This window comes from Girardinichthys multiradiatus, chromosome 1, assembly GCF_021462225.1.
Source record: "Girardinichthys multiradiatus isolate DD_20200921_A chromosome 1, DD_fGirMul_XY1, whole genome shotgun sequence".
NCBI classification, from domain to species: domain Eukaryota; kingdom Metazoa; phylum Chordata; class Actinopteri; order Cyprinodontiformes; family Goodeidae; genus Girardinichthys; species Girardinichthys multiradiatus.
Genome location: NC_061794.1, coordinates 17,974,511 through 18,208,345, shown reverse-complemented (window position 1 = coordinate 18,208,345; position 233,835 = coordinate 17,974,511). Strand labels below are relative to the sequence as shown.

General features: G+C 39.1%; 12 protein-coding genes and 1 non-coding gene across 16 annotated transcripts; 6 read left to right on the top strand and 7 right to left on the bottom strand.

Moving 5' to 3' along the window:
* Positions 1–12,661: 12,661 nt before the first annotated feature.
* kif5aa (kinesin family member 5A, a) lies at positions 12,662–41,465 on the bottom strand. The gene is made up of 29 exons (XM_047373014.1): positions 40,840–41,465; positions 36,666–36,753; positions 36,187–36,260; positions 35,615–35,719; positions 35,440–35,488; positions 35,223–35,278; positions 35,040–35,127; positions 28,785–28,909; positions 28,598–28,702; positions 28,226–28,374; positions 27,686–27,834; positions 27,381–27,559; positions 27,115–27,183; positions 26,794–27,000; positions 26,067–26,213; positions 23,933–24,121; positions 23,590–23,707; positions 23,438–23,499; positions 23,037–23,146; positions 22,766–22,867; positions 22,612–22,672; positions 22,078–22,149; positions 20,887–20,991; positions 20,321–20,537; positions 20,050–20,224; positions 18,155–18,234; positions 18,023–18,062; positions 17,724–17,800; positions 12,662–15,015 (listed from the first exon to the last, which is right to left on the bottom strand). Coding segments are annotated over exons 1-29 (3,129 nt in total). The 5' UTR covers positions 40,969–41,465; the 3' UTR covers positions 12,662–15,013.
* A 1,266-nt stretch (positions 41,466–42,731) lies between these two features.
* Positions 42,732–60,416, bottom strand: mbd6 (methyl-CpG binding domain protein 6). The gene is made up of 11 exons (XM_047373002.1): positions 60,289–60,416; positions 58,379–58,481; positions 57,760–57,931; positions 54,128–56,476; positions 50,747–51,747; positions 50,461–50,569; positions 50,193–50,332; positions 48,495–49,259; positions 48,244–48,296; positions 47,992–48,058; positions 42,732–45,232 (listed from the first exon to the last, which is right to left on the bottom strand). The coding sequence occupies exons 1-11, from the start codon at positions 60,402–60,404 to the stop codon at positions 45,161–45,163; spliced, it is 4,947 nt and encodes a 1,648-aa protein (XP_047228958.1). The 5' UTR covers positions 60,405–60,416; the 3' UTR covers positions 42,732–45,160.
* Positions 60,322–77,918, top strand: stac3 (SH3 and cysteine rich domain 3). Of its 3 annotated transcripts, XM_047373036.1 has the most exons (14): positions 70,111–70,432; positions 71,401–71,441; positions 73,101–73,179; positions 73,439–73,595; positions 73,690–73,787; positions 73,901–73,961; positions 74,200–74,297; positions 74,946–75,015; positions 75,209–75,258; positions 75,361–75,443; positions 75,564–75,615; positions 75,703–75,840; positions 75,960–76,078; positions 76,903–77,918. In XM_047373036.1, the coding sequence occupies exons 2-13, from the start codon at positions 71,434–71,436 to the stop codon at positions 76,065–76,067; spliced, it is 1,002 nt and encodes a 333-aa protein (XP_047228992.1). In that variant the 5' UTR covers positions 70,111–70,432; positions 71,401–71,433; the 3' UTR covers positions 76,068–76,078; positions 76,903–77,918. The 3 variants fall into 3 exon arrangements, with proteins under 3 accessions (XP_047229000.1, XP_047228992.1, XP_047228983.1); XM_047373027.1 differs by having other exon boundaries at positions 70,112–70,432; positions 75,960–77,918; XM_047373044.1 differs by lacking the exons at positions 70,111–70,432; positions 71,401–71,441 and adding an exon at positions 60,322–60,453 and having other exon boundaries at positions 75,960–77,918.
* Positions 77,919–83,406: 5,488 nt separating this feature from the next.
* Positions 83,407–83,520, bottom strand: LOC124877278. The gene has a single exon (XR_007040489.1). It is a non-coding gene; the product is annotated as a U5 spliceosomal RNA (small nuclear RNA).
* Positions 83,521–85,225: 1,705 nt separating this feature from the next.
* On the top strand, positions 85,226–93,707 carry LOC124876987 (neurexophilin-2-like). The gene is made up of 2 exons (XM_047380082.1): positions 85,226–85,637; positions 92,886–93,707. Exons 1-2 carry the CDS (start codon positions 85,560–85,562, stop codon positions 93,690–93,692), a joined length of 885 nt encoding a protein of 294 aa, XP_047236038.1. The 5' UTR covers positions 85,226–85,559; the 3' UTR covers positions 93,693–93,707.
* A 470-nt stretch (positions 93,708–94,177) lies between these two features.
* Positions 94,178–112,726, top strand: LOC124876981 (serine hydroxymethyltransferase, mitochondrial-like). Its single transcript, XM_047380072.1, has 12 exons — positions 94,178–94,317; positions 95,151–95,342; positions 97,868–97,947; positions 102,946–103,146; positions 105,496–105,577; positions 105,666–105,788; positions 105,884–106,023; positions 106,124–106,286; positions 109,803–109,902; positions 110,295–110,450; positions 110,676–110,783; positions 111,638–112,726. The coding sequence occupies exons 1-12, from the start codon at positions 94,195–94,197 to the stop codon at positions 111,763–111,765; spliced, it is 1,596 nt and encodes a 531-aa protein (XP_047236028.1). The 5' UTR covers positions 94,178–94,194; the 3' UTR covers positions 111,766–112,726.
* A 6,709-nt stretch (positions 112,727–119,435) lies between these two features.
* On the bottom strand, positions 119,436–127,296 carry ndufa4l2a (NDUFA4 mitochondrial complex associated like 2a). The gene is made up of 4 exons (XM_047378371.1): positions 127,133–127,296; positions 121,681–121,766; positions 120,302–120,362; positions 119,436–120,186 (listed from the first exon to the last, which is right to left on the bottom strand). The coding sequence occupies exons 1-4, from the start codon at positions 127,172–127,174 to the stop codon at positions 120,130–120,132; spliced, it is 246 nt and encodes an 81-aa protein (XP_047234327.1). The 5' UTR covers positions 127,175–127,296; the 3' UTR covers positions 119,436–120,129.
* A 4,373-nt stretch (positions 127,297–131,669) lies between these two features.
* Positions 131,670–139,667, bottom strand: actr5 (actin related protein 5). Its single transcript, XM_047391085.1, has 9 exons — positions 139,256–139,667; positions 138,110–138,348; positions 137,790–137,959; positions 137,488–137,705; positions 137,038–137,202; positions 134,683–134,787; positions 134,371–134,510; positions 134,023–134,155; positions 131,670–132,641 (listed from the first exon to the last, which is right to left on the bottom strand). The coding sequence occupies exons 1-9, from the start codon at positions 139,640–139,642 to the stop codon at positions 132,318–132,320; spliced, it is 1,881 nt and encodes a 626-aa protein (XP_047247041.1). The 5' UTR covers positions 139,643–139,667; the 3' UTR covers positions 131,670–132,317.
* Positions 139,668–149,776: 10,109 nt separating this feature from the next.
* LOC124875077 (vesicular inhibitory amino acid transporter-like) lies at positions 149,777–155,639 on the top strand. Its single transcript, XM_047376936.1, has 2 exons — positions 149,777–150,582; positions 152,223–155,639. The coding sequence occupies exons 1-2, from the start codon at positions 150,199–150,201 to the stop codon at positions 153,408–153,410; spliced, it is 1,572 nt and encodes a 523-aa protein (XP_047232892.1). The 5' UTR covers positions 149,777–150,198; the 3' UTR covers positions 153,411–155,639.
* A 378-nt stretch (positions 155,640–156,017) lies between these two features.
* Positions 156,018–164,399, top strand: bpifcl (BPI fold containing family C, like). Of its 2 annotated transcripts, none has more exons than XM_047369500.1 (16): positions 156,018–156,159; positions 156,258–156,378; positions 156,883–156,994; positions 157,180–157,308; positions 159,358–159,513; positions 159,609–159,672; positions 159,779–159,839; positions 159,933–160,024; positions 160,140–160,316; positions 160,429–160,488; positions 163,007–163,174; positions 163,361–163,428; positions 163,513–163,555; positions 163,627–163,687; positions 163,872–163,948; positions 164,044–164,399. In XM_047369500.1, exons 2-16 carry the CDS (start codon positions 156,279–156,281, stop codon positions 164,104–164,106), a joined length of 1,431 nt encoding a protein of 476 aa, XP_047225456.1. In that variant the 5' UTR covers positions 156,018–156,159; positions 156,258–156,278; the 3' UTR covers positions 164,107–164,399. The 2 variants fall into 2 exon arrangements, with proteins under 2 accessions (XP_047225456.1, XP_047225464.1); XM_047369508.1 differs by having other exon boundaries at positions 156,040–156,159; positions 156,247–156,378.
* A 1,387-nt stretch (positions 164,400–165,786) lies between these two features.
* Positions 165,787–171,930, bottom strand: LOC124870689 (PRELI domain containing protein 3B-like). Its single transcript, XM_047369520.1, has 6 exons — positions 171,771–171,930; positions 168,981–169,149; positions 168,809–168,898; positions 167,960–168,030; positions 167,684–167,786; positions 165,787–167,571 (listed from the first exon to the last, which is right to left on the bottom strand). The coding sequence occupies exons 1-6, from the start codon at positions 171,800–171,802 to the stop codon at positions 167,455–167,457; spliced, it is 582 nt and encodes a 193-aa protein (XP_047225476.1). The 5' UTR covers positions 171,803–171,930; the 3' UTR covers positions 165,787–167,454.
* A 4,221-nt stretch (positions 171,931–176,151) lies between these two features.
* Positions 176,152–178,615, top strand: atp5f1e (ATP synthase F1 subunit epsilon). Its single transcript, XM_047390770.1, has 3 exons — positions 176,152–176,302; positions 176,641–176,762; positions 178,445–178,615. Coding segments are annotated over exons 1-3 (156 nt in total). The 5' UTR covers positions 176,152–176,270; the 3' UTR covers positions 178,447–178,615.
* A 64-nt stretch (positions 178,616–178,679) lies between these two features.
* si:dkey-11f4.7 (piezo-type mechanosensitive ion channel component 2) lies at positions 178,680–233,391 on the bottom strand. The gene is made up of 56 exons (XM_047390660.1): positions 233,328–233,391; positions 232,430–232,525; positions 227,802–227,903; positions 227,567–227,612; positions 226,265–226,424; positions 225,936–226,149; positions 224,191–224,404; positions 219,905–220,082; positions 219,562–219,660; positions 219,368–219,409; positions 218,194–218,326; positions 217,693–217,847; positions 216,602–216,868; positions 214,796–214,904; positions 214,489–214,610; positions 214,116–214,175; positions 211,489–211,637; positions 211,211–211,375; positions 210,594–210,635; positions 208,688–208,720; positions 208,298–208,410; positions 207,761–207,936; positions 206,179–206,355; positions 203,962–204,126; positions 203,550–203,750; positions 203,254–203,458; positions 202,428–202,529; positions 202,176–202,341; positions 201,265–201,508; positions 200,996–201,092; positions 199,753–199,912; positions 199,105–199,194; positions 198,872–198,960; positions 198,717–198,782; positions 197,554–197,669; positions 197,284–197,404; positions 197,120–197,194; positions 196,867–197,033; positions 195,121–195,314; positions 194,806–194,964; positions 192,461–192,781; positions 192,084–192,342; positions 190,508–190,696; positions 190,205–190,421; positions 189,972–190,104; positions 188,920–189,067; positions 188,614–188,828; positions 187,293–187,451; positions 187,024–187,171; positions 185,913–186,101; positions 185,646–185,738; positions 184,651–184,820; positions 182,657–182,773; positions 182,356–182,435; positions 181,875–182,100; positions 178,680–180,262 (listed from the first exon to the last, which is right to left on the bottom strand). The coding sequence occupies exons 1-56, from the start codon at positions 233,389–233,391 to the stop codon at positions 180,007–180,009; spliced, it is 8,253 nt and encodes a 2,750-aa protein (XP_047246616.1). The 3' UTR covers positions 178,680–180,006.
* Positions 233,392–233,835: the final 444 nt, after the last annotated feature.

Below are 233,835 nucleotides of genomic sequence, written 5' to 3'. Positions count from 1 at the left end.
TTGGGCCCCTTAGTACCAATTGAGCATCGTGTCAACACCACAGCCTACCTGAGTATTGTTGCTGACCATGTCCATCCCTTTATGACCACAGTGTACCCATCTTCTGATGGTTACTTCCAGCAGGATAACGCACCATGTTATAAAGCACAAATCATCTCAGACCTATTTCTTGAACATGACAATGAGTTCAATGTACTCAAATGGCCTCCACAGTCACCAGATCTCAATCCAATAGAGCACCTTTGGGATGTGGCAGAATGGGAGATTCGCATCATGGATGTGCAGCCAACAAATCTGCAGGAATGTTTCCAGTACCTTGTTGAATCTATGCCACGAAGGATTAAGGCAGTTCTGAAGGCAAAAGGGGGGCCAACCCGGTACTAGCAAGGTGTACCTAATAAAGTGACCGGTGAGTGTATAAGCACATGGGAATTGTGAGCTAAAAAAAAAAGGAAAAAGTAAGACAGGTTTTCTAAAGAGGGTGTTTGTATCTAGCCCTCCTTTATCCTGAGGAGGAGCTGCAGAAATTATTGGCTCAGGTGGGAGAATCTTTCAACAGGTCAACTATTCAAAAAAATACTGTCATATTTAAATAATTAGAATATTGTTGAAAAGTACATTTATTTCAGTAACTCAATTCACTTGTATATATTAATTAGACACAGACTGATGTTTACAAGTCTTTATTTCTGTTAATTACAAGGATTGCAATAAGCAATAAATCAATTAATTACATGGATTAAATTAATCGCATGATAAATTAAAATGAGCCTGATAATTTCCCTTTGCATGCTTGTTTGTTTTCCTAGGCGACCACTCACCTTGTCGTTTTGTTGGTGTGGTGAGGAGTGAACCGTTGCGTCAGGTAATTGCCAGGCGCATGGACTGGTTACGTACCTTCAGAGTGTAGCATGAGAGACCCTTGAGGACTAGCTTAATCATTAGCCTGTATGAGCCTAATGATTAATATTTTTTGAAGGGCAACAGAGACTTCATACTCCATTTTATTTATTGTTTTTGGTTATTTATTTTGGATATTTAAAATGCCTTTGAGTTCCAGTATTAAATGTTCTTTAAAAATTTAAGTTAATTGATCTTTAAGAGGGTGTAGCTACTTGCATTATTACACCATTATCATTATATTACTTGGAAAATGGTCTCCAAACAACAATATTATCATTTATCACAATCATTTCTGGGACAATTTATCGTCCAGCAGAATTTGTTATTGTGACAGGCCTACTCATAGCCAAAGAAAACAGGATATTTGAGATAAGAATATTACAGACCAAGAGCCTCATCGGAGGGTGTATTTTAATTTAGTGAATATGACTATATATACCAAATTACTTTTATGTTACTTAGTCAACAACCACATTGGACATAGTGAAAGCCACAAGCAAAGACAGACAAATGAACTCATTGGGGAGGGAAGGTGGGGAGCCTATTTTAGGCTTCTAAGTGACTGTGTGGCTCCCGACGGGCCTCCTCTGGAGCTGACCCTGCTGCTCACCAGTCAACGCCATCAATCAACATGAGCTGTTTAGGTCACTCACAATGGGCTTTGAGGCTGACTTGACTCTTTTTTAAAGTATATCGTTCTCATGGAGGTGTTTATGTGTTTGTGTTTGTTTGCATTTGACACAGACACGTAACACTAACTGCACGGGCAGACAAAATAGCCATTAGAGAGACATTTAATGAGTTAGAGACATTAACTAAAGGGAGTAATGGACAGTGTTGATTGTAACTGAAAAAAGGTAATGGATATACTGTAAATCTGGTAGGAAGCTAGGCCTAAAATTTGTTTAAAGGGGTTTCCATTTCAAGAAGCTTTTTGCTAAGCACATTTTTGACACACTACTCTCTCAACTAACAGACTTCTGCTGTGCTGTCATGGTCTTATGGAGTTTTGTATTTGACTCATTCTGTCGACCTTCCCTACTTTGATCATAGGCCAACTAAAGGATGATTCATATGCAACCCTGACTAAATATCAAGGCACAACTGACCTAGGGTTCTAGGTCAGCTTACCAGCAAACTATAGCAGAGACTGAGACTCAACGTCTTTCTTTAATGTGTGTTTTTAACTTCACGGCAACGCATATTTGAAAAAAGGGAATTATTTTGTGGGACATGGATACACTGGCAATTTTCTTTCTGGGCGCCTTTTCATTTGGGGAGGCGAAAGCACTTGGAAAAAAGTCAAAAGGTCATATCTCAGTTGCGTTTGAGTCCGTTTTTTATCCCCTACTGCAACAGGCAGTAAATGTGAAGTGGGGACCGCTCAGTGTAAGAAAATATGAACATGCACAGATGAAATCTAAAGACAATAGAGTTTGTATCTGATCGGTATATTCATATTTAGCACTAAACAAAAGGGTTATTTAACTTTTTTTAAGGAATCTTAAATACTTCTGATCCTTTCTCGTCTATCCATCCATTCATTTTCTAGGCCTGCTTGTCTTTGCAGGTTGCGAGGGAGCTGGTGACTAAATCCAGCAGTGGATAAAAACACAGAATGAGTTAATCCTAAAAACAAAGGGCAGAAATGTAGTAGTTTGAAAACTGGCAGTCCAAACAAACTTCCCACATTTATTTCTGTCCGAACCAGGACACACTCACCCAGAAACATCAGCAGGGCATAATTTGTCCACACTGTTCAAAGTAAGAAAATCTCAAAATATGAGTTACTAAACTTTTTCACTTTGCTCAGTACTCCCAGTTTGTTTTCTCTTAATTTGTGTCAGCTCACAATTAAAAAGAACTCTTCCCAAACTCATCAAACTTTCTTCCAATCATGGTTGTTTTTAGATTCATGGCATCTTAGAAAAGTTTAAAGACTTGTGATTTCATCCATTCACATACAGAAGCTCTACAGAGTCTCGTCATCTGCATGCTAAACAATATTTGCACTAAATGTATTTATTTAAGTATTTAAAAAAATAAATATCAAAGAATCATACAATTCCTTGCAAAAGTATTTATACCATTTGAATCTTTTCACGATTTCTACATTATAACCAGAAACATCAGCGCATTTCTTTGGGATGTTATCTGACAGACCAACACAAAATAGCAAATTATTTAAAAGTAGAAAGAACATGATATATGGTTTTCATATTTTTTTCACAAAACCCTGAAAAGTGTGGCATGAATTTGTATTCAGTCCCATTAGTTATAAAATTGTAGAACCATTTTTTGCTGCAGTTACAACTACGTCTCACAAATTTGCACATCTAAAGGTCTGGAAGTTGACTTGGCCATTACAACTAATGCTTTGAACTAAACTATTCCACTGTAGCTCTGGCTGTATGTTTAAGGTCATTGTCCTGCTGGAAAGTCAACCTCCAGTCTCAAGTATTTTGCTGTCTATAGCAGTATTTCTTCCAGGATTCCCCTGTATTTAGCTACATCCATGTTCCAAACAACTTGACCAGCTTCTCTATCCCTACTAGGGTGGGTGATGCTGTCACCAACCTGTTTCTTATTGGGGATGGTGTCTCCAATAAGCCTTCTTGAAGCCTATTCACAGCTCTCTTCCTGGCCTGCCTGTTGTGTTCCTTGGTCTTCATGATGTGGTTTGTTCACCATTGTTCTTCAACAAACCTCTGAAGCCAACATGGAACAGCTTGATTTATACTGACATTAAATTCCACAATGGTGGACCCTATTGGCTAAATTGGTAATTTATCAATGCAACTGAATGCACTAGATTGTATTTAGGAGTATTAAAACAAAGGGGCAAAATACAAATGCATGCCACATTCTGTTGTATATTTTTGAAAACAATGTATCAATTTCTTATGAAAAGTTGGTGGTGTGAAAATGTTAAAACCTTTAATGACTATGAATACATCTTGAAGGCACTGCATATAGACACTCAGTGAAAAAATACAGGAAACAGGAGACACTGATCCAAAGCAAACAGACCAAAACACTTGTGAGGTAAAAGCCAGGTGGTGAGTGCCAGCTCCGGCTGAACAGGCTCGAGAACATCATCTAGAGGCCACAGAGTACACCTGCACTCAGAGAAGGCAAACAAACCTCACCGGCAGCTGGTTAAACAAAACACACACACAAAAATCCTCCAGCTTCTTATTTATAACCTCGTCCACACAGCAGTGGAGGAGACCTGAAGCAGAGGAGACGCTGCCACACAGACAGACAGTAACAGCTGGCTGCAGGAATGAAGCCACAGCGCTCAGGTCACACAGATGGTTCCTCAGAAATCAGTCTTCAAATACCACTGTCAGACTGACTTAGAACACGTTTTTGAATTATTTTAGTTTCTTATCAGACTCAACATTTAACCCCTACAAAGATCTGATTTCAATTCTTAAAACTGTCTGCCAACGCAAAATGTCAATTTTCACAAAAATCAGTTCTGTAACGAGTTTGGTTGAGTAACGTTGCAAAATACAATATTAAAAACTTTTTTCAATTTTTAAAACGTTCTCTTGTTTTATTATGTTATTCCCAACATATAGTTCTGTCTCAGCCTAAGAAAGACTTAAATAAGTATTCAAGAAGTTCATGCTTGCACAACATGTAGCGCTGTTAAAGCTCTCCGACATGATAAATCATACAGTCATATCCAAAATAAATAGAAGTCTGCAGACGCTTGGATATAACAGAGGTCAGTGCCCGTTTCTCAAGTCACATTTCCACTCAAAAATATCTCCTCGAAGACCTGAGCAGCAGTGATAATTAGCCAGTATCAAATCTTCAGTCATGTTAATTTGGACCCACCATTGACACAGAACCACAGTGTCCTGTATGTGTGAGGGTGTCCGTGTGTCATCAGTCTTAGGTTTATGTAACTGACCGGACTGACCAGAGGGAAAAAAACAGTGGGGATTATCCCCCCCCCCCCCCCATGGTTTCTGATGAAAAAGATCAGCCTCATTGCTCAGTCAACCCTTTCCATATTGATTTTGTAGAAGTGAAATCTAATCCTCGGAGTGCTCTAGTGGGTCTGGCAACGTGACAATGACTTGGTATTAACACGGCAGTGCTGGGTGATATAAATTCACTGGATGTGTGAAGCAGCTTTTAATCAACTGTAATTATTGATTACATAGAAGAAAAAAAATGCCAAGGAAACTTTCTTTATATACAATTAAATAATCCTGCAACAGCCTAAATATGCAGACTTTAAGATCTTCGTATCTATAAGTAACTACTTACATGTAGCCACTGTCTGTAGGCTACAAATGAACTCAGCAACACTTTTCTCTTTCACTTTTCTGTGGCTAAAACATAAGGCTCCATATAAGTTACAGACATTTTGAAACAAACCAAAATGAAAATTTCAAGATTACCCAGTGAAATAATGGATATTTGTGGCTGTCCAAAGGATCCTAAATAACATGGGCTGAGCCTGGCACCATCATGTGACCATTTTATTACTAGCTAAGCAACTGAGTGCAGCAGCTTTCATTTTAGCAACTCTGTGTCTACAAAACACACATTATTCAGATAATTAACCATCAGCTCATTCAGTGATGCATTTACTCTCTACCTTGTGCGTGGCTGCTCTGCTTCCTCTGCGGTGCTGCAGTTCACACCGCAGGCGGCTGACACTGCTGCTGGCCGAGTCCGTGTGGATCCACCGGGATGAGAGACACGGGGGTCTGTCTGCCGTGGACAGTGGAAGTCCGTTCACTCCTGCTGCTGTCTGATCGATCCCACGGCGGTGCTGGAGCGCGCAGCGGGGATGCGCATGCACCACAGAATCAATTAGTCTTGACAGCGGGCCAAAACAAAATAATGTTCTGTTTATTCCCAGCCCAATCCGAGTCAGTTTTACATCTCATTTGCAATATGCAAAGGGACCAAATTAGGTGATTAAAAATGTTTTTATTTGTTAAAAAAAATAAAATAAATTGGTATAAAATGTTTAGAATATTGATCAGATGAAATCAGTTTCGCGTTTCCTCTTCTTGTATTTTGTATGACTTTGTTACACAGTTCTTGTCAGAGGTTTACATACATTAATGATGGGCATGAATTTTATATCAGTATTTATAGATTCGTGACTAACGATTTTATGGTGAGATGAAAATACGATACACGACTATTTTTTTTATTACATGCACAAGTTTGAATCTATTGGGAATTGTTTGTGATCCACATAGCCCAAAATTATTCAAACCCCTGGCATATTTACACTTAGAATTATTTTCATTGAGATTTTTGTGAATGATAGGAAATTAGATAATCAAAATTTAATAAGAAAAAAACAAAAAAATTATATTTTAAGAAGAAATGGCAAGCCAAAAACTTTTTTAATAATAAAAAACTTTTTGACTATTTCTCTCTTTTTGTGGAAGTCTTATTTGCCATCACCCAATCTTTAGCTGCCTCCACAGATTTTCTGATTCATGTCTGACTGGGTCACTCAGAAATGTTAACATTTCTTTCAGTGAGAAGAAACATGTTGGTTATATAAAAGGATTATTTTAACCCTATATCAGACAGTTGTATGAATATTTCTGGGTTTAACTGTATACAGACACACTTAATATTTGGATAAATGTTCCTTAGCAAGTTGTACTTAGCAACCACAATCTTCTGAGCCATCCTCCAGATCCAGTTCTGGCCGAATATCTGACCACTGCTCATCAAGGTTTATTTAAATTGATTGGTTTTCACACGTCCCCTCCTTCAACCGCCACCTTAACACGGTGGAGGGGTTTGAGTGCTTGAATGATCGTAGAGGCTATGTTGTCTGGGGCTTAAATGCCCCTGGTTGGGTCTCCCATGGCAAACAGGCTCTAGGTGACGGGTCAGACAAAGAACGGTTCAAGACACCCTCATGAGGACTAAACAATCGAGGCACGTCACGTTGCCCGGTACAGCGGAGCCGGGGTCCCACCCTGGAGACAGGCCTGGGGTCAGGACCCGTCAGAGAGCGCCTGGTGGCTGGGTTGCTCCTTGCAGGACCCGTCCGGGCCAAGCCCATAGGAGAGACGTGAGGCCATCCCCCAGTGGGCCCACCACCTGCAGGGGGAACCGTGAGGGACCGGTGCAAAGAGGATTAGGCGGCAGACGAAGGTAGAGACCTCGGCGGCACGATCCCCGGATGCTTAGGCTGGCACTAAGGACGTGGAATGTAACCTCTCTGGGGGGGAAGAAGCCTGAGCTTGTGCGAGAGGTCGAGAGATATCGACTAGAAATAGTCGGGCTCACCTTCACGCACAGCGTGGGCTCTGGAACCCATCTCCTCAAGAGGGGCTGGACTCTCTTCTACTCTGGAGTGGCCCACGGGGAGTGGCGGCGGGCTGGGGTGGGTTAACTTGTTGCCCCCCAGCTCAGCCGTCTCTTGTTGGGGTTGTGTGGATGAGAGGGTCGCATCCCTGCGCCTTCGGGTTGGGGACAGGTCTCTGTCGTTTCGGCCTACAGGCCGGGCAGTAGTGCGGAGTGCCTGGCCTTCTTGGCTTCCCTGTCGGGGGTGCTGGATAGTGCCCCTCCCGGGGACTCCATTATTCTGCTGGGGGACTTCAACGCCCACGTGGGAAACGACAGTGACACTTGGAGAGGCGTGATCGGGAGGAAAGGCCTCCCCGATCTGAATCCGAGTGGTGTTTTGTTATTGGACTTCTGTGCTAGTCACGGATTGTCCATAATGAACACCATGTTCAAGCATAAGGGTGTTCATCAGTGCAATTGGCACCAGGACACCCTAGGCAGGAGGCCGATGATCGACTCTGTTGTCGTATCGTCAGACCTTCAGCCGCATGTTTTGGACACTCGGGTGAAGAGAGCGGCTGAGCTGTCCACTGATCACCACCTGGTGGTGAGTTGGATCCGCTGGTGGAGGAGAAAGCCGGACAAACTTGGCAGGCCCAAGCGCATAGTGAGGGTCTGCTGGGAACGTCTGGCAGGGCCCTCGGCCAGGGAAGTATTCAACTCCCACCTCCGGGAGAGCTTTGACCAGATTCTGGGGGATCTGGAGACATAGAGTCCGAGTGGACCATGTTCTCCGCATCTATTGCGGCTGTAAGGTCTGCGGTGCCTGTCGTGGCGGCAATCCCCGAACCTGGTGGTGGACGCTGTCAAGCTGAAGAAAGAGTTCTATCGGCTGTGGTTGGCTTGTGGGACTCCTGAGGCAGCTGACGGGTACCGTGAGGCCAAGCGTGCTGTGGCCGAGCTGTGGCAGAGGCAAAAACCCGGGCCTGGGAGGAGTTCGGTGAGGCCACGGAGAAGGACTACCGGTTGGCCTCGAAGCGATTCTGGTAAACCGTCCGGCGCCTCAGGAGGGGGAAGCAGTGCTTCGCCAACACTGTTTACAGTTGGGGTGGGAGGCTGCTGACATCGACTGGGGAAATTATCAGGCGGTGGAAGGAGTACTTTGAGGATCTCCTCAGTCCTGCCATCATGCATTCCCTGGTGGAAATAGAGGCTGGGGACTCGGGGTTAGATTCTTTCATCCACTCGGGCTGAAGTCACTGAGGTGGTTAAAAAGCTCTGTGGTGGCAAGGCTTCGGGGGTGGATGAGATCTACCCTGAGTACCTCAAGTCGCTGGATGTTGTGGGGCTGTCATGGTTGACACGCCTCTTCAACATTGTGTGGCGGTCGGGGACAGTACCTCTGGACGGGCAGACCGGGGTGGTGGTCCGGAGGGTGTGTTCCAACTACAGGGGGATCACACTCCTCAGCCTCCCTGGTAAGGCCTACGCCAGAGTATTGGAGAGGAGAGTCCGGTTGATAGTCAAACCTCGGCTTCAGGAGGAGCAGTGTGGTTTTCGTCCCGGCCGTGGAACACTGGACCAGCTCTATACCCTCTACAGGGTACTCGAAGGTTCATGGGAGTTTGCCCAACCGGTCCACATGTGTTTTGTGGACCTGGAGAAGGCATTCAACTGTGTCCATCGTGGTGCCCTGTGGGGGTTGCACCAGGAGTATGGAATCAAGGGCCCTTTACTAGGGGCCATCCGGTCTCTGTACAAGCGGAGCAGGAGTTTGGTCCGCATTGCCGGCACTAAGTCGGATCTGTTCCCGGTGCATGTTGGATTCCGACAGGGCTGCCCTTTGTCACCGGTCCTGTTCATAACTTTTATGGACAGGATTTCTAGACGCAGCCAAGGGCCGGAGGGGGTCGGGTTTGGGGACCAGTGGAGTTCCTCTCTTCTTTCTGTGGATGACGTGGTCCTGCTGGCCCCTTCTAGCCAAGACCTACAGCATGCACTGGTGCGGTTCGCAGCCGAGTGTGAAGCGGCTGGGATGAAGATCAGCTCCTCCAAGTCCGAGGCCATGGTTCTCAACTGGAAAAGGGTGGCTTGTCCTCTTCAGGTTGGAGGGGAGTTCCTGCCTCAAGTGGAGGAGTTTAAGTATCTCGAGGTCTTGTTTACGAGTGAGGGAAGAATGGAGCGGGAAATCGACAGACGGATCGGTGCGGCTGCCGCAGTAATGGAGGCACTGTGCCGGTCCGTTGTGGTGAAGAGAGAGCTGAGCCAAAAAGCGAAACTCGATTTATCGGTTGATCTATGTTCCTACCCTCACCTATGGCCATGAACTTTGGGTCATGATGGAAAGAACGAGATCCTGGATACAAGCGGCTGAAATGAGCTAAATGAGCTTCCTCCGTAGGGTGGCCCTTAGAGATAGGGTGAGGAGCTCGGCCATCCGGGAAGGGCTCGGAGTAGAGCCACTGCTCCTCCACATCGAGAGGAGCCAGTTGAGGTGGCTCGGGCATCTATATTGGATGCCTTACTCAGGAGGTGTTCCAGGCACACCCCACCGGGAGGAGGCCCAGGGGACGGCCCAGGACACGAAGGAGGGACTATGTCCGGCTGGCCTGGGAACACCTTGGCCCCCCTGCCGGAGGAGCTGGAGGAGGTGTCTGGGGAGAGGGACGTCTGGGCGTCTCTGTTGAGTCTGCTGTCCCCGCGACTGGTCCCGTATAAAGCGGAAGACGACGACAACAGTTTTCACACACAATTGTGCAAACTTCAGCACAATGACCAAAAACAAGCAAAACAAACAAAAGCAACAACAAAACAAAACCAAAAACTAACATTAAGCTTATCCCTGTTGAAATATGGACTTGGGCTGAAAGGCCAGTTTTGTGTCGGGACGGCACCAAATTAAACAACCTGCACCATTTTTGAGATGAAATGAGGTTACATGTCCCCCCGTTATCCATCTTAATGGCTACAAAATCTTTTGGTCGAGGGGCAACTTGCTACGGGACATTTGACCAAATATTGATGGGGCTTTGTGTTGTTGATGAAGTTGGTATATAATTTTGACCCCATGTAGGTTAAAGAAAATCCACAAGAACTTTTGTATCCAATTCTTGCTTTAAATATTTGTTGTGGTAGATTGCTGTAGAAGTATTGTTCCATGCAGTGTGCTATAAACTTAGAATAATATTAGAATAAAAAAGATTTTGTAAGATTAGTATATTTTGTATGATTTCTAAAATCCTCTTCTTTAACTTACCGATAGAATAGTTTAAAGTCTTTTGTTTTCCTTTTAGAAAATAAAGACTCTTTTTGAGGTAACTGTCTGAAACCTTGGAAACATTTTTGATCCTTTCAAAAATGCATAATTTTCAACTCCAGTCTGCTCCTCTCATATGAACTGAAGGCTTGCAGTGCCCAACAACCAATCTGCATCCTTGATATTTACTTAAACTCCGCAGTGACCTGAAGATGCTTCACATGCCACTGTTGTTTACATCACTGCTTCCTTTCTCACGGGAATGATGAGAACGTTTTATTATAAAAAAACACCAAAGAAGGTTCTTTGGAGGCAAAGCTTTTCTTCATCTCAGCAATATTTGGGGGAGGTTCATATAACTAGATATTCAATGCTTGCGGTATAATTTGTTAATTTCTGTACTGCTAACATTGCTTTGATATCATCTTTTTTTTTGGCAAATCCCCATTTTCAGAACATTTCCTGTTTAGGTCAGAGGTTAGGATAGCAATAAAGAGCAGGAACCATACTGAAGTCACTGAAAGAAGTAAAAAATGTCAGTTTATACAGGTAAAGAAATACAGTATGAACTGGGAAATATTTCATTATTGCATTTCCCAGATGACCAGGTGTCCCTCCTGTTGTGGGACAGCTTTTTAACTATTGGCCCTCCTCCCACAAACTTAAAAAATTGTCTTATTGAACTCAATCTGTTTTCAAAAGTCAGTTCAGCAGAACAAATATTTGCCTAGACCTGATGTCAATCCAAAGATGGTAAAAAACAGAGAAAATTATTCATTAAAAGGGATGTTATTAGAGCAAAACGTGTCACGGTCCACACATCAACATGGATGGATGGATGGATGGATGGATGGAAATTGGAAAGAAATCTGCAACAAACACATTCCTGTAAAACAAATGTTAAAATAAATGCCATACAGCAGGCAAAGTTACCTGTGTTTTAGAAGATATGCTGCTTCCCACAGTTCATATAAAATATGTTTTATGTCTTCCATTGAAATTATTGGGACAATGTCATTTATTCCTTACTGATAACCAGGTTATTTTCTTAAAATGGTCTTCGTAACAAATCAAAATAAAAAATGAAAACACAATAAAAACAGAAATTTGTCTAAAAGCTGAATTATTCATATCTCTTCAATTTTTGGTCACTTTACAACCACAAACCTTATATAGTTATTGTGACATAATTGTGAAGTAGAAGGTAAATGATCAGTGATTTTAAAAATGTTTGGTAAATAAACGTCTGACGTTTATTTGCATTTAGCTTCCTTTCCTGTGCTACTCCTAATTCAACTCCAACGCAATCAGTTGCTTTCAGAAATAATTATAACGTAATTAGTTTATAGAGTCCACCTGTGCATGGCACAACAAGACATGGCCATCCACCTTAACTGACTTGAAAAGTCTGGGAAAAGAGAGCATTAATCAAAGAAGCACTCAAGAGGCCATCTGTAATTCTAGAGGAGCTGCAGAGATCTACGGCTCAAGTCGGAGAATCTGTCGACAGCTATTCATTGTGCAATCCAGCCTTTAAGAAACAGTGGAAAGAAAATAATTGCTGTTGACAGAAAGTCATGAAAAGCCAGAGTTGATAGGAAAATGGATGGAGCTATATACAACTAAATACTGGAGAAAAATATGTTGGAGGCAGCAAAAGACTGGAGACTGGGACAGAGGTTCATCTTCCAGTAGAACTATGACACTAAACATGCAACCAGAGCTACAATGTAAGAGCTTAGATCAAAGCATGATTATTCAGATGATAATCTAGATCATCAGCCCACACCTAAAAACCTATCAACAATTTGCAACTAGACCAAAATAAAATGATGATCACAAATCCCATTCAACCTCACTGAGCTTGAGCTATTTTGCAAAGACAAATGGGAGGAAAAAAATCGCTTTCTTACTGTGCAAAGCAGGACAAAGTACTGACTCAAACGGGATGAACACAAATGCATGTCACACTTTTTAAAAACCATGTATGATTTTCCTTCCACTACATGTTAATGCTCTACCCAGTATTGGTAGATTACATAAAATCCCAATAAAAATGTGATAACATATTCTGATATGGTGGCAGGAGGGATGATAATCATCCAATGAGATGAACCACTAGATGGAGCCATTTTGCTCTATTCGAACATGGCTCCTCTGTGCCCAACATCCACACAACTCCCTCAACAAGAACGAGCTCAGACAGCAAAACACCTTTTTACAGTTTTATTGAACTTTTTTACTACAACGCACAGGTTTACATACAGCCTAGTGATGAATCTATATTTACAGATATTCTGCAAGGTGACTCTTCACATAATCATGTTGACACTACATTTATAGGCATACAGAAACAAATAAAAGAAGCATTTCACTGAGCAAGGTCAGCGTGCATCCTACTATGTCATGATGCGCCTTTTTACTTACAAGTTTACTAACATATAGCGGGTTTCTAAGATATGCTGATTTCAGACAGTTTAATAGCAGATGACGACATATTACACACTCCTTGTAATTGAGATCTATAAAAAAAATTTAAATATGATATAAGATTGCAGGTTTGTAGGGTTGCTTGATTTGAAAGGCTATGAGTTAGAATGTAGGTATATTTATGTACGTATATTCTCTAATGTGAGTTAATTCACTTTCTTGCTTAGATTTAAAGAGGACACACTGATCGGATTGATTGTTCATCAGCAATCACATAGCTCAGGAGGAAGACAATGGCGGTGATGTATGCCTGCTTTGATTATGTATGTTATAAGCCCTGAGATGTTATTAATGCCAGCAAGAGCATCAGGCCGAGCGGCATCGTAACGAAAAAGGACGCAAGATGCCATGTTGGACGGAAGGAGCAATACAGGATAAATGCTGGGGTGCCAGGGTATTTTTAAAAAGTAGTAAAAGTGTTTGAACATTTTTAAATCTGTCAATTAGGATGTTTTTGGCTAATTAAACTGTAAAGTCTTGGGTCAGATCTACTTAAATTATGAGCACAAACTTAATAAAATAAATAAAATTCAAAATTAGCTCATACCTGTCTTAAAGTGTGCAGACAGAAGTAGGTTGGGTGTTAAGCAGCCCGTCTTTCCTTTTCACTCTTTCCTTTCCGTTTTGATTCAGTGATTCTTTGCAAGCACATATTTATCTCCAGCCTATGAAGAGCTGCTTTCCTCTATCCTGATTGGCTGGTCAGGATTTGTTTGCAGAATAACAGCAAAATGGCACAAAATGTCCCCGACTGGTGGCTGCTCAGCCGGGGAAACACCTGAATCATGAAAAACTCCGATCCTCTAAACCAGCTTCCATACTGTCTTAAAAGGATCCTTCACTTCCTTCTTCTGCATGAATGGCACCTTGGGCAAGCTCCTCCTTCTGCCGTCTCCCCCCACCCTTCCACAACCACTAATAAAAGTTAAAAAAGGCAATTTTTGAAAATGCCTTGCATTGGCCAAACTCTGAGGAAATATAAATGCTGCTTTTGGTTAAATTACATGAGAGGAAAACTACAGCTATAGTTAATGCTTTTAAGTCTACTTACATCTAGTGTTATTCTAGGATCAGCTCTTTTTCTTCAGCATTTTAAAAGAATGGTATTCATAAACAACAAGCTGCTCTAGCGGTAGCAATTACAAATGTACTTTATGCAAATGACGGCGAGTTAAATTGATTGTGAGATATCAGTTCATGTTAAGGCTCGGTAATTGGTAAAGGGGATACTGAGGTGTGTGAGCAATACAGGGAATTACAGAGGCCATCATACAGCAGCAGCATTATCAAAGCAGTTTGTAGAGGTTTACCCAATAAAACTGTATGTCTGAGCTGGGATTCCCTCTCTAATTTATTGCGTTTTGCTTTTTTTTTTTTTTTTTTAACAATCCAAATCGGCACTGACATTTACTTTGAGATAGAAAGCATACAACACTGACACCGAGATCTAATTTTAGGGAAACCATCTCTCTCTTGTTTCTTGCATCTGTCACCAGCTCCAAACAGGACACATACAGAGATCTAAAAGCTTAGCCTGCAAATTAAGCGACATGCACAAAGAGACTGAGGAGTCTCTGACTATCTGGTACACGCTCTTATTCACGACAGAGTAAAAGGTTCATGGTCGTTTTAAATGTTTTATGGACGGAGGAACTGGGATATTTGGACAAACACTTGTTGGTCAAAAACAAACAAAAAAGAACTACTGGAGTATACAGCACTGCTATTTACAAAGTAAGTACCGAGCAGTCTGGGTTCATTCCTGTTTCAGTTCAATCACCTCAGGGAGTGATGTCTGCTGGTCAGCTGATTAAATGATTTAAATGATTAAATTCAGTTGAGATTTGGTCATCTAAATAAAGCCAAGACTGAGACTATATTAGCACTGACTGAACTGAAAGGGACTGAAGCCTAAAACTGGGAGCAAGACCGAAGAAACAGGTGGGGCTTCATCTACTACAGGGCTACAGATCTTCATCCTCATCTTCATTGGTGATGCAGTGGTCAGAGGTTACAGAGGGTGCATGCAAACGGAACGGGAGGGTCCTTGAAGGGGTACAGTGTTTGGTCGAGCTCTGCAAAGACCAGCAAATCAAAGATCAATAACAAAAATTCAACAATCGTCTGATTGTGGTTTATTTTGGTTTGTAAACATTGTTGGTTTTATGTTGGACCGTTTTGTTTTGCAACTCATAATTATAGACAGTATTTCCAGTTTTTTTCTGTAAGTGTCAGTGAAACACAGTTAACTGTGTCTCCTGGTTTACTTGAAGACCAGTGTGAACAAGTCTCATTAGGTTGTATATTTCAGATCCAATTAGACACAATCACTATTGGAAATTTCCTTTTGTGTTAGCCATCTCAAAATGGTACACAGAAGATATGAATTCCCAAACTATTTCTGTGCATATATGACACATGTAATAATATTATATATACAATATTCAATAAATTAGAATATGGGTTCAAATGAGGCTCGTTTGTCAAATTAAAGACACCCTTTGAAAATAACCATTAGCAGGTATTAAAAATATTCTTCATTAAGCCCATGTTTCTGTATTAAAAATGTATTTTTTCATTGGTCTGATGTAATATTTTTATCTTGAATGTTGTGAAAAACACACTTTTCTTTCACTCAGTGTCTGATATTAAATCAGTCTAGACTTTTCCAGTTTGAGGTAATTTAGGATTACCAAAATGATTTGTAATTGCCAAATGCCACAACCATAAGAACGTTTATTTTTAGAGAATGTTTCAACGTGTAAAAACTTATTTTAGTGTACACAGATTTCCCCTGTGTGACATTGGTCCAAGGTTTGGGATGTCCTTCCACAAGATTCTTACAATAGTTTGCTGGAATTGTGGCCCATTTTCTTCTGATAGAACTGGTCTTACTGAGTCGGGTTTGTAGGCCATCTTCCTACTGACACACATTTTCTCTGGGGGTGGAGTCAGGACTTGGTGATGGACACTCTATCTAAAATATTGACTTTGTCCTTAAGCCACTTTGTAACTAGTTTGGTGGTATGCTTTGGGTCACTGTCCATTAGGAAGACCCATTTGTGTCCTAGCTATTACTTCCAGGCTGACGTCTTGAGTTACTGCTTAAATGTTTTCACATAATGTTTATATCTCATCTGTTTTGTGAAGCGCACCAATCCCTCCTGCAGTAAAACACTCCTACAACATGATGCCGCCCTTATACCAGTTGGGATGGTGTTCTTAGGCTTGCAATTCTTCCCCCTTTTTCCTCCAGATCTAATCCAAATAGTTATCAAACTGTAATCTGACTTTTTATAATGTTCTTAGAGTGATGCCTTCTGCCTCACTGAGTGGACCTTCAGCCCATGTTGGAACCAGACTCGTTTTACTGTGGATAATGACACTATTACCAGCTCTTTTGCTTTCGTTCTAGGGTTGATGCACACAGTTCACACCATAACAGGTCCATCTTGACACAGAACCCGTCTGCTTCCTGGACAGTATGATGGCTGAACCTTGCCATGTGTTCATACTTGTGTATAAATGTTTGGACTTCAGGCACCTTAGAAATTATGCCGAGGGATGAACCAGATTTGCGGAGGTCCACAATTCTGTTCCTGATATCTTAGCTGATTGCTTCTGATTTTCTGATTAACGATCAGAAACTTACAAAGCCATGACATCTTCATCAGGGATTTTCCAAAGGCATAGTAATCTGAGTGTATGTAAACTTCTGAATTTCAAGAGTGTGATAAAAGTAATCCTAACGGACCTAAAATTGGAAAAGTTTAGTTTGATCTAAAATCAGACACTGAGACAAAAAATAGGTTAAGAATTTTTTCGTGCAGTGTATGTAAATATGTGGCTTCAGCTGTATAAGAGTTGGATCAAAACTATAGAGATGGATTCTTTACAGTCATTGATCCTCAATTTATTTAGGTTTGTTCAACCTACTCTAGATTAATTATATCACGCGGATCCGTTTTCACTCATGAAACAAAACTGACCTAAATAACACAAAGTACTTCTTCATGCTCACTTATAAAACAGGCTTTCAAACAAATGCGACACTTAGGAAAAGCAAAACATGTAATAGTTTAGAAACTGCTTTGGACAACTTAGTTAAACAAACCAGACTAACCCCAAGTTCACACTGACTATGTTCCATGTCTGCTCTGTCATCCGTCGCAAATTGTGCCGCTCAGCAATTCACACCAAATGGGTTTCGGATCTGTTCATGCATCTGACAACAGCTCCGTCATCTGTGAATTTTACCCCCATTGAAAGTCTCGAGTTTATGCTCCGCCATCCGTCAAAAATAGACTCGATCCGTATCACAGATGAATAACGGAGGAGGGCTTTTCGTCATGCTGCCGCACCAGGGAACCAGTGTGAATTTCCGCAGTGACTAGCGTGGCTTTTATTTGCAACGCAGAGCAAAACGCATGGATGACAGAGTCAGTGTGAAAGAGGGGTGAGCCCTTGTAACATTTTGAATCACAATATAATTGTTCCACCATGAAACAGAAGTAGAGTAACTGTGGCGGAAAAAACCCTTTTCCGCCACGGAATTTTGCCCTTTGACATCCATGCAAGTGGAAAGAGAAAGTTAGGTAAGGTGTGCGCATGTTCCTGTATGCCTGTTCCTTTGAGGACCAACTTTAAAGAAATAAATTATCCATCTTTGATACCTTTGGAAGGAGTTTTCAGATTTGTTAGCATTTACTTAACTAAATATATTAATTATAAATGAATATGGGATCAGATATTTAGTTGTTAGGTTGCTATCAAATAAACTTACAACTTGAAGCGGTCTGCTGCTGCATGCTGTTGTGCCTGTTTGAATCATCCACCTCACTGCCACAGTGAACGTCACTCCTGTTAATGCAGACATGAAAACCTAACAGTCAATGATGGTTTAATCTGATTAACACTAACTAAAGGTCAGCTGTCGAACTCCCAATAAAGCAGTCAACAACATAGTTAAGTTGATTTTCCTTCTATCACAAACAAAATGTTAAACCCTTTTTTCTTTTTCATTTTACAGGAATAAAATTGTGAATGCTGAATGTTTTCTTTGTACTGTACGTGAGACCTCACCTGTTGTCATTTATGTCTCTGGTTTCATTGATGCTGTTACCTGTTGGAGACAAATCAGGAGTTTGGAAAGAGGCTCACATGTTGAAACACGATTATTGCGAACAGTTGCGGTGTTTGTGGTGTTTTATTTACCGTTGTCAATGTTGAGCGGGTAGGACTCCAGCACGTCGCCATTATATCTTTCTGCTCTGTAGCCCAGAGCCGTGGAAACTCTGTCAAAGAGGAAAACGTTGTAAAAATATGGGGTGACCTGTACAATCTCTTCATTTCAAAGCATGAAACAGCTTGTTTTTGATCAAAATATATAATCAGCAGCTCTCCATATAGTGTTTTTCAAAGGTAGTTATATCCCTTACACCTTTTCACACGTTGCCACATTACAACCACAATTTCTGTGTGCTTTGTTGAGACTTTGTGTGACAGATCAACACAAACTACTGAACTCTTCTCAAGGGAATAGAACGTTTCTGTTTGTTTTTTTTGTCTTTTTTTTACAAATAACAATCTGAAAATGGTGGCGAGTCAAAAAATCTTGACTCCATGGAGAGCTGATTGGAGAGCATCTATGAATGGAGAGCATCTATGAATAAATATGTTCAAGTCTTGTTATATTTCCAAGTGGATTTATGGTTGGACTTTGACTGGGCCACTCTATAACATGAATTTTCTTTGATCTAAACCATTCCAATGTAGCTCTTGCTGTATGTTTACAGTTGTTCTCTTGCTGGAACCTCTGCAGCATCTAACGGGGTTTCTTCCAGTATTGCTCTCTGTATTTAACTCTATCCATCTTTCCATCAACTTTTACCATGTTGTCTCTCAATGCTAAAGAAAAACATTCCCATAAACTCTGACCATCTTAGCTGCGCTCTCTGAGATTTTTAACGGTTATCACCCAACCCTGCGTTAACGGTTCAGATCTTTATCCCTGACCTGTCTGGTGTGTCGTCCTGATGCTGTTTGTTCAGTAATGTTCTCTAACAAACCTCTGGGGCCTTCACAGAACAGCTGGTTTTGTATGGAGATTAAATCACACACAGGTGAACTAGATGACCTCTGAAGGTAACTGGGTGCTCTGGTTTTCATTCAAGAGGTCCTTCAGGTCATCTTTGATACATGTCCCTTCTGGTATTTGTTAGTTTCACATCGTTTACACAACTTATTAATGCACAGGACATCTTAATTTAAATGTGCTTACATGAATTGGATTTGTACATGGACCTTCAGGCTATTGGTTGCACTGGATTGCTTTTAGGGGTCTCAGGGTGAAGAAGGGCAAAAAGTATATGCAAGCCACACTTTTGAGATTTTTATTTTTATACAATTTTGAAAACCATTTATCTTTTATCATGCATTCTACTTCTTCTACTTCACAATAACGAACTACCTTTTGTTGGTCTGTCACATTAAAATGCCTTGAACTCTGTTGTTTCAACATGACAAACTGTGTGCTACTATAAAACATGGTGCAAACACAAACTGGAAGTGGAATACATTACCAACTGAGATTATAACATGTACAAGTTTCTCAATGCTTGCACATTTGACAAAGAAATGGCTTTTATCAAAGCAGGTTTGCACTCATTAGTGATGAATGTGTGTAAATGAAAGTATAGTTGGTTCATTTGAAAGTATGTGAGAATGCGAAAGTGTATGTGTGTATGAACAAATAGGTGTGTTTATTGTATAGGTGCAAGCATGTGATAGAGAAATGATAAATCCCTGGAAGTCTTTAATAACTGGTGTAGCTGAGGGGCGAGGTCTGTTACGATTGTATTGTATTAGTTTATGTTCACCGGTTCTCTTCTCTTATACATTTCCATAAAAATAAAACCCAGTTAGTTTTGATTAATATCAACCTGTCAAGGGACTACAGGTGGAAATTAGCATCTTTTGCTATAACCTGGCACCATGCATATTTCCTGTTTTTAGGTCAATGTATTGCTGTGCACTGTCCCTGTACAAAAAAAGGAAATCATCATCATCATCAACTAGAAAATCTAAGCTGAGGAAGGATTTGAACCTACGTGTTACTCTGCACAGAGTTCAGGTTGCAGTTGATGCTGGAGGAGCTCTTCGGTGTCATGCTGCTCTGGAAGAGGGCATTGCTGTAAGCGTTGGCGTGTTCGGTAGCCCGGATGTAGGCATAGAACGGGTTTGTAGGAGAGCAAACAGGAAGCTGCTTTGGTCTCACTGGTTTTGCTGTTGGAATAAAAAGTTCAATAAGTCTTCATGCTAGTAGTTACATTGCCATGGCAGATTATTGTAAAGGATAAGTGAAAGAACCGAGTGCTGTACCGATCTGTGCAGCATGGGAGCGTCTTAAAGCGATCTTAGCCTTCATGGCCTCTTTGATGCGATCGACCTCCTGCTGATAGCGGCGTCGGTCCATCATGGCGCCCTCTTTGGCATCCCTCAGTGCAGTCTCCAGGGCCTTAACTCTCTCAGCAGTAGACCGAAGACGTTTCTCCAGCTTTGGAAGCTCACAACGCAGATCTGCATTGTCACGTACCAGCTGGAGGGAAGATAGACACAGAAAACACAATAAAACATGTGGCAGCATTTAGAGTTTTGATCGACTGTTTTAAATGCATACAATATAATGAAATCCCTTTATATTTTTTCTAGCAAACAAATAAAGATATTGTTTCCCACAGAAGTTCACAGAAATCTCAGCAGCAAATTGTGTTTTTGTAACAAATTACCCAAAACTAACTGTTACAGAAAGTGTGTAAAAAATGGCAAATGTGTATTATGATAATTCTTATGTACTAATATTGTATGTCTTCTACTACTTATAATTCCAAACTGATGGCTCACATTACTCATACAGTTATTTTGTCTCTGTTCTGTGGACTTCTCACCTGTTTGTGAACCTTTGTAAGTTGGTCCAGGTTATTCTCAAGAAAGGAAATCTTCTGCTTCTGGGTGCTAGACCCCCCGCTATCATCAGGCTCCATTTCGGAACTCTGCAGAGACAGAAACACAGTAAAAAAGATCAGAAAATCAAAGAGGAAAGAGTTGCATTTTAAGGGAGGAGGTGGTGGTTTATGACATTATTCTATTGAATGCTTGAGTTAAAAAGCACAAATTTGTTGTTCCTTGCAAAATAATATTTCACCTCCTGAACTTTTAGCATTTTTTTTACATTAGTATTATGCATAATTGAAATGTGGAAGATAAATGACTCATAGTTTTCATATTTTTTACAATCCACTGTGGCTCCAGCTCTTTATTTAGTGTTGTCTTGCTGAACCTCCGCCCCAGTCTCAAGTCTTTTCTAGCCTCTAACAGGTTTTCTTCCAGGATAACCCTGTATTTAACTCCACCCATCTTTCCATCAACTCTGACCATGTTGTCTTTCACTGCTGAAGAAAAGTACCCAATGCCCCACCCCCCACAGCATGATGCTGCCACTACCATGTTTCACCGTGAGAATGGTGTGTTCAGTGAGATGTGCAGCTTAGTTTTCAGGGCATTAGTAGAAGTAGACGAAATGGGAATCCTAATGGTTTTCTTTTTACATTGGCTTTCTTTTTTTGCCACTCTTCCATTAATTAAGGAGTAGTTGTTGGTTTTTAATTTTATAATCCAACTTAATTTTATAATCCAACTGTGTTAAATGTTCATCAGGCTCAGTCACAAAACAAAATGTGTTGATGAACTATTAATAATGGTTTCTGCATACTACTCGTGTTGTAATATGCACCTTAGAAATAGGTGAAGGTATATGAGAAACCTCTGGAGTCTTGCATAAAGCCCAGATTTGTGGAGTGCAGGTCTAATAGCTGCCATATCAACAGTCTCATCTCCCACCAGAGCTGCAACTGTTCATTTTTTTGTGTTAAAAAGAAAGTGTAGAAACTTCCTTTCCTTCAACTTCACAATTATTCTCTACTTTGTATTGATCTATCACGGAAAAATCCAACACAAAAACTTGCAGTTTAAAGCTGTACTGTTCCAAAATGTGAAGAATTTCAAAGAGTATGAATATTTTTGCAAGGCGCTAAAAGACACTTGCAGCTTATGGGTTTCTTGAGAGCGGAGTTCCTTACTTTTTTAACCCGCGACGTGAGGTCTTGAACGAACAGCTTGCGCAGGTTGTGGAGGGTCTGGAGTTCGCGGGCCTTGAAGACAGACAGATGGAAAGAAGGTTTACAGCCTGTAGATACTCCGCAAGGGCAAGGAAATTAGTTTTTTTACTCGTGGTGGCAAGAACAAGAACAAAGGTCTTGCTGGCCAGTACATGTCATGCTTCACAGGAACCCAAGTGCAGAGCTCCTGGGAAGTCCTCTTTGGTATCTTCTATTGCAGCAGTTCTCAGTGTAGTAACCAAACCAACACAAATTTCTGACCAATCACACAATAGTTGTCGGAGTCCAAATAACACTAAAGTTCTGCCCAAATGAGGCATCAAGAAGAAGCTATAAAAATTACAAAACCCAAGGCAGCAACAACAAAATTATGTCATTTTGTTGTTGCAGCCTTGGAGAAAGAACAAATTACTCTGTGAAGCAAAGTATGTATAGTCTTAATGGAGAAAGTCTGGATGTTGTAAGTAGATGGACAGTTGTGTGTGTTTTACTCACAACAGTTTCCTCCAGACCCCTCAAGTCCTGTTTGGTCTGCTCATGGCGCTCATGCAGGAATCTAAGAAAAACAGTAAAAGCATCTTTTTGGTTGTTCTCAGGTCTTTGCTGGAATAAAACTTCGATTTTTGTTATTTACAAGAGCTCTACTTACGAGAGCTCCTCCAGGCGCTCACTCTTGCAGCTGTCCTGACTCTTCAGGCGTTCAAAGTCAGCACGCACCTGAGCCAGCTCCAGCTCCAGCTTGGAGTTACGACTGAAGTTTTAGAAAATGAGAAACATTGATGAAAAAAAGCACAGTTGTTCTTTTATGTATGTAAGTATGATCATTTTTAATATTAGTGGTAACATGATAATTATTGAAAATTAAAGGATTGCATGAAGTGATGTTTGTGAGATGGGGAGGGTGGTAAATGATGACAGACTCGGTGAGCTCATCGATGACCCTCTGCTTCTCGTTGATCTCATCCCGCAGGCGGGCGAGCTGCTTGTGATGGAGGCCGCGGTGAGACTCCCCCTGCTGACGAAGGGCTTTCTGGAGGTGGACAAAACCACGTGCATTAAAAGATGCTGACTGATGTTGGAGAACCATTTCTCCTGTCTATGAATTAAACTCTTAAATCCAATCAAATCAACAAGCAGCTTGCTAAATTTTCTACTAGCTGAAGGGGAGGGGTCTTGTTTAAGAACCTATTGTGAGTTTTAAAGGAATTAATAAATTTGTACAGATATTATTACAAAAGCATTCTGCGTATTATGTACACGTTTCCTAAGTTTTATGTTTCCTAATTCAAGGTAAGGGAATTTTACACAAAATCTTTGTTACCTTTGTATTCCCATCCTCGAGCTCACCCTTCTCTCCGTCTTTCTCCTCAAGCAGAGAGTTATCTGGAAAGGGAAATTAAAATCTATGGATCAGTGACAAACAAGCAAAGAAGCACCAGACAGGTTTTCCATGAGTCCTGTGCTGCATGTTACCTTGGTCTTGCAGCTTAGCCAGCTCTTCGGTCAGGGAGTCGTGGCTTTCCTCCAGCTGCCTCTTCTTCTGCTCCACGCTCTGCATGTACTCGGTCAGAGAGCGGATTTTAGCCTCATGCTGTACAAACAGAAAACGTGTAAAACAGCAGAGGCATGAAAGCCACTCAATCACCAACAAGAATGAAAAGATTCCTTTAAATACCATCTGTCAGTGTTTCCTCAGTTTGATTATTGTATTTAATTCTCTACTTTGCCTGCTTCTGTTTTTACTTTTACCCTTTTATATATCAATCAGTGGTTCATTATATATCACAGCCCCCAGCCCTCATCCCCCATCCCTTACCTGAGAGATGAGGAGCTGGCAGGAGGAGAGCTCCCGCCCGGTCTCCTCCATCTTGCGGTGGCACTCCAGCTGCATGTTCTCCAGCTGGCGGCATCGCTTCACCATGCTCTTCACCTCCGACTTGATCTTACTGATGTAGAGGCGGGCCACGGTGAACTCCTCCTCAATGGCTCCGCTGATTTCTACTGGCTGAGAATTAAGGAAAAAAATGTTACATTTTCTCCAGTGTTACCCCACGAGTAATGGGATGGACACCAAGACACAGGACGGTCAAACATAATGAACGCTGAATACAGGGTTTCAGCTGCTAGGTTCAGTTAGTGAGATGTAAGACTTTTTAATGACTCCACTATGATTTCAATTTAGTAACCACATTAATTGTGAAAAATAACTTGCATAACTTGTTAATAAACTGTATTTAATTTAGCTAATAACTAAAGATAAATGTTACTTTTCTCTTGGGAAGGGGGGCTTTATTATGTTACTACATTGTATTAGCAACTAGGTTAGCTACCTTCAACCTCTTTTACACAATATGCTTAATGCTTCATTACAATAATTGCTGAATGGTTTCTGCAAACTATAGCTTGTTGCAGTGGCTCTCAAAATGAACACACCTGTGTTAAAATGCCAGGCTTTTGTGGCGTAAAAAATTATAACAAGATAAATCAAATATAAGCTTTTTTCTGCAATTTGTGTGACAACATAAAAAGCAATGAAATTTGTTAGGGATAGAAAGATGGGAAAAATAATAAACTCTGCAATAACCTAGTTACATAATTTAGCAAATCTTACCTTGAAGTGAATCTGATTAACCTGAAATGAAGCTCAGCTGTCAAGGTAGGATTTTCCCGACATTTGCTCATTTGCATCCTTTAGCTAAGATTGTACTTTGCAGCGAGGTTACAAAGGATCAATAGGATCTCACCGTACAAAGGCATCAGTCAGGAGAATCGTATGAAAACAAATCCACAGCATTATTAGGCACACACCAGAAATGGGAGAAGATATAGGACAGCAGTGACATTACAGAAACTGGATGTTTCTCTGAAACTGATGAGGAGGCTCCCAAGAGGCAGACAGTAATACTAAAAGAGTTGGAGAAGTTTCCAGCATGTAGTGGTGGTGATCCACATATGAACAACAATCTCTAATTTATTTTACGTATGACTGGAGTAAAGATCAGAATTTTTCTTTTCTGACGAAAACATCCAGTTCTGGCTTAATTCTCCCTGAAACCTTCTAGGAGAGTGTGTTGTGGTCTGAGAAAACTAAACTTGAATTTTGTAAGGTGTGTTTGCCAAAAACAGCAACACAAAAAAAGTGAAACATGGTGGTGGCAGGGTAATGCTCTGGGGTTACTTTTCATCAAAAAAAAACTTGAGTTTTTTCATTCTAGAAACCAGCTAGTTCTGGCCCAAACGTTACAGCTGTCTGCTAGAAAACTGAAGATGAAGAGGAATTTAATGTTTCAGCTTCACAGCAAGCCCAAGCATTCATCCAAGCTAGCTAAAGAAATACGTCTTGGAAGAAATATAGTTTTAGAATGGACGAGCTCAGAGGATGAGTTCAGAACTAATATTTCTGGGCTCGCTTAAAGAGAGCTGTGGACAAGAGGTGTCCTGAAACCTGATAGATTTGGAGAATAATCGACACATGTAGATGTGTCGATTATTTCTTACATCAAAATAACCTGTCATTTTAAACGGGGTGTGAACACTTCCGAGAGTCATTGCAACTATACACTCTCCTATTATGAAGGAGCTGATAATGGATATGACAGGAGCAGAACCGTTTCAGATGTGCATGGAGAAAGCTGAATGTCAGCAGACAATAAATTCCTTCCTGTAGTTTCATCACAAAACGACAACCAAAATCCTGAGGCAAAACTACGGCGCACAGAAGAAGTTAATGCCACCAGTACATTTCTCCAAAAAAAAAAAAGGATAAATGCACAAATTTTAAATATATAAATTAACTAAAATCTAAGGCTTGGTATGAAAGATCTAAACCTACATTTAAGGGTCTATAATTGAGATATTTGGATTAAAGACTTGTTAAGATCCCATGGATATGATGTACATGATCTAATATCTAATATATCCACCTCTTCCAGCCCTGTGATTGTGCTCACCAGCTTTATCTCTCCATTCCCCACAATGGTGCTGAACTCGCTGAGGTCTCTCATGAGCCCGTTGAGGACGTCGGCGATGCGCTTTCTCTGCTGACCGCTCACCTCCTGCATACGAGACAGCTCCGCCTCCAGCTCCATCAGACTTGCCTGGGGAAAAGGAGAAGGAGTCAAATTGCTGCACCCGCTGAACTATAATAGACATCTTTTCAGCTAGAAATGTTATAAATTGTTTCTTGCTATGTCTTATAATAGTTACAGTAATAGATGGATCTGCAGATTTGATAAAAAAAAATACCAGAATTTCAAAGGAATGTCTAAACTGAGTTTTGAAGTATGGGAATAAAAATATGGAAATTATGCAACAAATCAGACTCAGGATCTGTGAGTTTTTACCAGTATTACTTAACCTATATTGAAAGCATTATGAAGTGCAGAAGTGGCATAGAAACGTACGTTGAAGTTCAACAATTTTGCATAGTGAAATTGTTTCACGTGTCTTTATAGATAAAAATTCATAAAAATACATATTAAAAATCTAAATTGGTTTTTTTCCAATATTTAAATTTCATACAATTTCTACAATGCTTTCTGAAACACTGAAACGGTGTTACTCTAACAGGTGCTTGTCTCTATGGTGCATCATGGCCTCCTGTTCCCCCTTCTGTCTCCCAGTTTGGTTCTTCTTCTATCTGACCCAGTCCACCAATCACGTCACGTTAAAACGTACCATTTTCTGGGCCAGCTGGTCGGCCAGCAGCTGGTTCTGCAGGCCTTTCTCCTCCACCTCCTGGCTCTTCTGGTCATAGTTGATGGCCAGTTCCTCTAGAGCCTGAAGCACCTCCTTCACCTCGGCCTTGGCGCAGTCGCTCTCCACCTGCAGCCTACCGAGCTCAGCCTGGACCTTGTCCCCATCTCCCCGGGAGGAGGCCAGGACCTGGGTGGGGCGACGAAGGGGGACAAAAATACAGAAGAACATATTCAGAGTGGCAGACACCGACTTGGATAATGTGCTTTGGACTTGGTAAGACATTTGGGAGTGTTTTCCCACCTCGTCTTGGTCCAGCATTTGCTGCTTCAGCTTCTCCACCAGTTGACACTGCAGGTTGATCTCATCATCCTGCAGCAAAACCAACATGATTCATAATAAATGCCGAACCTTAATACATCCACAGCTCATGATGATTTCTATAAATAAATCAGTGTTATGCACCATTAATAAGGACAACAATGCAACTTATATTAAAATATAAAACTAACATAAACACCCAACAGGAAACACTATCGATGCTAAGCAGTGAAGTCAGCGATTTCAACCTTGTCATCCAGCTGCTTGTACAGCTTGCGGATCTCCTCCTCGTACTTCTGCCGCTCCTCTTCGGAGATGCGAACCACGATGGAGGAGGTGTCGTTGTCCAGAATGGGGCGCTCCTCCACGGTCTCGATATGGGTCACCATGTCTGATGTGGTCCTCTCAGTCTCAGGCACGTCTTCTCCTATGGAGCAAAAAACATGAGGCTGCATGTTTGCATCTAATGTCTGATCAGAAGAGCTGCAGTTACGCAGCCAAAACAAAAGCTTGATTTGATGGAAGAGAGAAGATTCATAACACTGAATCGCACCATTTCTCCAGCGGTTGAGCTCCGCCTCCAGTTTCTGAATGGTCTCCTTTAGGGTCTTGTTCTTCTCCTTCTCTTTCTCGTACTTCCTCTTCCACTGCTCGGCTGTCAACTCCAGGTTAATGGAGGCCGTGTTCCTAATGGTCTTTGCGCTGTGACCAGGAAAAGGAAAGAGAATAAATACAGGGTGGAAAAAAGCCACTTTATGAAGACAAATGCTGAAATACTTCTGCTGCTTTACTGTATGAGATGATTCTAGTTAAAGCATATATTATCATTCACATACAAATGCTATGTTCTTTCCACATTTTTTAACATTACAACCAAAAACCTTTTTTTATTGGAATGTGAAAAACCAGTACAAAGTATTGCATAATTGTAAAGTTCAGTAAAGTAACAAATTGATTGATTCTTTGTTCGTATTTCTTTAACTTTTTCAAGAGAGCTGAAATTTTGACACTTTAATAAAAGCTTTCCTTTTTTACTTCCTCTTCTGTGTAGAATTACATATTTCAGTCAAAGCTGAATTGACTGTGTGTCTACCGTTGTCCGAACATCAGAGTTGATTTAGTCTCCCCTTCGTTGTAGCTGGATGGAGAGCAGCAGATGAACATGGTCGTGCGACAGTTCCCACCCAGTGAGTCCTGCAGGATGCGGGTCATTTTGCTGTCACGGTAGGGAACATGACTTTTCTGCAGGAGATGAAAGATCAAAGAAGAGAAATGATTATAAATGAACCATTTGCTTTGGTCCTAAAATGTTCTGAAAAACAGAATCTCTCAGGTTACAGTGACGTTTAATTACTTTTACACTGAGGATTAAATTATTTTTTGTCTGTACTCCTAATTAAACTATTTAACAAAACAGAAACAAAGAAGTACATATTTAAGTATCAAAAGAGACGAATACTGTTACCGTTCCCTCAGCCAAGGCAGAGATAACATTTCCCAGAGCAGAAAGAGACTTGTTGATGTTTTTAGCCTCATCCAGGACAGAACCTGCTGCTCCAGTCTTACTGACCTGGAGGAGACACCAAATATAAAGTAAAATAACCACTGATTCATTGGTGTTGAATTATTACTCATCTCACAATGTCTCATACTTTCTCACTGCCAGCTAGATCCACCAGGTAGAGTTTCCCACACAGTTTCTGCTCCGTCTCCACATGCTCCTGTTTGATGTTGATCAGGAAGATGCTGTGGCTGCGAGAGCTGTGCTCGTTCATGTCTGCAGAAAGACAAGAACATCAGGCAGAGGAAATACCTCACACAATCAATAATTGACGGTGTTTCAATTAAAAATGGCACATTTAAGTTTTGAAAATAAAAATAAAGCACAAGATGCACCAGCACCCGTGCACGACAACTTTTAGCCTCCTTTATTTGGTCAAGGCTTAGGAAACTTTAAAAGATGGTATTTTAGTTACTGACTTATTTTCAAAAGAAAATTGCTCTAAAGGTTTTATGATCAGGTCAATTTTTAATGAACATTAATCTCACAGGAGAATTACCACTGGTTAATTTCCACCCGCAGTGCCTGAAGCAGGTAAAACTAAAATGATTAAGTTGCAATAAATAATAATAATGGGTCAGTAATTTAGGCAAAGTTTAAACAAACATCTGTGCACTCTAGGATGTTCTCACAATAATAGACACACGGTGCTGTACAAAATTAGTCACAGCCTGTAAACGTTTAATATTTTGTGAGGTTACAACCACAAACTTCAACTTTGTTTATTAGGATTTTATGTGATAGACCAGCACAAAGTGGTGTGCAATTGTAAAGCAAAAAGAAACGGATTTGTGGTTTTCAGAATGTCCAAAAAATAAAAATAAAAACCTGAAAAGCATGATGTGCATATCTATTCAGTCTCCTTTACTCTGATACCCCTAAAAGAATCCAGTCTTTTTGGTCAGGATATTTTCCCACCTCGGCTGTGGATCTCAGCAACTTTTCTGCAGCTCCTACAGAGTTACCATGGCCATCTTGGAGGCTTCTCTGAATAATGCTCTCCTTGGCCAGCCTGTGAGTTTAGGTGGATGGCCATGGCTTGGTAGATTAGTGATGTACTCTTTCTATGTACGGATCATGGTTGAATGGTGCGCCATGAAATGCCCACAGCTTTTAGTATTAATTTTAAATTTTGGAGCCCACTTTCTTTCTATGTGCTACTTTTTGTTGGCCTGTCAGAAAATACAAATAAAATAAATTGACGGTTTTGATTGTAATGAGATAAAATATAAAAAAGGTTCAGAGGTTATGAATACTTTTGCAAGGCACTGTAAATAGTTTATTGAAGTCTCATTTAAAAAAGGATGCAAGACAAACAACTTTGTTTTCTAAATCTTGATAACAGCCCTCAAAATGTCCTCGCACTGGTGTCACACTGATTTGTTTTTTTAAATCCAACCTTTAATTTGAGTACATTTATTCAGTTGGGCATAACTGAGACCTTTAAACACAAATAATTGTGCCACAATTACTGCCATACCCAAAAGGTCCCATAAAATAGATTTATCTGTAGCATTTTATAGTTGTAACTTTTGAAAACTTGATCAGTTTCTAGAAGCGATGCTTAGTTTTTTCCCGTAGGCTAGTTAACATAAGGACACTCTTCAAAATGGGAAAGCCATGAAAATATCCAAGCAAACAAACATTTTTCTTTATCTTTATAAGGGGCAAATTAGTTACAAGCTGTGGCGATTCTAGCATTAACAGTAGCCTGGGAGGGAAAGTCCTTCTGCTACCCTTTCTCCAACCAGTTAAAATGAAAGAAATCATCTGACATTCTGGAAAAGAATAAAAGAAAGTGCAGTCTTGCACATGGCATGCAACCTAGAGTCCTTATTCTCAGCAAATGGGAAAGCATGCTCAACACACAGGAGCACGAACCCCACATTGGCCACACACGCATAAATGCAATGGAAAATTACAAGTTAGAGAAAGATAAGATGTTGTTTTTTTTGTTTGTCTGGTGCTTGGGCACCCCCTCCTTCTAATATCACCCTGAGTAACTGCCCATTAGCCCCATATTAACTGGGTATAAGATAACAGCTACTTCCCTAAACTTGGCCACACTTGGCTTCAGTTATAGGAATTAGTGAAAAGGTTAAAACAACTGGAAGCGTGACAAACACGGCTGGATGAGGACCTGAGTTTATCTTGCCACCATGAAAAGTGAGGAGGGGGGTAAGGGAGGTAAAAAAAACATATTCAAAGCTCACTGTTTGAAAACAGGAGCCAATTATTCAGCTTGAGATTATGTTACAGCAATTAGAGTTGAATTTATTAAAGCCAATGTAATTATCTTTACTAGGGGTATGGCAATTGTGATGGGGGGAAGGAGAACTGTAAGCATTTTCTAGCAGTGACCTAAAATTTTCTAATAACTTTAAAATTCCTTAGATTTCATTTCAAGTCAATCAAACCAGGATGATGTGACCATTTTACAGCAAGCCGCTGATATGTAAGCAGCACTCTGCTAAACGACTCCTAATCAAACCTCCTCACAGACTGAAAGTTCAGGTTTCTCTGCAGATGATATCTGAGGGCATCAGCTCAGCGTCGGCAGACTCTAGCCCCATTAGACCGCTATCAGCACATCACTCTGCAGCACAGTGAGTCAGCAGGCAGTGACGGGAACCTGACAACCCTGCGCTGCATAGGAATGCAGCTTTCAGCAAATCTGACATCCTCTTCTGCTTACATATCGTTCCCTCTGCATTGTGAGGAGATAGTTAGAAATTTTAACTATCACAGTGGTACATTTGAAAACCATTATGTGAGTAACCAGATTGTATTACTTTAAATCCTTTAATGTTGTGTTGCATTTCATTTAAGATAAGCAAGAGGATTCAGATGAAAACCATCTAAAATCCTCTGCAGATGCAGCTTGAAAAACTGCATCTTTTTGTTTTACATAAGGAATGTTTTTGACAGATTACTTGAAATTACGAGATGAAAATCTTGCACTTGGTACTGTCTCTTCATAACAGCTTTTAGAGATAGTGTAGGTCATTCACTTTACTTCTAACTCAGCCAACACATTCACCTATTGGCACTCACAAACGAGCCCATCGGGTGGTGACGTGGGATTAAGTGCCTTGCCCAGGGGCACACTGACATGTGACAGGAGGAGGCTGGAATCAAACCCACGTTTCTTTTGGAAGACAACTAGTTTACCCACTGAGCCAAAGTCACCCGGCTCCTCTGTTGTTTTCAAAAGCTTCCTGGTTCTTCTGAGTTTGTTTACTTTTCTGTAAGTTTACTTTCTGTAACTGTTTACTTACCAAAGGAGTGCCTCACTCTAGCCTGCACTTGGGTCCCCTTACCAACAACAACCCCAACAGGACACGTCTTACTTATTTTCAATGTGAGTATATACTATATACTAGTGTTCCAATCCTTGTTATTATTTTCATTAAACAAATTTAATTAACATTAAGGTTAGCGGTACCTCTGTTTTTTGTGCACTTTGTCCATCTGCTGTAGTATTTTGTTAAATAAATTAAATATTTATTTGCACAGGAAATTATGTTGCAATATTGATGGCTTTTAGTTTTCAGTGTGTTGCTAGAATTAACTTTTGCGAGAAACCGTGGCTTTTATTATCTCGTCCTTTTTTTTCCTGTAACTATACCAGTAATGTGGAGCTTACATTACATTACAAAAATGATGGGCCACATGAACGTGACCCTCACCTCGTGCATCAGTGACACATCTAACACTGCTAACACATTATCACTAACATAACACTGAGAGTGTTTGTTGCATTCTCAAAAAACAAATGGTTACTTTATATAAAATATTTCTTTTCAGACCCAGAGCCCTGCAAAATCCTTCACACATTCTGTCATATTACGAATAAAAACGTCATTGTATTTTATTGGGATTTTCACTGATAGACCAACACACACTAGAGCATCATTTTAAAATGTAAGGAAAAATGTGATGGCTACAAAATGTAGTTCCACAAAGTATCGAATTGAGGAGGCTGATGTCAGGATGTGGTGTCCTGAGTGGACCCCAAAATTAAGATAGGCAATAAACAGTGTGGCGTGGTGAGTAGCAAATAATTTAGTTAAAGGAAAAACATAAGCAGGTAGCAGAGGCAGGTCTGGTAAACAGGTGAGGACATTGATGTGATCAGTGAGAGTAAAGTTTCTGCAAGGAGTAAACAGAACAGCAGAGTATACAGGTCCTTCTCAAAATATTAGCATATTGTGATAAAGTTCATTATTTTCCATAATGTCATGATGAAAATTTAACATTCATATATTTTAGATTCATTACACACTAACTGAAATATTTCAGGTCTTTTATTGTCTTAATATGGATGATTGTGGCATACAGCTCATGAAAACCCAAAATTCCTATCTCACAAAATTAGCATATCATTAAAAGGGTCTCTAAATGAGCTATGAACCTAATCATCTGAATCAACGAGTTAACTCTAAACACCTGCAAAAGATTCCTGAGGCCTTTAAAACTCCCAGCCTGGTTTATCACTCAAAACACCAATCATGGGTAAGACTGCCGACCTGACTGCTGTCCAGAAGGCCACTATTGACACCCTCAAGCAAGAGGGTAAGACACAGAAAGAAATTTCTGAACGAATAGGCTGTTCCCAGAGTGCTGTATCAAGGCACCTCAGTTGGAAGTCTGTGGGAAGGAAAAAGTGTGGCAGAAAACGCTGCACAACGAGAAGAGGTGACCGGACCCTGAGGAAGATTGTGGAGAAGGGCCGATTCCAGACCTTGGGGGACCTGCGGAAGCAGTGGACTGAGTCTGGAGTAGAAACATCCAGAGCCACCGTGCACAGGCGTGTACAGGAAATGGGCTACAGGTGCCGCATTCCCCAGACCTGAGCTACAGAGAAGCAGCACTGGACTGTTGCTCAGTGGTCCAAAGTACTTTTTTCGGATGAAAGCAAATTCTGCATGTCATTCGGAAATCAAGGTGCCAGAGTCTGGAGGAAGACTGGGAAGAAGGAAATGCCAAAATGCCAGAGGTCCAGTGTCAAGTACCCACAGTCAGTGATGGTCTGGGGTGCCGTGTCAGCTGCTGGTGTTGGTCCACTGTGTTTTATCAAGGGCAGGGTCAATGCAGCTAGCTATCAGGAGATTTTGGAGCACTTCATGCTTCCATCTGCTGAAAAGCTTTATGGAGATGAAGATTTCATTTTTCAGCACGAACTGGCACCTGCTCACAGTGCCAAAACCACTGGTAAATGGTTTACTGACCATGGTATCAGTGTGCTCAATTGGCCTGCCAACTCTCCTCACCTGAACCTCATAGAGAATCTGTGGGATTTTGTGAAGAGAACGTTGAGAGACTCAAGACCCAACACTCTGGATGAGCTAAAGGCTGCTATCAAAGCATCCTGGGCCTCCATAAGACCTCAGCAGTGCCATAGGCTGATTGCCTCCATGCCACGCCGCATTGAAGCAGTCATTTCTGCAAAAGGATTCCCGACCAAGTATTGAGTGCATAACTGTACATGATTATTTGAAGGTTGACGTTTTTTGTATTAAAAACACTTTTCTTTTATTGGTCGGATGAAATATGCTAATTTTGTGAGATAGGAATTTTGGGTTTTCATGAGCTGTATGCCAAAATCATCCGTATTAAGACAATAAAATACCTGAAATATTTCAGTTAGTGTGCAATGAATCTAAAATATATGAATGTTAAATTTTCATCATGACATTATGGAAAATAATTAACTTTATCACAATATGCTAATATTTTGAGAAGGACCTGTATATGGGCAAGACACAGGAGATAACAAAGAGAACTGATTGGCCTGAAACAGGTGGAGCAGATGAAGCTGATTATAGGCTGTGGCAGGAGTGAACACAACACATGGCTGGAACTAAAACAGGAATACAAGGACATAGTTAACATAAAAAACATTGCTATAATGGAACATAAACTTAGATGCACTCAAAACAGAATACAAGAATCATGAGAAACTAAACCTAAGGAAAGAACTAAAGCACCACCTAGAATATGATCAGAAACAAGATCCAAAACACAACTTGAAAAACATAATGAGGAAAGGTCCCAAAACCAAAACCCAAACATCCTCATATCATGACAGCTGAATGCAAATGCATTATTTTAGCCCCATAAACCATGTACATTTCTAACACATTGTAAATATAATGTATCTTTTCCTTCCTCTTCACAATTATCTCCTACTTTGTGTGGGTCTAACAAACAAAACCCCAATAAAATCAACTGAAGGTTGAGGTTGTATTGTAAACAAATCTGAGAAAGAGTATTTAGGCTCAAAATGGCCACAGATGCATCTTTAATGTATAAATGTATTCCCAGCTCCATGACTGATACTCACTGGTCACAGCAACATGGCGGTTATTTTTGCCCTCATCAATCACATCCATAACCTCATCAGGGCTTGATACAAAGCGTTCAGTGCATCCCTAAGGAGAGGGGAAAATTAGACAGAGACATTATCAGTGATGTAATGCAGCCAGTGGTTCTCTAAGATGAAAAACAGATCAACTCTTTCACGAACCTTGACATATGGAACCCTGTTCTTATCCTCATGGACAGATAAGTTGGTCTTTGTCACTAAAAGAAGAATAACATTAAAATAACATCAGATTTTCTTTAAAGATTTTGACATATTATAGCTAATAAAAAACATGTGTGCTACTTCACATTGACTAACTATTCATTTAATTTACAGCCTCTTTGCATGTTCGATTTATGCATGTTTGATTAGCACTAACCATCCAGAAGGTCACGGATTTTGTCCATGTAGATTTCAAAGTAGGAAACCTGTATGATAAAAAGAAGAAAAGGAGAAAGCAGAAAAAGAAAGAAGATCAAAAACAAATCTAAACAGGAAACAATTTCAAAACGAGAAATGTTTCATAAAACAAGATGCAATAACTAGTGTTAGACCTTGATGTGGAATTCCAGGTTTTCATCCATAGCAAAGATGTGATTGAAAATATCCTCAGCAATGCGTGGAATGATGCCCATCTGGTGAGGATCATGCAGCTTTCCCTGAAACATAAACAGCAATGATTAAGTGTGAGACAGCAGTTAATGTTTGGACCCATAAGTGCTTGGTAGAATAATCCTCTTAAAATGTCACACACTGAAATAACTTAAATCTAAAAATAATAAAATATACGATAAAAAACAAAACATTGATCTGAATCAGAATCAGAATCAGAATCAGAAAAGCTTTATTGCCAAGTACGTTTTTGGACATACAAGGAATTTGTTTTGGCGTAGTCGGTGCAATACAGTACACACTGATCTTGTTTATAGGTGAACAAATAACCAGTTGTTAACGTCAGCTGAAGTGGCAACAAAACAATACAGAACCTAAAACAAAACAAATGTATAAACAGTGTTATGTAACTGTAAATATATTTATATCAGCTATCTTTGCTTCTTTATAGTTGTCTTGTTCTTTCCGATGTATTGTCTATACACACAACTGTGTTGGGCATTAAAAGCTGTACCTCCATGGTGTGGGTCTTCCCAGAGGAGGTTTGTCCATATGCAAAGATAGTGCCATTGTATCCACTGAGCACATCTGTCGGTAAAAAGTCACAGTAGATACATGATTGGTAGTCTCAAGAGCATATATATATATATATATATATATATATATACAGCAGTATATATAGTATATACTATATATATATATATATATATACAGCAGTATATATAGTATATACTATATATATATATATATATATATATATATATATATATATATATATATATACAGCAGTATATATAGTATATACTATATATATATATATATATATATATATATATATATATATATATATATATATATATACAGCAGTATATATAGTATATACTATATATATATATATATATATATATATATATATATATATATATATATATATATATATATATATATATATATATATATATATACAGTATGTAGATACCAGTTTACCCTTACCCTTGACAATCTGCTTGGCACAGGTGTTGTAAACTTGCTCCTGGGTGGTGTTGGTTGGAAACACGCGATCAAACACATAGGACTTCCCCTGTGACAAGCAAAAACAAAAACCAAGTACATTATTGTGTTTGTCATTAAATGCTGTCATTTTATCTGTGCTTGTATAGATTCAGGCCATATGCTCGGGGGCTACCAGCAGTTTCCATCCAACTAGAAGGTAGTTTCGGTTTTGCAAGATAATGTTGACAGCCAGTTGCTAAAACTGGGAGAAAGTGCTTTGAGTCCCACTCCCAGGCTGCTGTGTGAACTCTGTGGTGACACTCCCTGTATAGTTTTATTAAAGTACACACTATTGACTCTCAATCATTTATCATTTTCTTGTTAAATAAAGTTTGTTTTGTTTCGTTTTCATATGTACCACTTATTGTATATTATTTACCATAGGACATCAACATAAATGCTATATTGAAACCAACATTTTTTTTAATTTCTCTATATGTCCTTCCCATGGGGTACACACAATTTAAAAAAACAGTATTTTTCCAACCAATGAAGGTATCACATGTGAGCTCTACCAGGTCACACTGAAAAGGACTCAGCAAGCACAGAGATGTAAAAAGCTTTGACATCTATTTGACGTCCCTGTCATACAGAATTAGTGAACTTTGTTTTTTACAACATGTCGAGACACGTCTGTGGCTGTCAGGCATTGTGAGAGCGAGAGAGAGCGAGACTTTCACCAGATAACAGGAAGGCTAAAGGTATCATGGAAAATTTAGGCTGTTTTAACATTTTAACCTTTTATCTTCTGTCTGTCTGAAACATGCTGGATTTGGGAATGTAGGCAGCCTTTGGGGAATCTCAGAGTAAAGATCTACATTCTGTGTAATATACACAGAGAGACTGCTGTTTTAGTGACGCTAGCTGTAACCTCCGAATGTCAATGTTTCATCTGACACCGAGGCCAGCCTGCTACACAATAATGTCAGCAGCCAGAAAATGAGCTGTATTAATCGTCATTAGCAAATTGACTCATCTGCATTCCGCCTACATGTCAGAGTGATTCATGAGAGTCTCAGAACCAAGCGAGGAGGAGGAACGGGCGTGTAAGGAACTCAGAGACAATAAAAGAAAAGGAGACAGGAGAGGAAAGAATGAAAGCTAAGAGGACAATGAAAACCAGCACCAGAAGACAAAAACAGAGTAAAATTCAAAGACATAAGATGAGACAGATGATAAAAGCCAGAGACATGAAAAAGCAGGTCAGGCAGTAATGCATGTTGTCTCTAAATGATTATTGATCTTCTCAAGCAATTACGCAGATCAGTTTCTGACTGTACTGCCCAACCTAATGCTAACAGAGGAGAGGAAGGTCGCAATGAGGTTTCAGCATTCATCACTGGAGATAGTTTCAGTGTAATGCATCCCTCTGTAGGTTACATTTAAAAGATAGATGAGAATCTAAATTAACATATCTTCTCACTTTTGGAATGTGTCCTTATGCATTTTCTTTACATCATTTTAAAATTTGACATATGCAGCAAAGAATGAACCATATAAAGCAGACCAACCAGTTAAATACATATATTTACATTTATTATCCTACTGTAACACATTTACAAGATGGTGTGGGAATGAAACTGATCTGATCTTATCTATTTATTTAAACACATATGACATGTAGATTTAGTTTGTTTACAGGGCTATAATCAATCACAAAAAAAGAGACAGAAACAACTGCGCATCTCTATAGATACACACCAAAATAGCCATGTTTTTGCTATTAATTATGTACCACAATTTTGCATTTTGAAAAGTGTTTAAAAGGTGAAAACTACAGTGTTTCCAAGCCAGACTCTTTCCATGGTTTTCATCAGAATCTGTTTCTCAAAAGATATGTTTATGCAGTATTTGGCAGATTACATTATAAAAATGTTTCATAGTTCAGAAGGTTCTTTAAGAGTCTAAGCCTAACTTTTGATTATATTTTTTACAGTCGTAATATTTTTGGACAATTTCTCATGGTCAAATCTTGTTTGAAAGTAAGAATACTTTTGAGTGCAAACCAAATTATACTTTACATCCTGAGTTGGGCCGAGGTAGAAGCAAATTTGTGACTTCTTCGTCGGCGCCTCCTGCTGGCCTGGAGGCCCCAAGAGCACTTCAATTCACACAGGACGAGTTTACAAATGAGCCAGTTGATTACAGACCAAAGTTATTCTTCAAAAGTCATATTTTAATGCAAATGTAATAGTTTTGTCCACCTGTATCTGAGCCAAGGTCACATTTACTGCACAGTGTAAATGTTTGTCAGTGGATCAACTTGCAGGAGGCTTTTTCCTATTGTGACAAAACATTAGACTTCGTTCCTCCATCTATCATGAGCCAGAAACATCTATGATGGATTTAGTGATAGGTGGACCTCTGAATGAAATTCTGCTCATGGCTTAACGTGAGTTTGGTTTTTCCTGTAAAAATCAAACTCACATCAAAATAGTTTGTTACTGTTACATGGTGAGTGTTTCTTTTTGGTTTTTTGCAATTCATGAATTAATTAGGATTAAACTGAACCTCTTAAAAGCAGGCTTTGAAGCCTTTCCTTTTGCTCTTTATTCAAATTCAGATTATTCCTTCGAAATGTCTACAGCAAAACATTGAAGCTGTAAATAAGAAATTTGGAAACAATAAAATGCATGGAAACAGTTTGTGAAGAGGACAGGAGCTGACCAGAAAGATTTCCCAATCAAAGATCTTTTTGAGCCAAGTTAAAGACCACATGGCATGATCGATGTCCCAACGATGTTTCCTGCAGAAATGCTGCATCAGCCGCTAAAAATAGTTGCTAATCCTGCTAGTTAGCTTCCCCATGCAAACACCTGAAGGACAGTGATTTTTAAATCTACATCACTCAGTAGTCAGAAAGAGAGCATTAAATTCAGCGTAGTAGAGCAACACCCCTGTGTTAGATAATCAAATGACTATGTCAGAGGATACAAGCAGAATATGGGATTGACTCATTTTATCACTGGCAAATTTACACAGAAAACAATTAGATGAGAAAAATCCAAACAGGAGTATGAGCAGATTTGCTTAAGCTTCCATCGTAAGTATCCATCAAGGCTTGGGAGCCAGATTCTTGCCCGAACAATGTAGTTAAAACCCCTGCCAACTCAAATGCAACTTAAATAGTTCAGAATATCCAAATCAATATTGCAAAGCTTATAAAAAGTCACTTGTCAACCCTAATGTTTATTAGTGCCAACTGAGTGGCCTGATTCCACTTGCTGGTCATTTTGCCATTTTGTTTTTACTCGGCCATCTACAGTGGAATGTTTGTACCAACCATGCGTCGGTTCATACACACCAGAGGGACATTTTATTCAACAGCCAATGATTTAAAGTAATTTTCTATAATATCTACCACCAGAAGTTAGTTTTTTTTTTTATAAATCTGGGATCATTATCTGTCATATTTTACAAAAGTCAACTGGGCCACAGAGGGTTTAGAACATAAATAAATCAGAATATAGTATAACACAAAGATAATAATATACAATCTAATAAAATTCTATATAGATTTGAGTGTTTTTGTGACAGATAATCTCCATAACACTTCTAAACTACTAGTCTACATGTTTTGTCACAGGTCCAAAATTAAAGTAGAAGGTGATGACTTGGAAATATGTATAAAACAGGAAGATCTTAGTGGTGAATTGACCCGGAACTGCCAGATCGTTGTGCCTCTTGTGATGTCATCAATCAAGATTCAAGAAAAGATTAATTACCCAGCTGTGTGCTGAAAAAACACTATTCAGGGTCTCTTTAATACACCGAAGAAACTTAAAGTAAGCAAGAGTGAATTAAATGTGCTTTCAGTTTTTTTTGGTTTTTTTTTACAAAAATAATACAATTTTAAAACATAAAGTGTAGGGCAGTCTAAGCCTCATGCAGACCAGTCAGCTAATCCAGCAGGCCATTGTGCGCATTTTCAAAACGTAATATAATTGCAAAACGTTTGCGCTTTGTCATGCAATAGACTCCTGAATTTGCGAAAAATGTGTTTTATGTCCTGCTGCATCATGTTTCCCTGCTGAGCTCCAGCCCAAACAGATGGGTCGAGCTGATGATTTATTGATGAGGGGCCTGCAACAAAGCGGCTGCCCCTCTCACTCACCCCCACGATGACAGTGTCGTCCTCTTGAAATTTGGGGAGGAACAGGTCCCCGCGTATAATCTCGGACTGGTTGAGAGGACGAAAGCGACACAGCACTTTTATGTTGCACTCCGCTGGTACATCGGCCATTGCGCAGATTCAAGGATGGCGGTGATGGGAATGATGATGCTGCTGCTGGAAAGATGCTGCTGATGCTGGGGGCGAGCAGATGCGGCCTGCTCAGACTGTCAAAACGAAAACAAACAAACTACGATGGACTCGCGGAGACGTCGTCTGGTCGCGTCCGGGGAGGGTATGAAGTCAGACGGTTTAATCGTGACAAGGCGAGGAAAGGTTGCAGAAAATCTATGCGGGATTTCTGTGTCGCAGTGAAGCGGACAGGCTAAATTAGATGTCAAACCGCAAAATAAGCCCTACATCATTAAATCAATCGGCCCTGATGTTGAACGCTGTCGCCCTGTTTGGTTGTCTCTTTTAGGCGCAGCTTGTGTCTCCGGTTTTCGTTGGTCTCTTTCAGGGGCGTCGGCGGATGTGCGTGTGGCCGGCTGAAGGTGAGATGCTGCTGGAAGGGCAGTGAGGTAAAGCTGCTGCTCTTTCGGCCTGTTTGTGGGCGAAACAGCGCCCTCTATTGGTGGTCCGCGGAAGGGCGTGGTCTGCATCCACTTCTTTAAAGTGGTACCCACAGCCTCAGCTTCATCATCATCTTAGTCAGAGCTGCATCATTAGGAAGCGGAAGCCAGAGCCAAAAAGAGGCGCATCACATCTGGCCTAATTAAAAAAAGCACCAATAATCTGTATGAATTATCGATCATTCTTTGGAAGCATTATGAGGCCTGGTATAATTTCATGGAAAACCCATGTGGCTGGTTTTGAAAAGGGGTGGGGAGACTTTTCATAACAACTGAGCCTCACTTTGAAGATGTATTACAATACTTGATGAGACAAGATGATTCAGCATAATGTGAAGCCGGAGGACACGCTCTGACCATTAAAAAGGTTTGACAAACTGCTTCAAAATAGGATTAGGCTAGCAATTAGGTTGGTTGCAGAGTTTAATAAATGTTCAGGCGACCTCACATTTTGGAGCATTGTGGAGGATAGCCATGACTTCAGAAAGTACAAAGCCTTCCAAAAGTATTCATGACACTTGAACTTTTTTTTACATTTTGTGACATTAGAATCACAAACTTCAGCAGATTTTACAGCGTCACAATTTATCGTAATTAAGATCTGAGCCCATCTCTTCCACAAACTCCGATTTAATTTACTTTGCCAAAGCATTTCTTGTACATAAAAGTAAATTTTGCAGCTGAATATGGCGAAAAATTAAACTCCATGACATCATTGGAGAACATTCTGATTTATGGTGTCTTGCAAAAGTATTCATACCCCTTGAACATTTTCCAATTCTGTCAACATGCAACCAGACACTTTTATGTATTCTAACATGGCCAGGTACAGACATACTGTACAGGAGTGTTTTGAAGCAAAATAATGGTACAAAGTAACACCTAGGGACATGATTAATTTATTATTGGACAAACGTTTGAATGTGGCAGCTGTGGCTCAGGTTCATATGTTTTATGTAAGACTTACACAGCCTTATTTTATTTTATACGATTTGAACTTTTCCACATTATTACAACCACAATGCACTTTATTGGGATTTTATATGACAAATCAACACAAAATTCCTAATTGTGGACCAAAAGAAAATGAAAATCTGAAAAGTGGTCTCTGGTGTTTCCCAGCTCCACATATGGCTGTTTTCAGAAATCTTATATTGAATGAATGTGCTGTTAAATATATGAATTTGTATGCATTTTGTAACCTCTGTGGAGCCGTTTTTGTATAACTCATTAAAAATTCAATAAAGAGTTATTCAAAAAATCTGAAAAGTGTTGTGTTTATTTGCAGCCAGGCAGCTGTGCAACCAACCACCTTTAGAAGTTAGCTAAGCAGAGTCCTCCTGTGTAAAATTACATCTCAGTATTATTTCAGCTGTTCTGTGAAGGCCTGAGTTTTGTTAGAGACCATTAGTGAACAAAAAGCATCACAAAGACCAAGGAAAACAACAGCTGAAACCAGGATAAACCAGTGGAGAAAATTCAAGCAGTAAGTTAGAAAACAATCTTCGAACATGTCCTGGAACACTGTTCAACCCATCATCTGAAAATGGAAAAAAAGGAAAATAGAAATGACACAACTGCAAACCCTGACAAGCTGGGCAAGGACAGCATTAATCAGTGAACTACAAGAGGCTTGTGGTAACTCTGGAGGAGCTGCAGAGAGCCACAGCTCATGTGGGCAAATCTCTTGAAAGGACAGAGCAAGTTTCCGTTTTTTGATTTGTAAAAACAAAAACCAGAAAAAAATCTTTATTCTCCTTTCACCTCCCAATTGTGCTGGTCTACCAAATAAAATCCTCAAGAGTTACTTAAAGTTTGTGGTTGTAACATGACAAACTCAGATTTATAAATACATCATTAAGCACCAACGAATAACATTGATAATAACTGAAATCTGCTTCCAAACTTAACAAATATTAAATCAGTTTATGTTAATATATTTGTCCCAATCATAATTTTTACAATTTGCAACAATAACTTAGTCGTGTACTTAAATTAGGCGTTGACTGAATCTATGAAAAATGCATCCTGAATTCATGGCACTCAACAGAAATAAACAAAGCATACATTTTTTTGTAAATAGTTTAATATTAAATAAAAAATTGACTCCCATATAAAAAGAACGCTACAGTCCACAATTTAATTGTCTTTTTTTGAACATAAGTATTGAAAGCAAAAAGGGGTAGAATGAGAAAAATAATTACAATTCCAAGAAAATTCACAATTGTTTTCTCTGGTGTTTCTCTGACAATATAAAATCAAACACATTAACTGTACATATATACAAATGTCCAAGTATAGAAATTGCATAATCTGCTTTTCTTTTCAGTTTTCTTTTCTTTAAATTTTATTTAAATACAGATGGAGATGCCAAAACTCCTGGGGCAGGGCAGTGAGTGGAGGAGAGCTCAGAGTGACATGAAGAAACACAGGGAGGAGAAACGTATCCCTCCAAGTCCACAGTAACACACAGACTCAACAGTTATACAGACGGACACCATCACGCTCGGTCTTATTATCCTAGCAAACCACTTCACCAGTTGGAAGGACATACAGTACTTTCCACAAGCTCAACGTTTGTGCAAATGTTTAGATCCCTGGTGAGTAGATGGGAGTGGGTCTTCTTTAAAATACTCTCCATCACACTATAGCTACATGCCATTTATTTTAAAGAGACAAATAATACGTGAAATGTAACTAGGGTTGCCAAAACATCACGAAATGCACCTCAGGGTTCATAAGACGCTCAAGATTTGTTGTGGATTTGCAAAACCTCATGAATTCAGTCATTTAAGAAGGAAGTTACAGAGACCCGAGCTTATTAACAAAAAAAAAAAAAAAGAAAAAGAAAAGAAAAAAAGGAATATATAAAAGAGCTCAATTTATGTTCCAATTAATAATGAGCAATTCTGACAAGTAATAAACAGTTCTAACTAATGAACGGCTGTGTTGTTTTGGCGGTTGATGTAAACAGCCAAAGAAACCTGTCCCAAACCATTTCCTTAGCAAAGTCCAATCTGAGGTCAAGAGGAAAGAAAATCATTTCATTCTCATCTTTTTTTCAGCGTTTTCTGAAAACCTTAAAATCTTTCTTCCACATACAACCACCGTCTTAAAAATACAACAGCTATGAGACGGGTTCCTCTATACTGATACCAAAACAAATCATGACAAACCCAATTGGGGCTCAGCAACAGCTCACACACAAACATACAAAAAGACACCAATCCACACGCACGCACACACACACACACACTGAAGAGACACACTTTCAACACAGAACATCATTCAAGTAGACGGGCTTTATCCTGGCTCATAGTAACACACTGATGAGAAGAAAACAGTACTCATTTGTTTTTCCATCGATATAACACCAACCTAGTTGAAAGGTCTCTGATCACAAAGTCCAGACATTGTTTTATGACTTAAGAGAAAATCTAGTGAAAAAACTATCCACAAAAATCCCCCCACCCCACAGTTTAAAAATAAATTGATCTGACTATATCTTTCTCCTATGTGTTATTTTAAATAGTGGTTGCCATACTCATGGTTGACCCGACAACAGCATCTTATTAGTGCAGCTGATTTTTCCTTTAGAAAAGTCTAAACAGTAGTGAAGACAGCAGAGATGGATGGGGTGTCTAGGGAGTCGTCTGGCCACCTTCTCACTGCTGAACAGCTTCTTCCACTAATCACTGCCTTTGAGATCTGGTACCTCGTCTTCGCCTGCCGCGCACAGACCTGTCAGGCTTTAGGAGTGCTGCCTGGAATGAGAGAAAATCTAAAGTTAACAAAAAGTTCACTCATTCCACAACTTTATCCACAGCTCCTACACATCCTTCATGTACAAAACTCCAACTTTCCCAAAGCTGTCAGTCCTTCAAATTCATTTTAGAAAGGACAGAGGGAATGAAGGAAGGTAGGACACAAGGAAGGAAAGGAAAGAAAGGAACATGGAGAAGGAAAGACATAATGAAGGATAGGTTAGAAGTAGACAAGGAAAGATAAGAGAAAGGACATGAGGCAAAGCAAAGGAGTCAAAGAAGGAAGGAGATAGGGCACAAGGAAAGAATGTAAGGCAAAAGGAGGTAGGACAGAAAGAAGAAAGAAAGGAAAGAAGAGGTGTCAGGGCGGAAAGATGAAAAATGGAAAGAGGTTAGAAAATAATTAAGGAGGGAAGGATACAAGCACAAGGAAGGAGAGAAAGGACATGAGGAAGGGAGAAATGAAAAGCACATAAAGAAGGAAGGACATCATTTGACAAAGGGAGAATTTCTTTGGAATCTCTTATGTTCTTGTTCCATACTTATTCAAACCTGGAAAATACTAAAATCAATATCAGTACTGGTCAGAATACTGAAAAATGTTATATTTATGGAATATACGCTCACCGGCCACTTTATTAGGTACACCTTGGTAGTACCGGGTTGGACCCCTTTTGCCTTCAGAACTGCCTTAATCCTTCCTGGCATAGATTCAACAAGGTACTGGAAACATTCCTCAGAGAGTTTGGTCAATATTGACATGATAGCATCACACAGATGCCGCAGATTTGTTGGCTGCACATCCATGATGTGAATCTCCCGTTCCACCACATCCCAAAGGTGATTTATTGGATTGAGATCTGGTGACTGTGGAGGCCATTTGAGTCCAGTGAACTCATTGTCATGTTCAAGAAACCAGTCAGAGATGATTCATGCTTTATGACATGGTGCGTTATCCTGCTGGAAGTAACCATCAGAAGATGGGTACACTGTGGTCATAAAGGGATGGACATGGTCAGCAACAATACTCAGGTAGGCTGTGGTGTTGACACGATGCTCAATTGGTACTAAGAGGCCCAAAGTGTGCCAAGAAAATATCCCCCACACCATTACACCACCACCACCAGCCTGAACTGTTGATACAAGGCAGGATGGATCCATGCTTTCATGTTGTTGATGCCAAATTCTGACTCTACCATCCGAATGTTGCAGCAGAAATAAAGACTCATCAGACCAGGCAACGTTTTTCCCATCTTTTATTGTCCAATTTTGGTGAGCCTGTGTGAATTGTAGCTTCAGTTTCCTGTTCTTAGCTGACAGGAGTGGCACCCGGTGTGGTCTTCTGCTGCTGTAGCCCATCCGCCTCAAGGTTTGACGTGTTGTGTGTTCAGAGATGCTCTTCTGCATGCCTTGGTTGTAACGAGTGGTTATTTGAGTTACTGTTGCCTTTCTATCAGCTCAAACCAGTCTGGCCATTCTCCTCTGACCTCTGGCATCAACAAGGTATTTGCGCCCACAGAACTGGATATTTTCTCTTTTTCGGACCATTCTCTGTAAACCCTAGAGATGGTAGTGAGTGAAAATCCCAGTAGATCAGCAGTTTCTGAAATACTCAGACCAGCAACCATGCCACTTTCAAAGTCACTTAAATATATATATTAAATGTGTTAATAAAGTGGCCAATGAGTGCATAACGTGAACGTAAAAAAGGCCCCAGGATTTTCTGGCTCTTTTAAATACTCCAACTTTAAATATTTATTTAAATGAATAACTTTGTGAATATATAAAAAAAAATCAGAAATTTAGCTGCACTAATAATGGGCAAGAATGCCATAAGTTTCTGGCTTTTAAGGAGGTGTTTGAAAAGGTCATGATACAATGATTACCCAACAAACAACTTCAAGGATTTTTTTTAAAATTTGAATTCGTATTTACTGTAGATTTTCTGAAATTGCTGTAAAGTCGGTGAGTCGATAAAATCGGCTGGGTGTCCTAACACTTTTTATAAACTTTGTATCCACCTTTAAGGGGCTGCATGTTCACACTGGTAGTCTAAGGCCCTGTTTACACGACAACAATCCATTCCAAATGGGATTGTTTTTCCCTTCTGTTAACACATCTACCAGACGACATTTTAATTATGATTTCCGTATTTTGCAGCTTGAGAATGTCACTTTCTCGTTGAAGGATTCAGAGTCAGCAGCACAAACAGTACTCTGCAATCCGCCATTATTATTGCTGATATTTTCATCTATTGTGGGTGTTAAGCTGGCCGGCAGCTGTTACATTATGCACATTAATTTCTGCTGATTTCAGTCATACTGTGCATGGGCCAGGGCTTCCCCATCCAGGAAGATTGTTTTTCTGTCTACACGACATTGGAGACCAGGTTTTCAAACCTTTATACTCTGGAACCCGTTCTCAATTGTGCCATTCTCAGAGAAAAAATGCACCACTGTTATGTAAATCAACAGTAGAAACGCAACTAAACTTTCAGATTTCACCAAAAAACTGTTGTGTAAACAGGGTGCAGGTTTGTTTTGATACAATGCCAAATTTAGTATTCTATACTAAATAATATAAACACTCAATCAGCAAATTCTGCAGTCTAGGTCTGGGGAAAAAATACATTATGAATAAGAGTCCTGTTGGAAAGAATCTTATTCAACACAATGAAACGTAAGTAAAGAAAAGATTATTTTATTCATCATAACATTCACCCATTTTAAATGTAACAGAGAGGGGCAGCTATGTCTTACTGTAGCCTTGGTTTCCTCTAGTGCTGTAGCATCCATGTCTCTGAAGTCTTCTAAGACGTTCTGAAGCCTAACAGAGTAAGAAATACAGCAGTAATCAGTACTCCAGCGGCGTGCTGAATCAGTGTCATACGTCAGCAGTTCGAAAAGGATCGGTGAAATTAAAAGCTTCCTGAAGGAAAGGTTTTTCCTCCGACCTCCGAATGTTTACATTGAAGCAACAAACTGTCCAGTGAATGTCAAAGATGAACTTACGTTTGTTTTCTTTTCCTTCCTCTTCTGGCTCCACCTGCTGCCCCTCCTTGATCCTTAGGAGGTAGAAACAAGGATTAATTTCCAAGAACATTATAATTAATGTATGTTTTGATGGTTATTCTAATTAACAGCACTTTGTTCATAGTGCATACAAAAATAAGACTCAAATTTTAGAGCCACAGAAGTAAATGATTCAGAACCAGGTTTTTACATGAATACTATGTGTTGCAGCAGAAGACTCAAAGGCTCACCATTCCCTGTCCAGTGAGCAGCAATGTCTCGGTTGTCTCTTCGTTAGGCCTCTCACTGCATCCGTCTCTGGGACTGAGGTATCCAGCATGGGTTAGTTGTCCCTGGCTATCCACTCCCATTTCCACAAATGGACAAACAGCTGCTGCAAGACCAGTACAGTCTGTCTTAGCCTCCTCCAAGTATATGGGTGGCAAAGGGGGCTCTAGGTGGATATGTCCCTCTATAACCGGCTTTCTCTGTAGAGGTGACGTAGGCCCATCCTCTGTGGGTTTAGGTGTTCCCTGGGCCGGGGAATGTGCGGCAGCTTCCAGACTGAGCCGCGATAAGTCCGGGTTGCGAAGTGAACAAGCTCGTCGTGGGCTTAGGGAGATGGGGGCATTTGCCTGGGGCAGAGTTGGGACATTAGTGGATGTGCTATGGTGTTCTAGAGGAAAAGAAACCGGCGGTAAGGCACAGAAGGGTGAAGTAGGGTCCGATGGCCCCAGCTGAACCCCGTCTTCCTGCTCTTTAGCACTCACTTGCAGAAAAGAGGTATAAATAGTGTCCATAAAAGAAGTGTAAGGGTCAATGACAGACCTGCCCTCAGGCCCCCTCTGAGCGGGTTGGGTGGATTCTTGAGCAGGAGACGGAGACAGAGCTGAACCAGGACATGGGACTACCTCAGGAGCAATTTCACTGGCTGGTAAATCTTCCTGTGCAGCTGGTCTTTGGGTTTCATGCAAAGAACCAGGTTTCTCTCCATCTGAGGGTGGTGTGAGGTTCAGCTAGACAGAAAACAAACAACATGCTTAACAGTCAGATTAAGAAGGAATTATTCAGGTATAAAAAGCACACCAGCAAAAGTCGATTTTCAGCTAGATGACCATCAGTAGGGAAACTATAAAATCCAAACTTTTTTTTTTAAATCAGTAAACTCAAGATGGTAAGGGCTACCAAGTCTTGGTGAGAACAACTCTTCAGTGTTGATGCTGTGACTGAGAGAATAAGTCTCAAATTAGGTTATGTTGAGTTTATTAGTAAGGTCTTTAACATAAGGTCTGTCTTTAACAGAGACAAAGCCATTTAAAAAGGAAATTGTATTTTTATTTACATATAGAGACAAGTGTGCTGTTAAATTAGATGGCAAAAGAGAAAGAGGCTTTCAGTAGGCAATAGGAAGACCGAACAAAGCACATCCTGGTTGCTCCATTTGATCTTTTCAACCTTTCAGTCTCTGTCTGTAATGAAACATGATGGACTTCCTCTTGGAAATCTCACAATTAAGAACAGGATCCACATTGCCGAGGGAATACACATACAGACTGCTGTTTTAGTTATGCTGACAATGCTTGTCTGCTGAGCTGAATGAAGACTTTCCTTCTCAGACTCAGAGGCTACATCCTTTTTTTTGTTATATTCAGTCATTAGTGATGCCAGAAATAAATGACTACTTTGCTGGATTTATTAAAACTTTTCTTTAACTCAATTACAAGGGCTGTAGTTGTTTAATTGCTGTTTAAATATGAGTGTATTATCAACAAAAAATTTAACACAAGTCTAAATTTACCAGTTCCATGTCATTTAAATGCATGTGCAGCAAGCAGTTTGGTTTCAGTGTGTCAAGAACAAGAGCAATGCAGCAGCGTGAGCAGGGTTAGGGTGACGAAACAAAAACAGCCAACGTCAGAAGCCTAAACAGCAGCATAGCAATAACCAACCTGGATGTTATTGAGTAAGTTGATTCCTCCATCGGGCCCTTGCAGCAAACCTAAAGCAGAGGCCTGAACTGGGGACAGAAGAATGGAACCTGCTCCAATGCCGACCATGTTCTGGAGCCCTGTGATGCCAGGAACATCTCCTAAAGAGGACAATAGTCAAGAAGGAACTAGTTTCCTAACATATTGTTGAAAAACTAGCAAAAATGCTTAAAGTTTTAAACATCAAATAATAAAAAAAAAAGCATTTTAAGGTTAGATCCCAACTCACCTAACATAGATGTGTTAAGCAAAGTGGGAAGTAATTGTTGGAGGAGGGGGTTGTCTTTGCCTTGGAGAGACACAGGGATGAGGGTGTCAACAGCTGTGTCAGTGGGTACCTGTGTAATACAGCAACAGGACACGTTTTTGTGAAAAGTATTGAAAGAATGCAAATCCAAAACAGAAAAACAACACAGGGACAACAGCAGCGCAGGTAATTGAATGAAAAAGCAGGATTTGAAGGGTAATAAGGACAATCTCAGAAAAAAAAGAGGCAACAGGAGGTGGGAGCCTACCTGAGCTTGGGTGTGTTGGGTCTGCTGTGCAGGAGCTAACTGGGTGTTGGGAGGAGAGTGGAGCTCAGCAGAGCTCAGAGCAGCTGTGAGCAGAGCAGGGCTGAGGGACAGGAAGGCTGCGGGGGGAGGAGGAAGAGTGGCAGGAAGGAGTAGAGACTGCAGAGCTTGGATAGGGTTCTCTGCTCCTGCAGTGATTGGAAGAAGGCTGTGGGTTATGTCTAAGAAGCCTGAGCCTGTGAGGGAGGTTGGATCAAAGAGACCAGAGGTCTTATCGAGGTTGAGGCCCTCCAAAGTGGCAGGGATCTGCTGTGAGTGCTGAATAGGAACATCTAAGCTGATCTGGTTCAGATGACCCAGCACAGACAGAGGTAACAGAGATGCTGGCTGTTGCCCGACTAAAACAGAGGCCATGAGCAGGGCTTGAAGACTTGATCTTTCTGTTAAGTCAGGCTCCTGTCCTGTAGATAGTGCTGAGGCAGCAAGCGGGTTCAGCAGGCCCAGAAGGTTCAGTGGTAGCTCCCCTTGTCCGCTGCTCAACAAGGGCAACAAAGGAAACAAAGGATTGTTGTTGACCTGCTGTTGCTTCTGTTGTTGGTCTTGGTTTTGTTGCTGTGTTTCTTGCACCAGTAAATGCGGCTGCTCTGATTGGTGCTGCTCTCCGAGATTCGGTGGTGGCTGTGGTGTAACCGAAGCAGGAGGTAACTGTGCATGTTGCCCTCCTAACCAAAGCCCTCCCAAGGGCAATGAAGCCAGGACTGTGGAATCCAAGAGAGATGGTAAACCTCCTGTGGATGACAGCAGCTGAAGCAGCTGCTCTTGGTTCATGAAGGGAAAAGCCTCTGCCAAAGCTAAGGGAGTCGTCGAGTCTCCCACAGCTGAAGAGCTGGCAGGACTGTGACTCCCCTCATGGTGTGCAGAGAAGGTGAATGTGGGACTAGTGGATGCTGGAGGGGTAGTCATCGAGGAAGTCTTTGGGTCTAAATGGTCAGGTTCCTCTTGTACTGTGGAAAAGACACAGATGTATAAACTTTTATTCAGAATGGGTTAGAAAACAGAACGTGAATTTTAAAGACATCTTTGGAGGACATTCTAAACAGCATCATGACTGCAGTATTGTCTCTTTTTGGCACCAATGATAGTACAGACAACATTCAACTTCAAAAGTACTGGTACCACTGGTAATCCAAGTATTGATAAGAAACAATGAAAAAGAAATCCACCAAACACGGCACGTTACCGAGATTTAAACATTTACATTGTACATTTTATGTACAATGTCAACTACTGAACAAAGTGTTAGTCACTATACATTCAAAGTTTTCATGAGTAATTTACATTACCTTGCAAAAGTATTCATGCACATTCAACTTTTTCACACTTTGTCATTTTACAGACATTATTGGGAGATCATGTGATAGACCAACACAAAGTGGTGCAGAATTATAAAGTGGAAGGAAAATGATACATAGTTTCCATGTTAAGTTTTTAAAGATATCTAGAGCAACTCATTGCCTTCAAATGCAACCTCAGTAATAAATAAAGCCAAGTGTCTGTAATTTATTAAATACTGCTGTTCTGTGAAGGCCTCAGCAGTTTGTCCGACAACTTTAGAGAACAAACAGCATCACGAAGACCGAGGATCACAGCAGAAAGGTCAGGGAGAAGGTTGTGGAGACGTTTAATGCAGTGATAGGTTAGAAAACACTATCCCAAGCTTTGAGTACACTTTATTGCATCATCCAAAACTGGAAAGCACAAGAACTGCAAACATACCAGGACATGGCCATAGACCTAAACTAACAGCCAGGTAAGGACAGCATTAGAGCTGCACAATAAAAAAACAAAAAAAAAACATTAAATGTGTTACTGCGATACTATTGGTAATAACTTAGATGGGGATATCGATTACGATGAATGATTTTCTGACACTTTTCTTTCTTTACATTAGGCAACGTCCTCACCTCTCAACCAATAAAAATACACATCAAAAGTGGACCTCAAGGGCAGTTTAGAGTCCAGCCAACAGGCCAAATATATTAACAACATGCAAAGTGGAATGCATAACACTTGAAATATAGTTACCAAATATTGCATTCAAACATTCTTTTGTTATTTTAATATTGCACAGGATGATACTGCAATGGTGATTCAATATCTGGCACACGCTATTTAGAGAAGCAATGATCCAAAGGTTAACTGGCAGAATCTACTGACTTTATGGAAAAGCAGCAACCATGTGATAGAGGAGGCTCCACTCAAATGAGGCCAAGAGGAAACGTTTTGATCAACATGTAAAAGTTATGCGTGTTGGAAAAATAACACATGACGTGGAGATAGATGGAGCTTAATACATGGCAATCCTGGGGTGGAGGTTCATCTTCCAACAGGACAATCCTAAACAAACAGCCAGAGGGATAAGCAAAGGTTTAGACCAAAGTATATTATTGTTTTAGAACAACCCCAGTGTTGGAGTCATCCATTTTGGTCGCAGCTCTGACGTCACCCAGGATTATAAAACCAGCGGAAAACAAACTTTCGTTGCCATTTCCAGCAGTCCAGCGTGTCTCACGGGACGACACAACTGGAGAGACAAAAGCTCCAAAGTTTTGCTCCACAAGGCCATTCCCGGAAGAGCTTGAAAGCTGGAAATCTGTCTGATACTAGAAGATCAGAGGATTCATATGCCGATCGAAGACCGCGCCGACACCCGGCACAGGTGAAAAACCCAGAGGTTTTATTTCCAAGGAGATGAGTTTCCCCTTGTGATTCAGCCGACTAACGGTTCTTCATATTTTCCCCTTTTGGACGGATGAGAAGTTTACCGTTTTTTTTCCCTTAAGGTGATCACGGACGCGTGATTTTTAGTTCAGAAATTATTTTCGTGAATTATGATTTTTGATAAATATTAATTAATCAATAATCATAATCCTTACACCAGTAAAAGTCCAAAACTAAATTATTTTTGATAATCTGTGGCAAGTCTTTAAAATCGCTGTTTACAGCTGCCCTCCATCCAATCTGACTGAGCCTGAGGTCTTTTGCAAGGAAGAATGGACAAAGATGTCCATCTCCAGATGTGAAAACTGTTAGAGACATTCCCCAAAAGGCTGCAGCTGCAATTACGGCAAAAGTTCATTATAGCGGAAGTGTTGACCCAAGGCGACTAAATACAAATGCATTGGCAAAACGTTTTTAACTTTTATCATTTTTCATCCACTTCACAATTGGGCACTACACCATTGCTCTATCACAGACAATCAACCAAAAATACACTTATGTTTTGGACTATAACGTGACAAAATGTGAAAGTTCAACTGGTATTAATGCTGTAGCAGCACAACTGTATATCGAAAACATGCAGAGACTGAAAAATAATCTTACCTGCTGTAGGATTTTCTGTAGAAGACATGTCAGCATTAGTGCCATGATTGGAGGAATCCCCGTCCCCCTGGGTAACAGTGGAGGACGTAGAGAAAAGGGCCAGGACATGGTTGCTAAGATCAAGAGGCTTTGGAGAAGATGGTACTCCTGTAGAAGCGTTGCTTTCAGCATGACTCAGGTCCACTGATGTTGATGGGCTGTTGCGACCAGTCTCCATTGCCACAGCTCCCCGAGGAGAGGCTGCATGTGAAGACACCTGGGAAACGGAGTTTGTTGTGGGAATGTGATTATTGGATGGCTGATCTGTGTTTACGGGAGGGGAGGTTGTCCGCTGAGATGGATCGCAGTTGTTCTGAAAAACTTCATTTGACTTACAAGGAGAGGGTATTTGCTGAGGACTTGATGTTGTAGATTGTGGAGGAGTTTGGGACTGTATTGCGACGGAAGAGGAGGTAGGAGGGGAAGAAAGCGCCTGCTGCAGCAGGGGTAGGGGATTAGTGTTTTCCATTTGGCAGAAGGGTAGAGTCTGTGGGTGCCTGACATTAGAAGTAGGAGCTGGAGACGTTGGGGACTGCCTCAAGTTCTGTTCATTAGTGTGTCCACGTCCTTCAACAGTTCTAGACTGGGCTGAGGCCGAGTTTGATGCAGTGACCTGTGCGTTCTGCACACTAAGCAGGTGTAACAGAGCAGACAGCGGCTGAGTCGGGGGATCTAAGCCAAGAGATGTGGGTGTCAGGGCTGTAGTGAAGTTCAGAGCCTCGTTTGGCCGAGGAGGCCTGGAAAGATGTCCTGGAGGTGCAGGAAGTCTTGGCATTTGCCCGGGGAGGTTTAGATGATGGTTTTCCAATGTGACAGTACTCCGATTCTGCACAGCTGAGGTAGAGTAGGATTGCGAGGAGGAGGGGAAGGATGTGGAAGATGAGGAAAGGTTGATAACTGTAGCAGATACAGCCTCATCAGGTGTAGTCTTTCGAACTCCGTTGGCCAGCGGCTGTGTAGGTGATCGTCGCTGTCTCTTCCTGTGCGATGCATTGCGTTCAGCCGCTAGAGGCGGGTGAGGCGAGGAGGACACGAGGGACTGGGCCAGAGTTTGAGATGGAGGAAAGAGAACAGCAGAAGCTGCTGCAAGGGAGGGATGAGGAAGCCTAGCAGAAGCAATGGAGGAGGAAGTAATGCTGTTGTGTAAAGTGCTGTTTGTTACCTTTTGTTGCTGTTGTGCCTCTTTCAAAGCATCCAAAGAGGAGTGCAAGTTCCCTGCATTGTTGGACACATTTGAGCCCTGGGTTACCTGGTTAGCCAGCTGAGCCTTGGCTGCTGCAGAGAGCAGGCTGCTGGCAGGGAATGAAACCGGGTGAGGCAGTTTGCCCTGATGGCTATAATGGTGGTTCAGCAGTGGCCCCAGAGGCAAATTAGGAGGCCCTAACTGATTCAAACCAAAACGTTTTGGTCCTGCACTATTGGCTGGAGTTACGGTGCTCTTAGAGGGCTTTGAGGAGACAATATGAGGGTGACTACTGCTTTGGTTGGTCAGTAAAGAAGGATTAGCAGGGTTTAGGATATGGTGGTTATTAGTGCTGCTGTTGTCTGAGTTCTTAAACTGCTCCAAGATGTCTTCCAGCTTGTACTTGGGGAAGTGGGGGCTGGGAAGAGGGGAGCCACCAGGGACTGGGGAGTGCGGAGAGGAAGAGGCAGACTTCCTCCTGTGAGGAAAGTTATTTCCCATCAGTCCTCCTCCTTCTGCTGTTATGGAGCCTCCTCCATGCTCAGACACAGAGGAAGCAGAGGCTGATGGATTGCGGGATCGCTGGTGAGAAGACATACCCATGGTATGGACAGAGGGAGAGAAGGGGTTAGATGGAGAAAGGGGAGTTAGAGGGTAATGAGTTTGAGTCTGTGCTGCCCTCACTCCTCCAAGGGTCATAGGGGAAGAGGGAGGAGGTGATGACAGGGGTCCTAACCAAGGAGAGCTAGGAGTCTCAGGGGTTTTAGGTGTTATTTGACCTTGACTGGTATTTTGAGGTGTGGGGGTGTGGGGTGACCTCCGGGCAGGGCTGTGAGGTGGAAACGAAGTGGAAGCAGTGGAAGATGTCGGGACTGGAGAGTGAGGATGTCTTCTAAAAGCATCTAGGGGATGGTGACAATTTGTGCCTGTATTAAGCACAGGGGAGGAACCATTGTAAGGATAGATAAACTGATGGGAGGATTTAGGGCTGGGGCAAGGGTTTGGGTGGATGTTGTTGAGCCCCCGAGTTGGTACTGAATTGTGTTTTGGATAAAAATGTCCACGGTCCTCTTCTTTACGCTCTGAATGTTCCTTTTTTGGATCTCTGCTGTCCCCTCGAGTTACATCTGAAGGTTGGAACACACAAAAACACACTGTTTGTTTACCTCTTCAAATCAAACTTGAAAAAGCTTTCAGTGTTCTCAGTATACAAGATTCTGATCACTAAAAAAGCTGCACGGCCCTTCAAATATGGCCTCATTTCTGGGGGGAAAAAAGTCCTTCAGACAGTGAATTACCATCAGTCTCTTATTTCTAAACAGAGCAAAATCACAACAGTCACAAGGAATGAATCAACAGTTTGGTGCCCAGAAGAGGTATACAACTCACAGAGCTACAGCACTGAAACAGTCAGAAATCCTGGCGCACATTTTGTTAAAAAAAAAAAAAAAAAAAGTGTGGGGGGGGGGCTTAATGACTGAATGAAAGACTATGAGCAATGTTTGATTGATTTCTACTGATTTACACAACATGGATTTACAGCATTTATAGCAATTGCAGCTCTAGAATAAATACATATTTATTTGATGCATTAGTGTATCAGAGTCTATTAAGCACCACATACACATGAAAATGCTTATTTATTTCCAAGATTGCCTAGTATTCAGCTCCAGCCATCTTCCCATCATCTCTGTCAAGTTTCCCTGTCCCTGCTGAGGGAAAATATCTTCCCATCATGACACTGCCACCACCATGTTTTACCATGGAGATGACGTTTTCATCTTCATGTGCCACGCATAGGATTTAGCACCCAAAATATTCTTCAACAGTGTCTTTCTTCTTGTATTTTGCATTTCTTCATATAAAAGTTGGATTTATATGATAGAATACACACAGCTGTACTCTGTCGACTAATTAGAGGACTTCTGAAGGTAATAGGTTGCAGTGGATTTTATTTAGTTGTATCAGAGTAAAAATTACACTTTTTTTTATTTTTATTTGTAAAACATTTGCCAACAATTATCATTTTTCCTCTAACTTCACAGTGACGGGCTACTTTGTGTTTGTCTGTATTATTAAAATCAATAAATGGCCTTGAAGTTTGTTTTCTAAATTGTGTAAAAGTTCAAGGGTTATGAATACAGTGAGGCACTATAAAAAGAAGCACTGCTTTTCACTTCTATTTTCTTTAAAACATTTCAATGTTGATATATTACCTTATTACATTTTCACATTCAACAGGAGCAAAATAAGGAGGCGATAGGTGGACTAGAAGATGTCTTAAAGCCTAAAACTGTTGGTAATGGAAAAAATCTGCCTAGAGTCCTGACTAATCGTTTATTGTTTGAAAATAAAAAGTCTGAAAGCACACAGTCACAATGAGTGGGTTGTCCAATGTCTTGAATTTTACCTGGGTGATGAAAGTTGGTAAATGGAAGCTGTGAGGCCTGCATACTTCGACACAGAGCAGCCATCGCCACCACTTTCCTGCGGTGATTACACAATTTGGTCATGTCCTGCTCTGCTTTGCATGACGGCTGACTGTTCTGTTCCACTTTCACACCCACACTGAAGTTAAAAACCTGCATAAAACAAGTTGAAAACAGAATTAAACAGATGTTAAACACAATGCATGAAGTCTAATCACAGCTGAGGGCAACGTTGCAGGTATCTTGTGTTCCTGCACATAAAAACCACTGGTCAAATGAATTAGAAGAAAATGAAAAAGGTCCTCGTCATGGTTCTCCTGCTGATTCTCCCATCACATTTTGTTGTCTTGAGATTGTTTCGCGCGTTTGTTAGCAATCTGAGCATCTGTTTTGCGGTGGAATCAACAAGAAAGAGGTGAATACTGGAACAAACAGAAACACGATTATCCTAACTTATATAAACTTGCTGTTGCTTTTCTTTTCACGAAGCTTCATCTCGCCATCACTACCATCTCATAATATTCAGAAGGCCTAATAAAGCAGGAACTTTTATGCATTGCCCACTCTTTCTACACAAACACACTCAAAGATTAATGTTACCTTATGAATGATAAGTGGGCACTCTAGACCACATTTGCAGGTACCATCAGTCAGCAGGTAGCTCTTGACCTCATCCAGCGTGGACAGGGTGGTGCCACTGGGACTACAGCGAGGAAGGTAAAGGACGTTAGTAATCAAAGAGTCTTCTGCGTTCAAGCACATTTCTCCAAATACTTCCGGTCAAATCCATGTCAATATACACAGACACTGAAATAAGCATTTAAAAAGCTGCACTATCTCACTAACAGGAGGGTGTTGCATGCTGGTGAATTGGTCTCACCGTTTTAGCTGAGGTTAGTTTATAAATCCCTGAATGGCTTAGCACTAAAATACATCAACGATTTGTTGTCACCGTCTCAGCCTTCCTTCAAGTCTACTCTGCATCTCCAGAATCAGAACCAAACATGGAGAAGCAGCATTCAGTTCTTATGCTCCATTAATCTGGAACAAACTTCCAGAAAACTGCAAAAATGCTGAATCCCTGAGTTCTTTTAAATCAAGGCTAAAATCCCATTATTTATAGCTACATTTGACTGTTGTACTTAAACAATTAACTGAAACATCATTTATTTCAGTCTGTAGTCCAGTTTTCGTTTACTTTCCTTTGTATCCCACTACTACTCCACTGTGTGTTTTCTTTCCTATGTTTTAATCATGTAAAGCACTTTGAAATGTCTTGCGGCTGAAATGTGCATATTAATAAACTTGCCTTTCCTCACACATATACAGCTGTGTGTGAGGAATACCTGAACAGAACTTGGATCAGCTGAAAGACTGGCCCTCAAAAACTATGAAGGAAGGAAAGTGATACAATTTATTGGGAGAAATGCCTTTCTGTAACTTTAATTCCTGCTTAATTCCCTGAAACTCCAAGAAAACATTTCACAAGTCAAATTATCAGAGTCGCTACAAAAAACGGAAAGAAGAGTCAGCCTGCTGCCGTTAACCTCTACCTATGCGAATGTCCTCATGAGAGGAGAGACTCAGATTTAAAGAAGACTTTGTTGAGTTCCCCTACAGGGACTCATGTGGTGGAAGAAAGACCCGTCATTGGTGAGTCAGTATAGGACACAACCATAGTGGTGTGGACCATGTAATACTGTAATAATGATAAAACTTAGTAGGGATTTTAGGTTTATTCATTAATTAATTTACTAAGAGAAGAACTTTTCTTTTATCTCACATGAAAAACATTCGAGTTACTTTATATTATCACAAAAAAATTGAATTTTCACCACCTGCAGTAAGAATTTTTAGCACTCAACAAAGAGTGATAGTGTTTTCATTTAAAAGTATGGTTATTAATTAAATGAGATGTTTTGCTATTGAATTGGTCAAATGAAATAAGCTGTTTATGATAAGACACGTTTGGGCTAATTTGTAAAAACATAGAATTCAAAAAACATAAATTAAAAACAGAACTGAAAAAAAGATCAAATGTATTTCCTACAGTTCTGCTCTTATTTTGTTCTTTTAAAATAAATAAATGTAGCCTTTCCAAATTTAATGAGTAACTGCACCAAATAATCATAATTTCAATAGTGACCTGAATAATCATGACTATGATCTTTACCATAGTGAAGCAGCCCTAGAAGGACACCTTTGGGACAAGGAAAACAGTTTTTAGGTTAGGAATACAAGTTAAAAGAAACTGTAAAACTAATAGAAATGTTAATACACTGTTTATTTTGCATAGCTTGAACAATTTAAATTCCATCTGGCTTACAATTAGAAACAAAGGACAATCATGTTTCAAAGCGAATGACAAAATTAAATGCTGTTGCATGGCAACACTTTAAATTTCATACAAATTTCCTCAGAGGTTATTACTAGTGTCTCATAAACTTTGCTGCCCAATTATAAATGAACCTCATCTACAGTTCTACATGTATTCCAGTGAAGCAACACACCTGACATAGGTCACCTGCCCTCCGTCCACTCTCCGGAGCCAGCCAATGGGGACGTGTATTGTAGCAGTGTGGACCGCATCCTTGTCTCCGCTGACGGTCTCACTGCCTCCCATCATTTTGTTGCTGCGTCCTGCCAGCACCTGGTAAATGAGTCAACATATGCCAGTAAGTGGTAGTTTAAACTGATAAAATCTGAAAAGGTCTAGAAAGTTTAATCAAATGAAACACCTTGTTATGTATTTCTAAAGTTAAAGTCAAGTAAGTTGAAAACATTATTCTTGTACTCTCAGGAGCACATTTAACTTTTACTTCAGAGCATTATAGGCCAGTAATAAACACAATTCAGTTTTAGTTCCATCAGTGCAGTTAAATAAATCTCAGCAACATTCCCAAAATAAAACACATACAAAACAGAGGTGCAGGTCATTTCACCATTTCATACTCTAGTTTATGCAAAACGTTTTAGTGCACAAAATCGAGCTTTCCCCTGCGGGATGTTTTGTGGCAACCAAAGGTCAACTCATACCAGCTGGACATTTCAAACCTGCTTTGACAACCAAAGTAATTTTCTGTATTCTACGGTTCCGAAATTGAGTTTTAGGTCTCCAATTGATAATAGCTGCCGGCAGGAAGCCGCATAGAGCCATTTTGGTTTATCTGGGGTCTTAACATGTCATCTTTCATAAGAGTCAGTTGGATGAAATGTGATACAAAACTTAAATAAATGTAAATAGTCTAATACAAAGTTTTCTGAATATACAATTTTGTTACATATGATGTATGTTTGATTCGAGGATGTTTATGAGTATCTCAATGATTCATGAGAATATTTAACTATAAGGAGAAACAAACAGATGCACAATAATTTAAGCAGTGGGTGTAAAATAAATCAGCATGTACAAAATGAAGGTAAAAATCTGCATATTCGCCACGAGCCAACTAATCATGTTGAAAAGTTTTGTTTACAACAAACAACCAAAATTAAAGAGGTGATTTGGCACCTTGATACAAAATTCAGTTCAAGGAGCACCTCTTTATTAAAAACTATTACATTTAGCAAGTTTCTTCTGTATCTTTGCTTGAGTCTATGTATCAAAACCAACATTCCAATAACAGAATGAAGCAGAAGGAATGTGTTGCTTTTATGTTTTAAATAAAGCGTTTAGAATATATGTTCCACATTTTTGTTTTATTTTTTTGTCTAAATAAGTGATACTGCGTTATTTTTACACGAAGTTACCCTACCCTGACAATCTAATACCAGCCCTTGCCCAGTCATGATAATTGTAAATACAAACAGCAGCAAATGACACACACTGCACTAGTTTTATACCAGTTCCAGAAACACCTTTTCACAAGGATTTGGAGTTCCACACCAAAAAAGGCCAACTAAAGGCTCCAACATTTCTTTCCTTGTTTGTTTGTTTTTTTTGTTTTGTGATATGCTTCTAGCAAGTAAAGTATGTCTTAAAAACAGTCTTGACTGAGTTGAGTCCAGTGTGTTTTCTATTTAGTGGGTGTGGCCACGGCAAAAATACAGATTTTACATAAATGACAGACAACTACCAATTACAAACTCCATAATAAAAAAGAAGGAACAGAATAAGAAGATGCTCAATACCTTGTCATCTTTGGGAAGCCAGGATCTATTTTGGCTAAGGTATCCGTTGTCCAATGTACATGCTGGTGGGTGAGAAGACCTCACACTTCCCGTAAAACCTGACTTGTCCAAAACAACTGGAATTTCCACCACCGTGAGGCTGATCCTTAACTTTCAGGATGTTTCCAAACAGCCCAACTCGTTCAACTCACATCAGAGTAGGGTCTTAGATGAAGAAGAGTCTGCAAAGAAAGGTGGAGGTGGATTATGTAATCTGGCAGGAGGGGGAAGAAGGGGCAAAATAAACAGTGCAGTAAATCTTTCCTCATCCAGCCAGGGCTGAAAAATTATTATGTCTCATTACCTGAACTAGTACAAGTTTAGAGCGAGCTGTGGCTACTTTGAAGTATGAGGGCGTGTTTGGCTAGGCCCCTAGTTTATTCAATGGTTGCCCACAGTGTGAACAGTTGCCTTTCCAACAACAAACTTAAACGATGAGAGAAAACGTGGAATGACGACTAAACTCCACTTAAATATGTAATATATGTATATGCAAATTTGTAATATTGCAGTAAATACACAACAGCTAGCGTGGAGGCTAACAGCTAAGCTAGCAGGCTAAATCCACTTCTGTTGTCGTGACAGCTGTCAGGAGCACAAAACACTCCCGATGCAAAACTCCTGCGTCTTAGCTAAGGATACATAAACTGACCCGTTTACGAAACTGCTTCGCAATAAAAACTTACATTTAGATACTATATTACACTTACTTGCAGACAACTGTCCGCTAACGTCAATATTTGGTAAACATTTCTTTGCGTCAAGCTGTGTTGGACAAGTTTTGAAGTCTTCGCTCTTTCTGGGCTCAAATTAAGACTTAGCCAGTTAGCCCCAGAGCTGGTGAGATGGTGTTTTGAAAACGAAGAATACTTTATTAAATTGCTGTAAATTTGGATGATTACATAACCCGAACCACGTATTGGCGCAATGAATCAGCTCCTAGGGTTTAGTCAGGCAGTCCGGCTTAAAAAAAAACAAAGGGCAATAACGGTTCATTTTACTGCGCCTAACGCTCCCTGCTAAGGCTAGCTGGAGGAGCTAACAGAGTGAAATTTACTTGTTTCTGGAGTGTCCCAGCAGGACTGAGGGATGTCCCGCTCCCGATCCGCAGCTATAAGATCCTCACTTTGGTCTGTCCTTCTGATAATTCTCGTCGCATTCAAATCTATTCCGAGAAAACATAACGACCCATGTAATCCCCAATTCACAGTTACCCACAGTGTTTTTTTCTTACAAATTCCGAGCAAAAATAATGGAGTTTTCTTTGGGACATGCGCATTCAGTGCTTCTGGAATATTGTACCCAACATGCAACGGGACCTTTGTAGTGATGCGACCAGTGATGGGAATTGTGGCTCTGTTTTGGGATCCGAATTATTTGGCTCAGTTCATCAAAAAGAGTCGGCTCTTTTGGCTACCAAACAACTAATTATGTCGCTAAATTCTCTTAAAGCAGTATATAAAAATAACATAAAGACTTTCATTAAACTATTAACGTTTATTGGATAATAATTGTCTGTTATTTTGAATGAAATTTCTTTCACTTTATTTCTTTAGATAATTTTCCCTTTTTTTATCCATTCTTTTTTGGACAAAAGCTCTAATTTTATGTGATAGATAGATAGCTAGATAGATAGCTAGATAGATAGATAGATAGATAGATAGATAGATAGATAGATAGATAGATAGATAGATAGATAGATAGATAGATAGATAGATAGATAGATAGATAGATAGATAGATAGATAGATAGATAGATAGATAGATAGATAGATAGATAGATAGATAGATAGATAGATAGATAGATAGATAGATAGATAGATAGATAGATAGATAGATAGATAGATAGATAGATAGATAGATATATAGATAGATAGATAGATAGATAGATAGATAGATAGATAGATAGATAGATAGATAGATTAATTTAAGTAAAATCAAATCTTTTTCTATTTCTATGTGTTTTAACAGGTTGCTCAAACATAAATTGGCAGTATAAAAAGGTTAACCCATTAGGAACTGCATTTCTAGCAAAGTAAAATTATCCTGGCAAACACAGAAGTCTGAAAATGGATGAAAAACACTTATTATTAGTTCAATTGTTAATGATCAGGGACAAATCATAAAAAATGTGACATTTAAAAGGCTGCCACAGAGCTGGAAGGAAGCAATAATTATTCCAATAGCTAAACCAGGAAAAGATAACACAAAACCAGAAAATTATAGACCGATCGCATTAACATCAAATATTTGTAAAATAATGGAAAAAATGATTAATAATAGATTAACATATTATTTAAATATTAATGGATATATATCTAGAAATCAAAATGGGTTTAGAAAAGGGAGAAGCACAAATGACTCTGCATTATGTTTAGAATATGAAATTAGGAGAGCACAAATAAACAAAGAAAATGTAGTAGCTGTATTTTTCGACATAGAAAAAGCTTATGACATGATGTGGGTTGAAGGATTATTAATTAAATTAAATAAAATGGGTATTACTGGAAAAATGTTTAACTGGATTAAAAAATTTTTATCAAATAGAACAATACAAGTAAGAATTGGTCAAGAATTGTTAGGTAAATATATAATAGATAATGGTACTCCTCAAGGAAGTATTATAAGTCCGTTATTGTTTTCTATAATGATAAATGATGTATTTAAAAATATTGGTAAGGAAGTCGGTTGCTCACTATTTGCAGATGATGGAGCTATATGGAAAAGGGGTTGTAATATCAAACTTATTGAAAAGAAAATACAGGATGAGATTATTAGAATAGAACAATGGGCAAATCAATGGGGATTTAAATTCTCAGTGGAAAAAACAAAAGTAATGGTGTTTACACAGAAAAGGAAAAGAGAAAATATAAAAATAAAATTATACAATCAAGTTTTAGAACAAGTAAAAAATGTAAAATTTTTAGGTATATGGTTTGATGAAAAAATTATATGGAAAGTACATATAGAAAGAATCATAGATAAATGCAAAAAAATATTAAACATTATGAGATGTATGGCTGGTATTGATTGGGGAGCAGATCAAACATCATTAAAAAGAATTTATACAGGATTAACTACATCAAATATTGATTATGGAAGTATAATTTATGGATCAGCAGCAAACACTCACCTTATAAAATTAGACAATATACAACATCAAGCTTTAAGAATTTGTAGAGGAGCAATCAGAACCAGTCCAATAGCAGAACTCCAGGTAGAGATGGGAGAGATGCCATTAGATCTAAGAAGGAAACAGTTAGCAATAAATTACTGGATAAACTTACAAAGCAATAATCCGGATCATTCCACACGTGATATTTTAAAACCATGCTGGGAAAAAGAAAAAAAACAAGTTAAGAGTTTTGGTTGGATTATCAATAATATAGCAGAAGAATTTCAAATATATGGAAAAGAAATAAGTTCAATGTTGCCTTTGCCAGTAGTGCCACCGTGGCTGTTACCAGAAGCAGTGGTGGATATGGCATTGATGGAAAAGAAAAAGGATACGAAATGTAGTTTAGATTCAAGTATAATACAAGAATGTATAAACAATTATTATCCTTATGTCCAGATTTACACAGACGCATCAAAAACAAATGAAAAAATAGGAGTAGCATTTGTAATACCAGAATTTAAAATAAAAGTAGGAAAAAGAATTACAGATGGATTATCCGTATATTCAGGAGAATTATTAGCAATATTGTTAGCAGTTCAGTGGGTGGAGGATATAAAACCATTAAAAACAATCATTTGTTCAGACTCAAGTTCAGCATTATTAAGTTTAAAACATAATCATTCAGAGGGTAGACCAGACATTTTGTTGGAAATAAAACATACTTTATTTAGAATACAAAGAATGGGATTAATTTTAGTGTTTTTATGGGTACCAGCACATGTAGGAGTTGGGGGGAATGAGAAGGCGGACAGGATAGCAAAGAAGGCAACACAAAACAACATTAGCTTTAAAATAAATATTAGTAGGTCAGAGGCAAGAAATATAATTAAACAGAGAATCAGGAAAGAGTGGCAAAAAAGGTGGGATGAAGAAAAGAAAGGAAGATGGTTTTACAGAATCAACAAGATAGTAGGAGAAGTAAGAACAGGAAGAAGGAGTAGAAAAGAGGAAAGATTAATTACAAGATTAAGAATAGGACATACAGGACTTAATTCTACATTGTTCAAGATAAAGAAACATAATACAGGAAAATGTGATCATTGTGGAGAGGAGGAAACAATAGAACATGTAATATTGAAGTGTCAGAAATATGAACAAGAAAGAACAATTTTAAGGAGAGAATTTGTAGGTATTAAAGAAAATTTTATTTTGAGAGATACTTTGCAAAGAAGTTTAGGTAGCAAACATATTCAAATTATAATTAGATTTTTCAAAAGCACTAAATTAATAAATAGAATTTGATTGTTGTAATAGTAAATAAGATTTAAAACCATGAAGAACCACACTCCATACCAGTCGGTGGCGGTAATGCACATCATAACGTTATTTACCAACTGCCAAAAAATAACACAGAAGAAGAAGACATTTAAAAGGAGCCGTTGTCCTCTCTCCATAAAGCTAATTCATAGGCCTAGTCCATGGTTAGGCTTTTAGAACTATAATTTTGACTTTGTTGTTATTAATTTGCACAGTAACATTACTAACTTTACGTCTGACTGTCAAACACAGTGACTGTTTTGGTACAATTCAAGGACAGAAAATAGGTTTGATTTAAAATATTGAAATCAAACCTATTCTTAAACAATTTTTCTTACACAAGATTTATTTTTGTATTTGGAGTTGAGTGAGAACACATTGTTCTATAGTTTCTTTAATAAGCATCATTAAGGCTCTTAAAATGCAAAATGTTTATGCCACCTTTATCATGGCTATTCAAAAACAGATGTTTTGACTTACTTTACAGCAAACCTTCTGTTTTAGTTCATTTTGCGTGAGAAACGAGTATTATATTATATTATCAAAGATGAATGGAAAAACCTCACTCATTCTATTAATAAAGACCTGGGTCAAAATGTGATTGTTCAAAATCTCATATATAAGGAAACTGAAGGAAATGAATCAGTGAGTCATAGAATATTATTAAAATTTTGGGCAATTTACACCTGTAGACTTATTAGATTTTAAAATCAAAATCATTATTTTCACTTCTTCCAGGTAATTGGCCACATCACATTTGTTTTTCTGTCCAGCTGACAGATACCTGCTATGTTCTTAATATTATTCATAAAGAAAATCTTCTGAGGATTTGAAGCTGTATAGTTTTCTTCAGTAATTAAACCATTAACACATAGCTAATGTAGAATTAAATAGTTCCTGTTGTTTTTCTAGCTGGAAAAATTAAACCATGCTCTGCTCTGTTTTTTAGCCATTGCCTTCTGGGTGTCACATACACGCCTCCTCATTTAACCTAGCTGCTGTTCTTTTTCATATCACAGGAAAATAAATCACAGAGGGATCCAATTTCGGAAATTAAGGATTGTTCCTCCATTTTTAACGTTTTTGCCAAATTACTGCTGTAATTCCTAAGAAAATTGGTCAACTTATATTTAAATGGCTTCCGGTCAGTAAACAGGCAGTTGTTTTGTGACAAAATAATGAAGCCAAGTTTCAACATGAGAAATACCAGCCTTGTGCTCTGAATTGACATTTATTTCAGTAGGCATCAAGCAAAGTGTAACATTTCCAGAAGAATTTCTAAGTCTGAATTAGAAAATAATTAACATTCTCACAGTGATTATTTCACAGATAAAATGAGTTACCCCATGTTAAATTCTTGAAAATAAGTGTAAAACTGGGCCGGTCTTTTGAATGGCTCTTTGAAAGGAACGGATCCTCAAAATCTAGCTGTTATCAAAGGAACAGATGCAGAAGATCTGGCTCCCATCTAAGTCAGATTCAAGTGCATTGAAAAGTAATTAAAAAGTATCTAAATGTAATTAGTTACATTACTTAGTTAAAGTAATATAAATAGTTACATTTAAAATGGAGTAACTTGCAATTACTTTTTCAAGTAACCTACCCAATGTTGCTTGGGACACGTGGGTTTTATCAAGTCACTTTTCCATTTTCCAAAAAACAAAGATATTGATTTCTAAAAATAAAGTTTTTAATAAAAAGTACACAATATATATAATTTATTGCATGTAAAAGATGAATGCAGTTATTTTAGTTAATACAGAACCTTTTCTATCTGTGTCTAAATTGAAACATAGTTTTATGAAAGAAATCAAATCCTGCATAAAAAATTTATTGTTTCATTAGGACCGTGAATTCAGTAATAAAAGGAATGTTTTAGATATTTTTTTACTTTGGTTGTTTTCAGAAGCATTGTTAATCCATTTTCTATGCATAGACGGTACTGCACATTTAGCTTAACTGTTTGTAATTAAAAATGCTTGGTTCAAAAGGTCAATAACCTTAAAAGGAAGAATAGGTCAGCAAATCAAGCCTTTTCAGTGTTAGTTAAAATTCAAATATATGGATCACGGTGTTCTGCTTCAATCTCCATACACTTCTGTTCTCATTTCTGGAAGAAAACGGTGAAACTTTAACCTGAATTATATATAGCATAAAGTATATTATATATAGTATCACATGATTGGTTCAGGTGTGTGCAGTTGGAAAATATAAGAGAAACAACTAAAGAAACAAAAGGTTTACAGTTAGTGCTGCCCAACATCGTTTTAAGAGGAATATTAGTCTTCTGCTATTTCATGCAGTTTTTATGTATCTAATCAAAAAGTACAAAAATACAACTGGTTAAAAAAAAACATATGGGGTAAGAACGCTGTCAAAAACAATGTGTATGTAAAGACGGAAATGTGTGCATATTAGTCAATAGTTGTGCATAAGTAAAATCCAAAAGAGGTATTGTATATTTTCTCTATAAGAATACAAAATAAAATGTTACAGCTTCAAGAAATTACAAACACAAAGTTTAAGTTTGCAGTTGTGGTTTATTCTTTATGAATACAATATGCTATAACAGTTTGTGAATACGATTTCTTTTCTTTGAGAATACGAATTTACATCAGCGATTTGGCATCACGTGATATCAGGCTGGTTAGTGGAGCACAGAGTTAGTCAATTCGCGTTGCGCATGCGCTGTCACACTCCTCACCGCCAGTAAATTTAGTGCCGGGATTGGATGACGGAAAAAAAGTAATGTGAGATAAATCAGTCTAAAAGGAATATTAGGAACAGAGGGGAGATAAGGGGCAAATCAAGAGTATTATAAATAAAGCATTGTTCTTATTTTTATGAAATACAAAACTAAAACATAGAATATAGTGGGTGCAGTTATACAATGATGTAGGTGGCGGTATGCACCTCTGAATTTGTTGCGAACCGCCAGCAGAAGAAGAAGCAGCAGCACTAGCTTATCTCCCATTACGTTTTTTCCGTCATTCAATCCCATGCGCAACGTGAATTGACTAACTCTGTGCTCCACTAACCAGCCTGAGATCACATGACGCCAAGTCGCTGATGTAAATTCGTATTCTCATAGAAAAGAAATCGTATTCACAAACTGTTATAGCATATTGTATTCATAAAGAATAAACCACAACTGTAAACTTGAACTTTATGTTTGTAATTTCTTGAAGCTGTAACTTTTTATTTTGTATTCTTATTGAGAAAATATACAATACCTCTTTTGGATTTTACTTATGCACAACTATTGACTAATATGCACACATTTTCATCTTTACATACACATTGTTTTTGACAGCGTTCTTACCCCATAAAAACAGTGCTAAATAGATAAATAAGTTAATAAAATAAAGAAAGAAAGAAAATAAATATGAAAGCCAGAGATGGGGATAGAAGAAAAAAGATTAGTTTGTTGTATTGTGTTAATCTGTTTAATTATAATTTAAATCCAATTTATCTAAGCATTAATGCTACTTGATAAAATACTTATATTTGAATTCCTCATCAGTATTTACTGAACATTCAAACTATTTACCACTGTATGACTTGTGAATACAGTTGCAAATTATGTATAAATACCTGAACTTGTATTTCTGTTGCCTGTGAACGCGTTGGACAAGATAAAAGACATGTCTGTGTGCATGTAACGAAGACACTCGGAGAGAATATATCTGATTTCCATCGTCACTGGTGCTCAGTCTGAGGTCCTCAGCTGTTCCGAGCCATCAACTCCACATAGCAGGGCTCAGCTTGCCGTGCATACAGTTACACACAGGAAAATCATGGAAACACATCACAAAGAACTTCACAAATCTACAATAGTTTGAGTTACATCGGGAGCCCCTAATCAGAGAAAAAATAACCTGAAGGAAACATTAGAGGGACTACAGAGAGACTGGGACCTGGGGTCCTGAGAAGTGAGGAAACATTTTGGTCAGCTTTCTTCTTAGATTCAACCAGACTGAGGTGAAGACAGAGTTCATATTTAATAGTTTCTGGTATCTTTAGTGTGATCTGTACAAGTTTTGACAAAAGGTAAGTCAATGTTTCAGTTTAAATTTTGTATGCTTTTAATAAAATATCTGTTTAAAGGCCAAAAGGGGCTCTGTTTGTTTGCCTCAGTTTCTATGGGAAAGGTATGTCCAGTTAACACCTATTGCACAGAGAATGTTGAACTAGTTTACAAAAGCGGTATTTTTACAGCCTTGGAGCTCCCCTTATTTTTCTGGCTGGCAGCAACTTCCAAATTTAGTTATGAAGAGATCAAATTTCACAAACCAAGAATAGGTCTGTTTAAGCTGACAAATGTACTCAAACATTATGTGTGCTGCAAGTAACTGCCTTAAAGACTGAGAAACATGTGATGTAGCTGTGTGTTTGTGTCTGTGTTTGAGTTTCTGAAGAGTATTCAGTTTATGGTAAAAAGTTGTTCTGTAGTTTTCATTTTCACAGTTTTTTAATGATATTATTTGACCAATACGCATGTATTCATAGCTAAGTGTCATTTTTAAGGGATTTAAATTGGATTCCAACTAAATTAACCTCTTCAGTTGCTATTCAAGATATATAAGCTATATACAGTGGCAGTTTTTTTTAATAAAAGCTACATAGGCAGATGCCCTTGGCAGCATTAGAAGTAGGGGCACACGAACACCAGATGAAAAAAATGACCATGTCACTTGTGCCCTAAACATATTTTCCATTGCTTTTATGCATGTGCAATCAACCAGCAGATAGTGTTGACTAAGCGCCCCCTGCTACTGCTGAGAATAGGGGGACTAGGTTACATAAATTCGTGCATTTTGATTAACTGGAGGGAGGGGCTCAACCAGGGCACCATTTACACAAAAATCGCCACTGGCTCTCTCTCTTTATATATTTAAAACTCATGAAACAAATATAATCATTCAAGATGTAGTAAAACTCTTGTTTGATGAACAGGCAAGCATCTTGAATAAGAAAGACATTAGAGTGACAGTAGAATTTTGGGTGATTTCTTTTAGGTTTTGGTGTATTGACAATTTCAGCATTGCACCATGGATCAGTGAGTACAGTTCCTGCATGGTTATGTTGCTGCACACCTTTAATATTCCTATACCAATATCTAAATACTCAGTTCAGTTAAGCTAAGCTTCAGTTCCCCTTGCATTTTTCTACACAATGACATATAAAGCAGCTCCATGTTTGAGTGAAGAGGTATAATATACAGGACTTTGTTTCCAAGAGGAGTAATGTTAGTACAAAATAACATGTGATGACTTAAAAATGTAATATTGGACAAACTTTTCTGCTGTAGCGTATGTGTCTCAGGATCACATGTTTGTCTCATTAGAGGCACAAACTTCAATGTATTTTATTGGGATTTTATGTGATAGACCACCTCTAAGTAGCATACAACTGTCAAGAAGATGGACAATGGCGCATCTTTTTCCAAACATTTGTTTTACAAATCAAAGTGTCAAAATTGCTTCAGTCAACGGAGTCCAACTGTGCAGTTTAATATCAGTATAAAGCCAGCTGCTCTGTAAAGGCCTCAGAGATTTAGAAGGTAACATTTGTGAATAATGGCATCATGAAGACAAAGAAACACAGCAGACAGGTCATGGAGAACATTGTGGAGAAGTTTAAAGCAGGGTTATGTTATAAAAAGACCGTATAAACAGTATCCCAAGCTTTGGACATCTCATGGAGCACTGTTCAATCCATCATCTGAAAATGAAAGGAGTGTGGAACAACTGCAAACCTACGAAGACATGGCTATCCAACTAAACTGAAAGGCTGGGCAAGGAAAATACTAATCTTCATTAATAACATTAATCAAAATAACATTAATAACATTAATCAAAATCGAACTTGCCTAAATATTACAAAATCCTAAGGCTGGGGGAAAACTAACACTGAACATCACCCTGAACACACAATCCCCACAATGAGACACGGTGGTGATAGCAACATGCTGTGGGATGCACAAGATGGGTGGAGCTAACTACAAGACAGTCCTGGAAGAAAAGCTGTTAGAGGCTGCAAAATACTTGAAAGTGGAGCGGAGGTTCACCTTCCCACAAGACGGCAGTATACATGCACCCTGATCTACACCAGATGCTTTAGATCAGAGTATGTCCAGATTTAAATACATCTGATGATTCATGACAATACCTGAACATAGTTGTTCACAGTTCCACTCCACCCTCTCTGGCTGAGCTTGAGGTATTTGGCAAAGCAGACCAGGCAATGTGTGAAGCTTGCAGAGACATACCCCAAAAGACTGAGCTCTAACTGGAGGGAAGCATGGTTCTACAAACTGTTAACTCACAGGAACTAAATGCAAATGTAGGTCACAAGTTTCAGAGATTTATATATATGAAACCCATACATCGTTTTCCTTCTACTTTACAAAGGTGTTGTTATGTTACATTAAAGTTTGTGGTTCTAACGGGTTTGAGTACTTTTGAAAGGCACTGTATGCCTTATAGACTTTGTGTGTGTGTGTGAATGCATGCATGGTAGAATAGCACTCTGACGGTTAACTCACTTTTTTCATTAATCTCCTACTAGGCAGTTTTTTACATTTCCATTTGCTGTCTGAAATGCTGAGATTACTTTTTTGTCCTATTAATATCTATGCAAGATCTTCTTGATTTGGTCCTTTTTTTCATTTGTGTGTGTGTGTGTGTGTGTGTGTGTGTGTATATCTGGGTGTTAGGGAGGATGACAAAAACTCTGTGGATATTCATGACAATCCTCCAGCTCCTGACAACTTTGTGAGGGAAGATGGAGACACTGTGAGTAATAACACCATGCCAACTAGCCAGTATTAGCCGGGGCATTCCCAGGTTGTTTTAAATAGCCCCCACATCATGGCAGGACTGCAGTGCAAAGGCATTTTTAACACCATAATGATGGACTCAAGAGTGTCTTTTCAATCTCTTTGATAGAAAAAATAAATCTTCTAATAACTGAATCGGGCATGGGGCATTTAAAAAAACCTAGCCCAAAACAAGGGATATAAAACTTACCTCAGGGTTTTCTTTGTTTCTCCAGGTCTATTTTATTTATGAGGAGGAGGTGGAGGTGGAGGAGAAGGAACCAGAACCTCCTTCCGAGACAGTTATTCGGATCAATGACAAGCCCCACAAGTTTAAGGACCATTACTGCAAGAAGCCCAAGTTCTGTGATGTCTGTGCTCGGATGATCGTTTGTATGTATCATGCAGGACATTAACCCGTATGTTTTCTACACCTGGACAACTGCTTTAGCCACATGTTGACCTTATAACTTTGCACACTTTTTAGTAAACAACAAATTTTGTCTGAGGTGTAAGAACTGCAAGACCAACATCCATCATTCATGTCAGCACTATGTCGAGTTCCAGAAGTGCTTTGGCAAAATTGTGAGTTTTTCTGTAGTATGCTGCTTGCATATTGCAGAGCAAGTCACTTAAATATCTCATTTCTTTGCACCAATGAAGGCAGATATTTAAAAACTTCAAAAATTTTTATGCAGCCACCTGGCTTCAGAAGGGCCTATAGCTCCCCCCTTTACAGCAGTGACCAACCAGACCCAAGTAAGTCTGCCAAACTTTAATTTGCACTGGTTCTATCTAGATGTCCAAAACATTTATTATTAATTGCTCATTCAATGCTGTTCTTTCAAGGTAACAAAGGCTGTAGGAGGTTGCACAATTTGTTTCAGCTGTAAAGTTCTAACATTGCAAATTGATTTGTTAAATGATTATCATCAAAACCTTTTTTGTGAAAGTGCTAATAATAATTTTCTGGCTTAAAATTCTGTGCTAAAACCAGACAACCCAAACCGGAATGACCCCGTCTTTGACACCTTGAGGGTTGGTGTCATCATGGCAAACAAGGAGCGCAAAAAGAATGAAAACGACAAGAAAAATGTGAGTATCTGGTGACATTTTACTTAGAAGCTCGAAAACACAAGTTAATAAAACAATATGTGGAAGCACATGTCGTTTTTTTTTTTAAGGTTTCTGCATAATTTACAGTGCTAAAGATTCATCGCCCGTTAAAGATCTGTGAAAAGGTTTTAAATGAATTTGTCTTCTACTGCATTAGCTTAATAACACACTAGATAAACTTGCTGCAGTTCACTAACAGTGAGAGTATTTTTTACATCATTAAACCTTGTTTGTCACATTTCCAGTTGTTCAAAACATTCTAATTGGCTAATTTAAGTAAGTAGCTATTTTCTTGTTGTAATTTCCTGAGTTATAAAGATAAACTAATAGAAACGGTCTTCTGAGTCACACCATATTTGTATAGCAGGGAAAGAGGAAGTCATGGACGACTACTTAAAAGTTCCTCGGCGCTCTGATCAAATTAGAAAAGTAACAAATTTGAGTGTGAGGATGAGGTTGTAGTACCTCAATAACTCAAGCAATTATTTTAAGACTTTTTATACATCTTTGCCAATAAATGTTAATGCCTCTTTAATATTTAAATGTTATATATTTAATATATGTTTAAAGCATCAGTAAATTATGATTTTTGGTTGAAGTGCTGATTTAACACAGTGTGTCATCTAGATGATGATGATGATGGAAGAGGAGGAAGAAGAAAACCAACAACCCAAAGAAAATGAGGAGGGAGGAGAAGGTAAAACTAAAATAATGATGCTTTATCTAAGATAGTGAATAACATAAATGCTTTGAAGCACAAAACGAATTACTTGTTCATACAACTGAACATAGATTATTTTCTATAAACAAAGGGTAGATACCAAAATATTAAAATCAATCTCTGTTTCTGAGTTACCAAAAATGAGTTCCTGCCTCTGTTGTTAATGCAGGGAAGCCTGAAGATAAAAAAGAAAAAGGTGGAGACAAAGCAGATGACAAGGTGAGAGTGAACATCATATTATTCAACAAGCAAGTGGAGGTAAATCATCTCAGATCTGCATTGTTTGTCTCATGGTGCATCATCTGTGCTTCTTGTCAACAGGCTAAAGGTGCCTTCACTGGGTCCCACTACTACCTGGCTCTCTACCGCTTTAAAGCCATTGAGAAAGACGACCTGGACTTTCAGTATGTTTGAAAGAACCAAACGAATCCTAATGGATTCACCTTATTAGTCAGGAAGCATTTATATGTTGATTGAATTTGATAAATTGACCCTCATTATTTATCTCCATTTTGCTTGATTAGCCCCGGTGATCGGATCATAGTGCTGGATGATTCCAATGAAGAGTGGTGGAGAGTGAGTTAAACTTCTCCATTAAAAACAAAATCCATAATACTCTACTACTGTTAATATTAACTCTGTTATTGTTCCCTGTGTAATTAGGGAAAGATGAGGGAGAAGACCGGCTACTTTCCTGCCAACTACCTCATAAAAGTGCGTGCATCTGAGAGGGTTTACAAGATTACCCGCTCCTTTGTGGGCAACAGAGAAATGGGACAAATTACACTCAAGAAAGATCAGGTAACTTAGTGGATATATAAACAAATGAGACAAATAAAAAAATAAAAAGCAACAAAACTGATATTCTAAATCTAAATCTGTGCTGATGCTCTGCTGCTCTGCTTGCATCTCTGTTTAAGATTGTAGTGAAGAAAGGAGATGAAAAAGGCGGCTACCTGAAGGTCAGCACAGGACGTAAGCTGGGGTACTTCCCTGCAGATCTTCTTCAGGAGATCACTGTGACATAAAACGCAACATTAAGCAAGAAAAAAACAGCTGCAACACAAGATGTCACCAAAAACTGGTCTCTGATCGACAAAACCATCAAAATCTAAGTTTGGTTTTATTGTGTTTGCTGTAAACTATTTCTGTCTTTGACTGGCTGATTATTTGAAACACATTTCATTATTTTGTTCATTATTATGGTAGACCGGCGCGACAGCGGAGTTATGTAGTACGTGTCCCACAAATTCCCATAATTCATTGTGAGTTGAATCGGATTGGTCGAGGTCGGGCAGCAATGGCGGACAATGGTGGCAAAAAATTTTGAATAAAAATTAAAATAATATGCTTTCTGTGACCCCAAATAAACATTTACGGTGTTTTTAGGCGAGAATGTTGGTTTGTTGAACTCAAATATCCACTCAGCTTATCAAGATTCTACTTAATTTAAAAAAAGAGGTATGGCGTTTCTCGGCGACAGCTCGCTTGGGCGGCTGTCAGCTGACCGAGCAGCCTTCCCTCCCTCTGCCGGAAAAGGTGCCTGATTTCCAGCTCATTGTGTTTAAGAGAAACTGAGGTGGAAAGTCTGGTGACTCTGATGGGTTTAATGATACATTTTTTATGGATACCAGCGCATTATGGTGTTAAAGGAAATTAATGGGTAGATAAGGCAGCAAAGGAAGCTGTTAGAAATTTATCAGTAGATTTAGTTATTAATTTTAGTAAAACAGAAATAAAAATGTTAATTAAACATTAAATTAAGGATGAATTACAAAAGGAATGGGAGAAAGAAAAGAAAGGACGTTGGTTTCATATAATTCAAAAGACTGGAGAAATGAGGAACAGAAAGGGCAAGGAGAAAAGAAACAATTATTTATCGTCTCAGATTTGGGCATACTGGATTAAATAGTACTCGTATTTTAGGGAAACATTGTAATGGTAAATGTGAACTGTGGAATAGATGAAACAATAGAGCATGTTATGCTGCACTGTAAAAAATATATTAGAGAGACAACAAGAGAGACAACAATTAATTCAAAATTTAAATAGCATTAAAGTTAAATTAGATTTAATTGATTTATTTAGAAGTAATTCAAAAAGTAACATTTATCAGATAATATTTCGTTATCTAAAAATAACAGTTGTACAGTCGAATTTAATTCCTGAGACATTTTGGTCCACACTCCATACCAGCAGGTGGCGGTAATGCGCCAATTTTGTTGTTTGCCAACCGCCATTACAAAGCAAGAAGAAGAGTCTGGAACAAGGGGTCTCTGCAGACTAAAAAGTGGGCGTTTCTCCACCGAAGTGGGGGTTTCTCAACCTGTAGGCGTTCCGTGATCACAAACAGTGATTGGTTGGCTTTATATGCTCTGTTTTCCACGGAGGTATATATACAAAGCTAACCAGAGCTAACCGGCATGAAGTTGTACGGAGAAGCGCAGAATGTAGGTAACGCAATTATCAGTCATTAAGTTAATTTTCGAAATTATATTTTTTATGTTGTCAGTTTGTATTATGAAGCCTACATGTACTAATTTGTAGGTAAAAAAAAAAGTACAGGTTTAAAATGTGAGTGAAGAAAGGTGATCTATCATATTTATGTTTCAAACGTGATCGTAGCGGGGTACTGCAGCCACTTATGCGACATGGATGCAGGGTTACTTTCCCAGATTTCTACTGTAATTTCCTCCATCACATGAAGTAACACCCTAATGATACTATGTTGTTGTTGTTTTTATATAATAGATGCTATGAAGACTTTTAAGATATGTGGGACAGAATGTCTTCAAAATTTCAATATTTAAGAAGTACACCACCACCAAGTTATGCCTGCACATTTTTTTGTTGTAAAATAAAGAACATCTTTAACCTCATGTTGTCTCTTATTGCTGCCTTTGATGTGGGCTGTCAGTGAGTTGAAATGTGATGATTTCTAGACTTTGTGTATAATATACTACAGTTTTTCAGTGTAGAGCAAATGGCTTTATCACTACGTTTACTTTTGGCACATTAAGAGGTAGTTCTGCATGGTCATTATTACTGTTAGAAGATATATCTGAAAGATAATCTGCCTTTACCCTGACATAAAGCTAAGTATATAATGAAGTTTTTTACATAGTTTATGCACAGTTATCAAACTTTACAAGAGGTTCATAGTAAATAGTTTTATGTTAATGAAAGAATAATAGGACTGACAGCAAAAAAAGAAATTGTGTGAGCAACCAATGAAATCAAAACAGCATGATTTACAGCTTTTAAATAAAATGCAGATTTGTTTGTAAATATATATATATATTTGACAGCTACACACTAATCTAGAAATGTAGACTGATTCACATCTTGTTTGCATTAGATCATAGACTAATGTTAAAATCAGAGTTGTGTGTGTAGTTAGGTGGGGAGGCCTTTTCATTCATATTCATGCTGATGATGCGGTTCCTGAGCTGAGACATCATCATATGGACAAATGAGACAACACTGGATCTACTGCCAAGTTACACCAGCTCTTGGTTCAAATGAAGCTTTCCAAGAAAGAACTGATATGTTGTTGAACATGAGAAGATTAACTTCTGTTTTAGGTTTGTATGATGTATCTGGCACAGGTTGGCTTGAATCTGTGAAGGGTGCAATAAAAGATCATGGCATATAAAGCGAAGTGTGCTGCCTGGTCTCAGTCAAAGGTCATAAGTCCTCCATAAGATAATGACCCAGAACAAAAAGCTAAAACTAAACTTACTCTCGTGTTTTGGCTGAAACATGGAGTGGGAATAAGTGACCTGTCAAACCTGAGGAAGCCAGAGCAGTTTACTAATGAGATGTGAGCCAAAATACCTGCTCCAGCTGCTGAAATCTCATGTTTGCAGCAAGATGCTGCAGATCTTCTATAAGTCTGTTGTGGAGAGTTTGATCTCTTCTGCCATCATCTGCTGGGGTAGCAGCATCAGAGCCAGGGACTTAAAAAAGCTCAACAAGGTAAAGAAGGCTGGCTCTGTTCTGGGGACTCCTCTAGAACCTCTGGAGATCATTGTGCAAAGAAGGATTCTTCATAAAAAAAACATTATGGAGAACCCTGAGCATCCTCTTCATGAGACTGTCCTACAACAAGCTTCTTCAGATCTGCTGTAAGACAGACCGTTGCAGGAGATCCTTCCTGCCCACAGCCATCAGCATCTACAACGGCTCTTTGAAGAAACCTACATAATATGAGCTATAACAACATTTAATTTCCCTTTGGGATTAATAAAGTATTTTTGAAATTTAATTGAATTTGAATTGAAAATGACAGTAATCACTTATCAGAGGTAACTGCTTCAAAAGGTCGAACAAGAAAATATGAAGTCATGGGTACCATCTTTTGTCTTCAAGCTACTCTCATTACAATTATAATTTTTTTAATGATACATTTTTATGTCTTCATTATGATTTGTTTCAAACTGCTTTTGTGAGTTACACATTATTTTCATACCCAAAACGGATATTATTTTAGAAAATAATAGCAGGGTATCGATCATTTTGTCCCAATATGTACTTTTAGCCCTCACAATATCTCTGAAAAATCAGTACCGTTGATTATTAAAAGATCAACTTTATGAAAATAAACAAATAAATAAAAGTCCATTGCCAACGACTGAAAGGCCGTAGAGAGACCTTTTTGTTTATTTTCTTATTTTATTTTATTCAAACAGATTCAATGTAAAAAAAAAAAAAAGGGGGGTTATCGATGATTAAGTAGGAAATAAACTCCAGTGGCAAGCGTCAATTAAAAAATCAGTTAGTGTTATCGTCCAATCATATGTTGCGGTTGAGTTACGCCCATACTCATATGCTCGTCAAATCATGTGCTGTGATTTGCGCTTGATTTCGTTCGTCCAATTAGAATTGGTGGTTGAGAAATCCCCTGATTGAGAAACGCCCATTTCGTCTGCAGAGACCCCTACTCGTGCGGATGGCTGCTGCGCCGGGGCTGCTGCCGTATTCCGATCTACCGGAAGTAACAAAAATTACACTGTGAACCCGATGAATGATAAATCTGAAGTGGTAAAAATGGAGGCGTTAAAATCAATGCAGTGAATGAAAACAGGCAACGTTAAATTTGATATCCTTAATATTCATAACATCAATATTGACCATGTTATCACTTTAATGACCTCCAAATTCAGGGATTCAAATTTTCACAGAGGAGAAATTAATCACATGTTGGTTTTTACGAGACTCAATTTGACCTTGTTCAGTTTTTCACACCTCCAATTCATTTCAAGTTAATTTTTGTTACTTTGACCCTTCATATTATAGCAGTCAGTCACTACAGCTCCGTTGGACCTATTTTGATATTGCCACCATGCACAGTAGAAGGAATGCTATAGTAAGAGATATAATAAAAAATGTATCACTCACTGTTAGGGACTTCCAGCAAAGAGTAACATTTCAGTTTCACCAAGTATCTGTTAAAATTATTTATTTTAAGGTTTTAGTGCACATATTTGCCAGGGGTGCAAGGAAATGCAGTTTTCAATAAATAATAGAGGATGTAAAGTTGTATGCTAAACTGGACAACCTGAAGATGGATGAGAAAAGTAAGTAAATGGTGTGGCAATGGTGTTCAAATTTGTTTTGAATGTTTCTACTCATTAATTATTTAAGCATACATGTTTCAGAGCTTAAAGGCATTAAACACCTAAAAGCTGACTTATGAGACATAATTAGATTGTTTTAAAGCAAGCTTTGAACAAATCTAAACCTAACTTCTCACTTGTTCATGGTTTACTTTGGAGCTTAATATTTAGACTCCGAAGCTTAGACCTTATGGATGCATGTGCAGGGTGGGAAAGCTGGACATACGGTCCAATACAACAGCTGAGCTATGACGGCTCAAATTACTGAAAGGTGTAGTGTATTGCAGCTGGTTGAGTATGGAGCTGTATAGTAGCAGACCAGTCAGGGTGCCCATGCTGATGCCTGGTGACAAGAGATTTTCTCAATTTAGCAGACTTGGAGAACTATTGCAAAGTAGGGTAGGCAAGTACTACCACTCCTTGCAAGTCAAGTCAAGTTTATTTAAATAGCGCTTTTCAGCAACAAGGCACTCAAAGCGCTGCACAAGGAAAAACATTACAATGATACAGAAAATCAAACACAGAAAAACAAATCATATTACATTAATAATCCTTGGGAGTTTACTGGTAAGAGCTGGTTCTAATCCAATCTTTCTAATAGAGGTAATTAGCTCATTAAGTCCTCTGTGGTAAGGAATTCATCCTGTGCTAGAAGAAAAATGATAATATTAATCCTTCAGGTCGCTGGTATGAGGCAGTTGTGGTCCCATCATTCAAATAAGCTGGGTCACTGGTATAAAACATCTTTAGTCCAAACTTTTTAAATACTAATAATGTTTGGCTTTCACTGGTATGAAATTGTTGTAATACAATCCTTGTAAGAAATCTAAAAATCTCTATTCTTAGCAGAATAGAGTCTGAAATAGTACAAAAAAACCTCAGCAGGGGTAAGCAACACACACATAAGTAAAGATTTAGCAAGGGTACAGTGGAATCTTGAGGGTGCAAATATATATAAGTCTGAGTGTGTTTGCAAGAATTAGACTGTCAACACTGATAGAAGCGCCATTGTCCTTGAGAAGAGAGGTGGAAGTTTTATCAATCGGCTAAGTATGACTTTATGGGGGTGCAACATAGCTTTTTAATTGTTTTTTTTTGTTGTTGATTGGTTTGTTTTGTTAAGTGTGGGAAATGTCCCCCACACTTTTTTTTCATTCCCATCTGTTCTCCAGATTGGAACTTGTATTTTGTGGAACCAGCTTGGTTTACCGTGGCTGAACCAGTAACATAACCCAAGGTATGAGGTGAGGTGTGTTATCAACTGTAAAACACAGCACACAGTTCAGCCCGGGACTAGTCACAAAACCAGGTCTTCTGCTCTGTTTGTGCACTTAGAGTTAATAGAGTTTTTAACATGTAAAACTGTGAAACTGTATATCATATATATAACTGCTGTGAAGGTGTTTCGCCTCATTGAGAGGACACAAGTGGAACGATTACCCAACATGCATGGAAATGAATGAAATGAAAAACCTCAATAAGAAACATTAATAGACTCATACCAGTTTCTGAGGATGATTATTATTCTCGTCATCACTTGTTTCACCGACTGCATCCATAATAGCATCCATCATATCTCATTCATCATCATTCATATTCTGGATAAACCATATGGGCTGAACTGCTTGCTGCTGGAACGCTCACTCTGTCCAGGTTTTATTCTGTTTGACTGGATGAAAATGCTTCAGAATCCACATTTGAACCTTTCCAGTAGATTTCTAGTAGATCGTTGACTGAAGTCAGTAAATCACCCTGAAACTCGTTGCTTTGCGACTTACTGTTTACAATTATCCTGGTTGTCCATTGTCGATCCCACTGACCCTCTCGAGCTATTTGTGCTCTATAATAAACACATTTTTTCTTAAAAATTAAGAACATAAGAAAAATGTGTAAAGATTTTAGTCTCTTGCTGTGCAATGCTGGAAGAGACATATTCCAACAGACTTAAAGCTGCAATTGCATCAAAATGGATCTGATGGCTTGAATTTCCATTGAAGGACTGAAGCAGTGATGCTCCCCAGTTGTCAGTATATATTTTGTCCTGAAGAAAGCCCTTGTCATTTTGTCAACCTCCTTGCAGATGAAGTACATGGGGACAGCATCAGGGATGGCTGTTTTTTTAATTATAAAAAAAAAAACTTTGTACTTTGATGAAATCCTGCAAAGGACATTTAGCATTTTGTATCATGTTATTTTTCTAATAATAATTGTAGAGTTGTTGAAAAGTTAATTTACCTTTTAATTTGTTATCATCAGAAAAACCAGGCATTTTAACAGCCACCCCCTGACTCTGTGACATATAAACCACCTTAACACCCTGTCTGGATCACTTTACCACTCTCCAGCTAGATACATATTTCCAGATTTTACTGGTTGCTGTTGAACATTTTATTCTAAGGCTTCTTCGTTTTAGCATTTTAATTGTCGGTTTCATGAGCTGGAAGATTGGAGCCGCGTGTTGGCCTGGATTTTGAAACCAGACGGTGAAGGAGGCGAGATTTTGCTTTAATAAACTGTGGCATTTTTATGCTGTAGCTTATTAAAATCACCTTTACCACAGTGTCTGCTGCTTCCTAACTTCATCTGAGACTTCTCAAAGAATAGTTTGTCTCTGCTCTGACAGTACATGCCACCTCCTAGCAGGCTGATAAACTAACATTTGGCGATGTTTTTAAACACTGCTTTCAAATTGACATACGGTCCTATATATGACGTTTTAAAATACATTTTAATCTTACACAATTAAGAAAGCCCCACCAATGCAGGGCATCAAAAAATTGAGATAAACTCTTGTTGTTCCTCTCCACGGAAATCTTTAGTAAAAGGCGAAAGATTTATACGATCTGAAGAGAAACAAGAGTGCATGACCTGAGCGAGGTTGTCAGCAGAGGTCTTTCTGTGACACAGGATTGTCACTGATGGTTTTTTCAAATCAACTTAAGCATATCTAGGCAAAAGCAAAACACGATGCATAAATTATTTTCAGTTAAGATTAAAACGAAAAGGCATGGATTAAAAACAAAATAAAAGTCTAATAAAATGAAACAGCATGAACAATTTAACGCTGTGGGCGCTATGGATTGTGGGAAAAGTGTGACGTAGGCGCCATCCCCTATTTATTCGTGTGCAAAGAATAATACAATTTTGGGTATGGCGCGGGTGGCGGGGTTTGTCTTTTGGTCACAAGGTAGGCTAACCTTGTGCTGTTTTAAGTATACTAATAATGTTACGACCTTCACGTAAACACCACGCTTTTTATGCAACGTGAATACACTCCTACGCATGCGCCAACACAGCGCTGAGGCTCTTCAAGATGTCCGCATCATTGGGTCTGTAGAGTAACCAGTTTCTTTCTACAAGTGAAACAGCAGGTATCTCTATAATGACTTTTGCTGTTCATGTGAACAAGAGTAAAATAGTAATCATAGAAAAAAAAGACAAGATTTATAACACTATCCATTGCGTTTAAAAAACTTGAATGAAAATGTCTTAGAACTATATGGGAGATAAAAGGAGAAATTATGACTAAATTTAGAATTTGTACATTTTCACTGGAGTGTGGTGTGAAACCAACAGGCAAAAAACCTTAATATCTCACAACTACACTAATTTCGTTATTAAAGCTCCAATACCTGGGAAAAATCCGACACTACACAATTCCTGCAAATGTCATCCAGAAAAGAAAAGGTTTACATTGTGCGCCATCTAGTGGCTATATGCATACACCACCCCTAAACATACAGCCAGAGCCGCATTGGAATGGTTTAGATCAGAGCATTTTCATGTGGTAGGATGGTCCAGTCAAAGTCCAGACCTGAATCCAATTCAGAATTTGTGGCAACACCTAAAAACAGATGTTCATACTCTCCATCCAGTCGGACTTAGTTTAAGTTATTTTGCAAAGAAAAATTTGTAACGATTTTAGTCTCTTGATGTGCAAGGCTGGAAGAGACATACCCCAACAGACTTAAAGCTGCAATTGCATCAAGAAATGTGTTTACAAGCAGGGGGGTTCATACAAATACTCACGGAAGCTTAGAGATTTTTATGTGGAAAAATGTTTGAAAACCACGTATAATTTTTCTTCCGCTTGCCATTTATGTACAACTTTGTATTGTTTGACTACTTTAAATCTAATTTAAATACATAGAAGTTTTTGCTTTTAATTTGTCCAAATGTGATTAAGCTGAGGGGGCATGAAAATATTTTCATGGGTTGTAAGAACGTACACGAAAGCTGGTTAGAAAATGTTGAGATATTTAACATTATCACACTGATTCATTATGGATCTTTATTTAAGACATTCCCTTGGCTCGGTTAGTACCTTTGGGGGGTCTGTTGGCTTGAATTTCCAGTGAAGGACTGAAGCAGTGACGCTCACCAGTTGTCAGTATTTTTTTTTTTTTCTGAAGAAAGCCCTTGTCATTTTGTCAGCCTCCCTACGGCTAAAGTACATGGGGACAGCAGGGATGGCTGTCAAACTGTGCCTGCCTAAGAGCGCCTTTCCCTGGGTTGATGAGTCATAATGAGGGCCGGCCAGGTCCTGAAAATGAGCACAGAGGCAGGTAAAGGGTGTGTGTCCTGTATTTGTGTATATGTGTGTGTGTGAGTGTGTGTGTGTGTGTTGAGCCACTTGACAGTAGGTTTTTACTTACTGAGTAAAATGTTGCTTAGGCAATGCTTCTTTTTTAAAGATAATTTTTAAGTTTGGCTTGTGTGTGTGAGTGTTTGTGTATGTGCTGAAGAGGAGTGAGAGAGAAAGAGGCACAGCGCTGAAGAGGAAGAGAGCTGAGCGGATTCACTTCAAATCTGGAGGATTTCTAGAGTCTCCTCCAGCCGAGAAGTGAGAGTACAGGCTTTAATTCAGGAAATCACTCGGACAGACACGTCTCGACTCTGTGGATGGATGATCGCTGCTGCAGAATGAGGGCTCTTTGTTTGAACTTTGCCATCACCTGTCTGTGGCTCCTTCCCTGCACGGTGAGTCTACTCTGCTGCTGAGGCTGAGCTCATTATTTACTCAAAGTGCTCTTGTTTGCAGTATAACTCAAATTTTAAGTTCTCCTCTTTGGGAAACAAGCAGGCCATAAATCATGTCCTGCCAGTAAATGTATTTCCTAATTTTCTTGCCTCCATAAGGAATACATTTCGTTTCAGATTAGTTTTTTTTTCTCATATGGGGATGCTTTTGTACTGCAAACTGAAATCATAACCAACGTCATGATCTCTTTAATAAGTAATATATAACTTGAGAGGCTCGCATTGATTAGGTATTGAGAACTCTTAATTTTGCGTGTAAATTTTATCTTTTACTTCCTTTACATTGGTCTTACATTTTCTTATTTTGTGACAATCTTTAATATTAAAATGTTTTTGTAAAATTGAAGTCATGCTGTTTTGACAAAAATATGTAAAAATATTGAAATATTTTTGTCTTATGGGAAATTATCAGTATTGAATATTCTATGAAATGGTGCAGCTCCTCTGAGCCGCTCTGGTTATGCAGGCTGTGATTTTCTTCCAGGTTCAGTTGCAATTTATTATGCACCCTTGATTCTTTTTAGTGCCCAAACAGATAATTGCAACACCTAACGTCAAAGCAACCTTATTTTGAGCTGTAAAAGTTGAAGTAAATGACTTCAGAGGGTCTCTCAGTTTGAAAGAGTTTAATCTCCTCAGGGTTTGAGGAGTGCTGTTGTTTTATGTTTTCTTTACTCTTATAAAAATGTCACATTAAGAATTTCCCTGCCTGTGGCAAGAATATTCTTCCTGTCCTTAGATAAAACAACACTTTCAGCTCACAATTTTTTTTCTTATTTAAATTTAATTCAATTTTAATTATTTTTACCTTTGCTGGTGCCTTCTCACAAGTGTTGTGCTTGCATCCTCTCCTCCACCATTGCTCAGTCCCAGTCATTGTTCTGGCATCTTGACACTGAGCCGGTGACATGGCTGTCACATTATGAGCTCCAATTAGGTTAGGTGAGAACAGCACATAGCTGGAGGTTTTAGGCTTGTAACAATAGGCATAGCTGGGTGCAGGAGCGGGCCAAGATTGGTTAGGGGTGTTGGGGATCTCACTTTTGTGAGAGAAATAATGATACCTGAGGAGTTGTTTATTCTGAAATAGAGGTGAAAAGAACAACGAACCTTCGTTGTTTTTTTTCTTCAATATAAACAAGAGTGCAAAACTTTCTGCACAGCTTGTTGAATAACAGACATGCAGCACCTCGCAAAAGTATTTATATCCCATAAACTTGAGTGTATATTATTGGGATTTTAGATGATAGACCAAATAAATCTCACTGTTAAGCACTGTTCAACTGCAAACCCACCGTCATGGTCATATGCTGGAAATTGTAGGTTGGGAAAAGAGAGCATTAAGAGTTGAGAGTATTGATATTAGCTTCTTTTGTGGAAGAGTGGCAGGAAGAAAGCTACTGTTAAAAGAAGTGCTGTTTAAAAGTTTTCTACAAGTCTTGTGGGGGATGCAGCAAACATCTGGAAGAATGTGTTCTGCTCAGATGATACCATAACTAACCTTTTTTTGGACAATGAATGGCGGAAAACTGAAACTGCAGATTACCGTGAACACACATCACCCATGTTTTGTGTGGGCCTTGACCACAGTTCCAGAATGGAGCAAATCTGGTCTGCAACCACACACGGTTGATGCAGATGGACACTTGTAAGCAACATTTTCACTGACAATCTGCTTAAAATAATAAGTGATAGGTACAACACAAATCTTTTCTCTTTAATTAACCAGGTTTCTGCATCCATCTTAATTTTCCATTAAACAATACCACTAACTAACAGCAACTTTTACTCAAAGTCAGCTTCGGTGCTGGAATTTTTGTGGCCTGCAATCGCTTTCAGAACCTTGCAGCAAAAAGTTTGGACTCCACTGGTTTAGGTCAAAGCATTTTCATATGTTAGAATGGCCAAGTCAAAGCCCAGAGCTAAATCCAATTGAGAACCTGTGACAGGATTTGAGAACTGATCTTCACAGATGCTCTTTTTTCCAATTTAACTGAGCTTGAGCTGTAGAGACAGACTGCAAAAAGTTTAATTTCAGAGAAAGATGGCTCCACAAAGTATTGATTCAGGGGAGTTCTCAGATCTGTCTATTGTGTAAAACTAAAATCAAAACTAAAAACTAGAATCATTGTCTTTTCATACCATGATTATGCACTACTTTGTGTTGATCTGTCACATTGAATCCTAACAAAATATATTGAGGTTTGTTACTGTAATGCAATGATAAAATGTGAAAAAGTTCATATTTTTTCTTGGCACTGTATGCTTTAACTGTGCTTTGGAGACCAGAAGACATGAGCCCGGGTCCTTCAGCCCACGTTTTTCCACTCGGTGTACATTTGTGATGTTTAACCAATTACAGCTCTTCATATCCACTGTGTAGTAAATTTCAAGAACATTTCTCACATTAGCACCCTCCCTAAGGACTTCATTTTGGGGGATTTTTTGTGTTTATTAAACCCAACAGCAGGAGGTTGCCTGGTTTAAACTAAGCTGGTCCATTAATGTTGACATGTGCTCAGTGTTTAGTCATTGTTAACTGAGAGGGGCAGTTTAGAGATAAAATGTTCTTCTGAGTAAGACATGTCTTTCTGGATAATAGGATAATAAACAAGTTATCCCTCTAATGTAGAATAAAGCCCAAGACAGCATTTACCAATAAAACCTTAAAAAAGCCGATGAAGAAGATGATGTGGATAGAGATGGTGAAATTCAATATAATAATGCAATACTTTGCATGTTAAAATATAAAAATGGATGATTTAGGGAAAGATGAATGGGAGAGAGTATAGAAGGGGCTTTTAAAACCGATGAAATGAATTGCAAAGCATAGAAACATAAAATATGTTGAAAACGTTTCATCTTTCTTACCTTGTTCCTTGTTGGTTTTTTTTTTTTTTGTTTGATTTTAAAAGAGTCCCTCTAAAATCAATTAATAAACCTTCAGATTGGGCCTAGAACCAAGGTTGCAGAGAAAGGATGACTGACAGTTTTAAATGGGGGACCAGCTAAAGGATGGCTGAAGGCAAATTTTAATTTGTTAATAGCAAGTTGATTGGAACATCCCTGCTTGCCTGGAGGAAATAACCTATTGATCACAGTCAGTTTTAAAGGACAATCGAAGACTGAAGAATAATTATTTTAATTGATTATTTGATACCATTTAACGTACTTACAGTGAAATTGTCCTTCATTTGTGGTCATCCTGATGGTCCAGGCTGTTTTCTCTTACTCTCACATCCTTTCAAGGTTGTTTTTGTGGAAAGTCATAAAATTACTTTTTGGAAATCCATTTCATTTCACTTTAGTTCAGTTTATTTAAATACTGTAGTGCCAATTCAAAATGACTGTCATCTTGAGGCACTTTCTAAGACAAAAAGGTCCAATTCCAAGTCCAACACTTTGACCCAAAATTAGTTCATATTAGTCAAATAGATTCCTGTCCAGTCGTTGACAAGATGTGAATTGCAAACACGTGGCGACAGTGGAAAAGAACCACTGCCTTTAATAGAAAGAGACCTCCAGTAAAACTGGGCTCAGTATGGTGGAGAGAACACAAAGGTGTCCTCTCTACTGCACCTGGAAATTAAATGTTGTTGTAGCTCATGTTGAGAATTAAAATCATGTACTTTCATGATATTAGTTTAGTTTGCATGTGGGAACATTAAACTGAGTTTAACATGAGTGAGCCTTGAGGAGAGATCACAGATCACAGCAGGAGTCGAGATGGAGCAGGGATGAAACAGAAGTTGGGAGGTTCTCGGCAGCTGCAAGCAGTAAAAGCTGGCTGTAGGGACAATAAAGCAATAAATGTAAACTTTTGGGCATGGTATAGATAACACAAGGGAGCTTGGCTGATTTACAACACCAGACTGCAAAAGGGGAAGGCACAGTCAGTAAGCTTTGAAGTCAATGGTATAAAGATGTTCTGGAACTTGTAATGGTAGAGACATCTGGGTAAAGACAGCCATGCTTTGCTGAAAACCTGCGATCTCTCCGTAAGGCCTTATTGTAATATTCTTTCTTTGTGTTATTCTGTATGTATTCATTTTGCATTAGAAATCGTTGGACTTATTATCTTCCAAATTAAACTTGTGTTAATCTTAATTTCCTGCTCTCCATCTGTTCTTTCTCACGACATCTGGACTGGGAGAGGTTGACGCTGCAAGGATATCAGTGATAAAATTATTAGGACCTCAACACTCACTATGCAGGTTTCTTCAAAGAGCCGTTGTAGATGATGATGGCTGTGGGCAGGAAGGATCTCCTGTAGCGCTCCGTCTTACAGCAGATCTGAAGAAGCCTCTGACTGAAGACACTCTGTTGTTGTAGGACAGTCTCATTAAGTGGATGCTCAGGGTTCTCCATAATGTTCTTCATTTTATGAAGAATCCTTCTTTGCACAATGATCTCCAGAGGTTCCAGAGGAGTCCCCAGAACAGAGCCAGCCTTCTTTATCAGCTTGTTGAGCTTTTTTTTAGTTCCTATCTCTGAGGCTGCTTCCCCAGCAGATGGCAGAAGAGATCACACTTTCCACAACAGACTTATAGAAGATATGCAGCATCTTGCTGCAAACACCAAAGGACGTAAGCTTCCTCAAGAAGTACAGTCTGCTCTGTCCCTTCTTGTAGATGGCTTCACAGTTGCATCTCCACTCTAGTCTGATGTCCAGGTGAACACCGAGGTATTTATACTCCTCCACCACCATCACTTCATCTCCCTTGATGGAAACAGTGTTTAACCTATTCCTGTTTCTCTTAAAATCTACAATCATCTCCTTTGTTTTAGTCACGTTCAAAATGAGATGATTGTTTCCACACCATGCCACAAAGCAGTCCACCACCTTCCAGTACTCAGCTTCTTCTCTATCTCTGATCCACCCAACGACTGCAGAATCATCCAAGTATTTCTGCAGATGACAGGAGTCTGTCTTGTACTGGAAGTCTGAGGTGTACAGAGTGAAGAGGAATGGTGAGAGTACAGTCCCCTGTGGTGCTCCTGTGCTGCTGACTACCTGGTTAGACTCACAACCCTTCAGTCTCACAAACTGTGGTCTGTTTGTCAGGTAGTCTTTGATCCAGGAGATTGTTGAGGCCTCCACCTGGGCCAGGTTAATGTTGAAGAGGTGCTGCAGAATCCTGCAGAGATGCTGTGCAGTCTGCACAGTCCTTCAGGACTCTGGGGCTGACATGATCTGGTGTCTATTTTTCACTAACATGGATTATTAAAGGCACATTTTGAAAACATGTCGGCCTTTAAGCAGGATGGCAACTCTTAACATACAGCCAGAGCTGCAATGCATGTTTTTAGATCAAATGGTATTCTTGTGTTAGAATGATCCAGTCAAAGTCCAAGGGTGTGAATATACAGTCATATTCAATAAAGTATTGCATTTAGGTTCATTTGTCAGGTTAAAAGTTCCTTTTGAAAATAGCAGTTTTTAAGCAGGTGTTTAACATGCTTTTCATTGAGCCCACATTTCATTTGAAAATGTTTTTTTATTGATCAGATGTAATATTGTAATCTTAAATGTCATATCTTCATTAGCCGTAAGCAGAAAATCATCATAATTAACAGAAATAAAGGCTTGAAAACATGAGTCTGTGTGTAATTCCTCTATATAAGGTATTTCCCTCAGTGAACTGAGGTACTGAAATAAATGAGCTTTTCAATAATATTGTAATTTACTGATTAGGCAAGGCAAGGCAAGGCATGTTTATTTGTATAGCACATTTCAGCAACCGGACAATTCAAACTGCTTCACACTAACCCTAACCTGTGAAAAAAACATTTTGAAAAACTACATTGTTGCGGCATGATAAAAAGTAAAGAAAGGTAAAAAAAAGTTGGACTAAAGATTGAAATTAATAATCTCAACCTTTTTGTAAAATTGTAGAACCAAACAAACCAGGAAAACCATTTTTAGGCCATTGATTGATGCTTATAGCTCCAAATATGTATTTTTTTTTAACCATAAAATCAAATGCTTCTCACTGGGGAGGAGGTAATTCCCTAGAACCCTTCTGGCCCATTATGCATCTGGATAATGGGGGAATATTTCTTCAAAACTTGTCCACGTCTGGACTGAGAGTCAGAGCCTTCTTGGCGCTCTGTACCGTCCTCCTAACTTCTTCTAAGAGAACCCAGCTCAATCACAGTCTTTCTGGGATGGGTCTTTTACATTGAGCTGCTTCTCACTGTGGACAGCAAGGATCTTTACGGTGTCTGTTCCAAGGTGGAAAATCCTGATTTACCTTTATCCCCAGTAAAAACGTTTACCAATATGTTTACAAAAGCAACTCTAAACAAATTGGGGTTTTAGCCTTGATTTAAAAGAACTAATGGATTCTGCATTTTTGCAGTTTTCTAGAAGTTTGTTCCAGATTAGTGGATCATGCGAACTGAATGCTGCTTCTCCATGTTTGGTTCTGGTTCTGGGAATGCAGAGTAGACTTGAACTAGAAGACCTGAGTGGTCTGGAAGGTTGATACAGCAGCAATAGATCTTTAATGTATTTTGGTGCTAAACCATTCAGTGATTGATGAACTAACAGAAGTATTTTAAAGTCTATTCTCTGAGGTACAGGGAGCTGGGGTGATGTGTTCTACTTTTTTAGTTTTAGTGCAGCAGCGTTTTGGATAAGCTGCAGCTGTTTGATTGATTGACTTTTTAGGCAGACCTATGAAGACACTGTTAATCATTTTGACTAAAGATAAATGCATGGATGAGTTTTTCAAGATCCTGCTGGGACATTAGTTGTTTAATCCTGGAAATGTTCTTCAGGTGATAGAAGGCTGATTTAGTGACTGTCTTTATGTGCCTCTGCAGGTACAGGTCTGAGTTCATCACTACACCCAGATTTCCAGCCTGATCTGTGGTTTCTAGCCGTAGTAACTGAAGCTGCGTTTTGACTGTATTACTGTATATGCATGCCACACACAAACCAGGTATCACTCTTATCCATTTCACAGTCATGCACTACTTTCTATTGACAAATTACATAAAATCCCAATAAATACTAACGTTTTTGGTTGTGGCATGACCAAAATGTGGAAAAATTTTATTTGAGGTTTCAGTTGTTTCAATAAAACAATCACTGTAACCATCCTGTTTTTTAATGGGATCTGCAATTGTAAAGAAAATGTCATCTATTGAGAGTAAAATCAAGCCTATATTTTTTTGCTGCAGGTACAAGAGTCATCCAATCCTTTAGACCTTAAGAGCAAACAGTGGAGGGAGGAGGAAGCAGGAGGAGAAGAAGCTGAAGGAGCAGCTTTGAAGGTTAAACATGTATCCAAAGACTTACAAATCATCTCCACCAAACACAAAACACACAAATACGGCTTGCTAAGCCCCTATGGCTGGCCGCAGAACTTTTCACAAGCTCCAGACCAGTACCTGTACGGTGCTCCTCCCAAATCCAAGCCTCCTGTCAAAACGTCCCCCAAGGCCAAGAAGCTCCTGGGCTGGGGGGATTTCTACTTCAACGTGAAAACTGTGAAGTTCAGTCTTCTGGTGACTGGAAAGATTGTGGACCACATCAATGGAACATTCAGCGTCTACTTCCGTCACAACTCTTCTCATCTGGGAAACATATCTGTCAGCATCGTCCCACCATCCAAAACAGTAGGATGGGAGGTTCTTGATGGTACAGCTGCCAGCACCCCCAATAAAAACTTTGTCCTGTTCCCAGATCTGAGCCCCCCTCAGTCTACCAGCTCGACTCCTACTGATCATCAGATGGTGTCCGAGCTCAACTGCCGCATTGATTACCAGCGAACCAACAGATCCAAGAAGACCAAGCCATGCATGTACGACCCAGGGCAGACCTGCTACTCAGAAAACACACAATCCCAGGCAGCTTGGATCTGCGCCAAACCCTTCAAGGTTATATGCATCTTCATCGCCTTCACCGGCACGGACTACAGGCTGGTGCAGAAAGTCTGTCCGGATCACAACTTTCAGGCAGAGCAAAACCAGCAGCACCTTGGATGATCAGAGACACTAAAACTGGAACATTAACTGTTTATACTGTATATTATTCAGACATCAACACAAATCCTGGGGTTCAGCTTAAAAACAAAAGGTTGAGAGTTTTTAGTGTCATTTCTTATTAGAAATGTATGTTAAGCTGTTCAAGAGAGCAGTTTGAGCAGTTTAAGACTTTGTAAATAGTTTTAACCTGAAAATGCTTCCTTTAGCCTAAACATTATGTATATTCCCCAAAAATGAGGGGTGATGTAAATGATGCTATTATTTTCTGTATGTATATTTTCTAAACTTCATTTAACAGTGTTTGATAAGTCAAACCTTGAATTTCTTTACTCTTACTGTACATATTTAAACATTTGAAATAGCCTTTTTAATTATTCTGATGGATGTTGTTCCTTTAATGTTTGGTGTTAAGAAGCAACTCTTGGTCCCATTGTACCTTCAAAAAACCGATTCAGAGGAAGGTTTATTGCACTTTTTATTTGATCAGTGACGCAGAGTACGCATGTACCTGGCTTTGTTCCAGTATGATTGTGCGTTCAACCTTTGTACCTTGAAGGTTTTCAGTTCTCCCCAGACCTCTGCTGTCACAAACATGCTCTCTTTGTCATTGCGGCAGACACTGAGGGTAAGTGCATTTGTCTATAACTCCTTGCACACAGATGCAATTTGATATTGATTAATGGAGTTTTCTCCCCCTCTGCATGTCTGAGCTATTGTTACTAAATAACTTAAAAATTGCAAACTAGGTCAGCATGTCACTGCAGTTCATCGCAACCCTGACAGAACTGTCTGCCTGAAACATGCATGGTTTCATTCATGGTTTCTATCATAAAATATGTGTAAAAACCAGTAAAATGTGTTTGTCCAATATATTATTTTACTTTGTAAAGGGTATGTGTGTATGGTGCAACATGTGTTATACTAGGGCAAAAGTAATAACAAGCAGGATAGAAGAAGCTTACTTTAGTGCATCTGCTTTAACGATGAACTATTTCTAAGAGTCCCTGGTTACAAAAGTATCATGCAAAACATACCTGTTTCAACAAACGAGGCCCAGTCAGCCTTCATATGCGTTTCAAGTCCAAGGTTTTCCATAACTGCTCTGCTGGATACTGTATTTGTTTTTGCTCTGCCTTTCACTAAATGGTTTGCTGAGAACATCAAAAGACACATTATTTTAGCCCATTCTTTCAAACCCTAGCGGCAAAGTATCATAACTTCAAGTGATGAAAGCGTTCTTCACCCAAGCTCAGTCTTCATGAGCATTTCAAAAGAAACCAAATTGAGCTTCTTCTTTTTTTTATCTGTCTGGACAATATAAAACACAAAGGAGAGTTGTGACTTTCTATTGAATACCTTTCAAGGTCTTAACATTTAACCTTCATTATTTAAAAAGTACCTGTTCACTTAGTGACTGAAACACTCCTTTTGGTTGTCTTCCTCTGTCCCGTGTTAAAGCCCCTCTTCCTCAGAGTCTCAGGGTGTTTGGGGAGAGAGGGGCAGATCACCTCAGAGTCATGCAGGCTTAAGCACAGCAGTGGCGGGTGGACAGGACAGGAGAGCCTGGCTCAGGATGACCCAGAGATGTGGAATCTCCTGCAGCAGGAGAAGGACAGGCAGTGTCGGGGACTGGAGCTCATCGCATCAGAGGTGAGAATGCAGAGAAGGCAGGACCCAAATGGCATGTGGGTCCATGAAATTGGCATGTTAAGCCAAAATTAAACCTTTCTTAAGAAACAAAAGGTGCTGCAGACATGATCTTGCAAAAAAAAAGAAAAGAAAAAACAGCTAATAATTAGGAGTACATCTATAGTTCTGTATAAGGTTCTTACCCCTTCAACATTTTCTCATTTTGTCATAAACATAAACTTTAGTGTATTGCAATGGGATTTTATGTAATTGCCTCAAACGTGTAGTGTATAATTATGTAGGGAAAGGAAAATGATACAGTTTTAAAAAATATTTATTTTCATTTAGGGGTCTCAGATTGAAGGAGGCTTTGATTCTAGAGCAAGTTTGCTTATGCTTTGATTAAATTACAGTCATGTGGACTCTATTTGCAAAGTAGGTGAATTCTGAAGGCAGCTTGTTAAAATGGATTTTATTTAGTGGGATCACAGTAAAAGGGGCCGAATACATATGCACTTAGTAGTGCATTTGAAGGGTAAGTATCCTTTTCCTTCTACTTCAAAGTACTGCACACTTTTATGTTGCTCAACCATAATAAATTCCAAAAGAATATGGTGAAATGGCAGAATATTAAAAAGTTCAAATTGTATGAATACGGTTGCTCTGGGGAACTTATACAAGAAAACAGAAACTACTTTTGAATGAAGAGCAAAACCAAAACCAAGGGAAATACCAGGCTTCAAACAAACATGATGACAGAAATCCATGGTAACACACATAGATCCTCAGAATTCATGAATCTGTAAAGCACAATAATAAGAATAATAAACATCAGTAAAACTACTGTATCATAGCGTATCATATGATCAAACATAAGCAGAACATGTTTTTGTGTAAACTGTGATGAACACCGGTCGGTTGCAGAGCATCAGAAGTAACTGTTTAAATATTAACTCTTTGCTTGAAATCACACAGTCTGTGTGTAAATGTGGTGCTGGGAAAACAACTGGTTTTGACAGGTGAGCTCCACACAGAGCAGCATTTAGAAAATCAATATACAATTTTTCTCCTGTCAGTTCCATCTCTTTTGCTTCTCTTCACATCTGTTTGTACCAGTTAAAACCAGCAGAGCAAACGTTTCTCTCCATAAACATTGAGCGCAATAGCTGCTCATGCAGTTCTGTGCAGCCATGTGAAAAAACAAGGATGCCCTATGAATGCATGTTTGTTTTTTAACATAGCTGGATGTACAGCCGTTGAATGTCAATTTTACCAGTCCAGAATAATTCTAGAAAAATAGAAAATAAAAACTGAAGAAAATATTTTTTTTATCTTATGTAAAATGTGACACAAAATGCATATTCTTGTATTCCCGCTTATAACAGTTAAACGTGTACACAGTAATATCATATTATAGTTAGAAGATTTGTGGGTAGGATATCCTCACCTTTTCCTCAGCTTGAAAATTTATATTAATTTATATCATTTTTAATAAGTAAAAAAAAGTTAATTTTGGTTTTAAATGCACTCAGTCGATTGTCAGCTGTCATTAAAACTAAAATAGTTTTTTGCCTGGACACCTAGAGTCTGGACTAGAATTTGTGAAACAGAAATCAGGAAAACCACATTTATCTACCAAAAGTTCACCTTCAGCTCTAAAACTATTTCCTATACACTGTTTTCTCTTTAACTGAACTCCCTCAATCTACATGGAGGCTGTAGAATTTTAACCAAGTCCATCTCTTCTATGATGCAGCAATGATGAACCCAAAGCTCTACCATCCACCATGATATCTGAAAAACCTTCATCTTCATGTACGAGTCATGTCAGTCATTCACCAGAGCAGAGCTCCCTGCTTTTTAGAACAGTGTCATATTGTCCGATAAGCTTCCTCACGTAAATTCTTCATTGACTGACACATTTTGAGAGGAGAAGAAGAGGAGGAGGGGCAGTCGAGAATGTGTGTTTATTTTTGTGTGTCTTTTGTGTGTTTCAAAAATGTCACAGAAAGAGTTTTGTGTCAGACAGGGAGCTTGTTTTAAACCTCACTGGGATGATTGAGGGATCCCTGAACAGTGACAGGTTTAGTATAATAAGACTTACAGGGGGGTTAAGGGGTGGAGGGTGAGGAGGAGGGAAAAAAAGAGACAAAAAAGTAAGCTGAAGTGAGAGTGGGAGAAGAGAAAAAACTGACAGGAGGAAAACTCATTTGCATTCAGTTCTGTTTCTGTATCTTTTTCTCCTCTTATAACAAAAATGTTTCAGACAACCATTTATAGGATGCACAGAAAATATTTAACAAATTGTAATAGATTCCATTACCTTGCAGTAAACAGACAACCATTCAGGTTTTTGTGATTATTTTATCTTGAATGAGACAGGACTGCTGGCCTAAAAACAGAAGGGAGAGCTAAATTTATGTTGTGGTTACTGTCTCTGGCAGTAAAGCCTTCTTCTGGTAAATAAAGCTATATTTGGATAGTCTGTTCTGACTTTTTTAAGACATATGTGGAGATGCTGACTCTGTGCATGTTTGTCCTGTCAGAATTTCTGCAGCCGTGCAGCCCTGGAGGCACAGGGTTCCTGTCTGAACAATAAATACTCTGAGGGATACCCTGGGCAAAGGTAAGCGCAAAAACAGAACTCAGTCAAAACATATGTTACCATCATCACCTAGAAACATACATGCAGGTAATTTTGTTAGGTTCATTTTTTAAAACCTGAAGTTTGAAAGTGGACTAGAGTGGGCTTTAGATGATGTCGTTCAACAAAAGAGTCATTCTGTAAACCTGAAAAACTTCCTAAAACCCTGTCTTTGATGCTATTCATTTACACAAAAATTATGTAACACAATCAATTGTGGAGAACGCAGTACGGTTTTGGCACAACACAATCTTATAAATAACTGCATGGTGTAATATCATGCATCACTGCTATGAGATACAACACGGTACACCGCAACATTATGCAATGAAACACAATGCAGGTTTCCAACCTGCTGTTGAGGTTTTCGTAGATTTATGTTCCATAACCCTCCAACAATAAACTTTGCACATTTGTTACTCAAAATGGATTCATGAGATAGAGTTGGATTTTTCCTAGAAAATACCAAAAAATAAACACAAATGTTTAGATGAAACCGTGAGTGTTAAACAGAACCCCGAATCTGATCATGTAACAAGTTTAATACTGTTTAAGCAGATGCAAGGGACTAAAAAAACAACCTTAACCATTATTATCACATAATTGTAAAGTAAACGGCCAGAAGTGCATTTCATTTTTAACTGCGTGACAAACAAAAATAGCATGTTACAAAAATTATGAATTTCCAAAGCAGGATTTCACCAAAATACAACGTTTAAAAATCTCCCTAAATAAAATGATGTTTCTGCACACAGAACATCTTGGTCCCTGGTGTCAGAAGGGTCCTAAAATTTTACAGTTGACAGTTAGAAATATGTCAAACATGGAGGGCTGACACAAAATAGAATAGAATAGAATAGAATAGAATAGAATAGAATAGAATAGAATAGAAATTGCCCTACGGTGGATAAATTCAGATGTACCAGCATCAAAGTAAAAGACAAACTTTACTGAACACTGTGCTGAACAAGTGAAGCGTCACAGACTCCGATGTGGATTCTGAAACATTTTTATTCGGTCAAACCAACTTTTTCCCAGTGGAATACAGCTTAGACAGAGGTATGGTAAGGTAAGGTAAGTTTATTTATATAGAGCTTTTCAGTAACGAGACACTCAAAGCGCTATACACACAATTACAACACAATCACAAAGAAAATAAACACATATACAGACACAGAAAAACAAATCAAATGATACTACAATCCTTCTAAGAAATCTAAAAATCTATGAATCCTTCTGAGAAATCTAATAGTCTCATCATTCCACTGAATTCTAACTAGGGAAGCTGAGTCGCTGGTTCTTTTATGATTTGGGGTTGTTTGGTTTTTGGTTTCGGGTTTTTTCTTTATATGTTCTTCACAGCTCAAGTTTTGAATCATGCTTCTGTTTATTATTTTCATGTTTTTGTTTTTGTTTCATGTTTTTCAAGTTATAGTTCTATTAGTTTGTTTCCTTGGATTTGCGTTCTGTTCAAGCCATGTTTTGCTCCTGTCACGTTGTTCGTTCGTTCGTCGTCTTCCGCTTATCCAGGACCGGGTCGCGGGGGCAGCAGACTCAGCAGAGACGCCCAGACGTCCCTCTCTCCAGACACCTCCTCCAGCTCCTCCAGGGGGAGCCCAAGGCGTTCCCAGGCCAGCCGAGAGACATAGTCCCTCCAGCGTGTCCTGGGCCGTCCCCTGGGCCTCCTCCCGGTGGGACGTGCCTGGAACACCTCCCGAGGAAGGCGTCCAGGAGGCATCCGGTATAGATGCCCGAGCCACCTCAACTGGCTCCTCTCAATGTGGAGGAGCAGCGGCTCTACTCCGAGCTCCTCCCGGATGGCCGAGCTCCTCACCCTATCTCTAAGGGAGTGCCCGGCCACCCTACGGAGGAAGCTCATTTCAGCCGCTTGTATCCGTGATCTCGTTCTTTCGGTCATGACCCAAAGTTCATGGCCATAGGTGAGGGTAGGAACGTAGACCGACCAGTAAATTGAGAGCTTTGCTTTTCGGCTCAGCTCTCTCTTCACCACAATGGACCGGCACAGCGCCCCCATTACAGTGGCAGCTGCACCGATCCGTCTGTCGATCTCCCGCTCCATTCTTCCCTCACTCGTGAACAAGACCCCGAGATACTTAAACTCCTCCACTTGAGGCAGGAACTCCCCTCCAACCTGAAGAGGACAAGCCACCCTTTTCCGGTCGAGTACCATGGCCTCGGACTTGGAGGAGCTGATCCTCATCCCAGCCGCTTCACATTCGGCTGCGAACCGCCACAGCGCATGCTGTAGGTCTTGGCTAGAGGGGACCAGCAGGACCACGTCATCCGCAAAAAGAAGAGACGAAATCCACTGGTCCCCAAACCAGACCCCCTCCGGCCCTTGGCTGCGTCTAGAAATCCTGTCCATAAAAGTTATGAACAGGACCGGCGACAAAGGGCAGCCCTGCCGGAGTCCAACATGCATTGGGAACAGGTCCGACTTAGTGCCGGCAATGCGGACCAAACTCCTGCTCCGCTCGTACAGGGACCGGATGGCCCCTAATAAAGGGCCCCCGATTCCATACTCCTGGAGCACCCCCCACAGGGCATCACGTTGTGTTCTCTGTTAATCAACTTTATTCGGTTCACCTGCACCTAGTTAATCCGTCTTGCTTCACCTGGTTCACACTCCATTTATACACACATGTTCTGTTTACACATCGCGGAAACATTTCCCAGATCATGTCTTGTTGTTCAGTTCATGTCACCTGTTCATCATGCCAAGCCTGTCTTGCCAACCTGCCCATGTCTGTTTTTGCCATCACCTCCTGTGAGTGAGTTTTTTGTTATTAAATATCTTTTGCACTTACCATCATGCTGCCTGCTAGTCTGCATTCTGGGGTCCTACGTTGTTCAAGTCTTAACAGGTACAAAACAGCTCATTTATCATTTATAAATCATTTTCAGGTGCTAATGATATATTGCTTTTACTGGTACTGAAGTTGAACTAAGTAATAACAGTCCATTGTAGTCTAATTAAGAAAGCTGGGTCATTGGTGTAAGAGCAGCTAAAGTCCAAATTACTAATATTTGGTTTTCGCTGGTAATCCTTCTGATAAAACAAAGAAATCAATGAAAAAGTAATGAAATACTAATAATAATTAACTTTTGCTGGTAATCCTTCTGAGAAATCTGAAAATCTATGAAAAGTAATGAAATCACACATTTAGGTAAAGTACGACAGGAGGAAACAAAAATCATATTTCAGACTATTCTTAGCAGAATAGAGTCTGAAATAGTACAAAAAACCTCAGCAGGGGTAAGCTACACACACATAAGTAAAGATTTATCAAGGGTACGGTGGAATCTTGAGGGTGCGAATATATAAGTCTGAGTGTGTTTGCAAGAATTAGACTGTCAACACTGATAGAAGCGCCATTGTCCTTGAGAAGAGAGGTGGAAGTTTTATCAATCAGCCACATAGTCCTATCAGCACACAGCTGGTAGGGGAGTGCTGGGGATTGTTCCTCCTGAAAACCTTATGTGTTTGTGGCAGAATATGACTGACGATCCATGATGGATGCCAACATGGATGCAGAGGCTGAAACAAGCAGTGGTAAGGTTAATGATCAATGTCAGAACTTAAACCAGAGTGAATTTATTTAAATTCCACTTCTTCATTCAAATGTGACTGATTTCCTAAATGCAGAATGTTGTTGGTGTCTTCTCAGTTATGTGACACACCACCACAGCAGTCATATAGATGACATACAAACCCATTGTTACAAACATTAAACACTTTCAGAAAATGCTAAAACCCACTTTTAAGAAGACTTAATGTTGTTTGTGCTTAACTGAACCGACTGCTGAGTTTTAATATTCACTCGTTAACTCGATACAACGCTTCTCGTTATTTATGTTGTATTAATAACGTACCTTGGATTATGTGTCAGGTGCAGACATTCTGGAGCTGGTCCGAGTGGACCCATCATCACTCCACCTGCCTGCCGATCATTCTTGACAGTTGTGACAGATGAAATACCAAATACAGTTGGTAGATGAAAACTAAACTTGGCCATCCCAGTCTGCCCCAGTGCTCGGCATCATTCGCTTCCATGCGATTTCTGTTTCCAAATTATACCAACACCTAGCAGATTTCCCGGCATACAGTATGGCTCAGAAATTAGCCTGCAGCAGCACACAAAACAAGTTTGACTTTCTGATGAACAACTAAAAACACTGGTGAAAAACTAATTGTTCTTTGAGCACATTAGGCATAGGTTCTATAGATTAAAACCTACTGTGACATTTCTAAGTCACGTTAGTTTGTTGGAAGGGGTGAATTTTATCCAGTTAAATCACAATTTACGACAAAATAGCACAACAGATTAAAAAACAGACTAAAGCATTGTGCTTTATAGAGGGATAACTGTATGTTACATGAGGTTGATTGTCTGGCCAGCTTCTTTAAATCAGCTACACCTGATCCATTTTTTTAGTTCAGACATTTCATCTTCAACATTCCTATTTAACTATAAATACAGCAAGTAATCATTTGCTAGTCTTCACGAATAAAACACTTGAACCTCTGTGTACATTTAAAGCAATGCTGCCTTACCTGTCATGTATTTCTATTACATGAAAAATAATGTACTTAGCATCCTCTAAATGACTGGGATTATATTAAAATAAATTACCTAAAAGAGCAGGATTAAAACTGTCATGTTATAGCAATACAAAATGAGCTATGACTCAATACATTAGAGTTAAATTTGATACATGTCTTATGATGCAATATAGTACAATGTGGTGTTGCACGATATAAGATATGGTCCAAAAGCTAGAAACTAGAAACTCAATTCCATGATAAAACAATAAAATGTTATTTAATAGCACATAAAAAAAAAAAAAGTTTAATAAATAATGACACAAGTTAATACAAAAAAACTATTAGATACAATACAAAGTATCTGAGACATTATGTATAGTCTATGAATGAATTTGTTTGTGTGTCTCTTTCAGGTACTACGGCGGTGCGGAGGTGGTTGACCAGATTGAGCTGCTGTGTCAGAGACGAGCTCTCACCACCTTCGGCCTGGATCCCAATCTGTGGGGCGTCAACGTCCAGGCGTACTCTGGGTCTCCAGCTAACTTTGCAGCCTACACCTCTGTACTCAAGCCTCATGACCGAATCATGGGCCTGGATCTACCGGATGGTGGACAGTGAGTAAAAAAGCTGTTTAATCTTAATGTTTTATTCTAAAAGTAGATATTTTTTTTTGTTTTGTTTACTCTTGGCAATAATAGCTGCTTGTGAAAACAAACATTGACGGTTATCCTTCCAATCAATAACTTCAATTAACAAACACGTTAAATCCTGTTTTGGCAAAACAAGAGCATTTTATTTAAATCATTTTACAAAAATGTATGTGTAACATGATTACTTTATATGCTAAAATAATATTATTACAGAAATATTTACCTATTTAGATGTTATGAAACCATATAAGAACTCTCGAGTTAATCCCTGCGTCATGTTAATACAAACACATTTTACAGTGTTTTATTCAAATAGTTCAGTTTTTCATTTCATGCTTCAGATATTCTCACCAGTCTGACAGATTCTGCATTATTAGTTGGCACATTTTATTTATTTGTATCACAAAAGAGCGTCACTTTGCCCTGCAGTTATTTCCCAAAAGAAAGTGAATGTTGTTCTTGGACTTAACGTCAAGAAGTGGGGTGTGTGATTAAAGTTTGGTCTCACTGACTGGAGCTGTCACGGGATGACAGCCTCTTTGAAATGAGCTCATTTTAATTTCACAGACACTCACAGAACAGAAGGAAATGAAGATAACATGATGGCTGGTGTTGAAGAGCAGAAAGACAGAATAGATACATTATTGTAGAAGTTTTGTTCTGTTTATTTGCTATTAATGCAAAATAATAGAGCTCTTCTATTACCATAAATAAATATGGTTGATTGTAGTCTTTTTCCCCCACCTAATTGTAAAGAGAACATCAAGATGCCCCTGAATTTAAGACATTATTATATTATTATCACATATCAAGCCTACTTTTTGGAGTCCAATAGAAAATGCTGGCATAAACTGATGACCTATAATAACATAAATATCTGTTTTACTGTATATTTATTTGGCCTACTTTTTGTCTCTAAAATAGTCAGTACTTAGCAAGTGTAGTCCATTGACTGCTTAAGATCCATGGTGGTAGCCTACAACAAGCTACTTAGAGCAAATCCTTTTAATAAATTGTGAGGTGCCCCCCCTAATGGATCAGTCTTTTTGTTCAGAAGATCTCACAGATGCTTAGCCTATCAATGTACTCTATTAGGATTTTATGTGATAGACCAACACAAGATAACTGCATAACTGTGAAGTTGCCAGAAATTAATAGTTACATTTTTTCACAAATATAACTTGGAAAAGAGTGATATACATTAGTGTTTAGCCATCCTAAACTAGAGTTTGTAGAACCACCTTTCGCTCCAATTACAGCTGAGAGCATTTGGGGGCATGTCTTTGATAAGATTTTCAGTTGGATTTCAGTCTGGACTTTGACTAGACCATTTTAACCCATGAATATTCTTTGATCTGAACCATTTGTCGGAGCTATGGCTGTATGTTTGGGATTATTGTCCTGCTGGACCTTCGCCCCAGTCTTATGTATTGCTGATTTAATCAGGTTTTCTTTTAGGCTTGTCCTGGATTCAGCTCCATTTATCTTATTATCAACTCTGACCAACTTCCCTGACCCTGCTGAAGATAGCATCCCCACAGCATGATGCTGCAACCACCATGCTTCCCTGTGGGAATGGGGATTTTAGGGTGTTGTTCTTTGTCACAAATAGCATTTCTGTGACAAAAAAATAAATAAATAGCAGTTTAATTTTAATTTTATCTGACAAAAGCACCTTCTGTAATGTTTTCTGTTTCTCCTACAGGTTTTTGGACTTCTTATAGCTTTTTTTCATCAGTGCCCTTCTTTTGTCACTATTTCATGAAGGCCAGATTTGTGGAGTGTATTTGTGGAGTCCCCTACATGAGCTGTATATCTCTGCAGCTCCTCAAGAGTTAAGATGGACCTCTTTCTCAGCCTTTTAGTTAAAGAGGATATGATCAACCACTTCCACTTTACAGTTAATAGCTGCTTTGTGTTAGTTTATTACACAGAATTCCAATACAATAAATGTAATACTTTTTCAAGATACTGGAAATAACATTTGTCATTTATGTCACGTTTGGTTGACATTAAATATTGTATTAAATGTCAATCTTGTTGATGTGATATGAATGTGCAAAATGTAAACAGTAAAAGTATAGCTTACAGTTAAAAATATGAAGGTGCACTTTTTAACAAATGCAGAATTCTTAGTAAAGAAAATAAAAGGATACCAAAGCAGAAAATAAAAAAGAGGTTCTAGTTTTACAGTATATTTTGTTATTCTGAGGATATATTAAGATTCAGACTGGTGAGAAAACAACTGGAAAAGAATTTGTCTCAACCTAAGAGGGATACTCTGTGTTGTAAATTTATTCCACCACATTTCAGCCTGACCCACGGCTACATGACGGACAACAAGAGGATCTCAGCCACCTCCATCTACTTTGAATCCATGCCTTACAAGCTGAATGTGAGTAGTTGGAGAACCTCTGAAAGTAAATCTGCAAAGGATTGCTGGTAACAAGTTATTTTTCTTGACTTGTGTTATATAATCTTAGCCCCAAACGGGTCTGATTGATTATGACCAGCTGGAGAAGACAGCCCGCCTCTTCAGACCCAAACTCATCATTGCAGGGACCAGCGCCTATGCTCGCCTCGTCGACTATGCTCGCATGAAAATGGTCCTGTCCAGTTCTATAATTTTCTACTGAAATCTGTGTAGAAGCTTCCATGATGAATGAGGGATCACAGTAGGGATCGTCTGTGTGTGTTTCAGCTATGTGAGGAGCTAAATGCCTACCTGCTGGCTGATATGGCTCATATCAGTGGTCTGGTGGCAGCTGGAGCTGTTCCTTCTCCCTTTCAACATGCTGACCTGGTCACATCCACTACCCATAAGTCCCTGAGAGGAGCGAGGTGTGATCTGCTAAATTTGCATTCAATACAGCTTTCATACGCCGTTCATTATGACAAATCAAGAGAAGCAGTCAGCCGGTTTCCTCTCTCCGCTCTGCAGGGCTGGTCTAATCTTCTTCCGGAAAGGTGTGCGGTCCGTGGATGCCAAAGGTCGGGAGGTGCTCTACGACCTCCAGGACAGGGTGAACTTTGCTGTGTTCCCGTCACTTCAAGGAGGACCGCACAACCACGCCATAGCTGGAGTGGCTGTGGCCCTCAGACAGGTCCAGATGATTGTTTTAGTCCCCCAGGCTGTTTCTTCCCCCAGGCTGTTTCTCTAATGAACATTCAATAGAGTACAGAACAACAGCATACAGATGTTGCAAATGCAACTTTTCTATTAGATATGTGTATATTGTACATTGTAAATTGTTCGTTCGTTCGTCGTCTTCCGCTTATCCAGGACCGGGTCGCGGGGGCAGCAGACTCAGCAGAGACGCCCAGACGTCCCTCTCTCCAGACACCTCCTCCAGTTCCTCCAGGGGGAGCCCAAGGCGTTCCCAGGCCAGCCGAGAGACATAGTCCCTCCAGCGTGTCCTGGGCCGTCCCCTGGGCCTCCTCCCGGTGGGACGTGCCTGGAACACCTCCCGAGGAAGGCGTCCAGGAGGCATCCGGTATAGATGCCCGAGCCACCTCAATTGGCTCCTCTCGATGTGGAGGAGCAGCGGCTCTACTCCGAGCCCCTCCCGGATGGCCGAGCTCCTCACCCCATCTCTAAGGGAGTGCCCGGCCACCCTACAGAGGAAGCTCATTTCAGCCGCTTGTATCCGTGATCTCGTTCTTTCGGTCATGACCCAAAGTTCATGGCCATAGGTGAGGGTAGGAACGTAGACCGACCAGTAAATTGAGAGCTTTGCTTTTCAGCTCAGCTCTCTCTTCACCACAATGGACCGGCACAGCGCCCCCATTACAGTGGCAGCTGCACCGATCCATCTGTCGATCTCCCGCTCCATTCTTCCCTCACTCGTGAACAAGACCCCGAGATACTTAAACTCCTCCACTTGAGGCAGGAACTCCCCTCCAACCTGAAGAGGACAAGCCACCCTTTTCCGGTCGAGTACCATGGCCTCGGACTTGGAGGAGCTGATTCTCATCCCAGCCGCTTCACACTCGGCTGCGAACCGCCACAGCGCATGCTGTAGGTCTTGGCTAGAGGGGGCCAGCAGGACCACGTCATCCGCAAAAAGAAGAGATGAAATCCACTGGTCCCCAAACCAGACCCCCTCCGGCCCTTGGCTGCGTCTAGAAATCCTGTCCACAAAAGTTATGAACAGGACCGGCGACAAAGGGCAGCCCTGCCGGAGTCCAACATGCACTGGGAACAGGTCCGACTTAGTGCCGGCAATGCGGACCAAACTCCTGCTCCGCTCGTACAGGGACCGGATGGCCCCTAATAAAGGGCCCCCGATTCCATACTCCTGGAGCACCCCCCACAGGGCATCACGAGGGACACAGTCGAATGCTTTCTCCAGGTCCACAAAACACATGTGAACCGGTTGGGCAAACTCCCATGAACCCTCGAGCAGCCTGTAGAGGGTATAGAGCTGGTCCAGTGTTCCACGGCTGGGACGAAAACCACACTGTTCCTCCTGAAGCCGAGGTTCGACTATCGGTCGGACTCTCCTCTCCAATACCCTGGCGTAGGCCTTACCAGGGAGGCTGAGGAGTGTGATCCCCCTGTAGTTGGAACACACCCTCTGGTCCCCCTTCTTATAAAGGGGGACCACCACCCCAGTCTGCCAGTCCAGAGGCACTGTCCCCGACCGCCACGCAATGTTGAAGAGGCGTGTCAACCATGACAGCCCTACAACATCCAGAGACTTGAGGTACTCAGGGCGGATCTCATCCACCCCCGAAGCCTTGCCACCGCGGAGCTTTTTAACCACCTCGGTGACTTCAGCCTGGGTGATGAAAGAGTCCAACCCCGAGTCCCCAGCCTCTGTTTCCACCACGGAATGCATGATGGCAGGATTGAGGAGATCCTCGAAGTACTCCTTCCACCGCCAGATAATGTCCTCAGTCGAGGTCAGCAGTCTCCTGCCCCCACTATAAACAGTGTTGGCAAAGCACTGCTTCCCCCTCCTGAGGCGCCGGACGGTTTGCCAGAATCGCTTCGAGGCCAACCGGTGGTCCTTCTCCATGGCCTCACCGAACTCTTCCCAGGCCCGAGTTTTTGCCTCTGCCACAGCCCGGGCCGCGGCACACTTGGCCTCACGGTACCCGTCAGCCGCCTCAGGAGTCCCACAAGCCAACCACAGCCGATAGGACTCCTTCTTCAGCTTAACAGCATCCCTTACTGCCAGTGTCCACCACCGGGTTCTGGGATTGCCGCCACGACAGGCACCGCAGACCTTACGGCCGCAGCTATGGGCAGCAGCATCGACAATAGATGCGGAGAACATGGTCCACTCGGACTCTATGCCTCCAACATCCCCCGGGATCTGGTCGAAGCTCTCCCGGAGGTGGGAGTTGAATACATCCCTGGCCGAGGGCTCCGCCAGGCGTTCCCAGCAGACCCTCACTATGCGCTTGGGCCTGCCAAGTCTGTCTGGCTTTCTCCTCCTCCAGCGGATCCAACTCACCACCAAGTGGTGATCAGTGGACAGCTCGGCCCCTCTCTTCACCCAAGTGTCCAAAACATGCGGCCGAAGGTCTGATGGTACGACAACAAAGTCAATCATCGACCTCCTGCCTAGGGTGTCCTGGTGCCAAGTGCACTGATGGACACCCTTATGCTTAAACATGGTGTTCATTATGGACAATCCGTGACTAGCACAGAAGTCCAATAACAAAACACCACTCGGATTCAGATCGGGGAGGCCATTCCTCCCGATCACGCCTCTCCAGGTGTCACTGTCGTTCCCCACGTGGGCGTTGAAGTCCCCCAGCAGAATAATGGAGTCCCCAGGAGGGGCACTATCCAGCACCCCCGACAGGGACGCCAAGAAGGCCGGGTACTCTGCACTACCACTCGGCCCGTAGGCTGAAATGATAGTCAGAGACCTCTCCCCAACCCGAAGGCGCAGGGATACGACCCTCTCATCCACTGGGGTAAACCCCAACACGAGACGGCTGAGCTGGGGGTCAACAAGCAAACCCACACCAGCCCGCCACCTCTCCCCGTGGGCCACTCCAGAGTAGAAGAGAGTCCAACCCCTCTCAAGGAGATGGGTTCCAGAGCCCACGCTGTGCGTGGAGGCGAGCCCGACTATTTCTAGTCGATATCTCTCGACCTCCCGCACAAGCTCAGGCTCCTTCCTCCCCAGCGAGGTGACATTCCACGTCCCTAGAGCCAGCCTAAGCATCTGGAGATCGGGCCGCTGAGGTCCTTCGTCCGCCACCCAATCCTCTTTGCACCGGTCCCTCACGGTTCCCCCTGCAGGTGGTGGGCCCACTGGGGGATGGCCTCGCGTCTCTCATTCAGGCTTGGCCCGGCCGGGTCCCGCGAGGAGTAAATTGTAAATTTGTATATTCTGTAATGCAAAAACAGAACAAAAGAGCAAAGTGTACCGGAGTCAAATTCCTTGTTTGTATGCACGAACTTGGCAATAAAGCTAATTCTGATTCTGATTCTGATTCTGATATTCAGTCGTATCCAGTGACTAATGTAATAAGAGAGAAAATCCTTAGAGAAAACAAACTGAAGAACCAGTTTAATTTCAGCAGCTTATGCATAAAACATTGAAGTCGTGCTGATGCGGTGTTCCTCTTTCACGCAGCATAATTTCATGTCTCTGCAGGCTTCCACTCCCATGTTCAAACAGTACATCGCTCAGGTTCTTCTAAATGCCAAAGCCATGGCCGGTGCTCTGCTGAGGAAAGACTACACCCTGGTGTCAGGTGCACATTTTATTCACATTAACAGATACATAAAAAGTTTCTGTCTGGAATTGGAAATTACGGCATGAAACTGGATTCCACACCTCTAATATTATAGCACAAGCGCTTCGTAGGTACTTGATGCAATTGCTTTTTTTCATTCACTGCAGACTAATTTACCTCCTGTTTTAAAATGTTAGCGTTCACTTCACTACTGTTGAATGTATAAGAAACAAAACTGAGTGGAATTTTAAAAAGGTATTTAACTTTTCTAGTGTCAGCAAAAAGGTTAGGGTGGGGTGGGAAGAAACTGTCAGAGAAATTCTCAAATTCAAATTAATAAAGCTTTAACTTACACTTAACCTCCCTCCTTCTCCTCCTCATCTTTTTCTTCCTCCTCCTCCTCCTCACAGGTGGAACGGACAACCACCTGGTCTTGGTTGACCTTCGACCTTGTGGGATAGATGGAGCTAGGGTAGAGAAGGTCCTAGAGCTGGTGTCCATCACAGCCAACAAGAACACCTGTCCTGGAGACAAGAGCGCCCTCACTCCAGGAGGACTCCGGCTCGGTAAACAAGTTGATGATTTTAAATGTTAATTGAGAAGGTGTTGAAAATCTATTTCCTGTTTATGTGAGGCCCTATTTTCACAGAACTGCCAACTTGCCTATTCTTTTAACATAAACGTCTGGATACATTTATTTAATCGCTTATTGGGTTCTTTTCTGGTGTTGTGTCTGTGTATGTTTCCTTTTTTTGTTTGTTTTACTCGCTTTTCTTAATATTTTGGTAAAGGAGCTCCAGCTCTGACTTCTCGACAGTTTAAGGAGTCAGACTTTGAAAAGGTTGTGGACTTCTTTGATGAAGGGATTCAGATCGCTCTAACTGTGAAGAAGAAAACTGGTGAGATAGTTTTGTTGTTTTTTCTTAGAAACCTAACCGGACAAGGAAGTTGATGTGTTGTGAATAAAAAAATCATCAAATTTGGATTGAGTCAAACAGTGAACACATATATTATACATATTCATGACAGGCTGATATATTTTAACATTTATTTCTGCTGATTTTGAAGATTATGTCTTACAGCTAATAAAAACAAATATTCAGTATAACAATATTAGAAACTTTTACGAGCAACAAAAAGGCACTGTGATTACAGAAATGTACTGGAAAGTGTCCATGTACTGTACAATATGTGCACTCAGTACTTGGTTGGGTTTCCTGCAGGACTTACTGCATCAGTGCAGCGTGGTATGGAAGTGATCTGCTTCTCGTGCTACTGAAGAAGCCCAGCTTACTTTAATAGCATCCTTCAGGTCATCTAAATTGTTGGGTTTGGTGTCTCCCCTTCCTTTTGACAATACTCCACATATTCTCTGTTGGTTTCAGGTCAGGACAGTGTGTTGGCCAGTCAATTATGTAGGTCCTAACATAACATTTATGTATTGAAATGTATTTTTTTGGTCTAATGTTATAGTCAAATTATCTAAGAAACTGAATTTTAAGTTTTCATTACCTGTAAGCCATAATCATCAGAAGAGAAATAAGTGGTTGAAGTATATCTCTCTGAGTGTCAAAGATTATTGTTACGAATGAGTTTTACTTCTCAAATTAAATTACTGAAGAAAATTGTTTTATCTTGAGCTGTTCTGAATGTGTATTTAAAGAGCAAGCAACATGTTGACATATTGCACAGAGTTTCCTGCTGATTTTCACATCAGACATGTTAAGGTTTTGAACTCTCTTATTTCCATTAGGAAACTTAGCCAGCTTCAAGTCCTTCCTGCTGAAGGACCCGGACACAGTGAAGCTCATTGCAGAGCTCCGCCATCGGGTGGAGCTATTTGCCAGACCCTTCCCCATGCCAGGATTTCCAGATCACTAGAAGTGACAGAAAGTGAGCGACACCACCTGATATCAATACCTTGTAGAACTGTAATATAGAAATGTAGCGTTTTTTATATCATGATGCATCAGTGGTCAAATTTCTGCTTATCATGATGTAACTGAAAATGTAAACAAATGCCTCAGTCTTGTCAATGAAAGAGTTTCATCTGAGGCCTCCGAACGCAATGGCTGGTGTATAAAATCATATATTGAATATTGGTGTACAACTGTGATAAAAAACATCTCAGTATAACTGTTGATAAAAGTCACAAATTAATAAACCAAGAAACTGAGTTGGTACAACAATGCTGTGTTTTGAACTGTGTAATTAACTGTTAAGATATCATGCAAACCAAATTAAATGAGAAATATATATTATAAAGGAGTTTCCAAAATAAAAATTGTTTGGAACAGTATGTGCACTGCTTTTAGCGATATTATATTTGATAGAAACAAGAGAAAGGAACTAACTTCTGTACTGTCTTTGTATCTTTGTACGCAATAGGTACTTTTTAATAATAGGCTATGGTATAAATGTATTGAGAGAGGCGTTATCTGTTGAGCAAAGTAGATAATGACTTTGAGGTCTTTTTTGTGAGGAATCCAGCAGCTTTTTTATTGTTTTTGACATGTTTGATGTTGTGAGTAAAATAGGAATTCAAGTCAAATTGCAGTCAAATTGTTTCTGTAAGTGACTTCTGAAGTAATTGCAATAGAAACCTAGACAAGGGTAAATGTGGATTTCTAGGTCAGCTATGAGGATAATTGTTTTGTTTTAGTAATTTAAGAAGGGAGGAGCTTCTGTTGCTGGCAAACAGTGAGCTGTATGAAGCAGCTGGTATTTCCTGCAGTCATTTCCTCTTGGTGTTCAGAGACTATGGAAAAAAGAGAATGATTTCTCTACATGGAGAGAAATGTGTCAGGAGAGTTGGAGTCATAGATTAAAAGTTTTAACACCATTGTCTTTGCTCTTTAAACACCCATTTTGTTCAGTTTGTCTTCGTTCACTCTGATAGGCAGCCATAAATTTCCAGTAAAGATTTAACAAAACATATTCAGAAACAAGTCTAAAGAAACAAATTTTACCAGATACAGTAATGAAAAAAAATTATATCAAACCAGTGCAGCAAAAGATTTAGAGTTTGTTTATCATATTTGTGAGCTGTGAATACATTGGAAATGAGAAAAGCTTGAAATCTAGAAGAAAAAAAATTTAATTTCCCCAAATGCCAGATTTGTTTTGTCATAACTGTGGTTGACAATAAAACCAGGATCAGTTTGGAACTAAGATGAAACTTAGTAACATGGTAAAACATGGCGGAGGTTGCATCATGCTGTGGGATGGCTTTGTTGCATATTGCAATGAGAAAAGCAAAGATTTTAGACCTAACTATACTACTGCAACAAACACTTAGTCTTTAAGCACAACAAAACCAAAATAAAACAGCAGGATATAAAGCACAAATTCACTACAACGAGGCTTCACCTAAACTCCACTCAGAGTCTTTTGGAAAGCTAAATCCGTTGATTAGGTAAACACACTTTCAAACTCAAAACAGCCCTAGGCAAAGGAATGACAGCAGCAGAAAGCTGTTGCCCAAACTTCTTAAGGTAAATTAAATAATTTGGTTGTTTTATTTAAAATAACCTTAGGTTTCAGTTTGTTCATTTCTGGGTTCTTTCATCAAAAAATGCCAAAATTCTGATTTTATGAGCCTACTAATTATAAAAAAATTAGAATTAGAAAAATATTTGAACTCAAATGGTTTGTTATTAGCAGAAACAATCCAAAGACTTATGTAAAGAAGAACATCAATTTTATTATTACATTTTATTATCTTATTATTTATAATGTAACATTTTATTATTTTATGTAATTCTTCCAGTCATACTCTCGTCACTGTCAATCAGTAGTAGAATAAACAGACAGACAGTTAAAAACATGAGAAGATGAGAATCCCGTGCAACATCAGAGTCCTTCATTGTCCTCATTAAACCTTCAGAAGCTGCATTTGTGTTTATTTAAACATTTCGTCTCCCACTTTTCCTCAGAGCGCTGCCGTCAGATCTTCATTCTCTCTGAAACATAAAAAGATGTTGTAATTTCACCCCCTTTTTTTGATAAAACGAGCAGTTTTATTTTTGTATGTATTTATTTATGATTCTAAAAAAACTTTCACATTTGTGTTCAACGAGCTTGACAAAGAGAACACAAAATTGGCTTAAAACATGGACTTCAGATGCTACATATTTGAGCGATGAATATTTATTCAACAAAAGGCTGAATGGATTTTTGTTCTGAATCAGATGTCTCCAACTTGCTTTTTTGCTTTGTTTTGCCTCTGTTACTGACAGAGGAATGTGCATCCTCTACAGAGAAAAAAATGGCTGAACTGAAGGTCAGAGAGGTCAGGTCGAGTTCTCAGCTGTGTCGTCAGAAAACCTCAAAACCGCTCTGACACACACACAAGCAGCATCACAGCACAAATAAATCATGACCTGCCTCGCCTCGCTGAATTTTTCTCATGACCTAACAACTCGTCTTTGTGAGCTTTTAAATGCATTTAAAATTCCTTTTTGAAGTCGGTAAAACCCTCCGTTCCCCTGTTACAAGTTATTAGACTTTCCATTATTGAAACAGTTTTTCCAGTGATGTGAAAATGGAGGATGTTAAAAATTAATTTGGCCTACAGAGCTGGTGGGTATAGCACTAGAAAAATGCTCTAATACTATACCCGTTTTTGGTTTTCATTTCCCTTTTAGCTATAAGTAATGTGCCAACTGAGGCAATGTAGAGTACTTTTTCCATATGTAGCACTGTGTAAAAGTATTTTGCAAAATACAAATGTATTATGTTTTTGCTTTCTTGGCAGACTTGAATATTTTGGATCATCAAACAAATTTTATTATGAGATGAAGAAAACATGAGTAAATAGAAAAGGCACTTTTTAAGTGACGATTTAATTCTTTAAGAAAAAAAGCTATCCAATCCAACCCGGCCATTTGTGAAAATATAAAAGGCCACCAGCCAGTCCTGTCATATTACGGAGGTGTTTAGCAGGACCAACATGTGAGCAGGAGCGTCAAAGCCGCATGGTAAGTAAAGGTATTTAATAATGACACAACTGCACAGGTAAACTTCCAGGAGATATAGGAACACATTGGCAGAGTTAGAAACATGGAGCAGGTACACCACAAAGGCCATGACAAACAGTCATGGACAAAATGGGTGTGATAAACAGTAGGATTCAGTGGCGAGCAATAAAAAACAGAGTTTAAATACAGAGGCTGGGTGGAAAAATTACCAATGAAATAGAAGGGTTAATGAGGAGAAATGTGGAGCTGCTGGTGGCAGGAGGAATGCAGCGCAACTAAAGGGGGGAGGCTAATTAGCGCAGAGTGGGAACACAGAAACATCAAAACACTGATTTGAATTTAATCTAATAAGAATAGCTAAAAACCACAACTGAACAAGGAAGTGCAAAGAAACTGACAAGAAACTCAAAACACAAACTCCTAACACAGGAGAATCATGACAAATCCACCTCTGAATAGCTAAAGATAACTGAACAAAATGAAGACTTTGGAGTGGCCTAGTCAAAGTCTGGACTAAATCCAACTGAGCTGGTGTGGAGCACCCTTAAATAGGCTGTTCATTTCAAAAACCATCCAATGTGGCTGATTAAAACAGTTTTGCCAAAATTGTTCTACAGAGATGTAAAAGGCCTATTGCCAGTTACCACAATTGCTTGACGGCAGCTGTTCCTGCCAGTGGAAGCACAGCCAGTTATTAGTTTTAGTAACAAAAACATTTTCACATAGGGCCCACTTGTTTTGAAAAGGGATTTTCCCCCCATACCTTTATTAAATGATATCATTTGGATCTACAGTAATTCATGTTATCTTTGTCTCATAATAAAATGTGTTTCATCTGAAACATTTAGGTATGATAAAAATCAAATATAGAAGAAACCCTTTTCACTGAACTGTATATTCATTTAAAAATTCAGACATCCAGAAACACATAAAAAAAAAAAAAAAAACAGACAAGTAGCTGGGCAAGCAGCTGAAAGTTGCTGAAGAGTGAATACGTCAGGTTTGGAAAACTATCTCAGGCATCACTGACATACAGTAACACTGGGCCACTACGCCCCAATGGAAGAAAACAGTGATAGTGAAATCTGTAGCTTAAATTAGAGCTCCTATGATAAAGCCTCCATTGGAGATTTGTCTAATGAAAAAAGAGGAAGGCACGACTAATAGTGTCTGTGAAGTAATGGCATGGACCAGTTTGAACCTGCCCAATGAGCAGGCTCTGCGATGGTTGATTAGGTGGAAGCCTTAAGAATGCCACAGAGGCGCTGGACTGAACTAAAGGGGAAAATATTGATTAGTATTTTTATGTTTGGTTTCTTTTATTTTAGCAGTGTTTTTGCATGTGGTGCTGACTATGTTGTGCAAGAACATGAAGAGCTAAACGCACTCAAGAGTGTAAAGTTATTTTTAGAGCATAACAAGGAATTTACTGTTAAAGATAGTGGTGTTTATTCTTACTAAACAGCTAAGCAGTACTTCTGGTTACCCAAGAAACTTCACACTTTGTCAACGCTGATGAAAGCAGCTGTCTGGACGGTGTTGGAGTTGTCCTCCTAAACTCCTGCGTGTTCGTTTATTTGGTCAAAGCATCTTAACTCTGTACGAGAAAAACTAAACTTAAATGTCTAAGAAAAGAAAACACGGACAAGAGGTTGAAGCTGATTCACCCGGCCAGGGGAAGAGATGCTGCATCTGCGTAGTCAGGAACACATCTGTTTGTCTCTCCCCTGCACCGTTCTTTTATTGAACATACACATACTACAGAAATATACATTTTACATTTGTTGTGCAGCCTTTTCTCAGTTTTCTCACACATTCCTTTGCTGAAGGACAGTTTCTCACACGTCTTCATGAATCTTCAGGGAGAGGAGTTACCATGCCTCCCTAATATACTGGTGGCTTCTCACGATACAGACAGAAAACACCTGCAAGCTTTAACCTTGAATAATAAACACTCATTGTGCGACCACACTAGAAGCTACTGTCTAAGGATTTTTCTAACTGTCAAAAGCATAACTAAAAACTCTTAATAATAATCAATCTATAAGCAGCAAATCCCAAATATATCTTAGTTTTAGCTACTAATGATAAGGCATTTATATTAATGATAATGATAAGGCTTTTATATGGCTGTTGATGTCCCTGACAAGACTTCTGTCATGTCTGGTGCATGAACTATAAGCCATCCTTCGTCTCTCGGCCTCGTGTTGTTCTTTCCATTGATAAAACTCTGCAAAAGACTTGCTTCCTTGTCTTATGCCAGAGGGTGTTTCAAACACATTGCACTGATTTAGGTGGGTAAAGAGAAGTCTGCTCTTTTTAATTTGATGAATCTCGCTCACAGTTGGGTACGTCCTGCTGCAGAAAAGCATCAACACATCTATTAGACACATAACTGTTAAAAAGGCCCAGTAATCAATTGACCCTTCATTATCAATACTTAATACCTATTCTTTGAAAGAAGCGTTGTTGTTGTTGAAGTGTACGATTATAGTGAAACAGCCAATTATGTTTCATACTTTCAGGTTTTATGGCTCAAAAGGTGAACCCCAATGATGCATTGTTTCAGGGTTAAGGTAAAGACTAATCTGAATATTTATTTTCCTTTCGATATTTGCAGGGAGGCATTTTGTAAATGTTTACTGTGATGAGTGAACTTAGTAATTTCAGTGTTGGCATTACCGAGGAGATTGCAGTAAAATAGGTGATTATCAGCCCTCAGGTACCTCCAGAAATGAGAGACCATAGTTGGCATTGTTCTTTAGAACAGTAAGAATGGTGCCCTGCATGGATAAATTCATGCTGTTGGTAAAGAATGATGCTGTATTAGCTGAAACTAATGGATCTGTTTTTTATCCTTGAACTTGGTCTAGCTGCATGTCTTCTAGCCAACATATCTACTTCATTAAATTGCTTGTGTTTGTTTATTCCGTAGTTAATCACTGTTCACTGCTGCAGGGTTTGTCTTGCAGAAACCATGTCATAGAAACAGAGGAAGACATAACATTATTTCTGTAACATTAAAAGCTCACAGATCTTACCATTTTCTGTACCAACTTATAATTATTTTGGGGACTTGACATGCTGTCCTGTTCTGCCCAATGTCCTGTTTCATTTAGTTCTGTTTTGGTGTAGCAATATGGAACCTCAGTAATCTGGCTTTCATGCACACGCATCCCAGTCTTGCCAGGTCTGTACAGAAGACCTTCATCATGACATGACATTGAACTAAAATAATCTTTAATTTCATAGATTTTGTATCTGAGTCTGTCAGAACATGTTTACAACCCTCAAACAGCCCTGATAAAATGTTCCTTTAGATGAATCTGAATACATGTAAATGTATTTCTTAACGTGAATGATCTTAATCTGCTAGCTTAGTGCTAATTAACCTTTCATTTTAAACCTTAATAGATTCATGATCAGTTATCACCTGTACAGTGTTAAACTGGATACAGGTTTGTTTTGGAACTGCATCTTCTTTGAAACATAAACAATAGGGTTTAAATATTTGTAGACAGCCTTCAACTGCTACAAAGCATCCTTTGCTAAATTCATCTGGTTGGGTTGTGAGCTAAATGCGGAATCAGACAAAAAGAGACGCAGAACCAGAATATTAAAGAAGCCCAGTCACTTTTATCAAGTCTGATCCAATTGATTAAACTTTTATTGTGTAATTGTTTTATCCAACTGCACGTTTTTGTTTTTTGTTAACATTCTAATCCTTAAAGTTCCAGCATACATGTTTTGCTTCGGCTTCATGCACTGGAGAGAAGACCAGGATCCACTGCATTCATAATGATCACTTTTTGGTACGGTTTACATTTCGGCCCTGAATTCTTTAAAACCACATTGCCTCTTTGATAGAATGACCGTGAGGTTGGGTATAACGGAGTTTGTGCCCAGATTCCTACATCCACTAAAGCTGAGAAACAGCGCGTTTAGAACCACAAGTCCAGAGACCTAGTTTGTTTGGCTTAGCGCTCTGTGATGATTTGAAATTACATATTTAACAATTTGTGAGTGAAAGGTGAGTCTAAAAAGGGATTGAACTGATTTGTGAGGTTTAATTTAAAAATAGGTTAGCTAATATAATGATCTTTCCTTACATTCAGTTTGCTCTGGTATCAGAAAGTACAAAAACACTGAATGAGGACACTTTTATTAACAATTTGTGCCCTCACAAGGATTTGTTATAATCATTATTATTCGTGTGTGCATGTTCATGTGTGTGTGTGTGTGCGCTTAGGTTACTTTCACAATATTGTGCTTGCAGTGCCACGCAGGGGGGACTGTTTAAAATCCTGTCACTGTTCTCACTGATCAAAGACACTGAGCTGCTGTCACACGTCTCTCACACACACAGCTGCAGTGTAAACGTGGTTCCACTGAATAAGCGTCATTACACCTGCAAAGTGACAGCCGTGCCGCCAACAGATGGCTCATCTCCATCAGAGCTGCTGAGTATGTGGAAAAAGATCCTTATCTAACCCACTTCCATGCAGGTGCAAAATAAAAATCATCTCTCCATTATCTGTACATTCCCGTGACAAAATGACACTTCTGCAAACATAAATCAGCTGTTTATTTATTGAAAGAATACAATGTAGTTAACGCACCAGTTGTTTTCATTACCGACACGATAACTGTTAAATTCAGTGGCAGCTAAACGTACAGTCATGCCCATTATGAAATAAAAGCAGTCTGCTTACAATGACTGAACCTTTGATGTGATGTTGCAGAGTAGGACTGCATTGTTCAAGAAGATAAATGATGCAGGGTTGTTTTATAACAGCTTGTCTTGCTGCTTTTGCTCCTCAGCATATTTTACCTGCTATTTACAATTATGAGGAATATATGGACATTTTTTATTTGTTTGTATTTGTAGTTTTTGTAGTGAAAATTATAGTGGAAAAAATAATATTTCTAAAACAAGGTTATGTTCTTAAAGCAACAGTTGTCCAAATGAAATAATGAAACGTAGGAGCAAGTATGACTTGAAAAACAACCCCATAAAGTGTTATTGTGATATGGGACATACATAAGTACATGTGTGTTGCATCCCCTTCTAAGCTAATGGTCACATGCTGTATCTTTAAGTAAACATATTTGGTGGTTTCTTGTCATGTTTATCAGGCAATCTACTGCTTTTCAAAACTGCACATCTACACGTTTTCATTTGGAGTTCACCCAAACCTGCAGTGCTAATGTCAGAAAAGAGAAAATGAAATCTGAGTCCAGATCTCGATTTTTGACCCTGTGAGGTTCAAAAGTCAGGACCCTCCTTCTTCAGGTTTTTGTAGTCTGTGTTGATGGCCACAAACTGCAGAAGAAGTAGAAAAATATTAAATGTAATAGAAGCTTGGGGCTGCAAAGTAATATTTACCATGCAGCTTGTGTGCACAGAATGGTAGTAGTTTGTGTGTGATTTGGATTACCTTGTACTGGTATGTGGGGTCAAGATTATTCCATGGTTCAGGATTATCGGTCTTGTTCCAGCTACGTAAACACAAAGAATTGCATGTTTTTCTGAAAATATAATACTTCTTTCATTACCATTTCTTTTTAAAGAAACCATAAAAAATAAAGGAATTTAACTAGATTTTAACCTTATCTTTACAGAATCTTTAAATACATTTTAATAAATAAAAAAACAGTGTTGCAAAGACATGATAAAAGACCTGCCAAGACCAGACACTGGACCAAGTGCTTGCTAAATGCTCTTTTACTGCATTTACAATTTTTAGAGATTTCTGAATGAACAGTTGAAGAGTTTAAATAGCAGCAAGATGAAAGGAAATCTAGTGAGATCTGGATCAAGTGGGACATAGGCAAGAAAAAGAATGAAACTATTCTCCTCCTAAAAGATATCCTTGCCACATGTTATTTTGAGATAATACCAGAGCTGCATTTTAGGATCATACTAAAACTGATAGAGTTGGTCAAAATTAATGGATTTTACTTGGAAAACAGAAATGTTGATAGCTGCTTAAAGGTTACACAAAAACAGAAAACTTCCAGAAAAAAAGGAAAACACTAATGCAGTCTGGTTGGTGTCAGTTTGACCAAATAATAATAAAGGAGCTGCAAGGACCTATAGCTTAAGTGGAATAATCTGTCAACAGGAAAGCTATTAGTCATGCAGTCCACAAGTATGTCCTTAATGGAAGAGTGCCAGGAATTTACCCTTAGCTGACAAGAAATAGAAGAAGTTCTGTTCAAAGTTTGCCACAAGCTTTGTCGGCGACACAGCAAACATGTGAGACCAAAGTAAAACTTTCTGGCCTGCATGTACAATGCTACGTGTAGGGGAAAGCTAACACTGCACATCACCCTAAACACACCATCCACTTAGTGAAAGAAAGTGTTGGGGTCAGAGTTGGTGGGAAGATGGATGGAGCTACATCCTGTGAGAAAACCTGTTAGAGGCTGCAAAAGACATGAGATTGGGACGGAGGTTCATCTTCCAGCAGGAGAGCAACGCTAAACATACAGACAGAGCTACGATGGAATGATTTAGGTCAAAGCAAATTCAGGTGTTGGAATGGCCCAGTCAAAGTAAAAAAACATCCAAATGAGAACCTTAAGCTAGACTTGACTTTCCTATCATTCTAATGATACCTAACCTATTTTATCTGTTACAAATTTTGTGTACCATATATAGTTTTCCTTCTACTTCACAATTATGCACAACTTTGTGTTGGTTACTTAGGAGGAATGAATATTTTTACAAAGCACTGCAGATAGAACAAGGGATGATTCTATCTAATTATGCTGTTTTTCACCCAACACTACTGCAAACGTTCAAGAGGCTTACGTGACATGTGGTCCTCTGGCAAGCCGGATCAGATATAAGGATGCACCACCCATTCCCAAGCAGATAAAGAAGAACTGGGGGATTAGCTGAAGACATACAGACAAAACAATTGATTATTATTTCTTTTTCTATTTTACAGATGGCAAAACAACAGATGTCAACTTGAAAAAGGCCCATTTTTGTTTACAGTCATGCCTTGCCACCTACTGGCTCTGCACAGCTTTGCAACCAAACGTAATTTGGTGGCATTTGGGTTGGCTGGCATTGAGATGTTAATACGTTCATGTTTATGGATTTTAATCATGCTGCAATGTCCAGCTATATGTGATATCTTTCTCTGCTCTGGTGAGAGGTTTGGTAAGACCCTGGTGACTGCTATAACCATCGTTGTTATTCAACAGCAGCACATTTCAGGATGAAAATTCAGAAAAATCTAACACTAATACTTTTGCAGTTCTCTCACATTTAATTCAAGTCATTGCCAACATTACTTTAATTACAAATTATAATACACACAAGTATGGGAAGAAACTTTAAACCATTATATTCAGTTTCATTTTAGTGAAATTCATTTTCAAACCAATGCATTTAATTTCAAATTACACAAATACAGATTCAGTCTGAGCAATTCAAATTCAGTTTCTGATGGCATAGGTTTCTTCCCATACCCACAAGGATCAATTATGACATTTGAATATTGCTGAAACGTAATGATTTATTGAACTATGAACTGTTTGTTGTTTTCTGTCTAACTCTTTTCTCTCTAATGTCCAACAGACTTTATGAACATGTTAGAAACACAATATTAGTCAGTTTTACAAGGCCTTGTAGAAGTATTTTTACAGCTTGAACTTTTTCCCATTTCGTGTAGTTTATTGGGCTTGTATGTGTTACACCAAAACAAAGTTGTGCATAATTCATCTAATTTCTATACCAGGGTCACATGGGTCTGGTGCCTTTCTCCTGCAGTAAATGGGTGAAAGGCAGGGTACTCTCTGGACCTGTCGCCAGCCATCACAGGGCAACAGAGAGTCATGCAGGACAGACAACCACTTGTGCAAATTCATGAACTAAAGTAGCTTAGGGTGGCCTATGAACCTAACATACATGGTTTTGGACTGTGGGAGGAAGTCAGAGTACCAAGAGAGAACCTACACATGCAAAAACCACATAGAAAAGCTACTGACAAAATTTTAACCAATGACTTTCTTGTTGCTATGCTTTAGTGTTGACAACTGCTCCACCGTGTAATATGAAAATGATACATGGTGAAAAGTGTAGGCACCCGAGGCCAGATTTCTGGAGTGCTTGGCCAGTCGTTGAACAGATTCTCGCTCCTGAGCTGTGAATCTCTGTGGATCTCTGGATCTCTTTCAGAAGAAAATTCTAATCCATGTACAGTTTTCTTTCTACCTCACTGAGCACTTTGTGTTGGTCTAAAATCCCAATAAAATATGCTTATGTTGAAAGTTGTAAAGTAGCAAGATGGGAAAAAAGTTTGTGTAAAATGTGAGTCAAAAAGTGTTGATTTAAAAATCATACTATAAATATAAAACTGATCAAAACCAAGTTATTTCTGCACAGTATGTTAAACAGGCTCAGTCATGATGAAAAACATGTTTCATGTTTCAACTGTCACGTGAAACCCAAAAGGACATTAATGAATTTAAACAAATATGCTGTACTGCAGTAGAAGTACTGCAGTGGTCCTTTCTAGGTAAGATTTACAGGTACTGTCAGACAGGGGATCTGGGCAACTGACCAATTACAGCTTTGATGATTAATTAGTGACCTGCTTCCGCTGCATCGCCTCCTACCATCCCAGTGAACCAGCTGACACAGTGCTGAGGTTATGTAAGAATGTGAATGAAAGCAACAATCTCAGGGGACAAGTACTTCTTTGTCTACAATTTTCTGCTTCAACTGTGCTGTATTTTAATAGAAAAATATGTAATTTGGCTTATATTGTATTTATCTGACAGCTATATTTTAAAGTGGAATAAAACTCCACTGAAAGATGTTCAGAAAATCGAAAGATGGTTTTAAATCTGTGCATCTCCTTCTCTTGGCAAGTGTTTTAGGCCTAAAATATTTGTATTAACCAACAAGATAGTAACTCAAACCTTGGTGGGATATTCTGCTTTTGGTCACTCAGTCTTTGCTAAAAGGGACTTGCTGCTCTACTGTCCTCTACAAAGCATTTAAAAACGTTTTTCATTGTTATATCTTGGACAGACTTGGCACAGTCAAAGTGAAGGTTTCTTGAAATTTAGTTTTTTTGTGGAGGATTATGTTGTCATTTTCATATTGGGTATATGCTGTATTTCCCCCATCTCTGTACTCTATGAATTGGAACTTATTTTTGTATTATTGAAAGCTTCAGCTTATAATGCTTATTGTAAAAGTCATATGTTTTTCACTATAGCTGCAGTTTCTATTAAAAAAAAAGTCAACCTAATCATTTAGTTGCTGAATTTAATTATTTGTAAAACAAAATTGATTTGTGTTTTTCATTTCAAGTAGATGTTAATTTAAGTGGTGATTGCTAATTTACATATAGCAAAATTTGTTGTTCACGTTAGTGTTGTTAGGCGTAGTTGGGACATAGCATTGCCCAGTAGATGGCTGTAAAGTGATTCCAACACAATCCTTAGAATGAGTAGAATATGCATCAACAGGCATGGGTGGTGTGCAGACACCAAGTCAAGTCAAGTTTATTTATATATAGCGCTTTTCAGCAACAAGGAACTCAAAGCGCTGCACACGAGGAAAAACATCACAATGATACAGAAAATCATACACAGAAAAAAAAATCAAATAACATTAATAATCTTTAGGAGTTTACTGGTAAGAGCTAGTTCTAATCCAATCTTTCTAATAGAGGTAATTAGCTCATTAAGTCCTCTGTGGTCAGGAATTCATCCTGTGCTAGAAGAAAAATGATAATATTAATCCTTGAGGTCGCTGGTATGAGGCAGTTGTGGTCCCATCATTCAAATAAGCTGGGTCACTGGTATAAAACAGTTTTAGTCCAAACTTTTTAAATACTAATAATATTTGCCTGTCACTGGTATGATATAGTTGTAGTACAATACTTTTAAGGAATCTAAAATTCTCTGGTCATTGGTGTAAAAAGAGCTTTAGTCCAAATTTTCAAATACTAATAATATTTGACTTTCGCTGGTAATTCTTCTGAGAAATCTGAAAATCTATGAAAAGTTATGAAATCAGACATTTAGGTAGATGAGAAAAGAGACCAAATTAGGTAAAAAATAATCATATTTCACACTTTATCTTTAGTAGGATACAGTTTGAGATTGCAAAAAAAAAAAGAAACCTCAGCACAAAGAAGCAACACACAGTATATATGAAACAACATCATGCAGGGGATCCGGTGAAAGTGGTGTGAAGGGTGCATATGTTTATCTTGAGCATGTGTGTGTGTGTGTGTGTGCATGTGAGTGTGTGCAAAGTAAGTCCGTGAGGCACTGTCACAGAGGCCATTGTCCTTGATGATACGATGGAAGGTTCATCCCATCATAGATCCCATCATACATGCCGGGCAGCCTCACAATGGCCAGAACAGCTGCCAACGTTTTTCCCAATATGCCAGGTAACCACCAACTCCAAAATGCAGAAATCCTGTCTCACACTTTAATTTTGGGGTTGGGAGTCCCTTGTTGGTCTCTTTAAAATTCAATATGGAATCATCTTCCAGCAAATATTTATAGAAGAAGAAAAGAATGTCTGCAAATGGATGGAAAAAACCATCAACTATCCGCAAGATTGTAAGAAGCCCTGTTGGAGGTCTGACTACAAGTTAAAGCTTGACTAATGTCAATCCAACATGATCTCTGAGTAAGCCAAAGCACTCCTAACGGAGGATTAGAGCTGCTAAAGGCATCACAAAGTGTTCTCACCATCAGTCATATGTAGACTGATAGATGAAACATTTTACATGAGAAGGGATTGTGTTGAATATGTGTGACGAGTTGTGCATATCAGACTGTTTTGTCTTATAAAAGAGTGTAATGCAGATGGCTAATTGTTTTGAGGAAGCTGCTCTAATGGTTAAACCAAGAGTTTGCTTTGATAAAATCATTAAATCCAGCTGGTCAGCTGTCCTGGGCAGGAGAGCAAAGGGTCTCGGGAGATGAAATGTCAAATTGTAAAGGTTGGTTCAGGGAACAGACATAAATAAAACATGTTTTTATGTTTTTTTTCTAAACATTTTCTCAGCACCACATTGCATCATTGTTGGTCAGTCACCCAATGAGGATTTTATTAACTCAGATCATTCATAAAACTTTACTGATAAATAGGCATAAACGTCTTTTTATGCTGCAATTTGATGATACTGAAGGATTTCCTGTAAAACACCAGTTTCAACTAAAATTGCTCAGCTGACCTTTCTTTCTCTCTATCTTTATATTTGAGTGTCTGTCCTAATTATGTATTTAATTGTCAGACATTTCGTCTCTGACTGAAACATTTAGACTTTAACTGACTGTCACTGTCTCTTTCTGTCTGTCAGTGTGAACTTGATGAGACCAGTTTATGGAGTCTCAAAGGGATTTAGTATCTGCAGTTTCTGAACTTGTCGGTTTTGCGGGATGATAGACCGTGCTGAGAGCAGCCATGGTAACTTGGATTTTTATCCCTGCAGCTTCTCTCTCGTTTTCTCTCTAGGGACACCAGTGAGAAAAGGTTAACACTCTGTCAGCCCTCGTGAAGATGGATAAAAATTCTGAGTTAATCCGCTCCCCTGTGGGAAAGAAACTTATGTTTTTCAGTAAAAGTTTTACACCAGCAACTGATCTGAATTTGGCAGAATATAGTTCATTAAAAGGATGGAATATGTTTCATTCTGCCTTGATTTTAAAACCGACCACAGGAGCATCTTAACTGACTGAATTAGAGCTTTAAAAAGATTAGAAGTGACAGAGTTAGTCTTCTCCTGCTTTAACCTACTAATGAAAGAGTGACATTGCTAATAATTACCTAAGTAGTCTAAGTAAAGTAATTGGAACAGTGGGGAGTAATGTTAGGCTAAAAAAATACAGACGGTAAATAAAATTTTGCAGTATTTTAGCTGAAAATCATAACAAAAAAGCTCCATAGCAATCATCTGAAACCAAACGTTATAGCATAGTATAGTAACTTAGATATGAGTTAAATATGGTAATCTAATAAATTTATGAATGGGTGTATATCTAAAGCAGAAATTATACCATAATCACTTTTACTTTTATAACCAAAGACCTAAATGCTGTATTTATTAAGGCACATTTGAAAACACATTATGTGACTGAATTTCCTCTCACGTTTTTAAAGCAGATATTTTCCAAACAAATTTAGAAAAAAAAGGCATGACGCAGGACATATCTTTGAAAAACCTCTGCACATTTTCAGAACATTAAAGACAAACAGGGAGGAAATGAGGAATACTCACCCCAGGGTGCCGCTTGACGTGCTCTACCACTACCCGAAACATCAGGGCTCCAGTTTACTGAGCTTAATGTGCAGCGGATAAAATAAAGTTATTCAGAGTCGACGGTTCAGGCCAACCACAAACTACTCGTGGCCGTGCACAGGCAGGATTTTGACCTGTTGCTCTCTTCATATGGAGCGAGGCAAGCAGGGAGGAGGAAGAGGGGGAAGAGGAGGAGGGGGGATCAGAAAGAGGCTTTCATCTAATTAAAGCTACTATTGCTCGCCTGTTGGGTGATTCAACTCTGATAGATAATAAAAGAGTTTTAAAAATGGCTGTCTCGGGAACTAATACATGAGGATTTGATATTCCAGGGAAGGCTGATGTTAAGGTGTTCATTTAAAAGACGTTTAGCAGGTTTCAGCAGGGAGCTCAGAGTGACTTTATCCATCACATCCTTTCTCTTTGCTTGTTGTCTTATGGGAGAAGAGTAGAGGAAACGAAAAGACTTGAATTTCCTTTGAAAGGCCATGGGGAATTTATGTATATCTTCAATCTCATCAGATACAAAACATGGGAGATTCATGTAGGAATGAAGCTTGCAACACACTATACATGAGAGTTTCTCTAATAAAATACACAAGCTTGTCAGATATTTTGCATCCTCTCCAGAAACCCTCCTCCTAATTAGGTCTGGATGCATCGTGTTTGCAGCTGTCATCCTGGACACTCGATCACCGTCTCTGCACCTATTCAGGCTTCTGAGACAGCCAGTCAGTGCTGCCGCAGACCTACTCAAATGCTGAGTGTTTGGTAACATAGCAACGCAGCTTAGTGACCATTATTTCCAGAAAAAAACAACATGGGTTCTGCAGCTCTCGATCATTTGAAATTTTTATTTTTCCAGTAGGTTCCTCAACTGTAGTTTAGCTTGTAGACGTAGAAGGAAAACACTTTTCATTCAGATTTATTACATGCACTTCTGAAAATGTCGATCAGTGATTAAAAACAAAGGAAAAGCCAAAAGAGATCATTATTCCTAAAGTTGACCGAGATGAAAACACTTTGTCCTCCCAGTCTGCTCAATGGACCAGTGTCTGTGATTCATTGTACATCAGTTTAATTGGATGTGAAGACAAATACAATCCAATTTGGGTCATAAGTGCCCCTCTTTCAACCTCAGAGATGTTTCATCCCAGCCCATGACATCTCACAGCAACCACAGAAGACTGCTCTGGAAAATAAAGCTGCAGCTTTGGTCACGGGGATTATTCTGGGATATTAGTGAAGCTTTATGGTGCAGAATGAGGGGTTGTGTAAATTCAAGTTTTAAATCTCATCGCTCTCTAATTAGATGTTTGGACGTTTATAAACCTCAGTTGTGTGATTTATATATTAATACATTTCCAACTCATCAAACTTTTTTTTACTTTTTATAATCTTACAACCACAAACTTTGTGACATTCCAGAAAATGTTCATGTACTAACACAAAAGAGAATAATTATGTCGTGAAAAGAAAATCATACATTGTTTTCAAAAATCTTACAAATTTAAATCTGAAAAGAATGGCATATGCATTCAGACCGCGTGAGTCAGTACCTTGTAGTTATAGCCACATATCTTTTGGGCTATATCGACCTGCATTGCGCATCTAGAGACAAAAATTTCTGCAAATTCTTCTTTGGAAAATAGCACAAGCTCGTTTGGATTGGACGGGGAGTGTCTCTGAGCTCTGGGCTTTGGCTCTGTGTTTAGAGTCGTTGTCCTGCTGGAAGGTAACCTCCACCCCCGTCTCAAGCCTTTTGTAGCCTCTAAAAGGTTTTCCCCCAGGACTGCCCTGTATTTAGCTTCATCCACCCTCCCATCCGCTCTGATCAGCTTCCCTGTCGCTACTGAAGAAAATTATCCCCACAGCATCATGTTGCCACCACCATGTTTTAACAGAACAAGCAATGATTTCTTTAGAGTGATGTTCGGTGTTAGTTTATGTCAACCAACATGGCTTGTGGAATACGTTACAGAGGAGTTCATGTGGTTTTCTTTTAACAGTGGCTTCCCTCTTGGCGTCCTTATATAAAAGCCACATTGTTGGAGTGCACAACTAATAGTTTACCTGTCCACAGATTCTACCTGAGCTTTGGATCTCCACAGTTCCTCCAGAGTTATCATGGGCCTCTAACCTAACTGCTTTGAAAGTCTCTACACCTTTCTCCCTGTCCTATGCTGTGTTCCTTCTTCATAATGCTGGTTTTGTGTGACTGCTTTGGACTATCACATAAAATACTTCACATATTGTGGTAGCAATGGGACAAAATGAGGAAAACCGTAAGGCACCTTATGTTCTTCTATTTATTACACTGTACTTGTCTACCATGCCAAGAGGGCAACATGTTAAAGGGTCAAATGCATGCATATACTCTGTGTAGATAAAAATGTTAATCAAGCCTCTGCAGAGGTGGTTTTTATAAGGTGTGAAACAATAAACAGGTTTCCCAGAAAAAGACAAGACCTTTTGGCTATTTTAAGAAAAGCTTAATGGTATGTGTCACAGATTCAGCACTCTGACTTTATTGTCCCTTTCCTCCACCACAGGTCCGCGGGACATTAGCTCATCCCTGTCTGCTGGTCCTGCTGACCTACAACACTGCAGCTCGCAAACAAATCCTCCTGATTGGACACTGGCCAATTCGGTGTAGCAGGCTTGTTTGGAAACACAAGCCCTAGTGAGCACAATATTGCCCCTGAGCTTTGTGTTGAACGTGTCCAGAAACACATAATGGAGATGGTGATTGGTCCTAGCAGGAAATTTTACAGGGTAACATCTTGCACATTGCCATCTTTTAGAAGGAGAAAATTAAAATGCAGAAATCTGTTTAACATCATGAGGACACCTTTGTAGAAATGCAGTTATATAATTGGATTACACACGTGATAGACTGTTCATTTTTTCTCCCCCATTTTAATCTCTTATGGTAATTTTCAGCCAATCGCGTAGAAGTGACAGGCATTCCTGGCTCCTATTAGCCTCAATCGGCCCCCCTTTCTAAAGTGTGCATATGCATGCACAACTGCTGCGTTGCTACATGAGGAGAAGTAGAACAGGCTGAGCACTGGTTTGAACCTTGCTCCCTGACACAGTTTTCCATTTAATACTATTAAACACTTAAGCCTGGTGCGTGATCACCAAGGAACAATGAAGTCCATGCACCTGCCAGACGGCTCCCAAGCTGCCCAGAGAGATTTAAACCTTTTCTTTTACATCAGTGGTGATGTTAAAACAAGTCTAAAATCTAAAGGTTAGCTGCTGCACATGACAATGAAATCATGCAGCTGATTAACCTGTAGTTTTACACAGACCAGAGAGTTTCATTATAGGAAGCAGTAGGAATGTGGCTCTTAGTGACCCCTATAAGAATTAATAACAGAAATTGTAAATATAAAGATTAGTGTTGAACATTAGTTTATAATAAATAGGAAAGACATAACATTTTGTGTTGCTTTTCGCCATCTAGTGGTAACAAGTATATATTGCAACACAAAGTACTTTATTTTTCTTTACTAAAGGGTTTGTTTTCCCTGATCAAAATAGAGACATCATGAAAATATTTAGCTGAGTCTAATAGGTTCAGCAAATACTAGGATTTAAAAAGATCTGCAATAATAAACAATTTAAATGTCAGTCAGTCATTTTCTACCGCTTATTCCATAGTGGGTCGTGGGGGAGCTGGTGCCTATCTCCAGCAGTCTATGGGCGAGAGGCAGGGTACACCCTGGACAGGTCGCCAGTCCATCGCAGGGCAACACACAAACAACCATACACACACTTATTCATACACCTAAGGGCAATTTAGATTGACCAATTAACCTAACAGGCATGTCTTTGGACTGTGGGAGGAAGCCGGAGTACCCGGTGAGAACCCACGCATGCACGGGGAGAACATGCAAACTCCATGCAGAAAGACCTCCGGTAGGGAATCGAACCCAGGACCTTCTTGCTGCAAGGCAACAGTGCTACCAACTGCGCCACCGTGCAGCCCCTGCCTCTCGCCCATAGACTGCTGGAGATAGGCACCAGCTTCCCCGCGACCCACTATGGAATAAGCGGTAGAAAATGACTGACAATTTAAATGTAATTAGAAATAATTCAAGCCAACAGGAGAATGCGATCAGTGTTTCTGTGGTGCATGTTATGTATCGTCATTAGAAAAGGGTGCTTTGTATGTTTGCTAATGCTCTTTAAAATCTCTTGAAATATTCTTATTATAATACAACTGGATCTCAACAAATTACAGTTTCATTACATTTTTTCAGTAATTGAGTTAAAAAGTGAAACATATGTGGCATAATTACACAGACTGATAGATAACAAACGTTTTTTTAGCTACATTTGATAATTATGGCTTGTAGCTAATGTAAACGTATGTTCAGGACTGACTCCAGTTTCAGTCCACGCCTTGTGAATCTAAGTTTCATTATTCACAACTGAACTATTTTAATATATTAAAATGCACTGGATATTAATTAAACATCAGGTTTGAAGAAAGAAACAAACATACTGAAAGGACAAAACAGACTTAACTTTATTTTAAAAAACATAATCTGTATCAACATGTTCTTCAAAACAACAAAGAATGTCGTAATTTTATTAACAAAATATTGAAATAAATGTTTTCACTAGAGCTTAAAATGTGATCACCATTCAATATAAAAGGTTTTGACCAACAATTCTACAAACGTTAATTACAAATTTACAAAAGACCCACGCAGGACAGTCTGAATAAGTGAGGCCTCAGAGGAAAGCTCCCAAATGTAAATGTAACAGGATGACATGCTTGGCTGCAACTAGAGCTGCACACCATACTGAATCACATTCGTCATTGTAGCATCAAGGTGTGCAATATTCCAATAGCATAGACTGCCTGGGTGCTATTTTCGTAGAGAGCAATATTCAATAATAATATTGCATGTTGTCTTAAATGTGCTAGTTACAAAGCTTTTTCAGCTATTTTATCATTCAAAGTTTTATTTCATTTTCATTTTCATCAAATTTAAAGAGCAAGCTCTTTAGTAACATGTGAAACTGACCCTAACAAGTTGTGAAAAAGCCTGGTAGAAATCAAACTGAAAGGTTAGGATTACTTTAAAAAAAAAGTCCTCACTTGGTCCAAAATGAACCGAATAAAACATTAGACTGACTGCTCTTTTCAAGAGGCAACCATGTTGATGTCAGCAGCATCTGTGGATGAGGATGGAGCTGAGGTAGATTTAACTGTTGCCACGGCGGCAGATGCTCCTGTCGGCATCTGAAAAGCCACAGGGAGCTCAGCGGGACGGGCAGGAACAGGTTTGGCGATCTTCATTGGAATGAAGACATTAGAGGCGCAGTGTTCGCTCAGATATTCACAGCCTTTCTCCTCGTAGTCCTGCCTGCTAATCCATCCTTCTGCTCCTGCTGCAGCTGGATGCTCCGAAGCCCAGTCCCGTGCTCCGTACCACGCGTCCAAGCCCGGGCGTGTTGCCATGGTTACCTGTAAAGGCACACGTTAGAGCTTACTATTGTGACGTACAGATCATCTTAATCGCTTAAAGAATGTTATTGTTGTTGTGTGAATGTTCTGTGAAAGTCTCAGGAAGACAGTAGACAGGTCAGGGAGAAAGCTGTGGAGATTTAAGCACCTTATCCCAAGCTTCAACCATCTCACAGTGCACAGTTCAATCCATCACTTGAAAATGGAAAGGCTAAGGTAAAACTGCAAAACCTACCAAAACATGGCCGTTTATCTAGCAGGACAGGCTGGGTAAGGAGAACATCAGAGAAGCAGTAAATCTGGAGGAGCTGCTGAGATCCACAGCTCAGAAGCTCATATATTCCCAAGGTTGTTCTTTGTAAAAGAGTTGCCTAAAGAAAACCATTGCTGCCAAAAGTTTGAAAACACTCACAAGCCATGTAGGCAACACAGCAAACCTGAGGAAGAAAATGCTGAATTTGGCCCGCTGGCAAAATGCTTCGTTTGGAGGCAGGGACAAAGAAGCTGGTCAGACTCATCAGGAAGATGGATGAAGCTAAATACAAAACAATACTGGAAGAAAAGAGGCTGCTAAAGGCTTGAGACTGGGGTGGAGGTTTCACCAATGGAGGGGTTGAGATCAAAGCTTATTCATTTGTTAGTTCAACCCAATCAAAATCCAAAACAAAATCTAATTAGGAATATTTGGAAACATTTCAAAACTGATGGTCACAGCTGCTCTTCACCCAGTCTGGCTGTGTTTAAACTATTTTGCAAAGAAAAAGAAAAACATTCAGTCTCTAAATGTACAAAGCTGGTAGAGAGATTTTCCAAAAGTCTTACAGCTACAAAATAAGCAGCCCGCTGCAGGAGATTCCTCCTGCCCACAGTCAGCCTGCAATGACTCGCTGAAAGCATTAGACAGTGAGAGCAACATTTATTTGGCCTTTGGAATAAATAAAGCGTCTTTTAATTGAATAGAATAAAAGGGAGCTTCTACAAATTGATGACTGAATTGAGGAGTGGTGAATATAAATGCCCAGCACCCTTTCAGGAAACCATGTGACACATCATGTTGGCCTGTCACATAAAAACCCAAATAAAATACACTGCAGTTGTGGTTGTAAAGTGACCAAATGTGAAAAAGTTTAAGACCTATGGAATTTATTAATGTACCGTGTATTTATATAATTCACAGAACTCATCTTCCATTAACATACGTTTAAGACTCGAAGTTAAAATGACTTCAGTTGACTCTGTTCATACTACAGAAATATATATTTGTCTCCCCCTTTTTCTATTCGGAACAATTTTGTCAGACAAAATGTGCAATATGCACCAACATGATTTGGATTTTTCTAAACTCTGTTCTTTAAAAAGACTTTAAAGGACTCGGTGGTACCTTGAAAGGAGACTGGAAGGGCCTAAATTCCAGCAGCTCCCTCTCCACTCGCTCCTTCATGCCAGGGTACTGCACGTTCCCTCCCGTCAGAAACACATTGTTCACCAGCGCCTCCTGCTGCTCAGGGGTGTACCTGTTTATGGTATGGAGGAAGTACCACATCTGTAAAGGTCTAGACTGTTTGAATTTCCATGTAGTAAAACACAACTGCCAATGCAATTGTGGAAAAATTAGTAATCAGATTTATATGCATGATTTTAAAAGCATGGGTTCCTATTGGTTACCCATTTAGCATATAGAGCAGCTGGCTTTAAATACCAGAGTGGACCTATAGTACTGTGTTTTTACCTGGCCAGGACATACTGCAGCATCTCCATCAATCCCATCTGGTCTTCTCCGATCAGAGAAGGCTGGAACAAAATTTCAGGACACCGGAGCCGTTCTGTCCCCACAAACAGCTGGTGGTACTCGGCCATGTTGAATGCAGGCTGGAAAAAAGATCAAACTTATCCTTAAAGTCCTATCACAATGTCTGCTTTTCGGAGCAAAGTTCAGCCCAGAAGCATAAAACTTGACTAAAACTTTACTTGCAGATACTTCCCCACTCTTCCCAGTCAGCACGGCGTTAATGAGGCTCCGCGTATTTATTAGGGAATTTACCTGAACAACATTGACAGATTTTTCTGACAGCGGGTCCTCGGGGAAGTCTGGATCCATCAGCGCCACTCCGTCTCCTTCATCTATGGGCTGCTCTAACTCCGACACCTGGCAGAGAGTGAGAGAACAGCCTGGGGCGTCATGTCAGCTGCAGATAATCCACTGGAGCAGGCAAGAACATATCCTGCCCTTATTAGGAATCTTTACAAAATAAAAATGACTAAATTCAGAGTTCAGATGAAGTTTGATCACAAAGATTTCTCCTTAATTTTACCAATGAATTCATTTGCATACTTGCTGTTGAGCGAAGCACATTGTAAATATAGAAACTGTGCTCATTATGTAGTACTACGTTTGGATTTCTTATCTACAGTGCTATGAAAAAGTACTCACTACCTTACAGTCTTCTTGCTATTTGTCACATTTAAGTGCTTCAGATCATCAAACAAACCAGACAAACATAACTCGAGTTGTTACAGAATTAAGTTACAGAGGAAGAAAGCTGTCCAAAGCAACCTTTTAACATTAAATGTAAAAAAGTATTTGCTCCCATAAACCTTATAAGTGGTTGTGCCCCCCTTGGCGGCAACAACTGTCATCCGGCGTTTATGATAACTGGCAATTACTTTGTTACGTCACTGTTGAGGAATTTTGGCCCAATCTCCAATGTGAATAAATTGTTTAAATCAACCACATTGGAAAGTTTTCAACCATTAACGGCCTGTTTAAGATTACCTCACAGCATCTCAATCAGATCTAAGTCCCAACTTTGACTGGGCCATTTTAAAACCTTTGTTTGTTAGTTTGTTTTTTGAGCCATTCAGAGTTGGACTTGCTGCTGTGCTACAAATCATTGACCTGCTACATAACACAGGTGTGTTTTAACTTGAGAACATGTACTAACAGTGTAATAAATATAGTATATTCATGTGGCATATTGGGTAGGACCTAGTGTAAATGTACACAGCCAGGCCAAAAAAAAAGTCGCCACCTGGATTTAACTAAGCAAATAGGTACGAGCCTACCATTGGATAATTACTGCATGGGCGATTATGCGTCAGCTGGCAACAAGTTATTTAACCCCAACTGGTGCAATGAGTTGCTTCTCATTTCTTAAACAACCATGTCGAAAGACAAATCTGTGGTCGTGGAAAAGATGTCAGTCTGTTTCAGAAGGGTCAAATCACTGGCATGCATCAAGCAGAGAAAACATCTAAGGAGATTGCAGAAACTACCAAAATTGGGTTAAGAACTGTCCAACGTATTATTAAAAACTGGAAGGATAGTGGGGACCCATTGTCTTGGGGGAAGAAATGTGGCCAGAAAAAAATTCTGAATGATCGTGATCGGTGATCACTTAACGTTTGGTGAAATCAAATTGAAGAAAAACAACAGTAGAACTTCTGGTTATGTTTAATAGTGAAAGTAAGAGCATTTCCACACGCACAATGTGAAGGGAACTCAAGGGATTGGGACTGAACAGGTGTGTAGCCTTAAGAAAACCACTAATCAGTGAAGCTAACCAGAAAAAAAGGCTACAATTTGCTAGGGAGCATAAAGATTGGACTCTGGAGCAATGGAAGATGGTCTGATGAGTCCAAATTTACCCTGTTCCAGAATGATGGGCGTACCAGGGTAAGAAGAGAGGCAGGTGAAGTGATGTACCCATCATCCCTAGTGCCTACTGTACAAGCCTGTGGGGTCAGTGCTATGATCTGGGGTTGCTGCAGTTGGTCAGGTCTGGTTTCAGCAACAGTATGTGTTCAAAGAATGAGGTCAGCTGACTACCTGAATATACTGAATGACCAGGTCATTCCATCAATGGATTATTTCTTCCCTGATGACACAGGCATATTCCAAGATGACAATGCCAGGATTCATTGGGTTAGAATTGTGAAATGAGTGATGAGTGATTCAGGGAGCATGAGACTTCATTCTCACACATGGATTGGCCACCACAGAGTCCAGACCTTGACTCCATTGAGAATCTTTGGGATGTGCTGGAGAAGGCTTTATGCAGCGGTCAGAGTCTACCATCATCAATGCAAGATCTTGGTGAAAGATTAATGCAATGGTGGGTGGAAATAAATCTTGTGATATAGCAGAATCTTATTGAAACAATGCCACAGCGAATGTGTGCCGTAATCAAAGCTAAAGGCGGTCCAACAAAATATTAGAGTGGAACCAAAAACAAATTCTTTCTTTGTGTGCACAATCCTGGCAAATAAAGCTGTTTCTGACTAATGTTCAACTTATGTCTTCTGGTAAATACATGGCAATGTGTTAAGCAAACATTTAAATGAACAAACACTACAGAAATTGATTTTGTGATCAATAGTTAAGCAGAAGGGCCCACACCTCCATCTTCCCCTCTGCTCCATCGCTCTGCAGCAGCTTCAGCCTCCCCTGCTCCACAGCAAGCTGCAGCTTGTTGATGTATGACTGCAGCTCCTCGGCAGAATCCATGTTGAGCTCCATGAGGCTTTTGTGAAACTGATCCAACAGCCCATCCTCCAACAGCTCCTGTACGCACAAAACTCAGTGATCGCTGTGTTGCACAATGACTCAACAGGGAATGCTTTTAGAATTGCAGGATTTTTTTGTTTTTGGTTGTTGCTGCAGCTCTGTAATCATAGGGTAAGCAAAGTATATTGATTTCATTTAATAATAATCCTAAAACATAGACCTAGAGCAACATTTTAGCAACATTAGTAATAAATAAAACTAGTTTGTATATGTAACTTTTTCTCAATGTTGTTTAAAGACTTGGAAAATTTTAAAAAATAATAAATTTAAAGTAACACTTACTTGTACAGCCAAAAGTCTTTCCAGCCTTTCTTGATCCTGCTGCAGCTTTTCTTCCCGCCGGCGAGTGTTGATCTCCTGAAGTCTCCGGAGCTGCTGAGCTCGCCTCTCTTGCCGCTCCTCCACACTCACACACCCCCCTGGCACCTTCCCAGAGAAGGGGAGCTGCATACGGTGAACTTCTCGCTCATAAAACTCCGGGCAACGCCACTTTTCCAGTTCTGTAGAACAGGAATACATTTAAAAAGATTCTAAAAAAAGTTTTAAAAAAAAAATAGGCTGTCAGTATCTTTATCCATTTGTACCTTGATGATAATCCACAGCAGTGTAGCTGTGCTCATGCAGCAGCTCCTCCATGCGGCTCAGTGTGATGGCAGCGAGGTGACCTGGATATTTCAGCTGCAGGAGACGCTGCATGTAGGAAGCGGCCTGGCTTCCAGCTACATTCAAACGCTTACAGTTCACAGAGTCCAATCTGAAATCAACAAAATCACATCCAGTGAAATAGGGAAGACTGCACTGAGGTGAGTGAAAGTTAACAGAGGCAAAGATGGTAAAGGTGCTCGGGATGATGTGAAAAGAGCAAAAACAAGGTGTGAGTTTGTCTGGGTCAGCCGAGGCTCACCTGCCGTCTACAACAGGCAGGATGTGAGAGCAATGGTAGCCAGAGGACAGAATGAGGCCAGTGTGTGGTGGCTGCAGGTTTCTCTGATTGTTGTTGTGGTAGAAACTGTACAAGCTGTCCACGCCATAAGACACAAACGGGACACGGTAGCACTCAAACAGAAGCTCTGACATCATCTGCCGGCAGTGCAGCGGGTTGCAGGGTGCCTCTGTCATCAGGATGGGGTGCTCCACAAAGCCCTGGATATAAAAAAAAAAAAAAAAGGCACAAAAATTATTATCCGAGCTGCTTTTTACAATTTAACATAATGGACAGAGACATGCAAGGACAGAGGCAAATCCACACATTCTGATATGAGTAATGTTGCAATCCCACTGGAGCAGTATCAAGAGAAATAAAGCTATTAATAAAAAACGAATTGATAAGAACTGAGCCTTTAGGTTTGTTGCTTTTTCTCCAGAAGAAAACCTAATTTTTCAAAGATATCCAAAGTAGAGAGTATATGATTCACCATTGAATCTTTTTTTTAGACATTTTCAATTATGTTTTGGCATTTTTTTAAAGGCTATGGTCTTAAACTGTTTACTGTTTGAGTTTAAATGCAATTTTCACTTTTACACTTCTTGTTTTTTTTTTTTCTCTCTCATTCATATTTCTTCCTTTTGCATTTCGAAGCACAACGTGCAGCGTTGGTTACGCTCCACCAGCACAAAATGTGAATAATTGTAATTTGATCCCTAAAATTATGGTTTTGATCAGGATTGTATAAAACAAATGTAAAACGTTTTACAAAACAGCCGGAATAACACGGTTCATACTATTCAGGCTTCAATACTCAGATTGTCAAAGATCTACCATTTCTGAAACTGTAAAAATTAATCTGATAAGATCATGTTTGTCTGTAAATTATATGTACATGCTTTAACTGTCCCGGGCCAAACTAGCTAAGCAGTTTTAAAGGCTGTGAGGCTTTCTGATTTAAGGAGTTATTTTTAGAGAAAAGCATTGGAGAGACTGAGTTATTCAGCCCAAATACCATTATAATATTGTTAAAAATATAATAAATAAAATATAGATGTATAACACACAACAAGTACTTGAAAATACAACTAAATTTGTTTTGATCTTGATCTATCTCCCACTGACCTCCGAGCTGAGCCCCAGGTGTGTGAACACATGGTCCAAGATGAGCTCCTGGATCTCGAAGTTCACCACCACGTTTCGGTCGAATTGGCTCTTGAGCAGCCACCGCAGCGGCTCTAGGTTCGGGATGTCGTTCCCTATCTGGGTCTCGCTGCGGGCGGCTCCTCTGCTGCGAGCCGCCACGGACCTAAAGATCAGCCGCGGAGCAGAGTCCAACTCCGCCGCTGGAGCCGCCCAGCCGGCTCGGGTCTGAAAGGAGCCGTTGTCTATCACTATCGGGGCGGCTGTGGGGGTCAAGCAGTGGGCCGGGAGCTCAAAGATCGGATCCAGAGACGTTTTACAATCCTTGAAGGAGAAAATTTGACACACCGGCGGGTGTTTAGAAGCCATGTTTGAAATGTGTCGCTGCAAAATACGGCCGAGTGAGAACTAGATGTTGTCAACTGGATGGTTCCTAGCTGCTTTTAATTACGTTTCCCAAGAACAGTTACTCCCTTCTCTGTATTTTCATTTTCATGCTAAATCTGCACAGAATTTTAAAAAAAGAATGAAAATAATTGTACAAGAAATAATTCATTTGTTCTGTCATTTTTATTATAGCAGATTACATGGTTTTTTTATTGTCTTTATTTTTCCTGATGAAATTTGGGAACTGAAGAGAAATTATTTATTGTTTTTTTTTAATTATTTATCTGAATCCTGTTTTTTTTGTGTGTTTTTTTTAATATTGTTAAACTTAAAATAAAAATAATGCAATGACATCTTCCATAGTGGTTTAAAAAAAAAAAACCCTGCTGGCCCATGAACTACGCAAACAGACTCTAACTTTATTGTTAAACTTCATTAGCAGACCTAACTACCCAGAAAATACCAAGCAGACATTGATGCATTCTACCAGAGCACCTTTAGTCTGGATGAGTGGCTGTATCTGCTTAAAGTGGGATTTTTCAGCACCACAGTATCAAGGTTTGCAGAACAATCCAGATGTTGCATCAAATTAAACAAAGTGCATTTAATGTGCAAACTCCTTAATCTCTTGCATTTAAATCTGAATAATTTTAAGTTGCTTCCACAATTTTACTCATCCAATACTCAATATTTTTGAATAATTTCATTCACTAGAGCTAGAGCTTAAATTATAAAGATATTTTACTAGGCATATGCAAAGCACACATTCTTTGACAGATTCTGTCATAGTCTCCCTACTCTGTATCTTACTCTGTAAGAGAACATCTCCAGCAGAAAGTCTCTTGCTGGTGTGTAGACAGGTGAAGAGCAACGGTGTGAGAAATATAGACTGAAATCATTGCGTGTCATCCCAAACATTTTCCTGTGTAAAATTTGCTTTATATGTTTTCTACAGAAAACAAAATTGTTTTAACTAAAGCAATGTACTCACATTTCTTCTGTGGAAAAAACTGAACTTCAAGAATTCATCTTTTATTGCGTAATCCTACACTGAAATTCCAACCCTCGGTTTTTGTAGATTTATTCAGTGGGATAACCCTAAACAAGTCCTGTTCAATGAAGGTAACTGCGTTTTTAATTTATGCTTCTTAAAATTGTTCAGAAGTTCTAGGATGTAAAAATTCCTAATCCAATGATTTCCAGTTTCCCCTGGGCATAAATATGATGTGACACAGAATCCAGTTTCTGTAGGGCAGATTTTTATCCTTTCACAGTGAGGAGGACTGTAAGGAAGATTAAAAAAAAGATATCCTAGACTGAATATTAGGGACATGCAGCAAAGAGAGACATCTTGGGATCACTAATTCTCCTTAACAACAATTAGATTCCTAATGACAAGCTTTTGTTTTATTTTTCTCTCTGTATGCTAAAACCTTGTTAGAAAACCAAGTAGGGTCCTATTGACACAAAGAGGCCTGCACTTACACACCAGAGGTACTAATACAGGTCCTTCTCAAAATATTAGCATATTGTGATAAAGTTCATTATTTTCCATAATGTCATGATTAAAATGTAACATTCATATATTATATATTCATTGCACACTAACTGAAATATTTCAGGTCTTTTATTGTCTTAATACGGATGATTTTGACATACAGCTCATGAAAACCCAAAATTCCTATCTCACAAAATTAGCATATCATTAAAAGGGTCTCTAAACGAACTATGAACCTAATCATCTGAATCAACGAGTTAACTCTAAACACCTGCAAAAGATTCCTGAGGCCTTTAAAACTCCCAGCCTGGTTCATCACTCAAAACCCCAATCATGGGTAAGACTGCTGACCTGACTGCTGTCCAGAAGGCCACTATTGACACCCTCAAGCAAGAGAGTAAGACACAGAAAGAAATTTCTGAACGAATAGGCTGTTCCCAGAGTGCTGTATCAAGGCACCTCAGTGGGAAGTCTGTGGGAACGAAAAAGTGTGGCAGAAAACGCTACACAACGAGAAGAGGTGACCGGACCCTGAGGAAGATTGTGGAGAAGGGCCGATTCCAGACCTTGGGGGACCTGCGGAAGCAGTGGACTGAGTCTGGAGTAGAAACATCCAGAGCCACCGTGCACAGGCGTGTGCAGGAAATGGACTACAGGTGCCGCATTCCCCAGGTCAAGCCACTTTTGAACCAGAAACAGCGGCAGAAGCGCCTGACCTGGGCTACAGAGAAGCAGCACTGGACTGTTGCTCAGTGGTCCAAAGTACTTTTTTCGGATGAAAGCAAATTCTGCATGTCATTCGGAAATCAAGGTGCCAGAGTCTGGAGGAAGACTGGGGAGAAGGAAATGCCAAAATGCCAGAAGTCCAGTGTCAAGTACCCACAGTCAGTGATGGTCTGGGGTGCCGTGTCAGCTGCTGGTGTTGGTCCACTGTGTTTTATCAAGGGCAGGGTCAATGCAGCTAGCTATCAGGAGATTTTGGAGCACTTCATGCTTCCATCTGCTGAAAAGCTTTATGGAGATGAAGATTTCATTTTTCAGCACGACCTGGCACCTGCTCACAGTGCCAAAACCACTGGTAAATGGTTTACTGACCATGGTATCACTGTGCTCAATTGGCCTGCCAACTCTCCTGACCTGAACCCCATAGAGAATCTGTGGGATATTGTGAAGAGAACGTTGAGAGACTCAAGACCCAACACTCTGGATGAGCTAAAGGCTGCTATCGAAGCATCCTGGGCCTCCATAAGACCTCAGCAGTGCCACAGGCTGATTGCCTCCATGTCACGCCACATTGAAAAACTATTATTTTGTACAATTTCCCGTTGAATATATGTACTTCAATGAAAAGTTGGATTTCTTTTGTAAATTTTCAATGTGAGGTCTTGCCACTGGAAAAAAAAGATGCATTTTTTTCAAGGTTTTAAGTCATGTTTTCACTTCTTCTACCTTATTAATGTGACAAGAACTGTATGTCTACATTTTACCACCAGAGGTCGTGCTACACTGATTTGAATTTAGACTTGACTGAGTGAAGCTCATTATTTTTGTACCACAGAAGCTTGCTTTTTTTTCAGCAGGGAAGAGTACAGTTCATATAGAGACCCATATTCAAGTATTGTCATATTTCTTTTGGAAAACTTTACATTTATATTTACACAATTTACATATTTTTTCTGATTTCCCTTTTGACCAGCAAGATTGATTTTAAATTAGGGAACTGTAATAGTTTGAGTTACAGATTGACTCCTGTATAAAGACTTTGGGCATCTGAGATTGTATGACAGTGGAGAGATTTGTTCAGACTTCAGGAAGTATTGTATGCATTTAGATCATTTCTGCATCCATATTCTAAAACAATAGTTTTGTACAGTGGTTGACACATTTCAAGACTAATCATTGATAAATAATAGGATTCTGATTTATTTCAAAAGCTATTTTATAGATTGCAAAAATTATTAAAAAAAGTTTTACCAATACTTTCAAATAGTAAGACAGCAAGAAGAATCAGACAGAACTGGAACCCATATAAACAATAATTTAAACAATGAATTGATGTTTGTCTTAGCTAAAGAGTTGAAGCTTCAGCTGTTTGTGTGGGGACTGCTGTATGTTCCAGATAAGTTTAAAACAGTCAGTGCACAAAATAGAAATTTTACATGGTTTGGTTTAATTTATCTTAAACTCAACATACTGCACACATCCCAAAACATTTTTGTTTAATTTTTCTCTGAATTATCTAGAAATGTATTATCAAATGAATGTGATAAATGTAAGATTTTCAGACAAGAAATGCATGTTTAAATTTAACAATCTCAACTAAATTACAAATGACAGCAAAGAATGTGTTTCTGGATGGGTTTATTTCCTGGATAGCACAGATTTTCAGAGCCAAGATGAAAAGTAGGAAGAAAACTGTGTGTATGTGTGTGTGGGTGTGTGTGTGTGGGGTGGGTGGGTGTGTATTGTGGGCGGTAACAGTATAAGGCATGAAGCCCGTGCACAGTTCACTGCTCAGGCACAAAGCTTAAAGTGACTGCGTCTCCATCCTCCTGATTCTAATAAGCAGATCTGGGTCACCTCACCCTCTTAGACACACATGGTCACACACACACACACTCACAACTGCAACCATACTTCTACCCACACACACATTCCCACACACACATGCATGCATGCAGACACACATAAAAAATAAACACCCTGTCTACTCTCAATTTATACACACACACACGGTGGCTTGGATTCCTCCTAGGGGGCAGGACATGACATGGTGCTGCTGTCTGCATACAGCACTCGCAGCTCTCTGCTTGTTGTGCTTGTCATCCAGGCAGTGGTGATGAGGCATGAGGGAACAAACAGCCTACAAGCACTATGGGACTGCCACGCATGATGCCAAGCAGCCTCCATTTTGTGGAGGAATGAGCAAACTGCTGGTTCTCTCTGACAAGGAAGAGGAGAGAAGGGAAACATGTCAGGCTCAGATCTAAAGTACTTGGCACCATCAATCTATTTTTTAGAATTTTATGGTTTTGACAATACTCCATTTTGATCCCAAAAACCCCGACCCCTTACAAAAAAAGACATGCTGTTTTCTTTCTACCAATCTTTTAAAGAGATGGCGAGCTGAAATGGATCATCATTCATGTGGTTGAGAGCTACATCATCCAAAAGCAACTTCCATTCTGCCATCACAGTAACACACCCATGTCTGTTGTAACAAAAATCATAAAAACAGAAGTAAGAAAAACTTCTAGTAAGAAATTTACTCTGTTTTACAGAATTTCAAAAAATAAGGCACTGTAAACATACCAACACAAAGTAGCACATATTTGTATAATAATGGGTGGCATACATTTGATTTAGGCTCCCTGTAGACATGTGAGTTTAGTCTCTTGTAAAATTATGCTATAGTATCAATAATCAGTTTAAAAGTTTTTCAATCTGCCCTGAATTTATTACCTTACCAGGGAATTATTACAATCACACATTAAAAGTAATGTAGTAAAGTAATGAACGGAGTTAACAAGTTAGATCCAATAAAATCAAGAAGAAATAAACTACTTCTACAGACAAAAATAAAAGGGTAAATGCATTAAGTATTGAATAAAGTCCTAGAGCACAGAATAAAAGTCACACAAAGTCCACCAATGCACACACACACACACACACACATACTAGAACCATGTTTTTCAGTGTTCCTGTATCAGTGGAGAAGCAGATAAATGTAAACAAGAAGTAAAAGTAACAGTCTCTGTGCTTCTTTTTTGTCCAGTGAACAACCTCATTCTTGCTAACCATGTCTTCATTTTCAAGTCCAGTTATTTTAGATTTGTGGAACCAAACTTCATGATGCAGAAAGACATTACTTTTAAACTCGAGTGTTGAAGGCCTAGCATCTTTTCCCCGGAGGGCATTTTTGTTTTAATGAAAACAAACTCAGATAACTGAGTAACAATGTAAAGATCAAGGGTGCAGGCAGGTTCAGTTGACCCTTTTACACATTGTTCACCTGACTTCACTTTAAGATTAGATTAAGGTTAGTGCAATATTTTGGCAAGATTAAGCAAACAGTCATTGAGGCCACAGCCTTTAATCTGCAGGAAACTGATATCAGAAACTGAAATGTTCAAAAGTAGCTGAGGCTGTGTTCTTTTAACTGAAAAGAAATGTAAGAGGTAATACATTTTGGCAGCAAATATAATTCTGATGTCTTCTGCAAACTTAAAGACATCTGTGCTCTCTGCCTTTTTTTAAAACCTAAAAAGTAACACCTGTACACAGTGACAGCATATGTCAGTACTGTTTCCTCCATTCCCTAGACCTGCAAGCGCAGCAAATCCTTTTTGAGGCCACAGCCTGATTAACCTGTTTGTTGACCTGCTTTGATTCATGTATCCAGGCTATGAATAGAACCGTGTCACACAAAAAAGTTTCAGAAAAATCTAACTTTTCTTTAATTATTTTAACCAATTAATCTTTGTTTGCATATGGTTGCTGCAAAAACCTTTCTCTGGATATATGTGACCTGCTATATATAAAACCATTGCACGGGAGGGAGAGACACAAACTGCAGAAGTGCAGCAAACAAAACAGTTCCACTGAATGAATTAAAAACATTATTGCATTTAGCAGAACTGAAGTGCATAGGTTTTAAATATTCATGATTTGTTTTTTAGATTTTGTTTCCATAGACTTCCTTGTGATTTCTCAAGTGTGTTAGTTAACAGTTCTCCAAGGTTTCAGACAATCATTCAAAGCTTGGATTTGGATTTTGACCTCTTTTTTGTGACTCTTTTTAGTCCAGTTCTTACATCTGATAATGACAATATGCGAGTAAAGAAGATGAAAGGTGGATTTTGGTGTTCGATTGTGTTCATGTTTTGATCATTTTTTATTTGTTTCCTCTGTTTATGTTTGTTAGCATTATCTTGTCACACTAGTTTGTTGTGCTCTGTTCTTTATACATTTGTTATTATTATCTGTTATTTCCTAGGTATCTTTGTGTTTCTGTCTCTTTGCTCTCTGCCTCAGCTGCTCCACATATCCTGTGTGCTCTGCCTTCTCTCTGCCTCAGCTGCAACTCATTACCTCGGATTATCTTGTCTGGTTTCCCTATACTTTCTCTACCACTGCCATAGAATATATATTTTCCGGTTCTCTTTGTTCTTCACTGGTTCCTTCCATTTACTTCTTGCTCCCTGTCACGCCGTTGTTCTCCATTGCTTCTGTTCGGTGTTATCTGTCTCATCTCCTTGTGCAGGACCAGATTTTGCATGTTATTCTTACTCTTATCATTAAAGCACTCTGTCTGATTTTTTTGTCCTCCTCTGCATTTAAATCCACTTCAACTGAAACATGGTTTGTCCCAGTCCAATCCTCAGGAGCTACTATCCTGCAACATTTAGAGGTGTCCCTCCTCCAACACATCTGAATCAAATGAGTGGGTTGTTACCAGACCTCTGTAGAGCTGAATGACTGCAGATGAGGGAATTACATCATTTGATTCAGTATTTTGAAGAATGGGCTGGACTTGGACACATCTGATTTAGATTAAAGAAAGGATGACTCACAAACATTGTAGTTTCTAATTTCACAGACAACCTTTTAATGTTAACCGTTGCATTTTAGTTGTTGGATTTTTGTGTTAAGAACTGATAAGCAAATTTTTTTAAATCAATAATGCTATAGCTCCACCTTGAACAGCAAGCTTCAGCTGCCCGCTTCGCATCTCCTGATTTGATTTTCATGTATTTCATTGTGTCCTTTATATCTCCACATATAGGACTTGGGTAGTAACTATAATTTCTTTGACATTGAATAAAGTTCTATAAAGTGATGCCATGTTTATGAGAAGCTTTTAAACAAGGACATGCACAAAGATTATTTTGTAACTAAACTCTATTTTCATGTTTATGTGCACCCAGATATCAATTTATTGCAATTTTCATCCACAAAAGCAGATGTGGGAAGAGCACCAAAACCGACTCTATCCCAAGGACCCATATCCTCAGCCCCTGCCTATTGTTCTAATTTTTATTTTATTTATTCCCAAAGTAATCCTCTCACTCAGACGTTTATGGTCTCAGTTGGTTTTCTCAAGCTTTCCTTTAAGCAGCAAGCCTTAAAAATTAAATTGAGCAAAAAATAAAAAAAATTAAGCCTGACTTAAATGTCTATCTCTCCTTTTTACTTTTACAGAAAGGTTCCTCATTTTAAAAAAAAGGCCTGTGATGTGAAAATCTAATTTTCTTCCCTAAATCTGAACGTGCACACGCATTCAGTCCAATTATAGTGGCCATGGCAACTATCAGAGATTATTGCTCCCAGTCAGCGCTGCATGGCTGTCAGTGGAGGCTGTAAGCCTCTGCACATTGTAGACCTACACACACTCCCACACACACACACACACACACACACACACACAAACGCATGCACACTTAAAACGCACACACATTGAGGACGCCTTTGCACACACGGAGTCTGAATTAATCTTTCTGTTTGTAGCCTCAATCACCAAACTAGTCTTAAAGTCCTTTGTCATAAAAAACTGAAAATATTTCAAAGACGTGTTTTTTTTTTGTTTTTTTTTTTACATTAAGGCTCGATTTTCATAAATATCCGATTAATTTGTATTTTATATGTTTCATTTCCTTGTAGAATGATGTGCTTGTAATGATGGTTGAGCTGCATGGTTTTGGTCTTTCTGCGTGCTTGCATTTGTGTGACATTTTCTGTCCCACGCGGCGTGGGCCCGGGGACTCTGCGTGTCATGGGGGGAGGAAGTAAAGCCTCGAGGACTCTCCCTGGTTCCTCCGCCGTCCCACGCACGCACCCAAGCACGCTCATACCCTTAAACAAACGGATGCCCCACACAAACTAACAAACATGAGCGCAAACAGCAGCTGCCAGATCAGCCCAAGTCAAGCATGAAAATACGCGGAACTTTCTCTGTCCTCCGGCCGATTGCTAAATTTAGACCTCTCCTCCATGGTGGATGTTTTTGTCTCACAGTGTTTCTCCTGCTGCACTGGCTCACGTTTTATGCCATTCTCTTGGTGTCAAAACAATTCTTAGCTAGAACAAAGGCTCAGTCATAAACATGATTTTGTTAATTTATAAAACTTTCCCGTGTTTTTCATTTTTGAAATTGCGACTTAAAGGCAGGCCCTTGTTTTTCCAGGTTCCCTGCCACAGCAGGGTACATTACTGCAACCCGACTGCAAAGACTGGATGACGGTTTTTGCTCAGCCCTGTCACAGCAGATTAGGGAGGCAAAGACGACGTGCTTCCTATTTGCAGGGATTAGAACTGAGGTGGAGGAGAAACAGCGGTATTCCTTTCTGATTTTATTTTTGTCTATATGTACATTCAGAATACAGTCCACACAAATTATACACAATTCTAAAATTAAATAAAAGCACAATGAAAAAGTGGTTTAAGGGCGTTAAAAGACAAAGGAGTCGGATCTTGGTTTTGTTGGAGGAGCTCTCCGTGGTGCTGATGAAGCTCCGCATCATGTCAGCTACGAGTTGCATCCCTCTCAGACCCTGAGGAGTGTGCGCATCTGGACTGTTAATGAGCAGAAAATTCGAAAGGCAGGAAGACAATAGTAATAATAAAATTGCATAAATTTGGACAAATGTGTGCGGTAAAACAATTCCAAATATACTATAAGGCAAACAGGTACAATTTATATACAAATATATTGAAATATATAATCAAATTAATCACCTTCATGCCAGTGCAGTCATATAGAGAGATTCGGATGCAATTACATGCAGTCCTCGATCGTAATTATAATCCAGTACAGTCACATGTATATAACGCCAGGTTGCTCGGGGTCCATGTTTCGAATGTTTCAGACACAAAAGTAGGAAATAGGCTACATTTTGTTTTCTTTTGTAATTTGAAAATTTGGAAACATATGCCTTTCCTGCCAAAAATGCTGCGTCTTTGAGATTTTTTTTTCCTGCACCAAATGTTACCTGTTCGGACAAGCCAACTATTTCGGCCCGTGTATGGCCGTACGGGCTCTCAGATGGTGCATGCTTCATTTCACAAATTTTAAATTGGTTTCACATTTTAAACTACAGCTAAGGAAGAAACAGGAATGATTGTTTTTATTTAAACAAACAAAAGAGATGAGAGTGAAACGCTCTTTTGTCTTTTTTTCTAATAAAATAATCAGTCAGTCAGTCAGTCATTTTCTACCGCTTATTCCATAGTGGGTCGCGGGGGAGCTGGTGCCTATCTCCAGCAGTCTATGGGCAGGAGGCGGGGTACACCTGGACAGGTCGCCAGTCCATCACAGGGCAATAAAATAATCTGAAATATTTTTTCCCTGTTTTTTTCCCCCCCTTTTTTGTTGATTTACATTTTTAGAAACAAGTCACCCGGTCATTTTTGGTGGCAGGTGTCTCTGCCATTCCACCAGATCGCAGCATGGAAGCAGGTGAGATGTTTGGTGTTTTTATTCATGCATGCCTCTAACAGGCCGGATCGTTTTTATTTAATTATTTTTTATGTCGTGATCACTCTGTCGTTAAACTCTCGCCGAGGGAATAAGCGTCTCTCTCTACCACCCGCGCGACTCGGGAGCGCGAGGGCTGTGCCACTCTGTGCGGACACGTACACGCTCCTCGCGCCCCCCTCTTTCTCTCTCCGGTGCTGATGCTGAGACTCCAGCATCTCTCTGATTCCAGCATCACACACTGGATTCTAAACTGAAAGAAAATAGTGCTAAAATCGAGATTTTAACGGTCGTCCAGGAGGCGTGTTTAGTTATTTATTCGTGTATTCTTCCTTTATGAGGGAAGGTGTTTTCTTATGGAGTAACGTGGATGGACAAGCCAAGAAAAGCGGATGAGGATTTCTAACGGTTTGGAGGGAACGGCAACTGCGACGAAATTCAAAGGCCAACAGGCATGTTTTTTATGTAGGAACAAAAAAAAAAATCAATCAAACCATCTGCATGTGCTTTTGGTGGGCTAATCTGAAAGATTTTTTGAAGTGAAGAACAAATTTATCTTGGATAAAAATGGCTCATCTAATACGACACAAGATCACCAACAAACTGACAAATGCGGCCCATACAGTGTCCCACAAATCCCAGGCCAAGGTCAGCGGGGTGTTCGCTCGGCTGGGCTTCCAGGCCGCAACGGATGAAGAGGGTCTGGGCTTCGCCGAATGCGACGACCTGGACTATGACTACAGACAAGGGATGCAGATGGATGCCCTTCGGGGGGAAGAGGATGAAGGAGGAGACATGGAGGGAGAGGGAGAATTGGAAGGGGACACCCGCTACCAGAGGGATGGTACCGGCCAGAGGCAGTCGACCCTGAAAAGCGCCGGCTCTCTAGAGGAGGACAAACCTAAAATCACGTCATGGGAAGCTGGATGGAACGTCACCAATGCCATTCAGGTACTTTTATCACCCATGTGTGAGAGGGGACATTGCATGTGCTCAGAGTTGGCCCAAGTCAAAGCGAAGTAGACAACTGCTAAGGGTTCTCATATTAACAAGGCAAGGGCATTAACACACAAGTCAGGTGAAGAATTAAAATCTTTTATATGAGTTATACTGCGGTAATGACGCAAAAAAAAACTCATGTTCTTGGTATCTAAAATGTTACATGTAAATTAACTTCAGCAGAGTTTCTCTGACTAAATGATTTTGCTGAGTAGGGGTTCAGTTGACATTTGCCTAAACTGCAATGAGGAACAGTATGTAAAATTCCATCAAGAATAAATGACTGGATTTCTATTAAATTAGTTGGGGTATTATTATTAAAACAAGAAGATCAAGATGCATTCTAAAAGAACTAAAAATAGAAATAATATAGTGCTTTAGTTTTAACAGTCTTTATTAGTTGACAATACATTCAAAAATACAAAATTAAGGTAACATGAACAGAAAATATTATTTTCCATATAACTAAGATTGTTATTCTGTTTAAATTACATATTCATTTACAGTAAAAAAAAAAAAAGGCTTTAATAAAAATACCATAGTATGTTTTAAATTTGCATTGTCTTTTATTTTATTTTTATTTTACATTTTTTACTTCAAGATTGTAATTAGATTTGCAGTCTTGTCATTGCTTTTAGGTTTTTGTAAACAAATGTACAGCTAAATGTACAGATATACTTTTTTTCTGATAACTAACAACAAATAAAAAAAAGACTATTAACTGAAATAAAACACTGAAACATCCAATGCCATTGTATTTTTTGTGATGAATTTCTGCCATACGCCACTGTTGGAAAATTTAATAAAGTCCACATTTTCAACAGTGAATAAACATTTGGTTGTAAAGTCAATAAATGTGTTATGTAGTCTGGCTGGTATACTTTCCATAATATTGATTTTGTTAGATGCATAATGCATAAAAGCATCAAAGTGGATGATAAAACGAAATTTTAGTTGTGTTTATTAATGATACCTGGAATGCCCCCCACATAAACATCTGTTTAGGACCCCATACGCTCTAGGATCGGCTCTGCATGTGCTACATGAGGCCTGCTGCTACGGGACAAAAAAGTCACCTTGATTTAACATTTTTACATTTGAATTTTTTTCGGACAGTTGGGAATTTAAGATTGGGCTAAATCGTGCTGGTGTTGTAGCAGGAAAACAGTATCAGGTGGGGGTGGATTTTTGTCATAATTAAATGCAGACAATTTCACGCTGTATTCCTGCTTTGTGAGTGAATCCACTGCAGTGAGCGGCCCTCACGGTTTATTTATTCAAATCTTTTTATCAGTGGAGCTTCAGGCAGGGTCTGGTTGACATCGATTGCCATAAGGCGCTTATCAGGCTCTTCGTCAAATTACAATTGCTATCAAAGAAATGTAACGTTTTAATTGTCTTGAGTACTGCGATTTGATGCAGACACACTAACCAGCTGGGTTGTGGAAATATACTGGCAGTCACAGTTTGCATTTTTATTCTGAAGTAAGATGGGAGCAGAGTGAGTAAGCCGCTGCATGCATGACTCGTCGGCCTGTCACTGCGATGTGGGCCTCGCCTATTATCACTGAGCTGCGCTTCTCTGTCCGCAGGGCATGTTCGTCCTCGGCCTGCCGTACGCCATCCTCCACGGTGGATACCTCGGCCTCTTCCTCATAATCTTCGCGGCAGTAGTGTGCTGCTACACGGGCAAAATCCTCATCGCGTGCTTGTACGAGGAGAACGAGGACGGCATCAAGGTGCGCGTCAGAGACTCGTACGTGGACATCGCCAACGCCTGCTGCGCTCCCCGCTTCCCCGCGCTGGGCGGCCACGTGGTGAACGTGGCCCAGATCATCGAGCTGGTCATGACGTGCATCCTGTACGTGGTGGTCAGCGGCAACCTGATGTACAACAGCTTCCCTAGCTTCCCCGTGTCACAGAAGGCCTGGTCGGTGCTGGCCACGGCCGCGCTGCTGCCCTGCGCGTTCCTGAAGAACCTCAAGGCGGTCTCCAAGTTCAGCCTCCTGTGCACGCTGGCGCACTTCGTCATCAACATCCTCGTGATTGCCTACTGTCTCTCCAGGGCGCGCGAGTGGGCGTGGGAGAAGGTCAAGTTCTACATCGACGTGAAGAAATTCCCCATTTCCATCGGCATCATTGTGTTCAGCTACACCTCACAGATCTTTCTTCCCTCCCTGGAGGGAAACATGCAGAAGCCCAGCGAGTTCCACTGCATGATGGACTGGACCCACATCACGGCCTGTGTCCTCAAGGGCCTCTTCGCCCTGGTGGCCTACCTGACCTGGGCAGACACCACCAAAGAGGTGATCACGGATAACTTGCCCTCAACTATCCGGGCTGTGGTGAACCTCTTTCTTGTCTCCAAGGCGCTCCTGTCCTACCCTCTGCCATTCTTTGCAGCTGTAGAAGTTCTAGAAAAATCACTGTTCCAGGACGGTGGCAGGGCCCTCTTTCCTGACTGCTACGGCCCTGGTGGGCAGTTAAAAACCTGGGGTCTTGGCTTAAGAGTAGGCCTGGTGGTCTTTACCCTGCTCATGGCCGTCTTTGTCCCCCATTTCGCCCTGCTAATGGGTCTAACTGGAAGCCTGACAGGCGCAGGCCTGTGCTTCCTCTTACCAAGCCTGTTCCACCTGAAGCTCCAGTGGAGAAATCTTCTGTGGCACCATGTCTTCTTCGATGTTTCCATTTTTGTTATTGGGGGCATATGCGCCATATCGGGCTTGATCCACTCCATTGAAGGGCTCATAGAGGCATTCAGGTACAACATCCACGACTGAGAGCAACAACCTCACAAAACATATTGACCATCTGATGTGAAAAGGAAAATAATTTGTGTGAAATGTATATCTTTTTATTTTTGCCTTTGTGATAACGTGCAATAATGAACTTTTCACAGATCAGGCACAACATTATGACCACTGATAAGTAAGGTGAAAAACACTGATGATCCCATCATTATAGTACCTGCGTGTGGGTGGGATATATTCTGCAGCAAGTGAACATTTTGTCCTCAAAGGTAATGTTAGAAGCAAACAAAATGAGCAAGCATAAGGATTTGAGCAGTTTGATATGGACCAATTTGTGAAGGTTAGACGACTGGGTCAGAACTTTCCAAAACTGTAGCTCATGTAGGGAGTTTCCAGCCTGCTGTGGTTAGCAGTGGCGGTTTTTGATATCGCTCATATGGGCAGTTGCCCAGAGGCTGCATTAGAAAGGGGACAGCATAAGCACTAGATAAAAAGATATAACTTATATGTCAGTTGTGCCATCAACCTATTTTCTGCTGCCTTTATTTATTTGCAGTCAATAGGATTTGATTCCCCTGTGTGTTGAGTAGGTGCAGCCTGGTTGCTGCTGAAAATAGGGTGACTAGGTTATCTGCTTTTTACAGGACACATTTCTTATAGATATTCAGCTCTCCAAGTACCACTTTATTGTTAAAAGATTTTAACACAGCAGTACAGCAGAAGAAAGTTGACTTTTTCCATTTTGTTGTGTTTGTCACAAACAAAATACTCCAAGAAACATTGAGGTTTCCTACCAACCCTGACCCCAAAATCCAATATCGCTGTCACGTGTTTCAAACAGATCAGAAGCAATAATAAATATTCTATTTGCACCTTTGTTAGCCTGTGTGCAATAAAATCTTTCACACACATAAATAAATATACTAGCTTTTGTTAACATTTGGCTTTGGGGATTTAATGCTTGTCATGAAGGGACATACATTGTTCTCAGCCTGTATAAGTAATAGCCAGCAATTAGGTTGCCCAATAAGAACAAATGGCAAATCCTACTACTTTTCTAATTTGCAACTAGAACACAGTTAAATTGGGTTTGTTGTTTTTTCTCAAAACCCCAATTTTGACATCAGAGGTAAACAGAACAGAGCTTATGGAGCCACCAGCAGCTTTTCTCAGTTCATTGTCACCTGCTTTAGTTTCTCCTGGGAAGCTTATTGACATTTTCTTCACTGCACTTCCTTTTTGAGAACTATCTGTTTGAAGCAAAGATCAGTGTGCTGGAAGTTGTTGCTTTGACACATGTCACCTACCTAAGCATTGCTGATGACTTTTAACATCCTTTCATGGAAGTGCTTTTCTCTGATGGCTTTGGTCTCTGTGGAACTGCCACAAAGTAAAACTGGTTTAGGAATGGTTTCAGGAGCACAACAAGATAGAGTCATTGACATGGCCTCCAAATCCTGCCTATCTAAATCCAGTCCAGCATCTGTGTGATGTTCTGGACAAACAAGTCCAAAACATGGAGTCCCCACTTTGCAACTAAATGGATCAGGTGTTAACATCTGGGTGCCAGATACAGTTCATAATCATGGGTCAGGGGCATGGGCCTCTAAGACACCTTTAGTCAGGTGGTCATAATGTTATTCCTAATCAGTGTAGTGTAAAGTAGTTTACTCATTCCAGAAGAGGTGTTTTATTCAGCTGACAGAGGGGACACAACCTCAGCACCAGAAGAGGGCATTAAAAACTCTGTCCATGTGTCAATCTTTATGCAAAGATTCAGTGAAAATGTCAGTAAGTGTGTACGTGTTTATATCCGAGGAATGAAATATATGGAAAACAATGAAGTCAATATGTTATTGTTGGTTTTGAGCTGCTATAGGTATTAATAATCAGAGAAAACAACAGGCACCCATCAGATCAGATGGGGCTCTATAAACCATGAATATCTTCTGTGTAGTGGTCTGAACAGAGTGAATACGTTTCTGTTGGGAGTTGTAGTTTCTTTTTTTAATATTCTTATGCCAGTTGAAGTCCTTGTTTGTTTCCTCTGTGTTTTCAAGTGTCATTCTGGATGGAGTGAATTCAAGGGAAGTGGGTCCTAATTGTGTTATATTTAAAAAAAAATGTGTGTCTGCTAATATTCTGTTCCTATTGAACATGTTCATTGTGATTTAATGGAACTGATCGTGGTGTGTGAGATAAAGAGTATTTGTTGAATTAAGAGAAAAATAAATCAAATATTTTATGGCTGATGATTAATTTTTGTTTGCTCAGTCATTTGTATTTTTTTCAATACAGTTTTGAACTTTCTCTTTGAAAGGTTAGTTACACTTCCTCATGACTTGAAGTGTTAGTGTCTTCTCTTCCGATGAATTCTATACATTTAATTAAACGTACACTTCGCCAGCCTCGACCCTTTATACTACAGACACTTTAGGTCAAACAACTATTTAAATTGAATTTCTCAGTTTGTTTATAACTTAAGCCTTAAACAGTGGGAATCCTTTAGTGAAATTAACTGCACCCTTTAGTTGAGAAGCAACACAGAGGAACTGTACTGCTTTCACTTCCTCATACCTTCACAGGCAACTATCTCGCTGCTATTACCAGATGTCAGTCAGTTTCACTTCTCATCAGTACATTACGGAAGTAGAAGATGCATTTGTATGCTTATCATTAGCCACTGACATGCTGAGGACACAGAGCGTTCTCTTATAGCTCAAACTCCTTCTTCAAGAGCTTCTTTGCAACTTCATCTGCCATTTGTTCCTTATTTCAGGTATGGAATCAATGCCATTTTTGATTTTTAGAAACTTTGAAACATGTTATAAAGGCTCAAGATATTGTTCAAACTCATTCCATTTAGTCATTTTACAGGTAAGGAAGGCCCAGAAAAAAATGCTTCCATCTGTGATAGTAGTCTTTATGCTTCTGTCGTGCTCCTGTGGAGAGAACCCTGCAATACAAGTCATCCTAACAAACAAAGGTCTCCAGTATGGTAAGGTGATGTATGGTGGTCTTAAATAACTTAAATGCCTGTAATTACAAGTCCAGTCAGGATAAAACAATGACCAGGGAGGCATGTTGTGGTATACTTGATACGTGTGCTTCTGTCAGAGCTGCTCCAAGGCTTCATTATGCATCTAACATAACCATTGTTATAGTTAAAACACTGGAAAACAATGCCAGCAATTGAATGTATTACAATCATTGCCTTTATAACCAAACAAGTGTTGCTTTTCTTGGGAAAAGCCAATAATTTTTCCCAATGATTAAATATCTCTTTAAATTTGTCACGTGACGACCTTCAACTCGAAATGCTATGTGTGGTAAGCAACTAGAAATGTACATCAAGCTGAAAACCCCATCCCCACTTTTACACAAGGTGGTGGCAGCATCATGCTGTGGGAGGCTTTTCTTAAGCAGAGAAAGGGAAACTAGTCAGAGTACCAGCTTACTTTTCTCAGAGTACAGCCAGCTCTGTTATGCACTGTTGTTGCAGGGAAACATGTGGGGACCGGATGGATTCAGGAGAAGTTGACGCAAATAACCTTTCCTGACATCAATGGTGATGTTGACATCTTTATTGGAAGGGTATACTACACGCTATCAGGGTAGGATCATGTTTATAATGAGAAACAATTCATAAGTATGTCTACAACTGGTTTTATAAATGTCAGTGTTTAGAAAGCATAGCCTTTGAGGTCAGCTGCGGTATGTTTTCTTTGATACAACCTGCTGACATTAGTTGAAAGTACATTACACATTACACTTTTATTTTCTTTCTGTTCTGTTTTAGTGTGACTATACAAAAGTGTGATCTTCCAGAGCCTGTCGTTGAGTTTGTCAAGGATATAGGCCTGAAGACATCCATCACAGGTCTCAGTTTGGCCCTTACTGGTGATTGGAGGACACGTTTTGGTTTAATGTGAGTTTTCATTCATTTTTGGCCTTCAATGCTTTGATTAGAACACAAATAATCCCTCTTTTCCTAAGAGCTGTCTCATTGGGGGTTTCTTATGGTAAAGTAAACTGGTTATCAAAACATCCAGACTTTCCAAGACAGATTTACCAGGAGTAAATTCAGTCAGTTAGAAAAAGAGACAGCTTCTAATACTGAACTAGCATTCTGAATGAAAGAGTGCAAGCCAGAAATGTATGAACATGTTAGAAGGAAGATATTCCTCATTGCTTTTATAACTCTACCAGGACTCTATCTTTTATCACTTAACAGTATTGTAAAAACAATAGGGGATTTCCTTAAGTTTTATTTCTGCTCATCTTGCTCAAGAATGAGGAAGCTTGAGATTTCTACTTCCTATTTTTTCAGCTCTATCAATCCTATCAGACTGAAAACCGAAAAGTTTAACTGAAAATAAAATTTAACCCACCCTATGCAATATTTAAAATCTGAGTAGACCCAAGTAGCAAAATTAGAGCACTGAGAAAATGAAGTGCATTATTATGAGCCTAAAGTATAACTGAACCATGTTTTTTTTTCTTTTTCTTTGACAAATCTACAGTGCTTGCAAAAATATTCACACCCCTTTATCCTTTTGCCATTCAGTCCCATTGCAATCACAAACTTCTATGTATTTTATAAAGATTTTAGATGAGAGGCTACTATAAAGTAACAGTAGTGGGAGGAAAAATACATAGTTATTAAACTGTTTTAGAAAGCACAATCTATAAAGTGTGGCCTACATGTGTATTCAGTCCTCCTTCGCTTTCATACCCCTAAAAGAAATTTAATGGAGTTATTACCCTTCATTAGTTTCAATATAAATAAATGGAATCCATCTGCGTGTAATTTATTGTCAGTATAAGAGGTGTGCTGTAAAGGCATCAGAGGTTGGTCAAAGAAAATTAGCGAATAAATACTAACATGGACTGCATGGTGTCTTTCTGCATAGAGTTCTGCATGTTCTCCCTGTGCATGCAGGTTCTCTTGAGGTTTCACTGACTTCTTCCCACAGCCCACAATGCATTACTGTAAGGTTAAATGGTTACTCTAAATTACACTTAGGTATGAGTGTGTGCCTACATGGTTGTTTGTGCCTTGTGTATCTACGTAATCCTGTGATGGACTGCCAAGCTGTACAGTATAGCATTATTGCAACCCTGCCATTTATGGTCACCGATCTAAACTAACAAATCGGGCGAGAACAGCATTAATAACAGGAGCAGGCAGGATGCTCATAGTAAATCTGGAGGACCTGCAAAGATCCAAAGCCTATGTGGAAAAATCTCTTACTTCACAAAAGTGGCCCGAAGAAAGTCTTTGTTGACAGAAAACCATAAAAAGCCCCATTTGCAGTTTTTCATAACCCTTGTAGCGGACATAACAAATGAGGAGGACGATGCTCTGGTCAGATGAGACCAGAATTCAACTTTTTGGCCTACATGCAAACCCTGGTGAAAAAACAGCACTGTACATTACCCTGAAACTGCTGTGGTGCTGCTTTTTCAGCAGAAACAGGGAAGCTGGGGAGAGTTAGTGGGAATATTGATGGAGGTAAATATGGGGCAATACTGGAAGAAAACCTGTCAGAAACAGCAAAAGACTGGAAACTGGAGAGGAGATTAAGGTTATTGTCATCAGAAAAGACAACTCCTTACATACAGAATCTATGGCAAAACTATGGAAAAAATATTTTTACATGTACTCTCCATCCAAGGTTTTATTTTACAAAGAGGAATGGGCAAAAAAATCAGTCGATAGAAGCTGGAAGCAACAAAAAAGATAACCAAATGAATTTAAGTTGAATTACATATAAGTTTATGGGGTTTAACCTGACAAAATCTAAACAATTTCAAGGAATATAAACTATTTTGCAACTAGTAAGGCACATTCAAAATCAAATATAGGCTATTGTATATAAAGCTCTTCAAGTTAAGCAGCATTAGTATGTCACCAGATCTTAGTCCTATTGGTGAAATTTTCAGCAACATCACTGATCTTCTTTTGAATCTCCAGACATGATGGTGGATCATTCAACATGGCTATATTTAACACTGATGTGACCTCTGTTATGCACCTGGGGAGTGATGCTGAGGGGCATCTGTCTGTCACCAACATCAACTGTAACGCTGCAGTCAGAGATGTTGACATACAGTTCTCCGGTGGAGCCAGGTACAGAAATAAACACTAATGAAGGGACTTATCTAACCCACAAAGATGCCTGGATAAAAGACCTGCAAAAGACCTCTTTTGCTGTATGTCCACAGTTGGATTTTTCAGCCATTTGTCAAGTATTTCAAGGGACAGGTCATTGGGATAATACAAAATACAGTATGTATTTCAGCACACCATAATTATGTAAAGATTGTTTTTATATTTAATTACTTAGCCGAAGCTCACTTTAAAAGATCTAAACATTGTCTTGTTTTCTCCTCAGATCTGTCCTGAAGTTGAGGACGCCATCGTGGAGTTGGACCACCATCTACAGGCTATGAACGGTATTGCAACCTCCTTAAAAAATTACTTAAATTTTAACTGAAGGCTTTAGAAATTCTGATTGAAATACAAAAATAATTTTCATGTTGTGACAGTTTCCTTTGGTGTAAATGAAGTTCTCACTCTCGACGTCCCTCTCACTGGTCTCCCTGTCGTTGATGCTTCAAATCTGAAGTTAGGGTTAAAGGTAAAGTTACACACATGGAAGCAGGGCACCAGACAAGCTTAAATATCTTTATCTCTGTGGCATGTTGAACATGCATTCATGTTTTATGACAAACCCGTGATCTCTTTATTCACAGGGGGAGTTCTACAGCATCAAAACTCACAAAGAGCCTCCCTTTGTGGCCCAGCAATTCACCTTGCCTGAGCAGGCGGGCTATATGCTGTCGATGGGAATGTCTGAGTTCACTCTGAACTCTGCCTCATTTGGGTACTTCTCAGCAGGACAGCTTCAAGTCCTTATCAATGACAGCATGGTGGGTGCATCCATAAAGAAAGAACAGAGGAGGACATTTTGTGCATTTGTGTTCACTGACTTCTTTGTTTGCTGGAAATGTTTGGTGCTAAAGAGATGCTTTATGGTTTCAGATGCCTCCTTATTGTCCTTTTCACCTGAATACCTCCTCAATGGGAATGTTCATTCCTCAGGTAGGCTTATCAGTTCAGAGTTAGTTGTATTTTTGAGTTGATTAAGTTCAAAGCCACAGTGTGACAGTGACCATTCCTGCTCCCAAAAACAGTGCATACAGTGCCTTGAAAGTACTCGGCCCCCTTGAACTTTTCAACCTCTTGCCACATTTCAGGCTTCAAACATAAAAATATAAAATTCTAAGTTTTTGTGAAGAATCAACAACAAGTTGGACACAATCGTGAAGTGGAATAAAATTTATTGGATGTGTCAAATTTGTTTAACAAATAAAAAACTGAAAAGTGGGGCGTGCAATATTATTTGTCCCCTTGTGTTAATACTGTGTAGCGCCATCCTTTGCTGCAATTACAGCTGCAAGTCTCTTGGGGTTTGTCTCTATCAGTTTTGCACATCGAGAGACTGAAATTATTGCCCATTCTTCCTTGCAAAACAGCTGGAGCCCAGTGAGGTTGGACGGAGAGCGTTCGTGAACAGCAGTCTTCAGCTCTTTCCACAGATTCTCGATTGGATTCAGGTCTGGACTTTGACTTGGCCATTCCAACACCTGGATACGTTTATTTGTGAACCATTCCATTGTAGATTTGGTTTTATGTTTTGGATCATTGTCTTGTTGGAAGATAAATCTCTGTCCCAGTCTCAGGTCTCTTGCAGACTCCAACAGGTTTTCTTCCAGAATGGTCCTGTATTTGGCCCCATCCATCTTCCCGTCAACTTTGACCATCTTCCCTGTCCCTGCTGATGAAAAGCAGGCCCAAACCATGATGCTGCCACCACCATGTTTGACAGTGGGGATGGTGTGTTCTGGGTGTTGAGCTGTGTTGCTTTTACGCCAAACATATCGTTTTGCATTGTGGCCAAACAGTTCGATTTTGGTTTCATCTGACCAGAGCACCTTCTTCCACATGTTTGGTGTGTCTCCCAGGTGGCTTGTGGCAAACTTTAAATGAGACTTTTTATGGATATCTTTGAGAAATGGCTTTCTTCTTGACACTCTTCCATAAAGGCCAGATTTGTGCAGTGTACGACTGATTGTTGTCCTATGGACAGACTCTCCCACCTCAGCTGTAGATCTCTGCAGTTCATCCAGAGTGATCATGGGCCTCTTGGCTGCATCTCTGATCAGTCTTCTCCTTGTTCCAGATGAAAGTTTAGAGGAATGGCTGGGTCTTGGTAGATTTGCAGTGGTCTGATACTCCTTCCATTTCAATATGATTGCTTGCACAGTGCTCCTTGGGATGTTTAAAGCTTGGGAAATCTTTTTGTATCCAAATCCGTCTTTAAACTTCTCCACAACAGTATCTCGGACCTGCCTGGTGTGTTCCTTGGTCTTCATGATGCTCTCTGTGCTTTGAACAGAACCCTGAGACTATCACAGAGCAGGTGAATTTATACGGAGACTTGATTACACACAGGTGGATTCTATTTATCATCATCAGTCATTTGGGACAACATTGGATCATTCAGAGATCCTCACTGAACTTCTGGAGTGAGTTTGCTGCACTGAAAGTAAAGGGGTCGAATAATATTGCACGCCCCACTTTTCAGTGTTTTATTTGTTAAAAACGTTTGACACATCCAATAAATTTCATTCCACTTCATGATTGTGTCCCACTTGTTGTTGATTCTTCACAAAACATTAGAATTTTATATCTTTATGTTTGAAGCCTGAAATGTGGCAAGAGGTTTACCAGTTCAAAGGGGCCGAGTACTTTCGCAAGACACTGTACTTCAGCCACTGTGAAATGTCTCTCATCTGGAGCTAAGTGTTGCAGCTCAATAGAGTAAAATATTAAACTTAATGGGATCATGATACAGCTTTCTAACCTACAGTGCCTTACAAAAGTATTTGTAAACCATGACCTTTCTCACAGTTGGTCACATTACAACTATACACTTCAGTGTATTTTACTGAACTAATTTGTAAAAGAGAAGCACGTAGAAAGTAGCAAATTGTGAAGTGAAAGAAAACAGATAAATGTCTTTCAAAACTACAAAACACTGTGGAGAAAAACTGATGTTGGAGATCATTCTGATAACACTATCATCGCAATTGTGAAACAAGCGAACTTTCTTGAGCAGGGACAGGGAAGCTGGTGAGAGTTTATCAGAAGCTAGATACAGGACAATACTGGAAGGAAACCTGTTAGAAGTGGAGACAGACTCGAGACTAGGGCAGAAGTTCACCTTTCAGTAGGACAAAGACCCTAAACATGTAGCCAGAGCAACAATGGTATGGTTTAGATCAAAGCTCATTCATCAATTATTATGGCTTAAATCAGGTCCAGACCTTAGCTCAGCATAGACTATAGTACTAATTGTAATGAGTAAGATTTAAATGAAAATATTGAGACTTCTTCTCGATTAGACTAGTCTATATTGGTATTCCATAGTAGCTACCACTTTCTGTTATTGTATAACTAAAAGTATCAATTGAAAGTTCCTCCTTTTGAACTGCTTTAATTAACATATATTATTAACATATTTCAGGCTAAAACATATAACTCTCTTTCTGTCCAGCTTCCCAAGATGTTTCCAGGTTTGTTGATGAATCTTATGTTGTACGCCAGAGAGGCTCCAGTGTTTTCCTTCCAGCCTGGCGCTGCTGTCCTGGGGGCCCAAGTCAGTGCAAAGGCCGTCGCCATTGAACCAAATGGTACTCAGGTCCCACTGTTCAAACTCAACATTGTGAGTAAATCTGCTGTTTGATCTGTAAGAATGACCAACAAATCTCTTTTATGCACCTTTATCTTCTCATTTTAGACCATAGTGAAGGAAATTTAAATGTTTAAGTTCAACCGATTTAGTTTCAATCTGCTAAAATTGTGTATACTAACAAGCTAAATTAACTCATTTCATTTTTTTCCCTTCAAGGACTCTAACATCACCAGTAAATTGATAATTGATAAAGGAAAGCTGATGGGTTCTGTGATATTAGATAAGTGCGTGTAAAATTGTATCAAAATTTTATATTTGACACCCATTCTTTGAATGCCACCCAAAGTAACAACACTGCTCTCTTTTAGCATTACCTTGACACTGGCCTCAAGTGAAATTGGAGCCTTTAAGGTAAGTGGCACATTATGAAAAGTAGATGATTTGTTGTTGGTTAAGGTGCAAAATGGCTTTTCTGTCTGCAGACTGATTCTTTGGAAAAGGTAGTAAAGACAGGAATGGGTCTGGCCTTAGGAAAAGTCAACGGTAAGTTTTAGTTAAATCCCCCTGTTCACTGCTCAATTTTAATGATTGATTTCTACTTCATTAACTCCCAGATATAACAGATACTAAATAAATATGTGTGAAACAATCATGCTCTTTGTCCTTGTAACCACTGTAGATTAGAGGCTGCTAAGTATTTGTCTTGAAATGTATTCCTTTTTTTCAGCAACACTGAGAAAAGGGATCATTTTACCAAGAATGAAACACATACAACTTGTCAACACAGTTCTGAAGATGGAGAAGGTAACTATTCAATAGAGACAAGATATGGATGTAACTTTGGTTAAAAAGAAAGGTGTTTTTTTTGTCTCACTGATCATTGTCTGTCTTCCCAACAGGGGTTTGTAGCCATTTCTTCAGATGCGGAGACTCTGCAAACAGATAGACGCTCCTACTTATAAACATAAAATGTGTAAAATTGATTTTTTTTCTTGGTTCATACTCAAACTTTCTAGCCTTTAAACTGATTTGGTCTAAATCTTTCTCCACAAGGGAAAAGCACCTTGTGTAAACCTCAATCTACCACATCTTTCCAAGCCTTGCTATCCAATAGACTAACACCTAAACAGATAATGAACACATATGTACACAAATATGTCTCATCATTAGTGAGTCTGGTGCTCAGATATACAACTGGTCGACAACTGAAAGAGTACTGTCTGTATTTGCTTCAAATTAAATATTAATACACTTACTGCATGGTGTTATTGCGAATTACGAAAATACCGAATATCTCCACACTTCCCTGGTAAAGTTGTGCAAAAATGATTTACCATAAATGTAGGTACATTGATTCATTTTCATTTATTCATAATCAAATACTATAACTAAAAACGATATGTTTCAGAAATGTATCACTTGGTTAGGAGCATCTGAGTAGCTAAATGGGAAACAACTCACCAATGACTTTCTGTTTTCCTGGGGTACAAATAAGACATGAAGCTCCATTCTGGACAAGAATCTCTTTATAACACCTTCACACACAGAGCGGGATGATAAGAGAGATAAAGAATATCTCCAAAGCTTATTATTAGAGGACTGCAGTGGGAAGGGGTCAACAAGCCTCTATAACATCTCTTAGAAATCTACTTGCTAACTAGGTTTTTGCAATGCATGCTCTGCTTTTCTGTCCCACCGTCAAAAAGGTAAATGTACAGGTGAACTCTACTGGAATGGTCTTTCTTTAGGTCAGATTAGACTACAACTGAGCTTTTGAACTACAAACACTACAAGTACATTTGAGGTGAAAGGTCGAGTATAAGCACCCCATGGCCACTGTTAAGTATGGTGTAGGATCTGTGATGCTGTGGGCCTGTTTCTCTTCCTAAAGTTGTAAAAGCTTTGTGCATGGCATCATAAAATCTTTGAGACGACGACGTCCGATAATAAAACTTTTGTGGACTCTATAACCAGAGATGGGTCATCACTGGATCTTTCCTAAAACAACAAAGAAATGGTTTCACTCTAAATCCTACAGAAGACCTGTGAGCTGAGGAAGAGAGAAAAAAGAATATGTATAAAGTGGAGAAAATTGTGCAAAGATTAATAGTTAAAGATCCCTCTCTCTGTGCGCTGAAAGATGCTATATTAGTAAAAGGGAGGATGCACCCCCTAAGAGAATAAAGTTTAATTATTTTCTGCAAGAGATTGTGAATTTATTTTATCCTACCTGCACACAGCCATCAGCATCTACAATGGCTCTTTGAAGAAATCTGTATGAGCCACATTTCATTTCTCTTTGAGATTCATAAAGTATTTTTGAATCGAATTAAGACTGTTTTTATACATTTTTTCCCAGCATGCCAGTGAATGTGGAGGGGACTGTAAAAGGCGGCTAATGTAGAGTGACAAATTTCCACATTCTTCATCCAATCTTATTCATTTTTCTGACTTCCTAAGGCTACAGTTTTAAGAAAAAAATAATAATCGATTGTTTTTTAGTGTCATTAAAGCAGACACATGTAATTGTTTAAATAAATAAGGATAAAATACTTCTTTAGCAATTATAAAAAACTGTATGAATCTAGTTTAACTTTCACACAGGTAATTCACTTAAAACAGAGCACACGCCACAGCATCGATGAAACAATGACTTTTCTTTATTTTGAAACTTTTCAGTGCTCACTCATTAGTATCCATTTACATTCTTGGAATGTAGCACCATAAAAATATAAATAGGTTCCCCGAAGGAAGACATCACTCTCCTTTCATGAAAGGAGACACTGTGTTCAGAGGAGGACGCAACATGAAACAGATTATTGTCAAATATGGTTTTTAAAAACAGCTTTTGAACAGGTGGAGCTGGAATGAAAGACCAGTTTATGGTTGATGATGAGATCAGACTGACGACTGTAGACTTGTGATGGTGTTAACCTCTGTTATTTGTGTACCGTGAAGTCAGTCTGAACACAAACGTCCTGCATGTAAACTTTCATTTGTATAAATGCAAATTCTCCCATGAGAGGAAGAAGGAAGAACATGAAAAGTGTAACACGGTTCCATAGCTCACTTCATCCTTGTGCGTTTAGCCGAGTCTTCTAAAGCAACTCCTTGATTCAGTTAGAACAAAAACTATATAAAACATGTTCCTCCTTTTTTATTTTATGCCACAAGCCAACAGCTTCCGGAAACGAGCGGTTTAACAATCTTCACAAGTGTTCACCCCAACAAATAAAAATAACACTGACATTTACAAACAGGAGGATGAAGTGGTCAAAGCATACAGGTTCAAGTGGAGGCTGGTATTAAATTAGGAAAGTTGGTACGGTCGCTGCAGAGCTGTGACATCAGTGAACACTGAACCCACATATCTCATTTAAACGTGCCCCATTCGAGGTCTTCTACTTCAAGTTCACATATTAAAAATAAGTTAAACATTCAAATACGAACATTCTTAAACTGCAACATGTAAACCAAACAGCTTACCCTCACTGTAAGAGACCTCATTTTACATTTTTAAAAATAGATCAGAGAGACACAATAAGAGAAATCAACTATGCTGATAAACCAGCACCTGTATCACTTTTCTAATCATTGAGAACCTCAAAGCAAGTCAAAGCTGCCTTTGTTTTAGGTACAACACTCTACGATGCGACCTTCTGCTCATGTGGCGTGGTTTGCTTTGGGTCACTGCAGGAGGAGAAATCTCCAGTCAGAAGTGTCAGATGCCTAAAAGTACAGAGAGAATCTGCCTTTTCTGTCACTGATTCTACCCGTGTTAATCCACAACACTGCTAGAAACCAACCTCAAACACACGCTGGAAGCAGAGAAATGTAACCCTCCAACAGCAACAGCTGCTGAGATTTTTTACTTCCAGTTACTCTCAGCTCTGTAGTACAAGGAAAGACCAGACACTCTAAAAATGTACTCAACCCATTTGCAAAGGTTTGAAACAACAAGGAAATGTTACAGACAGAGACAAAGGGGACGGAAAGGTGACGCTGCTGAGCGCACGTGTAGGCACAGTGTGAATTACTCTTAAAAACGTCTACATCACAAGACGAGAGTGCTATGAGCCCATCAGCCTGATTTAACCCTGTTTTTTTTAAGCTAACTCAGTGTTCCCTGTCACTGCCCACAAAGACAAGTGGAAAAAGTCGGTGCAGACTTGCTGAGGAAGAACAGACGAACGTACCAGAGGCTGTTTTGGCAGATTAGTGGAGGGGGCCCCTTCCAAAGGAACATGTTTGAGTCTGTCAGTTTATGGTGCTGAAGTAAGCTGAAAATACATTTAATAGAAATGTTGGGGTCATTTCTCTGTGACAGCGGCTGCCATGGGAACGCGCATGGAGCCACGAGCAGTTGCTGCCAGCTCCTCAAACTCTGTGTTCAACCGTCTGATGACCCACTCCATCGCCTCCCGACCCTGAAAACGATAATTGCACAACTTACAAACAGGAAACACAACTATTTAGTAAAAGAAATATGGCCACTTTGTTTTGGTGAAATATAAGAAGGTCAAATAAAAACAAACTCACCTTATTGGCATTAACAGACATGGTCTTAGCCATGAGTCCCTCTAGGTGGCTGCTCAGACTGACACCTTTTACGCTGATCAGCGCCTCCTGGGTTAACACTGTTCTGAAGCACAAACCAAGCAAACACAGTCACAGAAAGCACAACTATTAGTGTTTCTGGTGTTCTAGGCTTTATATACATTCTTAATAAGAACAACGTTTGCAAATTAAAACATATTTTGGGACATTTTTACTGCTCATGGCTACAGAACACATAAGTAAGTCTGAGTCACTTACTTTCCAGGGTCTTCTGGATGTGGCTTGTATGTCAACTTCTCATCCACAGATACAAGGTTGGTGAAGGAGATCTAGGCAGATAAAACAGTTGGAACTAATGTTTTTAAAAAGCAAAACGTTTAAATAAATAGGAATTCAATTTTACATCAGATACAGCCAGGAAAGAACCGTTTTCTGACATTATTTGCCCCTGCCTCCTAAAGGGCATTATGACTTCTAAAAACAAACTTTTTTCCCCTTCACGGTTTTGCTTGTTTTGGACTAGACTTTATGGGACGTGTAATACCTCTATCTGCGGACCTGCCTAAATCCTCACATTTAGCTCATTTATGCAACTATTTACAATAAAAACACACAATTTTAAATGTTAGAAATAAAAGATGCTTTTATAATCATTCAGAAATTAAGCATCTTCAGTTAGAGCAAGCACAGAAATTTGGTTACATAGCATGTTTTTTTCCCCCTCTTTGTTCAATTTTCACAAAAATGTATTTCCATTACTCACCAAAATGGCCACCCAGAGACCAAGAAGTACCCGCTGTGGTAGGTAAATATTTACAATGGGATAAATATGACCAGATGAAATGGTTAGCGCCAAGCAGTAAATGGAGGTACGAACTGGGGAAGGGTTTAATTATATGCAGCCAACAAAAGCTGCAGCCCTTTGCTCTAAAGTGAAACCATAAACAATACTTAAGCAAACCCAATTCAATAATGGAAAGTCTATTTAAAGTTTTATTTTTTTTCATCCAACGCCTCTTTAGGTTCGGTCCTAAATCGATTAATTTGTTCCTTTACCTTAGAACCCAGGGAACAGACTAGTGTCCAACGTTTAGCAGTTTTACTTACATTTGTTGACTGTAGCTCAAATGTTTTCTGGTTGGGGTCCACGACTGAATGCTCTTGAACGTAGGTGCATGTTCTTGTTACTCCAATGATCTGAAAGCAAAGGCAAACGTCAAGCCTAACGCAGAGCAGAGAACCTTGAACATGACTTATATTAAAGTATCAGCAAACATACAGATTTTGCTATGGCGGGGAGCCCCCACTCTGTGCTGAGTAGTCTGGTGCTGTGTAACCGTCCCTGGGAATCAACGTTTCTGTCCAGAACATCAACACCAAACACGCCGGGGTTCATTGGGTTGGGATACTTCTGCATCGCTGCATTGGTCACCGTCTCCCATGGGTGGCTGTTAGCATGAAAACAATGAGATCATTTTAATTAAATGTTCAACGTGCAAAGCAAGACTTATATAAGGTAGTTGGGTTATTGTCTGGACTCTTTCAGTAAACTAAGCATTTGCATTAGAGTTAAACAAATAAATATGGACAGTAAAGAGCCATATTTAAAGGAGTAAGGATTCCGTACCGATGCCCGGTACCTGGGAATCGGTACTCAACAGTACCAATTTTCAATACTTTTGTCTGCGTTTGTGGCAACAAATGTTAATTTGTTTTATAATAAAATCTCAGAATTTTTTTATTTAAAATATTTATTTCTCAAAATATTCAGGACCATCATCTGTATACTGTATCCACCTCCTGCACAACACAACTGATGGACACAACGTAATCAAAGCAAAAGGAGGCTACTTTGAAGAACCTAGAATATAAGACATATTTTCAGTTGTTTCACACTTTTTTGTTCAGTATATAATTCCACATGTGTTAATCCATAGTTTTGATGCCTTCAGTGTGAAGCTACAATATTCATAGTCATGAAAATAAAGAAAACTCTTTGAATGAAAAGGTGTGTCCAAACTTTTGGTCTGTACTGTATATATATAACCTTTAATGAATATATCAAAACAACATCCAGATGTTTGTATTCTAACATCTCAGTTGTTTCAAACATTTCCTCTCTCATGTTGCTGGCTAGAAAACGAGTCGCTAACGAATTCAGGTGTGCTATCGGTGCTGAATGCAGGAGTTGTAGCCGTAGATCTGAGGCTGATGAAAATTGTGCCTCTTCAGCCTTGATCTGGTGCTTCACCAGACTGGAAGTATTCCTGATGCTGGTCTTGCACTTCCTGTCACAAATATTGCAGCGAGTGTAATTTGCTTCGCATTTTGAAAAGTGGAGCCATACTTTCGAGTGCTTCCAGTCAGCCATGCTTTGTTGATGGTACCAGCGGCTTCTGACGTCTTTAGGCTCTTGTGTGTGCAATGCTGTGTTCATGTCAGGCATGTAAAATCACCCACTCTTCCACTCCCTCAGTGTTACAACGATGCGTTTAGATACCAAAACACGGTACTGTTTGCTTTTACGTGAATTGGTACGTGGTAGTACCGACTCATTTCGGTCGGTACCTATAAAAGTACTGAATTCGGTATCCATCACTAGTCACCGCACCCCTTTACAGAAAGGTACCTTTGTAGTTTTGGTCATTTCATAGAGACTTTTTTTGGCTACGAAATGGAGCCCTCTGATGCAAGTTGTGGCATTGCAATTATGCCAAAAATTAATAGTACCAAGAGATTATTTCATAACTGCTTTGACTACCAATGATTTAAAGTAATTTATTATACTCTACTGTCAGAAAATGTGGTTACGTTGGTGCTATGAATAATATTTTCCAAAAGCTGAATTGATTATATCTGGCATATTTCATAAGAGTCAGCAGGCCCCAGTAGGGAAGGTATAGTACATATGTAAAATATTGAAGGAAAAAAACAGCAATGTCTGGGTACAAACTGACCCAAATTGTATTTTGATCAATATATCTAAATGTCAGCAATTGTAGTTGGTGTCTTGTTTATGTCGCATAATTTTCTTCAAAATATTTTGTCTGTTTTTCTTTTCTTTTTTACTCTGCTTTGCCGTTTCCTTCACACGTTTGTTTTTTTCTGCTCCGATCTGCCTATTTTATATCGGTTAAATAACAATAAATCAATATAACAGATTGTATTTAGTCGCTCTTAGAAGGTTGAATGCAATGTTTCGGGCAATGTTATGATTGAAAAAAAAAAGAGAACACCTGTAAGTACATCAAAAATTATTGATGGTAGTTTTTTTTCTGAAAAGCCTGTCAGCTAAAAGTTGATAATTAAGTCACAAGAATCACACACAACTAATCAATAGCAGACTGACTGGCCGTCTCCATGCAGCAGCGCTGCGTGCCGCGCACTGCGCAGACTCACAGCATCACTACGTAGGAGCTCAGCCAGAAACTTCTAGAAATGGAAAAGAACCCAAACCAGACTTTTGTTCTGTATCTACTTATTTTCGGCGTCCTGAATGGGGAAGAACGTAAAGAAATCCTTGTTTATTTGTTGACGACGTCTCTGCTGCGCCAGGCTCACACAATAACAGTTATGTAACGCAGACAATGCTGTACATAATGTTAAACTGGTGGTAAAAAAAAACAAAACAAAAAAAACAATATGCCTCCCGAATCCACGAACACGACCCTTTATGTGAAAAGCTCAGTTAACTATAAGCATTGTGACGAAACTTAGCAAAAACTTTATTAAAAAAAATGCTTTCATACTAACGCTAGAAGAGCGTTAAGTCGGCTAACGGTTTACTTCTATTCAACAAAGACTAATGTTCACACGTTAAAAAGCTCGAAGTATGCCATGTTATCCGTTACAAGCAGCAACAGACAGAACTGGTAAATGGCTGGCAGTGTACTTTAAAGCGATTTCAATCAAGTTCCCTAACTTCTCCACAACCTTGGCTGAGGAAGCTAACAACAGCAGCGATTGAAAAGACGAGGGAACAACCAGAAAAGGTTATACAATAGACAAAACCATAGTTGTGCAACCCGTACGCTTGGTTAAATATATTGGCAGGAAGAGAGACACTTACTTGAAAATGTGCTCTGACGCCCAGATCTTCATTATTACAGGCTTTTCTGTCAGAAGCTCGGGAGTCGGCGACTTAACGACAGCGTGACCGAAGGGAAGAAGGACGAAAACCGACTGAAGCAAAGAGGGAAGTCTTTCTTTGGGTGTATTTCAGCTAAACAGCCATACTGCCCCCTAGTGGCAGACAAACACACTGTCATGTGTTATCCAGAGCAATCAACAACTTATTTATTCAGTTCATAATTATTTTTTTCTCTTAATGAATTGCAAAGATTTAAGCTGCACTTACTCACTACCTGGTTTTATACAAATCCAGTCTAGATGTAAGATTAAAACGTTGTATGAAGTGTATTTAAATATCAGGGTTTTGGTAAATAGCCGAAAGGTTTTGCACTATATTGCAACAAAAAGAATTTTCAATATCCCCAAAAGGAAACTGGACTTTTTTTAAGCACTCTATATTTGACGTATTTCTAAAGTGAATCCTCAAAATATTTTTATTTAGGATGATAGTTTCAATCAGTCAGACCACGGAAACCTTATTTATGCACACACACAACATTGCAAAGCAAAGTGTTTACAAATAAAATAAAGAAATGACTCAAATAAGAAATAAATTAAATATATATATTAAATATATATAAAACAGCGATATACACATTCACCTAACATATAAGAAAATTAAATACATAATTCATTAAATCATGTGTTTTTAAATTTTATTCGAACACATAGTATTGAAAAATAAAATCAATTACAAATGGAGCCCTTAAAATTCTGAAGACAAATAGATGTAATGAATAAATAAAATTTGTAAAGGCATTTAAGTGTATTGGTCTTACAGACCTAGATAAATAAAACACAAAAAAGGTGAAAGTAAAATAAAATTAAAATAAACAAAATGCCAACTAATAGACATCCACTGTGTGAAGATATTGCCACGGGGGGGGATAAATATGAATGAATGTATATATGTACAGTACAGACCAAATGTTTGGACACACCTTCTCATTCAAAGAGTTGTCTTTATTTTCATGACTATGAATATTGTAGCTTCACACTGAGGGCATCAAAACTATGAATTAACACATGTGGAATTATATACTGAACAAAAAAGTGTGAAACAACTGAAAATATGTCTTATATTCTAGGTTCTTCAAAGTAGCCTCCTTTTGCTTTGATTACTGCTCCGCACACTCTTGGCATTCTGTTGATGAGCTTCAAGAGGTAGTCACCTGAAATGGTTTTCCAACAGTCTTGAAGGAGTTCCCAGAGATGCTTAGCACTTGTTGGCCCTTTTGCCTTCACTCTGCGGTCCAGCTCACCCCAAACCATCTCGATTGGGTTCAGGTCCAGTGACTGTGGAGGCCAGGTCATCTGGCGCAGCACCCTATCACTCTCCTTCTTGGTCAAATAGCCCTTACACAGCCTGGAGGTGTGTTTGGGGTCATTGTCCTGTTGAAAAATAAATGATGGTCCAACTAATCGCAAACCGGATGGAATAGCATGCCGCTGCAAGATGCTGTGGTAGCCATGCTGGTTCAGTATGCCTTAAATTTTGAATAAATCCCCAACAGTGTCACCAGCAAAGCAACCCCACACCATCACACCTCCTCCTCCATGCTTCATGGTGGGAACCAGGCATGTAGAGTCCATCCGTTCACCTCTTCTGTGCAGCACAAAGACACGGTGGTTGGAACCAAAGATCTCAAACTTGGACTCATCAGACCAAAGCACAGATTTCCACTGGTCTAATGTCCATTCCTTGTGTTCTTTAGCCCAAACAAGTCTCTTCTGCTTGTTGCCTGTCCTCAGCAGTGGTTTCCTAGCAGCTATTTTACCATGAAGGCCTGATTCACACAGTCTCCTGTTAACAGTTGTTCTAGAGATGTGTCTGCTGCTAGAACTCTGTGTGGCATTGACCTGTTCTCTAATCTGAGCTGCTGTTAACCTGCGATTTCTGAGGCTGGTGACTTGGATGAATTTATCGTCCGCAGCAGAGGTGACTCTTGATCTTCCTTTCCTGGGGCGGTCCTCATGTGAGCCAGTTTCTTTGTAGCGCTTGATGGTTTTTGCGACTGCACTTGGGGACACTTTCAAAGTTTTCCCAATTGTTCCGACTGACTGACCTTCATTTCTTAAAATAATGATGGCCACTTGGTTTTCTTTACTTAGCTGCTTTTTTCTTGATATAATACAAATTCTAACAGTCTATTCAGTAGGTCTATCAGCTGTGTACTATATTCACCTCCTGCACAACACAACTGATGGTCCCAACCCCATTTATAAGGCTTGAAATCCCACTTATTAAACCTGACAGGGCACACCTGTGAAGTGAATACTTCCAGTCTGGTGAAGCACCAGATCAAGGCTGAAGAGGCACAATTTTCATCAGCCTCAGATCTACGGCTACAACTCCTGCATTCAGCACCGATAGCACACCTGAATTCGTTAGCGACTCGTTTTCTAGCCAGCAACATGAGAGAGGAAATGTTTGAAACAACTGAGATGTTAGAATACAAACAGCTGGATGTTGTTTTGACATATTCATTAAAGGTTATATATATACAGTACAGACCAAAAGTTTGGACACACCTTCTCATTCAAAGAGTTTTCTTTATTTTCATGACTATGAATATTGTAGCTTCACACTGAAGGCATCAAAACTATGAATTAACACATGTGGAATTATATACTGAACAAAAAAGTGTGAAACAACTGAAAATATGTCTTATATTCTAGGTTCTTCAAAGTAGCCACCTTTTGCTTTGATTACTGCTCCGCACACTCTTGGCATTCTGTTGATGAGCTTCAAGAGGTAGTCACCTGAAATAGTTTTCACTTCATAGGTATGCCCTGTCAGGTTTAATAAGTGGGATTTCAAGCCTTATAAATGGGGTTGGGACCATCAGTTGTGTTGTGCAGGAGGTGGATATAGTACACAGCTGATAGTCCTACTGAATAGACTGTTAGAAATTGTATTATGGCAAGAAAAAAGCAGCTAAGTAAAGAAAAACGAGTTGCCATCATTACTTTAAGAATTGAAGGTCAGTCAGTCCGAACAATTGGGAAAACTTTGAAAGTGTCCCCAAGTGCAGTCGCAAAAACCATCAAGCGCTACAAAGAAACTGGCTCACATGAGGACCGCCCCAGGAAAGGAAGATCAGGAGTCACCTCTGCTGCGGACGATAAGTTCATCCGAGTCACCAGCCTCAGAAATTGCAGGTTAACAGCAGCTCAGATTAGAGAACAGGTAAAATAGCTGCTAGGAAACCACTGCTGAGGACAGGCAACAAGCAGAACAGACTTGTTTGGGCTAAAGAACACAAGGAATGGACATTAGACCAGTGGAAATCTGTGCTTTGGTCTGATGAGTCCAAGTTTGAGATCTTTGGTTCCAACCACCGTGTCAGAAGAGGTGAATGGATGGACTCTACATGCCTGGTTCCCACCGTGAAGCATGGAGGAGGAGGTGTGATGGTGTGGGGCTGCTTTGCTGGTGACACTGTTGGGGATTTATTCAAAATTTAAGGCATACTGAACCAGCATGGCTACCACAGCATCTTGCAGCGGCATGCTATTCCATCCGGTTTGCGTTTAGTTGGACCATCATTTATTTTTCAACAGGACAATGACCCCAAACACACCTCCAGGCTGTGTAAGGGCTATTTGACCAAGAAGGAGAGTGATGGGGTGCTGCACCAGATGACCTGGCCTCCACAGTCAACGGACCTGAACCCAATCGAGATGGTTTGGGGTGACCTGGACCGCAGAGTGAAGACAAAAGGGCCAACAAGTGCTAAGCATCTCTGGGAACTCCTTTAAGACTGTTGGAAAACCATTTCAGGTGACTACCTCTTGAAGCTCATCAACAGAATGCCAAGAGTGTGCGGAGCAGTAATCAAAGCAGAAGGTGGCTACTTTGAAGAACCTAGAATATAAGACATATTTTCAGTTGTTTCACACTTTTTTGTTCAGTATATAATTCCACATGTGTTAATTCATAGTTTTGATGCCTTCAGTGTGAAGCTACAATATTCATAGTCATGAAAATAAAGAAAACTCTTTGAATGAGAAGGTGTGTCCAAACTTTTGGTCAGTACATATATATATATATATATATATATATATATATATATATATACGCACACACACACACAGACACACACAGAACGTTTACATCTAAGACGTTTAAAAAAAAAACATTTTTGATAAAAAAAAAAAGCACATAGAATTGAATAGAATAGACACAACAGTAGGAATGCAGCACATTCATAATTGTATTTAGGAAATATTTACGATCAGTACACTGCTTAAAGTGGAATCGTGTCTGTAAAAGGGACCATCGTGTCAGCGTTTAAGAGAGCTTCTGTTTGGGGATGTGTTTAATAATCGTCATCGTTGACATCCGGTTCCTATTGGACAGAAAAGGCCCTGCGTGTCTGAAATGACGTCATCACGTAGTCTCCCAACCTGTCCTTGAAATTACGGAGTGGTCAAAATGGTTGCATATTGGAGACAAGCAGGCCTGAGGTAATAAAATGTAGTCATATTTGAATTCGCGGTATGAGGTGCTTCTTAAAAACTGTAATATGTTACAGGACTTGTTCGTACAACTAAAAGTATTTTTAAGGTTTTTATAACTGTGTCTTTAATCGAGTTCCACAGCCCTCCGCTCTGTGCTATTAGCCTCAGTTAGCTTTAGTGTTTAACCTAGGGGTTTGCACGGGTTATATTTAGGCTTAGAATATGAAAGAAAATTTAGAGCAACTCGTTCAAGTGTATTTATAAGTTGAAACATAACAATGTGTCGTCCCGTTCATCATTGCACCCAGCATTGTATGAGGCTAACCAGTGTGTCCTTCATGCAGCTACATCCGCTTCTCCGCCATCTGCGCCAACGCTGTGCGGGCTGCGCTGAAGCCGCAGTTCAAAGTCGAGGCACTGAAGGCTGCAGAAGCCAGCGTCAAAGTCAACAAGCCCAAAACAGCATGTAAGTTTATTGAAAACAACCCGCCAGAGTAGCTCTTGTCATCCTTATGTTTCTTCCCGCACTGAACGTAGGTCCACGAAGGTGACATTGAGCAGCTTTTATTCAGGTTCTTCTAACAGCAGAATGTACGATTCAGTTTATCAGCCATGGACTGGCTTGACATGCAGGCTGCTACAATGTTATATGCCTATGTTGGGTTATTGTTACTGCTGCTTAAAAATATTGGTAGCCACAGTTTATCCTGTTTAATATAGATTTTCAGTTTATTGTGATATCCATTTAAATGATGCATTATACTGTAGTTTCTATAAAGCATTAATAGAATGTTGCATGGGTTGGCAATTGGTAGAAATGTCAGCAAAACTGTAAGACTTGAGCATTAAAATAACTGTAATGATGCCAAATTCATATGTGGAGGGTAAAAATTAAGACTGCTGTAGTGTTTTAATAGCAGAAATTGTAGTGTAATTTATGCATCTCAATTTTCATTGAAACTTAGGAATGTTTGTGACCCAAAATCACAAAAAAATTGCTTTGTTTTTTCAAAGATGTAATATAAAATGTTCACCTTTTGATAAATCTTCTGTTTTTTGTTTTGTTTTTTTGTTGGCTGTTAATTGACCTTTGATAGCCAATCATGGAAAAGGTAATGATACTGCAGATCATACCTTTTCCATTAAACAAACTACAAGTATATTTAGCATTGAAACAAAAATATATTCAGCTCACATAGTTTTTCAAGTGCAGCATCACAGGTAAATCCTGAAAATAAGTTGTAAATTATTTCTCATTTTTGATGGAATCTATGGCCTAAACTTCAGGAAAACAATGCTTCTATTTTATAGTGCATATTGGGCAGGAATACTATAAATGTTTTTGCTTGATTTATTGAGCTGTTTGTTCTTTAGGTGAAATCAATATTCAGTGAACTGAAATAAACTTTAAAAACCAGATGTGGGTACACAGGTTAATAATTTATAGTGGATTTCTTTCCCATCCAAACATGACCACAGTTGAATATTCAGACTTGAATATGTAAATACATCCTAGTAATAGTCCCATGGCAGCATGCACCTTGACCATACTCTTTTTGTGACTTTTGACAAAACAGTAGCTGCATTTAAGAACTATTCCTGGCAGAGTTGGGAGTGTGGTTTTTAAAATTCCTAGTTTTCCTGATACAATCCTGAATTTTAGACTTAAAGGTGCAACCTGCATATGGACATTAAATATTTGACCCTGTCTGTATAAATTTAAAGGCATTTCTGTGTTTAAGTCATTGCAGTTGTATGTACAACATTCTACCTTAGGGGGAAAACGTATATAATAAATTATGTATAGCCCCACCTTAATGACATTCCTGCGTACGATGTGTGGATGTAAACTTCTGACCACTTGTAAAAATGTAGGAGAGGGCTGTTGGCTACATTTTGCATAGTCTGTTTAGGTCAACCATTCTAATCTATTATGGTTCTCACTAACTGTACCTGTTAGTGGATGTGTGGGAACCATATCTGGCTCAAAAAATGCAACAGATGAAACTGAAAGTACCTTTTATTGATTGAAAGTGTAGTACTAAAGCATTGGTCATCATTCAAATAAATGCTCATGTATCTTCCATTCCAAGTAAATTTTCATTGAGATATTTTTATTAATGTTTTTCTCCTTTTGTTTCCTTCCAGGATGTGAAACTGTTGTAAATAGTTTTTTTCCTGGGTTATGAGGCCCTGCTGCCCTCCTGTCCTTCAAAACATGGAGAAGAAGAGTTGGAAAACATCCACATGACACGTTAGAGACTGGGACCTGAATGAAATTTGTTTTTTTCATTTGTAATTAAAAATGTCCATCGTAAATTTGTCTCTTTGGTGTTCTGTTGGTGAATATAGTAAAGATGTGCAGAATGAGACACTGAGATGGTTTTGTGTAACAAGTTTTGATATTTAATATTTAATCATGAGTTTACATGGTGATGTACAGAAATGTGGTATTTACAGAGGCGTGAATGTTTTACATTCACTTATTCAAGTGTGGCGATTAATAGTACAGAAGGATCTAGAGTAAATGCCTTTAAATCCTGAACCCAATGCAAAGTGGACTGTAAACTGGCACGAATACTTGACCAATAAGTTGCACAGACAGATAGTTGAATACAGCACTTCTAATGGAGATAATTAAATCAGATATTTGATATTGGTATGGAGGAGAACATGTTTAAGTCCGATCGGTTGTAAAACAGTTCAGTGCTTATGTTTCTCTACTTTGCAAGTAGGTTTCTTCAGGGTTTTAGGTATCATAAATGACTAGAAAAAGAACTGATTTGTTCACTGTAAGCTGCCATTTTAGGGTGAAATCACCTAAAATATAAAAATTTTCAGATAAAGTATTGTCTGCAGTTAATTTGGAAAACCTGAAGTTTTAAAGTTTCAAGTCATAAGTAAAGATTTCAGTTCACACTGCATGGATTTTGTCAGTAAACCCACTTAAACATGTTTACGTTCAAATAGTTAAATCTTTTTCAGGGAAGCTGTCTTATACTGGATGTAAAAAAATCCATGGATGTACTGTTGCAACTTTGATTAATGGCATAAGGAATACATTTATTTATCCTTAAAAGGTCAGCTCTCCCTTTCCTGGTTGATGTAGGGCTCTAAAAACGATTTATCTCCACATTGTATAACTTTTTTTTTCCAGGGGTTTTATCTACTTAAAACAAGGTTCTAATAAATTTTGAATGTATTTAAAATTACCTGGAAGGTAAGTAGCAGTCATGTCCTGTTTCCAGGCGTGTTTGTGTCAATTACACTGATAATGGACTGAAACACAAAACATGTTTTTTGTTCTCTTGCTTTAGTCAACTTTGAAAACATTGTCTCTCCTAAAATAGGCATCAGTTTTGTTGAAATTTAACAAAAAAAAAATGTGTAAATTGGAGGCAAAATGCCAATAGATTATGACATTAGGTCAAGCGTTTTTCTTTTTTTTTAGAAAGGACTGAAGTCCCTATAAAATGTTTTAAGGTGTCACTGGAAACTACATGGCCAGCAATCTTTTTTGTATCAGAAGGTATTTTTGCTCTTCACATTTACAAGTGAAAAAACCTGAAGACATGATCTTGCTGCATAGTGTTTGGTGGTTCTTACTAACTGATAGGACTAATGAGTTGTCCACCTTAATCTTTGCTGCCCTCTACAACACTAATGTAAACCTTCTCAACCCGTGCTAACAGTGGATGGACTCCTGAGTCCTAGCTGTCTTTCTTCTCTCTGGTCATCTTGATCATGGTCTCTGGTGATCGATAGAGGAAGATGAGTTTCTCAAACAGCGTCTCCTCCAGCTCCATCTCTCCAGTCTCCCGCACCACAAAAATGTCCGTGCAGAGCTTCAGGACTCTGTCCACGCAGGGCAGCTCCTCAAACATGATGGAGCGAGATATCCCGTTGAAGAATTCCCGGACAAACTTACCAATGACGAGCACCACCGACATGTATAGGCCAACGATTCTGCAGCATTGACAGGAAAAAAGCACTGTTAAATGAGTCTGAGCCCTACCAATAAGAATACCTGTCTACATTGCTTTCAAGATTCATTTGGCAAAACAAACATTCAAGAATTAGGCTGAAGACTCTTATGGGCCCTAAAGAACGTGGGGGACTAAACATACCAAATTAAAAAAAATATTCCTGGGCTGCCCAACTCAGTTCAATGATCATTTGGATATGCCGAGATGAAGACACAATTTGGTATTAAATGGAACAAGGTGACTGCCGAGATGTATACCTTGATACCATTCCTTTTATAAACAAAAACACTTGGTCTAAGAACAAAATCAATAATGAATGGGTTAATTCCACTCTATTGATATGGACAGAGATTAAAAAGGTACTTGATCTACCTAGCTCTTTATGTAGAGGTATAAGAATCAATCATAACTCTGAATTCCTCCCTACATCCAGACTGCAAAACTGGGCTGAAAAGGGGTTATCTCTGCTGGGTCAATTGTTTGAGAACAGAAACCTAATGTCTTTTCAGCAACTCCAACAAAAATATATTCTCCCAACCCATTACTTATATAAATATCTACAATTGAGGCACTATTTGCAAAGACATAAGGATTGTAACACACCACAAGTCCTCCCTCCAATATGAAGAAATTCTTCCTCTCTGTGATAAAAGGAACTATTACTACTAGATACATATCACATATTTATAAATATTACAGGAGGAGGACACGGAAGACACAAAAGATATAAAGGTGAAATAGGAACTGGAAATGAATGTGATAATTAAGGATGAGGATTGGGAACAGACATTTTGAGAGGGTCATGGACTTTCATGTAGTCCAACACTGAGAGAATTTGAATGGAAAATCAAAGTGAGGTTCTTCAGGACCCTTCTTGCCATTATTAGATTTAGTAGCACCTCAGACAATTGCTGGAGGGGTTGTGGACTAACAGGAGACTATATCCACATTTTTGGGACTGTCCAAATTAAGGGAACTACTGTAAAGGTATACAAAAAGAAATTACCGCATGTTTGGGCAATACAATTCTTTTGGAACCATATTCTATCATATTGGAAATTTTCCAGAATAAAACTCAAGCTGAACGCAACTTCTATCTTTTAAAGGTTCTGCTTTAACTGGCTAAGAAAATTATCACTGACTTTTGGCTGAAGCTACAGCTGCCCACAGTCTCTCAATGGAAGAACAGGGTGAGGGATATATATTATATGGAGCAAAATTACAGATGAAAAGTGAAATATTTAAGGAAAAATGGTCCCCAATTCAAGTGTTTATTTTAACAGCAGCATGAGACCAAACTGGTGACCAACATGAGGAGGAGGTGTCAGTCTGTTCTGGTTGCCTATGGTTCTCCCACACACTACAGAGGCCACATTATGTTAAATAAATAAGTTGTTAAATTAAAAGTATGTCTTGTTTCTTCAAACTTCAATCTAATAATCCAGTCCAATAAACGATACCACGATACCAAACAGTAGCTCTTCTGAATACCTATTCCAAGGCATGAGAAACCACATGGGAGATCTTCAGCCTAATCTGTACACATCAGAGCAAAAGTGTAGGTAAATTCTTAAATTTTTTATGCTACCTACCCGTGTCCGGCCAGAAAGCCCAGACTTGAAGGGCTGACTTTATCATTAAACACCATAATCTCGATGCTGTGGCATTTTGGTTCAGGGGAGGTGAGAACCTGGGAGCACTCCTCTACCACCCACCACTGGTCTGTCTCTTTGTCTGAGGTCCCGTTGACCTGCTGAAGCCTGATGGAGATGGGCCTGAAGAAGGAAAGCCCCTTGTGATCCGCGCGCTCAGACGAGTCTGAGGGAAACGTGCAGAAGAGAAACTCAAATTCTAGATTCACACAGCGTGAAACAGGAAAAATGTATTTGAGGATTTAAATTAACATAGGGTGTCATTGTATCAGCAAGCGGAAACGTATCAACTATTGTAGAGCTTTAAAACTGAAGCCTCTTTAAATATTTAAGGCCTCAAGTAGTAAAATGAAGCAACTTTTTTGGGGACCAGTCAGCATTCAATATGGACTTGTAACCCTGTCAGAGTATAGTTGCTTACCTACTGACATCCTGGTTGCCATTTTGGATTCCTGTCCTTTGGGACCTCGTATGTATTTTGGCAGAAGAGAATGAATTATCCTGAAAGAGAAAACACAAATAAAGTTTTTTTGCCAAATAAATCTGTTTTATTCACCTGAACTACCTTTGTATGGCTGTGCTCACATATATCTTCTTTAATTATGCTGTATTATCTGGCTGGAGTGTTAGGATAATCTAAGAGCACCACAGGCTTATAAAGTTTCAGTTCAGAGCAGCAGTGTCACTGAAGTAGAGCTGGTTGTGCTTTTAGAGGGACTCACACAGGTTTGGTGCTGTTGCCCTTGAGCATTTGGACAATCCCATTCCTCAAAGCCTCGTCATCAAACTTCACGGTGTGTTCTCCCACCGCCTCCACATTCATTGATATGGATGCATTCCTGAGGATGAGAGTGCATCACATGAGCACATCTAAAGCTAAAACAGAGGTTTATACAACAAACAAGAATCATTTGTAATGCATGCAATACACTGTAACAAAATAACACATTTATGTACACTTTTAATACGAATTTGTGTTTATATTAACATGTTGGTGTCTATGATCAGCCTATTACAAGACATAAACAGTCTGTCAGTCAGTCATTTTCTACCACTTATTCCATAGTGGGTCGCGGGGAAGCTGGTGCCTATCTCCAGCAGTCTTTGGGCGAGAGGCAGGGTACACCCTGGACAGGTCGCCAGTCCATCACAGGGCAACACACAAACAACCATGCACACACTCATTCATACACCTAAGGGCAATTTAGAATGACCAGTTAACCTAACAGGTATGTCTTTGGACTGTGGGAGGAAGCCGGAGTACCCGGTGAGAACCCACGCATGCACAGGGAGAACATGCAAACTCCATGCAGAAAGACCCCCGGCTGGGAATCGAACCCAGGACCTTCTTGCTGCAAGGCAACAGTGATAACAACTGCGACACCGTGCATTATTTTATTGTTATTTTGTTGTACAACTAGCTTGCAACAAAGCAAGACTCTCGGGACCTTTAGCAGATTAGTGTGAATATTAGCAAATGGACAATTCAGATTCCAAATAGGATTAAGAGGGTAGCAGCACAGTGGTAGTAATAGGCGTAAAAACAATAACACAGCAACGAAATAAAAATATAGATGTAGACAACCAAACTTGAATCAAAACAATTCAAAGTATCCAAATAAGTGCTAATAATTCAAACTGCAAATTACAAATTTTGAAAGTTTATTGCAGTAATTGAAGGTGGAATAAAAGTACATTTATATATCTGATGTCTGGTTCTAGCGAGCATGTATCTCCTTCCTGACGAAAGAAAAATTACTTCCATAACCCCATAATGTCACAGGATTTTTGGTACAAGTATTTTTGGAGACTTCTGCCACTCTAACAGTGGTGGTACATTCCTCTAAAAACCTGCTGCATTTAGTTAATAAGTTTACTAAATAGCTATATTTTACAAGATCTAACAAAGCTCTCTACAAAAATGCCAAAGCTCTGCTAATTCTGTCTTTTTGGATATGATGATAACATAACCACAGAAACCAAATGTTTCCATTATGATAGAAAACAAACTAAGAAAAACAAAATATTTTGTGAGGAGGAGTTGTTAAACATATCCACACAATTTGATTTTTACACATCAGTACGTTATGACATTTATTTCTGATGATCCAGACTGAAAAGTATTTGTGTCAAAGAGAGCCGCTGTCCACCATTTCTGGCATTTCCCATTTAGACAGTTTTAGTTTTTTTGCAGAAACATTAGAATAAAATGAGACAATACAACTGACCCAAAATAAAACACTGATGAAAGCACAGATTTGACCCTATTAGACCCTATAAATTGCATCTAAAGTGGACAATCTTAACAGCAGTCCAGCATTTTAACAGAAACCTGTGTAGCAGGGGGGTGTTTCTGCTTTTGATGTAATGGTAGTACAAGTAGAGGGCATGAGGAGTTTCTGACCATGTTTAGAGCCCTGTTCCTACAGCGGTTCTGAAAGAAGATCCTGGACAGACCCCTTTGAGCTCCTCTCACTATTTTCTGCCGGGCTTTCCTATCTACCATATTGTAACAGGACAGTGTGTGTTTCATTGGGGTGACACTGAATTAAATATCGTACTGTGTTAACAAATGCTGCTAACGGCTTTGTGGAACCTCTTTCTTCTGTGAGCTGGGTTTGGGCTAGCCACCACAAGGTCCCCTTTGGTAGATCCAGGTGTTTTCAAATGAAACACAGATACACAGTGGGAAAAAGCAATACACATAAAGTCTAACCTGAGCAGTGTCCAGCGTAAAGTCATGTATATGTGGGAAGAGTTGCTCAGTTCCTTAATCATTGCTGCTCGACTGGCTGGGCTGATGGTCCAGAGCAGACTGGCATCACTCTTGATTTTGGCAACAACAATGTCCTCTGCTTCATAGTTCATTAGGAACTGCATTGCACCCTGAAACACACAGTAAGAGTCAACAGAGTAAGATTTTCTTATAGGTTTGAATAAACATCACCACTAATTTCTGACACTAGAAAGCTCTGATTTTATTCAAGAAGTAATTCAGCAGCTGATACTTTTAAACATAGACAATAAAAATCCACATTTATATACTTCAAATGCATTTAAAGGTTTGATTTGTGCCTCTATTTTCATCTCAAACAAAATTTATTTGTCAAGACAGATGTGCAGTACATCTTAGAATACATACCAGATAAGTCTTTGTCAATGCCAATTTAAGATTTTTATTATTTAAAATAGTTTTTTTTTCTATGTTTATCGTAAAAAAAATCAGCTCTGGTACTTGTAACAGAAGGTCTTCCACATTTTATAAGGTCTTATAAAAAGGTCTTCCACATTTTTTTGATCTTTCTGGAACCTCTGGAGATCATTGTGGAAAGACGGATTCTTCATAAAATGAAGAACATTATGGAGAACCCTGAGCATCCTCTTCATGAGACTGTCCTACAACAACAGAGTGTCTTCAGTCAAAGGCTTCTGCAGATCTGCTGTAAGACGGAGCGCTACAGGAGATCCTTCCTGCTCACAGCCATCAGCATCTACAACGGCTCTTTGAGGAAACCTTCATAATATGAGCTACAACAACATTTAATTTCCCTTAGGGATTAATAAAGTATTTTTGAATTGAATTGAATTGAATTGAATTGTATGCTGGTTTGCAGAATTTCCCTCTGCTCAGCTGTTGTATTGCTTGTCCTCTCAGACCTACTTAGCTGCAGAGAATTTGCGCTATTTTGCAATAAAAGGAATATATCTCACTGGATGTGTAGCATAAACTTTTGTGAGTCGGTTGAATCCAGCTTCAGTGTATGCGACCAAGTTCTGCTCCTGGGCGCTCATGGAAAACAGAGGCTGTAAAAAGACACACCAGATAGAGACAGACATTTACCTGCTAACATATGAACATGCACAGTACTTGCAAACCAACTTACACTTCAAGCCAGGGAGTAAAATTATAGCTTCTACATTTTCTGTGTCTCAGGAAGAACTTTAGCAGACAGAGTTGTTGATGCTACCAGTGCTGACCTCATATCCTGCGATGCTGAGCTGTATGGAGACGTCCACCGGCTGATTGGTCAGTCCGACTGCTGACTGGACCAGAGACATGAAGAGGAGTGGGAACCAGATAATGCTGATCAGGGCGAAGATGATGAAGCCTCCCATCCCATATTTTACCACCTTCTTCTTCTTCTGCCCTGGTAGGTGTGGATATTTCTGGAAAATGGAGTACAGCTGTTTAGCTGCTCCTTATTTAGACAAATAATCCCACAGGCCGGTCAACTAAAAAGGTCTTCCACATTTTTTTGATCTACTAGAATGTATTTGATATTTGTTTAAAGAGACAATGTTAAATCATTCTGACTAATTGGTTAATGCACTTTCAGTCATAACATCATATGAGTTTAAATTAGTGCAACTTTAGTTACTGTGATCTACATAGTGCCTGCAAAAGTATTTATACCTCTAACTTCATCATTGATACCACTAACATTAACTTTTTTTGTAGTGACAACAAATCCAAATGTTTTTTTATTGGGATTCATGTGATGGAGAAGCATAAATTAGAGCTTAATGAAAACAGAAGGTTATTTTACATTTTCTCCAATAAAAAACTAAAACAAGCAGAGCACATATGTATTCATCCCCTTTAGGTAAATACGTTGTAGAACTGCCTTCATTGCAGCTGCAAGCCTTGTGGGGTATGTCTCTGTCAGCTTTGCACATCTAGAGACTAGAGAGTTTTGTTGATTCTCCTTTGCAGGATAGCTCAAGGTCAAGCAGACTGGAAGGAGAACATCTGTAGATTGCAATTTTCAAGTCTTGCCAGAGATTCCCAGATGCCTCTGGGCTCTGTTTACTAATTATGTGACTCCTTAAGGCAACTGGTTGCACCAGACTTTATTTAGAGGTGTCAGAGTAAATGGGGCTGAAAACGTACGCATGCCACATTTCTTCACAGCCGCCATCACAGTCTTTGCAGTTATGCACTACTTTGTGTTGGTCCGTTACATAAAATCCTAATAAAATTCATGGAAGCTTGTGTTTAGAGGTCTAGACATTGTCACAAGGCACTGTGAATATGGTGAGGGAGATAAACTACAATTAGCTGTACATGGTGGAGTACATTATCTCTTACTTTTTCAGACTCTCTCCAGCATTTGAGGATAAATATGTTAGCGTAGATATCTTCAACACAAATCCAGCTGGAGAGAGACAGAGTGGTGTCGGTCCAAACCCAATCCATCACGGCCCTCAGCTCAGTGAGGAATGGGACCATCCGAAAGCTGAAAGCAGAGAGTCGGACAATGAAGATACCCATTTAAAGAAACAATGAAAAAATACATGTATTTTAAAAGCTACAGTGTTACTATTTATGTTCGAGGTAACTGCTGAAGGAAATCGTACCCTTGAAAGAGGAAGAGGTTGAGGTAGTTGTAGTTCTTGGTAAGGAAGTTACCCAGGATGCGGTTTGGGTAGCCACATTTGATTTGATAGGCAGACAAGCCAAAATAAATGCACTTTACAAAATACCAAAGTTGAGCGATTGGGTTTCTGTTGAACCTCCTGGAGCAGACAGAGATAAGAAGAGATGTCAATCCTCTGAATTGTATCTTTTTATTACCAAGAGACAGATTCACCGCTTCTAGTGTCTAGAGTTTATTATGATAGAAAAACAGACTCAGCATGTCATAAAAAGTGTTATTAAGTTAGTCCAGTGCCTTCCTTCCTTTTGTTTGAAAGTTGTCTATTTCTTAGGAGTTTTTAAATTCTTCCCTTACAAAACTGCACCTTGACCAAAGTGTTTTTGTATCCAGCATCAAACTTTTTTCCGTAACTCTGAATGGATGTTAGATCATTCTTCCTAAAAGAATTGGTTTGTTTAATTTGGTTTATTTCCAGCTTTTAAGAATAGACCACAAAAGGACACGTTCAGGGCTATTCCAGAGGCTGAAGGTTAGCCAGCTTTCTCCCATTATATCCCAACCCTATAGTAGATGATTTGAAGTGAAGTTGAATAATTTTGAGGTAGTCCTTTATTATTTTATCCACTTTGTTTAATGCACCAGTACCACTGGCGGTAAAACAGACCTCTTTGTTCTTGTGGGCAAATATGTCAATGTTTGTTTCATCTGAAAATAAATATTCTCTAGAAGTCATCTGGCTTGTCCAAGATTGCAGCTGCAAATTTCAGTTGGGCTTAAAAGGCGCTGATTGTTAAGCAGGAGCTTCTTTCAGTCCATGTTAAGGTTAAACTGGCTTCATTGTGGGAAGTGCCACTGGTGTTCCAGCTCTTTCCAGTGTAGGATTGGCTTGAACCCGACTTGAATAGATAACGCAGACTACAATTAAGCTGTTTGAATGACCCCATTGTAAATCCAACTGCAAATGTATGGATTATGTTTCAGTTGTCAAAATGCAGCCGAGCCTGAAATTCAACAAATAAATTTGTTGTGTCATAATCGCGCCTTGAAAGAAGAACGATTCAAGTTCATTCTTAAAAGCCTTGAATTGGTTTGACCTCCATTCTCTTGATGATTGGATCTAAACTCCTCACTGTGTATATTGTTTTATTTTACTGTTGATTGCAATCTGTAATTACATGATGTCACCTTATGAAGAACCCACATGAGTTCAGTTTAAACTTGAAGAGTTATTGACCATAATGGAATTCAAAGTTCATGCAAAGAAATGGTCCCAATAGTGAGCTTAAGGAATATGCTCTGACCTCTCTGTGACCCCAGGGAGGATGAAGAACATCCAAAAGTGTATGCCAAACACCAACACAACCTGGAAAACACATTTCCCCAGCAGAGACTTCTTCAGATACAGGGCACGGTCAACAATCATGGTACCAAACTGGATGAGCAGCATGACCAGAAAGGCTTCAGGAACCTGGTCTTCTGACAGAGTCTCTGAGATGTCCATGGATGCAGAATATTTCTAAATAAGTGACAAAAACAGTGTGAGTTTGTACATAACGTCCAATTTAATTATAATGGTATGCTGTAGCAAGGTGTACTTATGTGTGTACCCCAAAGGCCCCATATCCATATATGGTCACAATAAAATTGACAACGTCAATAAGAAACATGAGGGCGTAGACGTCACACACAGGACTGTAATCAGGGTGGATGATGTCGTAGAAGAACTGTCTTATGGGGAGATAGATGTGAAGAGCTCTACAAAGAGAGAGAGGGAAAAACAAACACATCACATTTCGCTCCTGTACACTGCCTTGCAAAACTAAATAACTATTTATGTAAAGTCTCATTACAACTACAAACCTCGCTTTATTTTTGGGGAAATAAAATGATAGACCAACGCAAAGTATTGCATGGTTCTGAATAGGAAGGAAAATAGATGATTTTCAAGTCACGAATTAAAATCTCAGCTCCATCCATCTTCATATCATCATCCCAGCTTCCATGTCTCTGCTAAAGAAATGTATCCCCACATCATGATGCTGCCATGACCATGTTTGACAGTGGGGACGGTGTCTTCAGGGTGAGGTCCCATGTTAGTTTTCATCCGTAGTTTACATGCAGGCCAAAAGGTTTAGTTTTGGTTGTATGTGATCAAAGCACTCTATTCCACACGTTAGCTGTGTCCACTACACAGCTTGTGAAAAACTTTAAACCAGTCGTATTTGTTCCTTGGTCTTCATGATGCTGTTTATTTACTAATGTTCTCCAACAAACCTCTGAGGCAGAGAACAGCTGGGTTTATACTGAGATTAAATGAGACACAGATGAACTCTGTGTATTGGTATCAGATTAAAAGCAGAAGAATGCAAATCCCCAACACACTTCAGATTTGTATTTGTAAAGAAATTTGAAAACCTAGTTTTCCTCGCATTGCTCAATCATGAGCTACTTTACCTTGGTCTACCATTTAAGATCACTCAAAAATGCACTGAGGTATGTCATTTTATCACCAAACTCTAAAAAGTAGATGTATGAATATTTTTAGCAGGTCAATAAATATTTGCATTAAATTCAGTGTGACCTCCAGACTAAACGGATGCTATAAACGATGAAAAAAGTGGAAATATCTTTTTAAAAGTCCAGTAGGGAAACAACGCACACTTCTATGGTGGCAGTTTTGACCTGCAGCATCGTCTCTCTGATATGCTGCCTCATCCTCTGCCTCCTGGACAGAGGAGCAGCGCATCGCTGTCTTCTATTCTTCTTGCTGAGCTGCTTCTTTGGTTTCCCTTCTCCAATGCAAAAACAAGGCAAATAAAACATTAATTTATAAACATTTAGAAATGGGATACTTCCTAATGGTAAAAGACAGCCCACAAACAAATAAGAAAAGCTTCTCACCAACAGATTCTTCAGAATCACTTTTCTTTTGTCTACAGAACATGGAGGTGGTGGAGGCCTGAAAGGGGAGGAATTTCAGCCGGCGTAAGGGTTTCTCTTTGCTCCCCATCTTATCCGCTCCTGTCATCTTCTTCTTGTCCACTTTCTTCTTGAGCTTCTTGAAGAAGTCAGGCATCTCGACCTCCTTGTTATCCCACAACCCATGGCACTGTACGTTTGGGGAATGGCATGAGAACTACCTCACTGGCATCAATGCCGTCAGATTGGATTGTTTAAACTAAAAGACACACTTACCTTCAGAATAGATCTGTGAAAGAACAGAGCAAGCAACTGGATGAGGTCAAAGAGGACGTAACCATCTTTCTTCTCCACCCCGATGATGTTTGGCAGGGCAAAGGGCCGGTCTGCATTGATTCCTCTGTAAGCGGATGTGGTCCAGGGAAAGAAACCAAACTGGAAGAAGTACTTCACCACAACTGTAAGCTGGGACAAAGAAAAGAGAGAAATCAGAATGAATTATCAGCCTAATAAAGGCAGAAGTCCTAACAGGGTCACAGGACTGAAAAAGTGTCATGAAAAAGTATTCACACCATTTAAACTTTTATACATTTTGTCAGGTTACAACCACCAACCTTAATGGATTTAATGTGATAGAGCAACACAAAGTAGAGCATAATTGTGAAAGAGAAGAAAAGTTTAACATAGTTTTCATAGCTTGTACTAACACTCTGTAAGTTCCACTCCAATACACCTAAATAAAACCCACTGCCATCTATTAGAGTCCACCTTTGTGTGATTTAATCGCAGTGCAGATCCACTTGTTCTTTGAAGGCCTCAGAGGTTTGATTGAGAACATGAGTGAACAAACAGCATCATGAAGACTAAGGAACACAGCAGAAAGCTCAGAGAAAATGTTATGGAGTTTAAAAAAGTTTAAAGCAGGGTTAGGTTATAAAACATCATCTCACAGACCACTGTTCAATCCATGATTTGAAGATGACAAGAGCATGGCACAACTGTAAACCTGCCAATACATGGCAGTGTAGCTAAACTCAAGGGCTGGGCAAGGAGAACATTAATCAGGGAAGCAGCCAAGGACTCAGTGGTAATCTGGAGGAAACACAGATATCCACAGCTCAGGTCTGAGAATGTTTCAACAGGACCACTGTTAGACATGCACCCCCAAACCTGACCTTTATTGAAGTGTTACAAGAAGCTATTTTAGAAAGAAAACCATAAGAGGTTTTGCTTGTAGTGCACTACATACTATGTAGCGGACTCAGAAAGTGTGAAAAAATTTGCTCTGGTTAGATGAGATTGGATGGACACTACTGCTCTCCATCCAATCTGACTGAGCTTGAGGTATTTTGCAGAGAAAAGGACAAACATTTCAGTCACTAGTTGTGCACAGCTGGAACAAACATACCCTAAACATCTTGTAGCTTTAATTGCAGCAAAAGGCGGTTCAAGTATTGACTCAGAGGGGTTGAAAATATCTGCATGCCACACTTTTCAGATTTTTATTTGTAAAAATAATTTAGGATAACAAATAGAAATATATGTAAAAACTATGTTTTTTCCCTTTCCAATTCACAGTTATGCCCTACTTTGTGTTGGTGTATCACATAGGAAACGAAGTCTGTGGTTGTAATGAGACAAAATGTGACAAATTTCAACACTTTTTAAAAGCACTATATGCTAATCTTAAAGAAAAGTAATCAATTTATTGCCATAAAATCAAGTTTACCAATACATTAATAAAGGGGACAGTACTTATTTCTTAACATCTTTAACTGAATAATTTGAAGCAAAAACAATTTATTACAAGACTATAAATAATAAGATGCTGGCAGCAGCTGAAATGACCTACTTCTGTGTAGATTATAGCTGTCATCCAGAAGCGTTTGGTCGGCCGCGGCACAGACAGCATGGCCCAGAGGAAGATCAGAATTGGCAGGATGAGTGAGAGAAACGAAGCCGACACGATGTGGTTGAGGATGATAACAAAGTAGCACAGCATCTCTGATTTGGACACCATGGTGTTGTAGAGAGCAAAAAGCAGCTTCACTGGTCCCGGCAATGTCTTGAAAAACTTATCAGACTCTGAGATCTCATCACTTTCAAACATGCTGTAGGACAGGAGAAAGTGATGCAAGAAAAAGTCAGTCTTTATGTTTTATAACAAACCAGCAAATGATTTGATTTAACCTGTAATTTTGCTTTTAAATGATTATTGTGTCCCCTGACCTGTTGAGCAGCAGCTCGCTGGCAGTGAGGTTCCTTGTTTCCTGAGTCAGAGGTCTAGAAGACTGAGTGAGGTTAACACTTTTTTCTTCATCGCTCCCTTGCTTATCCAGTGAGGTGCACTCAATGTATCTGGGGAATTCACCCTCTTTTCTACGTTGTAGTTCTTCATCTAACCCATCTTTCTCCAGTTCTGGATCATCTTGTTGGTCATCTTTATCTTCTTCTATTTGCTCCTGATCAGATGTCTCACTAATCTCTGCATCCTTCTCAACATCCTCATCTTGTTTTGTGTCTTTGTGGTCATGGTCATCATCTCCTTGACTTTTAAGAAAAGAAAAAAATTTATTTAAACTGAGAACCTATCAGTATTGTTTGCATAGAGTGCTTTTGATTTTCTCATTGGGCAACAACAAAGAAAGGAACTGTGAATGGCAAACATTGAACATTTAAATCATATTTCTTATCTTTTCAAACACCTTGAGTGTATTTAGATTTTGTCACATCACTGTCTCAAATTTCAATGCATTTAATCGGGGATTCATGTGTTAGAACAACACAAAGTAGTGCATGAATGCAAAGTGAAAGGGAAATAATTCTTTTTTCAAAACTTCTGACAAATACAAACCTGAAACCAGTAATATACATTGGTATTCAGCTTTTCCTTCGATACTCTAAATAAAATGTAATACAACCGATTGCCTTCTAAGGTCATCTAAATGTTAGAGTCCATCTCTGTGTAGTTTAATGTCAGTATAAATACAGCTGTTCTGTAAAAGGGCTTAGATGTTTGCTGGCCAAAAAAACATCCCTGTGATAAAACATGATGGGGTCACCATCATTGTTCAGCTGGGTCAGGGAACATGATCAAAATAGACGGGAGGATAAAAGTACCTAAATACAGAGCAATGCTGGCGAATAAATATGTTAGAGGCTGCAAAAGCCTTGAAACTGGGGTGGAGTTTCCCCTTCTAGCAACACAATGACCCTAAACATACAGCCAGAGCTGTAGTGGATTAAATTACACTGATTTCAGTCTAGTCAAAGTCTAGACCTAAATCCATCTTAGCCTGAGCTATTTTGCAAATTAGAATGAACAAACATTTCAGTCTCTAGATGTGTTAAGCAGATGGAGACCAACCCCAAGCTGATATTAAAAAGGGGGTTCTAGAAAATATCGACTCTGGACGATTCATGAAGCACGTTTCAGATTTGTATTTATAAAAATATTAAAAACATTATGCATACTTTTCTCGTAGCTTCACAGTTATGCACTACTTGTTGAGAGGCTGTATTTCCAGAAAAATGTTGTTTTACAAAGTAGTACTGACTCAGAGCAGCTGAATTTCATTTAGGTGTATCAGAGTGAAGGAGGTTCCATGGAAATGCACACGTTTCACATTTTTATTGTTGAGTCATTTTCTTTTCTCTCCACACGTACATGCTATTCTGTGTTTCTCGAGCACCAAAAAATCTCAACCGAACACACTGACGTTTGTTGGTGTAACGTGATAAAATGTGAAAAAGTTCAAGTAGTGTGAAAATAAACACAGCTCCGTGTGAGTTTTAGATTTATACACGTTTTTTTTTTGTTCATGCTACACTGTGTGATTGAACTTTCAAGACTCACTTTTCTGAAAATAAGAAAAGCACTAAAATACATCCAGTTATAATCCCACTCCTCTCACAGCTGACTGAGTTTTCCCTTCATGCATTGCATTGGGGAGTGAGGTGTGGTCGTAACTGCATAACATTGCAACCTAATTCAACTTTATACAAGCAACAGTGAGAACATTATATGATTTTTATTGAAAACCAGTGATGCTAAAAGATGATGTCGCCCATATTGCCGTAATAGACAAAGCAAAAAAAAAAGATTGACAGCTAAAACTGAATTTGCAGTTTACTTTTAAGGTCGTGTTACCACTGTAGCGCAGGAAGCTGCCACAGGATAAGAAAAGTAGAGGTCAAATGTTTAAATAAACCGTTGTTTAAAAAATACAGAATGATTATAGATTTTAGTTTTATTAATGTTTACCTTGTGGCAACATTTGAACACATGTGTGATTCGCTGCCAGAGTTTGTAATATGGCAAGTCTTTAAAACTCTAATGCAATAATATGCTTTAGAGATCATCAGATTATATTGGTATGGAAAAGAACATATTTGCCTTAATACCTGCTAAATGAAGAGGTAAAATGGTTTGCAAAAAGGTTTAAGTATCATTGTGTACCAACTTTATTTTTTCTAGATGCTCTTGCACATTTTCAAATTAGATTTCATTGGTTAGAGTTTGAATCATAATTGAACTTGACTTAAATGCATATCCAACATCCATATTCCTTCACCTTTGTGGAAGATCATCACTATCAAAGGAGCTCTGGTCGATGTTGGCCTCTTTAATCAGTCTCCGTCGAAGCTGGGGAGGAGACGGCACGCCAGGAGGCTCATCCAGCTCCTCTTGTGTTGGCTGTCGGGAGCCCAGCATCGTTTCATCTGTCATACAGCTGAAGTTGATCGGGACCGAGTGGGATTAGGTTCATGTACAGGCGGTAGAAACAGAGTAAATTATATACCTAGGATGTGCTCGAGTTTTGTTTTGCCAAAATATAAATACAAGAGAAGTACAGATTTTAAAAATGAGACTGTTTCCAGAAGTTTACCTGGAGAAGCTGCTGCCCCATGATATTTTGGAGGCTTGGTTTTTAAGCTTTGCATAGACATGATGAGAGGAGGGGACGGCAGGCGGGGTTAGAGGAGACAGAGCATCTAAACCTTCCTCAGATGACAATGTGTTTTGGCGGGATATCCAGGTCTCATAAAACTGCTTCACGCTCTCCTGACTCACTTCTTTTCCCTACAGAAATACAGAAACACCAAGGGACATTACCATGGATAAACTAGCAGAACCTATAGCAGATTTAAAGACAGAAACATAAAGCATTAGGTATGAAACACAACTGAACAAAAATTGGTCTTAGGATTGTTTTTTCAAATCACATAATTAATCAATTTCCAAAGGCCCTTTTCTGATAAAAAAAACAGCCTTTTGAGGCATGCCCGGAAAAACAGACATGCATGCTCATGTGTGGAAGTTGTCTTCGCATATGCTGCACCATCTGGAATCGCTGTAAACAAAAAACAGATTGTTTGTTTGACATAAACACCTTTCTAAAGAATAAATGTTGAATTAATGTATAGCCACTTATTGGCAACACAGAACAAAGATGGATTGGGCACTCTTACTTTTCCCTAAAGATATCCTATACAGGGAACATGAGTGCTTCACAAAAGTAGATAGGTGACTCTATGTTGGAAACACTTAATGTCCCAGGTTCATTAAACAGTTAGAAACTTGGCTTTAAGAGCAGAAATAACCTGAGGCTTTGGGATGGAAACACAAACAGTTCATGGCAAGGTTACGACAGATAGAAGCCTGACCATAGAGATGACTGTGGATGTTGTTTGCTAGCATTTAATTTATTAGGTAAGAAAATGCATTATTTTACTGTTGTATTAACTTTTATGTGTCCTCTGTCAGTAAAAAAAATCCACTGCTGTCTCCAGACATCAGCTGCAGCACATTATTTTTCGCATTGTCTAATGTTTCTCATCATTGAGTTTGAGCAGAGTGGCAGACCGGTGTCCTCAAAATATTGTTTTGACATGTACTATTGTAGGGGAGTTGAACCCTCAGGAATAAAGAACAAAACAGTTATTTGTAGAAAAATTAGACTTACAAGATCCCTGCAGGGCTGGCTGATATAAGGATGATTAGTGTAATAAAACAGTTGCTGGGAAAAACGAGATTGCTGGCATCAGAGTAACAATGTTGGTCACAACTAGATCAGAAATTACATCACCTATCTGAGTGCTGAAAGGGTTTTATTCATTTATACCTAGAGAAATTAACGATTTACGAACACACTGGAAATCCCTTCGTAGAGTACCGGTTTGTCAGATCTCCAAATTACTGCACCCAGACAACAGTTCTCCCTTTTTCCTCCTCCTGTCTGAATATATCAATGTATGAATATTCACTTTATGAACTCCAATTTATGCTGCAGACTTTGGTATCACTGCTTGCTTTTTAAATGTCCATTGTTTTGTTTCAGCAACATTTGCCAGAGTTCCCTGCTAACTTCTGCTCACTTTCTTCTTTTACACTTTTTTGTATTATTATTCTAGACATGATTATTACTGTCTTGCGCTACCAGCCACAACATAACAGAAAAAGGTGAAGTTGTAAAAATAATATGTATGCCTTCAAAAATCACTTGAGTAGTTCACTGTGAAGGAGCTTGTTCTTCGGTTCTACAGCACCATGATTGAAGAAGTAAAATACTATCAGGTGTGTAGAAAAGGTTTTGTCACTTTACAGTAATCAGGTTTATGTCTTGTCATCTCACCTTCTTTTGCTGCTGGTTGAGTAATGCTCGCTCTAATCGCAGCACTTTGGAAATGTCCAGGCTGTCTTTACAGAACGCATTCAGACCGTCCGTCAAATCGTCAACAAGAGACTGCAGAAACACCCAGCTAAACTTCAACATGTTCAGGATGCGCTGCAGGATGTTTTCTGTAGGAGAGGAACAAGACATGGGAATGATTCGGTGTTACAACTGTCTGTTTGATTTTAATAGCTCCTCTCTCAGGTATGTTTACCTCTTTCCTCCTCTCCTTCCTCCTCCATAGCACTTTCATCCAGTTCGTCTTCACTGGAATTGGTTCTGTCAATACCTAAAAATACAGTTTGCATCTTTTGCTTTATTTTTTAAGTCCACAGTCTTTTGGTAATTCATGAGTAACGTGACTTCTTTATGTCTCACCCTGCTGCTTCTGCAGTTCTGTCTTTGCCCTCTTCTTCTCATCTTTCTTTATCTTTTTCCTTTCTTTCTTTAGATCCTTCAGAGCTGATTTGGAGCTGGTAGTCCAGGCATTATATGCCCACTGGAACATAAACATGTGGTTTACTGATTTAGGAAAAATTATACTTTCTGTTTCCTTTCACAAGAAAACCCTTTATGTCAATGTGCAACAGCCTGTAAAAACCAAATGTAACTTTGCTTTATCTGCTTGCTGTTTTTGCCTCAGCTCACCTGGAGAGCAGATTTCTTCTTTGGTGGTTCTTCCTCCTCTTTCATCTGTGTAACTTCTTCCTCCTCCTCCTCCTCGCTGTCGCTCTCAAACAGGTGGTAGCCGCAATTGTTCTCCACTGTGTTAAATACCAAGGTCAACGCTGTCATTATGCAGAGGAAGAGCCTCTGGAAAAAGCAACTTCACATAAATGATTCTCTGCTGCAACAGCTCAGCAGTCAGAAAACAGAACATTATGCATTATCTCCATGTTTCATTGTATTGTAGTTTATAGTTGGGCTCAGTCTTAAACCAACTGTCTGATAGGAAAAAGCAAGTAAAAATGTTTGGAAATTTTACAGTGTCTTATTAAAAATTATTCATACAAATATAAATGTAAAAAGTATTCATACTCTGATTTTTCACATTTTGTCACATTACAACCAGACACTCAATGTGTTTCAATGTCTTTTATGGGTTTTATTTGAAAGACCAATACAAAGTAAGAAACAATTATAAAGTGGGGAAAAAACGGATACTTTTGCAGGATCTAACATGTTCTCTTCCAGCATTCTTCTATTTAGCTCCATCCATCTTCCTATGAACTCTGACCAGCTACCTTTCTTCCTGCTGACGAAGAGCATTCCTACAGCATGATGCTGCCACCATCATGCTTCACTGTGGAAATGTGATGCCTGCAGGATGATGAGCAGTGTTTGACCACGATATAGTGTTTTGAATGTGGGCCAGAAAGTTTGATTTTGGTCTGGCTGCAAACTGCACATAGGGACATCTTTCAACAATGGCTTTCTTCCTTCCACTCATCAATAAAGGCCCCTCTATTTACCAATTAGGTGACTTCAGAATGCAATTGGTCACACAGGATTTTGTTTAATGGTATCAAAGTAAAAGGTAACTGAATAAAAATGTAGGCTACACTTTTTAGATTTTTATTTGTGAGTATCACATACATAATTTTTCTTCCACTTAACAATTACGCACTACACTGTGTCGCAAAAAGAGACGTTCATTTTAGTTAAATGACACTGAAGGTCATGGTTGTAATATGACAAAATGTGAAATAGTTTAGGAGGACTAAATACTTTATCTTCTCAAAATCATCTGCTTGTGTTTTTGAAGGATTTCCTCACCCTTCTGTGTTTCATCGCTTAATTTCGCCACTCACCTCCAGGCCGAGAGACCCAAGGCTTCCACCATTTTCCTCCATCTCTCATTGCCTTCTCCTCGTCATCTGGAAATAAACACCTCATCTGGTCATTTGCTTATTTTCAACTCTAAAATATGAAATATGAAAATATAAAATATCTAAACGTGCAGTACCTAGTGTCGCCTGCTCCTGATCTGCTGGGGGTACAGCTAGGTCCGATGCAGCAGGAGGACCCTTCTGTTTGGATTTAATCTTCTCCATCCTACAGAGAGAGTGGGGAAAAGTTTATACTCTCTGTTTACTCTTTTAAGAGAAGATAAAAATGGAAATAGAGGGGAAATAAGCCAGTCATCATTCTAAACTGGATCCATTAACTGACTGATAGACTTTTCCTGTTCAGCCTTACTGTCTCTTGAGTGCCTCGACAGATTTCTGCTCCATCTTCAGTCTGGCTGCAACTTGCTTCTTCACTTTGGCCTCAAACAGCTCAGCACCCCTTAGAGAGATGCAGAGAAATTAACACCTATTTAGGTGTTGTTGGCATCATTGTATTCTACTGACCTGCCTGAGTTTTTTACTGGCTTAAAAGCTCACTATTGTATTTTTTTGTAGTTCTTTTTATACCTTTTAAGAAGAAACTGGTTGGTTTTCTGAGGTTCACACATTGATAAGTCACAGTTAATTATTTCTACATAATTTCATGTCTTCACTGTTCATCAGGCTGCAGTAAAACCTAGTGTTACATTTCCAGTAATAATTTAGGTGTATCTTAAATGTGCAGAAAAACATAGAGGCAACTAGCTAGCTGGGGTAATTAAGGGTTATAAATGAACTTTGATATAGTGCTTTAAAATAGTCTTGGAAACAGTTTCTATTTCAGGCTGCTGGAACGGAACATTTCCGTCGCCTATTTTATAACGAGACTTATAATGAATCTAAAGTGTCTATCAAATCGCTTCAAGTACCAAACTAAAGTTTCTGTTCTACCCTCTTATGTTGAAAGGTTGTAAATTTCTCCATAAAAGTTTTATTAGTGGCAAACTGGAGAACAGACCTCGATGCCAATATCTTAGCGGACTTGAGATCGGACACCACGTAGAGGAAATAGTAGCTGAGAAAGACCCTCCTCTGTGCCAGGAGGACGATGAAGCATATTGCATCCCAGACGATGCCGGCCTCACCTTCTGGCAGCTCACACTCATCAGTAGGCTCAGCTGAGATGCACAAAACCAGAAAAGGATTTAGAAATAATTGTTTAATATTACAGACCTAATCTAATTAGAAGTTATTTTCTTCCTATTTCACAGTTTAAACACTGAATGTCGTCTCAAGGCACAAACAGGTTCAAATCCAGTTATATACGGTCATATTTAATACATTTAAATATGTGGTTTGTCAGATTAAAATTAAATTAAGCAGGTATTAAACATAATTTTCAGTAAGCCCACATTTATTATAAAAATTTAATTTTTTTATTGATCAAATGCAAAATTCTAATATTAAATGTGTTCTCATTAGCTGTAAGCAGAATATCCTCATAATTAACAGAAATAAAGGCTTGAAAACATCAGTCTGTGTGTATTTAATCTGTGTTTCACTTAGTGAAATTTGTTACAGAAATTAATGATCTTTTCAATAATATCCTGATTTTGACTGTAGAATCTAGGATTCAGTTTAAATTCATCCAAGTCATTCTAATAACACCGAGCCATATTCTGAAGTTCAGATACAATTATATTTAGTGCCTAGCAAAGGTATTCAAACCCCCTAAACCTTTCCACATTTTGTAAGAAGTCCACTAGGCGGGTAACAGAAGCACAGCAAAAATGTGGATGAGGTGGTATAGTCAGATGAGACCAAAACTGAACTTTTTGAATTGCATCCAAACTTTATGTGTGATGGAAAAGTAACACTGAACATCATTCTGAACACAGAGTTCCTATTGTGAAAAATGGTGGGCTGAATACATTTGTTGATTACACTTTTAGATTCTATTTGTAAAGAACAATCTTTAAAACAATGGATTATTTCCTTCCTCTTCACAATAATGCACTGGTTTCTGTTGGTCTATCAGATAAAGTCTCAATAAAGTACAATAGGGTTTGTGTTTATGACGTAAAAAAGTGTGAAAAAGTAAAGGACACTGAATTTGTATGCAGGGCACTGCACAGTCAGAGAGTTCATGTTTATTTGCTGCAAACATTAGAGAGGTATTTTCAATCATTTTTGTTTTTCCATCCCTCCAGACATGGAATACAAATACAAGAATAGCATGTCTAATTACAGCACACACTTACGGACATCGTAGCCTTTGATCGTGCAGAACATGCTGAAGGCCTGAATTAACCAGCAGCTGTTCTTCAATAGGCTGTCCAGATACGCACAAGCACCAAGCTGAAGGAAACAGAGAAATGGGGCAGAGCCTGCTAAAAAATCTGAAAATAATGAGCTGCATGTCTGAAATTGTTCATTGCTATAGTGTTTTTGTCTTTTAAAAAAAGTCTCTTGGGTCCAAATATTTCAGTACAACTCAGAATTTTCACCTTTGTATTGTTTTGCAACTTACAGACAGGACGTTTTTCATGGTGATCACAAAGCAGGTGTAGGCGATGAGCCAGTCCCACAGGCGTAGGATGTATCTGACCGGTTGCATTAGGACGCTGCCACCAAACAGCATGAAGTAGAAACAGGCCACCAGGTAGCCGAGGCAGAAGATGTTGATCCGTGTGGTACCTGTGATGAAGATGAGGCAGAGGACCAGCCAGAAGAAGTAGCTGAAAACAAACACCTTCACCATGTCCAGGTACGACCTGGGGACAAAACACAGACAGAGGTTTTCCCTTTGAAAACAATTCAGACAAATTTGCATTAGAGAATAAATACCCTAACGTAATCACACATATCTTGGCTGATGGTTGATTATTCTGTTCACATCAGAAAGTAAACAAAAGGAAAGCAGAAATAATCCCAACAGCAAACACTGCTGCTTATGCAGAATTACTATTAATTTAACTCAAGAGCATTCATATGTGTAATTTAGACTATCTTGATCATTACTCTGTAAAGACCCAACTCCAAATGAGATTTTAAAAAACAGCAAAATCATAACAAACTAATGCAACAAAAAATTAAACAACTCAACACTTAAAAAAATAAAAAGATTCATTAAAAAATGAAAGCTAAAATGAGACATAAGACATGAAAACTATAGGCTGACGTAGCTTTCTAACCAAAACAAGCACAAATAAGATGTATTTAAAGATAATTTCATTCAAAAGAAGTTGAAAAAAATTTTAAGATTCTTATCAGAGAAAATAAACAGAAACACAAGGAGCAACAACAGAAATGGCAACCGGACATTTTCTAGAGCCAGTATGGTATTTATTTTTATTTTTTGATCATAACTAACATCAGAACTATAAGACGAGACATCATTGTTAAAAGATTCACACAAAGCAGAAAAATAATGATCCCAACCTGCAGTGAAGGAAGTTGTCAACTGGTATGAACTGGTTGAAAGAACATGGATCCAAACTGCGGCTGATCTCGACGTTGTCTCCAGCCAGAAGTCGCACAGCGGCCCTGTTCTCCTCCACAAAAACCTGCCACTGCATAGACGAGCACAGCAGCAGGAGGTGGTCATCTGCAGGGATATGGACAGAGGTAAAGGTCAGGAGTAGTGTATCAAAACAGTAAAAATAAAGGAAGGAGAGGGTAAGAAATACTCACAGAAAATAAAGGATGGATTGGGTCTCATTGCAAAGTCTGGCAGGTAAAACCACTTTATGACATTAGAGCTCAAAGGCTGAGCTGCTGTTCTCCAGGGGTAATCTGCCAAAACATACCAGAAGAGATTAACACAAGGATGTTTATCAGAATGTAAATTGTGTAGCTCATGCAATCAAATGAATACAATTATATCTGAGTGACAGAAAACAATTTGATGACAAATTTCCTGAAATGTTTGAACGTAATGTTGGTGTACCCCAGGGTTCAACATTTGATCCTCTGTGTTTCAGTCTGCATATCAGTGATTTTCTTGAAGTTTTTCCACCTCATGTTACTGTATAGATGCATAGCTTTATAATTTATGTGCACAACTTAAATTAATAAAGCTTTATGTTCTTTTAGTCTAGAGATCTATTTTAATAGAGACGCAGATTCAGATAGGAGCAGAAGAAAGACTGTCAGCATTATAATATTCTAAGTATATGGGTGTAATAATAGACTCACAACATAAAATACAAGTTAAAAAGTTAGCATTTTAGACACATAAGTAACAGTGTAGACCACAATCCTGGGAGAACATTGAGAAAGACATTAGCCTGTATGGCTAAATCTTTCATATTTACATGACAGACTAAGGTATTAATATTGATGAATGCATATAGTCCATTCTAAATAAAATAGTTGATCTTTTAAAATCATGTTTTTTTTCCTATAAAACTACAGCAGACACATATATATTTTTTATGTATCTCATTTTTGTAAGTAGTTATTCAAGAGCTGGATAAAAATGACAGATTATCCAACACAATTTAACACATTTTCATACCAACACAGAAAGCAGGAGGGATGCCAATGCAGAGCAGATACTGAAACACCATGAGGCCGACTGTAAAGCAGCAATATTTGGGCCAAATCTCTCCTATAGCCTTCCTGCGCCGCCGAGATACTACGGCTATCAAAGCACAGGAATGGAGGAAGGCGTAGAAATCCATCCTCTGTCCGATAACATTTACTGCCACAATCAAACTGATCTAGGAATAAGTGTGAGCATATTGAAAAAGTCAGACGTGTTCAGATAAGCAAAGACTTAACAAGGAATATTAGAAATTTTAGAAGCAGTACTTCCAATCCAAATTTGTAGTAGCCGAAGTTGATGAAGTATTTGATGCAGGGCAGAACGCCACGATCTAGGTGCTGCCTTGTGATGAACTGGAAGATGGTGCTGAATGGAGGAGGTTTCAGGTCGTTATGGAGGCGAAAGTAGAGCTGGTGGCGATGGACGGTCGCCTCGAATACAAGCAACCCGAGTACCATCAAATGGTTCTAAAACATAAACAAAAAGTCCATCAGAGGATCTTTTTAGGAAACTTTAAATGTAAATATAAGATACTGAAAATCCTATATCTTTCATGCTTTCTGGTACTATCCACCTTTTAAAACAAATTGACAATAACATTTTATTACTTTTTATCAAAGGTAAACTTTAAGTCAGACAAATGTCAAAGACTTTAATTGAATACAGATCTCATCGCACCCTCAGACAGGGGAGGATTCTCCCCTCGCACTTTTGCAGAGCTCCACACCAGAAGACCGGGTCAACAGGTTCGATATAGAGAATGGACCTCCTGAGCAGCTCCACCAGGTTTCCCCTCAAATCTGCTCCATCATCCAGCCCAGAACTGTTGGAGGCTGTTAAGCCCTAATATACCAAGGTCAAGTTTAGGAAGGATGGCGAGAAAAATATTCAGACCAAAGAAAGATTTTCTTTTGAGGTAAACATGAAAGATGCATTAGGGACCACCTAAAGACATTTACCCAGACATTTTTAACAATAAAGATTTTTAAAAACTATTTTGGAACAGTCATACTTGTATTCTTGTCCTGATTACCAGTATCATAGATTACAATGCAGCAAACAGATAAAAACAAAAAAGATAGGAAATCAACCTACATAGAGTAAGTACTGTGCAGATAGTTTTAAACAGGTCCTGAATCAGGAATCTCAAAAACCTAGCCTCAATCATTAAATTTCCATGCTTTCTGAAGGTCTACATTTTTCTTAGAAACGCAGAGATTAAGCCAAAGAATTTAGGCTTCAGATTGAATATTGATAGATACATTCACCAGCCACTTTATTAGGTACACCTGTCCAACTGCTTGTTAAAGCAAATTTCTAATCAGCCAATCACATGGCAGCAACTCAATGCCTTTAGGCATGTAGACATGGTCAAGATGATCTGCTGCAGTTCAAACCGAGCATCAGAATGGGGAAGAAAGGTGATTTAAGTGACTTTGAATGATTTGAATGGTTGTTTGTGCCAGACGGGCTGGTCTGAGTATTTCAGAAACTGCTGATCTACTGGGATTTTCACGCACTACCATCTCTAGGGTTTACAGACAATGGTCCGAAAAAGAGAAAATATCCAGTTCTGTGGGCGCAAATGCCTTGTTGATGCCAGAGGTCAGAGGAGATTGGCCAGACTGGTTTGAGCTGATAGAAAGGCAACAGTAACTCAAATAACCACTCGTTACAACCAAGGCATCCAGAAGAGCATCTCTGAACGCACAACAGTCGAACCTTTAGGCGGATAGGCTACAGCAGCAGAAGACCACACCAGGTGCCACTCCTGTCAGCTAAGAACAGGAAACTGAGGGTACAATTCACACAGGCTCACCAAACTTGGACAATAGAAGATTGGAAAAACGTTGCCTGGTCTGATGAGTCTCGATTTCTGCTGCAACATTCAGATGGTAGGTTCAGAATTTGGTGTCAACAACATGAAAGCATGGATCCATCCTGCCTTGTATCGATGGTTCAGGCTGGTGGTGGTGGTGTAATGGTGTGGGGGATATTTTCTTGGCACACTTTGGGCCTCTTAGTACCAATTGAGCATCGTGTCAACGCCACAGGCTACTTGAGTATTGTTGTTGACCATGTCCATCCCTTTATGACCACAGTGTATCCATCTTCTGATGGTTACTTCCAGCAGGATAACGCACCATGTCATAAAGCATGAATCATCTAAGACTAGTTTCTTGAACATGACAATGAGTTCACTGTACTCAAATGGGCTCCACAGTCACCAGATCTCAGTCCAATAAATCACCTTTGGGATGTGGTGGAACGGGAGATTCACATCATGGATGTGCAGCCGACAAATCTGCAGAATCTGTGTGATGCTATCATGTCAATATGGACCAAACTCTCTGAGGAATGTTTCCAGCACCTTGTTGAATCTATGCCACGAAGGATTAAGGCAGTTTTGAGGGCAAAAGGGGATCCAACCCGGTACTAGCAAGGTGTACCTAATAAAGTGGCCGGTGAGTGTATGACTCTGATCAGTTTTATTAATAACTGATGCTTGGCCAATCAGTGCTTAACTGAAAGGAAAGAAGATCAAAAGAAAGCTGTTTACAATACATGAAAAGTGTCTGAGTCTCAAGACTTTGGGAAATAAAGAAATCAAAACACAGAAAAAATCTGACACAGGACCCGAGAGATTTACCATCCTTCGATTGATCATTCTGTATCCCAAGCTTCAGTCAAATAACTCTTTGTGACAAGTAGTACTAATTAATTGTTTCAAGACTGTGTAAAAACATCCCTTGAGTTAGGATCCTTTCAGAGGTCATTTGATCATTACTTTTAAATTTCTTTGCTTGTGATCTATTGAAGTTTGGTAAAACATAAAGAAGTTGGGGACCACTGAAGAAAAACATAAACTTGTAAACTGACTTGAGATGTACTCACAGCAGTGCAGTTGGAGGAGTAATCCAGAGGTTTGATCACTTTGAGCTGATAAAACATCTTGCAGACCACCATGATGCAGGCCCACACGGCCGAGATACTGGAGGCTAAAGGACGTAATCTTGGAAATGGGAGTGCAAACACCCACAGGACCAAAAACAGGAAGTTCATCAGTGAAACCTATAAAAAAGTGAAATCAGTCAAATAGTTTTTCATTGTCTGTAACACATTAATACACAATGTATTGTGTATTGCAAAAGTATTGACGTTTCTACATTCCCGCACGTTACAACTACAAACTTAAATTTTATTTGGATTTTATGGCATGGAACAATACAATACAAAGTAGTGCATGAGTCTATATAGTAATGTAAATTATGCATAGTTTAGGCATTTTCACAAATAAAAATCAAAAACCATGGCGTGCTTTTGTATTCAGCCCTCCTTAGAATGAGACCCCAAAATGAAATTAAGGGTAACCCATTTGCCTTCAGAAGCCACCTACCTTATAAACAGGGTCCACCTGTTGATAATAGAATCTTAGCATAAACACAGCTGTTGAAGGCCTCTGAGGTTTTCTAGAGAACATTTGTGAACAAACAGCATCATGAAGAACAAGGAACACAGGCCAGGGACAAAGTTTAGGGCAAGTTTAAAGCAGTGCCAATTTATCCATATGCCAAACACTGCACATCACCCTGAGTAGACCACTCCCAAAATGAAACATGGTGGTGGCAGTAGTGGTCAATGGTAAATGATCTGAACCCTATATAGCGCCTCACAAACACACACACATTCATACACCAATATTCAGACCAGTAAGTAACTTGAGATTAAGTGCCTTGCCCAGGGGCAACTATCGGATTGTAAGACGACTATTCTTCCAACTGAGCCACAATTGCCTTCTCATTATGCTATGGGAATGCTTATCTTCAGCAGGGACAGGAACGCCGCTTAGAGTTGATTGGAAATAGATGCAGCTAAATACTGGGTGATCCTGGAAGAAGACCGTACAGAGGCAACAAAAGACTTGAGAATGGGGCAGAGGTTCACCTTCCAGCAGGACAATAACCCTAAACATACAGCCAAAGCTACAACAGAATGATTTAGATAAAAAGCCTATTCATGTGTAAGAATACTGCCTATATGCTCTCCACCTAAACTGACAGAGCTTAAGCTACTTGACAAAGAAGAATGGGCAAAATATATTGTTTCTCCATGTGCAGAGTTGGTGGAGACATATCCTGAAAGCCCGGAGTTGTTATTGGAGCAAAAGGTGGTTCTACAAAGTATTAACTCAATGGGCTGTTAAACTAAAGCTTATAAAAGTTTTTAGGTTTAACATTGAAAAACAAACCCCTAAAAACCATGTTTCCTTTTCCATCCACTTCACAATTACACACAATTTTTGTCTGTCATACAAAATCTCAATATTAAACATAAAGATTTTTAATGGAGATGTGACAAAAAGTGAAGAAGTTAAAATGCATTTTGCAAGGTGCTGTATATCATACTGTTTTTAAACTGGGAAGGTACATTCTGAATAATACTGAAAAAAGATTCACAAACTATACATAAATCCAACCTCTTGAAGTGACACCCAGATGATGCCAGAAGACACGATTTTAAGGCTGTGGAGCTCCATGAGTCTCCAAATTAACTCCTGGAGCCGGCGGAGTCCAGACACCCCCTCGATGATGAGCAGGCTTGCCCGGTCCACAATCATGACCCACTTTTCCTCACGGCTGCTTGGCACAGTTTCTAGGGGAAACAGATAGCAGACACAGCCGTCTGAGATTACAATTTATATGCATTAAGTCCAAAACGCTATGAAACACATTTTGTCCTGGCTCTCTTTCAGCCTATAAAATTTAAATTAAAATAAATGACTGTACAAAACTGCAGCAGCTGTTAAAGAGCTCAATCAGAAGCTCAGACCTGCGTACAGTAAATGATAAATAAAACAGAATGCAGTGCTGCCAGCTAACAAATGTTTGAATATAAGATGTAAGGCTGTTTGAAAGTCTATAGATGTTTAGACTATAATATATAGTTTTCCTACTCCTACCTGACCCTCACAAATCTAATTTGAAGTCGCTCTTCTAAATGGGACTGTGGTTACCTTCTTGTGCTGTCTCTTGCTGCTCTTCTGCTCCTTTCTCAGAGGAGGTCTGCAGCCCGATGCTGTCCAGAGTCTCCTGACTCCTACCATTACCTGTCTGCTCCTTTAAAAGCCTGTTAAAAACCAGAGCATTTCCATTTAGGGAAACACAATTCTTCTCAACATATTGGTTTCAGGGACAGAATGTGAATCAGATTTAATCAATAATCTAGTTATATAGATAGTTAAACAGTATTAACTCATGGGTTATAATTGACAGACAGCTCCTCATCAGTCAGATATGCCTAACCGTAATAATTCACAAGAAATTGCATCAAGGTTAAATATTATATGTCAGAAACTAACTAGAAGATCCACTAATCCAGAACTCAAAAAGCAGGACAGTCTTACCTTTTCTGCAACTTTTCAATGTTTTCTTTAATGCTGGGAATGAAATGACAGCATTTCATTTAATGATGCCAATATGATGAGTACAAAATGTCTTCTTGTTTAATTCATGAATCATTTCTAAAAATGATGGTGTATTTGTTTTACACTGTGCAGTCACAACCAGGTTCTGATCAAAGCATTCACAACTAAACCACATTTTCTCAAATGTCTCAAGAAACTACTGGATTACTCTTTTAACAGTTAAAAGTCAAATGGAAAACCTCACATCAGTCTGTAAAAACAACAGAGGATGAAAACCGAGGTTTTCTCCTGTAGAGACCAAAAACTAAACAAATAGTCTTATTTTTATGGTCCACACTCAAGTATCGTTGTGCTTTTCTAGGTATGGAAAGGATGGTATTACTGTCTATCTAGTCAAGAAGGGTGGTGTCTAAATCTGGTCAAAAGATGGTTGAGGTTGATTAAATTAGCTAACCCAACCTGAATTTAAAAAACTCTGGGCGTCATGATCCACATGTGTTTGCGTGTTGGTTTTCCTTTGTGTTCCTTTTTAATTATTTCTGGGTTTACTATTGTCATAAAAGGTCTTGCCATATTTGATTGTTTATTATTGTCTTTGGGGTTTTGCCACATCAGTTTATTCCTTTGCGTTTAGTTTCTTATTTTATTATTATTAGTAGTAGTATTGTGTCTTCCTTCATGTATGCATTTTGATTTATTCTCTTACATAAGTTTCAGGCTTTTTCCATTTTGGTTTGTACATCCTTTTGTGTCATAGTTCAGCTCCCTTTGTGTTTATTGTGGAAGAGTGCAGCCTTACTACTGAGCTAAAAGCAGTTAATACAAAACTCAAAGTCTTCTCTCTTCCCAGCCTTCACGGGAGGAACTTTACTTTATTAAAATGCACAAAACAAAATCTTCATCAAAAATTCCAGAAGTTTCCTTCCTTCAGTTCTTACAGGGCGTTTCTATACAGATACAAAGCATTGGTGTGTATGTGGTCCTCTTGACCAATCGAATTTATCATACTCATTTACTTTTGGCATCCCCAACATTGATTCTCAATCACAGTTCCAGGAATACTAGACCAACAAAATATCTGCAGGACATCAAACTGGTCTACGTGACAGTTATACCATCAAAATCTGATTACTCTTGTCAACTCCTCATTCCTGAGCTGAACTGGACCCCTGTTATTTCCTTTCATCCAGGAATAGTCGGTCTGAGACACACAAACACTTTTTAACTACACAAAATGCCTCCACATTATTAGTCTCCCTCCCTCAATGTCCCTGCTCTCATTCTGCCACAGCTGCTCTGATTACTTCGCCTGGTTCCTTTGTCATTTTCATCCCTGCCTCAGTATATACATTCCTGCTTTTTTCATTGTTCTTTGCTAGATTCTCCCGTTACTCTGCCATGCGCCATGTCCTGCTCTTCCAGCAAGTTTCCCTGTAAGTTATTATTTATTATTAAAAACTCTGCTCTTGCCACCGTCAATCTATGTGCTTGGCTCCTTTAATAACCTGCAAACTTGACACGGGGATATATAAAGACAATGACTGTGCAATACATCTCATCATGAGGTTGTTTTCTTGTCGTTTGTTTGTTTCTGGTCTTTCATTTAGTCCTCGGAAAATCAATTTAGGGACAGATTTTGCATTCTTGTTATAAACATCATGATACTTTCTTAGACAGTTATACCTAATATTAAAATATAACAACAATATAATAATTAAAGTCCCAACCATGTGTCAGTGCTTTGCGTTGAGAGTGACAATGTGATATTTACACTGAGTAAGAACAAGTGTAGTCCATCCTATCATAGTATAACTACAGGAAATGCACCACACACGTTACTATGGTTCTTAAGTCGAATAAGATATGTAATAATGGAGGTGCTTACATGTCTGCTATCATATTGACTGAAGTCTTTAGTTCTTCCTGTCTGGAGGAGAAATAACAGGATGTGAGGCATATTCTCAGATAAACAGCACATTAGGCAGGAAATTTGATCAAAAACAATGGTTACAGTAATCTGTTACATGCATGTCTTTTTCTGGATACTTGTTAAATAGCCCAAGGTTTTACAATGTTGTTTAAAATGTTTTGGTTTTGTTTGTAAGTGTAACGTTGGCTGATGTACAATTACATGTAGATTGGAAATCTCTTAAAATAACCTTTGACATCATGGACTGAGCACAAGCTTTGACTCATCCCTTGCTTGTTTTGATTTTGATGGGTAAAGAACCAGACTGTCCTGTAATTTTTGCTTCAGATCAGCAGATCCTCTTAAGGTCTTCCAAAGATTTTTTCTGGACCCATTTGTGGTCCAGTTAAAGGAATGTTGTTGTTTTTTTCATCATCATATACAACAGCTCCTAAACTGAGTAGAGCCAAACTCCAAGATAAACCATTGGAGAATGTCAAAAAAGCTAGGTAAATAATTGCTAAAGACCACTTTAAAGATTAAAAGAAAATCTGGTTCCTTTGCACAGTACAGTATGTATTTTCCTGTTTTACCTGGAAGTCTCCTGAACAGGTACATTGTCCAGGTCAGTTAGAGTGAGGAAGTCAGAGTTGAAGTAATGCAGCTGGAGGATACAAGCCAACAGGAAAGCAGCAGGAAGCAGAATACGTGCAAACAGCTCCACTGTGCTGTACCTTTCAAAACCCAGATCACGGAGTCTGGGCGAGGGAGGGCAAACAGCATGACAGAAACCCAAGTGTAATATAACATTTGTTTAAATCAGATTCGTCCTGGTTTCCAACAAAATGCTATAAAAAAAAGTGACACTCACCCTTCTTCTGACATGCCCATGATCTGTCTGAATAGGGCAGAAACACTTCTGAACTGATACATGTAGATGGCTATCAGTACCACCATGGAGTAACCCACCACAACTGCCCAGAAGGTCTTCAGAACCCGACGCCAAACATCATAGCGGATCTGAGGGTTGAGAAAACAAATAGTAAACATAGAAAATCACAATGTTGCTTCCCTCCAGCTAACAATGTTGATCTCATTCATTTTTTTATACTTGTGTCCCATATTATTTTCACTCAGTCCCTTGAAAAAGTATTACTACCCCTTGAACCTATTGGATTGGGATTTTTGGGACATAGATAAACACCAGGCAGTGAACAAATGATGCTGAAGTGAAACAAAAGGATGCAAGGTTTTCAATGTTTTTACAAAAAAGCTCAAAAGGTGTGGTATGTAAATCAGACTCAGATACCCCCAAAATCCCCCAATTCTAGATGTCTCTAGATGTGTAAAGCTGGTAGGAAACCAGGTAGGAATTTGCAGCTGTCATTTCCATTAGTGGTGGCTCTTCAAAATATTGACTCTCAGTACAGATGAAGGGATCTTTCAGATTTGTGGGTGAAATAAAATGATCTGGAAACCATGTATTATTTTCCAGACAGTAATGTCCCAACATTTGAAAAGGTTCAAGGGGTGTTAATGTTTTTAAACAGTACTGTAAGTGCATAAGTGCAAAGCTCCTGGGCTTCCTGATAGAAAACACATAAGAACATCTTAAATGATTTGTTTGCCTGTGCTTTTCCCTCCGTGTGTATGTAAAACACCAGGGTTGCTGCTGATGTTGTTCAAATAGAGGAATAACGTTGTCTCATGTAATCCTGCCAGCCATTAGGCCTTCCAGTAAGTGGCTACTGTCTCTCTAAAAGGTCAGCAGAAACATAATAGGGGGAAGGAAAACCAGGAAAACTATGGCAAAAACTGGCTGCATGAGCTTGTTACTCATAATCGATACTTTCAGCTGAAAAATAGCATTGAAGAACAGTTCACAGACTGTTTATGTGGGCTTTTTCACGGTTTCAAACAGAACCAGACACATGCTGAACTTCAGCTCAAATCAAAGCTGGGTGATTTACTGTTTAGAAATATGTTTAAGTTTAAAACCAAAAAGCTTATGACCTTCTGTACTATGTATCTATCAATTTACTCACCAATATAAGCTCCCATTCACAATAACACAGCATGTCCACCTTTCAGCTACTGCATTTTGTAAAGACTGAATATATCTGTCTATTTATAGTAGACCATTTAACTTTGATTCAGTAAAATTAGCAGTTTTAAACTCATTAGAGAACCATAGCTTTATCAAGCAGATAAATGTTGTACATCAGTTATATGCAGACAACGTTTAATCATATTCCTTCAGCTGAATATTTCATATAGCTAAACAAATAAAAGTGTCATGGACAAAAACGATGCCACGCTTCATTTAAAATTTTGAGACGGCACCTTTTGCAGAAATCCCCGCCAACAATTGATCACTGTACTTTGCAATGAGACATCTGCATCTGCCAACAGGTACTTTGGCCCAGTCTTCCTAAATAAACTGCTCAACCTGTCTCTGGTTTGAAGGGTGACATATCCACTCTGCAATTTTCTGAAATTTTCTCAGATTTTCAACAGGAGTCAGATCTGGGCTTATTGAGGGGTGTTTAGGAATTGTCCATTTCTTTAAAACCAGACATTCTCAAGTGCTTTTAGCTGCATGTTTTGGGTCATTATGTTGTTGGAAGACCTATGCACTGTGACTCAGGCTGGGTTTTCTGATGTTGAGCCGTGAGGTTGCCTCCAGGAAACCCCTTTTCCCCCATCTACGCTATCCGTCTGACCAACCTGGGGTCACATTTTCCCCTGGCCTTCTCCTGAGAGGTTGGTAACTGACCTATGAATCCTACCCTGTTTAAAATTCTGGCAGGACATATGCACCACTGCTATAGAATGTAGTCTTACTCAAACACCGCAACAATGACCATATAGCAATATTACGTAATTTAATGCAACACTATGCAAATGCTCTGTCTTCGCTGATGAAGATTCACTTATATCATGAGGTTGGATGTTTGAAACTGAAAGTGAAACTTGACTTGGCAAGACCTACTTTCAGGTTTAATTACTATGACAAGTAGGGGGCAATTGTTGAGCGCTAAGCTCAAAATGTGACAGGCCTTGATGTTTCAGACAATCCCCCTTTGCTTAGACCCACATAACATTTTTTTCAACACGCCAACATATATGGTAAGTTCACTCTGAATAAGCTCAATGTCTGATGAAAAGCTTGAAAGCGCTTGTCATTCTAATATGGTTAACACTTGGTTTGAATCATGACTATAATGCAAGGATTATTTGTCTCTTTAAGGGTACCACCAAACCTGCTTATACAATTTTGCATTGCTTTGTAAAATAAACAACAAATCATTTCAATTCCAAACTTGAAAAAAGCCTGTAGGTTTTATTTAGACAAAGGTTTTTAAGTTATTCACTCTTAAGGAGGAATTATATTTTTGATATACATAAGGCACTGTTATATTTGTAAACTGAACTATGACATTAATATATTTGATTTTTTGTTTTATAATAATTGACTAAATAATAATATATACTCACCTGGTATAGAACCACACACAGGAGGAAGAGGACAATGTAGAGGATTTTGTATACAACCACCTAAACAAATGAAAGATAATTTAGTAAGTCTGACTGAAAATATATATGTTGGTCATTTATTTTCTACTCTCCCACTATTATTTCAGTTTCCCAAGATTATGAAGTAAAACAACATTACAAGCATACACTATATATACTGTTTCCTGTTCTCATTTATTTAAGTGTTTGGTTGCCAATGTCACGGTAAATGCAATTTATTAACATATAATAGTAACACAAAGACCAAATCAAAAATGTATTAAGACAATAATTAGCATGTTCTATCAGAACATGACTAACTGAACTTTCATATATTAATGAATTAATTATGCACCTTTCCAGAGAAGCTTACTATGAAGAACATGGAGCAGCAAAACAGGATCCAGTATTTGACCAGAATCCCTTTGACACCGGAGATCAGCATCGCTACCAGAGGTGATGGCTGACTTTCCTCCGCTGGCATTAAGAAAACCAATGAGGAAGTAAAAGGAAAAAGGAGTGTAGAAAAGAAAAGGGATCAACTATTTGTGAGGACCACACCTAACTAAACAGAATGATGTGAGGAGTATGTGTGTAAGTCTAAACGTTTACAGTTTCTGTCTAATTTCTGTGAAAAAAAACTGTAATTCAAATTTATTTACGTGGCATGACAATGATTTCTTCTAGAGATTCCTTCTTCATGCTCTGTTCCTCCTTTCTTTCCTTCAGCTGCTGGCGAAACATCACCCAGAAGTTGAAGGTGTAGAAGACCTGCAGAAGGTGCAAACAGTAAAGCATGAGCAGAAATCCAAGATTTATTGGCTGTTTTTGATACTTCTCAGATATTTCTTAAACAAGTGGCTTGTATACTGACTCGTCTTAATCTAAGGCAGAAAAGCTGTGAGAGTAGGACCAACCTGTCACTACATGTCACAGATAGTTGGACAAAATGTTTGGGTAAAGAAAGGTGTACGCTAAATTAACTTAGCTCAAGTATTACTATCACATTAGGTTGTTGTCAACACATTAGATACATTTTTCACAATTTTGTTTCTGTGTTTCTCGTTTACTACAAATAAATTTACAAAAATGTTGGACCGGTCTGTATAATATAGAGAAAACTGATCGAATATGAAGGTAATAAGTAAAACCACAATAAATGATCTGTTGAAACTGAAAACGTTTTGTGGTTTTTAATAGACCTAACCTTTATTTAGATTCTGATGTTGTGCCAAAAGATGTTTGGAAAGGCATCCAGTAATTTGCCAAAGTATTTATAACCCTTGAACTTTTCCATGTTACACTAAAAAATGTATTATTAGAATTTATGTGACACACCAATGGAATGCAGCGCATCATTGTGTAGAAAGACAATAATACATCTACTCTTCTTATGATACCAAGACTTATGATACAAAGACTGTGGCTCAGGTGGTAGAAGTCTGTCCTGTAACTGATGGGTTGCCGGTTCAAACCTCCACACCATCCATCTCAGTTGTTGTGTTCTTGGACAAGACACTTCACGCACCTTGCCTGCTGATGGTGACTGATGTACTGATTGTATGGTATCCAACAGGATGATGCTAATGTGACAATGTTTTCACAGAGGGAATACAGGTTTCCTGTGCAATGTTTTCTGGGACACAGTGTTTATCTTGGCCAAAAACTAAAATTGTTTTCTTCTTGTCTGACCACGCATCAAAAACTGCAAAAAAAGTATGTTTGCCATTCATTTTTAATTTCTGGATGCTGGAACACTGCTTTGTGAGCTGCTCGAGGCACAGGATATTATAAACTAAATCTGCTTTGAACTTTTCATCAGCTTTCCCCCTGACCTGTCCTTGGTTGTCTTCGGTCTTCATGATGCTGTTTGTTCACTAATGTTTTCTAACAAACCTCTGAAGCCTTCACAGAACAGCTCTATGTAAGGTACACAAACGTTTGATTACACACAGGTGGACTCAATTTGAAAATTAGGTGACTTGCTGAAGGCAGTTGATCGCACTGGATTTTATTTTGTGTTATCAGTATAAGGAGGGCTGAATACAAAAGCATGCCACACGTTTTAGATTTTTATTTGTAAAGAATATTAAAACCATGTATGTTCTTCCTTCCACTTCATTTTTATACACCTCTTTGTGTAGCCTATCACTTAAATATCATTAACATATATTGAAGTCTGTGATTGTTATGTAATAAAATATAAAACTTCATTCATTTTTCTCCTGCACACTGAGAAACATGCAGTCAAACTGCTACAAACCTACCTCAAATCAGCTCCTTGTAGTAAAACCCTGCCTTCAATTACAATGGTCTAAACCCTGTTTTGGAAATAACAGCTTTATGTTTGAGAAGACAATTATGCAATTACTAATATCTACAAAGTCAGGTGTGAGATGTTTTTGTTTTTAGTTGAAGAAAAAGAAAATATGTCTGTACTTGTTTCTTACTGTCCAGTCATAACTCACCTTGGCTCCCAGGTGGATACAAGGTGCAGGGTGGTAGCTGTTTAGATCAAAGTCCACTATCACTGCTGGGGGCAGCCCAGGATACAGCTCGGCTCGGCTGAGACGCAGCCCGCTCAGGAAGCCCAGCACCACCAGGACAGAGCCATAGATGGCAAGGAATGGGGCAGACATCATGGCGTAACGCCGGCGGTCCCGCATCATCCAGATAAAGCAGGACCACACCAGCAGGGCAAAAGTAAGCCAGTTGTTGTAAGTTATACTCCATACCTAGATAGAAATTAATTAGATTGTCTGACATTATTACAGTTTTCTCAGATTTACCTCAGGTTTGTATTACATCAAAGTACTATACAACTTCTATTTGTGAGCATGTTCCTTTAGTGTTTGAATGCATAAAACGGAAAGAAATATATTGGTACATACATTATTGGTTGTATCTCTACCAGTAGTTAGCACAAAGACAATTGGCAAATTCCACTGCAAATCATAGATAACTAATTGAAAGTGCACTAATTAAAAGTGCACTTTTATCAACTGGAAAAGCAAAGTATGAATTATAAAACACCTTCTGTTAAATTGTTTTAATTAGAATGTCCTAAAGGTGCAAACATTGTGGCACAGGGAATTTTTCTGAAAAATAGTTATTTTTTAATGTGGGAATATTCCCATTAAATCAATGACTCAAAATATTGTTGCATGTAGTCTAGACTATTAGTTAAAACTTATTAATCCATCAAAAGGACCAAAATGAGAATCCTAGTTGCTTAAAAGTTGTATTTCTGGCTTGCCTTGATTTTAAATTGAACCTTATTTTGTCACACTGCTGTTATGTTTCCTATTTGCTATAATATGATCAGTTACCCGCAATGAAATTCAAAAATGAAGAATTCAACTATTGTTAATTATCAAGTAATCTGTTTTTTAGGTTAATATACTTGCTAGTACCTGAGCAAACATAATTTGTTTTGTGTTTTCTGTTCTATGTCATTGATTCTGGTGGTGGAGTAGTTTGTCTACTTCTCCTCTGCTGTTGACCAATATTAGTGATATATCATTGAAATGTGAATTTTGAATAGCTGATTGTACTTTACCATCATGATGATGAGGGCACAAACGTAGCTATGTTTCTGCAGCAGACGCCCAAAGATAACCAGGCCACTGGGGCCTAAGGGGGGAGGCAAGGTCTCCGTCAGACTCCTAGGGACCTCTTCACTCCTATCCTCCATTTCTACCTCACTTTCTGCCTCTGACATGAGAGAGAGAGAAGCAAAACAAGGAAACATTAAAGAAAATCTGAGCACATAGCTTTATTCCCTCAGGCTAGGACCCTTTTTAATATGACTGATGCATAGGCCAGAGTTAAGGGTCTCAACAAACAAAATGTTTAGATACTCATCTTAAAATGAGAGAACTATCAGCCAAAGTTTAATAAATCTTTAAAATACCTTCAGAGTCTGAGAGAATGTTACCCTGTGATACCACATTAAACAGTTACATGATAGTCAGGCACATCTGAAGAATCAAGACATGATTCCAGACTTTTTAATTTTGCACAGTCTTGAATGTGTCCTTCTATTTAGAGCTGTGATTACCAAGTGAAGGACAGTCTTTTTCTTCATGTAGAGATGGAGTGTAACAGTTTGTGTACCCAGCTCCCTCCAACAGACACCCAAGGCTGTTGCTGTGGACATTCTGCCAGGAACCTCTAGTCATCAAGACCATCTGCTGAAAGGAAAAAAGCACATTTTACTTCACAATGTTCCTGTGAGACAAATAAAAACCTGAGATGAATACAGGCTTTTCAGACAACTGTGTGAAATAATCAGTCAGTACATAATGGTAAATATATTGAGACAGCCCTCCTAATGATAGAATTAATTTTTGCCAATGTCTACTATTGTGACGGTGATTGGATGTCATCTGTACAATGAGCCCATGTGTGAAATGCTCTTGCCACTAAACACTCCACAATCAATGTCATTGGTATCAAAAAGTAGAAAGCAGTTGGGGACCACAGTCACCTGGCCACAGAAATCACAGGTATGACAGTTTAAAGTGTGAAGAAGCCACCAACCTGCAGAGTCAATAGCTACAGATCTCAAAACTTTGTGTGGACTTTAGATTAGCTAAAGAATCCAAGAATCACATCTTCAACTGAGTCCCTCCTGGACTCTACAGCTGTAGAAACTTTGGAGTGACAATTGAAATTCCTCTGTCTGGAAATTCACTAGATCTGGATTTTACAATTGCTGGGAGAATAATACTTGCTGGCTGTATTGTGTCAAGATTAAAGATTGGTGGTGGGAGCATTATGATATGGGGTTGTTCCCCCCCCCCCGGCTGCAGTGAAAGGAACTCTTCATGCTGCTTACCAAGACATTTTGGACAATTTCATGTTTCTGAATATATGAGAACAGTTTGGTTCACCTAGAATGGCCTCTTCTAGTTTCAATATGATTGGACAATCTTGACCTCAACTTAATATAACACCTGTGGGATGAATTAGGCTAGAACCGATATAGGCAGGCTTAATTTCCCAACATTCGTGTCTGACCTCACAAATACTCCTAAGGCTTGTGGAAAATACTTCCAGTAGAGTTAAAGTAGAGTTAAAGCTCTTGTACCTACAAAGGATGGGCTAACTCCGTATTAAAGCCTTTGTACAAGGAATACTAGGCCAGTACAGATCACGTGTGTGTGAGGGCAAACCTCCCAAAACCTTTGGCAAAATAGTGTATATAGTTTACACATAATAGAACAGTTTACCTCATCAGGAAGATAGGTTTCTTCATCTGTGCTGCTTAAGAGCTAAAAGACAGATATTTGTGACTTACAATGGTGACATGTTGGCTATGTAAGCATAATCCTGTCCCACAGATATTTCTATAAAAAACAATTACCATTAGATGCTGAATAGCTGATTTGGTTTTCAACAAAAAATAATTATGTGTGCATGTCACCTCTTGTTTATCTCCTGTGATGTAGATGACCCTGGAAAAGCTTGGAGGAGCTTCAGGGGTTTCTAATGGACTCTCAGATTTGTCAACATCAGCAATATCCTGACAAGAAAAGCAGCTATTAAAAGCCCAACTGTGGATATAATGTAAATACTGTTTATCAACCGGTAGTGATAGAAAAGCAATACTCAATGGGTTACATTGTGGATAAGCAACAATGAAGGTGAACAGCAGAGGTAAGAGTCTGATGCTTTAAAAGCAGCAACACATGTAGCAATATATCACAAATGAGTTCTAGTCCGTGCATGCATCAACCTGGAAAGACTTAACCACACTTTCCCCTCACACTCTCACATACCTCCTCTGTGATGTGGACCCATTTGTGCAGAAGAGCCACCAGCGTGAAGTAGAGAAGCAGAAGAACCAAGGGGTTGACAAAGTCAGGCCAGCAGACTTGTGGATGCAGACCGAGACTGTGGGGCTGTGAACTATTGATTTGGATCATTCCCGTCATCCCAAACAACCTGGACAGAGATGGAAGAATGACAAGATGAAGAAAAGGAAAATGAAGTTAAAGAATTGGGATGTCTTGTAACTTGTTCAACATGAAGGAATTTGCAAAAGATAAAAAAAAATGACACATGGTGAGTATTTTTAAAGGGGATGACTAAAAACAGGTTGAAAAAAAGTGTGGATTAATAAAACAAATACAGTTGTAAAAGGTTCATTTTCTCTTTCAATAGAGAAATTGTTGATAAAGAAATTGTTTTTTAATAAGGCATTAAAATGAAGTAAAACAACCTCAGATATTATGCCATGTTATGATTTATTTAAAAATACCTCAACACAGCATAAAATATGCAAGGACATAAAAGCACCTTATAATTTAACAGCTTTTAGAACAATCTTTAGCTACGACTTTTCTTCTTCAGCTTTTTGAGGTTTATGTTAAAGGAACCTACAGGTCCTTCTCAAAATATTAGCATATTGTGATAAAGTTCATTATTTTCCATAATGTAATGATGAAAATTTAACATTCATATATTTTAGATTCATTGCACACTAACTGAAATATTTCAGGTATTTTATTGTCTTAATACGGATGATTTTGGCATACAGCTCATGAAAACCCAAAATTCCTATCTCACAAAATTAGCATATTTAATCCGACCAATAAAAGAAAAGTGTTTTTAATACAAAAAACGTCAACCTCCAAATAATCATGTACAGTTATGCACTCAATACTTGGTCGGGAATCCTTTTGCAGAAATGACTGCTTCAATGCGGCGTGGCATGGAGGCAATCAGCCTGTGGCACTGCTGAGGTCTTATGGAGGCCCAGGATGCTTCAATAGCGGCCTTTAGCTCATCCAGAGTGTTGGGTCTTGAGTCTCTCAACGTTCTCTTCACAATATCCCACAGATTCTCTATGGGGTTCAGGTCAGGAGAGTTGGCAGGCCAATTGAGCACAGTGATACCATGGTCAGTAAACCATTTACCAGTGGTTTTGGCACTGTGAGCAGGTGCCAGGTCGTGATGAAAAATGAAATCTTCATCTCCATAAAGCTTTTCAGCAGATGGAAGCATGAAGTGCTCCAAAATCTCCTGATAGCTAGCTGCATTGATCCTGCCCTTGATAAAACACAGTGGACCAACACCAGCAGCTGACACGGCACCCCAGACCATCACTGACTGTGGGTACTTGACACTGGACTTCTGGCATTTTGGCATTTCCTTCTCCCCAGTCTTCCTCCAGACTCTGGCACCTTGATTTCCGAATGACATGCCGAATTTGCTTTCATCCGAAAAAAGTACTTTGGACCACTGAGCAACAGTCCATTGCTGCTTCTCTGTAGCCCAGGTCAGGCGCTTCTGCCGCTGTTTCTGGTTCAAAAGTGGCTTGACCTGGGGAATGCGGCACCTGTAGCCCATTTCCTGCACACGCCTGTGCACGGTGGCTCTGGATGTTTCTACTCCAGACTCAGTGCACTGCTTCCGCAGGTCCCCCAAGGTCTGGAATCGGCCCTTCTCCACAATCTTCCTCAGGGTCCGGTCACCTCTTCTGGTTGTGCAGCGTTTTCTGCCACACTTTTTCCTTCCCACAGACTTCCCACTGAAGTGCCTTGATACAGCACTCTGGGAACAGCCTATTCGTTCAGAAATTTCTTTCTGTGTCTTACCCTCTTGCTTGAGGGTGTCAATAGTGGCCTTCTGGACAGCAGTCAGGTCGGCAGTCTTACCCATGATTGGGGTTTTGAGTGATGAACCAGGCTGGGAGTTTTAAATGCCTCAGGAATCTTTTGCAGGTGTTTAGAGTTAACTCGTTGATTCAGATGATTAGGTTCATAGCTCGTTTAGAGACCCTTTTAATGATATGCTAATTTTGTGAGATAGGAATTTTGGGTTTTCATGAGCTGTATGCCAAAATCATCCGTATTAAGACAATAAAAGACCTAAAATATTTCAGTTAGTGTGCAATGAATCTAAAATATATGAATGTTAAATTTTCATCATGACATTATGGAAAATAATGAACCTTATCACAATATGCTAATATTTTGAGAAGGACCTGTATACCGGAAATTCAAATTAGATAGACTTTTGCAAACATACATTGTGCATCCATGTTCTTCTGAGAATGAACAGACTTTCTTCTGACAGCCCTTCAAAACTAAACATACTCGTTCATTCAGTCTTTTTGTAATTGTTCTTCCATAAACCTGAACATTTTACATGCTAAAAAAGGCCTGCAGTGAGATGGACCTTTTAGAACCCCTCACTGTGAGTTCTGACATCAGGGAGAACTTGCCTGGATTTACAGTTCCTGGAGGTCCTGACAAATATAGTATTTCATCTGGTGTAAACTCACAATGAACAGCCTTTAATGTCAGTGCATTTTTCTGGTAGGACAAAAACTTCCATGTTGGAAATGATTATTTTTACCAAATAACCAGCAGTCAAATGTTGGCACCCTTCTGTAAGATATAGGCAATTAGGGCATTTTTGTAATTTAAGTCTTTTTTATCAGTGTCAAGAAACGTTTAATCAGTAAGGTATAACTTCTTATTTCCATTTGGTATAAGTATGACACAGATATATTCCTCTTAGCCATTCTTCAAAACCCGAAAGACAATAGAACATGCCATTTAAGTAAGGGTGACGTGTGTAGATAGTCAAGAATCAGGAAATCCCTACAATCGAAAAGCTACTAGCTCAAACTTTTCCATATCTACAGTCAGAGCAATAATTTAAACAACTGGAAGTGACAAACAAAGGTGGATGAGCTCCCAAGTTCATCTTGCCACAGTGTAAAATAAGGAAGATGCAGGAGCTTAAAAAACTATTTGAGAGCTGGATCACAGAGAGGCATCTTAGGGTCATCAGATCCGTGATATCCATTAGACACATTATTTTTTATCTACATGCCTGCTAACTCAGAGTGAAGCCATAAAAGTGCATTTTCTGTCCAACCATCCAACACTAATCAATGATCCTCCCTCTGCTCCAACCTTGTAAATGTTATAGAAGACTTAATGCTGTCTTATCTGTTATGATTTGGGGTTGTTTAGTTTCTGTTTTTTCCTTATTTGTTTCTCACAGTTTTTGAATCATGCTTCTGTTTATTATTTTCCTGGTCATGCTTTAGTTTTTGTCTTCTAGTTCATGTTTTGTCAAGTTTGGTTTTTGGATCTGGTTATGCTTTAGTTTCATGTTTTTCTAGTTTCTGTTAGTTTGTATTCAAGAGTCTCTGTTTTCCTCCAGCCACGTTTTGTTCTGTCTTTCAATTATCTTTATTTGGTTCACCTGCTCCAAGCTAATTTGTCTCCTTCCTCCACCTGGTTCACACTCCATATATACACACCTGTTCAGTTATTCATCGCGAAAACATTTTAGTTCATGTCATCTGTATCCTGTTCGTCATGCCAAGCCTGTCTTGCCAGCCTACCCATGTCTGTTTTTGCCTGTCTTGCCTGCCTGTTTATTATTTTGGTTCCTGCTTCTTCTTCTGAGTGAGTTTTTTGTTTTTTAAATCCTTTCTTCACTTACTGTCATGATGCCTGCTTGTCTGCATTCCGGGGTCCTCCATTTCGCAAGTCCTAACATTATCATAAATGTTTTTTAAGGAAACTGGGATTTTGTAAAAAGCCCTTATTCGGACTTGTTTTTACTCATTAAGTAAATCTCCACAAATTAAAGCTTGTATCTTTCTAAATGTTTTGCGCGAGATTGTTGCTACTGTAATAAAACATTAATTTCTTTTACGCCTTTTTAAACATGTTTACCAAGGTGCTATTAAGGTCTTCACATGTGATGATCATTAGTTAAGCAGAATTCCTGTGAAAGTCATAATTGTTTACAATGCACCTTTTAAGGTAAAATATTGTATCTGATATTTGCCTTATTTTCTGACCTAGAAAACATCTGATGATTTTGTTTTGTGTCATTAAAAGTAAATCTGTTGTATTCTCTGGGAGCTTTCTGTATTTTTTCTATGACCAGTTAACACAGGTGAGGTTAAATGAGTAGACAGTGATAAAGGTGCACTTTTGACATATGAAAAATAAACATTTTTCCTCACATTTTATTCTCAAAGGCGTATTTGTGCAATCTTTTTATTCATTCTCATTTTTACCTTGCATATACATCATCTGGTGGGACGAGCTGCTGGGACAGGGGCAGCTGGTAGAGGTACAGAGCCAGCAGGTGTCCTCCGCTGAAGATGGCCATCATCACACACAGGCAGCTGAAAAGCAGCATGCTGATGGACCGACTGAATATCCACCACCATACCAGTCCTAAAAACACTCCGAAGTACACTCCTGAGGTGAGGGAAGGCAGTATGATACCTGCAGACATGTAGGACACACAGTAAGACATTAATACAGAAAAGAGAAAAAATAGACAAAGCCTCACTGTATAAAAAAAGTCCATGACATTTTTTTAATCAGAGTCTGACAGTGAATCAGATTTAATCTTTCTTGCTTTGTGTCATTTGGGATAACCAGAACAATTAGCTAAATATCCCAATAATGTCTTTTTATATCTTTTAGTTTCTTGAAATTCAGAGTTTTACACACATTTCCTTAGCATTGGTTGGAACTGCTTTTAAACTGTACGACTTTGATCAAATGTTTTGGATTTCCTTCCACAAGCTTCTCACCACAGTTTGCTTGAATGTTGGCCCATTCCTCCTGAACTGGTGTAACTGAGTCTGGCTCATAGACCGCCTGTGGATTTCACTGTGGATAATGAAATAATCTTACCAGCTTCCATCCAGCATCTTCTTTTTACACCATAACACTTTTATCTCTGTTACACAGAACCGGTCTCTTTCCTGGACAGTATGAAAACTGGACATTCCCATGGTGTTTATACATTATTTGAACAAATGATTGCAGGACCTTCACGTATCTGGAAGAATGAACCATACTTGTGGACATCCACATTTCTCTTCCTGATATCCTGGCTAATTTATTTCAATTTTTTCAATGATGTCACATAGCAAAGCAGTATGCCTGAGGTGTTGTCTCCCCAAAGGTGTGCCTCCATTTAACTATATTGTGTGAATGAACCTTTTAGAAGCTTATGCCATGACATCTTCATTTGAGCTTTCCCAAACTGTTCCAAGCCTGAGTAACTATAGTGTATATACACTTTTGAATTTGAAGAAAATAAATAATATTATTCTTGCATTATCACACACATAGAATATAGAAATAATTTTGGTAATCCTATCAGACCTAAAAACGCTGTCCTAGACAGTGAGAAAAAAGGGTAATTGTCTGACTTTAGCTGTATGTACTCCAAAACTTTTCATTCCTTTAAGGCTTATATAATTTATTATCTTTACAAAAACGAACAGCATATCTAATAAAATAATCTATCTACCACTTCCTCATATTTATGAGTTAAACAGAAAGTCAAGTGGAATAGTCTTTAAAATTAAATGAATTTGAGTCCCTATCTAACCTGAAACATGACAAATAGTGAAGAATGCTTTTTAACCTCCACATTAGTTTTTTTGTCAGTAAATCCCTGACAGATTAAATTATTGGACCATGTTTTTATGGATGTGAGGAACAGAGACGCTGTTCATGCTGGACGGCAGCAACATCTTCTCTGTCATGTTGATGGGAATGTTTGGAAGTGAAACATTATGCAGGTCTGCTTGTTTTGTATGTTGAGGGTCTATTTTTCTGACAGTTTTGCACCTAACGGCCAACTGATCCCTGCCCTTTGAACTGCTGGTCTGGATATAATTAATTCTAATTAACATTGATGGCAGACATTACATTAAAATAAAACCTTATGTTCAAACCCTGCTGACAATTTAAAGCTACAATACGTCTCTATGGACACCTCAGTTCTGTAATGTACCTGCAAGCCCCAGCAGCACAGTGACCACCACTTTTCCCGCTGTGTTCATGATCGCTGACAGCAGCAGCCTCAGTCCAGCGGCAAACATTATCAGCTTCTGGACAAACTGCGGTTGGCCAGACTGAACCGGCACAGTGGTCTCGTCTGAGCTATCAAAAGACGAGGCCTCTGTCTCATATCCTTCCCCTGATTCTGTGTCAGAGTTTTCCACACCCTGCAAGATCCAAAAAACAAAAACAATCTGATATAACTGCATGGTACTTTGATATAACTGTACATTATTGACAAAACATAATGTTTCAGCAGCTGGAATGTGGATCTGCTGACACCTCTGGTACTGAAGGAGGGATCCCATTTTCATGGAGGCTGACTTGGGGCACAGGGCGAAGGAGTTTTCTGCACAGCCTCAGTAAGAACAGAATGGAGAAGAAAAGGCCAATATCTGGAGCCAAGAGTCGCACAATGTTTGCAGGGTCAACCGAACTGAATCTGAAAAAAATACATCACTGTAAAAAAACAGTTGGCTAAAGAATCTATCTCACAACAGAATATTTGTAAGTGGCAGAACAGCATGATTATAGACAATGAAATCTAAATGAAACTGAATTCTTTAGTTCATTTAGATTCATGGTAAAGTGTCAGAGTTTGAAAAATGCTGGCATTTATGGCATACTGAAAAAATTATTCAACCAAGTTCAAACAAAAATCTCCTAAAAATTGTGCTAAGGAGAGCCCCTCTTTGTTTTTCCTCTTCATTCACCGTATTTTGAACATGCCTACTAGCCTTAACAAATAGTGTGTAAACAATAGCTAACGATTAGTTTTTACATGAGCCAGGAATGACTTGTAGTTTGCAAAGTTTCACATTTTTATTGCTTTTTGTTGGTCTTCTGTGCTGTTTGCATCCACGTACCTTGTGTATATTGCATGTGTGTTGTCACTCTTGCTCAATAGAGCAAGAGTGACAACACCTATAAATAAAGGTCAATAAGAAATAAAAGCTGTAGTGCAATAACTCAAGCTGATGTAAGCATTAAGTGCACTGTACGCAATAAGTACTCCTTGGAGATATGAGTCCCATAAAAACATGATGACCCGGTAAAATTTTTGTCTTTTCCCGTCTTCCTGCTTTTTGTTTCAGTGTCTGTGTTCCAAACTAATTTAATCTCCGTTGCTAGAAGGATAACTTTCACATAAAGTCGAATGATCCGTCATGTACAGAGGCTTGCACGTACATTATGTTGGTGTGTTTATTTCTGCCTTAGATCATGACTATAAACCATTAAATCATCTACAAAAAAAGGACAAAATATAAAATTATATGTAAGTGCACGCCTTAATAAGAGTTTGAACTTGGAAATCCCCACTCCCAAGAACAGATCAAATGCAACTTGCAGGAGCAACACAGCAGTGCACAAAAAAGTAAGGGAAAAAAAAGAGACTTTTTTGTGGGAAACATTCATTTAGTTAATTTGTTGTAGTGCTCAGATTTACTGCTCTATTTAGCCCTTTTTAATAAATCCATTTGCAAAATTTAACTGGTCACGGATGTGCATGAAGCTCACAGATGTGAATTATCTAAAATAAAAGACATAACCACTATAAAATTATGAGTGTGAAGTGCTTCATACCTCACAATTCCTAAGTGGTAAAGGAAATCTTCCCAGATCCCAGCAACTGTTAAAAAGGAAGTAATTAGTGAAAAGATCACAAAATAGGAAAACAGATTCACCTAAAGGTCATTAATATCAGTCTGGAATGCATCGGTTTGCCTATTTTTGTTATTGTTCTTGTGTTTTAGATTCATTTCCAAGAAATATGGAGTTTTTAAAAATGTTCAGAGACAAGTGGCAAGTAGGTTTTTACCATGTGGAGGGAGGTAGCTGAAGGGGATCTGCATGAAGCACTGCAGGGTCAGGAATGTTATGCTAGTGTAGATTATTAACTGAAGAAACTGGCCAGTTTTACCTAGAAGGTGCAGAAGAAGAGAACTGAAGAAGTTCACACTTTCAAAAGATCTCCCTCATAACTTACAAACAAGTCACAGAGATACAGTCATCGGAGTTCCTAAGGCAGATGTTATTGCTGCATTACAGTACTAAAAAACTCTGAGTGTAGCTGTGTGTGTGTTTCAGGATCTCAGTTTTAGAAAATAAAAGACTTGCATTAATACAGAGAGATTAATGGATGTCATGGATTTCTCCCAGAGAAGGCTAAACTCTGTTGTATTTTACCATGGATTATTTAGCATCTTTTGCATAGTATTCATATCCTACAACTTTTCTAAATTTAATCACATTACAACCTGTGCGGGGGGTGTAATAGACAAACACAAAGTAGTGCATATGGTTTGAGGCAGAAGGAAAATGATGCATGGTTTTCCCAGTTTCTTACAAAGAAAATCTGACATGTGATACAAATGTATTCAGCTCCCTGAGCCAATACTTAATAGAACAGTTTTTTGTTGCTCTAAAGCTGCAATTCTTTTGGGTTATGTCTGTACCAGTTTTGCACATCTACAGACCGCACTTTTTACCCGTTCTCCTTATCAAAATGGCCCAGGCTCCTTCAGATTGGATGGAAAGTGTCTGTGAACATCAATGTTCAAGCCTGGCTTAAACTAGATTTAGGACTGGTCTTTAACTGGTTCATTATAATTATAACATGAATATCTTTTAATCCAAGCCATTCTGTTCTAGCTCTGGTTGTATGTTTACAGTCGTGCTGCTAGAACATGAACTTCCTCCTCAGTCTCAAGTATTTTACAGCCTCTAACTGGTTTTCTATCGATATTAGCCTGTATTTAGTTCCATCCCCTCATCAACTTTGACCAGTTTCCCTGTTCCAGCTAATAAAAAGTATATCCACAGCATGATGCTGCCACCACCATGCTTAACTGTCTAAATGGTGTGTTCAGTGTTTTCTACAAATAGCTGCCATACATAGAAAAATTTATTGTTGGTCTCATCTAACCTAAGTGCCTCTCTTTTTAGATTTTTTAGACTTCACAATTATGCACTACATTGTTTTGTTTTTTTGTTTTGTTTTTTTACATAATATCCTTTTAAAATACATAAAAGCTTGTAGTTGTAATGTAATAAAGTGTAAAAAAGTTTAAGGGGTATGAATATTTTTGCTGTCACTCACTGTATTCTTTATTATGAAACTGGGTACTTCTTTTGACTAAATTAAAGCATTTGTTAGAAGGTTTCCACCATCATACTCAGTTATTTGTGGAACAATAATTTCACTTTAAACTAATCCAAATATAAAATTTTTAAATAATGCTTCATACATTTTGAATGACTTCATAAGGTTTTATCACATTTTTGTGAATTTACTACGTTTAAGACAACAATACATGTTGAGAACAAGCAGTTGGGCAGCAAAATCTGGTCCTGATTACAAAATAAATGAACCGTTCCACATTGATTTTCTAGAGTTTCACTCTTACAATCAAAATGTTAGGGACACTAATAGCTGATGTAGCTCAACTGCAGCTGAGCCAGCAGATGCTCCGTTGATGTTCACCATTTTTACTAAAAGCATTGTTTCACTTAAACCTCTCTGCTTACACAGAGACACACACACACACTGAGAATTATAGGTGTGTCCACACCTAAAACAAATTGCACATACACGAGATGAGCACGCATTTTATGACTTAGCCCAAGGAGGGCAGGATCGAACTATGAAGAGCAAAATATATGGGTTCTGTGTAGCTGAAAGGCAAACTGTTTTTCAGTGATGGTGGAGATAGAAGATCGCTGACATCACATCTTTTAATTCTTTGCTGTAATTACCAGGCTATGCATAATTGATTTAGTCATTTGAACCACTTCCCCCCTTTACAAAGTACTTTGAGGGAGGGGTACAGATGCTTTAATTCATCTGTTTGCTGTGATCAATACAAGAAACACACATGACCTACTCACTCATGTCTGACTTAAATAAGGTTCATAACATAGTTATTTATAGGGAGCAAGAAGGAGTGAAAGTTAAAAACAGTAAGTTTGCTGTAATGCGTGTTGTGTTTATTACATCCTCTTCCTGTGCATTAATTGTTTTTTTCTGGGTACTCTATTTTCCACCAACTCAAACAAACTGTAGAGTTGTTCCTTTAACCCAGATGTTGGGTTTCTCCTGTTAGGACAGAGGTTTGGTAGTTTTGACAAAATTTTGTGTCAAAAATGTGACCCTGTTTGTTGGGTCATTCCTCACAGAGCGACCTTTTGACCTCCACAACAACCTGATCAGACCTCTCTGAAGCTTTTTCACATGATTAAATAAGATGTAAGACCAAATAATAGTCCATAAAATTAATACAGACAGTTAATATTTATATTGTGTCATAGATTGAGTTTTAACTTTGTTACACAACACAACTTTCATTAGACATTATAAAACCTAACCCAGATATTACTTGTTTGGGAATCCACGTTAGAGGTTATTCTCATCATCCCAGTTCTTTAGTGGCCATAAAGGATTAGTTTACATTTTTCAAGGGGAGGTTTTGAAACGTTCTTGTTGGAAATAGTTCTTTTACCTGTAGTAGAAAACATGATGTGTCACAGTAAGCTTGTTGAAAGGTAAAAATGTCCTTGGAGTAGGTTAAAGTCTAATAAACTAGTCAGATGTACACCATCTGGTTTATCAATGTACAACTAAAACTGAAACTGTTATCAGTGTGATATAATACTAAGTTGAGAGATATTAACAGTTTCTAATTTCACAACAGACCATTATTATTTTTGGTGCTGTTAGGTACTGCTGAACATTGCCTGTGTTTCCTTGGGGCATCTACCCCAGCTGAGCCTGAAGGCTGTATCAGCTGCGACATGTCGGTCCGCTCCAGCTCTGCCAAGAACAGAGTAAAGTTTTAGATTTTGTGTCACTCTGTCAGCTGTGCAGCCGCTGCATAAAAGATGGTAGGTTCCTGTGCTTTCCAGATCTCATAACTGTTTGAAGATTATCCCCGGCGGACTCATGGTCATCTGTGAGGCAGATTGAGACGGCACGCGTCTAACCAGACGTTCTGAAACTTCATGGTGAAACTATATTTTACTACAGGTAAGAGAACAATTTAAAATAATAACTTCACAGACCCTCACTTCAAAAAATCCAAACTTACCATTTAAAATCAGACATTAATCACTTTAACTCATATTTTGAGTTGAAAACCTAGCCTAACATGCTTGTTCCAACCCTTAACACAAGCCTATAGGGTTAGATCAACCAAGGACTGTTGGACTGGATCACTACCTGGCCAAGAGGGATTCTCCAGAACATAAACTGTAACACAAATATATATATATATATATATATATATATATATATATATATATATATATATATATATATATATATATATATATATATATATATATATATATAAATACATACATCATATATGTAGGTTTGTCTGTAATGAACTGCCGTGGGTTTCTGAAGTCGCCTCAGTTTAAAAACAAAAACTCCTCATAAAACACTAACTCGTTCTAGATGGGGAGGCATCCACATCTTATTTAACATGAATTACAGATTTTTTAGAAAAGGTATGTATGTCACCCCTCCTATTTAGACTACAGTTTTTTAATTTCTCCTTCTGTCCCAAACCTCTCATTTAAATCTCGCTTATCTGTGCTGCCTGGAAGTAAGACCAACAAAATGCCCCACATATACATTCTCTAATGTTTTATTTCTTCCATTTTGTTCAGGCTGAAAGTTGGACTTTTGGATTTCCCATTTTTCACTGAATGCACCATCAGCAACTCATCAGAAAACGAGTCCATATAAGCAACAAATTATGAATCATCAGCCTGTAAAAGCCTAAACAAACTTAAACACACGGACTGGAAGTATTTTTTAACATGGAAGGTTTAATATCACAGACCTTTTAAAAGGAAGACCATTACAAGTGAGCTCTTTATTTAACGAAAATGTGAAAACACAACATGATATATCTTCATAAATGGACACAAAAAAACTATAGCTCTAAATAATAATTTGGTTTAAAGAAGCATTTTTTAAATTCTGTCCAAGCTTGTTTTTCATTTGTCGCTTAGCTGGACACACCCATGCTGACCACTATCAGCTCTGTTGAACCAAATTATTGAAACACTTTTTAATTTATTTAAAGGTGGTAAGACGGACTCATCTGTAGCTCTTAGAGAATAAATGATGGAGAATATGATTCAAACTATTCAAAAATCTGTGCAAATTCTCAGACGTGACTACTTTAAATCAGCTTTAAAGTATGTAACTAAATCTCGTACAATAAATATAGTCCTAGCACTCAATATTTTAATACAACTGTTATATTTGCAGCGTTTCTTGCAGAAAACATGCGTGAATCTATGTACAAGAATTATTTGGAACATGTTGACCTGACTTCGTTTAACTAAATTATTATAAAATTCAGACATTAATAACTGAAACTGGAAAAAGATGTGCAATATCTGAAATACAATTTTAATTGTTGAAGCTTTTCTCACCTTTTAGGGTGACCAAGCTCGGGTTCGGCAGCAGTGGTACGGTGAGCAGAAACACAAAGTACACCACGGAAAGGCCATTATAGCGAAATGAAGAAGCTGAGGAGAAAAGGAAACAAATGAAAGAGTTGGATAGAAATGGTTTAACTTGGCCCATCAGAGCCATTTGTTTTTCTATTAGGCATAGAAAGTCATTAAGCTGTTTAGGGTGAAAACACCTAAAACTGTTCTCTCCTTAGTTATTTCTAATTGGTATTAATTTATAATAATTTAAATGTCATTTTTTTGTATACCATATTTTTTTTTTTAAATGAAAAAGATAAAGTTTACCGAAGACCTGCAGAATTTAGTCATATAAATACACATTTAAAGATTAGGTAAAATACAAAAACAGACTAAAATAACCATTAAAATATTTGTGAGCTTTTTAGTTTCTCGGGTGCTCTTTAGACTCATTCTTGAAGTGAAACTAAACTAAAAAAGCATTTTTATTTTTTGAACAAAGCATTTTAACAATATAGGATGCTGTAGGAAAACATAGGTGATCCAAAATAATTTCTGGCTGCGGGAATACTGTTAGTTTTGCTATTGAAATAGATCGAGTGGCAGAGGAAAATCACTGAAATTGTGACATAAAGTTAGTGTTTGTCCAGAGCCAGCAGGTTCTGGTCTCTGGTCTTTTCCATCATAAAGTCTAAATTATTATTTTTGCATTTTCTCAATACTTCAAGGCTGAATTCCTTATCACCACAGCATGGAGAGACCTTTATTTGTTAGAGCGTGCACCACAGACTGACCTGCATCAAAACGCACCTAAATCTCAGCTTTACTCAAATTGTAAGTTAAAACCTCATAAACGGGTCATAAACTTAGTAATTAAAAAATTTTTAAAAACACTCACCAGTCAGCAGAAGCAGAGGTAGTAATAAGTTATAAAGTATCCCAACCACAAGATCCCCTGCCATGCTGCTTTCTGAAACTCCTGCAGTTTCCTTCAGACACAATCGCTCAACAAATAATTTCCTCAGAAAGGTGGACAGAAAATCCAAGCGGCTCACTCATTTCTCAGCAGTCAAAACATCCTCTAATACAGCTTTTAAAAGTCCAAAACCCTCAAATAGGAACAAGACATGTAAAATGTGAGTTCAGCACCAGGCAGCACTGAAAGAAGTAAACCTTGACTTTATGATGCCTCTACTGAAGGTGACTCCCTTTGCTCTTTGCTTGTGTCTCTGTCACACCCTCCACTCCCTCCCTCACCTCTCTCATTTAATGTGCTGCATCTCCTATCCACATATTGCAGCTAATCTCACACAGAAAGATAGCCTCTATTATTACCTGACCGAAACATCTGCTTCCACTGTTAAATAAAAGCATCTAAAAGAGCAGAATTATTTAACGTTCATTGT

Coding starts and splice junctions, on each gene's coding strand:
- kif5aa (XM_047373014.1), bottom strand. CDS start 40,968: ATGGCCGATGTACCAGCGGAGTGCAACATAAAAGTGCTGTGTCGCTTT. Junction 35,128..35,222: donor ACAGGGTTCCATATGTCAAG/GTTCGTGAAAGA, acceptor CCCTCTCCTTAG/GGATGCACTGAACGCTTTGT. Junction 22,673..22,765: donor GAGCGCCTGGAGGAGCTCTC/GTAAGTAGAGCT, acceptor TGTTTTTCTTAG/ATTCCTGCATGAGCGCCATG.
- mbd6 (XM_047373002.1), bottom strand. CDS start 60,404: ATGATGGGAGGCAGTGAGACCGTCAGCGGAGACAAGGATGCGGTCCAC. Junction 56,477..57,759: donor TACCAACTTTCATCACCCAG/GTAAAATTCAAG, acceptor TCCAACCTTCAG/ATGTAACTCGAGGGGACAGC. Junction 45,233..47,991: donor TAGAGGAAACCAAGGCTACA/GTAAGACATAGC, acceptor CTCTCATTCCAG/GCAGCACTCCTAAAGCCTGA.
- stac3 (XM_047373036.1), top strand. Junction 73,180..73,438: donor TGAGGGAAGATGGAGACACT/GTGAGTAATAAC, acceptor TTGTTTCTCCAG/GTCTATTTTATTTATGAGGA. Junction 75,259..75,360: donor GAGACAAAGCAGATGACAAG/GTGAGAGTGAAC, acceptor TCTTGTCAACAG/GCTAAAGGTGCCTTCACTGG.
- LOC124876987 (XM_047380082.1), top strand. CDS start 85,560: ATGGATGATCGCTGCTGCAGAATGAGGGCTCTTTGTTTGAACTTTGCC. Junction 85,638..92,885: donor TGTGGCTCCTTCCCTGCACG/GTGAGTCTACTC, acceptor TTTTTGCTGCAG/GTACAAGAGTCATCCAATCC.
- LOC124876981 (XM_047380072.1), top strand. CDS start 94,195: ATGTACCTGGCTTTGTTCCAGTATGATTGTGCGTTCAACCTTTGTACC. Junction 94,318..95,150: donor CATTGCGGCAGACACTGAGG/GTAAGTGCATTT, acceptor CCCGTGTTAAAG/CCCCTCTTCCTCAGAGTCTC. Junction 110,784..111,637: donor AACTGTGAAGAAGAAAACTG/GTGAGATAGTTT, acceptor TATTTCCATTAG/GAAACTTAGCCAGCTTCAAG.
- ndufa4l2a (XM_047378371.1), bottom strand. CDS start 127,174: ATGTTTCGGGTAGTGGTAGAGCACGTCAAGCGGCACCCTGGG. Junction 121,767..127,132: donor ACGTCAAGCGGCACCCTGGG/GTGAGTATTCCT, acceptor GTATGTCTTCAG/CTAATCCCCCAGTTCTTCTT. Junction 120,187..120,301: donor ACCCCACATACCAGTACAAG/GTAATCCAAATC, acceptor CTTCTTCTGCAG/TTTGTGGCCATCAACACAGA.
- actr5 (XM_047391085.1), bottom strand. CDS start 139,642: ATGGCTTCTAAACACCCGCCGGTGTGTCAAATTTTCTCCTTCAAGGAT. Junction 134,788..137,037: donor GAGCAGAGGGGAAGATGGAG/GTGTGGGCCCTT, acceptor ACTCTCTGCCAG/GTGTCGGAGTTAGAGCAGCC. Junction 134,156..134,370: donor CTGCAGTATGTCCTGGCCAG/GTAAAAACACAG, acceptor TACCATAAACAG/GTACACCCCTGAGCAGCAGG.
- LOC124875077 (XM_047376936.1), top strand. CDS start 150,199: ATGGCTCATCTAATACGACACAAGATCACCAACAAACTGACAAATGCG. Junction 150,583..152,222: donor ACGTCACCAATGCCATTCAG/GTACTTTTATCA, acceptor CTCTGTCCGCAG/GGCATGTTCGTCCTCGGCCT.
- bpifcl (XM_047369500.1), top strand. CDS start 156,279: ATGCTTCCATCTGTGATAGTAGTCTTTATGCTTCTGTCGTGCTCCTGT. Junction 159,673..159,778: donor TTGGGATAATACAAAATACA/GTATGTATTTCA, acceptor TTTTCTCCTCAG/ATCTGTCCTGAAGTTGAGGA. Junction 160,489..163,006: donor TGGGAATGTTCATTCCTCAG/GTAGGCTTATCA, acceptor CTTTCTGTCCAG/CTTCCCAAGATGTTTCCAGG.
- LOC124870689 (XM_047369520.1), bottom strand. CDS start 171,802: ATGAAGATCTGGGCGTCAGAGCACATTTTCAA. Junction 168,031..168,808: donor TTGAGCTACAGTCAACAAAT/GTAAGTAAAACT, acceptor TTATCTGCCTAG/ATCTCCTTCACCAACCTTGT. Junction 167,572..167,683: donor TGTCTGTTAATGCCAATAAG/GTGAGTTTGTTT, acceptor TATCGTTTTCAG/GGTCGGGAGGCGATGGAGTG.
- atp5f1e (XM_047390770.1), top strand. CDS start 176,271: ATGGTTGCATATTGGAGACAAGCAGGCCTGAG. Junction 176,303..176,640: donor TGGAGACAAGCAGGCCTGAG/GTAATAAAATGT, acceptor TCCTTCATGCAG/CTACATCCGCTTCTCCGCCA.
- si:dkey-11f4.7 (XM_047390660.1), bottom strand. CDS start 233,391: ATGGCAGGGGATCTTGTGGTTGGGATACTTTATAACTTATTACTACCT. Junction 208,411..208,687: donor ATTGAAAAGTTGCAGAAAAG/GTAAGACTGTCC, acceptor GGTTTTTAACAG/GCTTTTAAAGGAGCAGACAG. Junction 202,530..203,253: donor CCCTCCTGCTTTCTGTGTTG/GTATGAAAATGT, acceptor ATGTTTTGGCAG/ATTACCCCTGGAGAACAGCA.